General features: G+C 38.3%; 14 protein-coding genes, 1 long non-coding RNA gene, 2 other non-coding genes and 3 pseudogenes across 32 annotated transcripts; 8 read left to right on the forward strand and 12 right to left on the reverse strand.

The window, feature by feature from the left end:
* The first annotated feature begins 1,133 nt into the window (after nucleotides 1-1,133).
* On the forward strand, nucleotides 1,134-3,899 carry LOC148850313 (uncharacterized). The gene is made up of 3 exons (XR_016099965.1): nucleotides 1,134-2,728; nucleotides 2,804-3,233; nucleotides 3,315-3,899. It is a non-coding gene; the product is annotated as an uncharacterized LOC148850313 (long non-coding RNA).
* Nucleotides 3,900-13,123: 9,224 nt separating this feature from the next.
* On the forward strand, nucleotides 13,124-24,113 carry TIC22-IV (Tic22-like family protein). 12 transcript variants are annotated; one of them, XR_016099136.1, is made up of 10 exons: nucleotides 13,124-13,178; nucleotides 13,518-13,964; nucleotides 14,073-14,135; nucleotides 16,402-16,476; nucleotides 20,807-20,857; nucleotides 21,649-21,708; nucleotides 21,822-21,893; nucleotides 22,425-22,460; nucleotides 22,547-22,734; nucleotides 23,219-23,704. XR_016099136.1 is itself a non-coding variant. In XM_088944314.1 (8 exons), the coding sequence occupies exons 1-8, from the start codon at nucleotides 13,536-13,538 to the stop codon at nucleotides 22,637-22,639; spliced, it is 879 nt and encodes a 292-aa protein (XP_088800440.1). In that variant the 5' UTR covers nucleotides 13,257-13,535; the 3' UTR covers nucleotides 22,640-22,764. The 12 variants fall into 12 exon arrangements, 1 of the variants encoding a protein (XP_088800440.1); XR_016099130.1 differs by lacking the exon at nucleotides 13,124-13,178 and adding an exon at nucleotides 23,880-24,113 and having other exon boundaries at nucleotides 13,257-13,964; nucleotides 23,219-23,289; XR_016099133.1 differs by lacking the exon at nucleotides 13,124-13,178 and adding an exon at nucleotides 23,880-24,113 and having other exon boundaries at nucleotides 13,257-13,964; nucleotides 22,547-22,691; nucleotides 23,219-23,289.
* Nucleotides 24,114-26,944: 2,831 nt separating this feature from the next.
* Nucleotides 26,945-30,623, forward strand: LOC148850315 (UDP-glucuronate:xylan alpha-glucuronosyltransferase 2-like; annotated as a pseudogene).
* On the reverse strand, nucleotides 29,425-29,497 carry TRNAR-CCU (transfer RNA arginine (anticodon CCU)). Its single transcript has one exon. It is a non-coding gene; the product is annotated as a tRNA-Arg (tRNA).
* A 9,283-nt stretch (nucleotides 30,624-39,906) lies between the features above and the next one.
* LOC148850317 (protein DETOXIFICATION 49-like) lies at nucleotides 39,907-42,447 on the reverse strand. The gene is made up of 2 exons (XM_088946845.1): nucleotides 41,798-42,447; nucleotides 39,907-41,669 (listed from the first exon to the last, which is right to left on the reverse strand). Exons 1-2 carry the CDS (start codon nucleotides 41,927-41,929, stop codon nucleotides 40,224-40,226), a joined length of 1,578 nt encoding a protein of 525 aa, XP_088802971.1. The 5' UTR covers nucleotides 41,930-42,447; the 3' UTR covers nucleotides 39,907-40,223.
* Nucleotides 42,448-56,448: 14,001 nt separating this feature from the next.
* On the forward strand, nucleotides 56,449-66,111 carry LOC148850318 (protein WEAK CHLOROPLAST MOVEMENT UNDER BLUE LIGHT 1-like). The gene is made up of 4 exons (XM_088942553.1): nucleotides 56,449-56,725; nucleotides 56,844-56,898; nucleotides 62,724-63,428; nucleotides 63,859-66,111. The coding sequence occupies exons 3-4, from the start codon at nucleotides 62,757-62,759 to the stop codon at nucleotides 65,734-65,736; spliced, it is 2,550 nt and encodes an 849-aa protein (XP_088798679.1). The 5' UTR covers nucleotides 56,449-56,725; nucleotides 56,844-56,898; nucleotides 62,724-62,756; the 3' UTR covers nucleotides 65,737-66,111.
* Nucleotides 66,112-68,133: 2,022 nt separating this feature from the next.
* LOC148850319 (EKC/KEOPS complex subunit tprkb-like protein) lies at nucleotides 68,134-78,762 on the forward strand. Of its 2 annotated transcripts, XM_088944790.1 has the most exons (7): nucleotides 68,134-69,161; nucleotides 70,223-70,362; nucleotides 77,670-77,736; nucleotides 77,855-77,977; nucleotides 78,067-78,150; nucleotides 78,268-78,354; nucleotides 78,451-78,762. In XM_088944790.1, exons 2-7 carry the CDS (start codon nucleotides 70,295-70,297, stop codon nucleotides 78,535-78,537), a joined length of 516 nt encoding a protein of 171 aa, XP_088800916.1. In that variant the 5' UTR covers nucleotides 68,134-69,161; nucleotides 70,223-70,294; the 3' UTR covers nucleotides 78,538-78,762. The 2 variants fall into 2 exon arrangements, with proteins under 2 accessions (XP_088800916.1, XP_088800917.1); XM_088944791.1 differs by lacking the exon at nucleotides 70,223-70,362 and having other exon boundaries at nucleotides 68,374-69,161.
* Nucleotides 73,578-73,876, reverse strand: LOC148850320 (small ribosomal subunit protein eS28 pseudogene; annotated as a pseudogene).
* A 3,072-nt stretch (nucleotides 78,763-81,834) lies between the features above and the next one.
* On the forward strand, nucleotides 81,835-81,919 carry TRNAY-GUA (transfer RNA tyrosine (anticodon GUA)). The gene is given in 2 exon segments: nucleotides 81,835-81,871; nucleotides 81,884-81,919. It is a non-coding gene; the product is annotated as a tRNA-Tyr (tRNA).
* A 6,088-nt stretch (nucleotides 81,920-88,007) lies between these two features.
* LOC148850322 (uncharacterized) lies at nucleotides 88,008-101,274 on the forward strand. 2 transcript variants are annotated; one of them, XM_088946618.1, is made up of 9 exons: nucleotides 88,236-88,311; nucleotides 88,402-88,453; nucleotides 88,592-93,928; nucleotides 94,029-94,267; nucleotides 94,358-94,502; nucleotides 98,419-98,620; nucleotides 98,725-99,066; nucleotides 99,170-99,864; nucleotides 100,157-101,274. In XM_088946618.1, the coding sequence occupies exons 3-9, from the start codon at nucleotides 88,712-88,714 to the stop codon at nucleotides 100,859-100,861; spliced, it is 7,545 nt and encodes a 2,514-aa protein (XP_088802744.1). In that variant the 5' UTR covers nucleotides 88,236-88,311; nucleotides 88,402-88,453; nucleotides 88,592-88,711; the 3' UTR covers nucleotides 100,862-101,274. The 2 variants fall into 2 exon arrangements, with proteins under 2 accessions (XP_088802743.1, XP_088802744.1); XM_088946617.1 differs by lacking the exon at nucleotides 88,402-88,453 and having other exon boundaries at nucleotides 88,008-88,311.
* A 690-nt stretch (nucleotides 101,275-101,964) lies between these two features.
* LHCA5 (photosystem I light harvesting complex protein 5) lies at nucleotides 101,965-104,391 on the reverse strand. The gene is made up of 6 exons (XM_088946208.1): nucleotides 103,791-104,391; nucleotides 103,569-103,701; nucleotides 103,087-103,199; nucleotides 102,598-102,702; nucleotides 102,344-102,432; nucleotides 101,965-102,253 (listed from the first exon to the last, which is right to left on the reverse strand). The coding sequence occupies exons 1-6, from the start codon at nucleotides 103,991-103,993 to the stop codon at nucleotides 102,111-102,113; spliced, it is 786 nt and encodes a 261-aa protein (XP_088802334.1). The 5' UTR covers nucleotides 103,994-104,391; the 3' UTR covers nucleotides 101,965-102,110.
* Nucleotides 104,392-105,690: 1,299 nt separating this feature from the next.
* LOC148850324 (protein CYPRO4-like) lies at nucleotides 105,691-109,816 on the reverse strand. The gene is made up of 2 exons (XM_088947433.1): nucleotides 107,900-109,816; nucleotides 105,691-106,218 (listed from the first exon to the last, which is right to left on the reverse strand). Exons 1-2 carry the CDS (start codon nucleotides 109,529-109,531, stop codon nucleotides 105,937-105,939), a joined length of 1,914 nt encoding a protein of 637 aa, XP_088803559.1. The 5' UTR covers nucleotides 109,532-109,816; the 3' UTR covers nucleotides 105,691-105,936.
* A 16,646-nt stretch (nucleotides 109,817-126,462) lies between these two features.
* Nucleotides 126,463-127,514, reverse strand: LOC148850325 (ethylene-responsive transcription factor ERF109-like). The gene has a single exon (XM_088946406.1). The coding sequence runs from the start codon at nucleotides 127,440-127,442 to the stop codon at nucleotides 126,570-126,572; it is 873 nt and encodes a 290-aa protein (XP_088802532.1). The 5' UTR covers nucleotides 127,443-127,514; the 3' UTR covers nucleotides 126,463-126,569.
* A 6,572-nt stretch (nucleotides 127,515-134,086) lies between these two features.
* On the reverse strand, nucleotides 134,087-137,857 carry LOC148850326 (pentatricopeptide repeat-containing protein At5g39350-like). The gene is made up of 2 exons (XM_088945238.1): nucleotides 134,786-137,857; nucleotides 134,087-134,367 (listed from the first exon to the last, which is right to left on the reverse strand). The coding sequence occupies exons 1-2, from the start codon at nucleotides 137,855-137,857 to the stop codon at nucleotides 134,314-134,316; spliced, it is 3,126 nt and encodes a 1,041-aa protein (XP_088801364.1). The 3' UTR covers nucleotides 134,087-134,313.
* On the reverse strand, nucleotides 137,829-147,535 carry LOC148850327 (pentatricopeptide repeat-containing protein At2g04860-like). Its single transcript, XM_088944189.1, has 7 exons — nucleotides 146,561-147,535; nucleotides 145,557-146,253; nucleotides 145,304-145,436; nucleotides 142,860-143,665; nucleotides 142,266-142,515; nucleotides 141,617-141,692; nucleotides 137,829-140,202 (listed from the first exon to the last, which is right to left on the reverse strand). Exons 2-7 carry the CDS (start codon nucleotides 145,638-145,640, stop codon nucleotides 138,003-138,005), a joined length of 3,549 nt encoding a protein of 1,182 aa, XP_088800315.1. The 5' UTR covers nucleotides 145,641-146,253; nucleotides 146,561-147,535; the 3' UTR covers nucleotides 137,829-138,002.
* A 2,344-nt stretch (nucleotides 147,536-149,879) lies between these two features.
* On the reverse strand, nucleotides 149,880-169,917 carry LOC148850328 (ceramide synthase LOH2-like). Its single transcript, XM_088945239.1, has 6 exons — nucleotides 169,244-169,917; nucleotides 167,110-167,318; nucleotides 156,467-156,622; nucleotides 151,811-151,996; nucleotides 151,537-151,715; nucleotides 149,880-150,215 (listed from the first exon to the last, which is right to left on the reverse strand). Exons 1-6 carry the CDS (start codon nucleotides 169,358-169,360, stop codon nucleotides 150,196-150,198), a joined length of 867 nt encoding a protein of 288 aa, XP_088801365.1. The 5' UTR covers nucleotides 169,361-169,917; the 3' UTR covers nucleotides 149,880-150,195.
* A 1,956-nt stretch (nucleotides 169,918-171,873) lies between these two features.
* Nucleotides 171,874-173,458, reverse strand: LOC148850329 (sterol carrier protein 2-like). The gene is made up of 4 exons (XM_088944831.1): nucleotides 173,046-173,458; nucleotides 172,882-172,942; nucleotides 172,219-172,318; nucleotides 171,874-172,122 (listed from the first exon to the last, which is right to left on the reverse strand). The coding sequence occupies exons 1-4, from the start codon at nucleotides 173,172-173,174 to the stop codon at nucleotides 172,041-172,043; spliced, it is 372 nt and encodes a 123-aa protein (XP_088800957.1). The 5' UTR covers nucleotides 173,175-173,458; the 3' UTR covers nucleotides 171,874-172,040.
* A 2,343-nt stretch (nucleotides 173,459-175,801) lies between these two features.
* Nucleotides 175,802-200,913, reverse strand: LOC148850330 (putative calcium-binding protein CML13). 2 transcript variants are annotated; one of them, XM_088943802.1, is made up of 8 exons: nucleotides 200,422-200,756; nucleotides 200,126-200,325; nucleotides 180,243-180,360; nucleotides 180,114-180,150; nucleotides 180,000-180,027; nucleotides 177,407-177,559; nucleotides 177,223-177,325; nucleotides 175,802-176,188 (listed from the first exon to the last, which is right to left on the reverse strand). In XM_088943802.1, exons 2-8 carry the CDS (start codon nucleotides 200,126-200,128, stop codon nucleotides 176,124-176,126), a joined length of 507 nt encoding a protein of 168 aa, XP_088799928.1. In that variant the 5' UTR covers nucleotides 200,129-200,325; nucleotides 200,422-200,756; the 3' UTR covers nucleotides 175,802-176,123. The 2 variants fall into 2 exon arrangements, with proteins under 2 accessions (XP_088799928.1, XP_088799927.1); XM_088943801.1 differs by having other exon boundaries at nucleotides 200,126-200,913.
* A 1,968-nt stretch (nucleotides 200,914-202,881) lies between these two features.
* LOC148850331 (uncharacterized) lies at nucleotides 202,882-214,444 on the forward strand (annotated as a pseudogene). The gene is made up of 6 exons (XR_016099107.1): nucleotides 202,882-202,900; nucleotides 203,248-203,423; nucleotides 203,867-204,424; nucleotides 211,998-212,054; nucleotides 212,175-212,332; nucleotides 212,468-214,444. The product of XR_016099107.1 is annotated as an uncharacterized LOC148850331 (transcript).
* A 3,558-nt stretch (nucleotides 214,445-218,002) lies between these two features.
* CYP707A4 (cytochrome P450, family 707, subfamily A, polypeptide 4) lies at nucleotides 218,003-221,523 on the reverse strand. Its single transcript, XM_088946122.1, has 9 exons — nucleotides 220,718-221,523; nucleotides 220,249-220,570; nucleotides 219,800-219,949; nucleotides 219,426-219,674; nucleotides 219,226-219,315; nucleotides 218,994-219,072; nucleotides 218,749-218,855; nucleotides 218,497-218,615; nucleotides 218,003-218,360 (listed from the first exon to the last, which is right to left on the reverse strand). The coding sequence occupies exons 1-9, from the start codon at nucleotides 220,915-220,917 to the stop codon at nucleotides 218,201-218,203; spliced, it is 1,476 nt and encodes a 491-aa protein (XP_088802248.1). The 5' UTR covers nucleotides 220,918-221,523; the 3' UTR covers nucleotides 218,003-218,200.
* Between the last annotated feature and the right edge of the window lie 34,004 nt (nucleotides 221,524-255,527).

Genomic DNA, 255,527 nt, shown 5'->3' on the forward strand with positions numbered 1-255,527 from the left:
CGTCTGCATCACCCAAGAAGATGACAGCCACACGAAGTGAGAGTTGTTCCAGTGACATGGCGGTGGTGGAGGCAAAAAAGAAACCATGATCAATATATAATAAGGCCGATGGAGCAAGGTGCAATTGTGATAACATTGAGATTGAAGTTCCTCACGAAAAATTCACCCGCTTCTATTTTCCATCGATTATTGAATCGGCATGAACTTTTTCATCGGTGTAAAACTGAATTTACACCTGATGGTGCGCAATCTAGCCGGTCCTAACTGTCAACAATTTTGCTTCTGATTGGATTAACGGGGAGCCTGAAACGGAGAAGATGAGGAAACTCCGGGGGGGGGACCCGGTGAGATAACTCCGAAGCACAAGTTAGTATTCTCTCAAATGCAAAGTAAAGACCAGATGGTGCAAAGTTCACATACCTTGTGGTTGGGGGTAGGGGGCCTTTTATAACCACTTCGCGCACTCACTCCGAGGCCTCTGTCAGGTCGGGTATGATTGTCTCAGTTTTCGCCAGTTTAGGCGTCATCCTTTCTGTTGGGACAACCGCCACTGCTCCTTGTTGGAGCCGTCTCTGTAACTGGAGATGGCGGTGTTAGGTGGCGGTGGCAGGTGGCCGTTTGAAGTGCGGTCGTCAAGCGTCAAATCCCAAGTCAATCAAGTACGCCGCCCCTGGGTACGAACTTCATCGGTGTCAGGCATGGTACGGTTTGTTCAATTTGGCATCCTGGAGGCGAAGTGCTGGAGTGGTGAGCGAGGTGAAGTCTTGAGTTCGGAGGTATGTCCTGAACTGCCATAGGGCAGACCAGTTCGGTGAGGTGTGTCTCGAACTATTTTAAGGCAGGCCAGTTCGGTGAGGCGTGTCCCGAACTGCTATAAGGCAGGCCAGTTCAGTGAGGCGTGTCCCGAACTGCTATAAGGCAGGCCAGTTCGGTGAGGTGAGTCCCGAACTATTTTAAGGCAGGCCAGTTCGGTGAGGCGTGTCCCGAACTGCTATGAGGCAGGCCAGTTCGGTGAGGTGTGTTCCGAACTGCCATAGGGCAGGCCAGTTCGGGTTTTGCTTGGGGCCTAAGGGAGAGTTCGGGTTCTCAGTAGGGAGTTCGGACCGCTGATTCCTTTAGTGCTCTTGCCTTAGGCGTGCTATTGGTGCCGAGCTGTTGCCTTTGCCACGTGTTTCGTAATTACGAGGTCGGGCCAAATCTTCCTTCATCAATTGCCCCTCTCTCCTCGTGCCAAGGGTCCTGCCCTAGCGCGGGGAGTTTCGCGAGGTGGTAGGTGGATTTGTCCCGTACTTCGGATCTTGATAGCGCGAGGTGCTTTGTCAGGGTTCTTCGATTTTCTCGAGTGTCCCAAAAGGCGGGAGACGCACCTACCTGCTTAAAAATGCTGACAGACGTAGCGGCGCGCGCTTATTTCAATTTTCAAAAAAGCACGTCGCTGGGAGACGTGACAGCGGGTCTTTTGATTTTGAAAAAGGCGCGCCGCTGCCATTTGAAAGGCGAGGAGACGTGTGCTGGCAGTTGTCAGTTATAGAAAGACGTGCGCGGCGCATCGTCAGTTATAGAAAGACGTGTGCCGGTGCATCGTCAGTTTTAGAAAGGTGTGCGCCAATGTTTCGTCAATTTCAGAAAGACGTGCGCCAATCACGTCTCGGTCTCAAGGGACGTGCGGTCAGCGCAAATGCGGGCCGTCGGATTGGCTCTAATCTGCACTGTTGATTCTCGGTTACTGTGGGTATAAATAGTAGGGGACCCCAGTCGATTTGTCACTTCTGCGTTTTGCTTCTTGAGCTCGCGTCCAAGCCTTTCAATTCGTGTCTAGGCTTGTTATTTCGCCTTCAAGGTTTTTTTGCTTGTTCCAGCTTCCGGAGCCTTCAAAACTTTTTTCGACTAAGTACTTTCCTGAATCCACATTTTCTCCTCGATGTCTAGCTTGGATAGCTTAGACGATTCTTCCAGTAGGTCTGATGTAGGTTCTACGAATCGAGTCGCATCCCCCAATGGCCTTAGTGATCCTGAGGTGGAACTTGAGGACGACTTCGAACCCGTAGGCCGAGCCGCTTCGGGCAATTTGGCGTCTACCTCTCATCGAGGTCGGATGCTAGATAGGTTTGGTCCTTCGACCATGACGCCCGAGGGGCTCCAATCTCTTATTATCTCTTACAATTTGCCTGGGGGTACGCATATTTCATTCCTTCGGGTAGCTTTCCTTGGGAACACGGTCCTGATGAGATCGTGATATTTCGGGAGCAGCTCGCTGCGGGGCTACGATTGCCTTTCCACCCCCTTCTCGTCGAGGTCATAAACCACTTCGGCGTTACCGTTGGCCAGCTTCATCCAAACTCTATTTGTAACTTGGTGGGGACAATCTTCCTTTTTTACGAACAGGGCTTCCCTTTAGACTTGGAGATATTCTCCTCCATTTTAATGCTCAAGAAACAAGTGGGTTCTCTTCCCGGGGGTAGGCGGGCGTATTACCTATCTCCTCGCCCGGGTTTTAAACTCTTGCACAAACTTCCGAGCAAGGTCTCGGTGTGGAAGCGAGACTACTTTGGGGTGCGAAGTGCACAAGGGTGGCTTTTTCAGACCGGGTGGGGGGAGGCCGCCCCTGATTTTGGTGTCACTCTCGATAAAGAGACGGTGAAGAGCATCCGACAATGGGCACGACTAGGGCTGAAATGTCATCAGTACCTAACGGAGGCCAAGCTTATTGCGATCGGCCTGAGTTCGGGTAGGTTCCTTGCTCAGAGGTTTCTTGTTACGCTTTGTTCTTTTGTTTGTTCTGATGTCGAGCTCTTTTTTGCAGGTGTGATGGACTCAGAGAGGACTCATGGCGGGCGCCTGTTCCAAGGCATGAAGAGGAGGAAGCGGGTCGCCAAGTGAACTCGTACCGAGCTGCCCCAGGATGCGAAGCCTCAAGTTCCAGACTACACGTCAGAAGATCCGCCCAGGGAACCCAAGGTGGCTCCTTCAATGCAGGAAACGGCAAGGCCCCTTATGCTGAGACAACTCACACGGGTTCTCCCGCCTACTCTAGTGCTCCTGCTTACTCTAGGTCCGCTTATACGCGAGCTGGGCCCTCGGGCTCGGGAGCTCAAGGAGAGTTCAGAAGTGTGCTGTGGCCGAACTACGCTCTTCAGAAGAGTAGGGATGCCACTTTCCCCAAGGAGATCGTGGCGTGGACCAATCTTCCCTTGAACCAGATCGCCTGTCGTGCCGCAACTCATGCAATGGTGGTGAGTCAAAATTTCTTGTCGGTCCTCTTTGTTTTTATCCTTCTTGTTGTCGTTCTCTTGATCACTTGTTCCTTTTGGTAGGTGAACTCTTCTATTCACACTTTAGCAGCCCAGGTGGAGAGGAGCTCGAGGTAGGTGCGAGCTGCCGAAGAGGCTTTTCGTGCCGCTGAGGAGACTACCCGAGCTACTGAGGCGGTTGCTCATGCTGCCGAGGAGGCTGCTCGCGTTGCTATGGCCAGGCAGGCGAGGTCTCAGAGGGATGTTGAGGCCATGGGGGTGGTTGTGAAGCATATGGCGGACCTGAGGCTCGACCTACAGCATCAAGTCGAATATCTTCAGGAGGACATAAGGGAGAAAACGCAGATCTTTTCCCAAGGTATCGAAAATGCCAAGAAGAAGGTCGTTGATGACTACATCGCCTCGCCACGCTTTGACGACCTGATGGTGGATTCTTACAGAAGGGGATTCAAATTGAGCCGGTGGATGATCCAGAATAACTCAGGAGATTGCCAACGCTGCTGATGGCGAGCCAGATTCCGAGGGCGAGGCAGGACCTTTGGGTGTCGTTGAAGTGCCTTCTGATGAGGAAGAAGTAGCTCCAGGCTTGTAAATTTATTATTATTATTATTATTGTACTCTTCCTTTTCTTGCAATGGAATAGACAATCTTTTTGGTTAAGTGTTGTTCTTTTTCCCGAACTGATAATTTGTCGAACTGATAATATGCCCGATCTGTTTCTTACCCAGGTTATTGCACTCGCGCAACCTGTTTTGGTGTTTATACTTAGTCTTTGCTTCGCCTTTAGTCTTTTGACTGATATTTTGTCGAACTGATAATATGCCCGATCTGTTTCAGTGTTTAGTACTTAGTCCGCTTTGCCTTAGTCTTTTGGCTGACTTTTCTTTGCTTGCCTATGCCGATGTTCCTCTTGTTAGCTCGGCATTCTGGCCTTAGGCTCTTGTAGCGATTTTGTCCACTTTGCTTGGTGGTCTATTGGTAGTATCGTCTTAAGTTAACAATGTTCTACGCTCGGGGTACTTGTTTGCCTTCTAAGGTTTCGAGCTCGTATGCCCCCTCGAGCGCTCTCTTTACTCTATAGAGCCCTTCCCAATTTGGTCCGAGTTTGCCCACGCCGAGTTCGGGCACCATAATCTTATGGGGAACCAGGTCATCGACTCGGAAGCTTCGCTTCTTTACTCTGGCGTTGTAGTACCGAGCTACCTGCTGCTGATAGGCTGCTGTCCGGATGTGTGCGATGTCTCTTACCTCGTCCAATAGGTCGAGGTTGGTACGCAACCCGTCTCCGTTTGTCTGATCGTCATATGCTTCTAGTCGCAGTGTAGGTACTTTGATTTTCGCCGGGAATACCGCTTCAGTGCCGTAGGTGAGGTTGAAGAGGGTCTCTCCCATGACGGTTTTTTCTGTAGTCCGGTGAGCTCATAAAACACTTGGTAGCTCGTCCGCCCACAACCCTTTAGCTCGGTCTAGAAGTGCTTTCAGTCTGCGCAGGATGGCTCTGTTCATTACTTCTGTCTAACCGTTTGCCTGTGGGTGCGCGATCGATGTGAAGTTCTGACGAATTCCCATATTATGACACCATTCTTGGAACTCGATATCCTCAAATTGCTTGCCATTGTCGGAGATCAGTACCCGAAGTAGCCTGAAGCGACATACTATGTTCTTCCAAAAGAAGTTCTGTATGTTTCGGGTTGTAACTGTTGCTAGAGGTTCAGCTTCTATCCACTTTGTGAAGTAATCTACTGCCACTACTAGGAACTTTCTCCCACCTGTTGCTGGCGGGAATGGCCCCAGGAGGTCGATGCCCCATTGCGCAAAGGGCCATGGGCTGGTGAGGTATTTGAGGTCGGAAGCACGCTGATGGTGAATGTTGGCATGCTTCTGACACTTGTCGCATTTTCTGACGAGTTCGACGGCTTCTGCCTTCATCGTTGCCCAATAGTATCATTGTCGAAGTGCTTTTTGGGCGAGGGCTTTGCCCCCCAGGTGTCCGCCGCATAGACCTTCATGAGTGTCGCGGAGTACTAGCTCGGCTTCGGCAGGTCGCAAGCAACGCAAGTAGGGGAGCGTGTAGGACCGTTGATACAACCATTCGTCTATCACGACATATTTGGCTGCCTGGCACACTCTTGGCTGCATTACGGTCCGCAGGGAGGGTTCCATCTAGCAAGAAGCTTGCGAGTGGGTCGATCCAGCTCGGCTCTGCTTAAAGGATGGGAGCGACCTCCTATGCCCCATCGAGAATGCTAGGCCGAGGTAAGTCCTCTATGTACACGATTCCCATGGTGTTGTGACTCGTGCTGGCTAATCGGGACAGGGCGTCGGCCTCAGTGTTCTCTAACCTCGGGATTTGCCTGATGAAGTGTGACTGGAAGTTGAACAGAGCCTCTTTTACTTTCGCCAAGTATGCGATCATGAAGAGCTCACGTGCTTCGTACTCGCCCGTAACCTGGTTGACCACGAGCTAGGAATTGCTGTAGATGACTATGTGCTTTGCTCTTACCTTTTGCGCTAGGTTCAGCCAGGCTATCAGTGCCTCGTACTCTACCTCATTGTTGGATGCCGCGAACTCAAAGCGTAGTGCGTATTCCAATTTTGTGCTACCTAGGCCGCATAAGACTATTCCAGCCCCGCTGCCCTGCTGGTTCGAGGAGCCATCTATGTGAAGGATCCAGGGCTCTTCATTCCAGTTCGTGCTTGGCTTAGCCAGGAAAGATGCCACACTGGATGCTACTTCACGGGGTTCAGAGTCTATTGGCTTGGGAGCTCCGGGTTCACTCGAACTAGGGATCTCGGGCTCAACCGATCCAGGGGCTTCGAGGCTAAATGTGCACTCGACAATAAAATCTACTAAGGCTTGGGCCTTAATGGCAGTCTGTGGCTTGTACTGGAGGTCGTACTCGCTGAGCTCGATGGCCCACTTCGTCAACCGACCTGAAACCTCGGGCTTGAGTAAGACTTGCCTCAGAGGTTTGTCAGTCAAGACGACGACGGGGTGAGCCTGGAAATATGGGTGGAGTTTTCGAGCTGCAATTACCAGTGCGTACGCTAGCTTTTCTATCTGCGGGTATCTCTCCTCTGCTCCCTGCAGAATTTTACTAACATAATAGATGGGCCGCTGGACCCGATCTACTTTCTTTATTAGTACCGAACTGACCACCTCGTTGCTCGCTGAGAGGTACAAATCTAAGACCTCGCCCTCCTCGGGTCTGGCTAAGGTTGGCACAGTGGCGAGGTAGGTCTTTAGCTCGTCGAACGCGAACTGGCAATCTCGGGTCCATTCGAACCCTTTGCCTTTGATTGCGGGAAGCGACTGAGGGCGGCTATGCGGCCGTTTAGCCTCTGAAGCTCTTTTACTTTTCAGGGTGGTTTCATGTCTAAGATGGCCTTTATTTTGACCGGATTGGCCTCGATACCTCGCTGGTTGACAATGTACCCTAGAAACTTACCCGATGTGACACCAAAGACACACTTGTTTGGGTTTGGTCTCATCCTATATTGACACAGAATTTGGAAGACAAAATCTAAGTCTTTTATTAATTCCTGCGAGAACTGCATTTTGACGACCATGTCGTCTACATAACATTCTATTTTCGTGCCAATTAAGGGCTGAAGAAGCTTATTTACAAGTCTTTGGAAGGTCACCCCAACATTCTTTAGTCCGAAGGGCATGACCTTGTAACAGTACAGGCCGAACTTGGTTATGAAGCCGGTTTTTTCCTCATCGGACTGGTCCATCTTGATTTGGTTGTAGCCTGAGTAGGCGTCCAAGAAGCTTAGCAGCTCATGTCTCGAGGTCGCGTCCACTAAGTGGTCAATTCGGGGCAGGGGGAAGCAGTCTTTTTGGCAAACTCGGTTTAGGTTGGTGTAGTCGACGCACATGCGCCACTTGCCGTTTTCTTTTTTCACCAGCACTGGGTTGGCTACCCAGCTCGGGTAATGAACTTCCCTTATGAAGTCCGCTGCGATGAGCTTTTCGACTTCTTCGTCGACCGCCCTCCATCGGTCCGGGGCTAAGTTGCGTTTCTTCTGTCTAATGGGTCTGACTACAGGGTCAGTGTTAAGTTTGTGAGTTAGGCCAGGGTCAATACCGGGCATATCGGCCGCAAACCATGCAAAAATATCTAAATTTTTAAGTAAAAAACTCACCAGTTTAGTTCGTAGAGGCTCCTTGACGGAAGCACCGATCTGTAGTGTTCGTGTCGGATCTGTAGCCGAGGTTGGGATCGTGACCGTTTCCTCAGTGGGCGAAGCTCGTTCCTTGCCCTACTCCCTAGGCTGCTCCAGTTCAAGGTCGTCGGCTGCCTTGGTTTTTCCCTTCAGGGCGGCAACATAACATTTGCGGGACTCAAGATGGTCGCCCCGTGCTACCCCCACACCGAAGTCCATGGGGAACTTCATTGCCAGATAGTAGGTGGAGACCACTGCCCGTAGAATATGCGTGATTGGCCGCCTATTATGGCATTGTATGGGGAGGGGGTTGCGACCACCAGGAAATTGTGGTTGAGTCTTACCGTGCAAGTCCATGTGCCGACTTCCACAGGTACTGTTATCTTCCCCAGGGGCCTGACTTCCTCTCCGTTGAAGCCCACCAGAGGAGTGTTTGCGGGCTTCAACTGACTTCTCTGCAACTGTAGTTGGTCGAACGCCGATTTGAAGAGGATGTCCGCCAAACTGCCTGAGTCTACAAGCACGCGCCGAACTTCGAAGTCATTGATCCTTAGTTTTATAACGAGAGCGTCATCGTGGGGATAGTGGACACCTCGCGCGTCGTCTTCCATGAAAAAGATTGGTTCTTCCGTCTTTGGCCTCTTTGGAGGGTTCTGTTCTTCTCGGGCTGCCTCGCGAACTGACGTCCGTGCTGCTGCCGAAGTGCAACCTGCTACCACCGAATCACCCACTATCACATGGATGGTTCCCCGAACTGGCCTCTATTCTGGAGGAGGTCGCTGCAAGGATTCGGTCGGTCTGCTGCTGGACTCGGGGGCATCCTTTCCATGCTCCCCTTGCCGACCTGCTTTATTATTATTGTCATTTTGTACAAAATTTCTCAAGTATCCGCGACGGATGAGTCCCTCTATCTCGTCCCGGAGATTATTACATTGTTCGGTACTATGACCGTGATCTTTATGAAAACTACAATATATGTTTTTATTCCTCTCGTTTGGATTACTCTTTAGGTGAGGTGGCCACTTTATGTAAGGGGCGTCCTTGATCGTCATCAAGATCTCGGTCTGCCTTGTGTTCAACGGTGTGTAATCCGTCCGAACTGCTAAGGGAGCTCGGGACGGCTGGCTTGGCTTCGCCTCTCGGGCCTGGCTTCTTCTGTCACCTGGGTTGGAGGGCTCACCTTCCCTTTTTCTTTTCTCGACCCCGTCCTCGGTTCTTTGGTTGATTTCTTCCTCTGTTCTCATGAACTTGTCCACGAGCTTGAGGAAATCGGCCCTAGTCGTTGGCTGGCTAGCCACCATGTGCCATTTGAACTCCTTGTGTGTTACCCCTCTTTTGGCCGCTGCGAGTTGTACTGCGGGGTCTAACTACGATATCTGCAAGCATGCTTTATTGAACCACTTGATGTAGCTCCGGATGGATTCCCCTTCCCTCTGGACTACCCCCGAAGATACTTTCCTCGGTTCTAGGGCACCGCTTGCTGGTAACGAAGTGTGCAGCGAAGATTTCCACGAACTGGGCCCAGCTTCTTATTGACCCGAGGGCTATGTTCCGGTACCAGGTGCGGACCACCCCTCTGAAGGTGGTGGTGAAGGCCATGCACATGCATGACTCGTTGGGCCTAGCGATGTGCATTTGCGATTGGAAAGCGTTGACGTGGTCGTTGGGGTCAAAGGACCCATCATACTTGTCCAGAGATGGAAGCTTGAAGTCTCTGGCATGGGGACTGCCAGAAGTTCCGATGCGAGGGGGGAAGGAACTGAGAGAATTGAGACAGTTTTTACCTCGTCCGAGCTCGTCTCTTCCTTGCCTCTGAGCTCGGGTAGGACACGGGTAGCAGTTCGGTGACTTCACCGACGCCTTCGTTGAGGGGGCCTAGTGCTGGCGCTGTTGGCCTCCGTGTTGCTGAGCTCGATGGGCCCGGAATGTTGGTCTGCTGCTATGGTGCTGAACCGATTCTCCATGAGTGGGAACTCAGGCTTGGAGCGCCGAGGTGACTTTGTGGGTGAGGTTTCCCGACTCACCTGTGAGCTGCGAGGCGGGGGTGATTTTTCTTTGCTTTCGGCCTAGGGATGAGGCCTGGCTATTGGGGGGGTTCTGGAGTTAGGAAGCTTCTCCTCGGTGAGGGCGTCCACCTTGAGGGGAGGCCTTAACAGGCTTTGGGACAGGGTGCCGGGGGGGAAGCAGTGACTGGTTTAGGGGTAGCTGAGGGAACTGCTGCTGATAATGGTGTTGGGAGAGGTGGTGTAGTACCTGGTGTTGCTGGAGTTGATGCTGTTGGAATTGTTGCATTTGGGCTTTGCATTGCCCACATGCATTGCATTAGGTTGTCCAGCTGGTTCTAGCGGGTCGCCAGTGGGACAACAGTTGGTTTAGCGAAGTTTGTTTCAATAGGGAGTGGAAGAGGGGTGTTCAAGGCAGGAAGGTTCAGGGGTGCCACTGCTTGTGGTGCATTCAGGCTAGGGATCCCATCCACTGAAAGGGGGATGGTGAACTGCTCGATGCACACCACGGGAACTTAGGGTTGTTCCCTGGTGGTGTTCGTTTCTGTGCCACGTCCGGCATTGTTGGAAGAAGCTGTGGGTGTTGGAGTTTTTTGGAAGAAGAATAGTTTAGAGAGGTAAGAGAGATTTAGAGGGAGGCTTTTGGAAGCGATTTCCCATAGACGGCGCCAATTGATGTAATCGTTTTCGGCCACGTACCAATGTTTTGTGATGTAACTTTTTTTGGCTAAGTACCTCGTTATTCGACCTGGTGGTGACGTGCCTTAGTGATGAGCTACTTGGTGGTGAACTACCTAGTGGCGAACTGCCTGGTGGAGAACTGCCTGGGGGCAAACTGCTTGGTGGCGAGCTCCCTGGTGGCGAACTGCCTGGTGGCGAATTGCCTAGTGGCAAACTGTCTGGTGGCGAACTGCCTGGTGGAGAGCTACCTGGTGGAGAACTCTAGGTAGTTTGCCCCCAGGCAGTTCTCCATCAGGCAGTTCGCCACCAAGTAGCTCATCACTAAGGCACGTCACCACCAGGTTGAATAAAGAGGTACTTAGCCAAAAAAAATTTACATCACAAAACATTGGTACGTGGCCAAAAATGGTTACATTAACACCTAATGTGTTTGTTTTAAACTTTGAAGTAAGAAGTAGAGAAAGAAATATATAGCTACCTGAATGGTCTCGATTGCCAATGGAGATGCCTCCCTTCGCCGAACAAACCAGAGAGAGTTCCTTCATCATCGATCAGATATGTGAGACACCTATCGAGATACCTCAGCCATCGTCAATTGCAACACCACGCTGCAATTAATGGAACTTCAAAATTATCATTGTAATCTTCCGGCGACCGTTTGCAAATTATTACTTAAGAGGTGTAAATGTCATGGTGGCTTGAACATTGATGTAGTTTTTTGTCACGAGGCAAAACACATAAGAGGTTTTTAGCACATGCAAATGAAGCCCGTCGGCCATACCACGGAAAGCCTACAACTGTGAAGGTTTGAACTTTGAAGGTGCACCTCTGGAGGGGTGTCAACTGTCATTCTGAACAACCGAGACATGGATAAATCATTTATTACCGGCTGAACTCATGTCTCTCTTTCTTTTTTTCTTTTGATCTACCTTTTGCCCTTCAAGACCCTTAACTGGTAGTTGACGAGCCCTTATGGACGTTGTGAATGTTTTTATACCTTTATTTATACGACCAAACCATTTGAAAAAGCTTTTGCTGTTTGGAAAAATAGCTCAGGTTGATTTTTCAATATAGGGATCGCAACGAGGTGGGTATGGGGAAGGTTTTGTAAATTCTAGACACTACTTGTCTTCATAGGTCTCCCAATACGTATTATTTCTAAAACCCATAATGAGTTGGATTTTCAATTTTTCATAACTCAAACCTCTCCATGCATGAAAATGCAAAACACTCCCCAACCTTACCCTCTATTTTAGGGTGATATAGATGAGATTGGCGGATTAGATCTAGAACCTGCATCTAACTTCTTGTCATTTCATGTTATATATAGATAATAAGTAAAATATCATGGACAAATATCAAAATTTCCAATTATTTGATCAAACATCTATATATATATAAAATTGTTCATCACATAAAATTCAAAATATTATTACATTCAACATCTATTACAAAAATTCATACCTTATAATAACATGAAGGTTGGGGACAATTTGCTAATGGCTTCTGAAATCCCAAAGCCCATCCTCACCCACAAAATCTGTTTTTTTATTTTTTTTTAAAGGGATAGGGTCATCCCTGTTCAATTCGTTTAGGCTATGTTTGGAAAAAGTAGGGAAAAGCAAGGAAACTTTTACAAACTTTGTATAGGTTTTCATACATTTTCCTTCAAATCAAACATAGTCTTTTTGTCATTTTTTATGAAGTGTTGAACACGATTATTCTTTTACTGTTCACCCATGTTAACACTTCTTGTATATAGACTCCAATATACTTTTTTTCAAATGAATTCGGTTTCAGTCAATGCAAGGCTAGTTCGAACAACCTTTATTGCCTTGCATTGGGAATGTCTCCCCATAAAATAAAGTATATAAGTAAGGGGATATTCCCAGTATAAGGCTGTAAAGACTATTTGAACGATATTCAAACGGGCCTTGCACTGATCGAAACCTATCCCTGTACAGCCAAAATTTCCCCAAACCATTAACTTTATTTTCCCTTGTTCTATCACATGATGGAACTACACGTACATTCATGGGGATGAATGTAAATCAGGTTGTGCCGGTTCTATCTGGTTCACGAGCTGAGCCTTGGGTCAAGCTGGGCTATAGAAAGGGCAAAGTCATGTTTAAAAAAAATAAAAAATTCAATATAAATTTAAAAAATAGACAAAAAATTAAAAAAGATCTTAAAATTTCATTTTACATGAAATTTGATATATACAATTGTTTATATATGCAATAATAAAATTGATATATTATATAGTTATTATATATAATATAACATAATAGCATATAATGGCAATTTTTGGGGTTTAATATCAATAAAAGTAATATTTTTAAAAAATTAAAAAATATGTTAATTTTTTTTTTAAATAATACCAGTAAAGGGTAAAAACATTGTTCATCATCTTCTTCTTGCAATTTGTTCACTGGCACTATCGTCCGCCGCCCACCACCGTCATCCGTTGCTGCCCGCCACCGTCTCTAGCAATGTTGTAGGAGGTGGCGATGGCGGCACTGGTGGTCATTTCTCTACCCAACGCCGCCACCTCCTCCTCCACCTCCGACAACGTTGCTAGAGGTGGGTGGAGACAGAGATGGCGGTGGTGCTGGGTAGAGGAATGACCACCAGCGCTGTTGCCGCCACCTCTGCCTCCAGCAATATTGTCGGAGGCAAAGGTGGCGGAGGTGGCAAGCGACAGCAGATGGCAATGGCAGGTGGTGGCGGACGGCGGTACTGGTGAATAAATGGCAAGAAGAAGACGATGAACAATGTTTTGCCCTTTATTAATATTATTTTTAAAAAAGTTAACATATTTTTATTTTTTTAATATTATTTTTATTGATATTAAACCCCAAAAATTGCCCTGCTATTATCCCTATAACATTCGATCACGTCATACCATGCTGGCTCATGCATGAACCCAAAACTTTAAGCCTTACACAACCCATATAATAATGCTGTGCCCCGCACGGTCCACAATCTTTCATGCTAGGCTTTACACCCGTACGTTAGGGCTGCTCGTCTTAGTCCAAGAAGCTAAATCGTTTGGAGGATGTTCAGTTCAGAGGTACTTATCTTCATTCGAGATCTGGTACTCACAAGATGTTTTTATATATGTACCCACGGAACACTACTGCTATGTATTGAGAATATCTCCATACGAAGTTGAATAATAAAAATATTTAATTCTTAAAAAAAACTTCTCTGTGTTTATAATAAAAAGGTAAATAATAAATAAATCGCCATTGACGGGACGATAAAATAGTACTAAATAATAAATTAAAATAAACAAAAATTCGAATCGAATTATATTATGATATTATCCAAACAAAACGAAATTCTGAAAACCAGTAAAGAAGAGATTTATCGTTGCATCGCTATTTTCTTAGTATATAAATATAATCAGGTCTAGACATCAAGGGGCATGACGAATGCTTCATTTCCTCTCTCGGCGATGGACTTCCCAAAGCCCTCAGCAGCACCGCCTCATCCATTGTTATCGGTATCCTCTTTTATCCATCAGCATTGGATGCGACTAGGCGCAGAAATAGCGTCTCGAATCGAAGAAGGTAAACGGTTCGTCGGAAATGTAGCCTCCAACTGGCCTCCACTGAGACGTGATCGTTCCGCGTCGTCTCTCTTCGCTTCGATGTCGCAGGAGTCTTGGCAGCCCAAATACGCCTTCGATGTCGCTCTCAGTACTGATTACGTCGCCAAAACGCTCGCTGGGACTTCCGTCTATACTGTCAGTAACTCTAATAACGAGTTCGTGCTCATCTCCGATCCCAATAGCGTCAAGTCCCTTGGTCTGCTATGCTTTCGACAAGAAGATGCCGAAACACTTCTCGCCCAAGTTAGTTTTTAACTTTTGTTTTTATTGCTATTTTCCCCATCTCAATTTGGTTGTGTTTAGAAGTTAAAATGTTTATTTGATGCACCTTCTGTTCTTGGTGGTGTCCAGGTCCAATTGCGACAACCCATTTTAGGACGGGGAGCTAGAGTTGTTCCCATCACCCTCGATCAGGTGCCCTTTACCTTCCTTGAAGAGAGGATTTTCCTAGCATGCGGGGAAATTTCTTCTATCTCTGAGCATTTAGTTTAAATCAGAAAGCTCATGAAATTACTAATATCATGCAAAATTGGCACAAATTGTAATTTAGTTGGAACCCATCTTCCTGTAGCATGGAAAACAGAGAGTTCTGATAGGGCTTATTGGTATTACAATGCACAAAAAATACATCCTCTATTCGTCGGTATTAATTATCCAAAACTTGTTAAGACATGCTTGAAAGACAAACTTAGGGGCCAGGGCTTCACTATGGATGCCTTTTTGAGGTTCTTACTGTCTAATGAAGAAAAGCATAAAACTGGCAATATTGAAACTTAGATGAAGTTCTTTCTAGTTTTTACAAGGACCTGAGGTGGATGATAAACCGGATTTTATCATATTATAGACTACTACCTGTACACGGGTGCCATATCATGTTGGATATTTCAATTTTTTGGTGTAACTTGCATCCAATACTGTATCTCGTCCTGTCATTGCCATATCCAGGTAGCATAGATTATAGATTGGTAAAGAGGAGGAGAAACTTGGTTTTTATACGGAATGCAGTAAGGTATCCAAGAAATGCTTCCTAACCTGAGCTTAAATTTGGAGACCGAGTGGCAATCTACATGCATGCTTCTATGCTGTCATTCATCAGCAGCTTCACTGTTTCTCAAAATCGGTCTTACAGTGGATGGAAAGGCCATAAGTCCCATCATTAATTGTCCATACAATTAATGATGAGTGCAAAACACCAATTAGTATTGGGGGAATACAAGTCAGTCCAATCTTCCAATGTGATTCTTGGAAAGATAGGATTCCATCTGGATTGGGTTCACATTTTTACTACTGTTTTCATAGATTAGGTGAACATCACAGATTAAAGCTCTTTCTAGAAGTTCCTTGAAAATTTGATTGGATTAGAATTAAATTTTCACACTTTATGTTCAAATCACTTGATATCGGCCATGTCAGACAGGTAACTAAATAACCTTTTTAGTGGTACCAAAATCAAGCCAAATGAGAGGCTTTTGACACCTTGAATTCTAGTTCTTTCCATTCTACATCAGCCTTGCTGTTCAGGTTTAACTGTACTGGCCTTTTGGATGGGTGGACATGTATGGTTCCGTGGGATTTATCAAAAAAAAAAAAAGTATGGTCCCGTGGGAAATGGTCCTTACACTAGTTTAGTTGATTATCTGTATTGATTGGATGCCATCAATAGAAGAGTGCTACCAGTTATGTTCACATTTAGATAATCTTTTTGATCATTAATAGATTGGAAGGTTTCGTTCAAGCAACTGATTTATGAAAGGGTACCTTCAATTCACCTTTTAAGGTACAAAATGAGTCTTCAGATTCCCCTCCCCCCCCCCCCCCCCCCCCCACCCCAGCACAAAAAGACTCCCCCCCTAAGCTGGTAGTTCAGGCTCCAAAATTGGCCTCATCTATTTTCTCCTTCAATGGCAAGAGAATCCAGTCAATCCACTAAAGAATTAGCAGATCTTCTTATCTAACTGAATGAGGTATTCAGTGTGCTTGCTAGAGTTTTAGCTTCCTCTTCCATTAAGCTACCCTGTTGACCCCCGGAGAATCCCCTCCACTTCCAATATGGCAGGCTTCAAAGAGTAAAACAGCTTTAATCCTTGCAGTACAGATAATAATTATTGCTGTTATTTAATTTCCAATCCTTTTTTGGCCTCATGTAGAGCAAGATAGTTTCTCCATTGCAATTCATTTACCTTGAATACCCAATTGGCAGGATTCCAATCCTACATATGGAGGCATCAGCTACAAGTGGACAACATTTCTTTGAATTGAAGAGGCAGCTGCTGCTTGCCAATTTCTGAAAAAGTCCTCAGGGATGTGGGTTTTAGTAGACTCTAGAGATGCCAATCAGAAAAGGAAAAAAAAAAGTCTCAAAGACTCTAGAGGTTTCTCTTAATTGTTGAAGATCCTTATTTCTTTCATCCCCATATGGTCATATGGACCTTAAGACTGCTGCTTTTGCACTTCTTGATATTTGGATCATGCAATGTAAGAACATCTAACTAAGCCCTGTGGAGCCTTCACAATGTTGGAATGGATGTATTGTGCAACCTTTATTAATTTTTTTTGGGGTTCTAAAATGGTTATCCTTTTATAACCATCCACATGTTTTCTTGGATTTATGTGCGCACTTTGAAATTGTTCTCTTAGTTATGTGCCTATAATTGTTTTGTTCCTTTTCATCAATATGTAGGTCTATATGTTGAAGGTTGAAGGAATTGCATTCCGTTTTCTGCCTGATCCTGCTCAAATAAGAAATGCACTTGAGGTCAGACCTGCAGTCCTGTGCATGTAGTAGACCTTTTTTTTCCCATTTTTTCCCTTCAATTTCTCATTTGTATTGTTAAAAAAAGTACTTGAGAATGTATTTTTGGAGTAAAAGATAAATAGCCCTTTGAATTATTGATCCATAGCCTTGGTGTCTAGGTTGAATAATTAGTTCAGATAGATTATGAGGTTGGCAAACTCCTTAACTATTGTTATATTGGGAGACTATCTATATGTGCATCTGGTTTTTGTTCTTGTTCATAGATCTTGTGTATGTTTACTACCTTGTTGCTCTCTAGTAAATGGTGTACTGTACTCATTCTTTTTTGGCTTCTAGTTAAAAGTTTTCTACGTTTCTAGACAATGTTAAGATGATTAGATCACTGGTAAGTTTTCTGGGTGTAGGGACTAGGGAGTGGTGCCTGTCAAGGTTTAAAATATTGACATGCACGATGCAAAAACATTGCATTATTGTGGATACTTATTATTATTTTATAATTTCTTCAGCATGACAATTGACAGAAAGGCTACTGAGGATGACTTCTAATATCTGAAACATTCAAAGCAACTCTCAGTAATTTGAGTATTAGTGACCTTTGATACCAATATGATATGCACGATGCAATGCTATACATATCGATACTTTAAACCTTGGTGCTTGTATAACCAAGTCAACAGGTTTTTGAGTAAAGGTGGGTTAGGGCTTAACCCGAACTGAAATCATGACTGAGTGATGGGTTGAATTGTCTGACTGTTTGGGTCAGTAACACATTGAAAATTGGAGTAGATTGGATGCAAATCTAATCTTCGGTATTTTTTTGTACAGGGTGGCCCCTCTTAGTCTTGACTCTTGAACCTGATTTCTCACAGTTTTCAGCCTAAGATTTTACTATTGCACCAATCAACGGCTCCTATTTATATAACATAAGGAATATATTGTTAAAAATGTAACTTGAAACTAAAACATAGCACCCAAGCCCCAGATTCTATTTATTCAGGCTTGCCAAATCTGACACCTTCGACCCTGTCAGATTCTAAAACTGCACCAGTCTCTATGCAGCATATAGAGCCCTGATCTCCTGAAAGCAAAAATCGTGTGAACACTCTGAGAGCACAGAACCCAGCTGCACACTCCCATATTTATATGTTAAATTCATGGAGAGATGTTCCTGATGTGCAGCTAAATGCCGTGTTCTCAGAGTGTTTGCACGGTTTTTGCCTTCGGGAAATATCATCTTCAACATATATGTCTGCAAATTTAGATGGTTCCTGGCCCCTCAAAACATCTCATTAGAGAAGCACAGACTTTGGCTTCTAGGTTAATTATCCCATGCAGGTGGATTTCTATATGGGCAAATAATCTTTCTTATTCAGTTGCAAGGGAAGGGGCAGGAAGGACTAGCTTAGTGTGTGGGTGGGGGATGCCCAGCGATGCTGTGTATTTTGTTCCGTGCATTTGAATCACTTTAGAACACGGGGGATCTTACCTCCTTTGATTGTTGTTGCTGGTAAAAAATATCGCTGATGGTCATTTGGTTCAACCAGATTAAACCTGATATTAACAGAACCGGAATGGCTTATCTAATTGAATGGATCTATCTCCAACCTAGCTTTTAGATATTGGTCATCGCATATGGTTTTCCCAGGCAGGTTGGAAATGCTTGTTTCGTCATATATTTTTCTTTTGGAGCTTTCTGGATCCTTCAGGAGAAAATCTGAAAAACTTCAGAAAATTTAATGAAGACATCAAGACAATAAATTATACATACTATTGTTTCAGGGAGCATGGAGCTGTTCTATTTTCTTATTTTTTTCCTAAGACAAGATAATTTTCATGCTTTAGATTTAAGATGCTTGTACCATAGTAGTTCAATCACTGGAAAATCTCTTTGATGCTTTGTATGGATAAATTGGATAAAAAGCTAAAATAGTGATAATGTTTGGTATTAATACTGTACATATTTGAGATAGCATATATTATGGCCATGGAGACATAAAGCATTTAGTGTTGGAGAAGCCTGAATATTAATCAGCTCTAACTGGATATTTTCCTGACAGCTTGCATAAAGACATCTCAGCTATGCTTCTAGTTAACAAATTAGATGTTGTGTATTGTTTATTTGTAAAAATTATTTGGCATGCATTCTTCTTGCTTATTCCAGGATGTTTACTGGTAATTCACTGTTAGAGAAGGTGCAACTCTGAATTAAAAAAAGGGAAAATTCCCGATAGGTACCCTGTACTTTAGGCGGAGTGCCAATTTAGTACCCAAACTTTAAAATGTGACAATCTAGTACCCGAACTTTCATTTTGCAACAATCTAGTACCTACTGTTAATGGACTGTCAGTTATGTATATCACATGATCTCATGTGCGATTTAAAGATTTTGAAAATGTCAAAATTACCCTTAGAAAATACACTGTTCATCATGGAGACTAACTTTAAAATACACTGTTCAACATTGTCGCCTTCGTCGTCGGCAATTGGAATAGAAGACTACAAGCACAGTCCCGTTCACTATGCCATTGCACTTGGAGACTATACCACCCTCTCCCGACTCCTCTCTTCCCTTCCATCACTGGCCGATCCCTCCCAAATTCACACCGAGTTGGACTCGCTTGCCCAGGAAAGAGTAGCCGACCAGATCTCTTCCATCCTCGACCGCCGCGACGTTCCTCATCGTGAAACCCCTCTCCACATCGTCGTTTGTCTCAACGACTCTTTCGCCACTCGTACCCTTGTTGTTGCCAAAGCTGATGTCTCCCTTCAGAATGCCTCTGGATGGAACCCCTTACAGGAAGTGGTGTGACGCCGCAGCTCCGAGATTTCTCTCACTTTGCTCCGCCTCCACCACCGTTCCACCTGGTCCAAATGGTGCCGTAGACTCCCTTGCTTCGTTGCGGTTCTTCGAAGAATGCGAGACTTTTAGTCTCTGTAGCTTCTCCCTCCCTTCTCTTTATTATAAAGTAAAAAATTTGTAGCTCACAATGTAGGCTTCAATGTCCTTGATCTAGTTGTTGTGGGACTGGATGTCATCGCAAGAGAGGCCCAATAGCTTCACTCCTCGCTTGCTAAATTCCTCTTCGTAGGCTGCTATCTTACCCAACTCTGTCGTGCATACCAGAGTGAAGTCCCCTGGGTGAGAGAAGATAATGGCCTAGCCATCTCCTACGTAGTTGTGAAGCTTGAATTTTCCTTTTGTGGTTTCGACTTTCAGGTTTGGAACAGTGTTGCTGATCATCAGTCCAGGCATTTTCAGCGCTGAGAGAGCATTCTTTCGATCTAGTACGAGCGACGACAACCGGTTTCTGACTAGTTTGCTTATTTTGTGGCCATTCTTTCCATGCCCATCAAACACCCCACAAATCCACAGGAAACCCTGTGCCATCCCGAGTGTTGCACATCGTGGGCGGAGATAAGAAAGTAAAGTTGAGCTTCCTATACCCAGCCAGCACTGGGCGTAATATCGAGGAGATAGTGATGGTGGTGGACTCCCTGCAGAAGGCAGCGAAGCATAAGGCGGCGACCCCGGCGAACTGGAAGTAGGGGGGTCCTGTCATCAGTGAGGCATGTGGGCACAACCTCAACCGTAGCCGCTGTTGTCCGGTGCTTGCCGCCTGGCTCTTCGCTGTGCATGCTAGGTCAGCACTGCAGGTACCGTCAGCTGTGCTCATGTTGTCAGACGGTCCGATGGTACCGGATGACTCCCAGAAGTGCGTCAACTCACTTCAGAGCTCGCTGCAATCATAACACATAAACATTCCACAGCCCAACTCGACATGCGACCCCATTCTCTTTTTTTGTGGCATTTGGCTCCATCAGATTACCTCGCTGAGTTGCCCCGCTGCATTCAACCCTACCTCCCACAGGAACGCAACTCCGACAGCTGCTGTCAAGAATTTGGACATTGCGGTGTTCAACGAAAGAGATGATGAACAGTAAAAAATTAGATGAAACTTAAGGGGCATATGTGCCTTTTCCCATGACACTTAATGGTCAGTTAATGCCGGGTACTAGATTGTCGCAAAATGAAAGTTCGGGTACTAGATTGTTGCATTTTAAAGTTCGGGTACTAAATTGGCACTCGGCCTAAAATACAGGGTACCTATTGGGAATTTTCCCTTAAAAAAAGGACGTCACTGTTTGATATTAACAGTGATGTTAAGCAGCACTAATCTCTATATTTTCCCTACCTCAGTTTGGACAAAGATATATCAGCTGTACTCATAAGTAATTGACCACATGCCATGTATTGCTTACTTCATGCAAGTTATTTATTGTGCATTTTCTTTTATTCCTGTGGCTTACTGATCACTTTCCTGAATTTTAGCTGAAAGCTGCAGATCCTGGGCGTGGGTTTGATGGAGTCCCTGTTTTCCAGGTATACTTTGATTAAGATGTGTAGGAGTTTATGTGGATTATATCTTAGTCTTGTATGGATTGATCACTCTATCATCAGAAAAGAAAATGCATGGTGCCCATGCCAGGGAACCTAACTTTATCAAATTAGCATGCATGTGATTCCCATGCAACTGGCAGTACCCACAGTTCATGGTTTCCCATCCAGGAGATCTCTAACAAATTTTTGTGTGAAAGGTTGATTCTCAGTAGTATATCAAGTTGAGGAATGCTAGTAACTAACAGCTTATGCAACTGTCCAAACACTTTGCCTCACAGACATGGTGGGACCTGTTAAAACGACGCACAACATGACAAATGATATTTCTTTGACAAGGCACTGAATGGGTCCCACCCTATCCATGCAGGATAGAAGTTTCAATTTATTAGCATCTATCTATCATTTTTTGTCTGAAAAGAAAGAATAAACTATACAAAGAGTCAATTGGCCATCTCTATCATCCAATTCCATTGAGTTTGACCTGGGAGCCGTCTAGGCATGACTAATTGGGTGGTATTGTGTGCATAGCTTTATAAGTCAGAGATTGTATCTAAAATCTATTCAGATGAGGTCATAGTATCCATAATCTCAATGAGCGGAAAGATTGAGTGCTTGCTTAGTAAGCTTTCTTCATTGATCTCTGTGTTTTCAAATCTGCTCCTTGTGCCTCTGCCATCTAATGGTGTATCTCTATTTTTTTGTTGTCATTTATTCTATCCTGTTTCTTGTCCATGTTTTAGTGATGCAGTCTGATTAGTTATTTTCATCCACAGTCAAACCTTTTGGTTGTGAAGAAGAAGAACAAACGTTACTGCCCAATATATTTTCAAAAGGTTTGTTGACTTGGTTGATCTTGTATTTTTCTTAACTATTTTATTGTTAGGAACACGACATTTTACAAGATGCTGGGATCCTTTTTGCTCATTGGTCTCTCTTGGTCATACAGGAAGATATAGAAAGGGAACTCTCAAAGGTCTCAAGAACATCAAGAGGATCAGGCATTTCTCAACACATTATGGTAAAAAAGTTTTCACTTCAACTATGTTGTCAGATTTTTATGGCTCTGTTTCTGTTAGTAAAACCTTTGGAATGCCAAAGAAAAAGGAAAGAAAAGAACAGATATGAAAATGGTGAACTCTATAGAGCTCTAGCCATATTTCTGACAATAATTAAAAAATAAAAAACACGTTCTTTGCAAGATATCTAGGAGTTTCTACTACTTTTTTGATGTTCTAAAAAGTTACAAGAGAGAGGCCTTTCTTACAAGGCTTCTGGATCTTTAATGTAAATATTTGCTACCTTCAAGTTCATAGCTTGTGAGTATTTATTACTTCTACAGGTGGGGGCTCTAGCCATGTTTCTAAGGATAATTAAGAAAGAAAAAACACGTTCTTTGCAAGATATCTAGGAGTTTCTACTACTTTTTAGATGTTATAAAAAGTTACAAGAGGTCCTTTTCACAAGGCTTCTGAATCTTTAATGTAAATATTTGCTAGCTTCAAGTTCATAGCTTGTGAGTTTAAGTGGACAATATTTATTACTTCTACAGGTGGGGAGTTTGGAAGATGTTCTGAAGAAGATGGAGGTTAGATGGTTCTGTTCTGTTTGGTTGATTGGTTACATGTTATTTGAAGCTGGTGATTTAAATTAGGTTTTTCTCATGCAATGCAGATGAGTGACAAGAATTCGGGATGGGATGATTTGATCTTCATTCCCCCTGGTAAAAGCTACTCTCAACACATCCAGGAAGTGGCAGCAGCATGATATGTTGGACACACAAGTCAGATTTATATTGGCCATGTGAAATGATTTAGAGGCAAGCAAGTGCATTGGGTGTTTAGGGTTCCTTGTGAAAGCAGGTCAACCATTGATAGTTTGATACTACTAAATAATCATCATTCTCTCTCTCTCTCTCACACACACACACAAGCACACAGACATACATGGACAAACACCAACTAGACCTAGAGTCCTAATATACCTCCACTTCTTCTGCCATATTTAGGGATGACATAGAGGTGCATAGATCAACCATTAGATGGGGTGACCCTCTATATTGGTCATGTTGCAATGTCCACTCCATGTCAGCTCTATGCACAATCGCATGTGTTCTCTTAGTAAAACTAACTAGTCAAGTTTCAAAAGTTGTAGTTGAGATTGAAAGATAATACTAGAACTTTCTTTTGATATGGACTAGGGACCTAGTGGGATGGTACTTTGAAAAAACATGGAGCCTTCTGGCTTCTGACTAAGCCAGTAGATGTAAGATACCCAGATGTGTAGATTCCTTTCCACATTTTACCTAAAGCATGCAAGTTAACTAAATGTATTTCTTGCATCCAGATTGCTAACTAGAGGAGCTAAAAAATTCAGCAGAATATTGGAATTGCCAGATAAAATATTCACCAAAAGAGGTCAGTGAAGTGTCAAAACCAAACTCTGTTTTAGGGAGACTGGTTAGTACCATTGAATGTACATTTGGTCTATGAAAATTGTAGCTATTAATGCTGAGCAATTCTGTTTAAGCAATTACACTATATATCAAAACATCCTCTTTTTTTTTCCGGTAAAAAATGAATCAGTTAGTTTTGCTTCAATCTTCATTGCTGTGTTGGAATTGCCAGTCTCCCTAACTAGAGGAGCTAAAAAGTTCAGCAGAAGATTGGAATTGCCAGATAAAATATTCACAAAAAGAGGTCAGTGAAGTGTCAAAACCGAACTCTGTTTTAGGGAGACTAGTTTGTACCATTCAATGTACATTTGGTCTATGAAAATTGTAGCTATTAATGCTGAGCAATTCTGTTTAAGCAATCACACTATATATCAAAACGTCCTCTTTTTTTTTTTTTTTCTTCCGGTAAAAAATGAATCAGTTAGTTTTGCTTCAATCTTCATTGCTGTGTTGGTATAATAAATCAAAGCTTACTTCCATTTTGATAGGTGAGAACTTTTAGCCCTATCACGTTGCATACTATTTGATTTTGCTGTCTTTTTGGTTGTGAAGCGGTGAAGCGGTGAAACCCCCCGGAATAATGAAGTTAGACAGGATTAGCTGATTTTCATCTCACTCGACTCTTCAACACGTAGAATTTTCCAACCATTTAGTCAAGGACCATGCATCAAATCATCTGAATAGCAATGTGTGACGTGCCAAATAACCCACGCATTTACATTAAAACTCTTGTTTAATTTTGTTCTTGAGCATTATAATATAGGGATCCAAAGGTTTTCCCTCTCTTGCCCTTTCTTTTTCTTTGGGTTCTTATGGTTTTGCTTGATTTAGGGCCTTTCAATATTAAGTTGAAATGGTGGAATATATTCACACGGAACGGGTTTTATAATATGGGTTCCATGTTAACTTGAACCCGCAATTTGATACTTCGAAGTGGCATTTTAACTTCAAATTTTCAATAAAAGGCTCCTTTCTGTAACATGTCTAGCTGCTCGTCTAGAATTCGCAGAGAAGAGTAGAGGAATAGAGTGTCGTGTTCTCCTCCGTCGTCTACAACTCTACATCTATTATTTTTCAATTAACTTAAAATTTGGCATTATAGGGATTATAGGGGTCCAATTTATATGTAGTAGTTTCAAAATCAATTTGGTAGGGTGTGATATTAAACCTAAGATCCTCTAGCAAAAATAAATAAAAAGTGAACAAATGTTTTTTTTTTTTTCATTTTCTTGTCGATTTATTTATTATTAATATTTTAATTGTAGAGTTTCGTAACGCATAACAGGGACATGCAGTGCCGGAGAGGGAAAGAAATGGGCGCTGCAACCAACTCGGTAGTTGGAGGGCTTACAGATCTGGACATATTCACATAATTGGATTCATCACGTAAAAGGTTTTCAATTTTCAAATCAAGAAATGAATACGAGATTACCACTCTACCCTTGTTTCTGTCGAGAATTACAACAGCCCAATGCCTCTTTACTTGTGTGTTACATCACTTTCTCCTTCATTAGTAAAGGTTTAGTTCTACTGAAAATATTCTGTTTTCCAAACAGATGGCTTTGGTTTTCATTGACATCTTTACTCAATTGAGCTCACAAAAAATAAATAGAATAAAGCACACAATTTATTCAAACCAGAAACCAGCATCCCTGATATCGATGTATTAGGAGTCTGGTCCAATGAGGGGTTGAACAAGATTTAATCTAACCGGCTTCATGAGGAGTACTTCTAGTGACATCTGTCTGTAGTGGTTGGGCCAATCCGTTTTTTTAGCCAGGCCACTATCTGGCAGCAGGGCTGTCAATGGGTTGGTTATATCCAACCGAACCAGACTGATCAAACCAATTTTATCAATTTTGGATTTTTGGTTTTGTCTCGAAAATAATTGGGTTGGGATTGTTTTTTGTTGTACTGATTATTAAGTAAATAATATATAAACGTTTCCTAGTATTTTTTTTTTGCATTTTATGTCCATAAGGGTAATTTTGATAGATAATATATATGATAATTTTGATTAAAAATATTTGGTTTATTAACATATAAACAATTTACTATTTCACTGTTATTTTTATTAAAATTACATTATCAAAATGAGGTTTTAAATTGTAATTAACATAGATAACTATAGATGCCAATATAAACGGGTCTAATTGGGTCAGACCCAATTATCTTGATTAATAATTGGAAGAGTATTGGGTTTATGATTTTGTTCCGATTAATAATTGGTTCAAGACTGGTAAACCTTGTCTAGATTAATAATTGGTTCGAGACTGGTACACCTTGTCTGGAACCAAATGCGACCCATTGACAGCCCTATTCAGCAGGGTTTAATTTGGTTTGTAAATTTATTGGTCTTACTGGCCAACAGTGATATAGAAAAATGAAAAGGAAGGATAAAAAAGGCCCCGTTAGGCATCAATTCCGGAGATTATCATTCTCAGAATCCTTTCAAAAAAAGAATGGATTCTGAAAAGTTTTCTCTAGAGAATCGCCAGAAGTATTTGGCACAATCATCCGATTCTTGTTTTTCAGAAATAAAATCACATTTGGCAGTAACCAATTGCTTAGAATCAATTCTCTAATATTACTAATAGACAAAACCACGTCTATGGGTGCCTAGATGTAGTTTTCGGCAAGTGACCAACAAGTGTTCTAATTGGTTATTGCATAGATGGGACAGGTGTCGTGTTGCGCGTTGATTATGTCCTTAGTGTATCCATTGTAAACACATGAGTCTGCAGTATGTGATGGGATCTGCTCCTCACAAATGGGTGCCTTGTAGGCACATTCACGTGCATTGGGAACATCTTCCGTGAATAATAACAAATAAGTATTGGAGATTTTCAATGCATGATAGGATGTGTGTGAGGCGCCTAGCGCCAGGTGTGAGGAGCAGATCCGGTCTCCCACGATCCTATTATAAATAATAAAAAAAGGAATATAATACCATCAACTTTTACAGTCATTCCTCCATGCCAGAGCTCTGCCAATTGGCTACCTGATTTGCATCACAGAAGAGATCAAGATTATTTAACTCAATTGATCGAGTCAACTGATTTGCAAGTAATCAGTAAATGATTCAGTTTGGTAGTAGCGTTGAGAGGTGGCTTTGGAGAACCAGAGCAGTGGTATTCTTGAACGATGGGATTTACTTGAGAAATTCTAGGTTGTAAAGAGCTTTTGAGATGGAGAAGCAGAGTGTCGTTCAAGAACCGTTGGAGCTTCAAGTTGGAGAAGAATATACGATCATGAGATCAAAAGAGTGCTCATGTGGAACATGGACACGTGTTCGTTAGTTTTAACTTACCGTTGAGAATTACGATTTTGGGAAGTGTATTTTTTTTCCACTTCTTAGAATCTTGCCTCCGGAACCGATTTCTCATCCGGTTTCGAATGAGAAACACTTCATATTCGTGTCCAAACATGATTCTTTGAGTGAATCCAAAGAATTACTACCAGGAATAAATTTTAACAGGAAAATTTTCCCTTTTGTAATTATTGGAGGCAAAAAGGGTTTATTAGACATTTAAAACCCCATAAAAAATAATAATGTTGAAAACATGTCAAAACGCATCTTTACAGCCATTTTGTCTTCAGGGGAAGGAAATGAAGAAACCAGTAAATTAACAACTACGTCGAGAATAATAATTAATAAATAACAAAATTTAAATTTTAGAACAACTAGGAGAGAGATATATTGGGCATTGCCACCCTTAGCCAAGGCGGTTGACGATTTTGTGCTTGAGGTCTTCGAGATGAAGAAGAAGGCTGCTACTTCAAAAGCTCTAGTCATAAGAATCAACCTGGTTTTCCTTGCTTTCTTCATCATCATTTACGCCATTCTTCTTCTTCTTCATACTATAATTATGTCGACAACCCAGCATCACTAGTTCGGTGCTCACTGCGCGAGTGTCATCAGAAGAAGGTAATGTGAGTAGGCAAATTAAGCAGAGTAATTAATACATACAGATGGTTACTTAAATCGAAAAAGCGATGATCGATAACCATTTGTTTCTTTGAATTCGAATTCCTGTAGGTTGAAGAGAAGGCCGAGTTGGAGGAGACGCTGCCGCAACAGAAGATGAGAATGGTGAGAAGAGAGAGGCCTAGTTTTTCAGTGAGATGGGGAGGGGGATGAAGATTGGAATGGTGAACATGGAGGACGAGGATACAAGCGAGTGGGAATCCATTGGGAAGATTATAAGGATAAACTTCGAGCGGGTCTCACGATACATGGAGTGGAAGGATTTATTCCCTGAGTGGATTGATGAGGAGGAAGAGAACGAGGGTCCATATGTCCAGAGATACCCATGCCGGATTTTATGGCGTATGGCGAGATGGACATGGTGGTTGCCAAGCTGCCGCGCCGGTATCTGGTAGCAGCTAACTTAGCAGTGAAGAAAGGAAAGGGAGAAGCTCATGCAGGCCGATGTCGGAGCTGTTTCGATGCGATGATCTTGTGAAACATGAGCGAGATTGGTGGTGGTACGAGCCGGAGATAGCGAGGCTTCAGCACCAGCTCTCCAAGCCGGTTGGTTCCTGCAAATTGGCTTTGCCCCTCTGGGCTGAAGGTCTGCTTCTTCTTGTTAATGTATTAATTAATTACAACATTATTCCCATTTCCCCTCCTCCCCTGTCGCGGTCTTAAGCCTTAGTTAACTTTGACCTGCCCTTAAACCTTTAGGGGATAATGGGACTTGTACACCCTTAGAAATCTAACAGCAATTTAAACATATTATAATGCCAATTTTTTCTTTATATAAAATCATCAAATATTTGATTACTGAAATACCCTTAAACTTCAAAAAAAAAAAAAAAGAAAAAAAAACTTTATACTTCTCTTTACTCAAAAATGGGTTTATTTATGTTCTAAAAAAATGAAATATTAAAACATATTTACTCATTTAACGGTTTGAGGGTAAAATTGAAATTAGAAAAATTCTATTAATTAAATTTAATTTGATAAGAAGAATTAGTAATTAACATAATAGACATTTAACGTCTTAGTATAAGTAAGATTTTAAAAACCGATCTAAAATCGAAACCGTTATAGCCGCTTGCATCCAGGTCAGCGGTTCAATCGTTCAATTCAAACACAGTCTGTTCCAACTTAAAAAATAAAAAATGACCAAAAAAACATTAAACGAGTTGAACGAATCGACAGTCCAATTCGCAATCAATGAAGATAAACCTTCCATTCCCAAAACAAATAAATATTTTAATTGTTGGACCTTAAACCTCCCCTCCTCCCCTGTCGTGGTCTTAAACCTTTCTCAACTTTGACCTGCCCTTAAACCTTTTGGGGATAATAAGATCTATACACCCTTTTTCCTATTTCACTGTGCACCCTTCAAAATCTAACCACAATTGTGTCATGGATTTAAACATACTATAATGTCAATGTTTTCTTTATATAAAATCAACAAATATTTGAAAATGGGTTTATTTATGTTGTAAAAAATAAAATATTAAAACATATTTACTCATTTAACAGTTTGAGGGGAAAATTGAAATAAAAAAAATTATTAATTAAATTAAATTAAATTTGATAAGAAGAATTAGTATGAACATAATAAGCATTTAATATCTTAATAGTAACAAGCAAGGTTTTAAAAACTGGCCAAGAACCGAAACCATTTTGGCCACTAGTTTTCAGATCATCAGTTCAATCGTCCAGTTCCAATGTAATGTCCATTCCAACTTAAAAATAAAAAATGACCAAAAATCATTGAATGAATCTAATAGATTGACAGTTTGATTGTTTGGGTTAGCAAATCATTAACAAAATCAATGATTTTTTGTCAAATAATAGGTTATAGGCGAAACAGAACCGCTTGTCTAAAAGTATTCAACGGATCTAACCATCTGATCCGGTCCAATTTTCAAAACCATGGTAATAAGGGGTATGTAAGTCTTTTGTTCAAAAGTCAGGAAAGGTTTCCAGAAAACGAAGAGTGTAGGAGGTTAAGGGATTTACCCTTCTTTTTGGTCTTTGATAAAATAAATAAAGAAACCGCTTGAACAACTAATGTGACAAAAGCTTATAAAAAACAAGAAAAGGGTTGAAATTGGAAACAGAAAAAAAAACTATAATCGCGCCAGATAGGGGTCGAACCTATGACTTTCTGCTTAGGAAACAGACGCTCTATCCACTGAGCTACAGGCGCTTACTTTGATATTTTGTCTTTTAATATTTACTTCAAAAATAAGACCTGCATGCAGGAATGATTGAAGTTTACAACCTCTCAAAGATCACAATGCACACAGGCACACTGAAAAGAGAGGCCTACGTGACGGTTCTCCATTCGTCTGAAGCCTATGTTTGTGGCGCTATATCCCTTGCACAGAGTCTCATCCGAACAGGCACCAAGCGCGACCTTGTCATTTTGCTGGACAAATCCATCTCCCAACCAAAGCGAGACGCCCTTGAGGCCGCCGGATGGAAAATTCGGTCGATAAACCGAATTCGGAACCCAAGAGCTGAGAAGAACTCCTACAACGAGTACAACTACAGCATGTTCCGACGGTGGCAGCTCACAGATTACGATAAGATCATCTTCATCGACTCAGACATTGTGGTGCTACGTAACCTGGACGTCCTCTTCCACTTCCCGCAGATGTCCGCGACGGGCAACGATGGGTCCATCTTCAACTCCGGGATCATGGCAATTGAGCCGTCGAGTTGCACCTTCCGAACGCTGATGGATCGACGGAAGGAGATCGTTTCATACAACGGAGGCGACCAGGGTTTCCTTAACGAGGTGTTTGTGTGGTGGTATCGGTTGCCCAGAAGAGTGAACTTCTTGAAGAACTTCTGGGCTAATACAACGGCCGAGGCTAGCATGAAGAACCAACTGTTTGGCGCTGACCCGCCCAAGCTCTATGCCATACATTTCCTTGGGCGGAAGCCCTGGCATTGTTACAGGGACTACGACTGCAATTGGAATATCGGTGACCAACACGTCTATGCCAGTGATGTCGCACACGCCAGATGGTGGAAGGTTCATGACGCCATGGACGAGAACTTGCAGCGCTTTTGCCGCCTCACGCCACATCGAAAGATTGAGTTAGATTGGGATAGAAAGATGGCCGAGAAGATGGGCTTACCGGACGGCCATTGGAGGATCAACATTTCAGATCCCAGACGGCATCGCATGCTAGCTGCAACAACCAGTTAGTTTCCATTCCTTTTAATAAGTGAATGCACAGAAGAAGACACAATCACACAACCTCTTTTAATTTATGAGTTTCCTTTTAGACCTTTAAATTATTTGAAGAGAAGAGTAGAGAGAGTAGTAATAAATTCATGAGAAAGCTGTAAGCAGGTTGTAAACAATTGTAATACGTGAAACTATTTTTCGCAGGGACTGATCCACCTTCATAATTTTCATCCACAATTCCACATGGTATATTATGTATCAGAAACTCTTCAACTTAAGCTGATCCTGGTCAGACTCAGCCTAAGCACTGTTCAGACTGGGCTGGAATTAAAGTTTAAACTTTAAACAATCTCAAGGCTCAAGCTAGGGGTATTAAATGTCAACCAGCAGGTTAGTGAGTCGGACTCAAGAAATGACAACACTGACGGAGGAGCATGCGGAGATGCAGGATGGATGACAATTGGGTCTACCAGAAAAAAGTACCTCTGGAGGGTGGAATTGTGCAAAGTATGGGGGACTTAATAGAGATTGATCATATATGCATACAATATTAAAAAATGTATGGAAGGTAAACGGTTGGTTAAGCATTAATCCAAATTAGGTGCACCAAACTTTATTATGTGACACCTTCTTCTTGGTTGTTGTTTTTTTGGTCCATGACCCACATACCCTCCTGAAACACAACACATTTAACATTTATATATGCTTTTCACAAATCGAAACATAATCACATGCATCATCAATGTTGGTGGAATTTGTTAATAAAATTCAAGATCTCATTAAGACTTTTAACAGTATAAAAGGATCTTAGCAGGTGATAATGGGGACGAATAAGTCGGCAAATCAACAGACAACATAATTTCATTACGCGTTAATCATTCACTAATTGTTCCCCTTCAAATCTTAGATTCAAATGTCCATGTAAACAGCTTCCCCCCCTACCAAACAAAATAATAATCCAAGGAGCGATTTCTGTCAAAATGTGTATGGGTCCCTATGTTTGCTTTAGTCGGGTAGGTTTTAAAAGTAGCAGATTAATTAATATCTGTTTGGCTTTGTTAACATGCAATCTGAACAATCATTCTGAGCTTACAATCTGGCAAATTTATCCTCGCCCTCCTTGTGCTTGCTGCCTTGCTGTAAGGAATGATTTTCTTTTTCTAAGAAAAACTCAAGGTTCCAGGTTCTTTATGTCACAAAAACACAAATTAAAATCTAGCATCATGCCTTGATGTAGAAATCCCTCTCTCTCTCTCTCTCTCTCTCTCTCTCTCTCTCTCTCTCTCTCTTCCTTCCTGATGAGTGGGGGATGGAAATTGCCTTGACGGGGACGGGGATGGGATGGAGAGGGAATTCCTCGCCCTATCCCGACCTTAATTATATATTAAATATATATTATATATTAAACATATACATACATAATATTATTTATGATATTTTTATATTGAAATTTATTTAAGATGTTTTATATTTTCATTTTTTTTTCTTATTTTAAGTGAATCTATTTTTTTAATAATTTAAAAATTTGGAGATTTGGGTCCTTGACAGGGAGCCCATCTTTGTCAGGGATTGGGGATAAAGGGTTAATTTTATCCCCGATAGGGGTCGGGGATTTGTTTCAAAATCTGAGTCAGGATGGAAAATATGGCCCCCGCCCCAAACCAGCCCCGTTGCCATTCCTTCTCTCTCTCTCTCTCTCTCTCCTCCCAGTCCAAGGTAAATTAGCTGGAAAAGGAATAGGTTGTCCAAGCTCAAGCTGCGAAATAGGTCCCTGGGACTGTTAAATTCTTGATTGCTAGACGTCCAATTAATCAGCCCAATTGAAAAATGGTTTTATTTGTGATGGACATGAAAGAAAGGTAGGATCCATCTAATGGACGCCATAAAGGTTGCGGAATGGGTGGGCGAATTTCAAAAATTTCCTACCTTCTCCCAATTGGGAATCATATTCCCTAAATTTAGAATACAATATTCAAGGATCCTACTTGAACCATAATCAAACCAGATCTATACCAAAAGATAAATGGGAGGAATATACTTGATCCGGAGAAGCAGTATCTCCCAAAGTTGGTGTTCACGCCCAAAGAATGCTCCAAGATCCGTTCCTGCTGAAGATGACACAGCTGTGGATGGAACAGAACCAGTAGGGTGCGTCCTACACACTAGATCCTTCACAAGAATCCTCTGGAAACACTAAACACTGAATCCTTTTAGTCTTTGTTGCAAGACTAATGTCAAGAACAGATTTCTTGACTTTCTTTTTCTGCAAAGATCTAATCTTGCAAAAAACAGATGGCGGCGGCAGGAGGAGAAATCTAAAGGCGAAAAGGCTGAACTGCCTTTTTTTCTTTTTCTGGAGTATGAAAATGAGATCCTATCTCAATTCGCAGGAGATATCCTATATCTCTTCAAGGTGGTTCGAAATCTGATATTTCTCTTTTTGGGTTTCTCCTCCTTTCTTCTTGATTAAGAATCCTCCTAATTAGGAGTTATCCCAATCCAAATCAGTATTTGGATAGGGGATAATCTTAATCCTATCTACAGATAAAGTTAGCTTACTCCTGATCTTATCAGGAGGTTACTAGATTCAAATCTAATTTGAATTTGGTCTCAAAGAGTGGATAAGGCTAAAGGCCCAATCCTTTTACTAACATTAATCTCAGATTCGCCCCAAGGATGGGTGATCATATCAGCCCACCTCGAAATGGGCTTCTGACCCATTAAGTGTTCAGTGTCTAATTACTTTCCAATCTGCTGCCCAGTTGGGCTTCTTTGTATGGCGTGGGACCCAAGCATTGATCTACACACCAGCCACATGGGTTCGGCCCAGCCTTTAATACAAGGCCCAGCCGAATTCACTGAAAAACTCAATGAACCCCTTGAGTCCATCATATGGACCCTATGGGCCCAACACTTACATTAAGTGGTCCCTGGGCCAAGCCTTCTTATAAAAACCCAGGGACTGTGGGCAGATGCAAGATTAGCCCATCAGGTATTATCCTCAATGGTCTTACACTTAACCTCTCAGCCCTTAATGATCAAGCACTGCCCGACAAGAGAGGACCTCTCCCTCGGCTGCAAGGAACAGTGCCGCACTCTCCTCTCACATGGATCCCGGGAATTAAAACCATTTGCAAACAATTTGAAACCGTACATATATATATAAATATATTAATTTTGCAAAACAAAATTCCAACGATTGAAATCAACTGCCGGCAGTTTGGTTTCCATCAGAGAGAGTGCATTCCCGATCATTACCCTTTGTCCGACAAAGTGGCTGATTCTGTCACTATGATCACCCACTCAGGTGAATTCTCAAACTGCCCCAACATACCCAGGTTTTGATCCCCGCTAAGGATCTCATTGATTGGCATATCAAAGGCAGCCATATCCAACACCTAGTGATGTGTCATAATCAAGTATAGGGGTCAGGTGTAACTTTTCAGTTTTGCCCATCTATCTCCAAGGTCCAGGGCAAGACTGAAAATCTGGTCCGGTTCAAGGATTCAAGTAATCCCATACTACATGTGCCTCGGGTCTTACCCTGATGGCTGAGACAGGCCATCCCAACACTTGGTGGCACACCAGCATCAGCCTTGGCAGGATAAATCTCCCCAGACTTATCCAACGGCTGTGAACATTTAAAACTAACATGAATCTCTATAAATGTCCAGTTTTAGGGTTTTACACAGAATTAAACCAAACAACATGAATCAAACATGCACTTTATTTATTTCCACTAAATAACAAAAGTACATCAAATCAGATTGAAGCTAAGGGCATACAAAAACTGTCTAACAGGACACAGATTTAATGGCTAGAGTTGAGGCAGTATGTTTTCTGTTCCACCAACCCAGCCTCATGTGCACTTTGGATCGATCTAAAGGGGTTGTCCTGAGCCTATGGTCTACGTGTAGACCTCTACGTAGACCGTAGAGGTCTCAGGGAGTTTGGTTTGCAGAAGAGCTTCGATATCCATGGCCCATTAACACTCCCCATCTAGAGATACTTCAGATCCATTAAGGTATTGGGCCTTGGGCTATGGGCTGAAAAACGCAAGCAAATTCAAACAAAAAGCAATTACGCGTAGTATCAAGTGAGTCCAGATTTCCTACTCACTTTTCCTATCCACCCTTACCTGCAATGAATCGGAGTCACACATATCTCAATTCATAATAAAAATATATAACTCCAATTCACGGGTAGAGAGTGAGTAGGAAATCCAGAGTGCAAGTAAACAGACACTTCTGTTGGATGTATACAATCAATGATTTGGGCGATCTTCTAACAAATAAAGCAAGCATAGGGCGAAAATAAGAAAAACAAAAGAAATGGTGGATATCAAATCGCTGTTGGAATATCTCAACTAAGATATTCAAAAGGGGACGTCAAAATCTATAATTTCTACATTATAACGATTGGGATATGGAGCCATCACATTATCTTGTTAAATAATGTTATATGGAAATTAGTGGCAGTTAAGAACATCAAAATCTTGTCATTAGAACTAATAATAATGGGTTGCTTTTTAAAATAATATCAGAATATTATTATTATTTTAATACAATAAAATTATTGAAAAATGTACAAATTGTGACAATAACCCCATAATCCACGGATTAGATGTTCGAAAAGGCACTAGTTATAAAAAAAAAAAAGGACATTTGATCATCAAATGATGCCCCTCCCCCACCCCCATATGTAGGGTGTCATTTTCTATTGAGTCATGATCCAACGAGTGCACTTTCTTTGCCTTTGGGCCCAAAAAGTTAACACTTTTTTTTTTTCTGGTTCTCTGATAGTCTGATCAACTTTCTAGCCGATGAGTGATGAATGCAATTGGGTATTCATGGATTAACTAAGTGTTTTGTGAAGCCCTACATTAGCATTAATGAATGGATGATACCAGTTTTCTTGAAACAGCAGACTGGAATGATACTGGAAGCAGGATAGCGAAAGAAGACTTAACTGGAGATAAAGTCTGTTGAGAAGCACCAGTCGCATCACCTTTTAAGATTTCTGGGGTCTAATTATCTTGTCTCCACAGACTGATAAGCATGAGAGCCTAGGTTCAAGTTTGATTGGAAGATGGGAAAAAAAAAAGGCAAAAAGGGTTGTATGTGTCTGTAGATTTACTCCATCCCTCCCAAAGACGCACCCCAGATGCATGACCGGGACCAAAATTGGGTAATAGACTTTAATTAGCAACCATCTGTGTAGCTCTTTTCCTTTTCCCTTGTATCATAAGAAAAAAGTGGCCCAGTCTCTTGTTATTGAAACCTGAAAGCAACCCATTTGCTAATAGAGTACTAAATGGGCGAATAATATATATGAAGGAATTTCAGAAGACTAGCTAGGCTAGCTAATCAACCGCATAATATCCTATATATCTATCATCTGATCACCACATTCCTCAGGTCCTCTACTCAATCTCAATCCCAACTTAATTGGGTCTGCCTTACAGGAATCATGTCCGATCCCACCATTGTGCTTTATATATGTATATATATCAAGAGATGATTCAAAAGAGAGTCGGTACAAAAAAATAACACCAAGAAGAAGATGAGTTGTGTATATATTTGCAAGCTCTTTCATTGAACTACACTAATTAGTCAACTGCAGCTAGGTTCAATGTTCTATCAACAAAATATCACTTCATTGTCCTCCTGGGGAGCCCACTGTATATCTCAGATGTGGAACACATTGCATTCTATATATGAATCCGATAGTTGGAAGGCTTCAATCCCAACAGTTATATTCCCTTGAAAGGACAGAAGGACGCTATCATGGACGAAAAGAAAATAAAAGGAATATGCAGGAATCACCCAGTTAGATGGGTAGACAGATATTTGGTGTCTATGTGATGGGAAGGTGACCCTTCAACCGTTGTTGTCTCACACCCACCCCACATGATTGGTGTATGTGGAACAGTAATATCGTACCGGAAAGAGTCAAGGGGTACACAACTGATCACCACCCATTATTCTAATGTCACTCTCAAAGCACACTGTAATAAAGCTAAACCAGAGAAGGACTATTCTCTAGTCGGTATACCCGGCCTCTTCTATGAGGGTGGACCCCCCCCCCCCCCCCTCATACCTTACAAAGAGTAGGCATATATACATGCAACACATAGAAAATTAATGAATGCCTCTGCTCTCTTAATTATGTCTGTAATTACTTCTCTATCAGTATTTTGGTGACTGGCCACAGCTTCCATCTCAGTCCCATATCTTGTAAATGTTGTGTCTGTCTATGATTATTGTAACACAAAGTCACTCTTTCCAATCTCCATCTCACATTGAGATTTTAATTAATGAGTTTTTAGCCTTTTTTTTTTTTTTTTTACTTTGTATCATTACTTGGTGTAATGGTAAAATCTCGGTCTGACAAGTGTGAGAAGGCAGGTTTGAGTTTGAAAGTGGCCATTCAGTGTGGACAGAAAAATGTCAAAGGTTAGGACTGTATCCAATCTATCCCTCCCAAGACCTTAGGTACGTATCTGGGACCAACATTGGGTATATATTGGTGATAGACAAATATAAAATTTTAATGTAATACAAAGTCATTCTTTCCAATCTCCATCTCACATTGAGATTTTAATTAATGAGTTTTTAGCCTTTTTTTATTTAATTTTTAACTTTGTATCATTACTTGGTGTAATGGTAAAATCTCGGGCTGACATGTGTGAGAACGCAGGTTTAAGTCTGAAAGTGGACACTTAATGAGGAGAGAAAAATGCCAAAGTTTAGGACCGTATCCAACCTACCCCTCCCAAGACTCTAGGTAGCTGGGACCAACATTGGGTGTATATTGATGATAGACAGACATAAAATTTTAATTGGCAAAAAGAAGAAGGATGAAAAGAAATATTTTCATGTATTAATACATGTTTTATATATGTGCAACCAGAAGTCTGCATTTGGTTGCACATAAAGTGATAAAAACAAAGAAAAGTAAGTGAATTCCTGCTTTGAAAAATGGCATTCAGTAGAAAATAAAGTTAATCATTTTCCTAATTTTAATTTTCTGATGTTTTGCTTAACTTGGAAAATAAACCTAAATGGTTGAGAAACATTAATTCCACTGTGACAATGCAAGATATTATGAATCCAGAGGATGAAACCCTATTTGGAAAATGACTTGCAGAAAATAAGATGCCATTTTCTTACAACTAATACTCATTGAAAATCTACATTTTCACGCCCATCTTCTGTGCAACCAAAACATTGAAAAATAGCAATTTTCAGGAAATCATTTGTCATATAGCCTCAGGTATGGAATGAAGACACTTGGTTTGTACACATTGTTCTTTGCCTTTTTGCTTATTGGGAAAAAAATTTACTAATAGACAACCATTTCAAATGAAAGAGCTACTGAGCTAGTTTTTAGATCGTACCTACCCTGAAATAAGAAAGAGCTTTTCAGTAATACTGTCCACATCATGCTTGGATTGCAAAATTGGCTTGTTTGGAAATTGGATATGAATTCTTTATTATTTATTTATTTATTTTAGAGAGAGAGAGAGAGAGAGAGAGTTGTAAGTTGTTTTAGATAGAAATAGCAAGTGTTTAACTCATCTATAAAAAAACAAACAAAAAATTTAAAGAAAAAAAATGTTTATGAAATCCAAGTGGGCGATTCCCTTTCAAAGGGAAACAAACGAGGGGTGCAGTCTTTTGGCTATATATTTATTCAGTTCCTATACACCTATTACATAAAAGGAGTAGGCTTTTTGAGCAAGAGGTTAGCCTTTTTGTGCTAGGCAAGCAGGATGTATTTAGTCAGTACACTTAAGTACTTCTATAAATTTTGTCATTAACTATTGAATAGTGAGAGGAGGTTGTTTGGGTGATGATTTCAAATAATTTTACATAATGACCTACCATTATTACATTATGACACTACCCATTAAAATAAGGTTTTGTTGAGTTGAGAATTGAGATTGACTACTGTAATCTGTAACAGCATTGCCCCACTACTACTTGTATTTAATGCAAGTCTTTCTTTTTTTTAATGGAATAGGTTCATAATAGTACTCCAGCTTCAAACTTTAGCAGAAAAAGGAAAAGGAAAGGAACCCATCTAGAGAATGGGAGCCTCCATCAATAGAAAATCCAACATGGATGGAAGTGGCAGGCATGAAACTAATTTAGCAGACAAGAGCTATTGTCTAACCCCACTACATCTTCACCCCCTGCATTGTCTCTTCAATTCCTCAATTTGTCACCCAACAAGACATAGATAGATGCATGGAATTAAAGCAGTGCTGTAGCACTAATCAAAGCAAGCAAGAAAGAAAAAGAAAGCCTTTTTTCTTACTCTATAGTTCTAAGTAATTAATTAGAATGTATAAAACAACTTTGTGTAATATATTTAGTCTATAAACCAAGAGAAAAGAAAAGAAAAAGTTGTTTAATTCTACATTCAGGAAGTGCTTTAGGTGGGTTTTCTTTCTATTTGCTATATGAGTTAGGTGGAAGTCTAAAAAAGGCTCTAGCTGTTGCTTTCAGCCCAGAGGGCTCTTCAACATAAGCTCTGGCCCACTTCTATATGTAGGGAAAGATGTCCAATACATTATCATAATGTGTCTCTCATCTGATAGACAGCCTGGATCGCAGTATTCGTCCTTCTAGGGTTCTACCTGGCTCACTAGTGTTTGGGCTTCAGTTTGCAGCCAACCTCAATTCTCCTTAAAGTATATATGAAGCAGCCAACAGTGGTAGTAGAGTTCAGCATGTCTGCATATGTACCGTACTCGCATTCGTATTTATATATATGAGGCCATGCCTTAGAAGAAGCTTTTCTCTTACACGTTAATTTTTTTGACAAATTTGGACCACCTCAAGGGGATCCAATGGAGGGTCTATGGATTGCATTGCATGTGCTATGCACGTGATATGCCTTTTCCAGTGGTATTATGGTATTAGAATTAATCTTACATGGTGATGCCATTCAAGTTATGATTTCCCAACTTGTTTACTAAATTATTATATTTTTAATTATTTTTCATACAATAAGTCTTTTTACTAAAATCGAAATCTAGCAATGGGATGTTTCTATAGAGAGGAACTCTAGAGCCAAGAGGTTTCAAGATAAATAGGAACAAAACAGAAGGGAACATCTCTAAGAGAAGTCAAGCAAGAAACAGGGCAATTTGTTAAATGATCCAGTCCAGTTATTCTTGACAGAAATTACTGCATCTTGTACACCAAAAAAAGAAAAAAAAAATGCATCCAAGTATCCCATTTTTGCATTTTTTTTTTCCGGCATAAAACCCCGGCGGTGGCGGTCTGGTTTAAAAGCGTTTATCTGCTCCGGCCACCCAATTGAGCAATGACATATTGTAATTAATTTATTAGTGATATTATGGTATTATATATATATATATATAATCTTAGTACAGTCCTTTGCTATAATCAAATGCCACACCATGTTATTATTTATGAAATATCTCAATTCTTAATGATACACTTACCAGAAGGCCATAACAATACAGACTAGAAGAATATAGTGTAGAATAAGGATTCTTCTGCTTCTCACCCAAAATGGCAAGCTTCAAGCTCAACTGTACAACACCAAAAACCCAGATTAGAGGCCCACTCATCACCCAATACAAAATTTCTTGCGTCACTTTTGACTAGAAACTCCCATGCATGTCGATCTTCACTTTCCATTTAACTAAACAATTAAAAAGGTAGCCGTTAATTTAAGGGGATCTACTGGTATCAGCTTACGGGTTCACCAGGTCCAGGCCCAGGTCCATCTTGATTGATAAGACCCCTTCAAGGTCATGGTCATGGTCATCTGTCTCCGCTGCTTTGTCTGCAATGTTACTACTGGTGATCAGCTTGCTAGCTCTTCTTGCTTGTAGGATCCAATCTGTTCTCATCAACACAAACACCATAACCAACGCACAAGTTGCTTGTGCCGTAAGGAGGCCCATCCAGAGACCCAACAGGCCCATATCCATTACGAAGCCCATTAGCATTGCCACGGGCATTCCCACCCCATAGAAGGAGCCCAGGTTTATGTTGGCAGCCAACGACGGCCTGGCGCTACCTCTCAGAACTCCACAACCAGTAGTTTGTGGGCAGTTGCCCAGCTCGCAAAGTCCTAGTACCGGCATTACCATCGCAGTTAGTGATATTATGGCTTCGTCGGTTGTGAACGCTCGTCCCCAGGCATCACTCATCATTGTCGTGAAGGACATGGCGACAAAGCCGGTGAATATAGCACAAGACAGCGCCACTCCAGTTGATACTCTCGCCCGGTCGGGGCGGTTCGCGCCCAGCTCGTTTCCAACCCTGGTGGACACGGCAAGACTGAGAGATGAAGGGAAAATGTAGACGAACGAGGTGGTCTGAATGAGAATGCCCATGGTGGCCACGGCTTCTGTGGCGTTCGAGAGCAGGCCGGAGAATACTATCATCAGCTCGTACCACCACCATTCCAAGCAGACGGAGACACAACTAGGGATGGCTAGGCTGAGAATGGGTGCCCATTCACGGATAGACTCGAGGGACCAACCTTGCCATGACTTCCGGTGGATGCCGGAGAAGTATAGGTAGAGCAACAGGGCTAGGAGTAGGTTGAAGTCTGTCAGTGACACTGCCAAGGCAATACCGCGGACGCCGAGGTCGAGGTGATAGACGAGGAAGTAGTTGATGGGTGCATGCAGGGCTAGAGCGAAGCCGGCGCTGACCATTAGAGGGAGAGTGATTTTCTGGGTCCTTAAGTAAATCCTGAGAGGGTTGATAAAAGACTGAAACAAGAGGTCAGGAAGAGAGAAGGCCAAGTAAGTAGAAGCAACGGTGGCAATAACAGGGTCTTGGCCGCAATAGAGAAGGATGGATTCGACCTTAAGCCACAAGAAGGAGATGGGTATACAAGCCATGGCAAGAATGACGATGGTGCGTTGCAGTGCTAGACCCATGAGAGGCCATTGCTTGGCACCGCAGGCTTGAGATGATATGGCCTCCATGCCCATTGCGAGGCCAGAGAGGACCGAGTAGCCGGTGATGTTAGCGAAGCCGATCGAGAGAGATCCACCTGCTAACACTTGTTTGCCTAGTCTTCCCATGAAAAGCATCGATATCACGGATTTACCATAGATGAGTAGACCTGTGATGATCATGGGGAAGGCAATTCTGCAAAGCTGTTTGATCTCTTCAACAACCTGCAAAGAGTAGAAATTAAGACATAATAAGACTCTTTTTCTTTTTGTTGATGAGATCCATGAAAGAAAAAGCAGAGCAGAGAAATTAAGAGAACTCAAGGCATATGAATATGATAGCTAGGAGTGACCTCTGAAGGGGTAAGGAACCGGCTTTTGTGGTAGTCTTGCTCTTCTGAGAAATCGGTGTCAACCTTTGTGGCTACGGGTAAGCTAGGGTATACCACCAGAGGAGACGAGGGTTCAAAAGAATCATATCCCATGTCTGCGAATACACAAACACAAAGAAAGAAAGAAAAAGTAAAAGAAAACTATATATTATTTCTCTCTCTCTCTCTCTCTCCTTCCTTCCTGGGCCTCCTGGCTTTTGTTTGTCTACTTTATGGGTTTATATTCCGATGTTCATAAGAAAACCTGAAATTCAGAAGAGCACAGAAGTCACAGAGAAACGTGAGTTGTCATAGTCATCAGTGGGGATGAAGTGGCCGAATAAGAACATTCCTTTCGTTCTCCTCCTCTTCTTCTTCTTCTTCTTCTTCTTCTTTCTGAACACACACAATCTCAAAGATCGAATATATATTATTATGTTCCTCTTCGTCCTTTATGAACTCGATCGATCGGCCCACTGGTCTGGTACCCCAAAGGCAGGCCCAAGCTAGCTAGCTAGCTCCCTCTCTCTCTCCCCCAAAGCTCTCTTTATAGACACGCTGAGGGGTGTTGTTGGGTACTACACTGCTGCGTTGTTAAGGGGGGACGAGTGGTGGATGGCTGTGCCTAGGATAAGGGGAGATGCAAACGAGTCGTCTTTTTATTGGAGAGAGGCCTCCCTTTCGGACCCTTTCTCCTCCTGTTAGCCTTCTTTTTATTTTATCTTTGTGGTTACAGCAAACCCTGCAAATTTCGAAGATGGTAAGCTGTCATCACTAGGGCCTGCCCAAAAACCGACATGGTTTACTTCTTATGGTCCCCCTGGTAGGTGACTTTTGGTTTGGGTTGAACCTTTCCTTCATTTTTCTTTCCATGGTCCGAGCCCCATGTACTTGAATTCCTTCAACTTGTATCCATTTTTCATAATATACCAGCTCAGTACTCAGTAGTCGCCCCTCGCCCCAACCCAACTCCATCCAGGTATCTTCTCACTTTCATTCTTTCTCCATCTCCGTTCTCCGTTTTGCCCCCTTAACCTCCAACAGTTTTTAGTCTTTTTACCTTCCATTCTAATCTATTATATTTCTATGTACTCTCGTCTCAACTGCGTCTTCTTCTGGGTCACATTGCTGGAACGGCAGCCAACCGTCCGTAAGGACCGTAACCATTTAATGGATCCACCCTTGACCCATAATTTCTCTGCCTTGTCACCATCTGATTGGCATCGTCATATATCCTATGAGCCAATAGACGTTTCTACATCAAACACAGGCTGTGCATGTGCATGCCAATCATGCATCATATATAATACGTGTTCAACTCTGCTACTGCTGCTGCTTTAATTTCCTCCTCTCCTCTTCTACTATTACTCTTAATTACTACCATGGTTTCAAATTTTGCACAATTAATTCTAGTTTCAAACCCACCAACCAATACAATATTTTCGCTGAAAATTTGATATTTCTTTCATACATTTCAGGATTAATTTAGACAACACTTGTTTTAATTTGCCGGAAATAATTGTGAATATAATAAAATATCAATTACATTTACTTATAATTAATATATATTAGCTAGGTATTGATAGAATAACCAAAATGCATGTATGAACATTTTCATCAAAACTCTGAATTTTAAAGCCTTGATTTCCACCGCCCACTAACCACTATTCACATTGTATGATGACGATGATGATGATTTTTTCCACTATTACTCTCTACAAATGCACGATAGATCACATATTTCTTTTTTTTTTTTTTTTGTCAAATACCACATATTTGGAATAGTGTATAGATGTAACATTTCAAGTGGTCCATGGAAACTGGATCTGCTACCAACAAACCTCTCGGGGACATCTCCATCATAAATGACTTGTTGGGAGAATATCCAAACTCTCATCCATCAAGAAAAAGAAGAAGAAGAAGAAGAACAAATGATGATGATGATGATGAAGATGATAATGGGTATAGCCTAATCTCTGATCCATTGCTGATATGGCCACTCCAATCATGTCATCATCAGATAAGAAGATCCTTTGGATTGGTTATGTATTCACTCTCCTTACCCCCACACTCCTATGCTCCACCTAGTATTGGAATTTTCCCCAAGTTGTAGTAGCTGTCAGCAGTTTTAAATTTAAAAGATGCATATATACACAGCAAGGGATTCATTTTGGACATCCCTAAAGGGGGCAAGCGGGCAAGGTGGAGCTGAAGCATGCCCCAATGAATAGGGTATGATGGGAGAAAACAGTCATGGCCCTTTTTTGGTATCAACCCACCCTACCATGTGGAAAATCTGCTTTTAGTTTGGACTACACCAATTTCCATTTAGTTACTACATATACTACAATAAGGGTAAATTACAAATAGATACATTATTTGGGGTAGTGACGCTCAAGGGTCTGAACTTTCATGTGGGACATTTTAGTACCTTGAACTTTTAGAAATGTGCACTTAAATCCAACTCTGTTAAAGTTGGCCTTACAATGAGAGTAAAATAACAAAAATGACCATGTTTAGAATTTCTTTTGCTCGCTGAACTTTTATTTCACTCTTTTTTTCATATGAAACCATTTCTATACTTCTTTTCAACAAAGAATAAAGGCATTTGAATGGAACAATGAAAGAATAAAGATAATACGAATATGGTCATTTTTTGTAATTTTATCCTCATTGTGACGCTAGTTTTAACAGAGTTGGATTCGAGTGTATATTTTTAAAAGTTTAGGGTACTAAAATGTCACATTTGAAAGTTCATGCCCTTAAGTGCCACTACCCCCAAAGAAAGATTTTAAAAATCAACCTAAAAATGAATCGTTTTGGCCACCGGTTTCTGGGTTAGTGATTCAATCATCTGGGTCAACTGGTTTAGACGTTTCAAGAATAGACCTCATTCTGCCCTTTGGATTGGAGCATTAGAAGGTTGAGAGAAAGAAAGAGATTGGAAGAAGAAGAAGAAGAAGAAGAAGAAAGGAGGAAGCAGAGGTGTGGGTGACCTGTAGTGGCAGCGGGCCAACAGCAACAATGACCTCAGGTGGCGTTAGATCTTTCTCGCAAATCTGTAATCCAAGATCTCTTATAGATCTCATCTCTGAACCTAAGATAAATCTCTCTCTCTCTCTCTCTCTCTCTCTCTCTCTCTCACACACACACACACACACACACACACTAATCTCAGACTTGAGATATCTAAGATCGACCTTCTTTCTCTCTATTTTTTGTTATTTTATTTTTTGAAAATTTTAAATGAAGTATATTGAACCACAAATATGTTGTCTACGTCGAACAATTCAACGGTCAGACCATCTGAGTCAATTGTTCGTTGACCAATTCAACATTTTTTTTAGTAAAACAACAATTCAACACTAAAATGGAACTTATATCTTGATCGGTTTCTGGGCTGAACTATCCAACTGCCCAAGTCAATGGCGGTTTTAAAACTATGCTCCAAAGTATTGGATATCTATCTATAATTTACCCTAATAATAATAATAATAATAATAATAATAACAAAACAAGGAATCCTTGCTTGAAAATTAAGAAGTGCAAAGAGATGCTAATTATATAATACTTAAAGAAATGATGCATGTGTGAGTGTACATGGAGAAATGCACTTAAATACAAAGATTAGTTCATAAGCTAATGGCTTAATATTTTGAGTTAAAGGTGGCGTTCATCCCTTATATGTAAATCTTGTATTTATGTGCATGTGCTCCTTAGTTTTGATGGCTCCCCTCATTGCACAACAGTGGTATTAGAGTCAAAAGTATAATTAGATGCAAGTATTGATAGATGCATATGGTGGCTCAATGGCCTAGCACACTCATGGATGACTTTCATTTGGCACCTAGTAGCTAAGTGATGGCTCCCTATGGTCAATGTACAAAAAGCTATTTCTTAATGCATATAAAAAATGATGATATGATAATGACTTTCGTTTGAGTAAGAGTATGAAGTGATAAGATTTACACATAAAGGGGAGTCTGTTGGGATGTACATGCCAATGTATAAGGAATGTCATACATTGAAAAAGAATGAAAGGTGCAGGGAATTTATATATAAGAATTGTCTCACAACCTAATAGGATAACTTTTTGAATTAAACACGATATCCAAACTCTTATGTATAAATATTACATGCATGTGTATTAACTCTCATAACCCCTCTCATTACACAACAAAAGTAGCAACTCTCTCTCTCTCACATCATCTCAAAGTCCTTTTATGCATTGGAGCATACTTCTTAGAATAAAATGGACGCAGCATACAGACATCCCCTTAAAATGTACATAAAAATCACTTGCATAAACATATTAATATTATAGAAAATCTTATGTCTCTTTTTTTCCCGGTTATAAATTTTCCTCTTTGAATCTGTATTAATTGCTACAAATGGGCAAGCATTTTGAACGAAGTTTCGCGTGTATGGATGCCTTGACTAAAACCAAAGGGCCCCAATTGTCAGAACCATTATCAATTGCCACCGGCTCTGTTGTAGGGACCATTCAATGATTCAAATACTGATTGATGGTGTTAATTCCCACATTTTCAAAATATATTCTGTTCTCTTTTTTCATGGTGCTCATGGTCTTAGACCTTTTTTCTCATACGTTTGAGTTAAACAACCAATTTTCTTCTAACTGTTAACTGAAAACCAAAAAAAAAAAACTAAAAAAAAGTCGGGGCCGGTGACCAGTGTTAATTAATTCATTACCTAGGATGAATGACTATAAGAAAATACTGCAACCAATTGGGTGGGTAGGGGATTGATGAATCTAAATTCTTTTTCTTTTTCTTTTTGTTTTGGGTCCAAGGATGAATCTGAATTCTGAACCCTTAAGCTGATATGGCATTCATGGCTGAACTGAGCATTCAAACCACATAAAGCATATGAAGCTACCTTTCTTGTTTGACATCTGTTCATTTCAATAATGTTTTGTTAAATAATGAAAATGACATAGTACTACAATGCCTTTTTCAAGCAAGAGCTACCAAAGCTAAAGGGAGGCCAAACACTATTTAAGGAGCTGGGAGATTCTGTCTTTTTCAAATAGTTCCACATTACAAGCAAAGAAAGCAAACAAAGTGTAGGTCCTAATAATGTTCCTCCACCAATGCATGTTAAGCATATGCATAATTGGGCTCTTAAGTACCCATATGAGCTGTAAGGCAATCCAAAAGCATGCTTACAAGGAGATAGAGACATGGCTATGCATTCCAGAGTTCATTATAATGCTCCATGACTGGGCTTTCTGTCCATGCTTTTAGCATCTATATACCCTTCATAATTCATTACCACCCTCAAATAATTAATGGAGACACGCTCCCTCACTTACAACTAATGTCAATGACCTATTAATCTGTGGCCTGCCCCAATGTTAAAAATTAGAAAAATGTAACCTTAAATCACCACTATTCTTCAATCTTAAGAGTAAATTTGGTTGGTTCATGATTCAAATTACAATAATTTTGAATTCCTGAAGTTGATTTTCTTTATTTTTTTTTAATTCAATTAGCAAGTAATTAAACCCATATAATAAGAGAGAGCAATGACGGATTTTATTAGAGATAATTGAGACTTAAATATTTTTATTTTGGAAATCACGTATATGATAAATGAATAGGAGGTCTGTGGTGAGAGGACCACTCCATCTCCCCTCTTTCCTCTTTGTAAGCTGTAATTAATACAGCTTACATGGTCAGGTACTATTCAAAGCAAAGAGGAATAGTGATGAGAATCTGAAATCCATGGCTAATAACCCACATTCCAACACCTCCCTATCCATTATACATCCTCAGCAGCATGAGAGATTTGGATGCATTTAACAAACAATTTTAGACCATAAATATCATCCCATTACAATTATTCAATTCATTGAGTAATAATATGATGAATGTATATATTCATTAATCACAACGACTGATCAACTAACAATCCATACTAACCAAGCCTAATTGTACCTACCGGCCGGACCAGGCCGGCCCAAGAACCCAACTCGAACTCAAAACCTGCTGCTGCTGCCGCAGAGGTGGATTGACTTATTGCTTACTTGTTTACTCAATTGGAAAATGCATGATCAAATGATCTCCCTGATCTTCATGTCCATCTGATTATGAATCTGGATCTCCTACCAATAAAAAACCATTTCAATACATTTACACATCTCATGCGAGTTTACATCTGCACCCCACAAGTGCCCCACAGTATATCCCAACCGTGTATTGAAAACATCTCTTGTATTTGCCATTGAGAGATCCCATCTCTCAGTTTTATGGTAAGATGTGTGGACACTGATCATCTTGAGAGCGTGTTGGGGCAGTTTTTGTTCGGAGGAGATCCCAAATCTCTGATTATGGGCCGTTGGCCTAAAGTAGATAACTTTGAGTTGGACCTGCTAAAGACCAATATGTTCCCAGTTTTAACATTCATGAAGTGAGGCTCAGTTTTAATTTTCTAAGTTCATTATGGGGGCCCAGGCCAATTTCGGATACAAGGAGATACAATGGTAGGCCCAATTTAACACATATCTTTACGAGCCACAGTTCCACTGGGGATTCAAGGGGCCTTTGTAGGTGCGTCTACCATGGTTTTGCTAATAGCGCAGTAAGTGGGGTCTTTTAGCTGTGTTATATATCAAATGAATCATTTACCATTAAGGGGGCATCTTTTTTTTCTGGATTTGGAGAGGGGAAAAGTTGGTCAATGGGATTTTGATTCCCATTGATCAAGAATCCCATGTTCTTTTTTTCAGATTTATGTGGGGATTAGGTAAAGTCTATTTTCCCTAGGTATCGGGTAAGTGATATCCATCTCCTAAGTGGGTAAATAACTTTTTCACCTTGGAAGAAAGTTGTCAATACTTAAATTAGACAAAAACGTCCCTTGTAATAATAGATTTTTATGATTAAAATAGTCTTTGTCATGGGAAATAAAAGAATATGAATAAATACACTTACCTAAATAAGAATTTCTTTAGGTAATGCCTTAGTTGCTTATTTATCTCCGGTGGGCCGAGGTTCCATACGCTATACTTGGCCCATCAACAGACCTACTCGTGGGCCACGTCCCTTGTCATTTCAATAGCTAATCCTAAAAGTTGAATGGTGGCACGTGCTGTGAGTCCCGTGTCTTTTAATTTATCATACAAACAAACGCATCCTATCTGCCATCCACATGGAGCACCAAATGCAAGTGGCTTCTTAATTCTTTTTTAATATCTAACGGGTTCTTGTTTAGAAGAAGCTATCGAAACTAGCTTAACAGGAAAGTTTATTTGTCAGCCCAATATAAATTCTTTTTTGGGGCTTTATGGGCTTTCAATCAAACATAATTTTATGGTTTTCCACGTGATAGCCTACTTTGCAACACCAGAAGCCGCTGCGTGCATTAGCTTCACCGAAAGTTGCTTTTAGCTTAATGCAAGTGTTTCTTTGGCTCTTGGGGGTTTTCACCAAATATGATTTTACAGGTAGAACCTACCTTGCAATTAGAAGCCGCTGCGTGAAAGCCCTCATTAGGGTGGTTTGTGATGGTAGCGGAGTTGTATTTGTTAATTCAGTGAATCTACGAATGGCTTCTTTTGTTGATGTGATGGAATTGTATTTGGTAGTTCACTTATGTCATTTCCAAAATAAAGGCAGAAATAGTTGGTTTCACAAGACTCTACAATTTAAAAACCGTGTTTTATCTAGGAGTGAGCAAAAAAATTGAAAAATCAAATCGATTAAAATCGAATAAAAAAATTGGTTAATTGAATCGATTAGTTTGATTTTGGTTCGGTGTTTTTAAAAATCAAAGATATTGATTCAGTTTCGGTTAATTAATATAGAAAACCGATGGTTAACCGAACCGACCGGTATACATATATTTCTATATATATGTATGTATTTATGTATGTATATTATATTTTTTTTTATATTATAAATTAATAAATATGTATTATACATAAATATATATTTATAATATATGATATATCATTTATTATTTTAAAATAAAATATTATATATATTTTTATATTTTTATAATAGATATTGTAAAAATTAAAAAAACCAAAAAACCAACGAACTGAATCGACAGTTTACCGAATCAATCAACCGATTAACCAATTGGCTCCAGTTCAATTTCGGTTACTAATTTTCCAAAAACTGATAATGCTGATTTGATTACAAAAAAGACCCACGATTTTCAATTAACCAAACCGTGAGCACCCCTAGTTTTATCAAATTGGTGGGGTACATTAAAAATTTGTTGATGCCACTATTTTCTATGATACTGGAAAGGTATTATACCTGAAAAAATTTTAACCAATCAAAATGTCATCTAAATTTGAATGAATACCAGTTGATTGATTGCTATATAGTAGCTAGTTATCTATATATATATATATATATATATATATATACTATTATGGAATGGGTTCTCTCTACATCCAGGAAATGGAATCTACTCGTGCAAGTGGATCCCATGTGCGAGCATCCATTTTCTATTAATAATTACTATAATTTAATAATTACTAATTATTATAGTAATTTAATAAATATATATTTAGTTATTATAATTAATAATTATTGTTAATAAGTGGATATTTACTTTAATTTTACTTTAAATTAAAATTATAGATACTATTATTAATAAATTTAGTAATTATTGTTATATTAAAAATATTTAAAAATATTATTAAAAGTTTTATTATTGATTATTTAATAAAATATTATAATTACTAACTATTACTGATAAATACTGTTAATTTAATTTAATTTAATTTATTTAATTTAATTTTGGTAATTATTGATTTAATGAATATTGTTAATAAATCCTATTCATAAATTTAATAATTAATGTTATATTAAAAATAATTAAATAATATTATTAAAACTATCATTAATGATTATTTAATTAAATAGTACAATTACTTACTATTATTGATAAATGTTGCTAATAATGTTATGACAACTGACGGTTCGACCGTCCGGTTCGAACGGATGGCCCATTCTGACAACAAAAATTACAAACAAAAAATTATGGAACCATTATTGCCACTAGTTTTTAGGTCGACGTTTTGATCATCCGATTCGAACGGACAATCCGTTTTAACAACAAAAATTATAGACAAAAATTGAGTTTGTGATGTCCATTAATTAGTATTATACATGTTATGTCATTCGAACGTGTGACTCATACGACCTGAAAACATAACCGTTCTGGCCATCGGTTTTAGGATCAACGGTTCGATAGTTCGGTTTGAACGGATGGCCTGTTCTGACACAAAAAATTACAAGCAAAAAATTAAGAAATCGTTTTGGCCACTGATTTTCAAGTCGACGGTTCAATCATCCAGTTCAAACGGACAACCCATTCTAACAAAAAAAAAATTATAGGCAAAAATTTGAGTGTGTGAGGTCCATTGAGCAATATCATACACATTATGTCACTCGAGCATGTGACTTACACGACCCGAAAATGGAACCGTTTTGGCCACTGGTTTTCGGGTCGATGATTCAACTGTCCAATTCGAACAGGCGGCCTGTTCTGACAAAAAAAAAAAACAGTCAAAAACCATTGAACGGGTTGATAGTTCGACCACTCGGGTCAATGGGTTGCTGACCGATTGAACGTTTTTGGCTAGGAATCGGAATTGGGGTAAATGGAACTGATTGCTTAGACGGTTCCCAATTAAAAAAAAATAGACCCATTCTAACAACAAAAATTACAAGCAAAAAATTGAGTGTGTGAGGTCCATTAAGCAATATCATGTGTGTTATGTCATTCGAGCGTATGACTCATATGACCTGAAAATGAAACCGTTTTGGCCACCAATTTTTTGGTCAACGGTTCGACTGTTCAATTCAAATGGACGGCCCCGTTTTGACAATAAAAATAAAAAAAAAAAACGACAAAAAATCATTAAACGAGCCAACAATTCAACTACCCGAATCAATGGATTATTGACCAATTCACTGATTTTTTACTAGAAATCGAGATTAAGATAAACGTAACCGATTGTCTGGATAATTCTCGATTAAAAAAATAAATAAAAATACCAAAACCTATTAAACAAATCAACAAATCGATGATTTAACTACTCAATCAACGGATTAACGAGTCGACAGTTCCTCCGCTAGCCAGTTATATTATACCGAACTTCCAGCATCATACTAGGACTTTTGTTTTATTGTCTGATTAAAATCGGTCAAAGTTCTTCCCTTTCGGCATCATATAAAGTTGCCTATGAGCATTAATCTATGGCTCTATGCAATTATGATTGCAGTAGCTATTTTATGCAGCGGTTGCTTGCTTCTTACAACTTGTCTTTTTCACTGAAACTTGATTTTACAGATTAAAAAAAAAAAAACTCTAAATTGTATCATTAGATTCCTTAAACAAGTCATCTAACAAAGAGACACTGAGAGACTGAACCATGAATTTTCCACATCGCGGCTTAGGTGCCACGTGGCAAGATTGAGCCCGACGACATTCACGTTTTGACGGAGGCAAAACATTTTTCCTACATTTCTCTTGTTCGACATGAAAGCTTACTTGGTCTCTCCTTCAGGTTTGCTAGCATGCCTATATTGTATCAGACTCGGGCCCTTGGGCCAGGCCCATTCAAATTTGGCATTTGGCATGTGTATCATTGCACCAAATCCAAAAACTGGGCAAATCAGAAATCCATAGATCAAACGGCCAGAGGAAAATTGTTTGAATTTTATTCTTTTTTCGAGAAAATTAGAATATCTGTATTTTAGGGTAATGATACATTAGTCTTGAACTCATATTTCTTATATCATGTGCATTTTGAAATATATATAATCTCAAAAATAGTCTTATCTTCAATGCCTCGTCAAGTTCTCTCTCTAATCTTTCTCTTCTTCTTTCTTCAGTTAAACCCAGGTAAACAAATTATATAAATATGATGCTCCAGGGGTTTATGTACGTCATATCCAACTCTTTTAGCCACATATGTGAAGTAGAGAAACAAAAGTAAATGGATACATGGTTAAAGAAATCCAGAAAGGATGATGCTCCAATAGTTTCAGCACAAAATTAAATACTTCTAAAATGCTTTGACTTCTTCGTGTATACACTGAAAATGCAAGAGAAGATAACCAAACATTTTGTCTTTTCTCCTAAGGCTGTGTTTGGTTGCAATGCAAATTTAAAATCTATCTTATTTTGTTTTGATTGCAGTACAAATTAAGTAAAATTAGGCTTGAATCAGAATAAAGTAAATCCCAAAACATAATTAAATCAGAATTTGCATTATTTTCATTTGCATTCCCAAGCATTTGTGCTAGTATTTGCACTGCAACCAAACATAGTTTTATATTTTCAAATTATCACTTTTCTTATTCTGGCGAAAAGAAAAGATAGACGAACTATTCTTGAAGACAAATACAAACATAAGAAGCCTTAGCTTAAAAAAAAAAAAACTTGAAAATCCATTAGGCTATGTTTGGTTGCAATGCAAACAAATTTGTACCGATGCAAAACTATGACAGTGCAAATGATTTGAGTGTAAATTCTGATATATTTTTGTTCCAAATTTTAGCTTATTTTGTTTGATTGCAGGTGAAATAAATTAAGACATGAAGCAAAATAAAGTAAAATCCAAAACTAGGGGTGGATTCGAGCCGAGCCGAGCTGAATAGTATCAAGCTTGAGCTCTGCTTGAGATTGTTCTACAAGGCTCGAGCTTGGTTCGAGCCAGAACCTTGAGCTTGAGCTCGGCTCGAGTAAAAATTCATAAGTTCGAGCTCGATTTTGAGAAAAAATATTTTATAAAAATAAAAGATTATATATATAAATATGTTTATATGATATTTAAAAAATTAAGAATTATAATAATTAATAATTATAATATTTTATTATATATATATTATTTTCTATAATTTTATTTTATATATATATTCGAGCTGGCTCACAAGCCTCACAAGCCGAGCTCTAGTATGCTCGAGCTCAGTTCGTTTAATAACCAAGCCAATGAATTGGGCTCGAACTTAATTGAAACTGAGCCAAGCCGAGCTCGAGCAGCTCGAGAAAAGCTCAGCTCGTTGCCACCCCTATTCAAAACAAAGTCAAATGAGAATTTGCATTTTTTTCATGTGCATTCCCATGCATTTGCTAGTGCAAATAAGATTGCACTGCAACTAAATGCAACCTCCTTAAATTAAAAAAAGAAAAAAGAAAAAAAAAGAAAGCCAATATGATCGTGAGTGAAGTAGTGAACAACTTTATTTTCTCATAGCTTGATTTTGGAGATTTCGGATAGCCTGGATTTGCTCAGCCAATAAAAAAGACCTGATAGACGACCTGAATTATTTCAACGTTAGTCCGAGAGAAGAAGATGATGGAACCCAAGTTGATGGTTGTGGGCAACTGCATTCTGTCTGATGTTAATGATAACATCTTTGTCTCCTGCTATCAATTAATGGTGATTTTATCAGCACTTTCTGATCATAGTGGGAGGTAGTGGTGTTAATTGAAGTAGAGTTGGTCCAATCCGATCTGTTCTAATATTTAGGTATTGATCCGATGAATATTTTGGACCAATCCTTTTCAATGTTAAGACTATTCAATCTATGCGAATTGGGTTTACTTTAGATTGGTTTCACCCCAATTTTGATCGATTGACACCTGTATTTTTATCTTCTATAAATGGACCAGATATTGGTCCAATCCAACCAATTCAATATAAAACCCATTATGGATGGACCAGGTCCGATCCAATATATACTGATTTAATTCAATATGTCTTATTGGTCAGTCCAATCCATCCAAATTGATTTTGATTTGGATGGGTCCAACCCATTCACATCCCTTGGTGGAAGTTGTCACATCTTTCCTGTCAGCAATTTAGAGTATAATTTCCAATTTTCCTAGTTTTTTATACGTTTCTTTTGATTTATTTTATCCCACCAGCATCACTCAAGATATATATATATATATATATTATTGTCTAAAATTAGGAATGGCAATAATGTGGGTTCAATGAGGGTTTGGTAAATTCTAGATCCTATTCATCTCCTTAAACCTCCTAACCCGTGCCCTCCCCAAAATCCATAGCAAGTTGGATTTTCAGAATCCAATCCCTCCCCAACCCTACCCCCTGTGCATTTTTAGGGTGAGGTGGGGTGGATCGGTGGCTTGGGTCTAAAACCTGCATTTAATTTCCTATTATATATAAATAATAAACAAGTAAATTAGTATGGACAAAAATCAAGATTTCCAGTTATTTGATTAAACATGTACAAAACACAAGCTATCAATTATTCTTTACACAAAATTCAAAAATATTATCACATTCAACACATAGTATCGAGAAGTCGGATTTAGCCTAATACCAGTACCTGCCCTGAAATCCATTAAAAAAAAAAAAAACTCCCATCGAGGCGGATGGGGGCGGATTCTTGCCAAATAAAGTAGAAATTGTCATCCCTATCTAAAATGGGATTTGTGCTTCTTTGTTTTGATTTTTCTTTTATTTCTAAGTTACAATGATTTGTATTTCATGCGTCTCTTCGGCTTGAAGCTGTGGTGGATTATGGATGACACAAAAAGGTTGGGTTTTCTTTTGGGAAGGATATCCCATTGAGGCAGTTTCATATTCGCTATACTACCCTTACCCTGTCTTGTGGATCACAATGGTTTATCATACATGTTTGATGCGGTATAAACACCTGTTTTATTTTCCAATTAAGTTGATATGGATCCATGTTTCCTCTCATTATATCTTTTTGTTTTATTTTTTTTCAAAGTTTGTGCCATTAATCTTAAATAAATTACAAGATAATGGGCAGTTTGATAATTTTACCACCCTAATGATTATTATAATTGATTTGTGTGGTTTGTGATAAAGGTATATTGATGAAAGTTTGAGGTATTTGATTATCACACCTAAAAATTCAAACCCTAGTGTCAATTCGGATTTCCTCCTCACAAATCTGATCCTTACACCCACCTCACAGTCAAGCAAGGGCTGTGATGTGAGGACCATTTTTTGTGAAGAAATCGGATCTTAGTGTCACTGGTCACTTCCCGTGACTATCCCTAGACTGGGTTTGGATTGGCCGAGCGCGCCAGCCCGTGGGGGGAGCCAATGCGAATTCTGCTTAGAGAGACTGACCTAAAATGTAATTTTCCTTTTTTTTTTGTGAATATGGTATTATTTGAATTTAATTGATATAATTAAAAAAAATAAAAGTCAGCCACGACAATCGGGGCTTGGGTTGGAGTTTGTACAGCAGTCAAATCGGTCCGCCCACTTGTCGGATCAATGTCGCGGTTCACTTACAACAACATTCGGGAAGAAAGAAGAAGATGATGATGCATTTCGTTCGGACATTTGCTTACCTTTCAAGCTTCCTTCCAAAGAGGGAAATGATGATAAGAGTCAAGAGGACTCACTCAATTCAAGTGAAGCTTTACGCCTTTACACCGATGATATGGAATCATCGTTTCACGCTTCCCATTTGCTTCAAGTCAAAGCCTTTTCCCATCCAAATCGGTCGATGCATCAGATGGTTTACGATCGTCCAGATCCTTAGCGAGGAATTGATTTATCGGGACCCACAGCCACCCAGCCACACCTCACAAGACGACTGAAAGTTTGACCGTTGGACGGTGCAAAATTTCTAGGTGACGGAAGTCGACGCCTCGAAGTCGGCTCAAAACTCCTTTCGAGATTCCCCTTTTAAAAAATATATATTAAAAAAAAATCAAAAGCAAGAGCTACAGTGACCCAAACCACATCTTCTTTATTAGAATAGAAATAGATAAATAATAAAAATAAAAATCTTGAATCCACAGTTCCACACAGAGAGACGGAGAGAGAGGACGGCGGAGCTGAGGTCCTGAGGAGAACTACAGAACTACAGAGTACAGATGATTGTAATCTGTTACGACTGACGAGAGGTACTCTTCCCGCATTTTTTCCTCATGTTTTATGCTCTTTTCCCTTTTTCCCTTTTTCTTAAACTTTTTTTTTTCATATTTCTGCTTAAATTTTTAAGATTTATTTTGTGAAATTCAGATAACGGTATAAGCTACTCAATTCGACTTCACTATCGTGTTTCTGGTGAATCGGGGTAAGTTCATCTATTTGTTCTTTTCCTTTTCAACCATGTTATATGTTTGAAGTTTAATCATTTATGTTGAATTGAGCTACTGCTTCCCTTTGACTTCGCTGAAACTTGCAATTCCTATTTCTTCTCTGTCGCTGGAATTCATGTTTGTCCTCTGATGGTGAGGAATTCGATGTTTCGAATTCAAAATTGTATGCGAGTGAACGTTTTTGGTGTTGAATTAGTCTCTTCGGGCATGTAATTGGCAGGATACACAGAAGATTGATTGTTGAAATAAATCAGAAGAGAATTATTGCCTGTTCTGATATTCGCATGGTTGGATTTGATGAAATTGATTGAACCGAAAGCATCCGTAATTCTGATTACGTAGTTTAAATTTTGATCAATACACAAATTTAAATTTCCCTATGTAGTTAGGTTACCAGGGCTTTTAAGTATCTGAACTTGCAGATTGTGCAATATGCTTTTGATTTTTCATGTCCATAAAGCGTACTTTTGGTGAAACGAATTGTTACACCAAATTGCGAGCATTTTTTATATTTACTTCTCATTCAATTCACCAGAGAAAATCTCTTAAAAAGTAAATTCTTTATGACGGATATACTTTTGACAGAGCTTGGAAAAACTACCTGTTTGTGAAGGAAGGTGTTAGAGTTCCTATACATTCTTGGGAGTCCCTTGTTTCACAAACGAGTGTGTCTCTGCAGAGAATAAACTTTGAAAAGCTCACGTATAACATCAACAGAATAAAGGAAATATATATTTACAACTTCTTATTCTTCATAAATGTGTTTCCTTCTTTTTCTCCCTTTATGTTCCCATGCAAATGTTAAGGACTGTTTGAATTTTGACAACAGCTGAAGTTGCTGAACTAAGTAATTTATTGCTTTGTGAATAAGTTATTGAGGAGGTAGTGAACTCCTTAATGACCAGAGCTGAAGTTGGGTTGATTACTAAATCCTAAGATATTATATTATTTAATTATTTTTATCCACTAAATACAAAACAATAAATCATTCAGTTCAGCCACTTCATCCATATAATTTTTATCATATGGAGTCTCAACGTCACTATAAATTAGAGAATCATATGATGCATCTAAGATCTCACTGGATATGCTGGAAAAAACTTTATTTTTTTATTATATTTTGGAAAGACCAGCAAGAATCTTTATTTCTTTATTCGTTGAGACTTACTAAAGCACCTTACCCTGAGGATAGCTTCTCTACTCTGATCTCCTAGAGGAAAGAGGGAGATGGGTAAACTTCATTCTGTTAAACATCCCATGTATTATTTGTGGCTGATTTGGGCTACAGAACCAAATCGGGCTGTCAATGGGTCAGGTAGACCCGTCAGAACTGAACCGACAGACTATTATATAGGGTCTGTCTCTGTATTATGTATCCTGATTAGAATTGGAAAGGTTCTGGGTTTAGATATTACATCCTGAATGTCATGCAATGCATAGGGTTTAATAGAAGTTTGGTAAGAGGTTTTGAAAAAGATTTTATGTGCATGCCAACTTGGGAAGATTTTTAGAAAAAAGTTATTAAATATCATTTAACAATTATCTTATAGTGTTTAAGTAATTAAGGCTATGTTTGGTTCTGTGGGCGTTTATTGGAGAAACTCTGCCACATCAGCGCCACTTAGACATTGGTGTTTATTGTGCATGAAACCACTGTTTGGTTTCAATGTTTATCAAATAAACATTAAAACACAGAAATGCTTGGATTTATGTGCATGAGCTGTTGGGGGAAACTTCAAATTCTGGTTTCTCCCAATGGCCCAATGTTTATTGAAATGCAATGCTGACTTGGTGCATTGTAAGCTGAGGTGGAAGATAAAGAATTTATCTGAGAAACAACAAAAAACGTGAAGTGACATTTTTCAATAAAGCATTTAACTGAGAAACATCCCATCTATAAATGCCCATGGAACCAAACACGTACTAAAGATATGAGAAGTGAAATTAATTATTATATATAACTAATATTTATATTAAAATATATAACAAGCCAAGCAAAAATATCCTTTCTCATAGATAGCCCTCCTTTAGTTTTTCCATTATAGTGGTATCCATTGTTACTATATAGCCAAAATAAAAGATAAGAAGTGCAAAATATGAGCGAGAAGAATCTCAAACCTAAACAACCCAACCAGATCCAACCAAGTCCATCCTAATTTGTGCTAGGTTTAATTTAGTTGGGGTTTCAGTTAGCAAAATTGGGCTCAGATTGGCTCTTAACCTCACCCAATCTATTATACAACCATACTAAAAGATAAAAAGTGCAAAACATGATCGGAAGACTCTCAAACCTGAACAGTCTACCCAAGCCCATCCCAAGTTGTGTTAATTTAACTTAGGTGGGTTTTAGTTGGCAAACTTGGGCTTTGACCACAGTTTAGGTTGGGGCTGGAGGTTCATGTCTAAGATTGGCCCTTAACCCAACCCGACCTATCTAAATTATATTCCTACTTTGCTAGAGAGAGTTACGAAGGATCTACTGATCTAGACTCTAGATATTTGAGAGGAGAGAATGGGGAGGGGAGAGGTTATAAATGGGTCAGGTCTACCTGATAGAACCAAATTGACTGGACCAAATATGTTGGTTCTGGTTCTGGTTCTGGAGTTTGTATCCACTGTCGGATCAGAACCAATTCTTACTGTTCTGACCTGACTGATCAAGACCAAAACCAGACCCGAAACAGGGAAACATTGACATCTCTAGTTATGATGGGTTTTATAAGAGAGAACTAAGACTTGAATTCATTGTAATTTTTCATATTTTTAATTAAAAAAATAAATTACATTTGTGAGAAAGGAGAGGAGAAAGATGTCCATGTAAGAATTGAGGTGAGAGGCTCTCTGTGTATATATTAGCATATTACAAAGATACCCCAATCTAATACCTATCTTTATGTCCACGTCTCAATTTAACAAATGGGTAATTCTTTTGTAAGTTTACTGGTAAAAAGTATAGCTGTCAACTATAATCAGGTTTGTTAGGACCTAATAGTCCCAATTAATGATTGGGTTGGTTCTGGGTTTGTTATCACAGACACTATAGGTTCTGGTTTGGGACTGGTTTTGCACATTTATTTGTTGGTCTGGGACTGGGTCTACCCTGAGCCTGACCCAACTGGACCCATTGACAGCAGTAGCAGCTTTTAGTCTTTCTTGTTAGTTAGTAAAAATGGGCTCCAGGAGGAAGTTTTCTATCTTTTCCGCCCAAGTCTAGGCTAAAGAAACCATCAGTGGCTAGGCGTATCATAGGACAAGAATGCATATAGGATTACGTGTTCATCTTATTATCTATTGATAATGTCATGTTCTGTTATGGTATATGTAAAATATGTCTATTTTTTCATTCATAGTCATATAATATCATACCAATTGATGTACAAGGAATTTCTTACTCGGATATATTATGTCCGACAAAATACCTTTTTGAACTAGTTAATGATTGAAAAAATATTTTTATTTATTAAATATATAGGACTAAGCAATGTTTTAAACCCAACCCAGGGGCAGAGCCAATTTCCATCTAGGTGGATGGGTCACTAGTTCAACCATCCAGTTGAACATCTGATGTCAGGACAATAAAAAGATTCAAAGAAAAAAGCAATATATGAAATTTGGTAACCCAATGAATGATTCAGACAAGTCAGTGGTTCAGTCTGGGTCAATGGATATTTTCCAAGTCAATTGTTTTTTTTGTAATATGGCATGTTAGAGGTTGACTGGGTTGTTGGTCTAACCAGTGGATCAACTAAATGAACAAAATTTGGAATTCAATCTATATAATCTAAAAAAAGTAATATGAAGAATTATTTAGAAATAGATATTTAAGGTGATTGGAATTGTTCAGGCATTAACTGAGTAAAAACTAACAAATGGAATTAAATTAAATACTCAATCCAACTTAGCCATAATCCCAATTAATGGAAACAAATGACGACTGAGCCATGGCTCAGTTAGTACGTTAGCTGGTTTGTACCAGTGGAGATGTGGATTCGAGTCCCACTATCATCGACTTTGAAGGAGATTTATGTGTGATGCTTTGTTATTCTCAAAAAGAAAAAAGAATTGAGGCCCCTATGGCCTATGGGGGACCCAGCCATTTGTATAAATACCAAAAGAAATTAATGGAAACAAATAAAATAGTTTTTTAAATATATCTGAAAGCATGTGTCCCATGTAATGATGGATGTGCTTATTTACTATTACAAGTATGTAATAATCCCATAATTCTTATAGTCCCCAGATCTCTCTTTCTACTTGCAGATCACTAAATCAATAATTAGCAGCTTAGTATGTTATTTGTCTCCGTCCCCTTTCAAGCATGCTTTGAAAGGGATTCATTCCTTACTGTTACTGCCATGTGCATTCCTTTTTCACCTTGTTTGCCTGGCCATACCTGCTCTATTTTGTTTGGAATATTTCCACCGTTAAACTTTTGTTCATACTTGGTGCTGATTGTTTCTTCATTCCAATTGACAAAACCAATAAGGTTGTCATTGGAACATGGAGGATTTCAGGGGCAGAAATGGAATCAAAATCCATCACATAGGAAGCGCTTATAACATATTTCCTAAATTGTTCGACGATCCCACTATCTATCATAGAGTGAAATGAACCTAGTTATTTTGTTCATTTTGCTTACTGGAAGAGCTTATAAGAGGGATTTTTCATGTAACTAACATAAAAACTAGAATAAATAAAAATGCTGACCCATTTTCCTTTTATCATGTCAGTTTGATGCCCGACTGTATATTTGCTGTCCCATTTTATTTTGGTTTTTATTTTCTGATTGTGCAGTTAATATGGGTCTTCACCAAGGTTCAGCACTTAGCCTTTATCTATTTGCACTGTCATGGATAAATTGACTAAACATTTTCATGGGGAAGTTCCATGGTGCATATTGTTTGTGGATGACATTGTTTTAATTGATGAAACCAATGAAAGATTAAATGCAAAATTAAGCTTATGGATAAATGCCTTAGAAACAAGAGGTTAGGACTAAAACAAAGTATACGACATGTAAATTTAGTAATAATTGGAGTGTAAATCAAGATATACTTAGGATTGGAGACCAAGAGATAACTCAATGTGACCATTTCCAGTACTTTGGTTCAATAATTTATAGCAAGGAAGAGATTGAGGAGGATGTCACCTAAAGAATTAAAGCATGATGGGCAAAATGGATTAGTGCATCTGGCTTCTGTGTCATAGGTGAATACCACTTAGATTAAAAGGAAAATTCTATAAAATATTTGTAAGGCCAGCTATGTTGTATGGAGTGGAGTGTTGGGCAGTCAAGAAATAACATGTCCAGAAAATGAATGTGGCAGAAATGCAGATGCTAAGATGGGTGAATGGAAAAACTAGAAAGGATTAGGATTAGGAATGAAGTTATCCATAGGAACCTAGGAATAGCTCCAATAGAGAGTAGACTAAGATGGTTTGGGCACGTGCATAGAAGACCAACAACTTCACCAGTTAGAAGAAGTGATTTGTTACACATTGAAGTGGTTAGAAGAGCTTGGGGTAGACTAAAAAGGATATGGGTAGAGGTAGTAAGAAATGATTTAAGCACTAATGATTTAAGAATGGATATGGCTTTAAATAGAATGGATTGGTGAAACAGGATTAATGTAGTCGACCCCACATAGTTAGGATAAGGCATGGATGACTATGATGATTTTCTGATTTTTTGATTGTGAAATTCTTTAAAGAAATCAACTAGAAGTGTTTAATTACCTTTCCTTATTAGTTTCTTTAAAGAAACTAATGTAATGTCCTATAATTACTGTTTGAATTCCAGGTATCCACTTGAGACTCTGAGAACTTGCTTGGAATGGAGGAAACAGAAAATGCTGAGAAAAAGTCTTGTCCTGAATCCTCTTTACCTGCTTCATCATCTAGCCAAGAATATGGTCCTGTTGATTCTGAAGTTGCAACTACAACAACTGCTAATGAAAAAGTAGCAATTGGCCAAAGAAATTGTGTTACAGAAGATCCTAAAGTTGTAGTTGTACAAGATGCTTCTGATGGCCCAGCATCGGACCAGGATGGACTTCAAACAATAGAGAGCCTAGAAAGTTTACAGCCTAAAGGTGAAGAAATGCTACCAGAGTCCTCAGAAGCTAATCTATTACCTTATTCATCTGATGTCTCAGAAGCACATCCAACTGATACAACAAAGCATCCTGATAATGTTTCCTCTAATAGCATTGATGCTGTTCAAGTTAATGCTGCACCAACACCATCTAATGGCTCCGTTGAAATAAGAAGCTCTGAAAATGATGATCATGTTCAGCAACTAGAAGAGCCTGTTCTATCCCAAATAGAGGATACAAGTGTTGCCCATAAAACACCAGAGTCCACTGATGTTTCTCAACATGTAAAACAGGTTGATGTATATAGAGGCCTTGTTGATACTGCAGCACCATTTGAGTCTGTTAAAGAAGCTGTTTCTAAATTTGGAGGAATTGTTGATTGGAAAGCCCATAGATTACAGACTTTGGAGGTATGAGGTTTCTCTAAGTTTGCTTTTGTTGTTGACTTATTGTCGCATTTTCTTGCTTGTAACAAAAAACAAGCTAATTAGGTTATTTGTGAATTATTTTTTTGCTTTTCCATTTTATTAGAGAGAGAAAGAAATAAACCATCATATTGTTCAGCTCCATACAAAAACAAGTATACTAATTTTATTTCCTCTGTGGCCCTGATTATATCATGCTTGTTTTTGAGCTACAACTCCAAGTTTTTCCCCATTTCGTTGAGCTAAAATGAGGAGTTTGATTTCCTGTCCATTTGTCTGCAAATCATTGCACCAAACTTTGATGTGTTTCACTTCTTATTTGAAACAGAACAAGGAATTTGATTTCCTCTGTGCTTCCTGAACATTTTCCAGTTTTGAATATGAAGAAATTTAAGTTTCTTTTTTGCGATTACAGAGGCGCAGGCTTGTAGAAAAAGAACTCGAGAAGGCAAAAGAAGAGATTCCTGAGTATAAGAAACAGACAGATGCTGCTGAAGAAGCAAAGACTCAAGTACTGAAGGAGCTGGACAGTACCAAGAGACTCGTAGAGGAATTGAAGCTGAACCTGGAGAGAGCACAAACTGAAGAAGAGCAGGCAAAACAGGACTCTGAGCTTGCCAAGCTCAGGGTGGTAGAGATGGAACAAGGGATTGCAAATGAGGCAAGTGTTGCAGCAAAGGCACAGCTTGAGGTGGCAAAAGCCAGGTATGTAGACGCAATCAATGAGCTGAAATCTGTGAAATATGAATTGGAAGCACTAAAGATGGAGTATGCGTCATTAGTTTCTGAAAAAGATATAGCTGTAAAGAAAGCAGAGGAAGCTGTTTCTGCATCCAAGGAAGTTGAGAAGACAGTGGAAGATCTGACTCTAGAACTGATTGCGACAAAGGAATCTTTGGAATCTGCCCATGCTGCACATTTAGAAGCAGAGGAGCACAGAATTGGAGCAGCTTTGGTCAGAGAGCAAGATGCTCTTACTTGGGAGAAGGAACTGAAGCAGGCAGAAGATGAGCTACAGGCTCTGAATCAGCAACTTCTGTCTGCAAATAATCTCAAACCAAAACTAGATACAGCATCAACCTTGCTGCTGAATTTAAAAGCTGAATTAGCAGCTTACATGGAATCTAAGTTGAACCAGGAAGACATTGAGGAAGAGGGGAAGCCAAAAAAAGAGCAAGAAGATCCAAATAGGAATACCCATATAGATTCACAATTGGCAATTGCTTCAACCAAGAAGGAACTTGAAGATGTGAGGCTTAGTATCGAGAAAGCGACAGCAGAAGTAAATTGTTTGAAGGTTGCTGCCATGTCACTTAAGTTGGAGCTTGAACAAGAAAAATCAGCACTTGCCTCTATTCAACAGCAAGAAGGAATGGCATCTGTGACAGTTGCATCTCTTGAAGCTGAGCTGAATAGAACTAGGTCAGAAGTAGCCGTAGTCCAGATGAGTGAAAAGGAAACCAGAGAGAAAATGGTTGAGTTGCCCAAGCAGCTACAGCAAGCATCTCAAGAAGCAGATCAGACCAAAGCACTTGCTCAATTAGCTCATGAAAAACTGAGAAAAGCAACGGAAGAAGCAGAGCAAGCCAAGGCTGGTGCAAGTACCGTGGAGAGCAGAATTCGTGCAACTCAAAAAGAGATAGAGGCTGCCAAGGCATCAGAAAAGTTAGCACTGGCAGCAGTTAAAGCATTGCAGGAAAGTGAAACAGCTCATAGTACTCTGGACGAGGATGGTACTACTGGAGTGACACTTTCTTTGGAGGAATACTATGAACTTAGTAAGCGTGCCCATGAGGCTGAGGAGCAGGCCAACATGAAGGTGGCAGCTGCCATCTCTCAAATAGAGGTGGCTAAGCAATCTGAACTGAGAAACTTGGAAAAATTGGACATAACGAATAGGGAAATAGCTGCAGCAAAGGATGCTTTAGATGTTGCAAAGGAGAAGGCCGAAAAGGCAAAGCAAGGGAAGCTGGGCATAGAACAAGAGTTGAGAAACTGGAGAGCTGAGCATGAACAACGGCGAAAAGCTGGTGATACTGTTCAAGGAGTCATAAACCCCTCTAGAAGCCCAAGGAGGAGCTTTGAGGTTAAGAAAGAAGCAAAGAGCTTTAACAGGGAAACAGATGCCACAATTCCTCTACATGTCCAAAGTCCCAAAGTGGTTACATCCAGAAACACCATGGAATATAATGCTTCTCCAGAGGTGAAGTTAGTAAAGAAGAAGAAGAAATCACTATTACCGCGTATTGTCACATTTTTGTCTAAGAAGGGACAGGCATCAAAGGCCATGTAACTTAATATCATTGTTGGCACACATTTTTTTTCCTCATTGTTGTGTTTCTACTTGATGGGGGGTTTTGAGCCAAGAAAGGCACCCAAATTGCTGGGATTCATCAACGCAGTTTGTACTGTATAGGCCAGTAAGAACTCCATGTATGATAAGTTCCATCTCTTCAGATTTCTGCTCCTTGTGGATTTCAGATTTGGTGGCTGTGAAGTAAAGTAATAAGTTTGTTCGGGCTTTTGTGGGGAGTAGGATTGATTGGGTTGAAGGGTAATAATTTGTGTTGAATTTTATAGGATTGCAATCTGGAAGAAACTCATATTATCATGTTTGAGCTTGTGAGAGTTGTGATTTAATGATGTTTATACAGTACTTCTACCTCAATCCTCAGTGAGAAACCAATGTCGTACAAATTCTCCAGTTGAAAATTTCTAATCAATCCTATGTTCCTTCATAGGAAAGAATGAGAGGGTTCTTTATCCACTTTATGAATGAATCCACCATGACCCTTATCTTTTAAGTTTTAAATAGGTATCTGAAACTAGGTTTTTGAGATTGTTATTGGAGTTAGACTACCTGGAAGGTGGCATCCCTCATGGTTAACATCTCTTTGTATAGATACAGAGATATAAGATAAAGTTTTTGACAGACAGGTGACATCCTTCATGGTTAACATCTCTTTATAAGATAAAGTTCTTTTTGTTTCTCCCTTCCGCCACCCTTTCTCTTCCATAAAATACAGATGTTACTATAATGGCCTTAAGTGAATCACTGAAAAATTACAGGGGGGGGGGAAGGCGCTACTTATTTTCGTAGGTTAAAACACTTGGTAAGCAAGCAATCAATTGCATAGACAGATGGTCCCTCAGAAATATGACAGTCAGGGGCGTTTTTTGGATTTTGAGAGGGGGGAAGTTGGTTCCCATTGACCAAGAACTCTATGTTCTTTTTTTAGATTTATGTGGGGATCAGAGAAAGTTTATTTTTTAAGGTATCAATTATCGGGGTAGTGATATGTGGGTAAATAACTTTTTTGCCTAGAGGGAAAATTGCTAACACTAGAATGAGACAGAAATGTCCTTTTAATAATGGATTTTTATGGCTAAAATGATGATTGCATTATTTATCTGAGAAATAAAAGAACATGAATAAAATGCACTTATCTAGTTAAGTGTTTCCCAGAAAAATTTATCAAAATAATTGTATTTACCCGGATAAATAACTTACCAGAAAACAAACGGGGCCTGATCAAAGAAAAGATAAATCATTTTCTCGTTGCACTTTATGAGTGTTCTCCATTGTTGGACAGCGGCCAGCGAGCATCATTCTGCGCCATTCCTCTAATTGGCAGCCTAAACTAGCAACTACCGAGTACCCTGCAGGGTTAAAACCGAGGAGATCAAATCAGCCCCCAAGATTTATACTCAAAACCGATAATCAAGATTGTAATGACCCATAGAGACGTCACTTCATCTAATTCAAGGTGGGGTTATAGTAAGTAAGACATCAAAGGCCTTGATTTCCTTGTTTCAGCACAAGGCTAGCAAGTTTGGTTGGGTCTATCGCCATTCCTAGCCACCACCATCAATCAATTTTTAAATGAAATTTAAAATTTTAATGAAATTCCTTGTTTAAAATTTTAAATGTTCCTTTTGATGTCTGTCATGTACAAGGAGTAACTCTACTCACATAATCCCCTTTGTAATATAAACAGAGAAGAACCAAGGCCAAGGATCTCACGTCAAGTTAAGATGTATTTCTTTTTCCTGGTTTTGTTACTTAGACAGTTAGACTAGTGTAAGGAAATCTCCCCGCCGGGACTCGGGAGAGCCCAAAAGCCCCTTGGGCCTATATTTTAAACCCAGACTCAGGGTGTGGGCCGGGCTGGGCCTCGATCTAGTAAAGCCATTGCATACACCAGCTGCTAAACCCGGCCTAGACTATGATTATCAGCATCCGATTTTTGTTTGATCCACCGTTAGAATCTCCAATTTATTTCAATTGCCCGATTAGACTTTTCGAATATTTTCGAAACATCAAAAAAAAAAAAATTTGACTTTTACCCCAAGTGTCTTTGTATTCACCGTTTAAACCTACCTGATACTTATTTGATGGCTCCGATCAACCCCCGTTTGTGTTTTGACCCTAAGATCATATCTAGATACATTAAAACAACTATCCATAAAAGTTTCAACCCAAAATTCCCCCATACCATGAAATCCCGGATACCTCAAAATACCCACTTATAAAATTTCAACTCAAAACACTCTTGTTTGCTCTTCAACAATACATTGATTCCATTTCAAGACTCTAAAGTAACAAAATCGAGCCTTTTTCAGATCCAGATTGTTTGGTAATCCGACCATGTGAAATTGCAATAAAAAATACTCTGGAACCCATCCATCTAAAAGGATTTGTTTTGGCCAATCTTGCTAGTCCCATCTCACCCCTCCACTTTGTTTGGTAACCCCACCATACACACTCACTCTCTGTATTCACATCTCACCCCTCCACTTTTTTTTACTCGGAATCACCCATCATCCGGTGTGACGCGTGGGCCGATTTCGACCCGAAGTTAAAAAATTATAGGAATACTCCTAAACTTCTCCAATCCCTACCTATAAATTCAACTTAAAAGTTTTAGATGAAGGGGAATACACTGTTCACTCTCCCCTTCATTCGAACACCGAACCAGCGGCGGAGCGACGGCAACGCCATCTCCGGCCTCCCTCTCCCACTCTCTTCTCCTTTTTCTTCTTCTTCCCCTTCCCCTTTCTCTCGGCGGTAAATCCCTCTCGTTTCCGGCCTCTCTCTATCTCCCTCTCTTCTTCTTCTTCTTCTTCTTCTTCTTATTCTTCTTATTCTTCTTCTTCTTCTTCTTCTACTAATCTCTCGAACCTCACTATTCGCGGCTACTGTTCATCGTCCTCTTAGATTGAACAGTGGCAGCGACTCCCCATCTTTGTTTTTATCGGAGTATTTTTTCCATCGGACCCAACTTTCCGCCTCATTTCTCGTGCCCTCCCATGTTTCTTGCACTTGCCTGTCACTGCTGCTCTGACGATTTGGCTTCCTAACCTCTCTCTCTCTCTCTCTCTCTCTCTCTCTTTATTTTCTCCATCTTCACCGTTTTCCATTCTCTTCCTTCTCCATCGAGCCAAAACATTAACCCGGGAACGTTTCTTATCTCATCGTTTTCCATTCTCACCATTCGAACTAGAGGTCGGCAATCGAGCTGAACATCGTCGAACCGGATAGGAGTTTTCATTTAGAGGATAGTTTCACCTCGCCAAGCTCCCCGGTTGCAAACATCGTCGTTCAAAGTTGAGTAGGAAAGGCACCATCCCAATTCCCCCTTGTTGCAGCATCACACTTCAAACCGGAAACGTCTGAAACTCTGTTCATCGACTGTTCTCAGGCCGAAACATACCCAGGTAAGTCCTGTCATTACTCCTCTGTAGTTATTCTCTGTTTTTCATTTTCCTTAGTTTATTTTCCTTTTATCTTTGCCGTGATTGGGATCTGGGGGGAGAAAGAAATGACAGAGCTGATTCACCAGCCAGTCCCTGTAAGTTCTCAGTATCCACCCAGTCCAACCGTGGTTTTCTCGTATTCTCTTTTCAACGGACGAATCTGATTTGAACTCATCTTTGATGTTCCTTCTCTTAGTTTTCGATTTTTTTTTCTTTTTCTTCTGTCATAATCATCATTTCATGTGTTTTTGTTTTCACCTGATTTGGGATTGACCTCCATATGAATAAAAAGCCATTGGACGTTGGATCTCTGTTCATCTTTTCATTTTAATCGGTTGATCATTACTTTTACTATGTTTGATAATGATCTTGATTTGTTTCTGCTATTTGTTTAGTCAGTGACAGATTTTATAATTGTTTAGGTCATCTGTGTTAAATATGATTTATGTGTTTAAGTAATAGCTAGCTTCATTGAATCCATGCTAAGAGACATAATTTCTGGTTTATTGTTTAATTTGTCCAAGAATATGCACATTTCCTACCGTAGTGAGGAATAGAAACAAGTAATAAAAGGATATGTGATGGAAGCATAAATGAATAAGTAAATGGGGTTTTGTGTTTCTTAGGTTGGTTTATTCTTGTTTCATCTTACTTGTTAGTGCATTTGCAGTTAACCGAAGTATTATTTGTTCATGCTTATGCTTGTTTGGAGGCCCATGTGGACCTCACCTATTGGACCGGGGAGAGGGGTGCCTAACCCCTTCCCTCTCCTATCGAAGACCTATCCAGACTGGTTTACCCAGTGCCTTGGGTTTTGGAGTCATTATTAGACCAAAATATTTTTGAAAATCATTCTTGGAGGTCCCATCACCTCCAATTTCATTTACTTGATGGGTGGCGACTCCATTTCCAGTCCAAGTGAGCTGTTTTCCTGATGCTTACAATGATCAGCCCTAAGTAACCCTAATGGCCCTTATCGGCACCCATCACGGTCTCACACTCTCAGTAAAACCAAAAAACAGGAGAAAGAGGGAAAACAAAGGAAGTCATTCAAGGTGCTGCATCGGCATCCCCCACAGATTTCAGGAGCAGTCATGAAGTCATTCAAGGTGGACGGTAGCACCCTCTCTCTCGCCCTCTTTACCGACGTCACCAACTCAAAGTAATCTCTGTACCTTTCTGTATGTTCTATAGTTTGTTTTCAGAAACCAACTGAGCATTTATTTTTCTGAGTAGCGGAGAAATGTAGAAATGATTGCTTTAAAAAAAATAATGCATGTTCTATGTGAATAAAAAAGAATTAAGAAACATGCACCCGCAGGGATTTAAAATTGAACATTCAACCCGGAGTTTCTTATAGCACCTCTCATTATGGTGTCTTACTGTATGCTCATACAATTGGGATGGAAAGAATGGAGTAACTCAGTGTAAGGAACATGGTAGAGAAAAACACCCCTTACACCAAGATATCTAAGGTTGACGTTCCTTTTTTTTTTTTTGAAAAGGTAAAGTACAATTGTATTAATCAAAATGAGAATACAAGTATATCTGCTCACTGTACAAACTTCTGTACAAATGAACAAAACTTTAAGAACTATAAGCAGTATTGGAGTTCCATTTTCACCAAGGGCATGAACTATAAGCAGTATTGGAGTTTGGTCTTAGATCACAAATTCATTTATATGGGCCATGAAGTCTTCTTCCTCTTCTCCGTCTTCTTCTATTAATGTTTATAATGAATGGAGCTTCTCAAAAAAATAATGGCGCTTAATTCAATTTTTATTAAATGTGTGGAAGCGACACTACTCTCAGTGGAGCTAGGATTTACTTAGTGGAGACTGGTCTTAATATTGTCAACAAGTGAACAAACCTTGAGTTACATTGGGATCCCCAGCCGTTTTATGACTTGTTTGCAGGAACTCAATTGATATTTTGTGTTAGTTTTCTGAAGCCTGTATGAATTGAGTGGGGTTTTGGTGGGACCATGCCCTTTTTCCCTCTCTTTCTTTTAAGAAGCGTGGGAAACCTTGTGGAGACATCCCTTCGTGGCTACTACTTAGGGAGGGTAGTTTCTACCCAACAAGAAAACTTTACATCCAAAAGACCATTAATTTTAAACATAGTTCCTGTGATGTTCTCTTCTTTTTCTTTGAGATAACCTTAGGAGGAAGAAAAGAAAATCATGGTTTGATGCTGATAAAGAGAAAAGAAGTCCCCCTTTCCCAAGGGGAGAATAATACAATACAAATGGATCTATGGAGTATGTCAACCATTATAATACATAAAACATTATCAGGTGTATTTTCAGAGGGGGTTGACAGAGATGCTTTGTATGAGTCCGTATCTGCTGGAATTATCCACTGGTGTACTAGCAGTTCTTGTTTCCAGTGGATTTGGATTCACCTTATATTGGATTTGGAATTACTAGGGTATTCATCAAAGAATGTATTTTTGTACTTGGTCAGTCTTCCTTATGGTTGTATTTTCTGTTCTCTTGGTCCCCCATCATGTAATTAAAGAAAGAAGGTCCTTTGTACTTATGATTCTTCTTTCTTAACAAAATGCTCTGGTGCTAACAATAAAATGAAGACTATATGTAAACTATTTAAGAATTGACCAAGTGTATGAGTATCCCATCCCAGCAAAAATTCAGCAAATTTTCTGCTTAAGAGTGAGAGACCAAGGGAATGAAAGGACAAAAGAACACTGATATTCCTAACAACTTTGGTGAAAAAAAAACTTTCATCCTCAAGAATTGGGCATTTCTCTTTTACTATTTCTACATACACAAAACAATTCCACACAAAACCTTTACAATGTCCTATCTTTATTGAGAAAAGATAACTGAAATTCATTAGAAAAGAAACGGTACATGAGATGGTGTATAACAGAGAAATAAAAAACAAGGTAGCTTCACAAGGCTACTCAGGTAGAAAGCTATCAATATACCAGAAACCCATGAGGATGCCAGATTTAGCTAGACCATCAGTTATTGTATTTTAGTTCCTTAGATATCCAATGTAGGTTATAACCACAGAATTTAGGATATCTCTCTAGCCTTGACCAAGTAGTGAGCTAATCACCGAGGGCCACTCTCCTCTCCTAACCACTTGATAGTATTTTCAAGTCTCCTTCAATGGTTAGATTCGGAATACCCAAGTCTCTAGCCATGTGGATACTAGTGAGTTCAGCCTTAATTTCTGCCTTGTCCCAACTGGTCTGCTAAGTGCCCAACAATATCATCCCTCCTGATCACTCCTTGAATTTCAGCTTCACCTAGATTACTAGAAGCACTTCCTTCAAAGTTTAGAGTCATCGCTCATTTCTCTCTTGCACTTGGGCCTCATGGGAGGATCAGGGGTAGGAATGGCAATGGGGCAGGTTCAGGGCGAGGACCATATTCCCCATCAGTGACCCTGGCTTTGAAACAAATCCCTGTCCACAACCCTGATCCCTGCTGGGGATAAAAATGACCCTCCATCCCTAAGCCCTGATGAAGATGAGTTCCCTGTTAGGGACCCAAATCCCCAAAATTTTTAAAGTAAATTTATTTAAAAAAATAGATATACTTAAAATAAGGGAAAATTTTAAAATATAAAAATATTTTAAATACATTTTGATATAAATATTATAAACAATATTATGTATGTATATATTTAAAAATATATATAATCGGGGTTGGGGTGGGGAGGGGAATTCACCCCCCATCCCCATCCCCGTCCCCAGTCGTATATCACTATTAATCCCCATCCCCACCCCCATCTCTGCCAAGGCAATCTCCACCTCCGACTCAATGGGGTCGGGGAAAGGGGGTACCTGATGGGGACAGGGAAAATTGCTATTTCTAATCAGGGGATTGGGAGAGGAGAATAATAAATAGGTATTAGGAACCAATGACATTTCTCAGACCACGTCTTGGAAGGTATGGCCTGAGAAAGCGCCCTTTTTATGTTTTCTAGTTTTTCTGCTGCTGCTAGCAATAGTATGCTGATGTGGCATAGCAAAACACCTATGTGGCAGAAATTGTCCCAAAAAAGATCTGTTTTCTGAGAAAATGGCATACCTATGCAGCACCGTTTCCTCAGAAAATGGCTTTGGATAAACAGCACTGTTTTCTGAACACCACCTAAGTTAACCATGTTCTTTTGAAGGTCACTTACAGAGATACCTTCTAAGAGCTCAGAGCTGGAGAGCTGGTGACCCACAGAAAACGTCTGAGTTATGTGAGAAATCAAGTCCTCCTGAGATCAGGCCTTGTTTTTTTTTTTTTTTTTTTTTTTGAAATGCTCTAAACGAACTCTTGATTCATTCTCTAAAGCTCAACCAAATAAATAATCGTGCAGACTCCAATCCAATTTTGAAGGAGAACCAAAAACGTACTAGTGTAAATTCAAATTTTGCATTGAAATGGAGATAGACCTAAGACAAAAAAAATCACTTTAAGAGAATAAGAAGGGAATATTCTCATGTCCATGGCCTCAGCGCAACCTCCTAGCTTCCCTTTCGGATTTGAGCAAGGTGAGGATATCACCCTCCCTGACAGGCCCCTTGACATTCCTCATGATAAGCCTGTTCCGGTCATCAATAAACTTGACTCTAACCTGAGTCACCTGCCCCCTTGACCCTGTTCGTCCCACTACCTTCACCACGATGGCAAGTTTCACCTAAGAATCCATCCTGAGTTGAGATTGGAGAGCGCGAGTGAGAGAAGAAAGAAGACGTTGAAGCCGCTTTCTCGCAACTCGCACTCCTTGTTATCAATGATGTGATCATTTCTCTCTCCCAAACAATCCGCATCACAACTGTTTTCCAAAAAATTCCATAATTTCCTATCCCCCCCCCCCAAAAAAAAAAAAAGGAAAACTGTCTGCCAGCCCATTATGGTGGAGGGGGACGTAGTTGCGAGCTGCTTTAGGAACAATGTTGTGGGAATTTGGAAATACAGATATGTGTTGATGGAGTTCAAATTATTGGCAGAAGAGCTGGATGTAACTTTCCATTTGGACTCCTAGATGTGCTAATAGCATGTCTGATGCCTTTGTCAGACAGAAATATATAAAATGCACCTGCATTGGGGAGTGGTTCCAAGGGGAACCTGATCTAAAAGAATTATTTTGTGGCATAGATAGTGAATAATAGCCTACAATACAGCAGCTTATATTGTATTATTGTAAATCATTATTTTCAATGAATCAATAAAATGCTTTAATTGTCACTGATCAACAAAAAACTGCTACGCTTTGGGAGTACAAAATTGTTAGCAAGATTCAGTTTGGAAGGAGTACAAATACAAATATGTACAGTGCAAATGCATGCAAAATAATACAAAATACAAGGTATTGCACTCTACATATTTGTATTTGTACTCCTTCCAATCTGAGACCAAGGAGAGTGTAAAATCACCCCTATGTGACCAGCAAATTACTATGGGTAAGTAGATACACTATTTCATGTTTGATTCCCAAACCAAAATTTGTTAACCATCCTTGATTTTCTTGACATCTGGGGGTCTATCATCAGTATTTATTCAATATTGTCATCCAACTCCCCCAATCAGTCAGGCCACTTCTGATCTTTGAATGAACACCTGCTAATCTGCAAGAAACTCTGAACAATCGTTCAAAATTGCTCCTCTATGGGAAGCCAATCTGTGAAAATCATGGCATAAACTTGAATACTCCTACATGACCTTCTAAAATTTAATCTTGTTAGTCCATTACTATTTCAATTCCAGAAAGTGTGTTCTTGGTGAAGTCATCAGACACATTTGATTCCTGCTCTAAGGACAGACTCCGTAATGCCTAACTTCTTACTATCCCCTTCTAAGATGTTTTGTCCATGTAATCACCTTGAACTAAAGTATTCTTTCCACTTCCTAAAATCTCTATAGCTATTTTTTGGAGAAAGAACAAGAGTCCAATCCTCTAGATAACTCTTCTATTCTTCAGATTATTATCATAAAATCTCCTGCTTAAGATTCTAACTTTTTGAGTGATTGTGGCTGGAGTTGAGATGCTCAGCTCCATCACTATATTGTGAATTTGTGATATTAAAGAGATATTCAAGAAATTTGGAATTCTGGTTTTTATCTTATTTTTTAGTACTTTATTAGTATATTTTGTTAAATGCTTATCTAGTTTAACTGGAAGTCATGGGGTTTAAGAAATTCTGTGTTTTCTTAGGTTATTTAAAAAAAAAATTAAGGTAGTCAAGTTTTCATGATAACTGGGGATGCTAGTATTCAAGGCTTAGTTGTAATTCTTGATGACATTGCCTGTCATTCTTGGTGCAAATTCTCACCCAATTTCACTTAATATGTAAGAGATATTCCTTCTTTCTTGTTTTTGATGGTAAATAAAAAGTTCATTGAAAAGAAAAAAGAGAATAGCAAAGCAACCCAAGATAACAGATGCAGTGAACAAAACCACCGCACAACTGTTGTATGCCTTACCAAGCTCAATGAAGGGTCTTACTACAGAATCATGCACCTTTTTTTTCTTGTTAACATCATTGATAATGCTTCTTTAACATTCCTGGTTAAAGAAAGAAATCAAGACATAATTGTGCCCAAAGTAGGAATTCCTTTGGTCTAACTTGGAGCTTCCATATAAGCTGGACATCTCATGGTCTAGTATTGATGTACTTGTGAATTTTAAGTTCATGAATTGAAGTTTTTCTTTGAGCCAATTGTTTGTCAGAGATAATTCAGAGCCTAGAGGTGTTATGCCTCCAGTTCTAGGTGTTGATGCCTAGAAGCACTGCTTCTATTTCTAATAAAATTCTGCAATCACTGTTTCTTAGCCGATACAACTTCCAACATTCTAGCCTACCCTCTAAACCTTGCCTAGCTTGTAACAGCCAAATTATCTCACATGTATCAATCTTCTAGACCTATTTCAGTTGTATTCCTTTGATGATTGATTAGGGATAGCACCCCTTCTGGCTTTAGCCCCGTAACCCAAATTCATCCTAGTTAACAGCATCTTATTTCTGGCATACTTCTTTCTAATTTTTATGGTCATCCAGCAAGAGTTTAACCCCTAAAATCTTAGTTTTACAAATAGAGCAGCTATTGATAACCTCCTAAACTATCCTACAGACATCCTGTCTCTTTTTACAATCCTATCTCAATCAATTTGGCTTCATCATAAGATAAACACCAAGAGGGGCATTGCTTTGCTGCTAATCTTGGCAGTTGCATTATGATTGAGAACTCCCACTGACAGGGAAATCATCAAAGAGTAATTTTGTATCATGGGTTGTAAAAAATTACTCTTAGAAAAATAGAGTAATCCTAAATCATCATTTATCAATGTGAAATATACTAAATATTTTACTTATCAAATAAAAAATTAGCATTGTTGATTTCTGTAATGGGACAAAAGTTCATAGAAAGGGTTAATCTCTACAAGATGCAAATCAGCGTAGTTGAAGTGTTAACTAGGTGGCATCCAGGCAACTGATTTACTTCTTCTAAGATGGAGGGATAGATATGTTAAGTACAAAATGTGGAAATTAAAAATATATTGAAGGGAGAAAAGATCTCTTTTGCATTTCTGTATGAAATATTTATTTTGATAGTCTTTTTGTATGAAATATTTTAATTGTCCAATATCATTTTTCCTCTAAAACTAAATATATTTGAGAAGAATGTAAAGAAGATTTACCATATAGCTTTGAGTTTCACCAATCTGGGGTGAAAAGATTGATTCTGACTACCATTCGAGAAGAATCCCACATCTTGAAATTATAGAGGAATCTCAAAGTTCTCATTGAATAGAAAGATTGTACTGTGCATGTCTTTTTTAAAAAGATTAGGAGAGACCTCATTTTAAGAATAAACCTAGCTCACAAAACTAGTAACTTATGAAAAGAAAATTCCTGAAGGAGTGCCACAATGAAGATTATTCACTGATTAATAGTGTGTATAGATCCAAGGAGGAAATTGTAGCAGTAACTATTTAAGGTTATTCACTGATTGAAAACAAAAGATTTGTTTAAAGATTTCTTCTGGTGAACCGATGGGTGGTTAGGGCAACGATCCGTCAACGAAACAGAGCTTGTTCTTTGCATGAAGTGCTGTTCTCATCGCTTGATGCCATAGCGGATAATTTTCACTGGTGAGCAGGCATGAGACCAGAACGAGCCCTGGTTTGTCTGACGCATGCAGGAAGTTTGGTGAACTGGGATCCAAGTTCTGTGACATGAACGAGCTTCCACTGGTTTCAGACGCCATGAAAGAGTTTGAGTCTTGGATCAAACTTCCGTTACCCGCTCTGATACCATGTAAAATTATATCAGAAATGAAAAGAATCTGTGTTTTGTTTCATTGCTTACACGTGTATTTATAGAACAAGTGGTGAATAATCGAGTGCGGACAAGTTTGTTACAGAGTAACTAATTCTTGCAAACGGGCCACGTGGCCCAAGACTCTTACTCTAACAAGTAACACATTCTTTACGTTTGCAGGGAACTTCTGAATTCAATGCAAGTTGGAACACTAGAGCCAGAAGTAGCATTTCTCAATGCATCACTTGTAAGTTTTTTGATACTTGCGTATATATCCACCACATACAATATCTGTCTTGTCAATTTCATTTCATGGACAATAGTTTGTTAAGACATATCTGACATTATTTTGTTAAACAAGACAGATACCAGATATTTTCCCTGTTTTAGCAGCTGCATATAAGACACTCTTGGCCAAGTCAAGGGAGACGCTGACAACACGAACACTTCATTCTGAGCTTGTGTACAGTTACTCAGGATCTAAGCATGTAATTGTTCTGTTTTTTATCAATGTGGTTCCATCCCTTGCATTTCTTTATAATTCTTGGTAATTAACAATGGGAGTCGATTTTTATAGATCACAGAATCCTTGAAAAGATGTGGCATATCTGAGAATTCCACCTATATTCTTGCTGCCCGCTTTGATGCTTCTGACTATGAGGTCATATCGTTTTTCTTTATGTTACTTTGTTGCTTTGCATTGTTGATATGTTCGGTTCATCTAATGAAGAAAAAAGAAGTTGCGATCATGATGTTGAAATTTTTGTTGTTCTACTAGATGAAAGCTGTGGAGAAGCTTATCAATGGGAAAGAGATTGATTTGGAGGAGTTGGAAGGAAGAGCCGACCAAGCACAGATTCAGAAGGTTTCTGGATCCAATTACTTACAGTTTATGTATTTTTCGTCTGCCCTCTTATGCCATTTTTTGCTGCTAACATTCAACAATTACTCTTTTCTTCAGCACTACAAAATAACGGGCCTGGAACTGGGGATATCTTCACTGGCAGATGCTATAACATGTCGAATTGCTTCTCGGGATGCATTATAATAAGAAAGTAGTAAGACTTGCAGTTTGTTATTGTGCTTCATGCGGAATTCAGTCAAAACTCAAAACGCCTTGCCCTTGTAAAGTTGTAACCCTATTCCGATTCCGTCATCTACTAGTTAATTGGATCACCAGACATTGTTTTTGTGGGTATTTCATTCAGATTAGGATTCAGATAAAACTTGTAAACTACTTCAAAGAAAAGATAACAAATATCTATTACATAAATTGGGCCATAGTATCAGCTTTAATGAATCATCAGAATGGGATATTCATTGTGTTGGTTGCATATTTGAATTTGCCCATGGAATTTCTTTTAACGTCTCATACATGAAATGAACGCCCTAATATGAGGTAGCCATCGATGCCAGATACAGCTTAACAGTAGGGGTTCCAACGGTTTGAAAAATCGATTTTGAATTCGACATCTGACACAATTGAAACGAATTTGAATCATTCGAATATAAGATACGGTTGAATTTGATTCTCTCATTATATATATATATATATATAGATATAATATGATGTTTTGACAAATCTTTATTTTCTTTATTAGTATATAAGGGAGAATGTTGATTTAGCCCAGGCTCAAAGTACATTTGGGGTAAGTGTGAGTTTGGAATTGATGCTAATTCACGGGCAATGCATAGTGGATGGGTTTTTTACCTTTTGAATGTATATAAATCTGTAGTGGAAATCAGAAATCGGTATGTCTGTATTTCTCTTTCATATTATATATATTATAAAAAAAAAGGCAATAAGCGTATCAAATCAGAAGTAATGATGACTTTTTGAAAAACCAGTATTATATTTTTTTAATGAAAAAAATCTAAAATCTGCCAATCCCCCTTTGATTATTTTTATTTGAACTCTCGGCTGTCAATCTCCCTTCTCGGTTATCAATATTCTCATTTCTCTCCTCAACTCAAACAAAGCAGTTGAGTCATCTTCAAAATATATTACACAACTTAATTCAGTAGATGCAATCCAGCTTCTTGCATATGAATAGTTAAAGCATCTTCGGGATCTACTACACAAGTTTAGAAACTTTTTCTTTCATCTTGTAACGCAATATACTATGAGCCACTGTGAAAGAAGGCGATATATGGTAGAAGTTGATGTCAAAGAAAGCAAAGAGGAAGAGGAAGAAAATATGGTTAAGAATAGGAATACCATAAGAAAAGAAAAAGATGAGACTAGAGTGTTTTATGGCTTTTGATGTCTGAGGATTTGTTATTTGTTTAATGTTTTAAAGATCTATGTTGTTTTTTGGGTTTTGATTTCATTTTTTTACAGATTTTGCATTAGAAGTGTGACAAATCCGATTGCCCACCCTCTTCTATAATTTTTGTTTTTCATTTTTCTATTTCAAGCATGGTTTTTAAAAACAAATCGGTGATCGAACCGGTCAGGGGTTCGGTTACTAGTTCAAATGGTCCGACTGTTCAACTTGAATGGCCAATCCGTTTTGACAAAAAAATAAAAAAATTCAAAAAATTGGAAAACAGTCAAAACCCTTCGAACGGTTTGAATGGTTAACCGGCCGGTTTAGTGGTTTGCTGACCAAAATCAACGGTTTTGGAGGAAAATGGAACTGGTTAGGTGACTAGTTCTCGGTTTTTACGGTCCAGTCCGGTTTTGAAATTAATAGTTTCAAGGTGTTTTGAGATAAGAATGCAGATATGTCAGTCGAATTCGAATAAAATTGAATAATCAATTTTTGTAATTGAATTCGAATTCAGTTGTTAGTTTTAAATATGAATTCCTAGTCGAATTCGAATCATCATATTTCTAATCGAATTCAAGTTAGAATTTTGAGTGGTTTGCTTCAAATTCAGTCCATTTACACCCTTATTTAGCAGTTAGGAATTTGCCCCTTTAAGGAGTCTGGATCTCCCACCTACGAGAACCCTACCCACATCTACCCACATAACATCGCAGCTACACATGGAGAATATATCATCCTCCTAAATAATATTATGCATGAAAAGATGCTCCCAATACACGGGATAATGTGCTGTGACTAGACATGGGCAGAATTCTTATAGACAGGAGATCCAAAGTTTCTTATTATGACATTATAACAACTCTCAAAGTTGGAAGTGGTTCTAGGGGCCCCGATGGCGTTGGTAGGGAAGGGAAAGTTGTGGGCCCATGATAAATAACTTTTTCATTGTTCATTTTTTGTTGTGGGTCCTGTAGTAAATAACTTTTGGTAAATGATATCTACTTCCCAATATAAGACATCATTGGACAAAATTGCTGCTTATAATAATTACATTTTATGAGTGAAAGGAATGCTTATATGTGAAATAAAGATAAAAAGAATACATATAAATGCCCAGGTAAAGCCTTAAAAGGCTTACCAAAAATCAACAGGGCCAAAGTGTTTTCTTATTTTAGGCAGTAGTTAGTGGTTAAACAATTTGTTAAACAGGATTCATGTAGCCTAATTTGCTATAATTTGCAAATATGGACGGGAGTGTTGAGACACTTAGGGCTGTTTGAGAAGGTTGAACTGAAAATTCAGTTGAGCAGGTTCAGGTCAGCTGCTATGAAGTGCTTCAGAATTCAGATAAGCTATGCAAACGACACTTAAAATGAATAACAGCTGCCTATTTGGGTTCTCTGGACTTTTCGCCTAACATAGGTTATAAACAGTAAATTTTGTGTAGGTCAGGGCCTGCTTCGGAAAAAGCATAAGACACTATGCTACAGCAGCTAATAAGCGCTACCAAGTCCAACTGGGTTATATTTAGGGATGGTAATTTTTTGATCCCAACAGGAATCCAATTTTTCCATACCTCATGGAATCGAGGATGGGGATTGTTTTGGTAGGAAGAGGATAGAGACAGGGATTAATAGGAATCCTCAATCGGGAATTAATATATATATATATATATATCAAATATACTATCATATTATTTATATTATAATATATATCAAAACATTATTTATAATTTATATTATTTATTTATTTATTTATTTTAAATACTATTATCTAAAAACATTTCGGGGATTTGGGTCCCCACGAGGAACCCATCCCCATCGGGGATTAAAGATGGAAATGAAGGTTAATTTCAAAATCAAGGTTAAGGAGGGGGCATATGATCTCCTCTCCGTTACCATTCCTACTTATATTGGTATTGTATTAGAGTTTGGATTTTTTCCTCACAGATCCCTCTTGACATACACATGGAGTCGCATATGAAACATCTCCGTATTTGTAAGTTGGGGAGATGTTCCAACCGAAATCATTGCATCTTAATTATATAGCTTTAGTTTGCATTAGATCCGTAACCGGCTTTAGCTCAGTTGGTAGAGCGGAGGACTGTAGTTGTTAGCTGTTATCCTTAAGTCGCTGGTTCGAATCCGGTAAACCGGAATCTGTATTTTTTAACAATTCCTTCTTTCTGTTTTTATTTAAATTTTAGCATGATTATGATTTATGACTTATGAGTAATATAAGTCAACAAAAAAGGGGGTTGACCCACAATCAAGAGAAAACATATTCTCACGATTAACTTGGGCTTTAAATGGGCATGCCCCCAATTGTGTAAAAAAATTGGCATAATGGGGCTTACGATTATCAAGTGTGGAGTCTGTGCACACTGCTGCTCACTAGTCTTTAGTGTAAAAACTGAAAAGGAGTCTGAGGTTTAAGGCATAGTTTTTAAAACTGACCCGGTGATCGAATCGGTCAGGGTTTGGTAAACAGTCTGATCGTTTCGATTCGAAAAGTCTATTTATTCTGACAAAAAAATAAAAATAAATAAAAAATTTGAAAAATGATCAAAACCGTTCAAATGATTAATCGGTCAATTCAACGATTTGCTGATCAAAATCAATGGTTTTGGAGAAAAGTGGAACTGATCAGGTAACCGGTTCTCAATTTTTCCAGTCCAATTTTAAAAACCATGGTTTAAGGTATTTCCTTGTTCTTTTTGCTCGGTGGCAGTGCATAGAGATGGACTATATTTATGGCAGCAGGGACAAAGGCAATATGAACTTTGAGGCTCCCTGGAAGTGTGGAGCAAATGAGTAAAAATGAAAGATGTAACGCAACTGGTAAAGGGTAGGAAATGTTTTATTTGTACATCTTTGAAAGAAATTGATCATAATTTTGCTGATTTATGTGTTTCTCTACCATGAGAAGTGTGGAGCAAATGAGTAAAAATGAAAGATGTAAGGCAACTGGTTAAGGGTAGGAAATGTTTTATTTGTACATCTTTGAAAGAAATTGTTCATAATTTTGCTGAGTTATGTGTTTCTCCACCATGAGAATGGTCAAGTTATGTCTGTTTTCCTTACTATTCTTTACGCCCTCAGGCAACCTCTCTCTATTTTTACCATGTCCTCATTCAATCCATGGCATAAAAATGGCAAAATTGAAATTATAATAAGATATAGGGTAAATTGTTGAAAGTTGAAACCTCCCTGAAGTTTGGTAATTGACTAATTGCAATCACTTCCCCTAAACTTTCTAAAGATAGTTGCAAGTAGACCCCTTTATTAGAATCCTCCAAAAAATGGGCATGAAAATGTCTAAAATACCCATGCAATCACTTCTCATAAACTTTCTCAACATAGTTGCAAATGGACCCCCTTTATTAGAATCCTCCAAAAAGGGGCATGAAAATGTTTAAAATACCCATGCAATCACTTCCCCTAAACTTTCTAAACATAGTTGCAAGTAGACCCCCTTTATCAGAATCCTCTAAAAAAGTGGCATGAAAATGTCTAAAATACCCATGCAAATATTTTGACCAAAACTTTTACTTTCTAAATTTTCTCTTCATAGCAATCTCTAGCCTAAACCCTTCCAATCTCTTTTCTGAAATTGATTTATTTTCCAAACTTGCCTTTGATATCAATCACTCAAATGTAAAACTACAACTTTGGATTCTCTATTTTTGCTGTTTATAAATTTTCTATTGTTTTTTTTTTTTGTATAGACCAGCCTCAATAGTAATTGCATGGCTGTTTCGAATATATCCATGCCTCTTGTTGAACGATTATACCAGAGGGGATCTATTTGCAACTGTGTCAAAGAGTTCATCAAACATCAGGGGAGGTTTCAACAATTTACCCTAAAATATATTGTGCATGTGATATCATATTTAAACAACTCTACACGTTTTTACTAACGAAAGGGCTATTTGTGATAAGTGGAGGCTATCAGGTAAGGTATACTTAAGGTGTTACCAACTAAGGACTGGCTCGTTGGTGTGTTAGCTGGTTTGTTCCAATGTTGACATGGAATCAAATCCTATAACCATCACTTTAAGGAAAAAAGGGTGAGGGGGAAGTTACTAATGGTGGTGCATAGCACCAAATAGAAAAACAAAAACAAAAAGGGTGTTTCCTATTAGGGTTGTTTCTTCAAGTTATTTTTGCAATGTAGACGATTTGCTCTCTCCCTCATTTTCTCTTGTTTGCTTGAGTGTTTTTCAATTTGTTTACTAAATTTCTTGGATTATGTGAGAAATAACTTTTGGAGAAAATGTCATTGACATTTTCTTTTGCACTGGCAACAACATTTTCACCTTTATGCCTACATGGCTCTTGGTTGGTATTATATTACAATATAAAATGGGGGTTTTATTTTTGTACAATTGGAACAGTGACAAGTAGGGGATATGACCTGAATTTTGATTCAGGCCAAAAGTTATTTTATCAAAGGGTTCGACTATGATATGGAAAAGATATGATATCTGAAAAATATATGATTAATCAACTGAAATCATAAATATGGTAGCAAATCAGGTGTTATTTATCAAAATTCATGGATGGGTTTTGATTGATCAAAACTTTTTCCATACCATATATTTCCTGCATCATAGATTTTTCCTTTTATCAAATTCCAAGGCATGGCCATTATTTAACAAAATGGCAATATAACCAAACAAACTACAAGTAGTTTTAGAAACCACATGGTGCATTTAAGTAATTAGCCCTTTTTAGTTAAGGGTGCATTCATGTTGGATTCAATTACAAACTGATTGGTTTTGAACTACTTTTTCTTATCTTTTTTATTTATTTATTTATTTTTTATTCATGAGCTACACAAACGTGAGTAGATTGTCCCCTATACCCATAACCCCTAATTGTATTGGCAACGGGATTTGCTCCCTAGTCTCCAGTACAACCAGTGAGAGAACTTGTCAATTGAGCCACTCTCAATTACTTGCAGTTTGTATCAAGGTTTTAAAAATTGACTCGGAAACGGAACCATTCTGAGCACCATTTTCCGGTTCAGTGGTTCAATCATCCGGGTCGAACTGTTCGACTCGTGATGCTATAAATAAATAAAAAATAAAAAAATATTTATATATAATAAAAAATACCATAAACATTTAAATAAAATACAAAAAAATACACAGAAAAAAAGAACAACATATGAAAAAAAAATAAAAATATATAAACATAAAAATAATAAAATATAGAAAAAATTCCAAAAAATACAGAAAATTTTCCATGGCCATTACTAGATTTCAAACTTCAAGATTAAAGTTCAAACTATGGTATGCAGATGATCCATAGTTAGAGATCTCCAAATGTTCTAAATTATCAAAACATTGATGTAACTCGCATGTAAAGTAGGGAATTTCTCAACCCAAGAAATGAAAACTACAAAAAACACCCAACCCCTTGCATTCACCAAAATAAACAAAATATAGAGGTAAAACAGGAAAATGATCACATACCAAAGATGTTGATTCCAAGTTGGGCATAGATCAGAAAGAAAAATCCATCCACAAAATGTATAAACCACCATGTGATATAGAATGTAATTGTTATTAGAAATAGAGTGACACTGGTAATGGTGGTGTGACAGTGGGTTCGTCGTCGGTGGGCTCGGGCAGTCGGGCTTGGTTACAGGCAAGTTGCCGTTGCAAGTGCTAGTGAGTCTTTTCGCTACTGCAAGCTCACTGGTCGCCATCGGACGCCGGAGGTGGTTGGTTGGTAGGGTGTGAGGGTTGAGAGGAGGGAACTCGGGAAGGGTTAGAACTTCTAACCCTAAAGCCAAAGGGAGTAAGGGATTCGAACTGGGTTGGAATATAAAAGGTATTTTATTTTTTTGCTTTTTTTTTATTTAAAAACATTGAAAATAAAAAAGCTAACGCGCGAACCGTTGTTCAGATCGAACGGTTTAGCAATCCAACCGCCCGGGTCAACGATTTTCTGACATTTTCAACATTTTTTTAACAATTTATGGTTTTTAGTAAAACCAAACCTAAGGGGTTGATCGGTTATCGGTTTTTTTGGTCTGACCGTCCGATCTGATCCGGTTTTGAAAACCATGGTGTATATGCTTTTTTTATTCCAAAAATACAAATAGAAAGTTTCATATCAAACTTTAGAGAAGAAGCAATCCATGCATTACTTTATTTTAGTACTTCAACTTTAGAAATATACATTTTACGTCCAACCTTGCTAAAACAACTTTACGTTGAAGGGTGAAATTATAAACTAGTGACAATAAAGTAACCATTTGAAAATGAGGTTATCCATGAATAGTGAAAAAGAAAACTATTCAATCAAAACATGGGCATTTTCACAATTTTACTCCTCTTGTCATGTTCTAATATTAAAGTGGTACATTTAATAATACAAGCCCTAAAGTGGGACTGCCACTAAAATACCTGGTAATTATCTTTAAGTATCTTTTCTTACTTCACCTAAGTGTAAGGTTGATTTTAGCGATGGTCTATTTGGTTCACCAGAATATAGGTCTGAAATCGGATTCCTAGTGGTAGTGGAATGACATTTACCCTATTTGAGGGAATGGCCATTTCTTTCTTCTCGCATGTGAATGAGATCTCATTCCAACTTACTTTAATTTTAATTTCAATTCCGTCTAAATCAAATAAAAGAATAGACCATTCCATTTCTATTTTTGAGGAATTTTGATTTCGATTCCAATTGTAATACAAACGAAGCCTAATATATATATAGTCAGTGTCAAACTGGTTAAACCCTCCCAAGCCCCAAGGTTCGAACCCGAACTCATTTTACAATCGAACCAAGCAATGATTCCTATTTTTCAAAGAAGAGTATTAACTTTTTTTAGGGAAAATTCTTGATCAATACCCTATACTTTAGGGGTTGTGTCTAGTTGGAACTTTAAAATGTATCCTTAGGGTATTCTAAATTTTCAATCTCTAATAAGTTATTGCCGTTAACAGTCTGTCTCAGTTGATGACATGTGACACTTAAAACTTTTAAAAAAATATATTGTTCATTGTCTTTTACCTTGAGACTGAACAGTTGCATGATAACTATGATGGTGTAGACAACTGACGACGAGATGAAGGTGCCGAAAATTGACAAAGGTCTGGTGACGGCTGAAACCGCCATTGGTACGGTTTCCTATATAGGGCTGAGTTTGCTCATTTATTATACTCGATTTCTTCTTACACTAGTCATTAGGCAATTAAATCCATAAGTGAGTTTGTGATAACAAGAGCTTCATAATGTATATTGACGAATCCCAGCTGTTTGGGCTCTGGAAAAGAAACTTTGTGGAGGAAAAACAAAACCAAGACTAAGAGCAGTCATGTTGTCAAGCAGATGTATTCGCCAGCCCGCTACTTCAAATCATTGAATATATGGTAACACATATTAAGATAAAAAACAAAGTCTTCATCAATCCTGTGAATAACGACTCCCAATTTCTGCAACTTGGCCTTTTCCGGGCATTGAAGGAACAATCAAGCTAAATTATCCATCATCTAAAAGGCATCCCCATTAATAGGATATTTGGTTCTGTGGGTGTTTATTCAATAAATGCTATTAGTAAGTGTTACTGCAGCAGTTTCATTCTCTTATTCTTTTGTATACATAGAGAATGGTAAAAATGTAATTCTTTGGTTTTTGTTTATACTTATCTTTTGGGAAAGCTATTTTTTAAAGTTTTTACAAATGGTCAGATGTTTTCTCACTATTATGCTGATGTAGAGTCTAATAGCACCTAATTGTCATAAACAATTGTAATTATTACATTTTTCAACTTTACAAGTAAATAAAATACAAATATTAAATAAAAAAAACTAAACAAAAATCAGACACATACTAAATAATTAAATAGGTATGTTTTAGAACTTCAATCCAATGCTATATAACAGAATCAATACCCAAAGGGGATGGTGGGAAGACTGTGATTAGTTTTGAGCGATAGCCAAAATTGGTCAATCTCAATGTTAAGGAACAGTAGTTTTTAGAAGGATAATTTTGATATTTTCAAAAATAACTTACCAACTCTTAATGATAGGAACCTATTACACATTTTAAAAATTCAGGGTACCCAAAAGCACATTTCAAAAGTTGAGCAACCGATATAAAAAATTTTCCCTTTTCATATTTTTTTTTAATAACTGTAGTTCTTTTCGCAGACTTTGGGTTTTGGTTGTATGGTTGAATGCCGCGGATTTCGGTTCTGATCACAAAACGTCGCCACATGAACAAACGAGTTAAGCCTATATTAGAACCTTCTCCTCTACAAAATTAATTTATTTTTCTTCGTAAATTACATAATTAATTTTAATTTTTTGATTTTCTGATTTCTGAGACTGATGAAATGAAACTCAATAATATATGTTTATAAATAAATAAATAAATAAATAAAAGAAGTAAAAGACATTAGTCTCTATTTTAATTTTCTTCTCTCTCTCCCTTCTCCCTTCCTGAGGAGCTCACTTTGGCCGCTGGTTAGGGCTTCTCGTTTCACGTCTCCCCAACGCGGTTTAATTGAAACTGTCACCCGATACTGTACTCGTAAGCTCCTTAAACTTTACCTCTCTTCTCATTGTTTTTTTTTTTTTTTTCTTTTATTTAATTATTTATTTTCTATTGCATCCGCTGAAGCTCGAGGGCAAACCCAGTCCCTAATAAAACTCAGAAATCCGCAACGCTCCTGGTAGTCTTTTTTGTTTTTCTAGATTTTCGTCTGTTAAATTTTTGCGATCGAGCTTCGGCGATTATGGAGTTTGTCACGTGGTTTTTTAGGGTTTGATTTTGATCATTTTCTTCTTCTTCTTCATTTTGTTGTTTAAAGGTCCGCCGAAGGAATTCTGTTGCATTGTCTTTATTGGGGAAGCAATATAGAGTTAGGGTTTGATGCTTTGGCTGAACTCGGCATCTGCCGAACGGGAGAAGGGTTGGGTCCGGATTCTCGATGGCCAATCCTGGTGTCGGGAGCAAGTTCGTGTCTGTGAATCTCAATAAGTCGTATGGGCAGCCTCCAGTTTCATTGGGAAATACGGCAGCAAGCAGAATTCGGCAAGGTAGTCATCATGCCGGAGGTGGCGGCGGTGGAATGGTGGTTCTTTCAAGACTTAGGAGTTCAACTGTGGGTGCACAGAAGAGTGGGCCCAGGCTTTCAGTTCCACCCCCCTTGAACTTGCCGTCATTGCGGAAGGAACATGAGCGTTTTGATTCCTCGCTGGCCGGTGGAGGTTCTGTCGGTGCTGGCAGTTCTGCTTCTGGATCCAGACCCACCTCTTCTGGTATGGGTTGGACCAAGCCGGCCCCTTCTGCTTTGCGAGAGAAAGATGGCGTTGGTGGCCTCGACTACCCCTTGCTCGGAAGAGCAGGACCATCATCAGGGAGTGGAAATCAGGCGGTTGATGGTGGGGATCTGCTCTCGTATTCTGTAGATAATGCATCCAAGGGGGGCAGTGTTTATATGCCACCTTCTGCTCGTTTGGGGGCAGTTGGAACTTCAGCTGCTGGTCCTGCACGTGAATTTACTCCAGTAGAGAAGGCTGTTGTATTAAGGGGTGAAGATTTTCCTTCCTTGCAAGCGACCTTGCCTGCCACATCTGGTCCTGCACAGAAGCAGAAGGATATTTTGCACCAGAAACAGAAACAAAAGTTTATTGAAGAATCTTTGATTGAGCATACAGACAGCTCCTATTCAAAGCCACAATTTCATATGCGGCTACAGGTTCAGTCTTCCCGTAGTACTGTTAGCAGTGGCTTGAAGGAGAACCATGGTTTCAGTAATGTCTCAGGTGGTTCTGGTACTGCAGAACAGTTGCGCAAACAAGATGAGTACTTTCCAGGTCCTTTGCCACTTGTCCGGTTGAACCATACATCTGATTGGGCTGATGATGAACGTGATACAGGCCATGGTCTCCCAGACCGAGACAAGGACCATGGTTTCTCAAGAAGTGAATCTCTTCGCCATAGAGAATTTGATATGCCAAGGAACACTGTGCTTACACGTTCTTCAGTTCATGGTCATTCCGACAACCGAGGTCTACATGATGATGAATCCGCAAAGATGTCTTTGAGAGGGGAACCTTATGGTAAAGATGTAAGAACTCCTAGTAGAGAAGGTCGAGATGGGAGCTCCTGGAGAACCTCTTCACTATCAAAAGATGGATATGCTAATCGTGAAGTTGGAATTGACAGAAATGGGGTTGGTGCCAGGCCTTTCAGTATGAACCGTGAAATGAATAAGGACAATAAGTACAGTCAGTTGCCATTTGGAGACAATTCTCGGGATGTTTTCAGCAGTGGTATCACGGGAACTCAGGACTTGAGATTTGGTAGGAGGGATTTGGGTTTTGCACAGGGAAATAGAGAAACTGGGAGTCATATGGCAGCATCATTTAGTGGTAGAGGAGGTGATTTGAATGTGCGGGACCGGCACAACGGTGATATCTCAAATCGACACAGAAGTGAAATCTTCCAGACCAATTTTATGCCCAAAAGTTCATTTTCTTTGGGAGGCAAAGGGCTACCTGCAAATGATCCATCACTTAATTTCAGTAGAGAAAAACGTTCCTTCTCAAACAATGGAAAACCATATCAAGAGGATCCTTTTCTTAAAGATTTTGGCAGTAGTCCCGGGTTTGATGGAAGGGGTCCTTTCTCTAGTGGTCTTGTTGGGGTGTTTAAGAAGAAGAAGGGTGTGCTCAAACAGGCTGATTTCCATGACCCTGTTAGGGAATCTTTTGAGGCAGAGCTTGAGAAAGTTCAGAAGATGCAGGAGGAGGAGCGACAGCGCATCCTTGAAGAACAAGCAAGGGCTTTGGAGCTTGCTCGGAAAGAAGAGGAGGAGAGAGAGCGTCTTGCTAGGGAAGAAGAAGAAAGACGGAGAAGACTTGAAGAAGAAGCTAGGGAGGCTGCTTGGAGAGCTGAACAGGAACGACTGGAGGCTGCACGAAGGGCTGAAGAGCAAAAGATGGCAAGGGAGGAGGAAAAGCGGAGGATTATTTTGGAGGAAGAGAGGAGGAAAGAAGCTGCTAAACAAAAGCTTTTGGAGTTGGAAGCAAGGATTGCAAGGAGGCAAGCTGAACCAACAAAAGATGAACAGTTTTCTGCTGCTGTTGGGGATGGAAGAATGCCAGTGTTGGGGAAAGAAAAGGAAGTGGCAAGGTCAACTGATGTTGGGGATTGGGAAGATGGTGAGAGAATGGTGGAGAGGATCACTAGTTCAGCATCTTCTGATTCTTTAAGTCTGAATAGATCATCTGAGATGGGTTCTAGACCTCACTCTTCTCGAGATGGAAGTTCTACTTTTCTTGACAGAGGAAAACATCCAAATTCATGGAGGAGGGATGTATTTGACAATGGAAATTCCTCAACCTTTGTTGTACAGGAGCAGGAGAGTGGTTACCACAGTCCAAGGCGAGATGCATTCGGTTCAGGGAGATTATTTCCTAGGAAAGAGTTCTATGGGGGTCCTGGAGCCATGTCTACTAGGACATCTTCCAAAGGAGGGATCTCAGAACCACATTTGTTGGATGATTTCCATCACCTCAAAGGGCACAGATGGAACTTTCAAGGGGATGGAGACCATTACAGCAGGAACTCAGATATTGACCCTGAGTTTCACGAGATTCCCGCTGACAAGTTTGGTGATATGGGATGGGGACAGGGTCGTTCTCGTGGTAGTCTTCATACATCTTATCCAGAAAGAATGTACCAGAATGAGGCCGAAAGTTTTTCTTCCTTTGGGAGGTCCAGGCATTCAATGAGGCAGCCTCGTGTTCTCCCCCCTCCATCACTGATTTCTATGCATAAAAGTTCCTTTGGAGGTCAATCTGAACGTCCTAGTTCTTCAGCTTTTCTCGACGGTGAGATGAATTATCACCATTCTCCAAGAAGAAGTGAACCAATTATCCAAAGGGGATATGAGGGAGGTTATCAGGAGAAGCCTGAACATCCTAGGGTAATGGATTCCCAACAAGAGAATACTGCTGCTGAGGAGCCCAAACTGGAGAAGGCTTCCACACCGAGGTGTGATTCACAGTCCTCACTTTGTGTTTCAAGTCCGCCCAATTCGCCTACTCCTTTATCACATGATGACTTGGATGATGCTGGGGATTCACCAGTCTTGCCAGCTTCTGCAGAAGGTGGAGAGGTACCTCTGTCTGATGTGGCAGCAACAGAAGCTGGGAATTTGAATACGATAACAGCCTCACGTTCTGTATCTCCTGGTGAAGATGAAGAATGGGCTAGTGAGAATAATGATTTACAGGAGCAAGAAGAGTATGATGAAGAGGAAGATGGTTACCATGAAGAGGACGAAGTTCATGAGGGAGATGATGAAAATATAAGGCTGGTTCAGGAGTTTGAAGAATTACACTTGGAAGAGCAGGATGCATCAGACAAGATGGACCAGCTGGTCTTAGGCTTCAATGATGGTGTTGAAGTTGAAATGCCTAGTGGAGATGAGTTAGAAAGAACCTCTGGGAATGGAGAAAATGCAGTTGGCATACAAGAGGTTACTGTTGGAATTGCAGAAAAAAGATCTTTTGATGGGTTTGTTGGTAATGGACAGAGCCTTCAATCTGATAATAGCTCTCCTGATATGACCATGGAAAATTCTTCTAAAATGACCCAGGAATCTGAGAAGGCACTTCAAGATGTGGTTCTGCCACCTGTACATGTTCCCCATAATTTGGGAACATCTAGTTATCTTCAGGGTAACATGGAAGCATCTGATAGTTCCATTTTGCCAGCTCAGCAACCAGTAAATTCATCTGTGAATGTGGCCCTGCCTTCTCCATCTGTCCAGTCAATAATGTCAACTGTTTCTGCTGTTCCAAGTCAGGCTGATGTACCAGTACAGCTACAGTTCGGCCTGTTCTCTGGCCCATCTCTGATACCATCTCCAGTTCCAGCCATACAGATTGGTTCTATACAGATGCCTCTCCATCTGCATCCCCCGGTTGGCCCATCTCTTGCACAGATGCACCCATCACAAGCTCCTATCTTTCAGTTTGGTCAGCTCAGGTACACATCTCCCATCTCTCAGGGAATCTTGCCATTGGCTCCTCAATCAATGTCTTTTGTACAGTCTACTGTTCCAGCTCATTATTCATTAAATCAGAACCAGGGAAGCCTTCTGCATAACCAAGCTGGCCCGGACACTACTCAGAACTGTATAATGAAAGATAAAATGTCATCTATTTTGATAGATAATCAGTCTGTCCTTGTGTCAAATATTGCTGATCTACCTAAGGAGGATGCATGCAAGGACATGAATTTATTGTTAGTAAGAGAAAATGCAGAAAATGAAGTTCTGACATCTCAGAGTCAAACACAGATCTCTATTCTTGGAGAAAAAAGGACAGGACCTGATTCTGTTTTCCAAGATCAAGGATTTCATGATGTGACTGTGAAAAACTACAAATCAGTAGCAAATAATAAAGAATCGATTTCACAATCTGAAGCTGCTCCATCTCAATGTGTTAGGAATGAAAGGGTTGTAGGTGGGTCAGAGGTTCCTCGTGTTCTGCTTGGTACCAAAGGGAAGAAGTTTTTCTACACTATTAAGAATTCTAGTTCAAGGTCGCCCTTTTCCAATGTTGAATCAGTTCGCACTGATTCTAGTGGATTTCCAAGAAGGGCCAGACGGAGCATTTGGCGAACTGAGTTTAGAGTGCGGGAAAATGTTGATAGGAAGCAAACTGAAAGTTCAACTTCATCGAGCAATGCGCTGGATGAAAGGTCAAATTTGAAGGGAAGGGTGTCTGGTAGTCTTGCTCGAAATGGGGGTAAGAAAGGTTCTTTGGAGAAATCATCCAAGCAGATGGTTGAATCTGAATGCAAAGCCTCTCGATCAAGTAGTTCTCATGTTATAGATTTTCACAGCAAGATGGAAAAGGGACTAGGTAAAGATGTGCCGGCAAAAAAGTTGACCTCTTCAATTGGCATGTCATGCACCGGAGAGGGAAATGCAAAGAGAACCATCAGTTCCGAGGAGGATTTAGATGCTCCTCTTCAAAGTGGTGTTGTGCGTGTTTTCAAGCAACCTGGTATAGAAGCTCCTAGTGATGAAGATGACTTCATTGAGGTAAGGTCCAAGAGGCAGATGCTGAATGATAGGCGGGAACAGAGGGAAAAAGAAATTAAAGCCAAGTCTAGGGTCTTCAAGGTATTATTACCTATCATTTTTTGCTTTTAAATGGTTTAACCTTAGTTTGTCTTTCACCTTGAAGTCTAATGAGGGAAATATTCTTGTGTACTCATGTCAGACACCTCGAAAACCTCGTTCTGCTTCACAACCAAGTATTATAGCCTCTACGAAATTGAATAGAACATCTACATCATTGGGTGGAGAAGCAGCAAAAAATATTCTTTCTGATGGACGAGCCTTGGCGAGTGGAGTATCCTCTGGAGTTGCTACTACTATGATATCACAACACTTGGCTCCAATAGGCACCCCTGCTGTGAATTCTGATTCCCAGGCTGATATGAGATCTCATAGTATCAAGTATGTTATCTAGTTATAAGGATGAAATCTACATAAAATGATACAGAGAAGATTCTTCTTAGTCTTGAATTCTTATGATTTCATCTACAGGTCCTTCCAAGCAGGCTCCATTTCAATGGTATCTAGTAGTGGATCAAATCTTGGACAAGGCTTATCATTTGAAAACAAGAACACCGTTCTAGACAATGTTCAAACATCACTTGGTTCCTGGGGCAATGCACTAATTAATCAGCAGGTACTGTGGTATGCTGTAATATCTTTTTTTTTTTTTTTTAACTATACCAGTTACGGTCAAAGTTGAAATATATTACATGATTTGCTGAGTTTTCTGTTTAATCTTATGACAGGTAGGTATGATTTATTTTCTTTAACTTCATTTTACTAATTTATGTGGTTTGGTTTGAAAAATTGCTATTCCACTCTTTTTTGGTTTGCATGATGTGTATTTGGATGAACAACCTTTGTTTTTTAATGATGCACAGTACTTTTTATATTGGGATAAATCTTTCTGAATTAGTTTATTTATTTTTTTTTTATGTCAAACTGTATTGTACATGTAACAAAGCCTTGGCAGGCTACACATGGCATCTTTCTCTAGTACAATGATCTAGGAAAGGGAGTTGTAGTGGCAACCAAGGAAATAAAAGAGTTGTTCATTAGAGTGTGGGATATTATCCCAACAAAATTCTTGGCATAGGAGAATATTACCAAATACCATACTGACGTACTCTAAAATATTGGCTTTCAAACAAGATCTACCAAAGAATAATTGGGCTCTGTGCCCCCATCTTCTCCCTGAAGGTTGATCTCAATCATTGATCGTGTGCATGCAAGAATCAAACTTCTAGGCCTCTAGCTTGCTTTGAACTTTCTTGGTAATAACCTTCTCATTCTTATGTAGATAGGGACAAATCAGGGATGCTAGATTTGGGCTTGATACCGGGGCACTGACAAAGCAGCCTTATCAGCAAAACCTATTATCAATTCAAATATTTAAGCACGCAAAATGGGGTTGTAACAACCAGAACAGTTTCCCTTGAGGCCTTGACTAGAATTGATATTGGGTAGTTGGGTTCATTCATTGATACAATTAAAATTCCTGTCAAATGTTCGAAAGGATTGGGTTATGTTACCCTGTTAACTTGACAATTATCATTTCTGTTTGATGCAATAGTGGTATGATACAATGGATGGTATGTCCAACCTTTTTTGCAGTCATAGACATGACCAAGGTTTGGAATTTTGGTGTTGGTTGAAATGTCAATCATCTAAATATAGAAAACATGTTTGATATGTTGTATAGAGAAGATACTGAGGGGTTTTCTATGGGAACTTGATGAGAAGAAGAGAGATGATCTAGTTAGATGGGAAGTAGTGACTAAAAGGAAGGAGTTGGGAGGATTGGGTCTTGGAAGACTGAAGGAGAGGAATGAGGCTCTGTTGGGCAAGTGGTTATGGAGATTCCCAGGTGAGACAGAGGCTTTGGCACAAAGTGGTAACCAGTATACATGGGCTCTCAGAGAATGGTTGGGATGCTGGAGTATCTACTAAGGCCTCGAGCTATTTACCATGGAAGGCAATTCACAAACTTCTTCCTTTGTTTCTCAGTCATCAGATTTGATCTCAACTCAGGTAGCAAAATCAAATTCTGGGAAGTTATTTGGGTGGGGGACTCTTCTTTAATAACCTTATTCCCTTCAAATTTTGCTCTCTCCTCCCTCAAAGGTAAACCGATTGCTGACTTCCTTGCCCCTTCCCCATCCCTGTCTGGTCTAGCCTGGAATATGGGACTTCGCAGAAGTGTGAGGGATCCGGAATTGGGCTCATTGTCCTCTCTACTCCAGCTGCTCGATGGGGTGTTTCTAGACACTTCGAAACAAGACACTAGACTTTGGGCTCCTCATCCTTCAGGAGTTTTCAGTTGTGCCTCCTTTTTCAAGTCCTTGTCTTCTCCTACCCAACCTGGGGTACCCTTCCCTTTACAAGAAGTTTGGTGTTGACTATCCCCCACAAAGTGGGTGCCTTTTTTGGGGAGGTCTATCATGGTGCAATTAACACTAGTGATCTGATGCAGAGGAAAAGACCTGGTTGGTGCCTTTCACTAAATTGGTGTTATTTGTGTAAGTCAAATGGTGAGAATGCCTTTCGTATTCTTGTCTCCTGTCCTCTTGCTAGTAGTGTTTGGGATTGGTTTTTCTACCTTTTTGGATGCGGGCACCCCATTGAGCTTGGAAAGATTGTTTGAGCTATCTACTTTTAGATGGCCAAAGCGAAGAGGGAGAATACTGTGGAGATGCACAAGGACAGCAGTGCTATGGGTACTATGGGAGGAAAAATCTGAGAATATTTGAAGACAAGGAAAGATGCAAGGAAGAACTAATAGAAAGTATTATGATGAAGGTGACTTCATGGGTGAAAACACTGAAGTTATTCTCAAATTTTACAGTGGATGATATAATAAGGAATTGGAGGACAGTTGCTAGCTCTTCCTTGACAAAGAAGAAGGTCCTGAAGGATTGGGTGCCCCCTGAACCAGGTTTTATCAAATTAAACTTTGATGGCAGCAGGTTTGGAAACCTGGGAAGATCTGGAATTGGAGGGTTATAAGAAATGAAAGAGGAAATATGTTGGGGCTGTTTTCGGGTCCCATTGGAATTGGAAATTCCACTACAGCTGAACTGAAGGCAATGGTATATGGAATACAAAAAACTTAGGAGATGGGGGTGGAAAAGCTGGTTGTGGAAGGGGATTCCAAAGTTATCATCAGTTGGCTAAAACAACAGGACAGCACATCCTGGCTATTCAGAAATGACATCAAGAAGATTGAAAATCTATCCAAGGACATGCAGCTTTCAATAGGTGGACTCCTAGAGCAGCAAATGGATTTGCAGATCAGCTAGCCAAACAAGGGGTAAACATGGATCACTGTTTATGGGCTCAATTGTAAGAGTGAAAAATCAACTTAATAGTGGATACAGTACATTGTAGTGGGGTAGCCGAGGCTGCTCAAAAACTGTAACCCCTGTAACTTATATTTTTCATCAATGAAATTTCTTTTTATTGATAAAAAAAAATGATGTATAGAAATATTGTAAAAATTGTAGAGATGGTGTAAACATTGTGAAACCATAATGGTTAATAAACTAAGGTTGATAGGCGAAATAACATGCTGCGAAGTCGTTTTTGACAACCATAAAAAATAATATTCTATCTGTGGGTTTTGTCGTGGCCTTACCTCTCTTATGGAGCTTTAGTAGTAATTCCTTTCTTTTTATTCTTGGAAGTTGTGCATTTTTCCTTTGAGTGTTTTTTTCCATATATGGTTACTATTTTTTCTTAAGTTGCAATTACTTGAATTAACTTTTTTTTTTCATATTTTGGAATCTTTGTCTTCTTGATTTAGGTTTCTTAAGTTTCTGCGGTTGTTTCATCTCTCATGTTCTGCTTTTCAATTGTTCTACCTTGGTTGTGGAGCGTTGGATATCATACATTTATGATTGTGCTATTATTTGGGCCGGTGCTTATATGGTCCTTGGGGTGGTTACACCTCCAGATTCTGCTTTTTGGCTACATTTTTGAAGAACAAGTATGGTTCCTTAATTTATTAAAAAAAAAAAAACAAGTATGGTTCCTTGTATTAGTGGTTTTATTCTGCCATTTTTCCATTTAGCCAAACTAATTGGAGAAACTAAATGGTTCCTCACTTTTATTCATTTAATGGATTTCATGTGACCTTGAAAAATTCATTGGAGGTATGAGAGAATTGGGTGGGATTTTATTCCACATATAAGAGATGCATTGTTTTTATCATCATCAAGGAATATGTTGGTGTTGACCCTTCAAGTTTTGCATCAATTGCCGCCTGTGTCTTTGACTGGGGTTGTTGATACATGTGTAAACCTGTCCCTACTGTGGTCAATTTGTCATATAGCTGTGATCTTGGATATATCATTGTGAAAAATTGTCCTGAAGTATGGAGTTTTTTCGTTTTGACATAATAATTTCTTTGGCCTGCAACAGAGAAGGCACAGAAGTTCTAAAATAGCATTACATTGCCTTTATTAATTAATTATTCTGATTTATTTTCATGTGGCTTATGTTCTGCAGCATTTTCTTATTGAGCTTTTAGTTAATTTACTTGTCTTTGTCAGGTTATGGCCCTAACTCAGACTCAACTTGATGAGGCTATGAAGCCTGCTCGATTTGATAAACATGTTGCATCAGTTGGAGACCACACCAACACTGTCATTGAGCCTAGCAAACCATCACCATCCATATTGAGCCAGGACAAATCATTTTCTTCGGCAGCAAGCCCTCTCAATTCCCTGCTCGCTGGGGAGAAAATTCAATTTGGTGAGTGTACATTTCAGTTAGATTCAGTGTTCTTGCATCGGAAACACCACTCCCTTCCTCCCATCTGCTTACCTTCCTCAATAAATTTATGAACTTGTGTTTAGGTGCTGTTACATCTCCAACCATTCTCCCTCCTGGTAGCCGTGTTGTTCCAAATGGGATTGGTCCTACAGGCTCATGTAGAACAGATGTTCAAATTGACCACAGTTTGTCTGCAGCAGAGAATGACTGCACCCTTTTTTTCAACAAAGAGAAGCACCATGATGAATCTTGTGTTCATTTAGAAGATCCTGAAGCCGAGGCTGAAGCTGCTGCTTCAGCAGTTGCCGTTGCTGCTATTAGTAGTGATGAGATAGCTGTGAATGGATTGGGGGCATGCTCTGTTTCAGTTTCAGATGGTAAAAGCTTTGGAGGTGCAGAAATTGACGGATTGGCAACTGGAAGTGGTTATGTGACCTTGCAAATATTGATAATCAATTTGGCTCTTTATTTTGGTCGAATATTTATTCCTGCTTCAACCATATTTAAGCACAATTATTTCTTTGGCAGGTGTCACTGGCAATCAGCAATCAACAAGTCAAGCTAGGGGTGAAGAATCCCTAACTGTAGCTCTTCCAGCTGATCTATCTGTTGAGACTACATCCCTTTCCTTATGGCCACCTTTGCTTAGCCCACAAAATTCTTCCAGCCAAATGCTTTCCCATTTTCCTGCTGCCCCACCTTCCCATTTTCCTTGCTATGAGATGAGCCCCATGATAGGGCCACCTATCTTTTCCTTTGGGCATGATGAATCTGCTGGTTCTCAATCACAATCACAAAAGACTAGCACAACTTCAGGGCCGTTGGGTGCTTGGCAACAATGCCATTCTAGTGTAGATTCTTTCTATGGTCCACAGGCAGGGTTTACAGGCCCCTTTATCAGTCCACCTGGAGGAATTCCAGGTGTTCAAGGTCCTCCTCACATGGTTGTCTACAACCATTTTGCACCAGTTGGTCAGTTTGGCCAGGTTGGCTTGAGTTTCATGGGTACCACTTATATTCCGTCAGGAAAGCAACCAGACTGGAAGCACAATCCTGCATCTTCCACAATGGTTGTTGGTGAGGGGGACATCAACAATCTGAATATGATTTCTGCACAGCGTAATGCCCCCAGTATGCCTACTCCAATTCAGCATCTGGCCCCAGGGTCGCCTCTGCTTCCCATGGCCTCTCCATTAGCCATGTTTGATATGTCTCCTTTCCAGGTAAATGCAACATTTGAAGCAATAGCGGTTCTAATCTTCTGAAAATGCGTATTTATTTATTTTTCTAAGTAGTTTTTGTGAATACAACAGTACATTTTAGTGTTATGAATAACATCAGTCCAGGATTTTCTTTGTTTAATGTTGTTGGCTCTAATATGATGACATAGTCTTGATTTCATCCTTGTGATGCATGTACATGTTCACAACCTGTTTTATGCCTTCTCAACACCATTTGTTATTAGGTTGTGCTTATTAGCATAACTCTGTGTTGAAATGGATCTCTTTGTTCCAGTCATCTCCCGACATGTCAGTTCAGGCTCGATGGTCTCATGTTCCTGCATCACCTCTTCAATCTATTCCATTATCAATGCCATCACAACAGCAGCAGACAGAAAGCACTTTGCCCACACAATTCAATCATGGGCTGGCCGTGGAGCAGTCATCAACTGGCAACGGGTTCCATGAGCCTCATTCTTCATCACCCCCAGATAGCAGGAGTTTCCCCGTGACAACTGAAGCCACTGCAACTCAGTTTCCTGATGAACTAGGACTGATGGATCCGTCAAATAGTAGCACTACCAGGGTTTCAAGCAGCAGACCGGCATCATTCATCTCCTCCAATGAGAATGCCAAAGCCCAAAGTGTAGTCACAAAGAGTTCATCCAGAAATGCAGTTGCAAATGCTGGTGATGGTGGAGCCAGCAACAACAGCAGCAACACAAGCAACAGTGGCAGCCAGAGCGTGAATTCTGTATTCAAGGCCCAGACGTCACAGCAGCAGACCTCATCAAACCATCAGTATCTTCATCACGCTGGATACTTGGATCAAAGAGGAGTTTCTCAGAAGGTTGGTTCAGGAGGTGAATGGTCTCATCGAAGAATGGGGTTTCAGGGAAGAAATCAATCATCGGGCACAGAAAAAAACTTGGCTTCTTCAAAAATCAAGCAAATTTATGTGGCCAAATCAGCCACAAGTGGGACATCGGCAGCAGTTTGAGGTCACAAGTTGTGTTTTTTTTCCTTGTTTTGGATGGAAATGTCGTGGTTCTCTGAAACTAAAACCTTTGGGTGGGTTATAGGTGTTTGATTCTGTTGACAGCTATGGGTGGTTATTGAAGGTGAGTGTGGTGAGGCTTGTTTTTTGGCCATATTTATGGGTAGCTAATTGCCTAATTTTGTTAGGGAAGGAGAGACAGAGCAGGAGAAAAGACATGTCTTGGGGTCACAAGGTGGTGATATTTTAATGTCATAAAGAGCATGGCGTTGGCGTGGGAAATCTCTTTAAATTTTGTTTTTCTTATGCCTTGGCTCCAAACCTAAGGCTATTCCTGTGACCGTGAGTCGATGTATTGCCAAAGAAAATTTGAGATCTAGCTGATTTTTTTCCGTATTAATTGTTATTAGGGATTATCGGCGTTCTCTCTCTTTCTCTCTCTCTCTCTCTCTCTCTCTCACGCACACACACACAAAACCCGATAAAGATCACCATCACCTGCACACTAAAAGCTGGGTTGGCGTGGGAAATCTCTTTAAATTTTGTTTTTCTTATGCCTTGGCTCCAAACCAAAGGCTATTCCTGTGACCGCGAGTCGATGTATTGCAAAAGAAAATTTGAGATCTAGCTGATTTTTTTCCATATTAATTGTTATTAGGGATTATTGGCGTTCTCTCTCTCTCTCTCTCTCACACACACAAAGCCCGATAAAGATCACCTTCACCTGCAGACTAAAAGCTGGTGAGAAGTTTGGTGCTTGAACATACATACCTTTGCATATTATAGATCCGTGACTTGTCGTTCAAGTAAGAAATTTCAGCTGATTTTTGGTTATAAAATGGAAAGGACTCTTGTGCACTTGGTTGCCTGGCAGCAACATTAAATGTTCCATATTGATTCTGATCTTAAAGGATGAGCCATGAGGCCGGAATCAGCCACCATATTTATAGTGTGTAGTGCAGTCTGGTTGGCAGAAAGTATACCCTTCTGTTGGAAGTATTTTTTGTTCATGCCAAGTATGTGCCATGTGGTACACATACTGTGGAAGACAAAGCATCTTTTATTCCCCGGCTCATATTTAATTGCCAAAATCTGGAACGAGTTAATGGTATAAAACTATGAATGGTAATTCAAAACTATCAATTTAACATGATAGATGCATGTTGCTAGGAGGAGATCCACGTTATGATCTCTGAGAAGTGAGAAGTGAGAACCATAATTGGAGAAATTAATGACAAATTGCATTCAGGAATCAGGGTGAGACGCCTGAAAGTATCTGAATCACAGTTCGGTGCCACGGGTTAGAGAGATGTGTCACGAGGTTGTCGATAGGACCAGCATGAGTCACGTATGCTTGCACAAAAATACCGAGCATGGCCACCATTGCCAGTCTCCCTAGAACAAGATCACACTTGTAAACATTACACTCTGACTTGTGATCAAATGTTAAGACAACAAAGCAAGCAACAACCAATTAAATCAGACCATTCTTGATCTCTTTGAGCTTCCAGTCATGGGCATTTTTGATATCTTTAGCCAGACCAAGAGGATTGAGCAGAGGACCGCCAGGATAGCTGTTAAATTGCAATAATAATACATGCTGTTAGTTTGATACGTCCCGTCATCTATAAAAGCAAAAAGTTTGTTCCACTACCTACTACTGGAGTTGGATTTTTTCCAAGAATTATTTTCATGAAACAAGGCAAGAACAGTTTTCTACAAAGTAGAAAGCAGATTACCCAGGTTCCAAGCCTTCTAGTGCAGCTTCCAGCCCGAAGAACGTTCCCTCCTTGGCCTGGGATCCAGGGTTAGTGAAATCCATATACCTTTTGGTTTCTACGAACCTGCAAAATTATAGGAGACCAAAAACAGTTAGAATTACAATTACCATGAAAAGAAATAATGCATTGTCTGCGTCCTTAGCTGAATTGTGAGCTTGAGCCGAGTGGAAATTTGAGAAGATGCTGTTCGGAGGAGACAAAAGAAATATGTTCTCACTTTTGCAGCTTCCAGCCATAACAATTTATAAATTAGTTACCTTTCCAGTGCACCTCAAGTGTCAACTAACAACTAAGTAATCTTAGCCTCTTAGGGTATTGTCAAGAGAGACATTATTTGATTGGTCTTAGAAAATAGTTGGATTTTCATAAATGATTCAGAAGGAAAACATTAGTTAAGACTTAAGGCAGTATCATCAAACTGAGATAAGAAAATGGATGAAGTCCCACCCCATCAGGAAAAGCTGTACAATGAATAGGGTCTCAGTGCTGGCAAATTCGAATTTTACTGCACCTGCTTCATACCAAACCGGCAAGTTGCTAATTCCTGTTACACGGAGTAACTGCAACAAAAGAGGACAGATTAAATACTAAACACGCATTATGTATTCAAGGCTTAGAACCAGACTTAAGAGCAGTATTTTCCCAGGAACCTCATTTGTCCCCAGAAAGAACAAGTGGGCTGAAACTTGATTCGAGAATTGAAATGCCAATACTAGTCCTTTCAGGGGTTTTGATACCGTGGGGGAATTACTGTCTACATTTCGATTATACGCTCTCTCTCTCTCTCTCATATGGAAAAAGAAAAAGATGGTAACAAACAGAGTTCTATTATGTAGGAATTACTGCTGAGTGCTGAAATGATGCACAACCATCACCGTGCCATAATTTTAGTAAAAAAAAAAAGAAAAGAAAAGGAAAAAAAAACTCACGTCAGTGAAGAGAATTCCAGCTACTCCGGCCATTGCAAAACGAGCATGTACGAGCTCTGCCTGCACATACCATTTAAGACTTTGGGGATCCTCTCCAAGCCCGAGAGGATCAAAACCAAAATCTCCCGCTAGACTGTACCGAAGAGGGGAAATGCATGAAAGGGCAATTGTGAAATTCGACAACATGATACTAGACTATTTAGTAGGAAAATCAGGGCTTACGTTCCATCTAGGTGAGGAGGTGGATCGAGTCCAGGAAGCCAAGTGGGTCGTTGTGCTCGAGCTGCGATGGAGGAGCGTAGGGCCGGTCTGGGTCTCGCAGCAGAGACCTTATTTATGTTCCTGCCACGAAATATTGCAGAGTTTGATAGAGAAGATGTTGTGCATCTCCCAAGGAAAACTGCTTTTCCCATAGCAACAGCCATCTCTCTCTCTCTCTCAAACGAATATGATTATGTACCACTAGTATTCCAACCGCATATTGAATTGAGACCCTAGTTTGGATAAAACAGGATTGGAATCCATCCTTGTATGTGTCAATCTGACAGCTGAGGTGGCAACTTAAGTGGGTCCACGTGGTCTTTCCTACTGTAACACTCCATATAATGGATGCTTTAAACCCTACCTGTACAAACACACATAAACATATGATTCATCATCACTTGGAAGTTGGAACCTTACCAGCTACACAGGTCAAGCTAGAAACTCTACCACTTGGAAGTTGACTCAGGCTCATATCAAGGTAAGGTAATTTTCCCTAAAATTTATTGTTAGAGAAGATTTTATTGTTCCTTTCCGACCAAATTAACCAAAGGACAGATGCAGGAATGATTTTCCACACCAACTTTCCTTTTCTTCTTCTTCCAACCCTGGATACCGCACAGCAGATCTTTGACAGAGCTCGGCATAACACAGCAGATCCCAACAGCTTTAAGGAAGTGCTCCCACACCTGATAAGAAACTGGGCATTGAATAGTGAATACTTGGTGATCTATGTGGACTCGGGTAGGAGGCCACAAATTTAAAAATTATACATATGAAAAAATTATTTCTTTTTATACGTATACAAAATTAAGAAAATTATATATAGGTTCAATTACGCTTGCCAAGTTTCATACTAGTTGAGTCGAGCCGAGATCAATTGGCAAGAAGCTTATATATTGGACCCGAACTCAGCTCTAAGCTCAATTTGAATTAGGAATGGCAACGGAACGAGGTGGGGTTGGGTTTTGTCTGCTCCGTACCCGATCCGAATTCAAATTCGTACCTATCCCAAACCCCATGGGGATAAAAATCTTAATTGGGATCCCCAACTTTACCCATCCTGCCCCGGTCATTCTAAATGTTATACTTATTAATTAATTTTTATTTTTTAAAACCTATTAAACTATTTTATATATAATATATATTAACATATATTAATAATTATATATTATGTTATATAATATAGTCAGGGCAGGGTGGACAAATACAGCCCCCACCCGTCCACGACCCCAGAGTTTTGGGTTTTCCCCAGACCTGCCCCAAACCCCAATCAGTGGTAAAGAAACCCGCCCCGGCCCAGACGTGTCAAATTGCCATCTCTAATTTGGACCCAACCAAATCAAAGCTTTACACGAGTCAGAGTTCAATTGACTCGCAAATAGCTTGATTTGGCCCATCTGATGCAGTTATCAACAAACCAAGTTCTGCGTTTGGATCAGATCAACTTGTTTTAGCCTTTTCTACAAATCGCTTGTTGGCTGAACTATTACCTAAAATGGGTAATCAAACCGAACGGCTTATAGTTTGAATTGCCTCGAACCCATTTTAGTGGCATTCTTGTACCGATGATGCGATTCATCCTTCTCAATTTTCAAATGAGAAACTAGACGACATGAACTAATACATGCGATATCGGTTATATGATGCCCATATTCACAAGCCTTTATTTCTCCTTAAAAATAAGTTCTCCAGTTGTTGATAGTTGATACTTGATACCATATTCCAACCATTCGGTTGATAACATGATTGATAGTCAGAGAATTGAAAGCGTCACATTTGGAGCGAGAAATCCAGGTGTTCCATGATCAACATACTACACCCAAATCAGAATCGGACGACAAGGTTGACTAGAAAATGATGAATTGCAAATGGAATGTGGTCTTGTTTCATAACCAAAATCATCTGTTGAAATCGACAGAATCTTGTGGAAATGGATAAAGAGGTCCAGCAGTCACAAACATACATAATATGATATATACCCAACCCAACATGACAATCTGAAATACAATTAAGTTTCAAGGTGCAGCAATTGAATTATTATCCTGCATAATATGATATATTACAGTTAACGATTTTAACATGTAAACAAGGGCAGTTTAACATGTCATCGCCTACTAGAAATGCTGAAGGAGCTGACTTTCATTGGCGTTGCAACCACCAAGGGAGCCTCAGGCGATTCAGTGACTGCAAACCTATCGTGCATGAAGCGGCTATCGACAATAGACTCATCTTTCGGGACAACCTTGTAGCAGTAACAGCTCTTAAGACCCTCCTGGTTCCGATAACACTCATGGGTACTGTCCTTCACTTGCACGAAATTCCATATCACACTGAACTTTCCAACTGTTGCGACTAGGTGGCGCTCCTGCTTCCCATTTTCAGTGACCTGAAAAGCAACATGCCAATTGAACTTCAAATTTCATACAGGAAATTAGTAGTGTCATAAAAAAGAACTACTTGGGACTATTATGGCTGCTTTAAAGATTTTTTATCTAAACTCCATAGACGTAGCAAAAACTCGCATTTAAATCTTATTTCCACAAAAGATATCATTACTTTTATTTATTTGTTTTTAGCAGAAAAGTACTACTATTACTCTCCTTCATGATATTCCATTTGAGTGTAAGAGAAAACATACAAGAGAAACCTAAGAGCAATATTAATAACTGTGTCCTGAACAAGATCAGAAATCATCTATATTTTCTCTGTCTTCTGTAATAATCTTATCATGGAACTTTCATAGAATTCCTTCAACGTTTCTGCAATAAAGAGCTGTATGTTGTCTCAAAGTCAAAATGTGCTTTCATGATAATCATGAACAATGATTCCCAATTTCCATGCAAGATTGTTTCCCTTTTTGTAGAACCTAGCCAGGGAAAAAGCTTAGAATAATCTTTCTAGTGGCCAACTAGACAAGATACTAAAACATAATACAGAGGTAGATAAAATAGAGAAGAAGCAAGATTCATGTAGTCGACCCCATCTAGTTGAGATAAGAGCCAATAAGGCTTAGACGACGATGACAAAATAGAGAAGAAAGCTGTAGTCAGAGTTTGATGCATCATTACAATCAAGGGAAACGGGGAAAACATGTCATAAAAGCTCAAACATGGCCATCTACTAGAGAATTTTCACAGATTTTTCAAACATAAAATGATAGATAGTCAGCATGTTCAAATATCCCATCATCATCATCATCCAAATATTGTGGCATGTGATGTCTCTAACTCTAATATATATTTGACACCTTTGAATCGTGAATGGCGTTTACTACCCTCCAGTTCCTTGTCAGAGAGAAGGGCTCAACAGGTAAATGAATAAGATGTTAAATATGAAATAAAATTAATAATAAAAAACTATAATGAGAAAACAAACTCTGCAACATTATATCCAGTCTCTCGAGTAAAAAGAAGATTGGCACCTCTGGGAACAAAAAGATGCAGCGAAGATAATAATTATAATAATAATAATAATAATAATAATAATAATAATAATAATAATAATAAAAATAAAAATTCTGGCTCCATCAAATTTCTTGGTACAAAATCCTAAAAGGAAGCTCTAAAAGGCTCAAATCGGCTTGCTGTAGGCAAGACATAATGGCAAGTGACTATAAATTTGAAAGAATAGCTATAATCTTACAAAGTAGGCAAGAGGAGATATTCAATCCAGATATGCTACACGATAGCAACATGTCTAAACCAACCCAGTACCAGCTTTGGAAAATTTACCCATCTCCTATATTCTTGAAAAGAAGCATGGAAGTAATTTTGGCTAAATGAAATAAATCCAAGAGAAGATGGAAGTATCAAATAAAGCTTATGAGAATATGGAAACCATGAAAACTTCACAATCTAAGCCAGAGAAGTTGTCATCATAATTCATAAACAGGACTATGAAGAAGAAGATGATGTCAAGAGTCACTAGAGCAGCATAACTCCAAGAAAAATCAACCACGTTCCTCTTCCCCACATTATTCTAAAAATAAGCGATTGCCAATTCCAAATTGAATAATATTGAACATCAGAAATAAACATAAGATCTAAAAACAGAACATATGTACTTACCCACGAGAACTGTCCACCACGGAACCTATTGTTCGATCCAGCCAAATGGGAATCCAAAGGAGTCAACTTCAACAATCTTGGAGCAGAGATCCTGTTCCCCATACGACCACTAAAACCAGTTTTTGTCTTTCCATCTTTGTCCGTAAACAAGGTGCAAATAAGGATCAGATAGGTATCAGTCGTACCCAGAATCCACTTCCCGTCAAAAGTAACATCTACATGGGTTATAGGGGAACCAAGCCCTGGAAAAGCGGTCTTTGCTTGTCTCATAGAAGTCTGCGAGTACAGGCGGATCTTCCCATCGAAAGAACCAACAACAATTGAGCCATCACCTGTGGTGGCAAAGCACTGAAAGTTTGTACCTCGTGAGAACTGATGCCCCTGGGCCCAATGCAGGACAGGAGTGCTGGAAGTTGCAAGATTCTGAACCATCCCTTTGCGATCACGCATGTCCCACCGGCAGAGCCTGTTATCATCCAACCCCAAGAAAGTAGACTCTGAAGGATCCAATTGGGCCCCCTTACTATCATTAGTGATGTCTCTCATGGTAATATCAGTTCCATCCTTCTCAAATTTCCATTCGGTAACAACCTTTCCCGTTTCAATGTCAAGCTGATGAAGCCCCCTTGCATGAGGCTTACCGTCGTCACTCATCGCGCTCATGAGGAGCATATTAGTCTCTGCCTTCATGAGAAGGGCTTTCTTGGGTGTTGAAAGCCCCAAATTCGAACCACCTCTCGAATTCCCATTGTTGAACTTCAGGCAAACACCTTTTCCTTGAATTCCATAACTGAAATTCTTGACAACCTGAATACCAGAATCACTCACTAAGAAACTATTGTCCAACGCACCCAAGGCCAAGCTCTGAATTCCTCCACCGTCTGCCGCCTCCTCAAACTCTTCCAACAGATCCCGACTCGCCTTCACTGGAGTCGCCGAGCTGGGGCTTTTAAAAGGGCTATCTTCAGCGTCCTCCCACATCGAATCGTCGGCAGCTTCCGGCTTCACCCATCCAATAAAATCCTTTCCATATATTTTGACTTTGTTCTCATCATTGGCTTCGAGACCGTAAATGTTCTCAAACAAGCAACCCTGGAAAGTAGATATAAAATTCCGATAGTCTTCGCCGGTGAAGAACTTCATTGCCCAGACGCCTTGTGAGACGAAATCGACGCGGCGCTGGTCGCCGAACATCTTCAATTGCATCTCTGTTGCAACCTTAGCTCTGACCTTGGAGCTAACCTTTAAGACCCACCAGGACTCTCCATCGTGGTCGGATTCTCCATCTTCATCGCTGCAGTCGTCGATTCTCGACGTCTTGACGAAGGAGTAAGAGGTGAGTTTCTCGGACGTTATCCATTTGGCTTTAGGGGTATTGCCTCCGACGTGAAGATAGAGCTTCACGGCGTTCTTGAGAGTAGGATTATGTGATGGGTATTTGAGCTTGAGAGCTTTGAGCTTAGCGTCGACCTCATCTAGAGAAGTTAGGGTTTTGCCTTTGCTTCCTGAAGATCTCTGTTGCCTTTCTTCTCCTTCCTCTTCAGCATCTTGGTATTCTTCTTCGTTTTCTTCTTCTTCTTCTTCGTCTTCGTCTGACGTCTCCAAATCCTCGCGACTGTGTGAACCACCCATTCCTGTACCTTTCTTCGTTTAATCAGAGAGACAGATAGAGAGACTCAGAGAGACGGGGGGAGAGGGGAAGAGAAGTTCAAAAAATAAGTGGGAAAATTGGTCGAGGGCAAGTTCAAATTTGAACGTTGGGAGATGCGATCTTGAGTTTTTAGGGTTTTTATTTAAAAGACAATGGGATATATGAATATATGAACGTTGAGAGATGCGATCTTGAGTTGTTAGGGTTTTCATTTAAAAGACGTTATGATCTATTTACTGGACCAATATGAATCCACCTTCGAGCGTGGAAATATATAAAAATGCGCTTCCAATTTAAAATATGCGGTGTAAGAATATGTTGGTAGGGTGTGGGAACGTATTCTGTTGGCAGGTTGTCTGTTCTTTGAATTCACGTGCATTTTTGATCGTTGGGATTGAGTTCAAATCTGCCCCCATCAGATTACCCCTCACAACGTCCCACAACACATTTTCACCGTGTATTGTGAATATCTTCCCATGTTAACATCATCATTGGGAGATGTTCTCAATACACGACTTGAATGTACTGTGGGATGTTATGGGGGTAATCTGTGGGAAATCGCATTTCTTGCGATCGTATAATTCGGAGAAAGATGGCACTCACAAATCCGGATTTGTGAGAAATCACATCTCTAGTGACTAGTTTAAAATCATTATTTGATGTTAAATGGTATAGAAAAAGGACACAAATACCCTTCAAATTTTGAATAGACGAGAGTCATAATTTTGAAATGGTCAAAATATCCATGTTTAAAATCCCTTTTCACTATGATTGAATACCACTATTCAATTTATGCTCTAACCTTTTTGCTAAAGAACCGATGCTTTTCGTTAGGCTTCGTTTGGTTTGTGGGAAGATTTGGGTGTGATGGGTAAAGATGGGATGGGATGGGTTCCGGTGTTTGGTTTTATACATGGGAAAATAAAGGAAAAGTTGTTGGTTCTTCATCGGAAGAAGAAGAAAGTGACGGAGGAAGATGGGAAGAATAGGGAACAGGGAAGCATTCATTGCTGGAAAAGTATTGTTGGTTCTTTGTCGTTGCTTGGTTCGCTTCGCCGCTACCTGGTTCGCTTCGCTGCTGCCTAGTTTGCCACAGATCTGGTGAAGATGGGAAGAATAGGAGTGCCCCTCGTAGATCGCCACAAATCTGGTGAAGAGGGGAAGAAGGAGAGGGAGAAGAGGAAGATGGAGGGAGATTGCTGTAGATCGCCGCTGCCCCTCGCACTGGTTCCTTGCCAGGTGAAGAAGAAGGCCAGTAATGGTGGTTCTTTTGGTTGTAATAGTGCTTTCCCAAAATTTTCCACCAGGGCCGCACGGTTTTGGTGCGACCCCATATCCATGATTTTGGGATCTAACATTCCACACTTTTCTCATCCCATCCCTCTCTTTCCTTCAAAACAAGTGAGAGAAAGAAAGAATATTTTCAGAATATTCCCTTTTCTCATCTCCATCCCACAAACCAAATGGAGCCTTAGAGAAGCTATACGGAAAGGAATTACTGAGAAGATGATGTCGTTGCTGGACAAAAGTGATTTAAACCATTGTTGTTCTAGTCCTTCTTTTTAGTTATTCAGTCCATAATAAAGGGGGGGTTTAGACTGTCATTGTTGTCGAAGAAGATGAATAATTTTGGTTGTCACTAGGAAAGACAATCAAGGTAAACCGGTTAAAAATGTTAAAAATGTAGTTTTGGCATTTCTAGAAAAGTTTAAGTTGCACATGTTATGTGATACAAGATAACTAATCAACTGCTAACTACAGGTATAAAATTGGTAATTTTCAGGAATCCAAGTATTGCAATGGCGAGTTTTAAAGTTGAGGTACTTAAAATGAAACTAGCCCTAAAGTATAGGGTACTAATATGCAATTTACTTGTTTTTTTTTAGATATTAGACTCATTAGGGACTTGCATTTTATGGACCCTTTTGTCCACCTTCTACATGGGCCCTCCAATTATTTTTCAACACGTCATCTTAACAATTTATATTTTGTATTATGTAGAGTACAAATGAGAGTTCAATGACAATATGCAGAGTACAAAACTTTATATTTTATATTATTTTGTATGTATTTGCACTGTACATATTTGCATTGTACTCTTTTCAAACTGAGCCAAGAGGAGGTGCTAATGGGAGTTCAATGAGAATCTAATTCTGTTTTGTTTGTTTGGAATGATTCTCTTTGTCCCGTAGTGTACATCGATCCAAGCTTTGTTACAAGGCAGGCGGCTTTGCACTTTGGCTTCCCGTTTATTTTTGAGGTTTTAGATGGAGAAACGCAAGGAATGATTTGATGTGTTTTTTATGTTCAATTTGGAGATTTTGACTGGTTACTTCTAGAGTTAATTAGATTCTTCTGTGAACAGCTCTTGGTGCTTATTTTGTCGTTTTGAAAATTAGAATTTGCATGATCGATTGGCTTGAGATTTAGTTCTATGTAGTTATGGAGAGAAGGAACAATTGGCGGGAAGGGGTTATTAATAGTTAAAATAGGAAAAACAGAAAAATAATAGAAATATTGGGAAAAATGTTTGATTAACTGGTATGTACTAGGGTTGAATCAACCCTATTTATAATTACACTGGTTGAGTTATAGTGAGACTGTAGAAGGATAAGAGATAAAGCTTATTTGGGTTAGTTTAGGGTTATCTAGGATAATTCTTAAGGTAGGATTAAGATTATCCCAGTTTGTTATCTTGAGATAGGATTAGGAGAACCTAGATGGTTAGGTTTTTTTGATGGGCCTGAAGATTTACGTAGGCGTGCATGGGCCATGCATGGGCCCACGGACGTCTACGTTATTATCCCCCCGCAAGCTAAACATACTGAATTTGAAGTTGTTGTTGGAATATACTGAATTTGAAACTACTTCTGAGTGACAAGGTCATGCAGGAAATGGTAGTCCACCTCCACATGCTTCGTATGGGCATGAAAAATGGGGTTGGCGGCCAGGTGGGTAGCACCCATATTATCACACCAGAGAATAGGGGGAGGAGCTAGAAAGCCAATGTCTTGTAGCAGAGACTGAATCCATAACAAATCTGTGACTGTGTTGGCGAGAGATCTAAACTTAGATTCGGTGCTGGAGCGAGCAATGATATGTTGCTTTTTGGAGATCTAAGAAATTAGGTTGGAGCCAAGGTAAACTGCATAGCCCCTGTGGATCGTCGATCATTAGGACAGCTGGCCCAATCGGCGTCAATGTAAGCAATCAACTATCGGGAAGAGTATCCCTGAAAATGAAGACTGTGAGTGAGAGTGCCCTTGAGATATCAAAGTATTCGCTTGACCGCTATCCAATGTTCATCAATAGGAGAGTGAAGAAATTGGCAGACCTTGTTGAGTACGAAGGAGATATCAAAACAAGTGATGGTGACATAATGAAGAGCCCCAACAATGCTTTGATACTCCGTGGGGTTAGATAAAGGCTCATCGGAATCTTTTGAGAGTTGGCTAGAGGTGGACATGGGCGAGCTTGCAGGTTTGGCCCCTTCAAGGTTGGTTCGATGCAGTAGATCCAGGATGTAACGCTGCTGGGAGGGGAACAAACTGCCAGATTTGCGACTTACCTCAACTCCTAGAAAATAATACAGTGACCCTAAGTCCTTTAATGGAAAAACTGAAGAGAGTGACTTGAGAAACCCACTAATAGCAGTGGCAGGGTTTCTAGTCAAAATAATGTCATCGACATATACAAGCAAAAGTAGGGTCGTTTGTTGGGAGGAGGAAATAAACAGAGATGGATTGGCAAAAGAGTTGCGAAATCCCATATGTTTGAGAACAAAGCTCAACCCTGAGTACCAGGCTCGCGGTGCTTGTTTTAGGCCATAGAGAGCCTTCTTCAATTTGCAGACATGATTAGGGTATTTGGGATCAATGAACCCTTTCGGCTGATTCACATAAATGTTTTCATCAAGGATGCCATGAAGGAAGGCATTGTCAATATCGAGTTGATGAATTGGCCAGTTCTGCGCAAGAACAATGGAGAGGATTGTCCGTACGGTTACCGGATTGACAACCGAACTAAAGGTATCAAAGTAATCTAGACCAGTGACCTGGTTAAAGCCCTGAGCAACCAGATAGGCTTTATAGTGATTAATGGTTCCATCTGCCTTCTTCTTTGTTTTGTATATCCACTTAGTTCTGATTATGTTCATGGAGGGATCATAGGGAACCAAGTGCCAAGTGTCATTTTTAATGAGGGTCTGGTATTCTTTTTGCATAGCCAGTTGCCAGTTTGGTGATTTGGAGGGTTGGTTAAAATTTTTAGGTTCTTGATCCTGCAGGAGAGAGAGAAGAGCAGACATGACCAGATACCTTGTTGCAAGTTGGGACCGAGGAATGGTCCTATCCATGGTCTGTGTACAGATAGAATGAGTGTGTATCGGTTGAGAAACTAGGGTTGTAGAGTTTAGTAAATCTTGCATATTGCGATACCTTTGTGGTCATTTAGAAGAGGATTGTTCCAAAGGTCTTGAGTCTAGAGAGATGGTCGTTGAACTGGAGCTAGATGCTAGTGCAGATGGAGGCTACGATGAAGGAGGTATCGACGGTGTTGCAGGTTGCAGAGGTGCAAGACCTGAAATGATAATTCCTGTGGAAGCAGGAGTTGTGCTTGGCATTGCTTCAGGAATTCTTGGAAATAATGTTTCATCAAATACCACATGGTGAGCTATAAAAATACGCCCTAAAGGGACATGGAGACACCCGTACCCTTTGTGAGAGGTACTATAGCCAATAAAAATGCACCGAAGCGACTGAAATTGAAACTTATTTTTGTTGTAGGGTTGTAGAAAAGGATAGCATGCACACCCAAAACAACGCAATAGAGAGTAAACAGGAGCTGTCTGAAAGAGTTTCTCATGAGGGGACATACCATGCAATACCTCTATTGGCAGTCGATTTATCAGAAAAATTGTAGTTTCTACCGCATCAACCCAGAAGGAGAAGGGGAGCTTGGAGGAGGCCAGTAGAGATAAAGTAGATTCAACCACATGTCTGTGCTTCCGTTCAACTGATCCGTTCTGTTCGTGTGTATGGGGGCATGCCAATCAATGTGTTATGCCTCACGAATCTAAGTACCGAGAGAGAGAGAGAGAGACAATACTCTCCTCCCCAATCAGACTGAATGACTTTTATTTTGGCATTGAACAGAACCTCTACGGGTCTCTTAAATTTAATAAATAAATCACAAACATATGATTTTCAAGCCATAGGATACACCCAAGAAAATTTTGAAGAATCGTCCATAAAAATAACATATAAGAAAATCCATTATTTGAATTAACGGGAGCAAGTCCCCATACATCTGAAAAAAATTAAATTTAATGGACACTTAGACTGAGAACTAGATGACTTCAAGGGCATTCTATGACTCTTGCCCATTTGACAGGACTCAGAAACAAACTCATTAACACTAGATCTAAACAACGGAAGACCAAACTTGGAAATAACTTGTCGTACATTTCGCATAGCTGCATGACCAAGGCGATGATGCCAACCACGAAGTGAGGTACGTTCTCTAAGAAGTGTTTCAGGTGTGATTGTGGCTGACGTAGGAAAACTATATAACCCATTTCTACTGGTCCCTCGAAGGAGGATTCTCCCCGTATAATCTTTCACATAGCAACAACCACGGTGAAACTCAAAAAACAAATCATTATTCTTTGTAAATCAATTGACTGAAAGTAAATTCTTGCAGATAGAAGGAACATGATAGATATCTTTCAAAGAAAAAACATGCTGATTAAAAATCATAGAAGAAGATCTTGTATGATGAATATTCAAACCTTGACTGTTGCCGACGTTCACTTGATCTGGTCCAGTATTCTCAGTACGACTCTGCAGATTATCTATATTTGGGGTCATGTGATGAATAGCCCAGAGTCCGGGTACCAATTGGGGTCAAAATTATTTTCATATTGATTCTGTGATGTATTTACCCCTCAATGAAATGCAAAAGGATCATTGCAAGAATTATCAGAAAAACCAAAGGCATATTTTGCTTTTCTACACTATAGGGCACTATGTCCAAATTTATTACAGATCTGGCAAGTGACATTATTTTTACCTCCGCGTCCTCCAGAAAATTGCTGAGATTGATTTTGAAAGGATTGGTGATTATTTTGTGGAGCACCACATCTACACCCCTTACCTCTGTTGTTGTTGAAGTTTGGAGAGAATTGTTGCGGGGGCTTCTGAAAATTATTTTTCTTAGGAGGGACGCCGACCATATTTGCACTTCGAGTGTCTGATGCAAGAGCTAAGTCTTCAAGCCAGCTCTCATGGTTCAGAAGTGCTCCCATAATATCAGCAATACTAAAATCTGTTGCATCTGGTTGATTGGTAAGTGCTATAACCATCAACTCATATTCACTCCCTAAGCCAGATAAAATATAAAGTACCAGTTCAGACTTAAGCACTGGTTTTGATACTGTAGAAATTGTCAGCAATGGATTTTGTTTGCTGTATATAGGCAGAAATAGAAAGAGACCCTTTTTTAAGATTTTGCAGTTGTCTTCACAACTACAGTACCCTAGATCGGGAGTGTGTAGAATAACTATGAGCAAGGGAAGTCCATACCTCAGATGATGTCGATAGACCTACCGCTTGCGCCATAACTCCTTTAGTGAGAGAGGAAATCAGCCAACTCAACACAAGCTGATTGGTGTTTGTCCATTTTTCGAATTCAGGGTTTACAACCATCCTTGTACCGTCTAGATTGGGTATAACTTCAGGCGGTGGCTTCTTCTTCCCTTCTACAAGTTCCAGCATATGGTGGTGTCGAAGGATGGGAAGGAACTGAGCACGTCATAGTAGGTAGTTGTCACTTCCTATTTTGATAGGAAGATAATGAGTGACGTTCTGGATTGAATGGAGCACACTGCTTGACGTTGAGCCATTGTTGGATGTTGTTGGGCTACTATCATGTGTGCCTGTCTCTGTCGACATGTCTCTGATACCAAGTTAAAACAGGAAAAACAAAAAAATAATAGAAGTATTGGGAAAAAGATTTTATTAAATGGTATGTGCTAGGGTTGAATCAACCCTATTTATAGTTATAGTGGTTGAGTTACAATGAGACTGTACAAGGATAAGAGATAAAGCTTATTTGGGTTAGTTTAGGGTTATCTAAAATAATTCTTATCTAGAGGTAGGATTAAGATTATCCCCGTTTGTTATCTTGAGATAAGATTAGGAGAACCTAGATGGTTAGGTTTTCTTGACGGGCCTGAAGATTTACGTAGGCGTGCATGGGCCATGCATGGGCCCATGGACGTCTACGTTATTACTGATGAGAAGGGTGGGAAGGAGAAGAAGTATAGGGCAAGGAAGATTGGTAGTTGTGGTTTCAAAATAAGAAATGGTCGCCGTGATTTGTTGCTGCACTATGTTCTTCAATAAGAGATAGGACCGACGGACCAGGCTTGTGTAGTGGCTTCAGATATTGGTTTGGTCTTTGTATATTGTATTTGCTCGATCAAGAAAGAGGAGCACGAAAAATAAATATAGGGAGGGAGAGGATGACCGAGCAACCGGTGGTGCATGGTTCAAGGACTCGGATTTAGTGGCAGAGATCCAAGAAGAGGAAGAAGAGAGATAGAGAGGGTGGAAGAAAGGGAGTTGCAGTGGAGCGCCCATTCCAACAGTTTTGTAATAGGAATATCTCCGTACTAAAGTACTTTATTTCATAGAGAGAATAATATTCCCATAAAGGTTGTAAGAGGTTGTTCGAATGGTGTGAGCATGGATGTTGAAGATGAGCAAAGCTGAACTCATTGCAGTGGTGCATTTTTCTTCAAATGGGATGTTGAAGATGAGCCCAGATTTCCTATCCACTCTCTACCCACCGTGAATTGTAGCCACACATCTCTCAATTCATAATAGAGATGTGTCACTCAATTAAGGATGGATAGATGGGTAGAGAGTGGATAGAAAAAGTGAATAAAAATTCCGGAGTGGTTGAAGATGAAGAATGGGGGTAGGGATCTACTACCGACCCTGTCCCAAGAGGCCACTGCAGCTTACATTGGAAACATGCATCACCCTTCTCATTCATGGGGAGATGTTCCCCAGCTGCAATGGCCAGTTGGGACAGGATTGGTAGCTGATCCGAACTCGATGAACAGTCGGAGTGACCAATTGCCGATTAAAAGTTTTTAAGCTCATGTGGTAAGATTTTATAGCAGGGTTCGTGTAAAAGGTGGACCCAAGGGTCCAACATTTTCAGGCATTTCATCAACGAGCTCGCATTTAGTGGACGACCATTCGATCTATACTATAACTTATATCACTTTTTCTAATTCACCTAGCGGTATTCAAACTCTAGTTAGAGAAGATCTCAGATCGAACCAAAGTAAATTATGGTCTGAAATTTTCAAACCAAATTAAACTGTTTTGGCATGTAACCAAATCAAACCATTTTATTACTGTTTGTTGTATTTTCTAATATGGTTGGACTTAACCCAATTAGAAAGGTTAAATAGCATCTCTAAAAATTAAAATTCAAAACATTTTTTTTATTGTTTTATTTTAAAATAAAAAATTTATTATATATTTATAATTTTATATATTCAATTTAGATATATTTATTATATATAATATAATATGAAACCAAACAAAAACCACAAGCCATAATTTAACAAAATATGAAATCGAATCAAACCGTTTTCGAGTACAGACCGAACTAAATCGCAAATTTGATTTTACGGTTTAAACACACCCTAAATTCATCCATTTCAATAATGAACGGATCCTCCCCCTTTAAAGGCAGCGTCAGACTCCAAAACGAAAGTCTAAAGTCTCTCTCTTTCGTTTCCTTCTACCTTCTTTGTCGAGGATTAGGATTTGTTCCTTCGAGCTCCTGCAACCATCAACCTCTGTCTTCAACGACGGTGGCAGAAGTATGGTCCGGCTTTCAGATTCGACCATACAGAGAGGGGGAAGATTGCTGTAGGTTGTGATAGTTTGGTATTGTGCCGAGTTGTAGAGACGGTAGTGACAGGACAGTGGTTTTGATTTAGTTGTTCTTCAACCGAACTTGGATAGGAAATGAGAACTGCGAATAACGACGATGGGAGGCTAAGCCTGCAACAGTTGAATGTCGTGAACTGAAACTTCTCTCTCAGTCCATCAATGCAGTGGAGGAGGTGACTTCAGCGATGTTTGATTTTTTTAAAAGACTGGATTTGGATAGAACTCACCTAAACCTGAGTTCGATCCGGTAAGGAATTAATGGAATCCAAATCCGATTTGAAATTCAATCGGGTGTATGAACAGTTCATCTAAGCTCGATTCTGATCAGATTTTTAGGATTTTGGATTTCATCCGATTCCAATGGACTTACTGCAGGACCAATATGGATTTTTCCCTATACTAAATATTAAGGGTAAATTATAAAGACTTCCCTTGTATTATGGAATCAGTGACAAAGAACTCCTAAACTTTTATAATACGACAAATACCTCCTAACTGTTTAGATGGTAAAATGTGTTAAACTATCAAAATATCCACCTAAACTTTATTTTTTTTTCCGTTTCCCTTTTCTCTTAAAAACCCTAACCTAATTTAATTTTAGTATCTCCTTTTCTCATCTTTATTGCTCACCAATCACTTTTTTTTTTTTAATTTTCTTTTTTCCTTGCTTCTACTCTACTCCCAGTTGGTGCCGACGTGTCATTCACTCCCCACATTCAGGAATAGCAGAAGAGGATTGAACAAATCAATGGTCGTCATGGTCACTGGTTTCCATGGTGATCTGGTCAGTGATGCCTTCTCACCATTCAAATAAATAAGAAAGTATAGTTTGGGAGTTAAAAAAAAATAAAGTTTAAATAGTTGAATTATATTTTATTTTTTTGAAGTTAATTAATGAAACACTAATGGAGGGGGGGGGGGTAGGTCTTTGTTTAGCAACTAAAGTTCAGAAAGGTCTTTGTTGCAAATTAAAGTATAGGGGATCTTTGTCACTGACCCCATAGTACCGGGGTTCTTTGTAATTTACCCAAATATTAAATACACTAAAAGGCATTTTTTTTTTATTCAAAACAAGAATTAAATTTTTCATGAAAAAGAAAATTTTCGATGGATCCCATCCAATTTTCAATCAGATTTTACTCACCCCATCCAAATTTGAAATTCAATTCCCTCTCATTAAGTCTTATATTTAGGTGTTAACTCCCATTCTTTCATTGAATCATATTTTAATTAAATGTATTAAAGAAGCATGACAAAGAATAATTATTTGTATTGATGAGAGAAATAAAATATAAATATAAAACTAACACAATAATCTGGTTGTTTTCCTATTTATTGGCAAGTCAACAATTCAACCTTTTGGGTCATATATGCCAAACCTTGATGTCTTAATTAAATGATAATAATAACTAAAAAGATGAAGACACACAAAAGTATAAAAAATATAAAATAAAAGTATAGAAAACATTTGAGTACATCTCTAATATCATATATTCATCACATTAAACAAAAAATAAATTTGACAAATAAGAATAACTTTTATAGACATGGAAATATAAAAATTTTGTAGAAAATTTTGGAAATATATTATTTACTATCATTATCATAATCAAAATTCCCACATGCAATGAATATGCAAAATAACTAGTAAAGATAAAAGGCATGACATGTTTTGTACATGGGTGCTAATTTAAAATAATTGTGAAGGTATTATAAAAATGAAATATAATATAGGGTTTATATCAAAGTATAAAGTTGATACTTGAATAGGGTTCATTGTAGGTCATAAAAGTTAAATTCAAATATCATATATACTTAATACTTAATTATACACGTGCATAAGCAAGTGCTCTTATTTTCCTCGATTCAATAGGGTGTTCGGAATAGGGCTGCAACTTGGGTGATGTGTTAATTTAAATTAAACTAGTTGGGCCACGTACAATGCACACGACCCAACTATATCTATGACATCCCCAGCTGACCCAAGCCGACCCAATTCCAATTTAAGCATTAATTTCACTTAACAAAGTTTGTAATCTAACCTTGTTTGTTTTTTAGGATGCACCCAGCCCTAGCCCGACATTTTCCCAACCCAAGGTGTATCAAATTCTAGTGTGGGTTGGATCGAATCGGATAAATCGAGTTTAACTTTGGGCTTAGGCCTTAGGCCAAATTCTTCGTACTAGGCCTAGGTTAAGTTTAAACCATCCTAGTCCGCCTGACTTACATTATCCATGTAATGAACTAGTAATTAAAAATTACTTATTTTTAGTAATAAAAAAATCATAAATTAAAAATACTAATTTTCATTAATTTTCAGTAATTAAAAATTACTAGTTTGCAGTAATTTTCACTAATTAAAAATGACATAATTTCAGTAATTATCTAAATTATTAATTTGTATTTTGTAAATTACTGAAAATTCAAGTTTTTTTTAGTAAAATTACATGGATTACATAAAATTAAAAAGAAATGCGTACATTACATCATTCCCTTCTGTCATCACATTAACAATAATTCATAACTTCTATGAAATAAATTTGAATAATTTACTGTTATATTTATTTAACAATAAATTTACAATAGCTAACTTAAATAATAATGCATTAACAGTAAGCAGTAAGTAACTATTCTGATCAACTATCCAATCTAAAAATTAATTTAAGGTATACCATTAATTAAGCAATAAATAAATAAAAAAGAAACAAGTGGAATAGCAAACTAAGAGTATCAGGTTTCTGAATGGGAAAAACAACTTCTTCTATTATATTATAGGAAATAGTAATGCTTTTAAAATCGGACCGGATAGGATGATTGGACCAGAAAAACCGGGAATGTCCGTTTTTCCTTATAACCAGTTTTTGACCAAAAACCGTTGATTTAATCAATAAATCATTAATTTGAGTGGTTGAACCGTTTGAATTGTTCAACGATTTTGGCCATTTTTTATTTATTTATTTTGTCAGAACAGGCCATCCATTCAATTTGGACAATTGAACCATTCAAACCAGAAACCAAACCCCTGAACGGTTCTTGTCCGATTCGTTTTTTAAAACCTTGGGAAATAGTAATTAGAAGAACTGCAAGCTTTTGCCATTGACCTCTTGTCCCCCCTGTTCAATGCATTGAGTTTTACAAAAACCTTACTTTTAAACCTCCTATCAAACTCAAACATAATACGGTGCATGTTGTAATACCTGAAAACTGGAACGAAGTAAAAGCCTAGAAAACATTTTGGCATACTGAACAGATTTTCAATGGTTATTAGGAGCCAAGGTGGAGTCGTCCAAAACCGAGACCCCGAGACAGAGAGAATGGTAACTGCTCCACCCCTGTTTTGTGAGAGAGCCAATGAAAATATAACCATGTTCTGCCCTTATTTTGTCATTCAAAATTGAGAGAGAAAGAAGCAATCCACCCCTGTTTTATATCGTCTAAAACTGAGACCGAGAGAGACGATGAGAGACGGAAGAGAGACTTAGGCTTCAGTTTGATAAGAGTACAAATATAAATATATACAGTATAAATAAATACAAAATAATACAAAATATAAGATTTTACACTTTACAATTATATTTGCATTTGTACTCTTTCCAAACTAAGCCTTAAGGACTAAGAGAGGTGCATGGGATATAGAGGTAAGTTTTTTTTGGATGGTATCCGAATTCGATCGACTATATCAAGGGTCATGGCGAACTCCCAATTCACACTGCAATGTGTGAGGTGAATTCGATGTGAAGAGCAAATCTGGCTAGTCAGTCTTGCATGAAAATGAAAGAAATGAAAATATATTGATGAGGGAAAATTTGGCCCGTTTAATGAGACGATGACACGTGGAGCAATGCACAATGACTTGGCGATACTTCAACATCCTTAGACACCTCAGCAGTCCTAGTCACCTCGGGCATCTCCGGTCACCCAATCAAGACCGAAGCTCAAGCAGCTCACCAAACTCACTGACTTGCTGAGCTGCTGCGCAATCTCTCTCTAGAAACGAGTCAAGTGTCTCTGATTTCTTTGGGATCATGCTGCATGCCAATGAATCTTATTTTCATCTCGCCCAAATCAAATGGACCTGAATAAGCCTTATTAGCTTACTTGGAGTCCATCTTCGGGTGCGGAATTGACTCCGGGGTAGATGGGTTGGTGATCTTGAATACGCATCATGAAGCCTACTGTAGCTCGCCTATGTAAAGGCTTTGTCTCTAGCCTCACAAGATATGCAAGATCTAATTCTCACAATTTATTACTCTCAAGCAATCAATTCTCTACAATTTCTTTTGCTAACTTAGCATTGAAATGATTATACCGAATAAAGTACCCTAGAAGTTCTGATTTTCTCATTTTGCAATTCAACCCAACCATGTAACAGTCCAACATCCGAACCGCCTTTCAGCAATGAACGACCATGTTGGAGAAAAAGAGATATTGTAACTTTAGAGGAGAAGCTCTGAGGCGCATCTGAAGACATTGTCTTTAGAACGTTATTTGCCCCCACTCAGTTTCATTGAGTTTGTTGTTGGGTTATAAGCAAATTCGTTCCCAAGATATAACAGAGCCTTGGGTGAGAATTTGCAACTAGTAAAGTTGAAGAGTCTCCAACGAAACCTTCTGTGAGACTGTAGCAGACTGGATTGAGAGAGAGAGAGAGAGAGAGAGAGAGAGAGAGAGAGAGAGAGAGAGAGAGAGAGAGAGATGAATTTCAAAATTGTGTGTTTTGGAGTCTGATTCATGCTCCTTAAATAATTTGTAAAGAGGTATGAAGAAAAAATAGTTAACAGTTAGTGACTGCTAACTTTGAATTGTGTCTCTTGATCACACTCAATCGAATCGTGACCGTTGATCTCATCAACGGTGATCAACGGTCAACAATGCACGAAAACCAAAACCACCCATCGCGAGCCACGCGAATGGGTGAGCAAAGTGCGCCTCTAAAACGCCTCATTGCGCCGCACATACGTGTGCACGTGCATTGTGCGGTATTGAATCCCCATACTCTCCTCTGTGGTATCGAATCCCCATACTCTCCTTTAATAATTTTAAAGAATATAAATCAGTTCTTATTAAAATACTGGAAATAAAACTTATAATTTTCCAATGTGGGAAAAATTCAAAACTAGATTTTATAAGAAAACAATTCATTTTTCAATGAAGTGTGGAGGTGCAATTTTACCAATCAAACCCATTGGAAAGAGGTGGCGTGTATCATCATATATGATACTTAGGAAAGAGGTGGCGTGGTGTATTTAGAAAAAGATAAAAAGAAATAGGTAGCGTGGTGTCTTTCCAAAAAGAAAAAGAAAAAAAAAAAAAAGAAGTAGCCAAGAAGGAGCTAAAGTGTACGAAATTGGCTGCGGGACCGAAAGCTTGAGTGCCGCGGTCGTTCTCAAGTCCAGTCGAGTAAAGGATACGTATATGGCTTCTGGAAGAACACCCGATTGGATTCTTTCGCCGAGTAATATATAGCGTAATTGTCTGATTGTCTGTCAGTCAGACTAAAATACAGCTGGATTGAAATTTTCCACTTTATAACAGCACGTGTCATGTTAAACATTGTAATCATTGGAGGCAGACAGAATCACAGAATTGATCATGATCTTATTAATATTTCCCACGTGAGTTCGTGTGTTCTGCATTACTTTGAAAATCGGATCTGGACGGTCGAACCGTTTAATATGGGAAACCAATGTTTTTGAACCGCGGTTGATGTGGATGGTCGGATCGTTCAGCCCGGAAACCGTCGATTCGTTTGACTCGGACAGCGGTTCGTGGTTTGAGAAATTGCAGATTTGAGACACAAACTCAGATCTGATATTTAGGAAGAAGAAAAAAAAGATCTAGATCTCAGAAGAAGAAGAGAAGAAGAAGATCTTAGATCTAAATATGAGAAAAAAATGAAAAATCAATATCAGATTTGAGATCTGAGAACTTTTATGAGATCTGTCATTAGTGCTATGTTACCGCTATCGCCATCTTGTTGTTGTCGTCGTCGTCGTTGTCGCCATCGCCGATGAGCATCGAATCATTCTCCTCCTCTTCCTTCTTCTTCCCTCCTTCCCTCTTTCCCTCTTTCTTTCCTTAATTTTCTTTCTCTTATTTTCCTTTTTTTTTTTTTTACCTTTCTCCTTTCTTTCTTTCCTTCTTCTCTTCTTTCTCAGCCGACAAAATACTCTTCTCTACTCCTCCAGTCCTCCTTTCTCTGTTTCTGATGACTCATATACTATTTGGCCTTTCCTAATATGAACCATCCGAACCGTTCGACCCAGAAATCGGTAGCTAGAACGGTTCCATTTCCGAGTTAGTTTTTAAAACTTTGTGGGAAACAGTCATATCTCCTGGTGTGATTTTCATGTAAACCAAATATTTTTTTTTCCTGAAAAAAAAAACCGTTGAATAAGCATCTCTTTGGCATCGATGTAGTTGCTCTAAAAAATGGTGATACATTAGTGTCATGCCAGAAAAAATGGTTCTTCAAGAAATGCCTGTTTGTTTGAAACTATTTTTCATAAAAAAATGGTGTGCTAAGCCGCGCTTTAGAAATAGGGAAGGCGTGGCTTGGAGCAACGCCAAATTTGGTGTTTCTTGGAACTGTAGCTCATAGCTACCAATAGGGACATGAGGTGGTAGTGACAGAGACATGATGTGGCATTGGATAATAGGTACGAGTGCTAAAAACGTTTCCTGGAGCATTGGTATCAAACAAAAAACATTGTTTTTGCTCTGAGAAAGGTCCTACCTAGTAGCAACTTTTTCAAACAAAAAAAAGAAAGAAACCATTTTCTTAGAAAATGGTGCTGTTGATGTGTGGGTTGGAAGCCTTTTTTTTTGTTTGGAATGGTTGCTGTCAAGTAGGACGTTTCTTGGAGCAACATCAACTTTTTCTATTTAGTACCAATGCTCCAAGAAACTTTTTCTGCACTTCTACCCATTATCCAGTGCTACATCATTGCCTTGTTGGCAGCAACGAGATGTAGCTCCAGGAAACACCAAATTTGGCATTACTCCAAGCCATGCCTTCCTGATTTCTAAGACATGACTTGGAACACTGTTTTCTATGAAAAAACGGTTCCAAACATATGATTGTTTCCTAGAGCATCATTTTTTCCTACATGGCGCTGATATGATGCCATTGCTCCAAAAAGCGGCAACGATGCCAAAAAGCCACAGTAAAAAAACCCGGGCAACAGTTCACTGCAAAGAGAGATCTAGAGATGGGGAGAGATTGAAATAAGATCTCAGATCTGAAACCACTGCAGAGAGAGAGATCTAAGATCAGATCTGTGATCGCCTCCTCCTCCTCCTCCTCCTCCTCCTCCTCCTCCTCCTCCTCCTTTTCTTCTTCTTCTTCTTCTTCTTCTTCTTCTTTCATTTCCTAATCAACAGCCACCTACTTCTCTCTTTTCTGGTTCTTAAATACATGATCGCATATGCTGTAACAATGCTTACCTTAATGTTATTGTATTCTTCATCGCAGATGACTGCATGCACTTACACACCGCATGGTTGAAAAAAAAAGAGTAATAAATGAACAAATGGGTAGAATAGTAATTTTAAAATCTATGGTGCATTCGATACACGGTGCAGCAATAGACGTAGTCGAATCATATCTTTGATTAACATCTTGTCTCGGTCAACATCAAAAGTTTTTAACTTTTTATTGTTTAATCCACTTCATAATCTTTTATTGATTTGTACAGTTGCAACAGGTGCCGCCGGAAATAAATCAAAATATTGATTGTCTCTATTCCATAAATTTATTTGTTACAAAATTAAAATAAAAAATGATTTGAGTGGAGTTGTATCAGGATCAAGTCGTCTCGATCGGACTCTCGATCCATCATCTCCTTTGACTTTATACAGATAACTTATTTTGTCCCGATTAATGAGAGGAGTTGACTGATGCTGAAAATTAAAGGGTTTTTAGCATATAAAGGCAATTTTTGGAGTTTAATATCCATAAAAGTAATATATTTAAAAATATTTCAAAAATAAGTTATTTTTTTACAAATAATATCAATAAATCATTCCACGATTTTTTTTTTAATCAGCTGGGAGAGAGGTCTCGCTGACGCTGGGAGACATCGAAAGTGGCGGTGTCGCCAGACGCTGTGAAAGTAGGAAGTCCACTGGATGAATCATTCACGAGCTTGAACATCCACTCCTCGAACGCAAGCTGATCATCGCCTACTAAATCCCAGAAATCCTCTTGCTTGTTAATGGTTTCAGGTACCAACTCTACCGTCTCCGGAGGGGATAAAAATGACTCTTGCTGTATACATGCAGTACTGTGAGTAGTGTATGGCTTCTCTTCTTCCTCTTGCTGCCGCTGTAAATGTTGCAGTTGTTGTTGGGTGTCTAAGTTTTGGTTCTCTGCGCTACTGGTACCTGCAGTGTTATCAGGGAATGGGAAATTGAGCTTGGCTCGAGCTCCGCGGAACTCAATGGCGGCCTTGTCGTAAGCACGAGCAGCCTCTTCAGCGGTATCGAAAGTTCCGAGCCAGACGCGGGCCGCCCTTCGAGGGTCCCTAATCTCTGCAGCCCACTTTCCCCAAGGCCTCTGTCGCACACCCCTATAGTTTTTATTGCCTTTCTTTCTCTTTTTCCCTTTCTTACTACTGTCACCAGCTGCTGCCGAGGTCGACTCCTGCTGCTGCATAGAAGAAGATAAAGACGAGGAGGAGGCAAAAAAATTACAATCCAGACAACCGTGGATCCCACAGAGACCACAGGTGTAAGCTTCAGGAAGTGGCAGAATGCTAGATGGTGGTGGTGGTTCGGAGGTGGAAGGAGAAGTTGCCTTGGCGCCGGAGAGGACGTGAATGAGAGCGGAGACCATGATGGAGAACTCTCGCTCGCGCTGTGAAGAGGAAGGGTACTGGCCGAGATCCTCCAATTCGTTAATGTTGTTTGTTACCATAGCTAGCTAGCTAGCTTGGCTTTGATGAATACTGAATGCTGAATACTGTGTGTTGGGTTGTTTCAAGTTTGAAATTGGAGGGAGAGTGGCTTTTTATCGTAAAGAAGGAAGGTGTAGTCCGAGTCAACACAGTTCACACACGGCCTTGAGTTTTTGTTTGGTTTTTCCTGTTAAACGCTTACATCAAGCTTACATCAATATTCAATGAATAAGAGGATAAAAAGTTGAACTTTACAAATCGCATATTGTCAGGCGCCAGGTGGACATTAGTTGGCACACGGCGTCTCTGGACGGTTACGAGTTATGACTAAACTAACTGACCGCATTGAGCTGTGGGCGACCTTCGATGGTTTGTTTTGTCGTTACCTGAATGTGCGTGCTGGACAAGTGGACATCTCTCTCGTCTTGTTATTTGGACATACAGGACAACGATGACGACTTTAAATACAGGAATTCAAATCAGCCCCTCAAGACAACGTTTCACAGCACATCCGCGCCATGTATTGAGAACATACCTGGAGGAGTTCAAATCTGCTGGTTGGGACGTTGTTGTCAATGTGTTTTGTGGGGCTGTTTATAAGGCCCAATCCGACCAAATTGATCAATCCGGACTGACCTAACTTGAGTCGGTTGGATTTTCATTAGCATCGGTCTGTTTCGGGTTGTACAAATTCATAAACCGATGGTTTGGGTCGGTTTCAGTTTTCTTGTATGAAACCGAACCGAATCAACTTAGTTCTAACTTAACTATTTAAATATACATTTCGATTTTAATTTAAATATATTTTATATTTAAAACTGTTAAATAAAGATATTTCAATTTTACATAAAAACTGAAATATCTGACAACCCAAATTTGCACCACATAGGCACATGGGCCATGGGGGGCATGGATGAACTTAGAGCCGAAACTGACCCAACCCGACTCAAACTGACCAGGTCGGTTTTGCTTAACACTAGGTCAGTTTCGATTTCCTTCTCAGGTAACCCGACCAAGTTGGATCAGTTGGAAAAACCTCAGTAAACTGACCCAACTCGACCCGTGAATAGCCCTAGTGTTTTGGTAGCAGATTGGAACTTGACACAGGAATGAGAAAAAAAGCCAATAATCGAATCGATTAAAATCGAACAAAAAATTTGGTTAATCAAATCGGTCAATTTAGTTTTGTTAACCAAAATAGAAAATTGGCAATTAATCAAACTAACCGATATATATATATATATATATATATATATATATATATATATATATATATATATATTTATATTTTTTATATATTATAAATTAATAAATATGTATTATATGTAAATATATATATTTATAATATATAATGTATTATTTACTATTTAAAATATAATATTATATTTATTTTTAGTATTTTATTATATATTTATATATTTTTTATAATAAAAAATCAAAAAATTGACAAACCAAACTGGTCAACCAGTTAACCAATTGATTTTGGTTCAATTTCAGTTACCAGTTTTCTGAAAACCGATAACCCTAATTCCATTTCAAAAATTAATCCACCGTGAGCACAGCACCCCTACTCAACAAGTATGGATTAAGGAGTCTGCGGGTTTCTAGAGGCTGAATCCGGAGTTGGGTGGGCTCAAGATTTTGGAGTTCACATATGCACCCCATATGTGCATCTCAGCGTGCATTGGAAGCATCTCCCTTGTTAGTGGAAAATATTCCTAATACACGGTTGAGATTTGGTGTGGAGCTTAGTGGGGTCACAGATGTGAATTCAAGATTTTGCTACTCAAGGAATCTCTTCATTCAGGGGCTCTCGACTCTCGACCCTGTTATCAATTCTGAAGCAGAGTAAGTTCTTATTCCAAAGATCTAAAAAAATGTGGCGGTGACTTGGAGAGATCGGAGGAAGAGAGAGATAGAGGGCCCCGAATGGATATGCAGGGGCCCCGCAAAAATCCCCACATTACCCATTTCAACTTTTCCTATATTTTGGCCTCTATACCCATGTTTATTAACTTTTGGCCCTTATCGTATTTATTATTTTTTGGTCCCCTCTTAATATGGTGTTAATGGATTTTCCCAACATAGTATGAATGGATCCCCATATGAGTATGGGCCCAATTTATAATATTTGAATTTCTAATTTTCATAATTGGGAAATTGTTCAAAACTTACCATGAGTTTTTAGTATTTTCCTTAAATTTACCACAACTTTTCAAAATGTCTAAAACTCACCATGTCACTAACTTGACCTTAAACATACTAACGGGTGTTAATATATTACCATTTTAACCTTCATAGAAAATATAAAACAAATACAAAATAAATTAATGGGTGTTAATATATTAATATTTTAATATTTAGACATGAAAAAAAGGAAAAAATTCAAAAAATATTTTCAAACATAAAATACATAAAAATATAGAAATTACAAAAAATATAAAAATATATAAAATTTTCAAACAAAATAAAAAATATATTTTCAAGTTATAGAAACTATAGAAATTGAAAATCAAAATCAGAAAATAAAAATTGTAGAAAAAACATTAAAAATTATAGAAAAACACAGAAATTACAAATACATAACAAAAAATACAGGAAATTTTATAGATTGTAGAAAATAGAAAATGTAAAAAAAAACAGAAATTATAAAAACAATTGGAAATTATAACAAAATACTAAAAATGAAAAAAAAAAACAAGAAAATTGAAAACTGAAAAAGACCATTTTTCCTCTAACTCGCCATTCAAGGGTAATTTGGTCATAAAAATTGTTACTTATGCTGATATGGACACCTCTGTTAAGAAGCATTAGCGGTGCACTAACAGAAGGTGAGTTTTGGAAAATAAAAACTTACTGACATGGTGAGTTTTAGACATTTTGAAAAGTTGTTGTGAGTTTAAGGGAAATGTTGAAAACTCATGGTGAGTTTTAGACAATTTCTTTTCATAATATTTTTATATTTCTATTTACCCATCTTGTCCCTTAATTAAAGCACATGTAATTATTTGTAATTCTAGAATGTCCTTAAATGTTATTATTCTAGAAAATTCTAACTTTTGGTTGTTTGTAAATAATAAGTGCATAAGAGGTTTGGCCCAGTCTAGTCTGACCCATATTTATGTTGGATTGATCAAGTTTATGTACTTATACAAATCCATTGTCTTATGGTATGGCTTGGAAAGATACAAATTTGTTTTTTTACCATAGCCTCCCTTAACTTTAATCTCCGCAAAAGCCTCCCTTCACATTTGGTTGAATGGACAAAGAGTACATGAGATGGGTATGATTGTTATTAGGGTTGAAAAATATACGGGTAAAAGACTTAAACATCTCCTGATATTTCACCTAAGGGGGCATTCTTTTTTTGGATTTTGAGAGGGGGGAAGTTGGTCAATGGGATTTTGGTTCCCATTGACCAAGAATCCCATTTCGTTTTTCAGATTAATGTGGGGACCAGGGAAAGTTTGTTTTATACCCATTTCCTAAGTGGGTAAATAACTTTCCCACTAAGGAGAGACAAAAATGCCCCTTTTAATAATGGATTTTTATGATTAAAATGATCATTACCTTATTTATCTAAAAAATAAAAGAGCATGGGTAAATGCACATACCCGGATAAATGTTTCCCAAGAAAAACTTACCCAGATAATTGCATTTACCCGGGTAAATAACTTATCGAAAAGCGAATGGGGCCTAAATATTAAAACATCCCCTCACTTTTCAAATTGGATTTAGACTTCCCCTCTTAGATTTACAACCCGTTATGTCTAACGGACAAAACAAAATGAATATACCCCATGTTGAATTTGGGATTAAATTAATTTGTAATTAATTTAGAGAAAAAATATAAGGGTATGATTGTTATTAGGGTTGAAAAATATAAGGGTAAAAGACTTAAACATCTCCTGATATTTCACCTAAGGGGGCATTCTTTTTTTGGATTTTGAGAGGGGGGAAGTTGGTCAATGGGATTTTGGTTCCCATTGACCAAGAATCCCATGTTCATTTTTCAGATTAATGTGGGGACCAGGGAAAGTTTGTTTTATACCCATCTCCTAAGTGGGTAAATAACTTTCCCACTAAGGAGAGACAAACATGCCCCTTTTAATAATGGATTTTTATGATTAAAATGATCATTACCTTATTTATCTAGAAAATAAAAGAACATGGATAAACGCGCATACACGGATAAATGTTTCCCAAGAAAAGCTTACCCAGATAATTGCATTTACCCGGGTAAATAACTTACCGAAAAGCGAATGGAGCCTAAATATTAAAACATCCCCTCACTTTTCAAATTGGATTTAGACTTCCCCTCTTAGATTTACAACCCGTTATGTCTAACGGACAAATAAAAATGAATATACCCCATGTTGAATTTGGGATTAAATTAATTTGTAATTAATTTAGAGAAAAAAACCCATTTTCAACCTTTGACAGTGAGAACTTAACTGCTAATGGAGCTGCATCTGTCCACTAATCCACCTATCTTCCTACCTGTAAAATAAAAAAAAATCTGAAATCATAAATCTAACTGCAAAAGGGCACATTTGATGCTCACATTTGTTTGTATATATTAAAAAAAACTGTTTGCAAATATTACAAAAAGAAACAGTTTTAAAGGCTCTTAGGAAAGGTGGTTTCGGTCCATATAAGACACAACCAACTAATCAAAGAGATAAAGGGCAAAACTTGATTTGTTTTTTTTTAATTTAAACCAAATATGATGTCATGTTCTAATAGACATAAATGGAGTATTAACAGATGAGAGGTTTTTGTCCGCTAGCATCATCTAAGAGGAGAGGGGATGTTTCAGTATTCTGGTGAAATATCAGGGTCCGTTTAAATATAAATAATACTGGGAATGGCATATTTATTCTTATAAAAAAAATGTAGTCACACTGCATCATATCCAAACTTTCCACTTATCATCGACACTGTTAAGCTTTTGGGCTGAGCTACCGGCTGTAGTCGGGTCAGATTTGGATCCAACCACAACTCTATCTGATATTATTGAAGCTTCAAATCTGGATCCAAATGTGATATATTGGATCGGATTTCAAATAAAAGAAAATTAAAAAGTTTTTAAAAAAAGTTAATTACTCTTTAACTAATACTAAATTTATATAAAATAAATTTTAATTGGATTCATATCTTAATAGATCAGATGGGGTCAAATCTGCATATGATCCGATTATTAAATGGATGTAGATTAGGATCAGGTTTTGGACTTTCGGAGTCCATTGGCAGCCCTATTTAGGTTTACATGAGAGAGAGAGAGAGAGAGACTTCAATGAAATCAAGTCATATTAGATAAGAGTGGGTTAAAGAGAAAGTTGTACACCAGAAGTTTTAAAAGTAAAACCCATGATCCCATCCAAGAATCTAGGAAAAATGGCTTGATGTGTGAAAGAAGGCAAACCATTTTACCCCATTCTCACTTTAGCTTTGGGTAATATTTTGCTTCTTTTAGATGGTGTTTGGTTTCGTTGCCGTTTATCTGAAAAATGGCATCAGCTCAGTGCCACATAGGTGTTTCCCCTGAAATGCTGTTTTGTTAAATCATTTATTAAATAAACATTTGTCTTAGTTTGTGTGAGAGCCATCTGTTGTGGGAAGATTCTTTTTAATGTTTCCCCCAACGCTCAAGCATTTTTTTTTTCACTATTGGGGCGCCTGATGGAATCTAATGGTGCCTACCAAAAAATATGAACAAACGTTCTTTCAACCATTTATTTCATTTTTCAATATGAAGAAAGTACAAAATGTATATTAAATAAATGGCAACAGTACCAAATATATTATTGGCAATCAAAAAAATTAATTTCTTTCTAATATGCCAATCAAAATAGAAGAATATGTGAGTTAGATGCAAGGGATTCAAAATAGAAGAATATGTATCAATTAAACTGATCTCTAACCTCCTAAATTGTAATGTTCAGATAATCAGATTGCAAAACTTAGAAAACTTCTCTAAGAAAAGTGGTCAAGCTTATTCAGTTATTCTTGTCAGTGGGCACAAATTTTTGCGTTAAGCATGTCAACCTCAGAAAGCTTCAATCCAGAAGGAAATCATCACCCTTGGTCATACATATGGAAGAATAACCCCAAATGTGATTGTATACAGAAAAGGAAAGAGAACGCTTGATCTATTGTATACAACTATACATACTAATCTTGAAGGAAGGAAAAGAAAACCACAGGTTTTGAAACTCTACGACAAATTTTAAGATTCTATAAACCACATTTAAAAGAGGAAATAACCAATCAACCATAAAGTTGCATACCAGTATAAAAATCCAGAATCATTTAGAAGAATCAACAGTCTTAAAGAAACAAAGAAAGACCGTCAGACTGAAGAAAAAAAGAAAAACAAAAATCAATAAACAATAAGTCCATAGAAAATTGCATGTTGCAATGTATACAATGATAATACTTAGTGTTGTTGGAATAGTGTGAATTTTCCATTTTTTGGAGAAAAAGAGACCAGTCAATTGGCTCTTTAAATAAGGTTTCTTCTTGAAAATAAAACTTCAACATGAATTGTCATAAAGAAATGGCTAGAAGTTTTTCTCTTATGAACTTGCAATTTCTAGGCTAAACCCTGTTTACCAACCAAATGTCAGAAATAAAAAATTAATTAATAATGTTTTCTTATCAACAAAACCAAAACTTACTATTTTATTACTGTTTAAGTGCACATATACAGGCAAAGTGGATAGTTGACAAGAATGAAGAGATTATTTTTGGCCAAGGCACATTCCTGAAGAGATATCCCTTACAGAAAAATGATGGCAGGTGCAATCCCCCTAATGAAATCAGCCCTCTAATGCCTTTACAGTGGATTTCCTTAAATTGTCCATATGATTCGACAAATGATAGTGCCTCCTAGGTCCACAAACTGCAGTTGATAAGCCAGAAGACTCGGAACTTTTTCTTTTCCTATAAGAAAAACCATTACCTCCATCACTCAAACAACTAAAAGAGGTGAACAATAACTTCTTCAAGCATTTCCTGAGAGTTAATGATGGTGTCACTCTATATTTCTGAAGATAGTTTTGATCTCTGGATGATGAGTATGTCTTTTAAAATCAACACCACAAGATAATGAGTATGTCTTTTAAAATCACAACTGGAGCAAAGGTTCCCAAGCTATTTTACAGGTATTCCCTTTGACTGAGAGAGCGTCTCAGTGACTCTATCATACTGGAATGCACATCTGCTGTGCTTTGGGTAATCAGGGTGGTACGTTCTCCAGAACTGAGACTTTGTAATAAGATAACATGGGCACTTAAGGAAACTATTCTTAAGATCCTCTGCTCAGCTTCCCAATAAACTATTCAAATTGACATTAATTTACCTCAAGAAGACTAAAACCAGGTAGTTTTCTTAGTTGTTTCCCTTCCATTTCTGATCTCAACCTACAGGCATCTGTCCACCTTCCAGCTGCTGCATAGATGTTAGAAAGCATCACATATGAATTGGAATTTTCTGGATCTATTTCAGAAAGCCTTTTCCCAATTTCTTTGCCAAGCTTGATGTTGCCATGTATGCAGCAAGCACCCAATAAGGATTCAAGCAAACTTGCAGAAGGCTTAAATGGAAGACTCTTAACAAGGTCGAATGCCTCATGCAAATGACCTGTTCGGCCAAGAAGGTCCACCAAGCAAGAGTAGTGCTCCATCCCTGGCTGCATGCCATGTTCTGCAATAGAATTGAAAAGCACCTGGCCTTCATCAAGTAAGCCTGCATGGCTGCAAGCCGACAAAATACTAACAAAAGTAATGTCATCGGGTCCAACTCCAGAGTTCTTCATCTGTGAGAAAAGAGAAAGTGCTGCTTCACCATTACCATGCATCCCATATGCATTGATCATTACACTCCAAGATATAGCATCCTTCATGGCCAAAAAATCAAACAGCTTTCTTGCAACAAAAATGTTTCCACATCTGGCATTTAAATCTATAAGGGCATTGTAAATGAGTATGTCTTTCTCAAAACCCTTGCAAATGATGTAAGCCATTATGCACTGTGTGAGATTCTGACTTCTTAATTGAAGAGAAGCTGAGATCAAGGTCAAGATTGTTATATGGTCAGGTTCAACTTCTGTTTGAAGCAATTCACAGAATGTGGCAACTGCATTTTGGGAATTTTTTCTCTGGACATGCACAGACATCATAGTATTCCACATAGAAATGTTGCTCTTATCCACCAATTTAAATAGTAAGCAACATACATTTACATTCTCAAATCTAGCATACATGAGTACAATAGATGTAAAAAGAGGAGGTTCTAATATAGCTCCAGTTCTAACTGCATAAGCATGAATGGATCTACCCTGCAACTGGGTAGAGCATATAGGTAACACATTTAGTAAGGTTACATAATTTGGTTTATGAACCTCCATTGTCATTCGGCGAAACAAGACTATGGCCTCTCTATGTAAGTTGTGGTATCGGTAACCAGTCAATAGAGCATTCCAAGAGACCACACTCCTTTCAGGCATGCATTCAAAGAGTAATATCCCGGAACTCAAATCCCCACAATTGAAATACATGCTAACAAGTGCATTTACAAGAGAAATATCAGAGCAACACCCAATTTTGATAGCATGGCCATGGATAGCCATCCCTTGTACCAAGTCTTCTGTTTCACAGAAACCAGGGAGAATGGTTATTATGGTAACCAAATCCAACCGTACATACTCTTGCTGCATCTGACGTAGGAGGGAAATTGCATCTCCAATGTTTCCAGTATGAACACACCCAGCTATTAAAGTATTCCATGAAACCACATTCCTCATTGCCATCTTATGGAATAACACAAGGGAAGAAGAAAGTTGTTCAGGATCACAGTAGAAAGCTAATAGTGAATTTAACACATTAATATTTGATTCAAATCCATTTCGAAGGATAAAAGCATGGGCAGATTTGCCCAGATGAATGTCATCTAATCTGCTGCAGGCTGAAAGAATAGTAACCATGGAGACTGCATCTGGAATCAAGCCTGTGGTCTGCATGTTGCGGAATGCAGCCAAACCCAAGTCCAAAAACCCATTCTGTACATATCCTGAAATCATTGAATTCCACGACAGGAGGTTTTTCTCAGGAATTTCATCAAACAGAAATTTAGCAGAATCTATATCTCCATGTTTGGCATACAATGATACAAGGGCTATGGTCACAGAAATTTGATGCTCCAAACCATGTTTAATTCCAGAAGCATGAAGTGATTCTCCATACCAAGAGCTACCTAAGTAGTCACAAGAGGTAAACATAGATATATATGTGACTGAATTAGGTAGCATATTTCCTTGGAGCATCAGTCGGAAAAGTTCAAAGGCTTCACTGGATCTCTTGTTCTGTGTATATGCAGAGATCATAGCATTCCAGGCAATAACATTCCTCTCAGGAAGTAAATCAAACAGCTTGCGAACAATACATAAATCACCAACACCACCGTACATGGAGATAAATGCAGGCACCAAGGCTTCATCTGAACAAAATCCACATTTGACAGCAAACCCATGGAGGGATCTACCAGTATCTAGAATTCTCAAATGGGTGCATACAGGAACAATGGTGGCCAAGGTGCTTGCATTCGGCTTCAATCCCACAGTCCAAATTTGCTTGAAAACCTCAATGGCTTCCTGATAGAGCCCATTCATAGAATAACCAGAGAGTAAAGCGTTCCAAGAAACCAAATCAAGCTGAGGAGCTCTATCAAAAAGTAGACGTGACTTTTCCATATGGCCAACTTTAGTATACATGTCTATGAGACCAGTTTGTACAACAAGGTTCTGCTCAAACCCTGTTCTCAGAACAGTACAGTGAACCTCCTTCCCTTTTCGGTGATCAGAGAGTGCTGCACAGGCCTTGATGACAAAAGGGAAGGTGAAATTATCAGAGAGACAGCCTGATTTCTGACATTTTAAATAGAGAGCCAAGAGTTCCTTGTATAACCCATGATTGGAAAGGCACCTCAACATTATATTCTGCAAGAACAAATTAGGTTTCTGAATGCTATAAAAAGCACCAAGAGCAAGCTCATGGGCATCCAAATAGAAGCAAAGCCTAAGAAATTCTCCAACCAAGTACTCGTCCTCCATTGCACCGTGCAAGATGAGATGAGACTTGAATTGCTTCAGGTCTTCGAGTTTTTGACAGAGGTTCAACAGAGCAAGAAGGTTGCTACCTCCTTCATTCATCGAGTTTCGTAGAGTTGAAAAAGGCAATAGGTTGTTTTTGGACATCTCACCTTTGCGAAATAAGAGATAGGAGGGAAAAGAGACACTAGCGTAGAAACCATAGATTACTGGCATAAGATGTAGAATAGAAGAAGCGGGGAGGAATCGCAAGTGGAGATGCAGAACCATGTTCTCGTAAAACTTCAAAGATGGAAACTGATAAGAATTTCTGGGAAAAGATTTCATAAGAATAGCGTAAAATCATATAACATTTAAAAACAGAGAAATACTAGAAATTTCTCGTTTGTAGATATTTATATGGACTTGTCTGCAGGGAATGTCTCCAATTTGGCTTTGTTCAGGCACAGCTTGTAATTCATTTCTGTAATGATCAAAAGGAAGTCACCTCAATTAAGCTAGTTCCTGAACATCCATCCTCTTCAGCTGTACTTCTCATCATCTCCCTCACCCTGGCTACATCATCCCACCTCCCTGCAGCAGCATAAAGATTGGACATCAACACATATAACCCAATGTGATGGCAATCCGAGAGGATGATCCACTTAGCTAGGCATTCCCCAAGCTCGACCTCTTGGTAGATGCAACATGCGCCAAGCAAAGCTCCCCAGACCACAGAGTCGGGCCTGATCTTCATTTTCTTGATAAAGTCGATTGCTTCGCCCAATAAACCTGCACGCCCAAGTAGGTCAACCATGCAAGCATAATGTTGCATTCTTGGACTCACACCAAACTCCTCAGTCATGATCCTGAAGTATCTTTGTCCTTCATGGACAAGCCCTGCATGGCTACAAGTAGATAATACTCCTAAAAATGTGATCTCGTCTGGTTCTAGACCTTGTCCTAGCATTTTTGAGTAACAAGCCAGAGATTGATTTTCCAAACCATACAAACCGTAACCTGATATCATTGCGTTCCAAGTTGCCAAGCATGGCTTTTCAATGCCTTTAAAAACCCTTTCTGCACTCTCTATGCTTCCACACTTGGCATACATGTCTATAAGGGCTGTCCCAATAAATTCCTCCACTTCTAAATTGTTTCTAAGAATGTATGTATGTATTCTCCTCCCAAACTGCAAGGACCCCAGCTGGGAACATCCTGATAAAACAGTGGCCATGGTGATTAAATCTGGACTGTATCCAAACATTTTCATCTGGAAGAACAGTTCCATGGCATCAGTTGATCTTCCAGCCTGTACACAACAAGAAATGATTGAATTCCAACTGATCAATGGCCTTCCATGCATCTCAAGAAACAAAGAAAAAGCAGCATCTATGTCATCAAACTTGCCATACATGCATATGAGTTCATTTGTCACCATAGTATAAGAACACAACCCGCTTTTGATTCCATAGCCGTGGAATGCAACCCCAACCCGAACATAAGAAGGATTAGTGAATCCATTAAGGATGCTGACTATGGAAATTGAATCTGCTTTCATCTCTAACCTCTGCATCTCTGAGAAACAATCCATTGCCGAACCCAAATCCCCTTTCTCAGCATAGCTTGAAATGATTGCAGTTAACGAAACTATGTTTTTGTAGGGCATAGACCCATAAAGCAATCTTGCTGATTCTATCTTCCCACAGTTTGCATACGTACAGATTAGTGATGTAATTACAGATGCATCAGTGTCAAGACCAGTTTTAATGGCAAACGAATGGATAGAATCCAGATGACCATTTGCCGATATAAGACTTACGATGGTAACTGAATTGGCTCCTATACTTTCCTCATGCATTCTTTTGAAGACAAGAAATGCCTCATCAAAATAACCAGTTTGGCCATACGCAGCAATCATTGTATTCCATGAAATGACGCACTTTTCGGACATTCCTTCAAATAAAATCTTCGCTGCACCCAAATCTGCACATTTTGCATACATAGAGGTAAGTGCGTTCTTCACACGGGAGTCCAAATCAAGTGCTGCCTTAACTCCAACTCCATGAACGGATTTTCCTTGATACAGAAATTCAGGTTGAGCACAAGAGGGTATTACACAGACTAGCGTTGTTCGACAAGGGCTGAGGCCCTGTCTTAACAATTCGATGAAGACTTCCAAGGCCTCGGCATCATACCCGTTACGCGAATATCCACAAATTAATGCATTCCAAGAGACAAGGTCTCTATAAGGCATGTCCTCGAATAATTGGTGAGCAGTGAACACGCACCCATTTTTGGCATAAAGATCGAGAAGAGCAGTACCCACATGAACGAAACGGTCGAAACCAGTTTTGATGAGGTAAGTTTGAATCTGATTTGCTTCTTGTATTGCGGCGAAGGAATCCGAAACAGACGAAGAAAAAGCACAAGACTTGATGAGTAAGGAGAAAGTATGACCGTTTGGTTTTACGCCGCACCGCAACAATTTGCGAAAGAGAACGAGTGCCCATCTTGAATTCTTGTCTTCCATGCAAGATCTAATGACAGAATTCCAAGGAGAGACATTGGGATTTGGAGTGAAAAGAGTGTCATAAGAGGTAAGAGTGTGAACAGGGGATTTTACGACAGTGGAGTTTGATTTGGAGAGACGAAGGAGACGGCCGGCGGAAATCGAACAGAAAAGGTTCATACTTCATCCTTCAGAAATTGGCGGGGCAATTTGATCAGTGGCGTAATACGCACCCTAATCAAATTGCCCATTCATACTTCAGAAATGGGCCACGCCAAGCATGGTTGGGCTTGGGCCTAAACAAACGCGTGTCAGCAGATGTTCAACTAAGCTTTGAATTTGATATAGGCCTTCCGGGTATATGTCTTGTTTCTTTATCCTTGGTTTACACATATAACGGCATAGATACAAGTTCGGATTCTGGGTGGTTTGTTGGTGGATCGCGTAATGGTCCAATCCAAATAATACTGGGCTGGGCCGCAATTCGGATATAATACTGGGGTGCAACTTGGGCGGGCCTGCCAGGCCCAACCCGAAATTTTACATGGACTGGGCTTGGATTTTTGGTTCTCGGGCCGGGTTCGGGCCTAGCCCTTGGGTAGCTCAAACCCGGCCTGTGACCAGTCCAATTATATATATTTACATATATATATATATATATATATATGAATTTTACATATACATATTTATACACATACATATTTACATATATACATAAATATATGTATATATTTGGATAAATACATTTGTATATGTATAATTTTAGAGTGAGTTCATTGACCAACCCAAGCCCAACCCGGGCCTGAGCTCGAGCCTGAGCCCAACCTGAGTGAATCAAATTACAGGGTGGGTTGGGCTCGGGTTGGGAAAATTGGGCTTGACCTCAGGCTTGGGCCTTAAGTCCAAATTTTAGGGTCGGACATGGGTTGATGATAAACCTGGCCCAACCTGCCCGACTTGCACCACTAATACACAGACAGACCAACTAAACCATTGAACATCTGTTGCTTTTTTTTTTTAAATATCTGTTGCTCAAGTTTCAACACGTGGAAGTATACATATGGTATATGGTGGTGGTGTTGAAATTGGATTCAATCCAATTATAATAATATCACCATTCAGGATCATATCTGACCTGAAGTTTTTATGAACACGGATCCTGATTTGTCATTCCGTGATCTGATGATGACCAACTAAACCATTGAGCATCTGTTGCCTTTTTATTTTATTTTTGAAAAATACCTGTTGCTTTCAACACATATGGAAGTATACATATGATATATGGTGGTGGTGTTGAAATTGATTCAATCCAATTATAATAATATCATCATTTAGGATCATATCTGACCTGAAGTTCTTATGAACATGGATCCTGATTTGTCATTTCGTGATCCGATGATCTGCCTGAAGCTCTATTAGAATCTGAGTATGCTTGATTTCGGATTGGATCTAGGTCACGATTTGATTCTTTAAAAGCCCTTATGATCATGTTCATGTTGTTGGCAAAGTATATTTATTTTTATGGAAAATAGATGCATGGTTTGTGTTATAAACAAGAACCAACTACAATTTAGCAAGGTTTTTAAAAACCGGACCGGACAGGGAACCGTTCTGGATGGTTCCTGGGTTGAACAGTCTGACCGTCCAGTTCAAACAGGTGGCACATTCTAACTTAAAAAATAAAAAATAAAAAACAGCCAAAAACTATTGTTCAGGTTGACGGTTTGACCACCCAGGTCAGCAGTTGTTGACCAGATCAACGGTTTTTGGCCAAAAAGCGGTTTAGGGTGAAACGGAGCGGGTCAGGTTCCAGTTTTTCCAGTCTGATCGCCCAGTCTGGTCCAGTTTTGAAAACCATGTAATTTAGCTTTAAAACCTATGTAGTGATTGCATTTTCATTTCTGGAATTCATCCATGTCAAGCACCATTTTGTAATGTTTTAGATATATACAGGAAACTTAATTTAGATAGACTGGATTATATTTTACTTCAGCTATTATTTCAAGTACATTCCTTCTGCATCGTTCATTCACTTTGAACTAGTTTATTTTTTGATAGATACTGCAGAATATAATTTTGTTTGGGCACATCTGCAATTTGGTAACTCCAGCTGCAGCATCAGATGCCTCGAACCAGCTCTGATACTTGCTCATAGGTTTTAGCCCATATACATTCATGTTGGCTTGAATCTTTGCCTATATATTCATCATGTGTCTTGATGTGGATGATCTGGATTTCCTTAACCTTTTTTCTCCCACACACAATAGTCATTTCCTGAGGTAGCAATTTGGAAGGTTGGCGGAACAAGGTTCCCAACATCATACCTTGATCCAATTTTGGCAATAATCTTCTCATCAATTGCTGCTAGGTAGAGATCAGGATTAAAGGCTATTATACGTAGGGTGCTATTTGGTCGTATCCCATTCCTGGTCCTGATTGCAACCAATTTAACAATCTCCTCCTTCAGTCCCCAGTTGAAGAAGTGATCATAGAACTGCAGAAGACAACATACATCTTAGTTAACAACAGAAGCATATTTTTCTATTTCAACAACTATTAATATAAGGATGAAATTAGGGCATGTTCCAATCTCTAATTATGCAACCACTCATTGGATGGTAAACAGGGGAATTGCCTGTGATCCATAATCTAATAACTATACCAAATGGAATTCTAGCATTAGGGGTAGAAACTTGGTTTTGACATTAGCAACTGGGCATTAATCCATACTAGAAAGTTCATATTTTGATATTGCAAATCAACTCTGTTTTAAGTGTCTAAGAAGTGGGAACTAAAATGGTTAGCAAGAGAAAATCAAGAGAAAGCAATAGACATTACTATTGATGGAATCCCTGGATGAGTGAGAATGTAAGCATATCCTTGCATGACTTTGTCGGCTGGGAATGGCCAGAGATGCTGTGTGGACCCTGTATCATGATTGTCAACGAAAGTGACAGCATTTTCTGGGAGCACTCCAATCATTCCTGGTGCCCCTCCCTTGGAGTCCTTCATCCTCCACAGCTCCCCCTGCACTGCAGCTTGGAGGATCCCCTTTGTTGTGAAATCAAAGGCCTTTACAGCACCACCTGCAGCTTGTACCCATTCAACCATCTCATAACGGTGCTTGTCCTGATTGTACTCTGGTTTCCCATCTTGTCCATATGAAAGAGAATTCCAAATCTCCATGACTGCAAAATTTGGATGGGTCTGTTCCATGTAGATTTTGGTAATATATGGGGCATATCCCTTTGCAAAATCAAATCTCCATCCATTAAAACCAATTTCACTCTTCAGCCAATTCATCCAATCAGAAAGCTCTCTTTGGACTCTTGGATTGGCATGGTCAATATCTGGAGCAATGTCATATCCAGCCCCAGTATCAGGATTCCCTCTTCCATCAGAATATTGTTTGTCATCACTGCATATGAAGGATGGGCCCCAGTCAAGCCTGTCATCTGGGGTTCCTCCTTCAAAAATACACCATATTCCTCTTGCATCTTGCTTCTCTGCACATCTATGGTTTATAACTATGTCTGCAATGCATTGGATCCCCACTTTATGGAAAGCATTTATCAGTGTCCTCAATCCATCCTTGTTCCCATATCTTGAAGAGTCTAGATCATACAGTCTTCCTGGCAAGTATCCTAGAAAAACAAAAACAGAATTGTATTAGATAACTGGAAGGAATAAAAGCCTTATAGATGAGGCATATATAACCTCCTTTATTTATATAGACCTAAAGTGGTCAAGCTCAAAGCTAAAGCTATGGATGGTGTCTCTTAGATGGATCTCATTATAAAGGGTGGTTTAGAGAGATAATTGCATTAAAAACATGTCCGGAACTGCAGTTATCTGCCATAAGATCCTTAATTGCTGGCAAGATCTTTTTTTTTTTATTTCTTTTTATTTATTCCCCTTGTGTGGGTGGGTGGGGGTGTAAAGTATAAAGCTTGAAAAAGTAATGAAGTACAAGGATGGGGGCCACCTCTTATCACCTTCTAGAGCCCTTGCTTCTGACCTTGCTGTTGGAGCATAATTGGATGAAACCATCATTATTATAAATTAGTAGGCATTACTTATATTAGAAGTTATGACCTTTTTGTTGGAAAACATCAAATACTCATCCATTTCTTTAGAGAAAAGTTTGACACTTGAAGACCATTTGCGATGCCAAGACCTGCACAGCCTTCTGAAAACAGTTTTTCTCTTTGATGGCTTTTACTGCCACTGCCAATCAACCATGTTGCATCTTAAGCCTTGACTAGTTCCTGGAATTGTCCACCTTATGAGATTGAATGGTATGGTTAAGATAACGCTTAGTTCTCCCTATTGAATTTTTAATTCTAATAGATTTAACTCGCTGCAGTTGAGGGTTGTGATCAACTGCATCCTTCTATGGCAAAATCACTTCTAACTGGAAAAAGTAGAAAGCTGCTGCACAAAAAGACCATTGCTAAATACCATGCTCAAAAATTCAAGATACCTGAAACTAATGTTCCCATCTCTCGTTCTAATTGAACATAAACAAGTTAGCGGAAAGGCAGTCAAGAAAATTGGTCAAGCTAACCACTTGATTGTTGCTTGACTATGTCACAAACATGGAGTATAAATTACTTGGTGTTAGTAAACCATGTTGAAATGAACTTATTTTAGATGTTCTTAGAATTCCATTGATGAATCAATTTTAGGCAATGGAATTACATGTAGATTTTTTCATGCCTTCAAAGTGCCACCTAATAATCAATCAAACCAAGACATTTGAGCAATACACCGACTCAATTGTTTGATGAATTCTTAAGTGTCAAAAATCTACTATCCTAACTTTCATAGAAACATTAAAATCTGGAATATCCTTGATATAATAATTTTGATGATACAACTAAGCCTTGCATCTAACTAGAACCAACATTCAGAAACATTACATATGGTTGCATTGCATCATACATTAGATAACAATGTTTTGATTACTGAAACATATGAAATGTAACAAGGAAACTATGCAAATATTGCAATAATCAAGATACAGTTCATAAGAGAAGAACTGTTTAGAGACCAGTTCATAAGAAAAAGGAATGAAGCTTTTAGTGTTTGGAAAAGGCAAGCATGGCACTACGCTTTTCATAAATTAAAATCTTGATTGGATCCCTACTCACAAAAGAGAAGATTGGGTCACACCATACCAATCAAAGTAACCAGGACACCTCCCCATGCAGACAGGGCTGCTAAGCCTGTAAGACCTATTCTCTGGAAGCAAAAAAGAGCAATTCAAGGAAGCAGGATACCTTCGGACGAGACTGAATGAGAGGGAGGAGGAAGCCAAACATGTGTAACGCCAGCATTAGCCAGTTCAGGGATGGAGTTCCTCAGTGAGTTGTACCATCCTCCTTCCTTCTTCCATGACTCCCAATTAAACCCCTGCAGTCAAGGCCCAAAAGCCAAACATGTTATCGTCATTCTTATTAGCAGCAGCAAAGCCAGACCAGGAGTGGCGGGCTGGCGGTGAGAAGATTATATATAGGCAGGCAAGCTCCATACCTGAAAAACTAATTGAGCAAATATTGAAGTGGGCAATAGAGAGACTATAAGACAGAGGTACGAAAATGCAGCAACAACGTTCATTTTGTTTTATCTTTCTACGAGGCTGGAGTGGCTGGTACTAACTCGGTGGTGGGGAGAAACCAGTTTTATTACTTGCACCACTTTGTCGCGTTTCTCTCACTGATAGGATTGGGACCCACCGCCGGAGTCGTCCTCCTCCCGCAATACCCGATAAGCGTCAAGGGATTGCTCACACGCAATACAATCAGGTGAATCATAATGTGATTTTAACCTGGCCCGGCAAACTTGAACCCAACCCGACCATAATGCAGAGATATTTATACAGCAAATAGGAGAAGTTGGTGTCTGGTTCCCAGTACCCACACCCAATGAGTGCAAGACCAAGAATATCCCCTCTGAATGCGCACAATGCTCAATAAGCAGTTGGGTTTTCACGGATGGCAATATGGCATCCTCCTTGGACAGAGCGGGCTGTTGCGCTTAGACCCAAATCAGTTGGTAACCCACTGTCACTGACCTTCTTCACCCTGTCTCCAAGTTGTCACTGACCTTAGAGAGAGTCCTGCCTTCACCTTCTTCACCCTGTCTCCAAGTTGTCACTGACCTTAGACAGAGTCCTGCCTTCACCTTCTTCACCCTGTCTCCAAGTTGTAACTGTCATAAGTAATATGTCCTGTACAAGAAAACAGTGTTTCGATTCATTAAGGTGAATATGCAATAAAAAAGAGTAAAACGGATAGGAAGGATTTAGATTTAACGAATTCGGTACGTTCCGGATTCCATTTTTCAACCTCAAAAAGCTTAAGCGTGATGAATGCAGGAAGTAGCGGGCGGGTTCTATTCCGCTTTTTCCACAGCCTCCATTGAAAAAAGAAATGACCAGGAATGTGGCTAGTCATCACATTATCCATGGAAAAGGGATGGGTTCTTGACTTCTTGTGTTCTTGCCAAGTGTGAAACATAGAAAGTTAGAAACAAACCTGGTCTGGTTTCACATCACGAACTCGAAAGAATTCGAGCTCACATCCTCTGCATCCGTGTTGCAGAAAGATTTCTACAACTGCAAAAGAATTTGTGCCACATCATTCTTTCTTACGACCATTAAACTTAATGGAGTCAAAGACCATTAACGGACATTCGGATTAAAAAAAAAATCCCGCTTCTCAAGTTTCAAATCTCTCCAGTCTCCCCTCGAACTCCTCTCTCTCTCCAATCGCCTCTGCCTCTCCGAATACTGCAACCGTGAAGATCTACCGCTTCAAACACTCATCATAAGACATGATCATAAATGTAAAAACTGGACATTTGACTCATTTGTATAATTGAGTGTCTAGTTTTCTCATCCAAAAGCAAAACAATGAGATTTAACGGCATCGCTAATTGTTAAAAACTAAAGTTGAAGCTTAAGAACACCTAAATCTCTATGCTTAACCCACCTGAATTCATTCATCCACTCTCTTCTATTGACACTGCGATGAATTGAAAACCGAAGAGTCAATCCAATCCTTGAGAAAATCCTTCTTGCCCCGTACTCCAGTATCCAAACTAGACCAGTCACCTCAAACCGGTCTCTCTTTAGTCTCTCACATCCAAAAACCTTGGGTACCAATGGATCAACATTTATGGGTGGATGACATTGACGACAGCAAAGGGAAAGGGGCACTGTGATTCGCTCTTGGGTTTTAGTGCGTTCAAAGGTGTAGGAATAAGATGATTGGTGTTACTTTAAATTAGGTGACTCGTGTTTTTTTGGTACTTGTCTAAAGAATGAGAATAATCGAGCCTTGTTTCTGGTTCCGGGTTATCTTTGTTTTCTCATCTTATTGAGTGCAATCGTATTAAAGAGGAGCGGATAAAAGATTTAATGATCTTTTATATGCGACGGTCCACGGTTGCAGCGGCAGACCTGAGAGGTGTGGGCGGTTCAGTTGTTGGAGAGAGAAGACTTTGAGCTCGAGAGGGAGAGGCGGGGGAGGGGTGAAACTAAATAGGGGAGAGATTTTAGAGGCCGGATTTTAGGTATTTCAATTTTTTTTTTAGTGTATACGTCCGTTAAGGGCCTTGATTCCGTTAAGTTTAATGGTTGTAGAGGATGTGAGCTCGAAGAATTCAGCTCCACCCAAGTTGTTAACACAGGAGACAGGATCTGATCCTCACACAAGGTGCCTCACAACGACCTCACAGGCACATCCCATAACATCTCCCTTATTTATGTGTTATTATTTACGGGCACAGTGGGATGTGCCTGAGGAGCAGATCCCAATTCTTCTCCCTTCTCACAGACACCGAAAGCCTCTGGCCACTCAAACTAAAATAAAAAGTAACAAGAATGACCTATATCTGAAGGTGAAAAGAAGGTAGCCCAGTAGATATGCGGATTCGAATCCCTATTACCACTCACTGTGCGTTGTTAATATGTTGTGTAAATAAAGGAAAAAAAATCATGGATTACAATTAGAGGTCATTCTTGTTAACTCGAGTGGCTAGAGGCTCTCGGTGTCTGTAAACTACTTTGGTGTTGGAGCTGAATTCTTCGGCTCTCAAGCACTGTGATATTCATGTATTTGTCGAGTCCAGATTAACTGCAATTGATGACTGTGTAATGGGCTGAACAGCCAATAAAAACACCCCACGTCTGCTATCAAGTGTATATTTCCTAACTCACTCCAATCTCTCCCTTCTCGTGTACGACTGACGTGCCGCATGATTTTTGCTTAAACAGTTCCATCAAATGCAGCTAATCCGGATTTTATTCTAGATTTCCATCCCTTGCATTGCCATATATATCTTTTCTTTTTTCCTGGTTTCATGTCGGCGATGTATATCGTGAAATTGACCTTTTGAAACTGAGATTCGATACTTGGAACCTTGCTTGTACCTGATCTGATGGATAGATTAAGTTGATGTAAGACGTGGCAATCGAGGTTTACTCTGTCCAAAAGTAGTCTACATCTAGTGTTGGCTTTGGCTGGTATTCTATAACCCATTTATCAACCGTCATAGTGGTCCAGGGGGAGGGATTCTCTGCAAGGAAAAACTTCTGTACACACTGAAAACATGGAAATCTAGTTGCATGTTGGGAATATCTTCCCATGAATACTGAATGCTATGTGAACAGAGTTTTTTACTTTCAGTAGATTAGGGCTTGCTCTAGGGTCCAAACCAATAGTTCTTCGTTGCTGTGATTAAGGAGTTCATTATGTTCCCCACAAAATGAACTCGTTTGTTTCAAAATTTTAAAATCAACTCAGGTTGAGGTTGACAACGGATGGAATCATTTTTTTTGGTATTGATAGCTCCGTAATTAAATTGCCCACGGCGTACATCACTTTTATCTAGCAACATTAATAATTCTTTTCAAAGATGGTCTAAAAGCCGATGGTAGGGCTCAACACCACATCTCGTCTGGGGCTACCCAATTTATGTGCCAACCAAGCCACCACTCAATGGATGGAATCATGGAAGTATAGAGTTACAATAAAAGTTGATAGTATAGAAACAGAGAACCTTTATGCTGTGTTTGGTTTGAAAGAAAGGGAGAGGTAGGGAAACCTACACAAGATTCCCCGACTTTCCCTTACCTTTTCTTTCAAGCTAAACAGTAAACACAGCCTTAGGGTTTAGGCTGTATTTGATTTGAAAAAAAGAAAAAAACGGTAAAGGTAGGGAAATCATTACAAACTTTGTAGAACGAGACAGGATGCCAATGCCATAGTAGAGTCGTCAAGGGGGACCAAACTCCCCCTCCTTAAAAAGGAAACCTACAAGCTCCCGATCCAGCCCCACAATTTAGGTTCAAATAGCTAATTAGTTTAATTTGGAAATTTATGGAATTCAAACAGTCAAACTCGAGTAAAGAGTAATGCAGAAGTTTAAGCAAATTTCCACCATAGCCCAATATCTATGCACTTGTGATTAGTAAAGTGGCATGGGCCTACCTTGTTGTGTAGATCTGTAGCCAAATTGGACATTGGCCAGGCTAATTGCATAGCTCCTTATTTAGATTTGAACATTTCTAGTCATCTGCAAAAATGAACCGAAAGTTAATACCAAATCTTGAAATTTAAATCTTCTCTAATCAAAGTGCATCACCCCATTGAATCATGTCATACATGCGTATCAATACTTTCAACCTTGCCTCCAATTTTCTTTTTGCCATCAGTTTTCTCGCCTTGCACAATGAGAGCATCAATCAAATATCTTGCAGCCACTGTTGTCAAGCTGCTCTAATTACATCCTGTATTTCATTGAAATACATTGTACCGACCCCTAGAAGAACAAGAAATTCTGGTGCGGAAATTTGAATGCAACTATTGCATTTTTTTTTCTGGAAAGAATCATCTTAAACATAAACTATCCATATAAAATAATTATACAGAAAAAACCTAATATACACCAAAGTGATCAAGAAAAAAAAAACACTTGGTGGTCTGACTCGTTTCTCTGGAAAAGATAAAGATATAAAAAAAGAGTAAATAATAAAAATCAGGACCACACAAATTTCCACTTGTAGAAACTAATTGAATACATATTTGAACCTCAAATAGGATGGAATTATCTTTAAAAACTATCTCCACCATCATAACAATTTGATAAAAAAAGTCTCCACCTCCATTTAGTCTCCGTCCTCTGAATCTGTATTAGTAACCACAAGACTAAAATAAATATTGCTTCATAACAATCATAATAAAGACGCATAAAGGCAAAATAGCAAATCAACGTGTTCTCTTATATTCTTTATAAAAACATTGCTTAGGTGATGGTTTATCTGGCTTTGATCCCTGGTGCTTGCACTAAGGTATAAAAGAGAGTCAACTAAAAAGAAGTGCAGTGTGTGATGCCCAGACAACCAATACCTTCTTGTAAAACATGTCTCATTTTATTTATTTATTTATTTATTGAATAGCATTGCACTTTCAAAAGCCACTTCGGGCAATTTGGATTCAAAGATTCTCTATAATGGCTATCATGGTGTATGATAACCAAAAAAACATAGATACTTTTTTCAATACCAAAAAGTTTAGTAGTGAAAATAAGATGCGCTGAAGCGGCACTGGGCTACTTTTAAGTTTTTAACTTATCTGGAAAATGGTTTTTAAATCCATGCTCTTTCAGAAATTTTAGTGAGAACTTCAAAGTACCAACTTTACGCCACTCATCTTGCTATAGAGCATGTTGAATGAACTATTAACCCTGTTCAAATCTTAAAATCAGCCATTGTATTTAAAAAAAAGGCAGCCCAGTGCATGAGGCTCTAGCCAATGGGGGTCTGGAGAGGGATAGATGTATGCAGCCTTACCCCTGCACCTTTAAATTTAATCACAAACCAAAAACTAAAACCTCCTTAAAGAAATGGGCCTTTTTTAATCAGTTAAAAAAACTGGAATTTTAAAAGAGACCCATTTAAAACTGGACTTTTCAGGCAATAAGCAATGCCAAACACTGTCTTAAATGGATCAAGGTTATTACTCAAGGGAAAGAATGGAATTAGTAAAACGGTTTTGGGAGATGTACACCCAATAACATGCTCTTATCTAGGAAGAAATAGAAAATAAAGGAGGAAGAAAGAAAAGCAGATATCATCATCATTATCCAAGCCTTATCCCAGCTATATGGGGTGGGTTACATGAATTCTGTTTTGCCAGTCCGTTCTGTTTAATGCCATATCCATTGTTGAATTATTGGTGCTTAAATCATTTCCTACTATTTCTATTCATGTCCTTTTTGGTTTGCCCTTTGCCCTTCTAGCCCCTTCAACTTGTAACATATCTATGACCTGTGCTCTATTAAGTCTTGAAAAGATATCTGGTAGAATCCAGAAAGCTGACTTAATTACAGTTGTTTCACACGCAAATGTATGTATGATTGTATAGGTGTATTATTTAGATTGATTATTTTCTTGAGATTGAATACTAGAAACAAATACAAATCTGGTGAAGCTCATAATTGTCTTTACCTGATCGTATATCTTCTCCTACTTTTCCTCTATTTTTTAGCTGTCTCATGATCATTGAGCATATGAGAATCCACCAGTAGATGTGGAAGACAAGTAACATCAATAGCATCGTGTTGAAAACATAGTACAATAATGCTGGGTAAGGCTCTGACAGTGCCAAGAATTCACGGATATCATAGCTGGAAAATAACAACCATCATAAAAGGATAATTGAAGGAACAATAAACTAATGAAGTCTTTTAATGAGATAATAGCACCTATAGTGTAGACAAACCTTGAGCTTTTAATAACCCAAAATGGAAAAAATATTAGCCGTAGTATGATCCATGATATAGCAAAGAATCCAAAGAACAAGCTGGCTGCAAGCTCCTTCTCAGAATATTTGAATACTTTAGCAGCTTCCATAAACACATCACTTGCATCATGCAAAGCAAGAACAATTGAGCCAATCCGGAAGAACCTACAGGATATGCCCAATATATTTTTTCATCACTTCTTGTTACTGCAAACTTCCATTAAACTTTGAAATAAACATGAATGTGGGAACAGGAATACAATTCTCCAATTGCTAAGATCCTGGGCATGGATAAAGGTACAAGCATCCCACTTATTATACTTAGATTATGCTTCTATATATAGTTTTTAAGCTAAGTATTGTTTCTCAATACTTGCATACTCTAAATTTAATTAACCTTCTATGTTTCTAATATATACAGATATTTTAGAATGATTTTTAAAAGATGTTTTATGTATTTGCTCCAGAAATGTCCATTCAGTATGTGGACAAATTGAACCCAACACCACCACAAGGTGGTCATATTGAATCCAACACCACTACACCAGGCATGTACAAGTATGTGGATATCATAGCTTAAGAGATTACACCCACATCCACCTACACCATCACAAGGTGGTCATAACTCATAAAATCTTGCACAAACGGGCAATTGATGGGTGAAACACCATTATAAGACATGTACATGTGGGAAACACACCTTATTCAGGGAATTCTTACATTTTAAACTTCCACATTACACTTGGTTCATGACACTAAACTTTCCTAATCAAATTATCCGTTTTATTTATCTATGTATTGAATGAAATGCATTGGCTGTGTTACTAACATTGTGCAATATGTTGCTGGTGCTACAGGCCATCTGAACTGTATTCAGGTCTTAAATTACACTTTGGCATCATGTATGAACATTCATTACTAATGGAAAAATAATGTCCTTAAATTTCATCAAGTGTGACACCCTTCTTTTTTATGATTCTCCAGACTTTTACACCATCTCACAATTTAAAAATTTCCCATCTCCTACACAATTAGAGTATTGAGGCTATATCCACCCTAAAAACCTTAGATGACATTCTTGTGTGGCCTTGTGGAATATAGTATCCTATGTCAGTTTTTTTAACAGTATAAAGTTTTTTTTTAGATAAGATAACTGAAATTTCATTAAACAGAAAAGAGGTACACAAGATGATGTACAGCTGATAGACAACTGTACTCTATCACTACAACAAGATATCCTATGAACCCCAGACTTAAACTATCAACCAAAGAATTCAGGGGCCTTTTGGCAAGTCTTTTTGGGAAGATCTTCTGGTAGCTCTGACAGTCAAAAGATGCATTGAGCTTTCGCATGAAGATCTGAGCAGCCCGAAGCTAGTTTGGCTACCATGTGTCTTTCCATGTATTTCCACGTGAGAATAAAGTGAGAAAGACACGAAAAGCTCCATTTGGAGCTTCCCGAAATCAGCCCAAAATGGGCTTCTCACGTCTTTTCGGCACACCAACTTTTGGTGGCTAGACCTGTTACAAACCAGACAGAAAAAAGACCGCAGCACAATCTGCCTGGCTTGTAAACAGCTGAAAGACCGTGCGGAAAGACATACCAAATGGGACCTCAGTTTCCTAGGAATCTAATACAAACTGCAAAGTCACTATCATAGACCCCAAACCCAAGTAGTGAGCCAGCCTCCAAGCCCAAGGACCACCATCTTTCACTCCTAACCAGTTGATAGTGTTTACAGTCTCTCCTTCATTGACCAAACTCAAGATGCCCAAACTTCTAGCAAATTTGATTCCAGTTAAAGCAGCCATAATCTCTGCCTTTGTAGTGTCATCAGTCCCAATAGGACCACTAAAAGCCTAACAGATACTACTAAAAAAAAAAAAAAATCCCTTGCCTTGATCATTCCTTCAATACCCACATCACCTGGGTTGCCAAAGTGATTCCTTTAAATTACATTTCCTTGTAGGTCTCCACAGAGATTCCTTTAATCTCCTAAAAATTTGCAGTCCACATATTGCATAAATTGGTAATGTGGGTAGTCATATCTTCAAGAAATCTAGCCTTGTTCTAAAAAATGTGATTGTTTCTATCTTCCTACACACCACACATCACAACATGTATCGATGTGGCTCAGTAGATCTTTCCTCTTCTACCAAGACCTCTGCCTTACCACTGCCAAATAAAGTCCAAAATGTGCTAGACAGCGATCCAGCTATGACCAATAAGATTTCTCTGCAATGGGGAAGAATATATTCAGCAGATTTTCCATTATTAAGACACAAAATGCAAGCATGAGGAGAAATGCATAATTTTCCCTGATTCCTCTTCTGAATAAGGTCACAAGTATTTATTTTCTCCAAGCATGCATCCCACACAAAGAAACAAACTCTATAAGTATGAGAGTATCAAGTCTTCATAAAAGGGAAGTGGGGGTTTGAGATCTCCCACAATCATATCCTTAAAAAAAAGACTTGGTTGAGAACTTGCTAGCAAAGTGGAGGTTCCAAATGCGTTGATTGGGAGACGAAGGAGAGATATAGATTTCCCTTAATGCCTCAATCTCATCATTTTTCGCATCCCTTAAGGTTCTTCTAAGGTTAAGGTTCCAATTATTGCCTTTAAGGGGAGAAGAAGAATGACAGGAAGAGATAGTGACATGTGACTCTGGGATAGGCTAAGTAACCGAGGGTAGGAATCATCCAAGGTAAACTCACCCTACCAAAGATATGCAAGAAGCCCCATATAGAAGCAACACAACAGGATTCCAATCTTAATCCATGTGAAACTGTGTCAAAAAAATATTATGCTTAATCCCTTGAAGCTTGTATGAACAGATAACAAAGAGAATCTTCCCAACCATGTTTTTTTATGAACACTTCATCCAGATTGAATTTATGTTCAAAGATTCAATTGTTTCTTTTGGTTCATATAGTTCAAACCACTTCAGCTGGTAGCATATTCCATACTGCTTGGCTTCTCTTCACTCCTGCAAAACCAACTCTCCAAGGCTTCCTTCAGAGGTCTGCTGAAACATAATTTCAACCCAAATATACCCAAGCACCTGGACCATATCCTATTTGGCCTATTGATCTCTATGATGTGTTTCTTGCTCATCTTTCTTCAAGGCTTTTATCTTGAGCACCCCTAACCTCGGGCCTTTCCATGTAAAGCTTTCTAGTTGGGACCATCACCTAAAATAATAGCTGTTAGCTGGGGCCACTGATGGGTGCAATGATAAAAATTCAGGCTGACAAGCACAAGAATGTGGGTTTGATTCTTGGAGCAGCCACTTGTGAAAAAAATATATACCAAAGGTTAGATTCATATCCAATCCATCATTTCCGAGACATACTTGTTAGCAACACCTTTAATGTAATGTCCCTTTTAGTGGGAAAATTGTGCACTTAGAGATTGATACATTTGAGATGCTTCAATGAAAGCATAAAAACCTGGATATTGTTTCATCATTTCTGCATGGGACCAACATTGGGTAATGACCTTTTTTTAGTGGTGAGAAGCTCATCATATTTTCGTCTCTTATGCTATCAGGATTTGGAAGCACATAAGCAGTAATATTATTGACAATTTGGGAGGAGAGAAATATCAGGGCTTTTGCTTACATGGACCACACAGGTGATTATGATCTGATCACTCATCACTTTGGGATTGGCACATATTTCATCTAGAAAGTACTTCTGTGACATTTTGATAGATGATTTGGTGCAAGGATGGTCGATTGTTGTGAGATTCTTTGCTTATAGATAGGCTGTTTTTTTGTAGCTATCTTCACCTCCTCATGGAGCCCAACAGCTCAATTTTGAGGATTGTTCCTCAACGGGACATATCTTAGGATTTAGGAACCTTGAGAACCTATAAGGGAAATGCACTTCTAGTCATCTCAACTCTAGATTGCTCTGGGGACTCCACTTAACTAGAGTAGACACCCTGACACTTCCAAAAAAAGATCAGTTTGATATTTTCGTTTGGATTTGATGTAGTCATGATAGAAAGATATTTATAGACAGTCCATGGCCCTTACTCCTTACGACATCACATGAGAGAGCATTTTGGCATCAATGTTCCTCTGGGTGCCAACATCTGCCAAATCTTTAGCAAATGGACCAACTGGGGGTTGGGAGTATGATGTTTTCTGTTGCTTTGATCATCCACCTTTCTAGGGTATATATAGATTATGATCACATATGCATAGGCAATAGGTATCTTGTCTAGCCTATTCTGATTTCTATCCCATTCTAATTTTTCTTTCCCTTTCTTATTTATTGCAATAAAATATTTTTCACAGTAGATAGATCAATAGATGTAATCCATCGAGCTAAAGACACAAGAATGATATACAAGAGTAGAAAAAAAAAAGCAAATGCTAATTAGAAATGCTATGCAACAATTTGAGCTTTATTGCTTATCAGCAGAAGTTAGAGAAAAAGGGGATTTGTAGGCTAAAATTGACAAAATCATTGTCAAACGAAATTAGGAATCAGCAGAGGGTATCATGCGGAACTTTTAGACACCCAGGTGAAATAGGAATTGACAAAGTGAATTTGAAAATCAAGTAGTTACGCAGAATTGTCATGGATAAAAGATTTAGGTCCATAAAACTGCTAAACTAATACCTTGATAGGTAGGAGTATCCAATCAGGATAACAGTGATTACGTGATGAGACATCATTATACTGAAATCCTTTCTTCGAGTCTCCCACATAAGAAGGGCTGCAATGCCGTAGACATAGAACCCGCATTGGCACATATAGAGAAGCTTCAAGGGAACCCTAAACAAAGAAATAGGTCAGCTTCAGAAAGAAAATCTTAGAAGACTATCAACTCCATGCTACCAGAAAACTAGAGACATTCAGAAGCATTGGTTACAAGCCAAACACTGATCATTTACTAAAAACACACCAATGGTTTCATGGATTCACTAAAACCTACCCTATAGTTTGAGTTTTACTAAACACCCCTATAATTTGCAATCAATTTACTTAATCAACCTTCCATTAGATGACAGTGGAAAATGACAGTTTTGGCTATAACATTCATTTGAAGAAATTCAATCAAAAGCAAATAAAAATGAAAATACCATTTTTTCCCCTAGTAAGACATGAGCAACCACTCTATTTGGTCACTTTTATTTTCTGTACAAAGAAGAGTTAAGGGTGATTTTGGAATAAATAATCATGGGCCCATGCCCTTGAACATTTTGCATTCAGTTTAGGTGATCATGTTACTATTTTCAGATGAGAAAACAGACACTTCTTAGTGCAAGGTCGATTAAGTAAATAGGTTGCAAACTATTGGGGGTGTTGTAGTAAAATGAAAACTATAGGATTGGTTTAAGTAAATTTGTGAAACTATAGGGGGAGTTATAGTAAATAACCCTCCTAGAATTTATGTTCAATCCTAGAAGATCAGGATAACATCAACCATCTGAGATATAAAGCATGCATATTGGCAACATTAACTAAAGCAGAGAGCACAAATTGTTTCATGCAAGTTACATAATAAATAGAAAAAATTGAAATAGACAAAATGGTAAGAGAAAGAGAAGGTAATAATTCTCAAGTTTTACATGGTTCAAAACATTAAAAAAAACATGGATCACCTAGACACCGAGTGTGGGATCTTAGGAGTCACCAAACTTGGTAAGGCTCCAGCGATGTTGTACACAAAAGGATGAAACATCTTATGGAGAAACCTGAGAATTTGTAAAAACAGGAGTTTTAGGTGGAGTTTTGGAATGAAATTTATAGGATATAAAGAATTGGGGTGATGATCTAATACAAAGACATTCGAAAATGGTTTTGGCATAAGAGACAATGTCAAAACAAGAAGATTTTGAGTGGTAAACCAAAAATTTTGGTATTGGTGGGACACTCAGAAATGGTCAAGGACACATTTTGCTAGCATATTCAGGCGAATCAGGCCCTATTGTTGAGGGAGACTCGACAAGGGCCAAAACCTTATTACTGCTTCAAGGTTTAAGGCTGGGACATAAAATGGCTTGCACACATCTACAGGTGGAGGGAAATTGAGAAACAGTCATAGGATGGATGAAAAATGGTGGTTTTGGTTCATGGCTGCTAGGACACTCTCTAAGAGATGGAAGGTTCTTTTTTTTTTTTTGTTGACAAGTAAGAAATGTCTGGTTCTTCCCAACTAGCTTAAAAGCATCTTTCTACTGGATTCCAAGATTAGAAAATTCTCCTGATGACACACTAGAAAAAGAAAGGGTATATGGAAAATCATTGTACTAAGGGCCTTACCCCCACCCCCTGGCATGATTTACTGCTTGTGTTTTAACTTTTCGTCATTGAGGGTTCTATTATTAGTGGAAAACAACAGTGGGGTTAGCTTTTATGATTATTCATGTAGGAAGGATATGTGGCCCTTTTCCTCTTTGTATTTCATCCATTTTTTTAAGTTCTATTCAGTTACTGAAAAATGAAATCTTGACTCTGGGGAAATCAATGAAAGGATGTACCTAGTATCAATATTAGTCTTCTAATGAAGTTTTTGATGATGTTTTCCCAAGGTCTTCAATGGCTGATCAATGGTTGTTGCAGGATTCTTGAGGAAGTTAAGAGAGAAGAAAATCAAAGAAGAAAAGAACTTGGAATCACTCTACAAGGACCTAGAATCACCCAGGGGTATATAAGAATTAATAATCTTAACAACAAAAATAAAAATATCACCCAAAATTTCATTAGCCATGTTTTGCATTCATAGCACATATACATATACACTTTAGAAGTTGCCCACTCCAAAATGTACAAGAAACGGAAGTTACAATAATATCACTATCATACTTCAACTCAAAGAAACTACTGTAACTTACTAAGTACTAACTACGTACCCCATCACTAGACTATACCTAATAACAAATTCCCAGGCTGGACCTATAGAAATTATGTGAAATTACCAAAACACCATACTATCAAAAATACAGAGATACATAAAAATTCATATTTCCAATTTTGGCTTCTTTGTTCCTACATCAAACTGGGAACCTTTGACCAATTGACCCATCTATGGGCTGTGTTCATCAATGGGGTAATTTTCTCTTGAGAGCAATTCCAAGGAAAGTGATCCTTGCACAGTGGTTTTGTTTTTCACAATGGTCTCAACAAGAAAACAGTCATCAACCTGTTCTTTTGTTGTGGTTATCTCCATTTTCAACTAGGCCCTCTATATGACAACAGCAAAAGAGAATGAAATAACCAGAAACATCAAAAAGTAGCTTTGTGAAATGTAGAATATTCCATGAATCTATACTAGTCAGAGTTCAAATTGTTTTCAGGGAAACAACCAAAGAAGAACGCAATTCTTCTTTCTAGGGGTGATTCTGTTGCTAGACCTTTCTGGAAATAGAAACAACCCCAGCAGGAAATGCCCCCATAATAAGCCTAAAAAATGATGAGGTTCCAAATTTAATATTTTTTTTTTATCGATAGGTTCCAAATTTAATATTACTTAAGGCTTAAGACTTTTTAGACTTTAGTAAACCTTCCTAAGCTGATTAGCACCTGTAAGGAAAAAGAAAAAGAACAATAAAAAATTGATCCAAAATATCTGTTGAGTTGGGCCTAGTTGTTTTTTATTCTTATTTTAAGCTATTTAGTTAGGAAGTTGTTGGGCTTTAGGCCCATTAGTTTATGTTTTTAAGTTGTGACTGTTCAGCTACATTAGTAGCCACCCTACTAAGGGAATCCTTGTAATATCTCTCATCCTTTAAGTTAAGTATAAATATAATGAGGGGTTGGCGGCTAGGGTTAATTCAAGAGTCTTGGTTGACTTCCTACTCTTTTCTCCCTCTCTTTTCTTCTCTAATACTGAAATCTTTATCTTCCTCCCCTTTTCCTTTCACAAGAAATTCAACTAAATCTACAATCAATGATTTCTACTTGGTATTGGAGCAGGCCGAAGGTTCCTTGAGTTGTTTCCTCATGCAGCCCTAGAGCTGTGTGCCCTATAGCTGGTCTAGGGTTTCTCATCAAAATCAGGAAAAACTGGAGAAAGGGGAAGAGTCTTGTTTCTGTTGGACTCTTCAATTTTGACCTAGGAAGTGGCGCCCTAATTTTTTAGGGTTCCTTGGAGTTTTCTGTAAGGGGCGGTTCAAGTCCTGCTTGATTTGGAGTCTAGAGAGAGTGGCTGCCTCTTCTCTCTCTTCTCCCGTTCCACTGAAAAGGAATTTTTTGTGGGAAGACAGCCTAGGACACTAGAAAGGTGTTGTTGGTTCCAAAAGTGTTTTGTTTGATCTTGTTACATATTTCAGCTATTTTCTTTACATTTTTTTAGAAGCATGGAGGGTTACGGAGTTGAAAATAAGCCCGGGAGTGAAATGAGACCAGTGGGAAGAGGTGTTGGAGACCTTTTTTGGGACTAGGACCATCACTATAGTTAGGTTGGATGGCACAAATTACTTAGAATGGTCACAATCTGCAAAGATGGCCATTGGTGCTCCCGGGAAATTAGGGTATATCACTGGTGAGGAAGTGAAACCCGAAACTAACAACTCCCAGTGGGTACAGGAGAATTATATGGTGATGACTTGGTTGTGTAATTCCATGTTGCCCCATATAGGTAAAGATTTTTTATGGGTAAATACAACTAAGGAAATATGGGATGGGGTTGCAGAAACCTATTCACAGGGAGAATGTTGCTAGGGCTTATCAGTAGAGAAATCAAATTATTTCTACAAGGCAGGGAGATAGATCTGTTGCAGCTTATTTTTTAGCCCTTAAAACCCTGTGGCAGGAGATTGACCATTTAGAGGCATTTGCTTGGGAAACCACTAAGGATGCAACTACCTATCAAAAACATCTAGAGAAGTATAGGGTGTTTGAATTTCTTATTGGCTTTAATCCTGAGTATGATATTGCAAGACAACGTCTTCTTTCCAGGGATAGTGTTACCCTCTCCCGGGCATATGCCTTTGTGTCAGGGGAGGAGAGCAGGAGAGATGTGATGATGAAAAATCATGTTTCTGATCAGTCTGCCATGGTGAGTACTATGAAACCTAAACAAAGTGGAAATCGGGGTGGCAGTGAAATCAAGAAGGAAGATAAAAGAGATTTGATCTGTGACTACTGTAAGAAGCCCAAATACACAAGAGATACTTGCTGGAAGCTTCACCCACATCTTGTTCCGACTAGACTGAAAAATAAGAAGGGAAATGCACACATGGCAGTTACTGGTGACATTCCGACCCCTCCTACTACAACTGCTCTGGAGTTTGTTGCAGCTGCTGCAGTAAGGGCCGAACTTGAGAGGTATGGGCAACTTTTGAACCAGTGAGATACAGCCAGTTCCAGTTCAGCAGCAAGCGGACAACAAGGTACAGGTGGCACTGGTGGAGTCCACTCTACTGCCTTTGCTCACATAGGTAGTTCACACGTCACTGCAAATTATGTTTCTACTTCAGGTAAGGAGGGACCTCCTTGGATTATAGATTCCGGAGCCTCAGAGCACATGACCCATAGCTCTACTATTTTTTCTTCTTACCAGCTCTATTCTGGCAGAGATAGGGTCTCCACGGCTGATGGATCCCATGTTCTTATTGTTGGGAAGGGATCTGTCAAGATTAGTGATTCTATTTCTCTACCCTTGGTCCTTCATGTTCCTAGATTGAACACTAATTTGTTATCTGTTAGTAGTTTGATTAAGAACCTGAACTACTCAGTAATTTTTTCTCCTCGTCATTGTATTTTGCAGGATCTGGATTCAAAGAAGACGATTGGGAGTGGTCGTGAAGTGAATGGAATCTACCTCCTGGATGTTCTTCCTCCTCATCAGAGTCATCATGTCAGTAGGGGTAGCGAGTCAGGGTTTGTAGGTCAAATTATGCTTTGGCATAATTGTTTGGGCCATTTACCTTTTTCTTCTTTGAGTCTTTTGTTTCCAAAACTTTTTGAGTCTGTTAGTTTGTCAAGTCTGGAGTGTAAAGGTTGTCAACTTGGAAAGCATTGTAGACATTCATTTAAACCTAGTAATAAAAGGTGTTCTTCTTTTGATGTTATTCATTCGGATGTGTGGGGACCTTACCATGTTCCTTCTATGGGAGGCTATCAATATTTTCTCTTATTTGTGGATGATTTTTCACGATACTCTTGGATTTACCTGATGAGATCCTGCGATGAAGTACCATCCTTGGTGAGGCAATTTCATCAGATGATGCTAACATAGTTTGGAACAAGAATAAAGGTGTTTAGATCAGACAATGCCAGGGAATATTTTGAAAAACACCTTGCTTCATATCTGTTAGAGTATGGTGTTGTCCATCAGAGTAGTTGTCCCTACAGTCCACAGTAGAATGGTGTTGTAGAAAGGAAGAACAGACGCATTGTTGAGATTGCAAGAAGCATGATGAGCACGTCTACAATTCCAGTTCGGTTTTGGGGTAATGCAGTTCTCACAACAGTATATCTGATTAATAGGGTGCCCTCTCGTATACTTGGATTCAACACCACATTCAGTCTCATTTTTCCTGAGGGGGAGATGTTTCATATTCCTCTCAGGGTGTTTGGGTGTGTCTGCTTTGCACATGTCCTTGGTCCTCACCGCTCAAAGCTTGACCCCAAGGCAAAGAAGTGTGTCTTCCTTGGATATGTAGAAAATCAGAAAGGGTACTACTACTATGGTCCAGTCTCTAGGAGCCGATATGTTACCATGGATGTCACTTTTTTTGAATCCACAGATTTCTTTTCAAAGAATCCTTCCCAGGGGAAGTGTTTTGGGGAAGTGAGTCAGCAGTCTATTCCTCTCCCAGTTCCAGTCCTTGTGTCTACTCCTGTGCTTGACCATCCTGTGTCACCTACCTTACCACCTCCTTTGCGTCCTGCTTCTCAACATTACTTACGATAGAGACTTCACAAGGAGGTTGATTCCACTGCAACATAACTCACATCACTTCTTGTCAATTCCTTGGAGACTCCAGATTCGGCTGACATGGATTCAAGTATTCCTCTTGGTCCCGCTACTGTTTCAGTTCCCATTGATTCTACTAACCTTGTTACAGATAACATTGATCTTCCTATTGCTCTCAGAAAAGGGAAGAGAAAGTATACTGCTCATTGTATTTCACAGTACTTATCCTATAGTGGACTTTCTCCTTTCTACCGTGTTTTTCTTTCCTCCCTTGACTCGGTGTTTATACCCAATGGTGTTAGTGAGGCTCTCTCCAAACCTGGGTGGAAGACAACCATGCAGGAAGAGATGACAACTTTGATTAAGAATCAGACATGGGACATTGTGGATCTACCAGAAGGCAAGGAGACAGTTGGATGCAGATGGGTTTACACAGTAAAATATAAGGCAGATGAAAATATAGAAAGGTACAAGGCAAGACTTGTTGCAAAAGGGTACACACGGACCTATGGTGTTGATTACTTAGAGACCTTTGCACCGATTGCAAAGATGACCTCTGTTCGGATACTTCTTTCTCTTGCTGCCTCATACTCTTGGCCCTTGTTTCAACTTGATGTGAAGAATGCTTTCCTAAATGGGGATCAGCAAGAGGAAGTGTATATGAATCTTCCTGCTGGCTTTTACAATGATACTGAAAAGGGAAAGGTATTCAAGCTTAAGAAGTCACTTTATGGATTGAAACAATCTCCCAGAGCATGGTTTGACAGATTCAGAAAGGCCTTAATTGCTTTTGGATACACTCAGACTCAATCCGATCATACCTTGTTTGTAAAGCGTAGGGGATCTTTGGTGTCAATCCTAATTGTTTATGTGGATGATATTGTTGTCACGGGGAATGACCTAAGTGAGATTGATTATCTGAAAAGGAATCTACATAAAGAATTTGAAATTAAGGATCTTGGAGAACTGAAATACTTCCTAGGCATTAAAGTTGTAAGATCAAAACATGGAATTTTTATCTCTCAAAGGAAGTATGTCTTGGATCTTCTTCAAGAGATAGAGAAGCTTGGAGCGAAGGCAATCAATACCCCTATTGATCAGAATTGTTAGAATGCTCGAGTCAGGGGTATTTTGGTCATTCTAATGTATCTTATTGAAAGTGAAATGTCTATTCTATCTGAGTTTAAGTTATGTGTCCCATCTTCTATGAGGGACAAAATTGTCTTTCTTGTAACTCAAGTTTTATGAATAGAAGTCAAGTGAGTCGGCTAGGAGAGTGACTTTTGAACATCCACTCTTCTAGTCTGGCCGAACACTCTTCTCCTCTCCTTCTTTCTCTTTTCTTTCTTCTTTCTTCTTCTCTACTTTGACCTAGAATCAACTAGGGTTTATTCACATGGTATCAGAGCATTAAGGTCACGTGTTTTTTTTCTTGCTGTTGTCTTCTTCCTGGTTTCGCCGCTAGCTTCACAGTAGGTTTCATCATCCTACAACTGACCTGATTGAAGACTCGATAAAGGGTTGAAAAGGAATTGTCGTTTTGAGGGCCTGGAGGTGAGAATGCCTCTGGCCGATGTTGTTGTGGTCATTGAAGTGGTATACTAGACCCTCTATTCAGTGTACGAAAAGGGTTGGACGTATACAAGTATGGACATTGCTATCGTGTGTTCAGAAATGGACTGTGAATGCTGATTTTTTTTGTGTGCTTCAAAAGTTAGTTGTTGTGGTGCTGGGTGAAACTGATACACATATTAGTCATGTTTTTTTTGTGTTTTCTTGCTCGCATGTGTGCTGAAAGAAGAGTAGTAGACTACTGATGTCCACGATAGCAGTGGTGTAGTGTTGATTGTGTTGTGGTGACTGACATATCTATGATTCTAAATGCTTAAAAGTGAACCCCTAGACCTTGTGTGTAATTAGTTCTGCAGTATGAAGAACAAGTGTTCAATGAAATGACTAAGTAATTTTAGTTGTGGTGTGTTGATGGTAAATGGTCCTGCAGTGTGCAATCCAAGTGTTTGATGTGTTGACTGAATGATTTCAACTTTAGAGTGTAGTGTGTAATGTGCAGCTGAAGAAAGTGGGTTGGTGGTATCATAAGTGAGATAAGTCTTGTGACGAGTGTGAGATTGTGGTGTGCATTCAAAGGAGAAATAATTGAGATGGCTTCAACTATAGTTAGGAATGACAACAAAACAGGCATCATGCTTTCTTCAAATTATCTAAGTGTTCAAATGACATCCGTCAAGTTGAATGGTGAGAACTATGTACCATGAGCAAAATCTGTGGAGGTGTTCTTGAAGGCCAAGAGGAAAGTAAAACATGTGAGGGAGGAAAAACCTTCATCTGATTCTCCTGGGTTCAGTGATTGGGAACAAGATGATGCACAGATAATGACATGGCTTTGGAACAACATGGAACCAAAGATTAGTGTGAACTTCATGTTCCTAGATACAACCAAAGAAATCTGGGATCATGCTAAAAAGTTGTACTCTGGACAAGACAACACAACTAGGGTATATCAGTTATACCAAGAGTACTTCAATTTGGAGCAAGGAAGTCAAAGCTTAGAAGAGTATTATGCAAGTTTGAGGAACATCCACAATGAGCTAAATGTGTATCACCCTCTAACATTAGATGTCCAGATCCAACAACAGCAACATGAACAACTTGATGTGACTAGGTTTCTTGTGGGCTTGAAGGCTGAGTATGAGCCTGTCAGAGCACAGATATTGGGGGGATCAACTCTCCCCTTACTTGAAGAAGTTTTTGCCTGTCTTAATAGGACATTCATTGAGCCAGTGGAACATTCTTCCTTCTCTGATAGATCTGGTTTGGTAGTGACTAAAGGGAGTGGTCGTGGAAGTAGAAGTGGTGGTGGCAGCAGTGGCCCTCCAAGCAATCGTGGTGGACACATGTTTAACTGGGCTAGTGGCCGGACTGGAGGCCGAGAATCAGGGGGAGGCCGTGGAAAAGGAAGGGGTAATGCTCAGAGAAAATGTACACATTGTGGCTTAGAGGGGCACACAGTTAATTTCTGCTATGATTTGTGTGGTCCACCCAGCACTTGGGCTAACCATGTTACATCTAAGAGTAGTAGCACAATTATTGAAAGCCAGCAAACTGCCCCAACCCCCTCCACATACACTTGTGCTTCCGGGCAAGAAATGGTGAGTGTACCACGGGCAATATATGAACAGTTCATTCAAACATCTCAGCAGAACAAATAGTGGTGGCAAGATCAAGTGCTGAAGCTGAATACAGGGCCATGGCACATGGAGTTTCAGAACTTCTCTGGATCCGTTCCCTATTAGAAGAAATTAGTGTACAGGCAGAAGAACCTATGATGTTATACTATGATAACCAGACAGCAATTAACATTGCCCATAACCCAGTCTAGCATGACCGAACTAAGCACATTGAAGTGGATAGACATTTTATCAGAGAAAGAGTAACTTCTGGAGAAGTTTGTCTTCCATACATTGCTTTTGATCAGCAGTTCGCGGATGTTCTCACAAAAGGTGTTCTAAAGAACAAGCTGGAGCATGACCTACGCAAGTTGGGAATGTGTGACATTTACTCCCAACTTGAGGGGGAGTGTTGAGTTGGGCCTAGTTATTTTTTATTCTTATTTTAAGCTATTTAGTTAGGAAGTTGTTGGGTTTTAGGCCCATTAGTTTATGTTTTTAAGTTGTGATTGTTCATCTACATTAGTAGCCGCCCTACTAAGGGCATCCTTGTAATATCTCATCCTTTAAGTTAAGTATAAATATAATGAGGGGTTGGCAGCTAGGGTTAATTCAAGAGTCCTGGTTGACTTCCTACTCTTTTCTTCTCTACTACCGAAATATTTATCTTCCTCCCCTTTTCCTTTCACAAGAAATTCAACTAAATCTACAATCAGTGATTTCTACTATATCGCTTGGTGGAAATTACAATTTTGCCTCTGAAACCAAATTTTAGGAGAAAACAAATTATTCTCTCATGGATGAGCAATTCTAGGTGAGATGCAGATTCAAGGTGCTGATTACACCACACTTCATGGATGGGAGATTTTAGGTGAGGTGCAGATTGTAGAATGCACCTGGGTTAGTGGACTCTACAACAACTCAATAGTCCTATGCCAAAAATAAAAGAAAAAGAAAAACCTCCAGTTTCTCAGTTTCTCCTAGGACTTACCCCAAATCATAGATCTCTTTTTTTTTTTTTTTTCATTTTTCTTGTTCCAGGCCTGAGCTACTTCATGCTAATTTGAACATTTAATAAAACCTGAAATACCAGACAATGCACAGGACAATACAAAAGACTTCTGACTCCCATCTTTAAGTGACAAAAAAAGAAGAATATATACTCAATAAATAGGATGTATCCAAGAAAACAAAAACTTAGCACTCACTTAATCTCTTGATTTGGCCAGCCTCTGAAGTATTCTTTTATGTCTCTGAACCAGGGTTCATTGTAGGTAATTTTAAGAACGCATACTTGAACGGTGGCATAGTATGTTAGCTTCCACATAGACTCTGAGCATTTTACTATCTTTGCCCGCTTAGCCTCACTAATCTTTACTGGAGCAGTTCCAGTACTCAACAACCAAATAGCCAGCCTCTGGAAAATAGAGAAAAATGCAAGAAAATATAATCAGAAAGAACATTGAAGGATTAGAATTTAAAGTATCAAATAATATAAGTCAACGTCAGTAGTGTTTTGTCATAGCAAACAAATTGACAATGTCTTCCATTTGATCCACTAAATTCATAGAAGCCATTCCATTACCTAAAGGGTAAGTAAAATCAAAGAAACTTAAGTGATAAAGAATTCAGATGAAACTAATATATTGATAAAAACATGTATGCATGCTATGAGAAGCACTTCTCTACATGTATGTACTCTGTGTGTTATGTGAGATAGGGAAAGAGAGTTGAGCTTATACATGTAGCCAACCTCAAAAGGTTGGATAAAGATTCTGAGTTCTTTTGTAATGTCAACTTGGTAATCTTATGACAATTGACAACTGAGCATGTAAATGACTATATTCTGTCTTTCATCATGGGGCATTTTGGTGAACAGTACTTCTAGAGTTTTTTTTTTTTTTTAATGGAGCAGAGTTTTGGGTAGTCAAGAAGCAATGTCCACAAAACAAAAACTAGTTTGGTAGAGATTCAGATGTCAAGATGGATGAGTCAAAAAATTAAAAAAAAAGGGGGGAAGGAGTTAGAAACTAGTGCACTTCTAGGAACCTAGGAGTGGCCCCAACAGGTGATAAAACAAGGGCAAGTACACTAAGATGGTTTTGGGCATGTCCATAGAAGATGGTCTACTGCACAAGTAAGAATTAAGAAGTGACATATTGCAAGTTGAAGGGTCATAATTTAACAATGGAAATGGTCCTTGACAGAGTGGAATGGAAAAATGGGATTCTTCTATCTAACCATATACAACTGGGATAAGGCTTAATTGTTCAGGATTTTTGGGGCATTGGCTTAATCCATCCTTCAGTTTGACCTACTAACCTAATGGTAGAACAAGAACCATAACTGAAGTCCTTTTCAATCCTTAAGGCTGTGTTTGGTTTGAAGGAAAAAGTAAGGAAAGGAAGGGAAAGGCAGGGAAACTTATACAAGGCTTGTAAAGGTTTCCTTACATTTCCCTACTTTTTCCTTCAAATCAAACATAGCCTAAGTGTTTAATGAAATAACCAGAAATATCAGTATTGTATGGTTTCATGATAATGTAAGTGGCAAAAGACATTAACTACTAGCCCTCATTATAATTTGTAATGACATGCTTAATCATATCTTAAATTACAGTAATAGAAGTGGCTAAAAATAATATTCTGGAGCATTTTCGTCAATAGCAATAACAAGCTCAAACTTATCTAAATATCCGTGCAATAGAAGCAGCTAAAGCAACTAAAGAAAAGCAGGCTAATGAAGTGCTCTCACCAACGGCGTTGGCAATTATTTGATTGATGACAAAACCAATTTAAATAGGAGAACAATTGAAGCCATAGATAGCCGCTGTATGGAACTGTATTGGACTCTATGTTACCCACCGAATAACGAAATGATCCTCTCCCACATCTAACGTTTCGTCTTTTTTTTTTTTTTTTTTTTTTTTTCTGTAGATAGATTGACTAGATTCTCTAAACCGAGCATATTTGTGCATGTGAACTGTATGCCCGTATAGAACGTAACCGGACTATCAGAGACCATGCATGCATTTTGTCAATTAAATGCTAAAAGCAAAGAAAATGGCATATAAGTAAAAGAAAAAAACAGAGCGGGCATTTGAAATGATATTTTGAGCTGGATTCGTCTTGTCTAAAGCATTCCAGTTCAAGTTTCCACAGACACACATTCACTTGAGTAACTCCATATTAATAACAGAAATCTTTATCATTGGTAAAAAACGCCTTTTGAACCAAAATTTGATTACATTTGCAACCCAACAAGATCAAAGCAAAGCTACTTCATGTCAATATTACCAGATACAGAAAAAAAAAAATAACACAAGGAAAAGGATGTATTTACACGATATATGAAGGTGTCCAAGAAGAACCTAGCGGCAACAAAACCTACAGCAAAGTAGATAGCTATGAAGAAATGGAAAGCTTCCGGCACGCCATTGTGGCTCCAGATCGAGTCCATGAGAAAAATTCAACCGATAATTGGGAGAGAAGCATCAATTGGTGGATCAATGGCGCCTGAGCTCGAGAAGTATCTGCTACGAAGATGTAATTGGCGATAAGAATAAGACTAGGAGAATTGCACGAGATAGCGTTCACCCTAACTCCCTAATAAGTGGCTTTTCAGTGAGTGTGAGAGAAGGGAGCGGACCAGAGGGTGGGGGTCCGTTGCCGGTGGGGAATGAGGGAGGGACAGACAAAGGGCAACGGAATATGACTCGAAAAGAAAACGAGAGAAAGCGGAGGTTGATCGGAGCCCAGGTTTCCTACTCGCTTTTCCTACCAAGGTTTCAGCTCTTTGATTGAGCTGCGTTGACTGCTTAAGCCACGTTGAGGAAGCTACTGAAATTAGCTTTCATCGCAAAGTCGATTGATTATAATGATAGCACCAAAGCTAGAAGCTGCTCTGTTAAAAGGCATCTTAGCCTCCAGTTTTTACATAGCTTCTAGGCTTTTCATGTGAAGGCCCCTCTTGCAAAGCTTGAAGCTGCTCTGTGAAAGTTCTTTCAAATATGCCCTTAACAGCTAGCCGTGTTAAGATAAAAAGGCAAAGTTTGGAGTATTAAATTACAAAGACCCCCAGTATTATGGGGTTAGTGACAAAGGCCCTTCTATGCTTCAATATACGACAAATATCTCCCTGAACTTTTACATTCTGATAAATACCCCCTTGGCCATTAAGTCAGGAACAGGGAGGCATTAAATTATCAAAATATCCCATTAAACTTTCTCTATTTTCTTTTTCTTGCCATTTCTTAAAACTTAATTGACCCAAATGGAGATATGTTGCTTCAATAAAGTGATTGAAAAAACAACATGCTATGATTTTCTAGTTTTAAGTTGTTGATCTCTTCTTTCTCTTTCTATAAATGAATTTTCTTCATTGGAGAAGACAATGATCATTACAAAGTGTAAAAAACAAATTAAGATAATTTTATAAATTAAAGAAAAGGATAATTTGGACATTTGAAAATCTTTGAACAGTCATATGTGAATCTTTTTTGAACTTAACTGACGGAGTGCTAATGAAGGGGGGTTTTGTTTGTCTAATGGTTAAAGTTTAGGGGGTCTTTATCGCAAATTGAAAGTACAAAGGGTCTTTGTAACTTACCCTTTTATATTTTTCATGTATGTAATAGTAAATATATAAATGTTTTGCACCAATAATTTTAAATAATAATAATAATAATAATAATAATAATAATAATAATTGTGTCCATTTTAAAATAATTTTTTGCAATTTTATGTATATAAAAAATAATTCTTATTATTACACTTAAAAAGGGGTGAGGGGCGAAACCTTTTTTATGACTTGGCACATTTGAGATACCAGTGCTACGCATGGCTGACCCGTAAAAAAGTGAATAAAATTTTATCCCGTCTCACCCCAAAGTAGAGTGCAAGAGATCAGAGATCCAGATTCGTGAATGAACACTCAATAATTATTCTACGACGAAGCCAGATCTGCGATCTGCTCACAACAAAAAATTGTTTCTTAACACAATATGATCTGTATCTGCACATGGCAGATACGCAGTCCCTTGCAGCTATATATTGGGGAATATAGATATTTCCAATCCCAATGCAAGGCTGCAAAGGACTATGAGAACGGTGTGAGTAGTCTTGTGAGGACTGAATCCAATCTCCTATATATTTATTATGAATTGGGATCTGCTCTTCATAGAATGCTTCTCACACTGACTTCATAGCCACATCCCACCCTGTATTGGAAATATCTCCCCATGAATGATAAATTCAAACATGGGAGATATTCCCAATGTGTGGCTAAAATGCGAGAAACACTCTGGGGATGCTTGGGACGGGTGCATTTTACAACCTTTCTATTTCAGAAGTGGGCCCTAATTCACAAGTGATTTATTTCATCTGTTTTTTTAAGAAACACAAAAAAAAGAGATACAGGTTGACTGGGCGTTTATAGTGATTTGGCTTAATATTATAACATATTTATAATGACAATGTGTGATTTCTCAAAAAATAATCAGATTTTTCAAATTTCAATGTACCATCTCACCAGGGTGATGTAAGATCACTGAGGCAATTCAAGAAACAAAAATTTAGTGTTTCAAGAAACCTCTCCTTTCCCAAATCTCAAAGCTAATTATTATAAAAACACTTTTTTAAACAGGGCTAAAATTGGGGCTTTGCCGTTTGAAATCACAAATCTTGAAGCTTATTCAAAGGCAACCTAAGTTTAGTAAACAGCTTCTAGAGAGTTAGATTTCTGTTGTGCCCAATTGATGCATCTTGTCTTAGATTGATAAACTTTTTAATGGCAGCTCATGATTCGTACTTGGCCAAATATACAGGAGATTCAGATTCCATGTTCTTAGAGATTTGGGATTGGCTGGCCAATCAAAACATGGGTCAATTCCGTGAGTAGTTGCAGTTGATGAGCTCAGCAAAATGAAGCTTTTGTAAATTAGAAATTGGGATTTGGGAACGGGCCACAGTATGTAAATGAAAGATGAGCTAATTGGCTATGATCTTACAGGTTACAGCATAGAATTAAAGACATTTCAGTCTAATAACATGTTTCTTTGAAAGCATCTAACAACTTCAATTTCAAGGATTCAAAGGGAAACAGTCTTGGCACGACTAGCTCCCTCTTTCTATGGTTCTTATTACATCTTTGAAGGCTTTGGAAAAATGTCCGGAGTGAATTTCTGTGCTGCACTCAGACTACCCTTAATCTTCATGGCGCCTCTGCATTCATCGATTTAAAAAACATAAGTAAAACAATTGAGCTTCATCTTCGTCACAGTTCTGAAATTACTTCTGATATTATAGGGATGATCTCACCTCATGAAAGCAATTTGTGGGTTCATCTTCCCAGTAGCAACCTTAACAAAATCGTCATCCTTGAAGGAAAACGTGGCATCGGGCTTCCCTTCATACGAACCTAGTTTCCAAAAATTTGGACAGACAGACAAAGTGGAAACTCTGAATTCTTACAGCCAAATCTTTATTGAACTGTTCCAATTTAAATTTGCTTGTATAACTAGATCACAGATCAAAATCATCAAAGAGCAATGCCAATTCAGAAACTTTTCTTTAGAAGAAAATGAAGCGGAACGGAGACAGGATAGGTTGAAAGAGAATTTACGTTTCTTCACCCTTTCCCTTGCTTTCTTCTTGGGTTTGTTAAGTTGAGGTTATGATCAATTTGATTGTTTCAGTTCAAGAAGAAACCAGAAGCAAAGACCAGACTCATTGAATATACAAGCATAACTTTTTCTCGCATTTTGTTCAAAGGCCACGTTTGCATGAAATGAACACAAAAAAATTTTCAGGCTGAAACATTTGAGCCATGTTTTCATCCCTTTCATTGCATTTAAATCAAGAAATTGAAAAAAAGGGGCAGCTCTGAAAAATCTCAGCCTGAAAAACTTTACATCCATTCTATGAAAACAAAGGGATTTCTTCAATTGTTTCAATCAAATTAAGATAAAGAAAAGCCCTAACCTTCAGTAACCTCTCCTTTCTTGAGGTCAACCACATAAATCTGCTCATCGACTCCCATTTTCTGGCCAGGCAGGAAAAATAAAAGAAACCCAAAGAAACTAGGGTCAGAGTTTTGGATTGGGAACAGAGACAGAAAGAAAAAGAAAGGGAGAGAAGAGGAAGACCTTAGGGGCGATATTGATCTGATAAACAAGGCCGATTTTCTTGGTGAGTTGTTTACCAGCGTCGGTGGCGAGATGGAGCTTCATCTGCTCCAGTAGTACGGCAGATTTGAGCGAGCTCGGGGTCGACATTGTTGCTTGCTTGCTATAATGAGCGGGACGGAAGAAAAAAACAAGATGGTAGAAGGGATCAAGGGAAAGCAAACCATTGTATAGTAAGCTTATAACGGGGGAAAATGGACGAATGAAGGGATGAAGGGGATGAGCTGATGTATAACCAACTGACTTTGACAGGTTGAGTTTAGTTTATAATATTGGGAACATCTCCCATGAAATGAAATGACAAAGGGAGATATATACCCAAATCCCCTTCCAACACGTTTCAACGTGTGGTTGGTGTGAGGTGCGAAGATCCCGATTGGAACCCACCTCAAGACCGAAAGACTTTTAACTGTTGGGGCCAACAGCCCATGCTGTTGAGAAATTTTCTAGGAATACCAGTTACCATGAGAATAGGTAAATTAATAATTATATATTAATTTATTTTTATTAAAAATCAAAACTGCGCCGTGAATTGGTGAACTCCTAAAACGTGCCCAGTCCAGAAAATACTGTTGGCCCCAACAGCCAAGTTAATAATCATCTTGGAAGTTATTTGGGAGGGAGTTTTGTTGATAGGAGATAATAGATTAGGGAGACTCCAGATCTCCTGCCTACAAGAATTCTGCCCACGTCTATCCACAACACACTATTCCATGTATTGGAATATCTCCCTTACATAATACTATGTAGGATGATGAGATGTTCCCCATGTTATGTGGGTAGACGTAGGCAGAGTTCTTATGGACAGGAGATCCAAACTGGATTTGAAAAACTTATTGAACAAATATAACATCTCCTCATTATCTCCTAATGCACTCCAAAGGATGTGAAAAGAGTTTGTAGATAAAGAGATCCCAACTCTCCCAAAAGAATAAGGGAGAATAATGGTGCCATCTATATCTATATCAATACCTTGAAGTTATAGCCTTGATGTATCGTGGGTCACTTGTGACTGTTGGGCTGAGTAAAATTATGGGAATACCATTATTGGAAGAAAAAATTCAATAGATAAGGTGGTGTCTTACAAGTAACAAGTTACAACATGATTTATTTTGTTTTCGTTTGTTCCTAAAATCTAAAAAAATGAGGCATCTTCTTGAATCCTGTTTTGTTTTGATAAAATAAAAACAAAAAAGAAAAAAAATAAGGGGGCATTCTACTATATGAATTGTTCAAAACCATGGTTTGAAAACAACTTGTTTTTCAAAACGAAAACACAAAAAATATTCTTGGTTCTGTATGTGTTTTTCTGTTTTGAAAACTGAAACCAAAATCATACTTGAATTTCTAGTTTCAAAAACATGTTTTCATTTGGTTATTTAATATCATGTTATATAAATCAAAAAATTTTTATACTACAAAATTTGTTTTTGTTTAAAAAACTATTATTTTGATGGTTTCTAAAACATGTGCTAGTTCTTTAAGACAAAACAAACTTGCTTTTGCCTTTGAAAAAAAAGAGTTCAAAAACATGTTTTTGTTTTATGTAGGGAATTTTAGAAACAGATGAAAATAAAATCATTCATGTTGTATGACACCCCCTGAAAAAACACAAAAAACATAACTAAGAAAGTATTATCTGTGTTTTCGTTTAAGGGACCGATTTGCTTTCAAACTACATGATTTTGATTTGTTTTTAAAACTTCCAAGTTACAAATCACAGAAAGATAAACAACTGATGCCGGAGAACAGGGTCAAGTCTATTGTAGGTCGGGCAGTGGGGTGAGATTCACCCTATTTTGATTGTTTAATTGTTTTAAACGAGTCGCATTTATTGATAATCTTACTCTAAACTTCAAGGAGAAATACAAGCTGTGCTAAATAAGTCTTTACAATTTATTCAAGGTTCAAAATATCGATACGTATCGACCAATACATATTGTGCCAATGGCTTCCCGATACGCCCCTACAGGGGGGTGTATTGGGGTCCTGATCGGTTCAGGGGGTGGAGGAGCGCCTTAAACCGGCCCTCCTAAACCGATTTTGAAAAAAAAAAAGCAAAAAAAAACACTATCAATATCGCCCGATATGCCCCTACTGGCATATCGGACATATCGATATTTTGAACCTTGAGTAGCCTTAAACCGGCCCTCCTAAACGGATTTTGGAAAAAAAAGCAAAAAAAAAAACACTCAATATCGCCCGATATGCCCCTACTGGCATATCAGACACGTCGACCAATACATATCGTGCCAATGGCTGCCCGATATGCCCCTACAAGGGGGTGTATTGGGGTTCTGATCGGTTCAGGGGGTGGAGGAGCCTTAAACCGGCCCTCCTAAACCGATTTTGAAAAAAAAGCAAAAAAAAAAAAACACTATCAATATCGCTCGATATGCCCCTACTGGCATATCAGACATATCGATATTTTGAACCTTGAGTTTACCATCTACATCCAGCATCTAGTCCTGAAGTACAGTGTAACTTGGATTGGCTGGGAAAAACAATTAACCCAACCTAAGCCGAACCCAAGGTACCATACGCAAGTACTGAATCAAGTTAAGTAGGGCCGATAATGAACAACTCCAGATTAGGTTGGGTTGAGCACCTCCAGCTTGGCATTCACCAGCGTCTCCAATCATCCAAGGAACCAAATTCTGCCACGCCTGGTCGCACTAGTAACAATCATAGCAACTGGGCCAATGGAGACCAGGGTATTGGATAATTTATCATTCCTAAGGAGTCAATATCCAAAATAATGTCTGGAGTCTGGACATAGAACAAAAACCACCTCTCACAGAACTCATTACGACAAAATGTATATCCAAATAGAGAAACACTGTACAAAAGATGGTAATAGAAACAAACTAAATTAACCACATTGCAAATGTAAATGGCCAACCAAATGGGAGAATATATGAAACTGTAATTTCATTCTGGAGGGTCTTTTGTTAGGCTCTGAATTCTGAAAATTTGAGTATGCATCTGTCAGAATTCCATTGAGATTGCCAATATTGCATAGATTTTGAAATTCGACCTTTAATGCCCATAAGTAGTTCTCTTCATCATCCTGATGAACTCCTCAGAATTGACTTCACCATCACCTGTGCATTTCAGTGGAATTAAAGTAAGCAAAGTAAATAATGAAATGGCCTGCAAGGAGTCGAGAAAAACCATAGCAATATCAAAGAAGAAAAAGAAGTTGCAAAACCTTGTTAAAATTTTATAAAAGGACAGAGTTGGTGTTCATAGAGGATGCACCAGAAGGCCATGTATTGCCTACACAGCTACACTTCCCTGTGCTAGCTTCCAGACGACATTTTCTCAAAAGAGCTTATTCAAAGGGCCAGAAAGGATTTTGTATGTTGGATAGTTTGATAATACTATTAGGCTCAGTTTGGGAAGAGTGCAAATACAAATATGTTCAGTGCAAAACCTTGTATACGGTATTTCTATACCTTATATTTGCATTGTACATATTTGTATTTTGCACTCTTCCCAAACTAATGGCAAAGGGATTGGGCTCCATTTCTAATAAAATCTAGTACTTCAGTGGCTTATTCTTGGCAGGTGATGGATTAGCAAGTCAACCTAATGCTGAAAGATTTATGAGCAACAGACCTGTTTCATGGACAAGATGGTGTGTGCTAGCAAACTTGGTGCCTTACTGAAGTTCATGCACAAACAGGTGGATCCATTCTGGACTATGTTCCTGTATGGTTTAAAATAGGCTGGGAACTAAACAAGGGCAACCTAAACTTTTCCAAAAATATTTGTAGCCTACAATATACAGGTACCCATACACGGGGTGCTATCTTGTGTGCAACATTGCAATTTTTAATGTGATTTCCACATCTGACATTTTGCCCATCCATGTCCTGGTCGCACTCTGGGTATCATAGTTTGAAGCATTCTCAGCAGGCGTTCTCAAGATTTTAGAAGGGAAAAAAACCAGATATTGGTCTTCTATTTCAAAATGTAAACATGAATTATGCAATGGAGAAGAAATGTAACAAGAAAACCAGTTAATATTAGAGACCCATACACTTCCATCAATATCATGAGAAAGCCTAGTCCAAAATAAAAAATATACAAGAGAATAAAATGATCAACTTAAATGCTGAAAGAGGTAACTTACGATCACGGTCTGCTTCCTCTACCATGTCACGTATCTCTTTGTCACTAAAATTCAAATTCAGCTCCTTTGCTATATGCTTAATGTCTGCTTCAGATATCTTTCCCTGCACTTTGATCGGTACAAATTAGCTAGAAATAAGAAAGGAAAAGGACAGTTTTAGTCTTTGAGGTCTGAGGCACTTCACATTTTTATCTTGGTCAATAATGTGAAAAGCTTTCATTAGCTCCTCCTTGGTATCCCTTTCTCCTATCTTGGCTGTCATCATGTGCACAAATTCATCAAAATCAATAGCACCACTGCCATCCTTGTCAACATCTGCTATCATTTGCTCAATTTGCTGGAATAACAGATGGTTCTACTGTTAGTAATTATAGTTTTAACAATAACAATTAGGAAGAAAGAACAACAAGTGATACTGAAACTGATAATGAGAGGACTATCAATCAAATTGAAGGGAATCTTTTCTTAATTTAAGTTTGAGCAAATGATGAACATGTCAACAATGTCAAGTTGCATTTAAGGCTGCTTGTTTTGATCATGTTAGACAATTAAATTCAAACAAAATGGCTGACCAAGATTCAATTAGGTAAAAATGAAAAGAAAAAAAAAATCTGTAGATACATCAAGGCAAGATAAATGATTTCAAATCCAATCATGCATAGTAAAAAACTGCATTTTTTCCGAGGCAAATAATTTTGTATGTAGATTTGGGTTGAATCACAATCTGAAGGTTGAGAAAAAAGCATCTCTAAATAATTAATGAGCTCATCCTTGTGCTGCATCCTGTGATATCCTACAATATAAGCACTGAAACACAATCAACTATGTGAATATATTGAAGGATAGCCTTTTAATTGCAAAAAGAATTTGAATGCTTAAACAAAAATCATAATGACCTTACCTTTACCATTCCCTCAATAGTTATTATTTGGTCCATGAAGACTGTCAAATAACTGGGATCTAGAGAGCTCGCACTGAGTCACCGGTTCAATGTCCAGTCTAAGTCTGACAACAGTGATTTTGCCCAAGTATGATCTAAATAGTAGATGTTGTTTCAGCAACCTAGATATTGTTTAGTTTTCCAAGATGTGAGTTATAATTGCTACTACACTAAAGTGTGTAGAACCACTCGTGTGTGTCTCTGGGCCGGACATCAGCGATGCAATGCCTCTGCAGTCTGCATCCAAGGGCACGAAACTACCCATGTCACAGCTCTGAAAAAGGTTTCTTCCAGAGTACCTCAACTCACATTTCTCACCCTCTTGCTACAGATGATCAGACTGATAGTACACCCTGAATTCTCACCAGTCACCAGTTGCTGACATTTAATTTCGAGAAAAGTAAAGCAAATTTTGGTTTGCCCTTAACTCTATTATTCCCTTATTGGTAGTGTAAAATATATCTCCCCTTGGCCGTCTTCTGGCTCATCAAGATGTGTACCAGAAGGAATCAATAGTGTTGACTATTGAAGGAAGCTAATATAATCCTGTAATTGCTGCAAGATAAGGAATTAAACTTGGTTTCCACAGATTATTCTTCTACTGGAATACCAAGACACCCATTTTGGTATTTTGAGAAATCCCCATTTTGGAAGCTTGATTTCAAGATTTATCGAAAAATAGAGAGATCTTTGAGAAATAAGTGCTCTGTCTTAAGAAAAAAATCCCCAAGGGTACACGACTTAACTCTCTTAATTCTAAGTATTTGAGGTCAACCACATGAATCCTGTCCCACCATTTTGCTCTATCAGGTGCATTGGAGTAATAAAAACCCAAGGGTTTGAGTGGAAAATTGTGAGAGAGCTCTGGATCACTGAACATCAATTGGCACCAGTGTCATAGGTAAGCACCGAAAGATATTTTTCCAAAAAACGATACCAAACAGTCTATGTCTACCAAAGAGAGTTTTTCACAGTTCCTCGGTTTGTCAAAATATACTGCTGTTTGATCTTTTACAATATCAAAATTCCCTTAGTAGGCATTGATGGATTGGAGATGAAGGTAACATGGCAGTAAAAAATCATCTTTGGTGCATGCCCATTGTTGCCTCTTCATTTGTTCACATGAAAAAAAATAGTGTGGGATATTGGGCTGAGCTCAAGTTAGGTGCTCCATGTCAGATCCAGCTGAAATTTTTAGTTGCTGGCCAAGAATACAGGGTGGTATTAAGACTAAGATTTTATGGACCTGTATTCCCTTTGTTGTTTGCTGGGAGATCTGGAAGGAAAGAAACAGAAGAATTTTTTAGGAGAAAAAGAAAAGATTGGAGGAGGCAGTGGCTGTTATCAGTTCAACAGTTATTGGTTGAGTATTGCTTCTTCCAGATTTCATGGGCTGAAGAAAGAAGACTTTGGTGCTGATTTCTGGACTTCTCTGAATTCATAAAAGGAATTCTGATGTCTGTGTTTTTTGTTTCTGAAAGCTTTTCTTTTTGTGGTTTCTGTTTTGCTTCACTTCTAATCAGGTGGGGGTGACCTCTTGTCACCTAGTTATGATGTACTTTCTTTTTTAGCAATAAAATTTTCTTTATTTATCTTCAAAAAATAAAAAGTTAATATGCACATAAACTCCTCAACATGAGCCTTAAAAGGAAACTGGTATTCCCCCAGCACTTCGACAAACAAGCCTTATGATCACATACATTGTAGTTGTGATGAACAAGGAGTCTACTCAATCCAGAAATATTCAATAGGATCTCCCAGCTATGTTCTTACCTTAGCATCAATATATTCAATAACTTAGCACTTAAATGATAAAATAACCAGGTGCAAGTGGTACCTCTTCTGTCATTTCAAACCCCAGGGCCCTGCACAAAAATTATAATGTTGATATTGCACAACCTGTCAAATTAGTAGTTTGTAGCTGTAGGATGTGTAGTAGAGTCATTCATACCTCATGGCAACATTCAACTCTTTGGCATCAATGGTGCCTTCAAAAAGTAGGAAACAATTAACAAAGTAATCAATTTAGTTTGAAAAATTGAATATGTAACAATTTACATGGTAAGAATGATTATATTACCTGAGCCATCAGTATCAAATAGCTCAAATGCTTCCTTTATCTCTTGCCTCTTCTGTTGAGTTAATCCATGATGGCGCCCTCTAGGCTTTTCTATCCTAGCTCCTCTATAAAGGCTTGCCTGACAAGGAAGTACAAATTCAGTAAATTAGTTAAATGTTTTCATGAAAAGTTATCTTTAATAACATAAACATATGCAGATTGCTGGTGACTTGGACCCCCCCCCCCCTGAAGGATTTTTAAAACTAAATTTTGATGGAAGTAGCCTTGGTAATCCAGGTCCGTCTGGTATAGGTTGAGTCCTCAGAAACGATGCTCGGATAATTGTCTTTTCTCAGGTCTGCTGGGAATTGAAGACTCTTTAAGGGCTGAATTACTAGTGGCTGTTCAAGGAGTGCAGATAGCAAATCAGCTTGGAGTGGAGTCCCTACTGATGGAAGGGGACTCAAAAGTGGTAGTGTGGTGGTTGAAGGATTCAGATTCTGTTATGTGGTCCTATAGGAATGAAAAAAAGAGATTCAAGTGGTTCACACAGAACATGAACATAAGCATTCAATGGGTGGGAAGGAAAGCAAATGCTTTGGCTGATTGTTTAGCCAAGCAAGGGGTTAATAGGGAGCATTTGTTTTGGGCTCAGTTGTAAGTTGTAACTTGCTTTTTGTATTATCCTATGTCTTTTTGGAGAGGATGCAGCTTGTGCCTCTCTTAGGGATGCTTGTATTGCTTTGACCTTTTGGTTAATAAAGTTTTCTTCACTGATAAAAAAAAAGACTTAAAAATATACCAATCTTCATGAACATCTTGGAATAAAAACTTAGTTAGCATAATGACTTAAAATTATATTCAATTTTTATGGTCAACTTGCAATAAATACTTGGGTAGCACATTAAGTAAGAAAATTACAAAGAATAAAGAAATTTCAGGAAGAACAATTCTACATAACTGGTAAAATTAGCTACAGAAAAAAGTTCTAATTAATAGTATTATTAACATGATCTAAAAGCTCTATTTTAGATTCTAGATCAGATAAAAGTCTCTTCCCGTGTTAATATCTAATGAAGAAAATTCATTAGTGGGGAAAACTCCCTAAAAGTTTGGAAAGGGTTATAATTCCAAGCATTTATTTCTAGGAAGTGACTTTTGCCATTTTGTATAGCCAATAACACCCACAAAAGAAGTAAATAAATAAATAAATAAAGGACAGAGAACTGGCCTCAGCTGCAACCAGCTTGATTTGGAAAAATTGTGAGAAGTCCAACAAATGATCTATGGTAGCATGTTTGAAAATGATTGGGACCTGTGAAAGGTTCTTCTATTTATAGTCTTGAAGGTGCTGTGATACACTTATACCAGGAACCAAGCACTTGTAGGGGGAAGTTACTCATATGCTCTCCATGGTGATGAACAGGTATGCTCCATCTTAGTAGGAATTTTTTATTTAGGGTCCTTCACATTTGGGCAACAACTTTCCCCGGGTACATTGGTTGATAATATTCAAAATTTTTTTACTTTGTAGCAGGGGACCTAGGTTTTCCATCTTGAAAGGGTAATCTTAATCTGATCCATTCATTTTTTTTTTAAGATAAATAAAGAAGAAAATTTATTAAGATAACAACCAGCAAATAATACATGTGACAAGGCATCACCCGAAAATCCCAAAATAAACCAGCCCACCCCAATTCTCAGACAAGCCTTCAAACAAATCAAAACCAATGAGCTCAAAATCCTATCACATATGTTGTAAGGCTTATTTAGTTGTTACTTTATAGTTACTGTTAGTAGGCCGACTTCTTAAGATACTGTCAGTTAGTTACTTGTCTTTTTTTTCTTATTAGTTTGGTTCTAGGGTGTGCTGCCAGGGGCATACTTGTAATTTATATTCTTTTTATTAAGTTAATATAAATAGAAAACTGGCGGCAGCCAGTAGTATCTTTTTCCTCTCAATCGTATCTCCCTTTTCTTCTCTTTCTCTCTCTCTCTCTCTCTCTTTCTCTCTTTCTCTCTCACTCTCCATGAATCATTACATGGTATCAAAGCAGGTTTTCTGGGCTGTAAAAGACCTACGATCCCTCCTGTTTTGAGCAAGGTTTCCTTCTTTAAAAATCTTGGACGTGGAAGACAGGGAAACCCTAGTAGGTTACTGGCGGAAACCCTAGCAGATTTCTGGCGGCACTTCCTGTGTTTTTTCCTTGGTCGTAATACCAAGGAAACCCTAGTCGGAGAAGGGCGATGCTGATACAGACTCCCTTCCTTCTCTGTTCAATGCTGTGAAGTTGATTTCAGGTTAGCACCTTCGTACAAGTGCTGAACAGGTGTGTTCTTTGTTTGTCTTCTTTGGCCGATGATGTGTAGGGCTTATTCCTTGGTTATATATATATTGGTTTGGATGTTGGACTGTTAGACTGTATGAACTGCAGTCGGACTGATAGTAATGTCTGCCTTGGTTGTGTTGAACTGATTACCGGGCTGGTTTAATGACTGGTTGTGTTGACTGAACCAACTCAGAGTTGATTTCAGCAGTGTCTTGTTCTCTTCCTCATCCTAGAAGTAAATTCCTTGAGGGTTGGTATTTTGTTTGTGGCTGCTGTGTAGTTGTGTGGTGTCTGGACTGTTTTTCAGTAGTATTCGATGGCAAATTATGAATCAACTTCATCGGGGGTTACACCAACCCGCATCACAGCGGGTATGGGAGGTGAAAACATGATTTTTCCCATGCCAATTACCCTTTAAATGGTCTGAACTACCTGGAGTGGGCTAAGAGCGTAAAACTCTATGTAACGGCAAGGGGTAAAGCTGGTTACATTAATGGAAGGGTGAAAGAACCCAAGGGTGAGACAGCTGAACATGATAGGTGGGACCAAGAAAACAGTATGGTGATGTCTTGGCTCCTCGCAGCCATGGAACCTGATGTGAAGAACTTTATGTGGGCAGACACTGCTAGTGAGATCTGGGAACAGGCCAAAACTACCTATTCTGAGCAAAGGCATTATGCCAAGGTTTACCAGTTACAAGCTGAATCTTCAACCTGTAAACAGGGAAACCGTAGTTTGTCTTCATATTATTCACCCCTTACCTCCATATGGAAAGAATTGGATCATTATCAGGCTATAGAGTGGAAACATGATGATGATGCTAAGGCCTACAGGAAGCTAGTCTCTCAACAACGTGTGTTTGCCTTCTTGTTGGGACTAAACCCTGCATATGAACCGTTGAGGGTTCAGATCCTAGGAAGCAAAGAGTTGCCGACAGTTCACGAGGTATACTCCCTTGTTCAATCGGAAGAAAGCAGGCGGAATGTAATGGTTACAGCTGAGAGGGAGCAACAAGTTGCTTTGGCTGCAATGAATAATAACTCCACGGGGAAGAAAAGTGACACTAAGAAGACTGATGATAAAGATAAGTTGTCTTGTACCCACTGTCGGCGTTCACGACATACACATGACACTTGTTGGGACATCCACGGGAAACCCAAGTGGGCAGTGAAGAATCAAGAATAGGGTAAAGGTCAAGGTCAAAAGAAAGTGAACACAACACAGAATGCAACACATGTGGCAACCCAAGATACTCAGGTTGCCGGTAGTACCCGAGACCACCCTAATAAGTCTGACCCCAAGGAAGATATAATGAATTCCTTCAGAGAGCACCTGGAATCTTATGGTAGGGCTTTGCGACAAATGGACAACTCATTGGTACTCCCTCTACTTCATTTGCATCTACTTCAGGTAATACAGCTTCTACATTCCATGTCACTCCCACGGATTCCCCTTGGACCATTGACTCATGGGCCTCCAACCACATGACCGGTAAGGCGAACTTGTTTCAGTCTTATAGCCTTTTGTCAGGAAGGGATAGAGTGAGACTTGCAGATGGTTCTTTTTCCTCCATTGCAGGCCAATGATCAATATCTCCTCCCCATGGCCTTAACCTGAATTGTGTATTGCATGTCCCTCAACTTCCTATAAATTTGCTTTCAATTAATAGCATTACAAGCTCTTTAAACTTTAGTGTAACCTTTTTTGCTGACTCATGTGTTTTCCAGGACCTAACTTTTGGGAGGACAATTGGTAGAGGGAGTCTAGTGGATGGTCTCTACATTCTTGACAACAAAGCTAGTCTCTCAGTGTCATCCTCAGAGTCACATAGTCAGTCAAATAAGAATCAAATTTTTTTTTGTGGCATAGTTGTTTAGGTCATGCTTCTTTCAAAATAATAAAGTCTTTGTTTCCGGTTTTATTTAAGTCATGTTCAGTGTCAGGGTTCCAGTGTTAAACGTGTCAGTTGAGCAAACAATGTAGAACAACTTTTCACTCAAGTAATAAAAGATCAAATATTCATTTTCATGTTGTGTATTCTGATGTATGGGGGCCTACCAATGTAATCTCTGAGGATGGATATAAGTACTTTATCACATTGATCGATGATTACTCTCGCTATACATGGGTAATTCCTATGCGTAGTAGAGACGAAGTTCCAAAGATTGTGCAAGACTTCCAGAGGATGGTATTTACACAGTTCCTTGTTGAAATACAAATCTTCCAATCCGAAAATGCAAAAGAATACTTTCATGGGGAGCTCAATGAGTTCTTTGTCTCCCACGGATCTATTCATAGGAACTCATGTGCCAGAACACCACAACAAAATGGTGTTGCAGAAAGAAAAAACAGACACCTCCTTGAGGTAGATCGCGGGATGATGTTACACATGAATGTTCCAAAAAGGCTTTGGGAGGATGCTATACTTGTAGCTGCTTATGTCATCAATCACATGTCCTCCAAAGTGCTGAACTACATGGCCCTTCATCAGTTATTGTACCCCCAGTCTCCTTTATTTTCCATTCCCATGAGAGTCTTTGGTTGTCATGCCTTTGTCCATGATTTATCTCCATCTTGAGGTAAGTTAGACCCTCGGTCCATTCCTTGTGTCTTTTTGGGGTATCCCTCATCTCAAAAGGGGTATCGATGCTTTGATCCCGTTAGTCGTAAGTTTTTTGTGTCTATGGATGTGTCCTTCTTTGAGTTTGAGCCATTCTTCCCTGCTTCTCCTCAGGGGGTGAGTAGTAGTGTGGAAGAGGAGAAGCAGGTTCAGGTATCTCTTCCTTCTATTCCGGACCTTGCTCCCTTCCGTGTCTTCCAACGTACACGTCGTAGAGATCAGTAGTGTGATAGAGATATAGAGCAGCCAAACACTGAGCAACCAACGCCATTAGACTCCCAAGAGGTAAGTCCACTCCCTAACCCTACTCCTACTGTGGATGACCTTGACATTCCTATTGCCCAACGAAAGGGAGTCAGGTCATGCACTACCAAACACCCCATTACCCATTTTGTCTCCTATGATCACATTTCCCCCTCATACCGAGCCTTCCTATCAGCAGTTGATTGCATCACTGTTCCCAGAAATGTTGCAGAAGCCTTAAAATGCCCTGAATGGATAGGTGCCATGAAGGAGGAGATTAATGCTCTTCACAAAAATCAAACTTGGGAATTGGTGTATCTTCCAAAGGGGAAAGACCTCGTGGGGTGTAAATGGGTGTTCACGGTTAAGCACAAGGCAGATGGAACAGTTGAAAGGTACAAAGCAAGATTAGTAGCCAAAGGGTAGACACAAGTATACAAGGTTGACTATGATGAGACTTTTGCTCCAATAGCTAAGAATAACTCAATTAGGGTTCTCTTGTCCTTAGCTACTAATCTTGACTGGGAATTGCATCAACTGAACATAAAGAATGCTTTTCTGAATGGTGACTTAGAGGAGGAAGTATACATGGTTCAACCCCCTGGATTATGTGCCAAGGGAAGTGAAAGTAAAGTGTGCAAGCTGCGAAAGTCTCTTTATGGCTTAAAACAGTCTCCCGGAGCCTGGTTCAGTAAGTTTCACATGGCAGTTCAACAGATGGACTTCAAACAATGTCAGTCTGATTATACACTTTTTGTGAAGAGATGTCAAGAACAGGTTGCTGTATTGATAGTGTATGTGGATGATATCATCATAAAAGGAAGTTGGAGCTCAGAGATACAGAACTTGAAACAATTCCTTGCATCTAAATTTGAAGTGAAAGATCTAGGTCCCCTGAAGTATTTCCTTGGGATTGAAGTTGCCCGCTCAAAAAATGGTATCTTTATCTCTCAAAGGAAATACACCCTTGATCTATTACAGAATACTGGCAAATTAGGTGCAAGGCCGACAGATACTCCCATAGATGTTGACCACAAGTTAGGTGACTCTGTTGGTGAACCTTTGAAAGATGTGAAACGGTTCCAAAGGTTAGTGGGAAAGCTGATTTATTTGTCCATGACCCGTCCAGACATTGCCTATTCCGTTGGGGTCCTAAGCCAGTTCATGCACTCTCCTAAGAAACCACACATGGAGGCAGTAGAAAGAGTTCTTAGATACTTGAAGAAATATCCCGGAACAGGCCTACTATTCAGTAAACACAATCATCTAAAGGTGAAAATCTTTACAGATGTTGATTGGGCAGGAGCTATGGATGACAGAAAGTCCACAAGTGGGTATTGCACATTTGCGGGAGGAAATCTAGTGACCTAGAAAAGCAAGAAACAAAGTGTGTGGTAGCAAGGTCAAGCGCTGAAGCTGAATATAGAGCTATGGCACATGGGGTGGCTGAAGTCCTTTGGCTAAAGAATCTTCTAGGGGAGCTTGGAGTTGTTGTTCATAGTCCTATGTCCCTTTACTATGACAACAAGGCTGCAATAAACATTGCCAGCAACCCTATCCTACATGAGAGGACCAAGCACATTGAGGTGGACAAACACTTCATAAGGGAAAAATTGGAAAAAAGGGAAATTTGCATCCCTTATGTCAACTCCAAGGAACAACTTGCTGATGTCCTCACAAAGGGGCTTCCATACTCGTGGCACAATGAGTTATGTGACAAGTTGGGCATGATAGACATATTCAGCCCAACTTGAGGGGGAGTGTTGTAAGGCTTATTTAATTGTTACTTTATAGTTATTGTTAGTAGGCTGACTTCTTAAGATATTGTCAGTTAGTTACTTGTCTTTTTTTTCTTATTAGTTTGGTTCTAGGGTGTGCCGCCAGGGGCATACTTGTAATTTCTATTCTTTTTATTAAGTTAATATAAATAGAAAACTGGCGGCAGCCAGTAGTATCTTTTTCCTCTCAATCGTATCTCCCTTTTCTTCTCTTTCTCTCTCTCTCTTTCTCTCCCACTCTCCATGAATCATTACAACATACAAGACCCGAACCAAAACCAGAACCCCTACCTAAAACTTATATCCCAACTTTCCAAAACCAAACAACCAGACACCCAACCAAACCCCATCCCAACTGCATATCTCACACCCTTCCTTCAAGACCTTCATCAGTACATCAGTAAGAATCAGAACCTCTTTTTTCCACTTCATAATTCCTGTTGTCTTCTTGACCCTTTATTTATAGCAATTCCAAATAGATCACCCTTTAATCTAGCAAAAACCTTTGAAACTGTCACATTTCGGTTCTTATTCTGGTGCTTAAATCTCTTCACCGCATTAGGAAGGATCTATTGTTAATCCTTTCCAACTTTAAGACAGCATTCATCTCAAAAACTTGTTCTGTCAAGCCCTCTTCCTTCTCCACTTCATAGGTAGAACCACAAGCCTCAGAAATCGGAAAATCCATCCCATTCCTCAATAAAACTCCATCTGATGCTTCTTCCGCTTTCTTACAGGCATTCCTTGCAAATTCCTCTCCACCTAAGAAAAATAGTCCCAACAATTTACTTACCTACACCTCTTTGTTGATGACCATCTCCAAATCAGTTTTTTTTTCCAATCTTATGTGTTTCGTCTATCAAAATCTCACCTCCCTCGCCTTCTGCTTCCTCTTCACATTCTTTCTCAAGAGGTTTCATTCTGTAAGCTCTTTTTCTCTGGTAAATCTTCGTTTTCTTCGCCCCAAGCTCATTCACTTCCTCCCTATCAATTGCTTCTTCATTAAACCCCTCATTTCCTGCTTCTTCTCCAACTGATCCTTCTCCTCATCATCGTCATACCTTTTCCTTAAATTTCTCACCCTTTCAGCTCTCTTCTTTCCTTCCGAACTCCCCATACTGATTATCTTTCTATATGTGACAAACTCCCCTTTCCTTTTCCTTCTATCCTCCCCAACCAGTCACTGGTTGTTGCCAACATTAGGTGACTTATACCCAAATTCTGTTGCACAGGCCATTCTTTTTTGACCAATCTCCAAATTCTGTTGCTTGAATCCTTCCTTCATCAATATCATGGTGCTTCCCTCTTCACCGAGGGGTTACAGGACTGCTTTCTGCAAGAGGATATCTAAACTTAGAGGAAGAACTGTCACTCCTCCAAAGACCAATGAGTATGGTGCCACTCAAGTCTGAATCTACATGTAGTTCCATATGTCCAAATTCCTTGGGCAGCAGTGTTGCAAGGACTCTCCTAAATGGACAATGTGTCCATGTTGGAAACGCGCCAAGTCCAACACTCCACAGACTCTTGAGGAGACTTCTATGTAAAATTTCCTTTTTTTTATCTCCTAGCTTATTGACATAAATGAACAGCTAATGTAAAAGATGACTGCCATTTTTCATATAAAATGTTACTTAGTAACAACATTTGATATGAATTACTTTTTAGCAGGTATATGATGTTAGAATTAAAAAAAAAAATCAACTACTTAATAGTGTATACTATTCCATATGTGCCTATGAATCCATGTTTTCTTGTCTTGCCAAGTCAGACTCTTCTACACACGTCAGATTCTAACTCCGATGTCCATGTCAATGCAACATTGTTGGGGAGCCACTTATGCCACTTTTTATTGTTTTCTTCATTTTCATGATTTTGCATAAAGTTTCATTGATAGATTCTACTAGTCCATTTGCAGCATTTTTGTTTTGAGAAAAGGTAACTATTATATTCAAAAGGGGTGAAAGGGGGAGCCACTTATGCCACTTTTTATTGTTTTCTTCATCTTCATGATTTTGCATAAAGTTTCATTTATAGATTCTACTAGTCCATTTGCAGCATTTTTGTTTTGAGAAAAGGTAAGGGGGGGGGGGGGGGGGGGGGGGGGGGATGTACAGAGGATGTACAAACAAACCATCAGGATTTCACAATGAAAAACCACCCCACTTAAGGGGGGAAACATGTTAGCACTATACAAAAAAATTCTATCCACCCCAGGTCTAGCCAAAAGATCCACAATTGAGTTCAGCTCCCTTGGAACCCATCTAAAGCCACAATGTCGAGAAGAGGTTATTTCAGAAATCTCATTGAGGAAATGACCCAACCTCCAAGGGCCCTTTTTTTGGATGGGAGGCCCAATTAATAACATTTCTGGAATCCCCCTCAATGAGAACAGAATTCAGCTGCAGAGATCTAACAGTTCTCAGACCCATCATCAAGGCTCTGATTTCAGCTTCTGAAGCATCTACAGCACTAACTGGGCCACTGTAAGTCCAAATCACAGAACCCTCTCTGTTTAGAATAACTCCCCTGGAAGAAGATCTACAACTGCCATCAAACCTCAGTAAGAAATATTGATCTGGCCTTGGAGTGCTGGAGTGTCCAGGCTGATTGTCAACATGGGAGGAGTGAATGATCTCTAATAAATTCCTTTCAAGATCAGAATAGCTGAAACCTTTGAACTGATCAGAGGTGAGAAGCCAGGAAAAAAATGGAAGAAAAAAACTTCTTTCTCTAATGGATTCCGTCCTAGAAAAGTTGTCAAAAATTCTCTTGTTATGTTCATCCCAAATACACCACATGATAGCATGTGTTAAGGCTCTCCAAAAGATTTTACCTCTTGAACCCATTTTGCAAGAAGGCCACTGATTATAGAAGCTTGCCACACTATTGAGAGGAACCCAACGGAGACTAGAACCAAACATCATATCAAGGAAGAATTTCCAAAAAGTACGAGCCAGCTCACAATTAATTAGCATAAGTACTTGATAAGTATTTTGACAACTGTCAAAAGTAGGTTTTAATCTTTTTCAAGGGTGGGCTGAGGCCTGAGGGTATTTTAAGGGACAGGTGTCAAAAAAAATTTTCAAGTGCTCATTAAACGTGCTTACAAAATTGTGCTTACCTGATTCGAACTGACTGAAATCCTAATCTTCTTTGTATCATGTCACAACAGAACGAGCCACCACACTTTTGGTGACTTTGCATTCGACTCTGAGTTGAGTTAGTCGTCTTCCCCACTGAAATTGTAATGTTAAATCAAATGTTACTCTCGTGAATAGGGATTGATCTAGGCACTAGGCAAGCTTTTTGTGATCTGACCCGAATCCTTGCACAAGACAAATACTTCAAGGATCTAGTATTGCTAAGAATAAATTCGAGCCCACCACAGGAGTTACTGATAAGTTCGAAGGTTGGCCTAGACCACAAGGGGAAAGGAAGGCCCCAAATTTCTAACCAGCCGTCAAAGTTTAGGTCTTCTTCTTGAGTATTCACCAACGGCCACCATCTTGAGATGGAGACCTTCTTACTATAAAATGTAAATAATCAGGGTAGCCCTGTTAGGAAACTGGTTTTAGAAATATATTGAGGAGCCAAAGAGCCTATGGAGGAGAATGATAGAATCTAAATTTGGGGTAAGGGATATGAAATGGGAACTTGCAAGGTTCAAAGTATCGGTACACCTAATACGTGTGTATCGGTACACCTGGTACACCTGAGTCCACTGATGACGAAAGCTGAGTCAACCATTGACGAATCTTGAGCACGCTGCCGCTGTTTAGCTTTCTCCGATGGCCACCCAAATGGAGGGTGTTCTTTGTCATGCTGTCCCCTTGGTCGAACAAAAATCTTTCGTGATAGAATCCAAATCTTTCGACTTCTTTGCAAATCCCAAATCATCAGAAGATTTCTGTTGCATTACTGAAAGGGGTAAAGGTTTTTGGTCCCATTTAACACTCTCGACGGATGAAGCCTCAGAACTTCTATCCTTTCTGCTTCATTCTCTAGAGGAAAGATCTCCTACCGACCAAAAAACTTTTTCCTAAGCAAGGTGAGAGTGGCCTGGGTTGGAAAACTTTCACAACCTACCTTTCACCGCTTTTAGCCCCTAAGTGAGAAAGACCACCAAACCCTCTTTGGGATCCCTTTCCTTTGCCAGAGACAAACTTCAATCATATTGTTCACTCTGGCGGTGGAAGCTTTGTGAACGTCAAGCACACCACCAACCCTTTTGGCATCTAGAAGTTAGCCTTCATCTGTGAGAAACATTCCAGCCTCTCTTGGGCAGATGTGGAACGTGGATTGATGGCTAATCTCCATGTCTTCAACCTTCCTCTCAAACATTCCATCCTCTCTTTGCAAACTCTGATTCTCAGTCCATTTGCAATATTATATGACAATATATATACTCATTGACCTAACCACAATTAGGGCAGCTCATTGGATGATAACAAGGCAGGAGTTTGAAGGGGTATGCATGGATGCAATCATAGTAGGATGGAAAACTGTGGTTAGTAATACCACCATAAGCAGCACAACAGGTAGTACAAGAATGGGAAGCTCCAGATTGTAGCTCCACCAAGCTCAATTTTGATGGATGTTCTTTGAGCATCCTGGACCAATCAGGTATGGAGAGTTGATTTGGAATCGAGTCAATTCTCCAAGGGCTAAAACTTGGTTGATTGAGATGAAGGGGGAGGTGGACTGGTGAGAGTTGTTTACAAGTATTAGGGTGTGAATAGGACTGCCATATCATCATCTTTTAAGAAGAAGATGATGTGGGACATGTGGCATGGGAATCTGGAATTAAATCAGAAAGGCCTTAGCTTAAGCAGGCTTTCAAATATGACCTGAGCAGATTTAGGTTTTTAATTTATAAATAATGTATATTAGTACCTCTTTCTATGTATTATAAATTTATAATACTTCATATTATTTTAAGTATAACATATACTTTTTATATTTTACATATTCAAAATTTCAGAGCCCAGAAGACCAGCCCGACTGGATCCATGACCATCCTACTCCCATTTAGTGTGCCACACACTCCCACTGGACCTCTTGCATTACTCCAGGTCCAGGTATCCATTCTTGGGCTATGTACCTCATATGCATTCCATCAATTGTTCACTTATAGAGTGTGTACTCCCACATAATGAACTCCATAGTTTTTTTTTAAGTAAAATGTATTGTTTTCAAAGGGGAGAACCCCATGTACAAGTATACTGTACATATTTTTGTTGTGCTTTTTTATGGAATGCCCAAGTTAGTTTGATATTTAGACCCATGGGGCATGTGAACCATCAGCGTCCACCCAATGATGGTTGAAGAATCACCTTCCACCTCAGACTCTCTCAAAGCCCAAATGGTAGAGTTCTCAGCACAAAGTGGCTTGAATGAACCATAATGCATTTGCCCCTATGGTAGATAAAAACTCCTCCAACTCTTAAGGGCCTTGCTTCATTAGAGATCAGACACTGGTATCAAGCTTAATAACTTATCCTATCAATGCAAAGGTTCCTTCCATATTGAGGAACTTCAAAGAATATGCCAATCTATGACAATAATCAATATAAAAACCTCTTAATCCTTTATGTTGAGATTGAGCTGAATTTATGTTACCTGGCCCAGCTTTGTTTTATTTTTATTTACTTAATTCCGTTAAGAAGCTTTTGGGCCTTAGACCCATTAGTTTATGTAAGTTAAGTTGTGACTGTTCAGCTACTTCAAGTAGCCAACCTACTAAGGGTATCATTGTACTTTTCTATTCTTTTATAAAGTATATAAATCAAAGGGGGGCGGCGAGATCTATTCAACTATGGCGACATCCCATTCTTTCCTCTTCTTCTAGCTGAAACTCTTCAACTTCTTCTTCTTTTCTTCACAAAGATCACACTAAAACAACTTTCAGCAACTTCTACTTGGTATCAGAGCAGGCTGAAGGTTTCTTGAGCTGCTCCATCATGCATACCTAGATTGGCCAACTGCATGGTGAGGTGAGAGACTGATCGAAGACCTCAGGTAAGCCCAATTTTTGGATTTTTTGGTGGATCTGTTTTACCTTGTAGCTGGTCTAGGGTTTCCCACCAAATTCAGGAAGAACTGAAGAAAGGGGGAGAGTCTTGGTTTTGTAAGACTCTTCAATTTTGACCTAGGAAGTGGCACCCTAGTTTTTTTGGGTTTCTTGGAGTTTTCTGAAGGGGGTGATTCAGGTTCCACCTGTTTTGGAGGCCTCTGGAGGGAGTGGCTGCTTCTTCTCTCTCTTGTCCCGCTCTCGCAAAAAAGGAATCTTTTGTGGGAGGTGCATCTAGGGTACTAGAAGGGTGCCTGTGGTGCCTGAAGGAGATTATTTCATATTTTTTCATCTTAAAGTGGTTTTCTAACCCTTTTTTGGGAATAATGGAGGGTCACAAAGCTGAAAACAAACCGATGAGTGAAATGGGACAAGGGAGAGGAGGTGTCAGAGACCTTTTCGGGGCTGAGACCATCACTACAGTTAAATTAGATGGTACAAACTATTTAGAATGGTCACAATCTGAAAAGATGGCCATTGGTGCTCGTGGGAAGTTGGGGTATATCACTGGTGAGGAAGTGAAACCTGAGACTAACTACTCCCAGTGGGTACAAGAAAATTATATGGTAATGACTTGGCTGTGCAATTGTCCCATATAAGTAAAAATTTTCTATGGGCTAATACAACTAAGGAAATTTGGGATGGGGTTGCAAAAACCTATTCACAGAGTGAGAACGTTGCTAGGGCCTACCAATTGAGAAACCAGGTTATTGCTACTAGACAGAGAGATAAACCTATTGCTACTTATTTTTCAGCCCTTAAAACCCTATGGCAGGAGATTAACCACTTGGAGACTGTGGTTCGGGAAAGTAGTAAGGATGTAGCAACCAAGTAGAAGCTCTTAGAGAAGAATAAAGTCTTTGAATTTCTTGATGGCCTTAATCCTAAGTATGACATTGCAAGGCAACATATCCTTTCCAGAGATGGTGTTACTCTCTCTCAGGCATATGCCTTTGTATCAGGAGAAGAGTAGGAGGAATGTGATGATGAAGCATTCGGGCCTTGAGTAGTCGGCTATGGTTAGTACTATGAAACCTAAACAGAGTGGAGACAAGGGTGGAAATGAAATCAAGAAGGAAGATAAGAAGGACCTGATCTGTGACTACTATAAGAAGCCTAAACACACGAGAGATACCTGCTGGAAGCTTCACCCCCACCTTGTGCCGAATAGACTCAAAAACAAGAAGGGAAATGTGAACATGGCAGTAATTGGTGACTTACCTAGACCTCCTACTACAGCTACTTGAAGTTTGTTGTAGCTGCAGCAGTGAGGGCCAAGCTTGAGAGATATGGGTTGTTACTTAGTTAGCGAGATACAGTCAGCCCTAATCCGTTATTAGGTGGACAGCTAGGGTACAGGTGGTTCTGTGGTGGACATTCTACTTCTTTTGCCTATACAGGTAGTTCACATGCCTCTGCAAATTGTTTTTACTACAGGTAAGGAGGGACCTCCTTGGATTTTAGATTTTGGAGCCTCAGAGCATATGACCCATATTTCCACAATTTTCTCCTCTTACCAACTTTGCTCTGGCAGAGATAGAGTTTCCACAGCTGATGGATCTCATGTTCCCATTGCTGGGAAGGGATCTATCAAGATAACCGATTCCATTTCCCTACCCTCTGTCCTTCATGTACCCAAATTAAGTACTAACTTGCTATATGTTAGTAGTTTGACCAAGAATTTGAATTGCTCAATGATTTTTTCTCCTGGCCATTGTGTTTTGCAAGATCTGGTTTCAAAGAGGATGATTGGGAGTGGTCGTGAGGTGAATGGAATTTACCTTCTAGATGCGCTTCCTAGTCATCAGAGTCATCATGTTAGTAGGGATTTTGATTCAGAGTTTGTGGGTCAGATTATGCTTTGGCATAATCGGTTGGGACATTTGTCTTTTTCTTCTTTGTGTTTCTTATTTCCAAAGTTATTTAAGTCTGTTAATTTGTCTAGCTTAGAGTGTGAAGGTTGTCAACCTGGAAAACATTGTAGACATTCCTTTAAAGCTAGTAATAAAAGATGTTCATCTGCTTTTGATGTTATTCATATTGATGTGTGGGGACCATACCATGTTCCTTCTATGGGTGGCTACCGATACTTTCTTTTATTTGTGGATGATTTTTCTCGGTATTCTTGGATTTACTTGATGAGATCCCGTGATGAGGTGCGATCCTTGGTTCGACAATTTCATCAGATGGTGCTAACACAGTTTGGGGTATGAGTGAAAGTGTTCAAGTCAGACAATGCCAAGGAATATTTTGAGAAGAACCTTACTTCATATCTATCAGAGTATGGAGTAATTCATCAGAGCAGTTATTCTTACACTCCACAGCAAAATGGTGTAGCAGAAAGGAAGAACAGATACATTGTTGAGATTGCGAGGAGCAAGATGATAACACCTACTGTTCTAGTTCGATTTTGGGGTGATGCAGTTCTCACAGCAATCTTTCTGATTAATAGGGTGCCTTCTCATGTTCATGGATATAGCACCCTATTCAGCCTCCTTTTTCCTGAGGGGGAGATGTTCCACATTCCTCTCAAGGTTTTTTGTTGTGTTTGCTTTGCATATGTTCTTGGTCCTCACTGCTCGAAGCTTGATCCGAAGGCAAAGAAGTGTGTTTTCCTTGGGTATGCAGAAAATCAGAAAGGACACTGTTGCTATGATCCGGTCTTTGGGAGTCAGTACGTTACTATGGATGTCACCTTTTTTAAGTCCACAACTTTCTTCCAGAAGGGTTCTTCTCAGGGGGAGTGTTTTGGGGAAGGAAGTGAACAGTCTATTCCTCTTCTGAGTGAGCAATCTATTCCTCTTCCGGTTCAGTCCTTAAGTCCACTCTTGTGTCTGACTTTCCTATATCTAATCCTCCTATGTCACCTACTTTACCACCTCCCTTGCATCTTGTTTCTCACGACAACGCCTTCGTCTTCACAGAGAGGTTGATTCCACAACAGAAGAACCCACATCACTTCCTATTGGCTCCTTTGAGACTCCAGATTCGGCTGACACTGACTCAAGTATTCCTCTTGCTCCCTTTGATGTTTTAGTTCCTATTGATTCCACTAATCCCATTACAAATGACCTTGACCTTCCTATTGCGCTCAGAAAAGGGAAGAGAAAGTGTAATGCTCATTGCATCTCACAATATCTCTCCTACAATGGACTTTCTCCTTATTGAGCCTTCCTTTCTTCCCTCGACTCCGTGTCTATACCCAAGGGGGTCAGTGAGGCTCTCTCCAAACCTGAGTGGAAGACAACTATGTAGGAAGAAATGGAAGCTTTAGTTAAAAATCAGACATGGGAGATTGTGGATCTTCCAAAAGGCAATGACACAGTTGGATGCAAATGGGTTTATACAGTCAAATACAAGGCAGATGGAAGTATAGAAAGGTACAAGGAAAGACTAGTTGCAAAAGGATACACTCAAACCTATGGCATTGACTACTTAGAGACTTTTGCACCAATTGCAAAAATGAACTCTGTTCGGATCCTTCTCTCTTGTTGCTACATACTTTTGACCCCTTTTCCAGCTTGATGTGAAAAATGCCTTTCTTAATGGGGACCTGCAAGAAGAAGTATATATGGATCTCCCTGTTGGTTTCTATAGTGATGCTGAAAAGAGAAAGGTATGAAGATTGAAGATGTCTCTTTATGGTTTGAAACAGTCACCCAGAGCATGGTTTGATAGGTTCAGAAAGGCCTTGATTGCTTTTGGCTATACTCAGACTCAATCAGACCATACTTTATTTGTGAAGCGGAGAGGGTCCCTTGTGTCAGTTCTGATAGTTTATGTGGATGACATTGTAGTTACAGGAAATGACCCGAGTGAGGTTGATAGTTTGAAGAAGAATCTCCACAGAGAATTTGAAATTAAGGATCTTGGGGAGCTGAGGTATTTCTTGGGCATTGAGGTAGCGAGATCAAAGCATGGCATCTTTATCTCACAGAGGAAGTATGTTCTGGACCTTTTACAAGAGACAGGGAAACTTGGGACAAAGGCAACTAGTACCCATATTGATTAGAATCACAGAATTAATGCATCAAAAGGTGAGTTGGTGAAGGACGTTGTGAGATATCAGAAACTAGTGGGGCGGTTGTTATATTTATGTATGACAAAACCAGACATCTCTTATGCAATGAGTGTGGTGAGTCAATACATGCATGCCCCACGAGTTCAGCATTGGGAGTATGTTGACAGGATTCTTACTTATTTGAAGGGACACCCAAGTAGAGGTATACTATTTGTTGACCATGGACAGTTGAAGCTAGAGGCTTACACAGATGCTGATTGGGCTGGATGCCTAGATGACAGGAGATCTACATCAGGAGTCTACACTCTTGTTGGAGGCAATCTAGTTTCTTGGAAAAGTAAGAAACAAACGATTGTGGCAAGATCAAGTGCAGAAGCTGAATGCATAGCCATGACACATGGAGTTTTAGAGCTTCTCTGGATCCAGTCCTTGTTAGGAGAATTTGGTATTGAGGTAGAAGAACCTATGATGTTGTACTATAATAATCAGGCTGCAATTAACATTGCTCACAACCCAGTTTAGCATGACAGGACAAAGCACATTGAAGTGGATAGACATATTATAAGAGAAAGAGTGACTTCAGGGGAAGTTTGTCTTCCATACATTGCTTCTGATTTGCAACTTGCTGATGTTCTTACAAAAGGTGTTGCAAGAAACAAGCTGGAGCATGATCTACGCAAATTGGGAATGCGTGACATCTACTCCCAACTTGAGGGGGTGTATTGAGATTGGGCCGAATTTATGTTATCTGGCCCAACTTTGTTTTACTTTTATTTACTTAATTCAGTTAGGAAGTTATTGGGCCTTAGGCACATTAGTTTATGTTAAGTTAAGTTGTAACTGTTCAGCTACTTCAAGTAGCCGACCTACTAAGGGTATCATTGTACTTTTCTATTCTTTTTATAAAGTACATAAATCAAGGGGGGGGGGGCGGGGGGCGGCCAGATCTATTCAATTCTGGCGACATCCCATTCTTTTCTTTTTCTTGCTGAAACTCTTCAACTTCTTCTTTTCTTCACAAAGATCACACTAAAACAACTTTCAGCAACTTCTACTCTTTATTGTAAAAATCAGATAGGCAACTCTGATAGTAATCAAGTCAAGAACAAAGCTTTCACTTATGAACTTATTAGAAAAAATTGTATTCTGTCTTCTTAGCTGCCCCTCAAAATAGAAACTTGAACACTCCTCCACATGATCTTGCCTCTCCTAGCATGAGGTGAAAGAAAACCAGGCTTCAACAGGCTTAGAACATTAACAAGGGGCTGAAATAGGGCCAAATATCCCTACATAATCTCAACTTCTTTAAGGCATGCACTATGCACTTGGTAATCCAATGTTTTCAAACCATCACTGATCTAGATGGACAAACCACTGACCAGACAGCTGATCGGGTCCAGATTCTTTTATGGTTTGATTGTTACAATGGGCAAACCACCAGGTTGATCCATTGAACCAGTAATCCAGACAACTTTCTGGTTCAACATCCAGGTTACTTTTAAACATTGTTCTAGCCTTCAGGCAACCCTTAAGATTAAGGTTATTATAATGCAAACTAGCTTGTCTCCAGACTCTCCACCAAAATTGACACTGTTTCTTTCAAATGCTACCAGTAATCTTTTTTTTTTTTTTTTTTGATTGGTAATTCTAATTTCTACCAGTTAACTTATGGAGTGGATTTTGGGTTTAAAGGATTTTTCTGGTTAACAGTTAGACAAATTTTGTCTATAGATGACTTACTACTTTGGATGTGGAGTGTGGCATGCAGTATGCTTGAAGGGTTGCAGGTTTGTTTTTGGGATCTAAGGTTCTCTTTGGACAGCTCTATACTCAAAATATTATAAACGAAATCCTTTCTGGTTGCTGATAAAAGAAAACATGGAAACCCAACACTGGTTAAGTTCCACTTGTGTCCATTTATTTTCTACTACCCAGTTGATTATCTCCATAAGAATACTACTGCATGCTTCTTCTAAAATACTAAAGACCATGATCAGATCATTTGTCTTCTCTCAAAAATGTGTATCAATTGTTCCACAGTATAGTGTACATAAGTGTATGCTGTCTTTAGCCTTCAAAAAAAAAAAGTGTATGCTGTCTTTCATTTCTGGAGCATTTATACTTTACAACCTAAGTACCAATCATAATTTCTCACAATTATAAATATGGAGGAATACTCTATAGTATAATTTCATATTGTTTTGGTTCTAGTTCCCATGGTTCTTTTTTTTTTTGTTTCTTTAGCTTTTACCAAAGCCATTTCGAATTTCTTTTTATTTTAGTTCTGCCTAAATTGAGATAAAGTTTTCCTTTTACTAATGGATTCTTGAACTCTAATTATCCTTTATCCTTTTTCAAATAGTTATTCTTACTTCCATGCCAAAGAGAAAACCCTCCTACAAGGACAACCCATTTCTTTCACGCATTGTGTTAAATTTCATCGAAGGTATAACTCATAAAAAAAAAAAATCATCGAAGGTATACAGTACAAAACTCCGTTTAGCTAAAAAAATACCTAATAATATCGAGCAAGATACCATATGAGTTCAAGCGAACTCTGTTTCCAACAGATTCTGAACCAAATCCAGGAGATCCAATTTTGATGAGTTTTAAAAATTAAACGAAGATTATTATAAATTTGCAATAGCCATTTTCATTTACAGACTGCAAAGAACAAAACTCAAACAGAAAAGTTCTCAGAGGAACATTTTATAGCCTATCCACATGATTCAAACAAAGGCAAAGAAATATCAGAGATTGATTGATATCGAGAAAAAAAAAAAGCAAGAATTGCTTGAACAATAGAAACAGAAAAACAAAATTAATCTGAAAAATTTACCATGATATCGGGGTTGCTCTCTCTAGGGAGCTGAGAACGTGCGTACTGTGCAGTTGTTTCACACGCTTTCAGCTAATCAGCTTCCTTCTCTCTCCGTCTTCTGGTTTGGCTTTCGAAGTCTCCTGTTCTTCATTTGTAAAATATCAAGAGTCTAAACTCGCTGTCTCGCTCGAGGCGAATCGGACCGTCGGAGTGGACATCTGAAGAAGATTACGTGTAATTCGCATACAACAAGGTATCAATATCAGCCACTGATAAATGGAGCTAATAACGAGATGGACGGTCTGAATTGGTACCACTATTCCTCCAGTGGTTGAAAAAGGGCCGTATAACGGATAGGCGTAGGTGTAGATGTAGATTCACACGACACACGTACAATATACAGGATATTCGTTGGAACAAAGAGACTGTAGACGACGATGAAACGAGTCAAACGACGACGACTGACGGGTTTGTCGCCTCTATTGCTGATTAAAATCTGAATATATAATACCAGAGACCCCCCCCCCCCCTCATGAACTGGTAAGCATATTCCTCGACTTCCTGATTAAGGAGAAAAGAATCTACCTGCAACTGCATACTTCTTTCTTGACAAATTCTCTCGTTTCTTGGATTGGTGATGGGAAACATCAGTGAAATAAATCATGGCGGGATGTGCTTTTTGGATGTACTGCAATCCCATTAGTGAATTAGTTAGTTAATTAGTAATTTATTGCTACCTTGGGAAACGATTAATTTTCTATATTTCAAAGCAATCCATATGTTAATTCTGCTTGAATTCTTTGATTAGCATCTTATTTGGGATACAGTTGCTACATAATGTTGGACTTGTATGCAGCTTTCTAATTAATTTAAATTGCTATTTTTTGCAACTGTGCATATTTATATTTATTAATTTATTTTTGTTACTATTTTTAATTTTTGTTGATGCTGGGTGCTGGGTTTTATTCATCTCAAAGTGAATATATGTTCAAATGTCACTGTGGGTAATCATTCTTTGTTGATTATGTTCTTCCTGTTTTGATATTTGTGAAACCAAACTGGCGAACGTCAACAAAATCTTCTCAAGTCTCACGGAAGTTTTCATGAGAAAAAAAAAAACATCTTTGTTTTGAATGGGGTAAACTGTAATACCCTTCTCTCTGTTCTTTTGAATATCAAGGGCCATTTATCTTTTTTGATTTAATATCCCCTCATGCAAAGGAAAAAATGGAAAGGTGGGAATAATTGTTTTCCATCTGATTTTGGCCTGCAAATGAATTTTGAAGCTTCCTCTTACTGTTCAAGGTTGGCCAAGTACACCAAACCATTCTCAATTTTCTTTCTGATGTAGCGCGATCTGGTCACTCCTTCCGGATGACAGCTCGGATGTCGGGCTGGTGAGGTCGCTTGGTCGAGCCGCAAGAGAAGAGTTACCAGAGTACCCGGGCTGGTGAGGTCGCCTAGTCAAGGTGCAAGAGAAGAGTTACCAGAGTACCCGGGTTGCTTTACTTGGGGAGGTCACTTCGATGCTTAAGCCAGCAAAGAGTTGTGAGAGCTAGAGAGCGAGAATGCTAGAGTTCTTGAGAGCTAAATCGCGCGTACCTTTTTTGAGTAATGGAATGCCTTTACGTAGCGTATCCGAGATCACCGGCCCATCTGGTTCAGAGGTGGTTTCATGCCCAGAGGCAGACTTCACGTAAAGTGATAACGCTTACCCGGTTGCCTCCGAAGCGGGCGGGACGGGAGTCAGTTCTGTCAACGTGGTGATGTGAGCCCGGAGGAGTCGAAGACAATAACCCGCTTGTGAAGGAGGTTGCTCGTAACATCGCGTAGTTTGCTAATTGGGCCTCGGTCAAGTCGGCGGAGGTGAGTCGCCTCTTACACCGACTTGACACTTTTTGGGGCGTCCACCAATCGGCCTAGTGAGGTGGGGTCGAGGAGGTCAAGATGGGTGTGATGCGTCGAAAGTGCTCCGGAAGTTGATGCTGACATGGCATTGAGGTGTCCTTTGATGGTTATGTGGTGCCATGTGTCACGATGTCATTGGAGGGCGAAATCACCCCCTCATCACTTTCTATCTTGCTTTTCTTCTTTCTTGTGTGTACATCAGTGCATGTGTTCTCTGTGTTAAATTGGGGTCATGATTAGTGCTTGATTGTTATCGAAACTCTAATTTTTTGACTTATTTCATCACCAATCAAGTAATCCTACCTTCTTTTACTCCCTTTAGTTCTTTTGCTGTCCAAACCACAGAGAATATCCTTCAGTCCCCCTTGGTTGATTCCCAAAGTTCAAATAGAAACTATCCTACCATAGCTGCCACAGGGATTAATTAATAAATTAGCTCATTTTTACACCATTTGGATAGATTCATTCTATTTTCCTTAGTTCCACTAATTTTTACTTCTTGAAAGTAGGCTTTAAGCCACATAGTAAATGAATATTTTATTTATTAATAAAATGAGCCAAAGGCAAGGGCATCTCTGAATACAAAGGACCAGAAACAAATATACATTACAAAATCAAGACCCACCGGATTAATCAGAAAAGACAATGACTCCCCAGCATTACAAAAACCAGAGAATAGGACCCCATTAAACTCAACGGTGGAAGCACATGAAAATACTATTCTTTCAATTTTACAAATCATCATTTGACTCTCACACACTTTCCTTAGAAGATCCTTCTGTTTCTCTCCTTCCGAATGCACCAACAGATGGCAAAAGGAATCAGGTTCCACAAAATCCCCCCCCCCCAGTTGCTATGCCATCTAGATGGCCAAGAACCAACCAGGCAAGCTAGGTCACCAGGAATGCCCCAAACTGATATTGAAAACCCGCAATGAAAAAAAGAAGATTCTGTACTGATTCTGAGTCTGAGTTACATAATATACAAATATTGGGTATTACTTTGACATTTGGGAGAGAGTTCTTTCCTCCACCCCAATGTCGAGTCTCATAATGTGCTTTCTGAGAGCCATTTGATGAATAAAAACAATCATTGATGGCCCCTATGTCATGAAGGATGCCTAATTGTGACATATGTATGTGAATTGGGATAAGATGAATGAAGCAAGATCACAGCTAGTTACTGTATGATTCATCAAGAGACAGTAAATTGTCATATTTGCTTGTATGTAGGAAAGGATTCTCCATTTGTGGTGGTTGTTAGAGTTTACAATAGAACGAATGGGGATTTGCTCCTCACAGAGTGCACCTCACAGCCCTATCCCACCGTGTATTGGGAACATCTCCCTGTGAATAACACTACAAAGTACGGGAAACGTTCCCAATGTGCGTCTGGGAGGCGTTGTGAGGTTGGTGTGAGAATATTCGGACTTCAATTATTGAAGTATTAAGTACAATAGCATATCATATTTCCTAATTTGATATTTCTGGGCCGGATCATCTGTTTCTATCAAATATTTGAATTACGGCCATTTCCAAACAAAATTCACCATCTTTATTTTTAAATAGTGTCAAACTCTTCTTATTTAACTTTACCCCTTGTTTCCTATGTCAGGAAAACATTTTTGACTAGGTTATTATGGTAAATATGTTTGTCTTTGTCAAAGTTTTTTTACCATAGTTTATCTGGGAGAATGTCTTGATAGCACCTTACTTTTATTTTTAATTTCCTATTTTAATGGTCATCTGTTTCTGTGCCAGCCGAGGAATGAGTGAGTAGTGTAAAGAATAAATGAAGACCTGCTGCAACATCTCCCATGGAAGCTGCACAGAAATCAAAACATCTTGAAAGGCCTTATGCTTGAAGCTTCCCTTCATATTGGAAAAGCTTCATGTATTCTGTTGTGGAAGTTTGCCATTGTTTCCATTTCAAAGGCAGATCCTTCTTTACCCAACAGTCTCTTTTAGTGTTTGGAAAATTCCATATGGACTACTTGATTATGGAATTGTTTGTACAGTTTCAAGGCTACTTCCTCAGAGAAATCATTCTAGATTTTGGCTGGTGATGACTAAAGATCCATCAATCATAAAGAAATCAAGCATAGTTGCTTTGAAGATAAATAACACCTTTCAAGCATGCAGGCTTTGGATTTGTCCCTAACCAAAATCAAGGATAATTGTCTGATGAAGATGGTGAGCTTTGTCCTGTTGACTGTGAAAGAGAATTTAAGAATTAAGACTGGTAAAGAGTTCTTCAAATCTTGGAGAAAGGCCAATGGAACTGATTCTTTAGTTATGGTATATTTTGTTGTACTTCGTGGGAAGCTGCAAATATATAGGGAGGGTCTTCTCAAAATTATGCAAAGGATCTGGAGATCAGAAGGCTACAATAATATTCTTAAAGCACAATGTGAGCATTGTTTTAATTGATTTTGTTCTGTTCATTTTGGACTATTAAATCTGGCTTGCAATCCCTGATGTTAGCTTATCCAACCCATGTGATTTCTTGCATTCTGATTATTAGGAGAAGTTGGCAAATAATGAGAAAAAAGGCTAGAAAGAGATCAGTTGGATTGTTTATTACTTAAAAGATCAGTTTGAAGAAACCCATCCAATGATGGGTCCCATCTCTCTAGAAGTAGAGAGGGTGGTTTCTTCCTCCAGTTCCTGATTAAGTTATCCTCTTTCGAATGTAATATCTATGATCATGCAACTTTAAATATGGTTTGATAACTGAGAATTAAACAATGCAACTTTAAATATGGTTTGATAACCCATCCATGGATCCCAAGCCCATGTTTGGAAACAGACTTCTAGTTGAGCAAGTGTACAAACAAATAAACAATGGCCACATCAGCTAGGGGGTTAAATCTTGGTAGTTGGAGGAGGGGCAACTTGTTATCAACGTTTTAAAATGTGGAGGCGTTAGCGAGTCATTCCACTACCTAGAAGCGTGACGCAGAATTCAGAATGTAAGAGGTGTAACACAAGGAGGTGTAACCCTCCTTAAGAGGAGGGGGATGAGGAAGGAGGAGGAGGAGGGGGAGGAGGATGAAGTGGAAGGAGGATCTCATTTTTCTTTATTTTTAATAAAAATCTTTTATATTAAGAAAAATGAAGATGCATAACACTAGCTGAAAGAGGTTGGAGGGCGAAGCTCTCAGCCCACTTTCCCCTTCTCTTTCCTTGCCTTCCCGTTTCTTTTCTCTCTTTTCTCTTTTCTTTTTTTCTTCTTTCCTTTCCCTTTATTTTCTTTTATTTTCTTTTTTTTTATATGAGGTGTGTGTGAGGCGCATGAGGAGGCGTATGCCTCTAGCATGCCTCATGAAAAAAGGTGTATGAGTGTACACCTAAGAGGTGTCAACAACTCTGGCATGCACCTCAGGGCGTTTTGAAGGCACTTCGCCTAGAGGCACGCCTTCAGGCATATGTCTTCCATACCTTTTAAAACATTGCTTGTTATAACAGTATGTAACAAAATATGGTTCGAATAAGATGTAAGCCATATAAATAGTAGCACATGAGCGCAAACAGAATAGAGATTTGCATTTTTTACTCCCCCTTCTCTCTCCTTCCGTCTTTCCCTCTCTCTATTTCTTTTTTCTCTCTACATCATGTAGGCTAGTTCCCTTAAAGAACTCTGAGTTAGGCAGGTTCATAACGTAATGCTCAGAGTCCTTGAGTTCTCTGTATCTTATGTCTTTCTAGTAATTGTGCCAAGATATAGTCAAAAGTGCATTTACCTCAGGCTACATTTGGTTATCTAAAAAATAAGTGTTATAATTCGGTTCTGCCTTAGAGTTCTGTCTGTCTGAGATCAGTTATGTAGAAGGAGAAAGGTGGAAGAAAGAGAGAAAGAGAGAAGGGAGAAATTCTGGTTCGAACTGGAAGACTCAACATAACATCTCCCAGTCGGCCATGTAGTATTTATATTATTAAAATTAATTGAAAAGACCTATGTGCCCTTACTTAAGTTAGGAGCATTGGTTCCAACACAACATTACAGATCAGCAACATTAATCTAGGTATAAAGACAGAAATACCCCTATACTAACACTCCCCCTAAGTTGGGAGTATAAGTCCACTCTTCCCCGACTCAAGCCTTTTGTAAATAAGTCAGCCCACTGATTTCATGTATTAACATGTGCAGTGTCTAGCTCTCCATTCAGTACCTTCTCCCTCACAAAGTGACAGTCAACCTCAATGTGCTTGGTTCTTTCATGAAACACTGGATTAGAGGAGATATGAATTGCAGCCTGATTATCACAATAGAGTTTCATTGGAGTATTAATGTTGTACCCTACTTCCTGTAGAAGGTTCCTTAGCCACACTAATTCACAAACGGTGTGTGCCATAGCCCTATATTCTGCTTTTGCACTGTTTCTTGCCACAACCGTCTGCTTCTTACTTTTCCATGTCACCAAGTTACCTCCCAGAAACGTGCAATAGCCTGTACTAGACCGCCTATCAGACATAGAACCGGCCTAGTTAGCATCAGAATACCCTTCTATTTCAAGTTTTTTGCCACTCTTGTATATCAGACCGCGATCCGGAGCCCCTTTTAGATACTTCACAATTCTCAGAACTGCATTCCAATGAGGAATCAGAGGTTTTTGCATGAATTGGCTTACCACACTAATCACAAATGAGATGTCTGGTCTAGTAATGGTTAGGTAGTTCAGTTTTCCCACAAGTCATCGATATCCGCTAGGGTCTTCAAACACTTCACCCATATCACTGCTTAGCTTGGTATTTGTGTCCATGGGTGTTTCAGTTGGTTTGGCACCCAAGAAGCCTGTTTCTTCCAGCAAATCAAGCACGTATTTTCTCTGACACAAGTTAATACCATACTTGGATCTTGCTACCTCTATCCCCAAGAAGTATTTCAGCTTACCCAGATCCTTTGTCTGAAAGTGATCCTGCAGATAAGTCTTCAGTCTGTCAATACCCATGTTATCATTTCCAGTAATAACAATATCATTTACATACACCACCAATAGTATTTTTCCTCTCAGAGAGTCATGACTAAATACAGAATGGTCAACTTTGCAATGTTTCATACCAAACTTCTTTACCACCTCACTGAACCTACCGAACCACGCTCGAGGAGACTGTTTAAGCCCATATATAGCCTTCCTTAGTTTGCACACCTTACCATCCTCCCCCTGAGCAACAAACCCTAGAGGTTGCTCCATGTAGACTTCCTCGAGTAAATCACCATGTAGAAAAGCATTCTTAATATCAAGCTGATATAGTGGCCACTCATACATGGCTACAAGTGAGATCACAACACGAAATGAGCCTATCTTAGCAACCGGTGAGAATGTCTCTGTGTAGTCAATACCATAGGTTTGGGAGTACCCTTTAGCAACCAACCACGCTTTCAGGCGTTCAACACTACCATCAGGCAGATACTTAACCGTATAAACCCATTTACAACCAACAATTTGCTTCCCAGGAGGAAGAGCAGTGAGGTCCCAAGTATGATTATGATGAAGGGCTGAGAGTTCTTCCATGACTCGGCACCACCCTGGAGAGGCAAGGGCTTCTTGGACATCTTTAGGGACAACAACTAATGATAACAGGGTGACAAACTGGCGATGAGAAGCGGAAAGGTGAGTAAGAGAAACATAATTAGAAATGGGATGAAGGGTGCAAGTACGTTTACCTTTACGCAAAGCAATGGGTAGATCAAGCTCAGATGCTAAGTGTGGGTCTGGTGTCGGATCCGTCGACGGAGATGTAGCCAGAGGAGTAGTAGCTGGTGCGCGTGGGTGATGTGTATACACATGACGGATAGGTGGACGTTCAACAGGTGGTGGCATCGGAGGCAAGGGTTTGGTCACGGCTGGAACAAAGGAAGGAGGGTCGACAACAGAAAGTGGAAGAGGAGGAGGTGATGAGGAGGAAGAAGAATCATCGGACCCCAAAAAGAACGGAGTAGACTCAAAGAAGCTGACTTCAACACACACAAAGGACCATCGAGAACCAGGATGGTAACACCTATACCCTTTTTGGGTCCGAGAGTAGCCAAGGAAGATGCACTTGAGAGAACGGGCATCGAACTTGTCATTCCCGGGACCCAGATTATGGATGAAGCAGACACACCCAAAAACTCTCGGCGTAAGAGGAAACGGAGACAAAGTGGGAAACAAGACCTGAAACGGAGAATGACCATCAAGGATGAACGTGGGCATCCGATTAATCAGAAAGCAAGAGGTAATCACTGCATCACTCCAAAAAGGTTTGGGAACATGCATGTGATGCATGAGGGATCTTGCGGTTTCAAGGAGATGGCGATTCTTTCTCTCAGCCACCCCGTTTTGTTGTGGGGTGTAGGTATACGAGGTCTGATGTATAATGCCGTGTTGGTCCAGGTATTCCTGAAATGATGAGGATAAATATTCGCGGCCATTATCAGAACGGAAAACTTTGATGTGGGTACCAAATTGGTTACAAATTTCAGCATAAAATTTCTGAAAAGTGGTAAACAATTCACTTCTTTCTTTCATTAAATAGAACCACGTCATCCTTGAAAAATCATCCACAAAAATGACAAAATATTTGTCTCCATTATATGACATCACTTTATAGGGACCCCAAACATCTGAATGAACTAAAGAAAAAGGACTCGACACACGGTTATCAACCCTAGAGCTAAAGGGAACACGATGGTGTTTCCCAAACTGACATGACTCACAATCCAAAACAGAAAGCTGACTCAGTGGCGGAACCAAGGACTTCAAGACTTTTAGCGACGGATGACCAAATCGGCAGTGCCACTAGAGAGGAGAAAGAGATGACTGGAGAGCTGTTGAAGTTCTACTGCCACCACCATCAAGATAATACAGTCCACCTGCTTCATGCCCTCCACCAATCTTCATCCCCGTCTTGAGATCATGAAAAACACACATAGAAGGATAAAAGGTAATGGAGCAGTTAAGTGATTTGGTTAGGTTACTAACAGACATAAGATTAAAAGGTAATTTAGGAACATACAGAACCGAGGAGAGGGATACAGGATCTAGTTCAACATTACCAACACCACAAATTGAGGATGTGGAACCATTAGCAAGGGTGACAGATTGTGATGTTGAGCAATGAGGTAAGGAGGAAAACACACCTGGAGTTCCAGTCACATGATCGGAGGCTCCAGAGTCAATGATCCAGGGATTGGGTGTAGATGCCAGACAAGCCATACCTGAGTGAGCGAAAGTCGTCGTGTTCTACTGTGATTGGATAAACCTCTCATATTCATCACGGGGAACTCTCACCATCTCCTTCACGGGACCTTCTGTGGATGTAGGAGGCATCTGATCAGATGAATGATTATCCTGTCTAAAGCTGGAACTTGAGTCACCGGTCGCGGCATGATTGGTCCAGGTTGAGGGAGGACCATGTAGATCATAACAATAGTTGATGGTATGTCCATCCATACCACAATGAGTGCACTTCCTCGGTCCTGAGCCACGTCCTCTACCACGGGCTCCCCTTGAATCTCTGCCCCCAGTACGACCACCACTACGATTATGAGTAGGCCCACCATTGCCACTTCGGCCATATGCAGAACCACTACCACCACCACGGCCAAATTAAGCTCCCCTAGCTCCACCTCTAACACCACGGCCTCTCGATACAGCAAAGGCAGATCTATCTGAGGTATTAGAGTTCTTAGTAGATCCGATAGAAATCCTTTGGAGGCGAGCAAATACCTCTTCAGACTTCAGTCCCACCAAAAATCTAGTCACATCAAATTGCTCTCTCTATTGCTGAATCTTGACATCAGAAGTAAGAGGATGATAGACATTCAACTCATTATGTATGTTTCTCATGTTGGCATAGTACTCCTCAAGACTCTGATTGCCCTGTTGCAGGTTAAAGTACTCTTGGTACAACTGATAAACTCTAGTTGTATTGTCCTGCCCCGAATACAATTTCTTCGCATGGTCCCAACATCTTTGGCAGTATCAAGAAACACGAAGTTCACACTAATCCTGGGTTCCATACTATTCCACAACCATGTGATGATCTGAGCATCCTCTTGCTCCCAGTCTTCATACTCGTGAGAGTCAGAGGAGGGTTTCTCCTCTCTGATGTGCTTTACCTTCTTCTTTGCCTTCAGAAAGACTTCAACAGATTTAGCCCAAGGCACATAATTCTCTCCATTTAATTTAATGGAGGTCATCTGAACATTCAAGTAGTCTGTAGGCATCATCACACTAGGTTTATAATCACTATTATCTCCCATTATGTTATCACCGATTCTGCACACTTGCTGAATTCTATTATCACTGAGATCTGCACACTACACACCACTAGGTCACACCTGTCACACTGATTGCAGCACTTATTGTTGCTGGAATGTGTGCTCTTTACACCACAAACCCTAGATCACACCTGTCACATTGATTTCAGCACTACTTGTTGCTGAAAAGTGTGCTCTTTACACCACAAACCCTACTCCTACAACTACCTGAAATCTCACCACTATATGATCATCTCTTCCTTCGAAATGCACAAAGAAACCAGCATAAACCCTAGCACATTACTGTCTGAAACCCTAGCATACGGTCTGAAACACACTTCGTATTTAATCCATAACAGATATCATGCACTGAGATCTCTTACCTTATCACTAAAGTAACAACCATACGAGCAGGAAATCAGTCCACACACGACAGCCACTATACACACAGTTCGGCCCTCTATTCTTCCTCTACTAGGAGAGGGCGATCTCAGAAATCACAGCAACCAACCACATACAACCTGACTGGAGGCATAGAAACCTCCAAGGGAAGAGGGCGATCACTCCTTTTCAGCCCTTTCCCTTATCTCCAATCGAATGCAAAAAAAAGAGGAAAAAACCCTAGATAGGGTGTGCAGAGAATAGAAACCTAGGCAAGCAGAAATCTAGGCAAATTCAAGTTGCTCTGGTGCCATGTTATAATTCGGTTCTGCCTTAGAGTTCTGTCTGTCTGAGATCAGTTATGTAGAAGGAGAAAGGTGGAAGAAAGAGAGAAAGAGAGAAGGGAGAAATTCTGGTTCGAACTAGAAGACTCAACATAAAATCTCCTAGTCGGCCAGGTAGTATTTATATTATTAAAATTAATTGAAAAGACCCATGTGCCCTTACTTAAGTTAGGAGCACTGGTTCCAACACAACATTACAGATCAGCAACATTAATCTAGGTATAAAGACAGAAATACCCCTATGCTAACAATAAGAGATGGGAGAGAATAGTAAATTTTTCTCAAGAAAATCATAAAACAAGCATTTGTTGCCCTAAGAAAGCATAGCTTAAAATGTATCTAATTTCCCTAATATTGCCATGACATTCCCATTTCCATGGGTAGCGACAAAATTTTATTGGAACCAACATATTCCCTAGTGAACACTACCTGCACTATGTGGAGTACAAGAGATAGTTTCCACGACATATATATTCCCCAATGAACACTACCAACACTATGTGGAGTGCAAGAGATAGCATTACAACATAAGTTGGTGACTATATTGTATTTTTGTGGAGTGACAATGTTATTGCCTACCTAACTTACATGATTACCAATGTGAGCTAGCTCAATATTCATTTCAAGCATGAAGTTAAATATTAGTTTTTTGTTTGTGTAATAGATTATTTGGTTGATCTATTAAAACCATTTACATTTTCTATGAGTTTAATTTTTGCTTTAACTCATCCCATCATGAAGCACTGAATCTTAAGGTTTACATGGCAACTTCTGAACTTATTCTTTTGTCCATAATCTTAGTTTCTTAGCTTTGTTTAGTGATTTGGAACAAGTTAATAATTTTAAAAGGTGTGCCTATGCTTCTTTTATCATTTCATAAAATATCATTCTATATTTTGCATATTTTCACCATGTCTATAATTTTAACAATATTTCCATATGACATTTCCAACATGTCTCTTATATTTGGATGACCAACATTTCCACGGACATGACATTTTAAACCTTGTAAGAAAGCAGGTGGGATCCATAATAGGACTCTGTTGATTCCAAAAATTTTCTTTGAAATGGTAAAATTATTTTTCCTTTCAAACTATCTGAGAATACAATAGAATTGAGTGCTAAGTGCAAATTTAGTGGATGGGGCTCACTAACTGCCACTTTTTGGCTTTGTTTTTCTTGTCAATTAGGGGCCATTATTCGGTGCAATGGTAAAATCTCATTCTGTCAAGCATGAGAATGCTAGTTCGAGCATGAGAGTGGCCACTGTGTGGAAAAAATGCCAAAGGTTAGGACTATATCTAGTCCACCCCTCCCAAGACCCCAGATAGCTGGGACCAACAATGGGGTAACGGCCTTTTTTTGTTGTCAATTAGAGACACCTCCAAGAAAATTAACATTTTCTTTTGTTTGTTTTCTGTTTTTATTTTCTTTTAGTTTCATTCACTTTCTTATTTTCTCTTTGCAACCAAATGGACCTCAGAGATCATATCATGTGGAGAATTGCTCTTTCACCATCCATGACCTCCATATTTTGCCGTTTGACACCTGATCTTGGTGCATGGCTGAAAAGTGAAATTGGTTGAAGGATTTTAACTGTCCAATCTAGAGCTAAGATTTGGAATCAAGGTGAAGAAAAGAAAAGGGTAAAGGTAAAATGGTTGAGACTTGAGGAAAAAGACTATTGGGTATATCTCTTTGTTAACTATTTTTCCTTTTTTGTATTTTTTATCTTATATGAATTGGGCCAGAGTCTGAAGCTGTTGTTTTTTGCATCCATCACCGTAGCTATGGTAACAATGTCCATGATTAAAGGGGTGTTTGGTATCGTGGTAGTTTTTTGTTTCATTTAGTTCCTAAACACACTATGGTAGTTATTGATATTCTGTTGGGACATTGCTGGTTCTGGAATCAGCAATCCATGTCTCCTGAATAGAAAATTGAATGCACTATTATCTCATGTTTTGGAACACACCATACCATGGTGTGACCCACTATTCTGGAATGCACCACAGGCATTGTTGCTATGGTACCGACACCATCTTAGTGCCTTTTACCTTCCTTTTCTTTGTTATCTTTAGTGGTTAAAGTAGGTATATATATATATATATATACAGATTTAACACTATGTATATTTTGTTTTCGAATTAAAGCAATATTTTTTATTAGCTAAACAGGATGATTTTGCTGGTGCTAATTTCTACAGGTCATTGACGAGTGTGCTGAACAATCTGTCAAGGTAATTTATCCTATAAATTACTTAATAACAAGTTTATGCTACTATTGATACTTGGCCATACAGACATGGTGGGACCCATGAAACAACATGCTACAAGAAAAAATTGCGTGTCTTGGTTGGGGACAAGGTTGCAAAGAAAATATAGAGTTCATTGTTTAGCAGCATTCCATATATTTTTTGTCGAGTGTGGAATGAAAGTCCCCTAGAGCTAAGTTGAATGGGTTCCGATGAAAACAAATTTTGGCTTCAAGTCATTGGCAAATAAAATTCATTCTGGAATGAATTTTTAGGTGTCTTTTTTTTTGTACTTGGTCATCTAAGATGGATTTGAAGAAAAATGAACTAGAAGTTAAAAATTCTTAGTTGATGAGTTTAGATACATGGCATGGATTTGAGGAAGTTATTGTGTCGGGAATTTTCAGTCAGTGCCAATTAAGTGGTCACAGCGTCCTTGTAAGGCTTCCTTTACATGGTCGTGAACACAGCACAGTACCAGGAATACGTATGCATCCAGAGAAGAGGATAATTTATTAGATGCAACCACTAGTCAATATCATCACCTAGAATATTCACTATAAAAATCTCAAATTTGATATGAGTTTTAATTTCGTTTCTAACCAATGGTACACATTTAGGCGTGGCTACTACTGCTAGAAGCATTTTAATCCAGCAATGCATTTTGAGTTTATGTTGCAACAGTAGCTCATAAATAGAGTATGGTCATGTTATTCCAGCTTCTATGTATGAATTTAAACATATGCAAGTGGTCCCTAAGCAGAGACAGAAAGGACTGTTGCTACCATTCTTAAGTATACATCTGCTGCTTCTCAAGGCATCTAGATCAATCAGGTTCTATGCTTTAACTTGCTGCATTAACATGGTGATTCAGAGTGGAGGTTTATGCTAATTCACATGCTTGCTGTCAATCACAAGATTCAAATCTTTGATAAGTATGGAAATTCATACATGTATGGTTTTCTTGGCGGTCAATTGGATCAACCAAAAATGCATGGCTCCATTACCCTATGAATATCATACATGTATTACTCACTTTACTATTCCCATTGTTTTCTTTTTATGATGGTCTTGCTTGTACTATTACTGAGAAGGACATTATAAACACACAAACCAATTATTGTGACTAACATTTATAATTGCTTGTACCTTTCTTTGAAAGGCATCACCATCTTCTTACCTGAACAGTACAAATCTTTCTATGACAATTTACTGTGTACCGTTCTTTGAGAATATCAGTGACTGCTTTGTTGTAATGTTTTCTTTGATGAATAAATTACTTCAACTTTTCAAAAAAAAAAAAAGGACTGCTTTGTATTGGTTTATGAGTTCACACGTAGGCAACTGATTCCTGATGCAACTTCTAGAGAGTTACAATAAGTTGTTATTCAGCCAGGTGGCCCAGGTTAAAGCACTTCACTGTAAGAGGTGTCCATCCAGGCAACCATTTGTTCTATTGTGGTCCTCTTTACCTCTGTAATTATGGTACATTTGGAGAGAGGTCACTTCAAGCTCTACATGCATAACTACTACCATTCTGTTGCATCTGTCCTGACATTCAGGACTGAGATTTCAAGATTAATACAGAGAATAAGTTCAGGTGACAAGTGCCATAAACAACAGCCCTGTTTACCATGGGGTCTTGTTGATGTTCACAATGGCTAGAAAATATGGTTACCTAGGGTGGATCTGGGTCCCCCAGCCCCATCCAGCAGAAGGCTTGAAATACTCCAAATAAGGCTTTAGGTGTCGAAGATATGGTTTAAGAGTTTGTACAGTGTCTCCCCAAGGAAAATTTTCTAGGTCCTGCAATAGTAGCTCTTACTAGACATTAATGCCAAACCCATTTAATTAATTACTACGCAATCAAGGTTCAAATTTTCATATGGACCCATAGGTACCGGTGGAGTTCAGATTACAGCTGTACATTGAGAACATCTCCCCTATTTGCATGTTATCATTCATGGGGAGATGTTCCCAATGTACACCTGTAGTGTCAAGTGGGTAGGGTTCTTGTGGGTAGGAAACCTGAATTCGTATCGGTGACCCACCAAAACATAAAATAGGGGTGTTTTGGCCTTTCGGGGTTTTCACTATTTTAGGGGGGTAAACAGGCCTAAGACCCATGTCTGACATGTTTTTGAAAAAAAAAAAAAAAGTGGTTCACTATTTAAAGGTGTTTGTTTACATGTGAAAAACTATGGTAATAGATGTTTTCATAAAAAAACATTGGGTAGGTTTGAACCACGTTGCAGAAGCAACCACCTTAAGTTGTTACTAATTAGGTTAGCACTATCTTATCCATGGGAAATAAATTCCCCTTTTCAACCAAATATAAACTAAATGGCTTGAACTTTGGACCAGAGAATGGCCATAATCATGTAAACATGGCAGTACAGGAAGTTGTAAAATATGCAACTAGGTTTTTCACCAGTGTTTTGGAGGGCGAATCTAGTGTTCCCTGCTTACCACATTTTTGGTTAGTAAATTAAACTCAGTTTGGAAGTAGTATAAATGCAAATATGTAAAGTCTAAAACCTTATATTTTGTATTATTTTGTATGTATTTACGCTGTACATATTTGCATTTGTACTCTTTCTAAACTGAGTCTTAGGTAATAACACAAGCACATGAATCTTTTTTTTTTTCTATTTTTTGTTTTTCTTATCATTTATTTTAGAGTCTGATTATGATACTGGAAAGGCATGATATCTAAAAAAACTTATAACCAATTACTGGTATCGAAGAAATGGTAACCAATCAGCTGGTATTCATCAAAAGTTCTATTGGTATCTTATCTTCCTGGCATCGTAGATATTGTCTTTATTTTAAGGTAAACTAGAACAAACCAGTCTGATGTATGGACTGATGTTAAAATGTAAAATTATGCTCAGGTTTATATGGGGGGGTGATCACATTTGATTTCCTAATAAATAGGAAACTAAATTGGTTGTGGGTGAGTTTAAACAGCCCCATGTTTGATTTTTTTATTATTTTTTAAAATTCATAAAACCACAAAATTCTAAGGTGTGGGAAACAATATGAGGAGAGAGAATAAGCTGATGTGCACAACTGTGTCACTGCGTTTAAGTACATAGGATATATTTTAGGAACGCCCCTGTATTTTTTGAAAAGTTCAATTCCCCTCATCAGGATTTTTTCTTTTTTTTTTTTTTTGTTGATAGATCCCCTTATCGGGATTCGAAGAGCCATTCTTGGCTTCTCACTTCTTTTTCTCTAATAGCGAAAGGCAAGCCCAAATCTCTCTCAGACATCAGGGTGTTAATGTCATTTTGCATTTTCATTCATGAGATAACAGTCCTAGGACGAGAAGGAAGAATAAAAACATTTTCTTTTGGAATTAGAGGATCACAAAGCATTAGGGAGTGGGTGATTTACCCTTTATTTTAGGTTAGGTTTGGGTAAGTTGGATCAAACCAAGACCTTGGCCCTTAGGGTTGCAATACTAAACGTTACCATGATGAATCATTTGGAGGAGAAACCTCTTATTAATTCCTCAAACCATACATGGACTTGTTTATCAATTCTATTTTAGAAATGGAAGGAACAGCCTATAAGCTATGTTTGGTAAAAAAAAAAAATCTAGAGAGCTCAAATTAATTATCTGCTTCAGCGTCTTTAAATAGCTTATCCTATATAAGCGCTTCAAAATAACTAAACGGGTGTAATTGAATCTTCAACTCAGGCCTCTCAAACAGGCCCTAAGTCAAGTGTGGGAGAAAGGAAAGGAACTGTTGGTACATAGATAGAAGTTTGTCAAGAAACAGGAGTCCGTAGAGTGTTGGACTTGGATGCAAAAAAGACATCATTCATTTAAGATAGTCCATGAAATACTAATAACTAATTTGAGACCCAGCCCAGCCCAGCCCATGGTTTTCCACACTTATTATGGTTAATTGAATCCCAAAAGAAGGCCGTTTACAAGTGATAGCGAGTGGTATGTTAGGAAATTGTGATAGTTGTCTTGGGCTATTTTCTTTTGTTTTGAAAGGACGAGCAGTTTCGCTTAAATTTAAAACTACTAAAGCAGGCCAAGGAGAAAGGACACTCTGGTTTGGTTGGCAACAGAAGTAAGAGGAGTGATGGAGGAGGGGTTCGGGTCGGTGGTTGGTTGGCATTTGAGATAGGGTTACACCAGGGCCCCACAGATAGAGGACGATTGGGCCTCCCAAAAAGATGGATCAAGAGTCAAGACATAGAGAGACACCGGCCAAGGCACGATAGCTCCAAGACGAAAATAAAAAGTTTTCTTGTAGCCACATCTTGGTAGGGTCAGTTGAAGAGAGAAAGCACCAAATGTGGTGTACTTTGCAACGGGTCCCACCATACTTATAAAACATTGTCCTTGAGAGAGAGAGAGAGAGAGGGTGCCCTCCAGCAATGGGCACCTCCCTTCCTTTCTCTATCTGTCCAATCAGACCAGAAACATTGTGTTTCATTCCCAGCCGCAGCTGTAGAACTCCACGTGAAAGGACATGCTCTGTAGTGCACGTGGCAATATTTCAGTTGGGTTGACAACTTGATATCATCTAGTTATAAAGTAGTTCTACCATTGATGTCCAAGCCGTAGACGATGCTCGAAAAAGGTGATTGATTCACGTTCACCCTTGGTTGCCTTTTCTTCTTTAATGCCAATCTTCTTTTATTACATCTTAGTATCTTACTTGCAAGTTATAACAGCGGAGAAAGGGAGAGAGAGGGGGGACCGTTGAAAGATGTGGAGTAAAAGAAAGACCGACGGACTGACTAGCTAGAACAATTCTTCTTCTTTTGTAATAAAAAGTGATAACAGGAACAACATGAGAAGAAAAAGAGGAATCTTCTCTTCCCAATAAGAGATGATGCCGTTAAGAGGCCAAAACTTGCAAACAAAAATAAAGCAAGTCAAAAGGGGTTGGGGTAAGGAGGAGATGCCATATGCATGGTTCTTCAGACTTGAGACTAATTCAGACTTTCAGACTTTGGAAATGCCTCTGTTCTCTCCTGTACGTCGCCTTGGCTTTGGCTGCCGGATTCTTTCCAAAACATGGCCGGAAGTCCATGCTGAGGGACAGGGAATGGGCTATACTGAATCCCGCTTTGAGATCCCACTACTTCCCACCTGCAAAACCAAAACTTATCAAAACCAACGAAAACACACAATTAATGTCAAAAGAGTAAGAGGGACCATCTACTATTCTACTGGTGTGGACTCTGGATGATGATGATGATCCTAAGTGGGTTTGGGTTTGTCCTACCTGAACTTGGTGACCAGATGGTGGACCACAATATACGCCTCCAGCTTGGCAAGCTCATTGCCAGGGCACGCATGAACTCCGTTGCCAAATGGCATGAAAGTATTTGGTTTTGGTGCAACCTGCGTACGCCAAACAGAACCAAAACACAATTTCATCCATTCAGAATTCTCTCCTCTGGGACCGGATCTGGGACAACATCTCAGTTTATATCCGTGCCTAGTGTGTATTTGTCTCCAACCAACACACACATACCTCGAATCTCGAAGCATCAAACTTCTGGGGATCAGGAAAGAATCTTGGGTCGTGATGAATATTTCTGAACAAAGGCATCACCTTCCAACCTTTCGGAATGAGATATCCTGTCATCACAATGCCCAATACTGATCATGATCAGTTTTAAGAAAAAAGAGAACCCAAAAAAAAAAAAAAAAAAAATAGAAGCCACAGTCCACAGAAGAGAACGTCTAATTGTTTTCGTCTATATTCCTATACTTTACCCTTGTATTCCACATCAACCACTGCTTCTCTGAATGTGAAAGATATGATGCTTGCCATCCTCAGACTCTCCAATATAACCTGCTTCAAAATTAACAAACACTTCAGGTTCAGGCTGTTCAGCGAGCTATACGATCGAGAAGCAATCACTGACTGTAAGCTGCTGCTTCATTGCCTACATATCATCGATCGATCGGTAGAAAATAATTGCTTCTGGGTAAGAGAGGTACATACCCTATTGGTAAGTGGCATGTTTCGAGTCTGAGCCCATGTCAGGGGTTGGTTTCCTTGACCATTCGAGTCATATACTGTCTTATGTTCAGCCTGCAAAGAATGATTATCGTTATTAATTTACGAGCTCTGCTTATTTAATTTGCAGTAGCTTCTCAGAGTTAGAGATCGAGAAGCAAATTTTGATCATGAATTCTAATTACCTTAACAGCTTCCAGAAGTTTTGGGTCGTCGTGGAGGTACTTGAGTATCCAAGTAAGGACACTTGCTGTCGTGTCTTGAGCTGCGAACAGCACTCCGATGATGTTGTCTGCGATTTGATCTTCAGTCAGGACGTTTGCCTTTTCATCTTGGGAGTTCATGAGACAACCCAAGAGATCCTTCTCCACTAACTGCTTACTCTTCCTCTCACAGATTATCTCGCTCAGGATCTTACCTAGCCTCTTCCTTGCCTTTTGACAATTAATGCAGAAAATACAGGAAAGAATTCATCAGTCAGTCGTCAGCCGGACATCATATTGAGAAGAGCTTTTCCATTACAGAGCAGTAGCTGAAATACGATGAGTACTTGACTTACCATGACGGCTTTGTGATAAGCAGTTCCCGGAATGTTTATCGGAAAACAGTTGTAGCCTTTGTCTACAATGCAGTAGTTCTTCTCTAGCTGTTCCTTGTAGCAAGCGTCTAAGCGGCCAAAGATAGCTAGTATACCTACATGAAAAGAGAACTGCCAAAGATCAAAGAGGACCATTAGTAATAAATTATAGAAAACCGTGAGAGAAAGTGAAAAGGCTCATAATTGAGAGAAAGATTGAGAACCCATCAATAAAAACAAAAAGCTAAGAGAACCCATCTAACAAAACATGAGAGAATAAGACAATTTTGATCATAATTCTTAATCTCTATATCAGGTTCTATCCGTCCAATAAAATACAAAGGTTCTAAACAAAAAGACACGAGTTTCACACTAGAGACAAGCGTAACCACCATTATTTCATATAAAGATATAGCATCGAAGAAACCAACCTTCTTCATTTCCTGGAATGTGTTCACAAGATGGCCGCCGGACCATGACTCCAATGTGGATATCGCAAGGGCGTCAATGTCGGGAACAAGTTTACGGATGGCTTCCGGAGTCATGGAGCCCTGAACCAACTTTCTGATGCGGCTGTGGTAGTCGCCTTGGTGAAAGAACAGAGCAGACGGCCCGATCATACGCTCCTTGCTTTTTGGGTAGGTTGGTTTGAACAACTGAGCTTCTGTCACCAGCACGAATCTAGCGGCTTCGGGGCTCGCCAGCATAACACAGGGGCAGCCGAGTATGCGGGTCTTGAATATCTCCCCGTACCTAAAGAACCACCACCACCACCGCCACCACATTCAGGCCCGAGAATACACAAAAAGCTTCAGAGGAAAAAAGAAAAAGAAAAAAAAAAAAGAGTAGTGCAGTAAAAGTGATAATAGCATAGAAAAGATGTATAGAAATTAAAGAAACCTTTTCTGCTTAGTAGCAAAGAAGACATTTGGGTCCTGAGAATAGAGTTGAAGAGTCTCTCCCATGTAAGGCCAACCCATTGAACCTGGAGGAAGCTTAAGTCTTTGTTCTAAATTCCTCCTGTGTTTTCTCAAGAAGAGATAAGAGAGAAGAGCGGGGAGGAGAAGGAGAAGGTATAGCAGGATATCTCCCATCTCCATTAATTTCTTACAGAAAAATGCAACACCTGTCCGTCTTTCAGTCAATCTCTCACCAGGCTTAGTTTCCGTATGCGTGTGTTGTGTGTGAATGGAGAATGTGGACTGATCTCGTTGTTATATAGCTTTTCTTTCTTTCTTTTTTTTTTTCCTGCTTTGGTGAATGGGGGTGGGAGTCGTGAAGGAATATTATTATCACGCTGTGGCCTGTGAGTCTGAGTCGAGTGAGGGAGGGAGGAACTGGAAGGGTTTATATAGAGTTGCGAAGGGAAATGGATAGAGATTGATCTTCGTCGAGATTTTGTTTTAGCTAAATTCTTGATTCGTATTGGTTAAAATCTATTTCAAATGTTTGGTTAAGGAACTCCTAAATTGACACCATCCTCTCTTTGCTCTGAGAATCCATTTTTAGAGGAAACAATAGCTAATTACTAACTTGCTAGACTCAAAGTTAAACTATCCTTTAATTTCTAATTAACTCTCTAAATCAGAAAACACCATCCCTCCTTGACTTTTGACTCTTTTTACCACTCAAATAGGATGAACACTCTGCAAACAGTCAAAAAGCCTCAAAGGGGACGGTGATTATATATGGATGGGACTGAGGAGTGAGGAGATATGGTAATTGCTGGGGTTCATAAATATCCTTGGTATGATAACTTACCCACCTCAAATCAGAGATTGTCTACACTTCACAGGAGATGGGCATTTCTAGAATTCATTTCCTGTCCATATGATCACAAATTCTAGCTTTGAATAATGACCAGAAAAATAAAATTTTTAATGCAATAAAATTCTGGTCCTGCTTATTCCTTCTAACTTTCTGCATTGCCCATATGCATTTGGGTTTAAGATCTAATTCGGTATTCCAACTTGTTTTAGGGATTAATCCATATTCCAGATTTATGGGTCATTCTTTCTCTAAATCTTATTGCTAGAGCTGTAGTTAGGAACCGACCCAAGATTTTTTGAAGCTAACATCTGTTGAAGATGGTGGTTTAAGTTTCTGTGTCGTGATTTTACTAGAAATATAGTGAGAGTTCAGAAACATGTAGATGGATTGTGAAAGTTGAACCCGTCCGGTACGTGTAAGTTATCTAAAACCAAATCAGGGATAACAGATATAGACATCTGACTCTGGAGTTGGAGCTTTCTAGGTTGTTTATTGTAAATAATGTCGTCACCGACCTTTTTAAGTTTACATAATTGTTTTGACAGGTGATTTGAAAGGCTCCTGCAGAGTTCCTCTCTCTCTCTAACTAGTGTTTTCTGAATTTTTCTTATGATGAGAGCAATAAAGGATATATAGCCTTGTAGGATGGTATTGCCATGTATTTAAACAATGCCATATATATATATATATATATATATTATTAAGCAATTATCAGTCGAAAAGTGAAAACAATATTATTAAGCAAATAACCATATATGATAAGACATTTGATTAGCATCTTACTGAGTGTCACATGTCAACGGCCTGTAGCACGTGCTTTACACGTAACTCTCAGAGAGAGAGAGAGAGAGAGCACATGGTGATGATGTTTGGTTTAGTTTTTTTTTATTTTTTATTTTTTATTTTTAAAGTAAATATTATATTAACAAACAGAAAGAAAAATAAAATCATCAACCCTATGTATCCCTTCTTGATAATCTAAAACTAACAAAAAAAGAACAAAAGAAGAAGGTGAGATTCTAATTGGGATACCGCATGGGCTGATTCGTTAAACTTTCTATTTACATAACAAAAGTTAATAAGGCTCCTTAATAACAAAAGTTCAACAAAAGCCATTGGCATTAACCAGGGAGAATCCATTTGTTGCGTCAACGATTTTATCAACTGCTGGGATCAGAACATAAACACACTTCCTCAAAATTACAGTTTTATAACTCTTGTAAAACTTACAAAATAGCAAATAGTTCAGCTTGAATAATCGAATTAACTTGAGAAGTTCGTCCTCCTAATATTTTCAAACAAGTTAAATTCCGAGATAATAACGGTGATGCCAAATGTAAATAGAGAATCCAAAATTTTTCCTGCATTTGAAAATACAATATAATCTGCACCTTGAGGTATAAGAAGAGAGTACTTGCTATCCGTAGATTGATTTAAAGGAGATTGGAAATTGATGAGGGGTGATTTGGCCTGACCTAATCAATAAGAGACACGTAGATGCGGCCTGCCAGCCAGACGATGGATCGGCATGTGGTGCCACGACAGCAGATCGCAGAACCTCGGGAGCTTGGTCACTTCAGAACTAGAACACATCGGTACCAAAGCACTTCAAAACCGGGGTACCTCGGTACCCACACGCGTCGAGGTGCCACATAATCGAACCTAGAAGTTCGCCAGTCATCTCTGAACTTCTCGGAATCACATTGCGTAACTGTAGGCCTTATCTTCATCTCACTCGAATCGGAAGGAAACGGTGAGTCTTATTAATTGGTAGGTTACCCAACTTCCAAAGCGGAACGGATCCCTACGTCACGAGCTGGAGATTTCGAGAGCATTACGCGAGACCCATGGCGTCCCAACTATATAAGAGCATCAACCCCCAAAACTCAGGTACGCACGATTACTTGCTCCCTAGCCTACTAACTTTCAGCTCGCACAACTCAATACTAACTTAAGCATCGGAGCGACCTCGCCAGGTTAACCACCCCGGGTTTTCTGATCCTTTGTCATGTAGCTTGGTCCAGCTTGCTACGCGACTAAGGTTCAAGTCACCTTCCAGCTAGGAGCTTCCAGCTCGCGCATAATCAGGAATCATAGATGCAACCCATGGTAAGTTGAAAAGAATGATTAACCATATTTGCAATTGACATAGGTGAGATGTGATGATTCTGAAAGGATTTTTCATTTCGAGCAAACCAAATATAATACCAAGCCATGGAAATCCAACCCAGAATATAAAAAGAGATTGGTCAGGTATTAGGTTATGCAAATTTTTAATGCCTGTAGTCCAAGAATTTTGAAAAATATGTGGTAGTTGAAGATTCCAAGGGTTGGTGAAGAGAACAACTTGGGGAAAATTGACAATTAAGAAAAAGGTGGGTTAATGATTATATTTCAGTATTACAAAAGACACAAACATTATATGCTTCTTGTTTTACCCCAACTTCTATTTGTTTATAATTATTATTCATTTTTATTAATTCTTCTAATAATTTTTATTAATTATTCATCATGTTTTATTAAATCTTTATAATTTTTATTAATTATCTTTAAAATTAATACTCTTAATTTTTTGTAAGTATTATTATTATTTTTTTATAAATTCCTTTACTATTTTTATTAATTATTTTGTTATTTATGTTACAAATAATTAATACTTTTTTGTATTAATCATGATTAAATTGTATTTTTTAAATTATTTATATTGTTTAAAAAATATAAGATATTTTTATTGTAGATCACCTCACATGTTGTATATGATATGCATGAAATAAAAAACAAAGTGTGGATTGAACAACACCACACCTTGTACAATGCCCACGAGGTGTGGTGCAGTTAGCACCTGTAGTGTGGATGAGAACAAACCACCCAATTTCACATCCACACTATAGAATACCCACTTAATCACAATATATGAGTTGGTTTGTGCTTGCCCACATTTTAAGTCCAATAAGCTTTTGCATGATGTGGTGTGTAAGAGAATAAAAAAATTATAAAGGGGCCTTACCTAAAAACTTAAGCTTTTAGGTTCAATGGTTTTTTGAAGTGGAGTATGAGTGACGAGTTATTTTATTATTGTTTGGCCCATTTATATATATGTTTATGATGATACTTAATAGAGAAATGAAATACTTCCATTTTTTTCTATTTTTTATATAGTTAGATAAACTTGAGAGTTCGCTCAATAAATGAATAAACAATTGACTTGGGTTCCATTATATGGTACTATCAAAACAAAATGTCACTTTCTTTCAAATTGAATTACTTACACACATATATTGCTCTATGAGATAATGCAAATTCAGAATTAATATATGATTAATCCATATTCTTTATTTTGTGGCTTCGGAAGGATTAGGGGTGCAAATGGATCAGATCAGGATCAGATCTGATCCAAGACCTGATCCTATTTGGTAGAACTCGAATCACCTCAGTTTGGATGTTCAAATTGGATTGGATCTATCCAATCTGAGAAGATCCGATCCGATGTATATTATATATTTATAAATCTAAATATATATAATACATATATATGTTATTTATTTATTTATAAATATATTTTTATAAATTTGTTATATTATTTATTTTTTATAAAAAAACATGTATATATATGATGAAAATAATTAAAAAATGCTTTTATTTTTTATTTTTACTTTATTTAAATTAGTATATTTTATTTTATTTTAATAATTTATTAATTTTTAAAGAAAACAAATTGGATCAGATTAGATCTGAAGATCCGACTTACAATAGGATTCAAATTCAAATAGAGTCCTATCCGATCTGAACGAATTTTCAATTTGGATTAGATCCAACATAAACATTGTCGGGTCGAGTTCAAATATACCCTGATTTGAATATGATCCAATCTATTTGCATCCCTAGGAAAGATGCACCTAAGCAAAAGAATTTAGATAATCCACTAAAAAATACTTCCCTTCCTAAAGGAAAGAAACCTAAACCTATAGGGATAAAAAAAAATCCAAAATTCAAGGTTGGTCAGTCAAACACTTCAAATTTCTCTTTGATGCAAGTTACTTTTTTCAAAAAATAGCCCTAGGCCATAGAAAAAAAAATAAAATGACAAATTTATTAATAATCATTAAAAACCGAGGGGGACATAAAGCTTAACCCAAAGGAGAAAAAAATAAACAAATACAACTATAGAAAGGAGCACAACTCTAACCTATATTCTATGATCTCAATCATTCAACAAATAGATTGAATTACGACCATCTGGTCCAGTCTGGTTTTGAAAACACTACTTTTGAACGAGCAAGCACTAGAAAGTCAAAGGGTTGTTCTTTGACATAAGTTTACAATCTCCTAAAGGAGCATCAATTCACCAAGGAGTAACACAAGATTGAATTACTGCTAAAAAGCTTCGATCTCCAATGGAAAACATGGGAGGTAAGCCATTTTACTAAAATGGTGACTTCCATCATTTTCAATGATTTAATACCAGCAACCCTAAACCTACTATGCATCCATCCTTAATAGCACAATGTATCCTTTTTGAGGTGTTTGTCATCTCGAAATACCTTCATAAGCCTTAGGCCATGTTTGAGAGTGCTTATGTTAAAAATAAGTGCTTATTGAATAAGTGTTTAAAAACAAGTGTTTATTCGAATAAACACTTATTTGCATTTGGCACCCAACTTTTTAAGTGCTTATTTTAAAAAACAAGCATTTATTTTACATTGGGTGTTTGGTGGTCTTTTTCTCTAATAAGCACTTAAATAAACAATTGTGACTCTTTTATCCTACATTTTATTTCAAATTTTCAAATTATTCAATCCAAAGTGAATAAATAAAAGTACTTTGATAGAAGTGACTTTATAAAAGTACTTTTACAAAAGTGCTTTCATAAAAGTACTTTGATAAAAGCACTTCCGTAAAAAAAAATTATAAAAGTGCTTTTGTAAAAAGTGTTTTTATAAAATTGTTTTCATAAAAGTGCTTTTGTAAAAGTGCTTTTACAAAAGTGTTTTTATAAACATGCTTTTATAAAAACACTTTTGTAAAAGTACTTTTATAAAAGTACTTTCATGAAAATAGTTTTGTAAAAGTGATTTTATAAAAGTACTTTCATAAAGGTACTTTTGTAATAGTGCTTTCGTAAAAGTACTATCATAAAAGCATTTTTATAAAAGTGCTTTCATAAAAGTACTTTTATAAAAGTGCTTTCATAGAAGTGCTTTTATAAAAGTGCTTTCATAAAAGTTCTTTTATAAAAGTGCTTTCGTAAAAGTATTTTCATAAAAGTACTTTTGTAAAAGTGTTTTCATAAAAGTTCTTTCATAAAAGTATTTTCATGTAAAACTACTTTTAAAGATGTGCTTTCATTAAAAGTACTTTTATAAAACTTTTATAAAAGTGCTTTCATAAAAGTTCTTTCGTAAAAATACTTTACTTTCGTAAAAGTTTCATAAAATTACTTTTATAAAAGTGTTATTTTAAAATTGTTTTTGTAAAAGGGTTATAATTGGTATTCTAAAAATTCAATAGGGACAATTATGAGAGAAAAATTAGGTTCAATTAGATTTAATTTAGCTCTAAAGATAGTGAGGCAAAATTAGGTTCAATTTAACTTAATTCCTCTCCTTTCATTTATGGGTGTTAATTGGACTGGATTTAGTCCAACCCAATACGATTCCATTACAAATGGGCCGGATTCAATCCAATCTGATGATATTTTGGACCATTTTGAACTCGTCTAACTTAATGTTTGAACCATCCATTTTGTTTAAATTAGTTTTATTCCAACTCAAACCTAGTCCATTTGACACTTTTATTTTTATCCTCTATCAATGGATCAGATATTGGTTCAATCAGGCCCAATCCAATATAAATCTATTACCAATAAACCAGGTCCAATCCAATCCAATAAACAAGGTTCAAAATATTGTAGCGTATCGGATGATATGTAATGTTCCAATAAGAACCCGATACACGAAACACGTATAAATCATTTATTCCGTTTCTTTTCATATGTATCGACCGATACGGGCCTATATTAGGCTATTTTGGATATGTATTGGCCGATACGGGCCTGTATTGGATTGTTTTGAATATGCATCGGTCGATACGAGCTTGAAATACAAACTGAATCGTTTATGTTCCCCTTCTTCCATTAATTTGGTTAATTATATTTAATACCAAATCTCTCTCGTTAATGTCATTTGTTACTCCTATATTTATGTCTAACTTCTCCTTCATTAATTAGTTAATTAGTCCTATATTTAAGACAAGTTTGAATTTTAACACCTAATTTCAATTCTCTCATTAATTTGATTAATTAATTATCCTCTCTCTCATTAATTTCGTTTCGTTAGTATAAAAACTACAAATGTTAACAATAGCAAGACTTAAACCTTGGTCACTAGATTTTAACACCCATAACTTTGCCACTAAGCCATTCCAATTTGCTTGTTTTAATTATATACATTTTTTGTTTTAAGTAAATTTTATCTTTTCTTAGTGGTGCTTATTAATAAATGCTGAAATTAATTTTTAAAACTTATATACTAATAAATATTAAGATAAATTATATTGGTTATTTGAAATTTAATGTATATATATTCACATTTTAGTTTTTTTTTTTTTTTTTGCTTTTTTCACATTTTAGTTATTTCATCATTTTCCAACGGTTACTAATTATACCTTGATATGGCACATTTTATATAAATATTAAAATATAGTTTTTTTACATTTAATTAAATGACTTATTTAGAATCATATAAATTAACTTTCCTATCTATTTATACATATAAATTATACCTTGTTACTAATATATTTTCTATCATATTTATACATATCTTATTTTTTTTCCCTATCTATACATATCTAAAACATATCCTCATACATTTATTAAAATTATCTTTCCGATATATTTTAAGTTACCAATAAATACCATCCATTTCGATATATCGTATTGGTCCGTATAACCTTCCAAATGTTCCAAATTATGACAGTTTCATCCATCATTATTATTTGCCGAAATGCCGGCTATATTTGAAATAAATAGGGAAAAAAAGTTGAAGCCGGAGGGAAACGTTGAATCATATAATTGACCACACGTATAGAAAATCTAGAATCATCATCAAAATAATTGATAATTCTCACCCAAGAAAAAGAAAACATCCCACGTCTAAGAAATGGAAATGACCGCATAATACCTTTCTATATACTGAGTATTTTTAGAAGAGTCTGACATTCTAATTATGATAGCATCATTTCGAGTTTTGACTCTCCTAATTTTTTTTGCCTGAATATTCTTTTCTTTAAGATCCATCCGAATATCTGATGGTGGATTCTAATCTTTTAAAAAACTATACACGTGGCAGCATAAGACGGCACTTCATTGATATGTAATGCGTATGACATCACGCTTCTTTTTCTTTCATTCTATTCGGTTCCCTTCCTTTCTTTCTTTCTTTTTGACCAAAGGAAAGGAGAGTTAAAAAGTAAAAACAAAAAACTCGAGTGGAGTGCAGGGTGCTATCCGTCATTTCGTTATCTTCGAACTCGTTTACTAGCGAATCTAGAAGCCTGGCGGTGGTATCGTGGCTTTCACGTACACACTACATACACAAGTTTCGGACCCTTATTGGCTGGCAGTGCCGTCCAGCTCATGCGCAAGGATCCCCAAGGATCTCCGACCTTCCAGATCGGATGCCCCCCCTTGTCATAGTCTGCAGGACCCCACACCTTGTGGGGGAGAGAAGATGTACGGAATTGAATGCAGACGTGAAATTTTCTCGAGAATGGACCCACTTTGATACCACCCCTTCTCGCGTGTGCTCTGCGAATGTGGAGTCCAATGTCACGGTCAAAGATAGCTGAATACGACACGTATTTATATACCAGTGGCTCATTTCGAGAGAATTCGGGTACGAGAAGGAATGGGGCGGCTCTGGTTACGAACTCGGGACTCGCAGCGGTCGGTACAGTACACGCCTACACGGGCAATTAGTCGATTGCCCCTAATTTCCTCTATTTCAAAATTTTGGACTACCACGACCCTAACCCAAAATTAGTTTAAAAGTGGGCTCACATCAGACATCTATGAGACTATGACCGTGTTTACCCTGGCCCAGCCCATTCATATCTGTAGCATACATGTCGTAAATGGGCCCATTGACATATAAATTAGTAACCAAACATCCTGCTGTGTGAGCTTTTGACCAATTGACCTGTAACATTAATTGATGGGACACTGGGGATAGGAAAGAATGGCCTCTTCGTTTGGGTGAATGGTCTGAATTTTTTTTCATATTTACCGCTAATGTCCTTATGTTTTCGTACTGTACTTTAGATGTTAAAGGTCCACTGCATCCAAACATCTTGCTATCACCCTCCAAGACGGACTGAAGTGATGAGGCATTATACGGGACCACTTTTAATAAAACTAAAAAACAGGTAGATGCCTAGATTCCATGCCTCACTTTTCCTTACGAGATGAGCCTGGTTTCTCATTTATACAATTATACCCCTTATTTTTTTTTCTATATTTTACACACTTCTCATAACTAGGGTTACATTGAAGTGATTGAACCAGCCCAAGAGATGTACCAAAATAATTATGTGGTGTATTCCTCTTATTTGTCTGGGTTTTCTGCCATGATCTAACTCATAAACTTAAAAAATAATATACGCATCCAAATGTTGTGAGACTGCTCTATGTAGAGTTGTAATACTTTAGTTCTTTAATTTAATTCCGTCAACAGGAAAAAAAAATGCAAGTGCAAGTGATATGCATGGTTTACCAACCAAACTGTTCTATCTATATGGACTGTCAAGGTCTAGTTTTGATGTAGACCATATAATAAAAGTTGAACTATAGATCGTGTAAGGATTAAAATATCAATAAGCCTCATATCCAAGCTAGGGTATCCATGCATATCAATATTATTGATACTTTTATTTTTTTATTTTTATTTTTTTACTGTGTTCATTATATAATCATCAAAGGGTTGGGGCCCATATATCGAAAGTTTTAAATTTTATAAAAGGCTTCTATATCAATGTATCCAAGCATATCTAGGTATATCGATAACTATTGTTTTGGAACACTCAAGATAGTGCTGGGTTGTCATGATCCAACCATTAATCTGGACCATTCAAATGGTGTTCCGTGATGATCCGAATGCATGGATATATAGTTTGATATTAGCAAATAAGATTACTTTTTGGTAAGCAAAAATAGCATTATCTATCACGAAACAGAATTCAAGTACAGATAGAATGCAAGAATTCAAGTAGCAGGAGACTTATTGATTAAAGATGTTATTTGATGCAAATTGTTTTTATTGCCTGATACAACACTAGTCAAAAGTTTCCAAATAGCATAAGGATAGGGGACAAAGTGGTTAATTGACCTCACATCACCTTAGAAGGCCAAGTCAACCTAAGAGCAGTTAATTTGGCTGAGATCGGATTTACTCCTCACACCTGATACCTCACAGGCGCCTCACATGCACAAACATTTTTCGTACTTGTTAGTTATTATTCACGGGAGATGTTCCCAATGCACAGTGGATGTGCCTGTGAGGAGCAGATCCCATCACAAATTGGCCAAGCCAACTTGACTAAGCTCACCTAAGCTAGCCTGATTGACCTAACTAAGCTCACCTAACCCTAATTGACTTGGTCGAATCGACTTGACCTGACCACGCTAATTTAATACCAACTCATGACACGCACATTTGATCAACCAAGGAAGCAACACATGGACATCCATTAAAGTATTAACACCACCACATTCAAAGTAGGCCCACTACCTACCATGTGCATGTAACGAGTTAACCCAGGGTGTGACAACTGAACCGAGCTCCAACCACGTGTGACTGTCGTGCCCATTCTTGAATGGAGCTCCTCTACCATAAATAGATGAGCCCCTCATTTGTTTCAACACACTACGTCGGGTACTACACACAAGGCATACACCAAATAACTTAGCACACCTCACTTCATATCATGTGTAATTGAATTCTTCAACTCACTTTCTATATTTTTGACATTACTGACTTGACCATCGAAATCCACACCTTGGGTATCACCCAGAGCCTCTAACATTCCTTTATGATTATAGGTAACCCTCCTACAGCCAAGTCTCCCTAGACTCTAGGTGATAACCTCTCAACCAAGATTTGACACCTTTGTTCTTTTTCATCACCTATTTATATTTATACTATTGTACATCATCAAATATTATATATACATACTGGTAAATATGTACATGGCAATTTTAGATGAAGATAGTAATATACATCCAAATTATTTTAAATTTTGTATATATTTCTATGTGTATAAAATAATTCTATATTATAGTATCCCAAATGTTTTCTATAAATATTTTGTATTTTTTGTATTCTTATCTTTTTTTAATTTTTATTATTTAATTATAACATCATGGATTGGCCCATCTGACCCAGATGGCTGACCTTACCCACCACCTAGACAAAAGGACAATTTCATTTTTTGGTTCAATTTTGAAAAAAAAAATGTGATTTATATTGTTAAAAGTATTAGATATAGATCTAATAACATAATTTATTGGTGAGAAAGTATCTTAAATATATCATTTAATGAGAGAGATTGGACGTTAATACCTCAAATATATGACTTAATGAGAGGGATTTGAATGAGGCGAAAAATAATAGTTCAAATTACATTTTTTACCCTCGCAATTAAAAAGGGACTAAATTCAAATTACATTTTTTACATTTTTATAGTTCCATGTGTATAAAAATAATTCTTATTTATGACACTTGCTTTTGTTTAATATGATGAATATACAATATTAGAGGTGCACCCAAATGATTTTTTTTTGCAAAATTTATGTATTTTTTAATTTTTATTATTTAATTATGACATCAAATATTGACACATTTGACCTAAAATTTGAATTGTCGACCTAGACCAAATAGAAAATCAATTTCATTCTTTTATGGTTTTAAAATTTGTATTTCATTTGCATTATCAATGAAAACAATTTTTGTTTATGACACATTATTTTTCTTTAATATGATTAATATAAAATATTAAAGAAATTACCCATTTTTTCTACATATTTTATTTAACTGTGACATCATGGATTCACCCAATTGGCCCAAATGGTTGAATTGGCTTACCCACCACTTGGATGGAAGAATGGTTTTTTTTTTTTTTTTGTTAATTTGAAAAAAAAAAAGGTAAATTAATGAAACCTCCCTTGAAGTTTCTAACCGTTGCTGAAATCTCCCTTGAAGTTCGATGACTGCAATCGCCTCCCTTGAATTTTCTAATACAGTTGCAAGTAGATCCCCCTCTCTTAGAATCATCTAACAAGAGGCACACAAATGTCCAGAATACCCATGTAGTTATTATTGAGGCTAGTTTTTGCATAACAAACAATACAAACTTTAAACAACAAAAAAAAGTTTAAATTTGTAACTTTACCTTTGAGGGATTCATATGAAAGGAAAATGTATAAAATAATTCAATTTCAGAAAAGATCGGAAGGGTTTGGGATATTAATTGATATGAAGGAAAAACTTGGAAAAATAAGCATTTTAGTCAAAGTAACTACATAGTTATTTTGGACATTTTCATGTCTCTTGTTAGAGGATTATAAGAGAAAGGTTATACTTGCAATTATGTTAAAGTTCAAGAGAGGTGATTGCAATTACCAAACTTCAAGGGAGGTTTACAACAATGGTTAGAAACTTTAGTTTTAGCATTTTACCCTTTAAAAACATGGGTTTCATATTGTTAAAAATTATTTTTGTATTTGATAAAGATCTAATTATTATAATTATTAAATAAAAAATACTTCAAATACAAGATTTAATGTGAGAGAATTTGATTTAATACCTTATATATATATAACATAATGAGAGGGAATTAAATAAGGTGAAAATTATAAATGGTATTACATTATTATCTCTTAGAATTAAAGAGGGACTAAATTCAAAAATAGGGGTAGTTTAGTAAAGTTCTACTCCCTCATTGGTACTTTTAATAATATAAATAAATATATTATATGAACGTTTGTATGTATGTATGTATGTATGTATGCATGTATGTATGTATGTATGTATGTATGTATGTATGTATGTATGTATGTATGTATGTATGTATGTATAAAGTAAAAGTAAATATACACAAAAATTCCGATTTCACATAAAAAAATTAAATTACAATAAAAATTATTATTATTATTATTATTATTATTATTATTATTATTATTAAATTTTGTATTCTATTTCTATCATAAATAAAAATAAATTTTATTTTAACAATTATTTTTATTTAATATGATGAATATATAACATTAGGAATGTTCCCAAATGTTTTAGACAAAATTCTATACTTTTTTATTTTTTGTGTTTTATAATTTTTAATTATTTATTATTCAATTATGACACCATGAGTTTACTTGAAAAGTTGGATAGTTGACCCACCATCTAGGTAGGAAAACAACTTTGCTTTTAGATCAATTTTAAATTATACATTTCATCTACATTATATAAATAATTTTTACTTATTAGGCTTAATCTTTGTTTAATATAATTAATATATTAGAGATGTGTATAACTTTTTTATAATTTTTATATTATTTTGATTATTTGTACTTTTTCTTTTTAAAGACTTATTATTTAACCATGACATCATCGTTTAATCCATTTAACCCAACCCACAACCCAAAAAGGAAAATATTTTGGCTTTTAGATTTTCTCTACTTTTTTTGTGGTTCTTTTTATTTTCTATTTTAAAACTTTATTATTTGACTATTTCATCATTTCATTTCTAAGTTGATTTTAGATTTGACATTCCATTTTCATCATTAATAAAAAGACTTCTTATTGATGAGGGGTAATTTGATCCTCCGAATCACATCACGACACGTGGTCTTCGAGCAACACCTTGGTGCTGTGTAAGCGAACTAGCTCGGTGAGTTAGCCTAAAACACCTTGCCCAAGCCGAGCTGACAGGTCTCCCAGTTTATAGCAACTTGCCTCAAAACCGGCGGAGCTACAGGAATTGATGGTGATTAGTGACCTGCCAGGCCAGTCCGTTGACTTGTCCCGAAGATACGTTAACAACCCGAGATCTCTGGAACATTAATGCCTCAACCATTGGACCAACTTACCGCACTACATGCCTCAAAGTTACTCGGGCATATCGTAACCCCTATGCAGATCTCGTAACCGATGTAATAACTCACCTGACCAATTATTTTCATTTTTTCTATATTTTATATTTTATTTATTTTAATTTTTTATTATTACATTATGGCATTGATGATTAATTCATTTAAACCCAAATGGTTGAATTGCTTACCCACCATCGAGAGGGAAGAAAATGATTTTGTTTTTAAATTACTTTTCAAAATATTTATTTTTATACTATTAAAATTAATGTTGTGGGTTTAATTAATAGAATTTAATGATGAGAAAAATATATCTCAAATATAGGATTTAATGAGAGAGAAGAGAATAGGAAAATAGTTTTATTTCTAATTGGTTTTAAATTTTTTATTCCATTTTCATAATTAATAAAAACATTTCTTATTTATCATAATTATTATTGTTTAATATATCGAATATATGATATTAAAAATGTTCCTAAATTTTTCTTTAATTTCTATATATATATTTTTTGAAATTTTATCTATTTCAATTTTTTTATTATTTAATTGTGGCAACATGAGTTGTCCTATTTGACCCAAAATGGTTTACTTTCTTACCACCCTAGATGAAAACATTATTTTTTTCATGTAGATTTTAAAAGTACAAGTTTTTATTTTATTAGAATTATTAATTTATTATGTATGGATTTAATTAGTGGAATTTAGTGATGAGAATAAATAAAATTTATTATGTATGGATTTAATGTGAGATTTAATGAAGGAATTGAATGCATTGAATAATAGTATTCAATTTACATTTCTTACCCTCACAATAAAGGGGTCATATTTAAAAAATGGGGTAGTTTAATCAAGAGAAATTCCTGAAATTTTAGAGGCTATTTGTACTTTTTATAGTAGTATAGATATATAATGGTGTATTAGTGTTATTGATACATATACACTATTATATGCATCATATCTACACAGACTCATAAGGTGATTTAGAAAAGTGGTTTTAAGCAATGGTTTAAAAACCAATTTGGAACTGGAACCGCTTTAGCCACTGGTTTTTGGGTTAGCAATTCGACCATCTAGTTCGAACAGATGGTCCATTCCAGATTAAAAATAAAAATAAAATGGAAAAAAATGTTGTTCGGGTTGAATGGGTCAACAGTTCGACCACTCGAGTCAATAGGTTGCTGACCAAGTCAATGGTTTTTTGCCAAAGAATAGGTTAAGGGGTGAAACAAAACTAGTTTCTTGAACAGCTCCCGGGCCAAATGGTCCATTCCAGTCTTTGTGTCTCAATTTTTGTAAAAACAATTTAAAGTAAATTCAACTTTAATTTTTGTTCTTCAATAGAAAATTTTCAAATTTACATCCTATGTGATGCCTAATAGGGGTGTTCACGGTCCAGTTCGGTGTGGTTTGGAGAAGATCTTAGACCAACCCAGTAAATTACAGTTTGAGAAATTTCTAAACTGATCCAAACCAAACCGTTTTATTACGGTTTGGTGCAGTTTTTAATACGGTTTGGAGACTTTGGACCATTCTATGGTTCTTTTGGGCTTAACCCAATTAGAAAGCCCAAATATCTCCCCTAAAAATTAAACTTAAAACTTAAAACTTTTATTTATTATTTTTAATATAAAATAAAGAGTTCATTATATATTTATAATTTTACGCATTCCATTAAATATATTACTATAATGTTTATATATATATATACACACACACAATTTTAGTTGTAAACCAAACCAAAACCGCAAACCATAATTTAGAAGTATCAAATTGAACCAAACCATTTATAGGTATAAACCGAACCAAACCACATATTCAGTTTGGTTCGATTATATTTTGCAATTTGAACTATATATATATATATATATATTAAAATTTGTCTTGCCATGTCAGCAGCCATCTCCTTGCTTCAAACCCCCTCTGTTTTTTTGAATTTTTTTTTAATTCCACATAATTACCCATTATACCAATAAGGAAATCTCATATGCTTTGCTATTTCTAACAACCATAAAAAAAGAGGGATTTGCTATCTCTAATTCCTATTTGAATTTTTTTTTTAATTCCACATAATTACCCATTATACCAATAAGGAAATCTCATATGCTTTGCTATTTCTAACAACCATAAAAAAAGAGGGATTTGCTATCTCATATGCCATGTCAGCAGCCATCTCCTTGCTTCAAACCCCCTCTGTTTTTTTGAATTTTTTTTTAATTCCACATAATTACCCATTATACCAATAAGGAAATCTCATATGCTTTGCTATTTCTAACAACCATAAAAAAAGAGGGATTTGCTATCTCTAATTCCTATTTATCCTCTCCCCCACTTTTTGTCTATATCTATCTAAAGAAAGTTTCAATTAAAAAATTCAGAACTATTTAAATGTTATAACAAAATTATATATTAAATTTAAAATATTTATTCAAAACACAAAAAAATTAATAGATTTAATAATATTCATATCATTAATAATTCAATACTTTTACAAAATTCATCATGAAATTTTGTAGTAACAATATAAATTATAATTTTACAAATTATTCAATTTAAATGTTATTCAAATAATAATAATTTAACATTAAAAAATAAAATATTATTTAAATATTTCAATAACTAAAAATATTAAATAAAAACATTAAAAATAGCTAAATAATATAACCAAATATTTAATATTATGTAATAACATCGAAATAAATAAAACTCAAATAATGAAAATTTTTAAATATTTTACATATTATGTAAATATTTAAATAACAAAATATTTAACATGACAAAATTTTAAATAGTTAAAATAACGAAATTATGTAATAAATTAAAAAAACTGAAAAGTAGAAAAATAATTATAATAGAATTCATCATATTAATATTAATAATAATTTAATATTTTACAAAATTAATAACGATTTATGTAATAATAGTACAATTATAATTTTATGGACTATTAAATTCAATAAATAATTAATATTTTAAGAACTTAAATAACAATATTATTTAAATAAGTAAATAATATTGTAAATAACTAACTTCACTTGTATCAATTAATTATTATAAAAAATACCGATCAACAAAATTATATTTATTAGTAATAATTTTACAATAATAGTGTATGTTCATTATATATTTATATTTACTATAAATTTATATTTATTTAATTTTCAGTAATTATTTATTGTTTTTTAATAAATTTGCTTTCAATAATTATTTATAAATGTATATTTATTTTGTTATTTAATAGAAAATTATCAATAATTGTTGGAGATTAAACAACTATTATTTAGCTTTTGAAATTTAATTTATCGTATTTATTGTATTTTTGTTGTAAATTTATTTTAGTAAGTATATATTTTTATAATTTATAGATTAATACTTATTAGAGATTAAACTATTATTTAAGAGTACACTATTTATTGACTAATTTAGCATATTTTCAGCATTTATTATATTTTTTGTAATTATTGTATTTTTATTATATATCTATTATATTTTCATTATAAACTTATTTTCAATGATTGTGTATATTTGCTATAAATTTTCAATAATTATTGGAGATTAAACTATTGTCATTTATTAGAGATTAGACTATAAACTTAGTTGAGATTAGGAGTGTTCAATGATTGGTTCAGTTCAATTGCAGGCTATTTTTCCAATCAAATCGATCTGATCAAGTCCGTATTTTGTCACTCGAAACCGATTTACCATTAGCGAAAACCCATTGACTCGGGTTGTATCGATTTGGGTCTATTTTCGGTTTATTTTGTTTGTTCAAAAGATTTAAATTTACAAAATTAACTTTAAATTTCATAAATTACAATGATATTATTAAAAAATAAATAACAAAAATTAAATCTATGGTATAAAATATTTTAGACTAATAAATATGGGAATTTTCCTATTTTTCTGTATTAAAAAATTAAATTTAAAATATAAAATAGTAATATATATATATATATATTTATTTATTTATTTATTAAAATATAAACTAGGGATGGCAACGGGGCGGGACAGCCACTCCCCGTCCCTGCCCTGTAGCTTAAATCCCTGCACCCATCCCCGCCCCGTCCTTGGTATCGGGGTGAAAATTCAACCCCATCCCCGGCCCCGTTGGGGATGGGGAATCCCCGACATGTACCCGCCCCGCAACCAATGATTTGGGGATGGGTAATCTCCGATATTTCTCCGCCTAGATGATTGTTTCAATGGGTACGCTAGAGGACGAGCTGCAGAGATTCCGGCCTAAAAGCCAAAAGAGTTCGATGAAATGGAATGGAGTAGAGATGTAAATCAGAGGACACGACAAATAGAAAATGAAGAAAATAATGAACAGGGAGAGAAAGGGTTTCCATCGAAAGGTCGCGTAACATTTCAATTTACAAGAACCTAAAATGCCATTCATTTGTTCTGTTTTGATTCAATTAGCAGGACAGTCTTTTAGAAACCCTCAATTGTTGGACAATGAGGAGCTTGGACCTGATCTTGATGCGACGGTGGGTGGACGAACGGAGAGCAACAAAGATCAAAGAAGATTGTAGACTGAGAAAGGTAGAAAACAAATAGATGATTGTAGGCTGAGAAGGGTTGAAGATGATTGCAGACTGAGCTGCACCTCTATGCTACGGCAGTCGGCGGCCAGAGGCCGACGGTTCTACAGTTGCAGTACCGCCCAGCGGTTGTTGGATGAACGAAGAGAAAGAACAGTGAAACTGAAGAAGAAGACGAAACAAGAATTCAGGAACACGAATTTAGTCAAATTACTCTTACCCTAATACGTTCAATACATTATATATAAGGGTATAGTTGTAAATTAAAATCTGGGTCGGGGTGGTCCGGGGATTTATAGGCAGAACCCATCCCATTCCCGTCCGGACCCGTTAGCATTTGTGACCGGGGAATATCCGCCCCGTTATGGGTGGGTCGGATCGGGGACCTGGTTTTGTGGGTAAAATTGTCATCCCTAAAACCGATTAACTCGGGTTGAGTTTGATCGGATCATTTATTAAAAAGTTCAAATGTAAAACAATTATATACTCTTATGTATTTTTACTGTTTAACTTTCGCTTAACAAAGCACGGGTCCGGTCATCATGCCTCTCCTTGCTCTATTATCCCCACCCTGCATTCTCTTTGACTTTTTCTCCTCCTCCCTTCCCACCACTCCCATTAAGCCATGTCACCCAACTACCTACAAATATTCCTATAATCTCTCTCCTAAGATATCTCATTTAAACCAATAGGAAAATATCATGTTGCCCCACTCCCTAATGATTTTCTAAAATGCATCCCCCAATCTATATCCACTCTCCCTCATTTAAAATATTCATATTAATTAATAAATAGTTAAATATAATTAATATTTAATCTCATCCATATTCGATGAGTATTAACTAGTGTTATTACCAAAAGTTAATAAATACGGTTAGTAAGTTACCAAAAATTAAATATTCTTACTAGTAAGGTTAGTAAATTATAAAAAATTAATAAATATTATTACTAATTAACTCATTAACAACATTTTATAGAAATTGAAAACTCTTTAACTAATTTCTATAAAATTGAGAATTATATTTAACAATTATCAAAAAGTATAAAATTTTAGTTATTGTTATTATTGTAATTAATAACCAAATACAAATGGGGGAACAAAATATTATAATGTTAGAAAATGAAACTATTAATTAATTTATATTGAAAAATAAAAGATAAACTAGTTTAATTTTGTTAGTAAACTACCAAATAAAAAATATATTTAATAACAATTTAAAATAATTTTCAATAAATCCCCATAGTTACACAAATGTAATAATTTTTTCAAAAATTTTCATAAAACTGTATTTTCATAAAATAACATTTTTTAAATTAAAAGATATAAAGTATTTGAAAGTTTATTTAAAATATATTAAATCATTATTGAAAATTATTAGAATATTTTAGAAATTCTAGGAAAATTTATTACATTTGATAGATTTTGGAAAATCATTGAAAAATTATGTAATTTTCATTGCAAATTATTGAAATTTATTAAAGATAAATGACTATAGGAAATGGAAAACTATAATTTGAACAAATAATTACTCAAATTATTAAGATAAATTAGTATAATATTGGAAAAAGGAAATTACTGGTTCGTTTATATTAGAAATTATAAGATAAATTAGTATAATTCTGTAAGTAAACCATTTAAAAAGAAAATAAATTATTTAATAAAAATTTAAATAAATTTTCAAAATTACACAAGTACAATAAATTTTCCAAAATTTTCATAAAATTACATTTTTAAATATTAAGGACAATTTAGTGTACTTTTAGAAATTTACCATGTGGTTGATACTCAATATATCCTTTTGATCATTTCTATCATCAAATTGAATATTGGGTTGACGGGGACAGTGTTTTCAAAACTATATCAAATCAGGTGGTTAGATTGAAAATTTTTTGAATCAAACACCGTTTCACTTCAAAACTGCTTTTTGTCCAAAAACCATTTATTTGGTTAGCGAACCTCTGACCTGGGTGGTCGAACCACCAACCCGAACAATAGTTTTTGGCCTTTTTTTGTTTTTCTAATTTTTATTTTTATTTTGTCAGAGCAGGTCATTCGTTCGACCAAATCGTTCGACCCCATAACGGTTCCCTATCCGGTCCAATTTTAAAAACCTTGGATGGGGAGTGGGTGCCTTGCTTTAAGATTGGCTTGGTGTGCGGCATGGCCTGGCCCAAGGCTCGACCCATGAACTAGTCCGACCCATGGCATGGCACGGGCCCATGTGGGCTCGAACTGTGGGTCCTGTTGAACCGACCCCCCAAATTAGGGGGGCACGACCCGGGACGCCTCATGGGCTAGCACGTCATGACTCGCACTTTGTGTGGGCCACATGCGGGTTGTGTCGTGCTAACCCAACACGACCCAATTTACACTTCTACTTGAACCCACCCAATACTGGAGACGAGGCAAGGAAATTTGAGGATCCTCCATTCTTGATGAGGAGTGAGGTGTCTTGCCCCTGGACTCGCTCAACATTTAGGAGTGATTACCTTGCCTTGAACCCATATAACATTGAGACGAGAATGGGGTGTCATGCCCTGAATCCACCCCATTGTCATTCCTATAAAATTAATAAATAGAATAAAAATTATTAATAAAACTAAATTTATTAAAAAATATTTATTCATATATAATTAATGATTATTATTTTTTATAAATTAAAATAAAATTATTAAATCTTTCAAATTTTCCCGTACATCGCACGGGTCCCTGTTAGTACCAGATATAATCGGACAACTCTCCCAAATTCCAATGTGTCACGGATGGTGAGAAAACCGACCATGACCACGATACCAAACACCATCAAAGTTGATGAACCTTGGCGATGTGCTTATATATGAATTGGCAAAAGGATGATGGTAGAAAATGAGTATATCTCCATTCACCACTATCCAGAAGATGAATCCATATAATGCCAAATTAATCTCTTCAGTGTAGGCAAACTTGCAGCTGCAGGCCCAGCTTCCGTTGTTCATGTTTTCAAAAAGTTGGAAGAGACAATCTGAAAGCACCTCCAGGCTCCAACTATACTTTTATACAATTTCTGGGAAGGAATTCGCCTTCCAAACTTAATCATGAACCCGTGGAAAAAACAAGAGAAAATACAGGCTAGGCCATTATGTCGTCGTCCTGGGAAACCTGCCGTCTTCTCACAGGCTGAGATATACTTTTTGAGAGTGGGAATGAAGTCAGCGATAGTGAAAATCGTACTCATATATACATGTTCTCATGGAGTCTCCAGGAGAAGCTGACGATGAACAGAAGGCGACGGCCTCGCAAGTTTAGAAATCAAATCATCTCAGTATTGGGCTGCTAGAGCTAGCCCGCCATTGATCCTTACAGAAACGTACAAAAGAGAGTCTACCTAGCTACCTAATTCTTTCAGTTCAGTTTCCCACACCCACATGATAGGTGGTTTTACTAGTGATGTTCAATCGTTCACCACCTGCTCAACCCATGATCCCACCATGGATTTGCACCTTGATATGCACGGAAAACACTGTCGTTGGAAAGAAATAAATCCATAAACAAATAAAAAAGGGCGAAAGACACCCGTGCACACATCGATGGATGATCAGTCTATGAATGTGACTGTGAATGTGTGTCTGTGTCTTCCTACCATTCTATTATCTATCCTTTTACTTTCGGTCACCCTTCACATGCCCAAAGACCTGAGCTCTGTTAAAAGGAGCTCTACTGACATTGTGTTTGCTCTTTTCCGGAAGTGTTTCCCTTTCTAGCATCGGCAATCATGCACGGCTGATATGACACCCCATCTTCAAACACGTGTTTGGTAGCTTTTCTCTAGTGTTCAGATGAAGGGTGATTTGACCCCAATTTGGCGAAAATGGGACACGTGGATATGACCTGACCAAGAGATGATAATTCAGCCTGACAAGTTTAATTCGCAACAATTGAGCTCGGGTATTCAGTCACCTCGATATAAGGGCCATCTCGACATAAGACTCACTTCAGTGCAGGGCCACCTCAGCACAAAGCTCACCTCGATATCAAGGCCCTCGGTATTTAGTATAGTTCAGAACTAAAAGACAGAAGTATCAGCTCGGGACCAACAACTCGAATCGCCACATAACTGATTCCTACGTAACCAACTCTAGAGGTCTCTCCAATAGATCCCAAATCTCTCGAGATCACGATGATCTAACAGATCCCGACTTTTCCGAGATTACGATGAGAATTCATCTCGACTCCGCCGGAGTCATAAGTGGAACAATAAGCCTTTTGTATACTACTCCTTCGGAAGCGAAACGAACTCTATCTTCACACCCCAGATATCTCGGAGCTCTTTCGTGAGCTCCACGATTACTTCAGTATATAAAGGTACTAACCCCAATGGTGCAAGGTACGTGTGATTTTTCTACTCTCTAGCTCTCTAGCACTCTAAGCTCTCAAAGCTTTTCAACTCGCATCAGTTTACTGACTTAAGCATCGGAGCGACCTTGCCGGAATAGCCACCCCGAGTTCTCTGATCCTTTCTTACAGATTCACCTAACTCGCCGTCCGACTAGAAACCAAATCATCCTCCAGCCGGGAGTAGTCAGATCGCGCAACATCATGTTCAAACACTCATCCATTGCTTAGCTTGCCCACCCCAACTGCACGTTGCAAGAAGATCTAGTTTTCAATAGAAGGCAACTGTCGAGCGACCACGACAGCCTACCATGGCGAGATCACAAATAACAAATGAGAGTGCAACATTGTCCATCACTACTTAATTTCTCTCAGTTTTTTCAAAAGAAAATATATTAAACATTTAGTGGTAGATATTATATTATATTATATTTATAGGCATTATATATTAGGTTATGATGAACAGTAGAATTTGACATTCTATTAATACGATTAATACATATATTATCAAAAGAATTCAAAAGAGATAATATGATCTTTCAAGTAATTTGTCTCCTAGTGTTCTTCCATATTATTGTTTATAGCTTCTACGATGCTTAAATAGTCGCAAAAAACTTGAATAGATTTGATACTTAGGCTGATTGTTTTTTTCAATCCCTCGATCAAAGCCCACCATTCTTCTTTCTTCTGCAAAAACATTAGTTAAATTTCTTGATAAAATAACATATCCAATAGCAGCTTTTCCTGTTGAGTCCATAAAAGTTCCATCAATAAACATGATGTGAATAGCTTGAAAGGAATGGGCCCTTGGTTGCACTTTAGGTATCGGAGCTGGTTCTGAATCGGGAAGAATGAAATTCTTTACCCTCTGAATTAGTTGGATTGGGTGAATTAATTATTTCTCATGAATATTCTCATTTCTGACATCTCAAATCAACCTGAACAAGATAAGAAACTTAACTATGAACAAATTCTTATTTTATTAGGAAGGTTTACTAATTTAGTAGACACCCAATCTGTAACATACTGATATATATAACTGGAGATTTCTAATAGCCTCTGGGTTGATACCAATATTAGGCTATTAGCAAGTAGCCAAACTGCTTAGGCATAGTGGCAAGAGAAAACAAGATGTTGCCACGACTCTATTTCAGATTGACATATACCACACGTTTGGTCTTTCTGTTTCAGAAACACCATCTTGTCCTTTGTTTTAACACCATTCCACCAAGCCTTCCACATAAATATCTGAAACCTCATAGGAACTTTTGTCTTACAAATAATATTCCAACGGCCATTTTATGGGAGGATGTTGATGGCAAAAGAGATGAGAAAATCTCGTACCCAAATCTTACGGTATGTCTTGCATTTTTTGACCTTTTCCATAACAAAATATCCTCTGATTGCACTGCTTCCCTAAGGATTTGTATCATATGCCTCACTGAATCCTGAGTAAACATTTCATTTAGGCTGTGCTTGGAAGCGATGCAAATAAGTGTGAATGCAAATAGTAAAACGGTTCATATAAATTGTAAAGTTGGGTTAATTTTGCACTGACAAATTTATCTTCCTATAAAACATACTTCTAGTTATAATGGATGCAAACATAAATTTTAATAAAGCATATGCTTTTTTTTTTTTTTATCAAAAGCCCACTTGAATACAAATTTACTTCCACTTTCATCCAACATGCCATGGACTTTTATGTTATTTACTTGATAGTGCTAATTTGGATTCAGGTGGGGGGTTCTAGAACGAGTGGGGATCCAAGGGTCAAGAATATAAGCTTTATTGCCATCATTTACCTGCCACACCAAACAATATTTTATTTCACTTAATATTTTAACTTCACTTTTCCACCAACTTGAGTCATTTGGCTTTGACTTGGAATAAAGATTTATTTCCCAAGTATCTCTTTCATCATTTTTGTCCATAGATCATTACTTTTTCCTAACAATCTCCGGATTTGTTTAGTGAACATGGCTTTATTTAATTCCATAGTTCTTCGAAAACCTAATCTACCCATTTTCTTAGATTTACAGAGTTTTTCCCAAGCTATGGCATATGGCATGCATGAATGGGGTTGAATATAATTTAAACTATTCCACCAAAACTTTCTTTGTATTGTTCTATTCGACTTGTGATTTTAACTGGAAGAATGGTGGTTTACATAATATATGTGGGTATTGACTGAAGCACCGACTTGATCAGTGTTGTTTTACCGGCTTGGGATATCAGCTTTGCCTTCATGAGGCAAGTTTGGATTCCATTTTTTCAAATAGTTTCTTGATGACCAGCAAAATTTCTACCCTGAAAACATAATTGGCCCCCTAGGTATTTCTCATGATCTTTGACTGCTTTCATTTGCAGCTGATGTAACGATATTTTTTTCTTCCTTCTAGGAACACGAGGACTAAACCGGACTCCTGACTTAGCTAAATTTATTTATTTTCCCTGACAGTCCTTCAAATTCTCATAATTTTTTTTTAATTTTTTTTATTTGATTTGGTTCAACTTCACACATGATGATACAATTATCTGCAAATAGTAGATGAGTGATAAAAGTACCACCCCTATTAATTTTGAAACCATGTATTTCTTTATTTTGTTCAGCTTTTAGAAGCAAACTAGAGAGGGTTTGCACTCCAGTAATAAACAGATATGGGGATAGAGGATCTCCTTGTCTTAGCCTATTTTAGAGTTGGAAATACTCCTTAGGTGTTCCATTTATCTTGACTGAGAACCTTGGGGTTTCTAAACAATGTTCAATCACCTTGCACCATTTTTCTGGAAAACCCATTGCCTCTAACACTTTTAAAACAAAGTTCCTACGTATTTTGTCATATGCATTTGACATGTCAATCTTAAGCATGATCCATCCTTTTCTTTTTTTCTGTTTTTTCATTTTATGAACAATTTCTCTAGCTATAAGGATGTTATCAGTACCTTTGCCTGCCCTTAATGAAAGTTGATTGGTTTGGGCTATGAGTTTTTCTAGTACATTTTGCATTCTAAGCACAAGACATTTTACTAATATTTTATAACTGACACTACATACACTGATGGGTTTATATTGATTTATATTTGCAGGCTTTTTATATTTTTGGAATACATACAATATTTGTGGAGTTTATAGTAACAGAAAATTTAGTAGAATGAAAAAATTCTTTGACAAGCTGACAGACCTCAGGTTTAACCAGTCTCCAATATTTTTGGTAAAAAAATTGGAGAAAAGCAATCCGGCCCCGGGGCTGAATGAGTTCTCCGGATTTAACAACACTTTCTATCTCTTCTTCACTCGGGGGTACCAGTAAAGCTTCAGCCTCAGTTTCTGAGATTTTTACTTTCTCTAAAGGGTGAATATCAACTTCTTTTTATCATATCTAGGTCCGCTTATTTGAACAACATGCTTTTTAAACATTTCTGCAATATTATTATTAAGTGACATAGGATTTCCGTCTTCATCTTTCAAAAAGTCTAAGGAATTTATTTTCCTATTGAATTTTGTGATTTGATGGAAATGCTTAGGGAGCGTTCTATTTTTGGATTTTGAGAGGGAGGAAAGTTGTTTCCCATTGATTAAAAATATCATATTCTTTTTTCAGATTAATGTGGGGTCAGGGAAAGTTTATTTTCCTGTGTATCACTTTACCCATCTCTTAGGTGGGTAAATAACTTTCTCACCTGGTGGGAAAGATTCCAACACTTAAATGGGATAGCTCCATTTAATAATGGATTTTTATGGCTAAAATGGTCATTTTCTTTTTTATTTGCAAAATAAAGGAACATGGATAAATATATTTACCTAGGTAAGTGTTTCACAAGAAAAACTTATTCAGGTAATTGCATTTACCCGGATAAAAAACTTACCGAAAAATGAACGGGGCCTTAATATTTTTGTCACCCTCCTTAAGCCACAACTCCTTGGATTTCAATCTCCATAGTCGTTCTTCTTTTAATGGCCATTTATCATATTCTTTCTTTAATCTAGCTTTTTCTTGTGCACAATTTGAGCCAACCACTCTTGAAATTTGATCCATTTGTTTTCAATTTTTTTTGTAAATTTTCATTTATTAGTCTGAGTCTTGATTTATTCCAAATTTTAAGCAGATTTTTAGTCTTTGTTAATTTCAAATTTATATTTCCACAAAGGTTATTATTATCCCCCCCCCCCAAACAGTTTCTACTATTTCTTTACATTCATTTTCTTTAACCCACATAGGAAGAAAATGAAATTGTTTAGGACCCAGCTGCACTTTGGGATTCATGTCCAAGAGAAGCAGTGCATGATCAGAGAATAAATTTCTCGATGCTTGAATTATTGCTTCTGCGAAAGTGTTATGCCAGATGCAGAATTCTGAATTCCAGCCCCCCCTCCCCCCTTATTACTAGCCCTCTCCCCCCTATAAACCACATCCTGTCCATGAATTTGGCATCAATTCACGGTCAGGATGCATTCCCCCTGTACTATAGGGCTATAAAATTCTGATCTGGGCTGATTGGTCATTCTCCCCAAGCTTTTCAAGTACACGGAACCATTTGACCAAGTACTCGTAGCCCCTACTAATGGGAATTCTTGCCTTGCTATTATCGAAATATTTCAGATGTTTTAGCATCTTCGTACTTTCCTAACCTTCCAACCATGTATTAATTGAGTCCGGATCACCTGCCCACACAAACGCTGCCCACATTTATCGCAGCCACACGTGGAGAATATATCATCCTCTGCATAGTATTATGCAGGGGGAGATGTTCCCAATTCACGGGGGGTAGTGTATTGTGGGTAGACGTGGGCAGGGTTCTCATGGGCAGGAGATCCGAACTCGTATTAAGGATCTCACCACCACTTAATTAATTGCTTTTCTACTTAATAAAGGCAGCAAAACAATTCAATTCAGCCACTTCTGTTTTTAAAGCGAAAACATTTTTTTTTTCAAAAAGTAATACCTATTTTTAGAACCAACAAATAGTGGTTTTTTTTTTTAAATAAAAATAAATTTTCTAGTATAGAAATTATATGACTTATGGAATATGGTGTTAAACAATCAAATGAAAATATGTTTTTAAAACAGATTCAAGAGCATGTTTTTTTTCTTCAGTTTTGAAAACAAAAAATGCACATGCACAATTAAGAATGCGTTCTTTGTGATTAATCTGATTTCAAACCAAAATATTTGATTTGTTTTTAAAACCGACAACAAGAAAAACTGTTCTGTAAAACGCCCCCTAAATAATCACCTCCATTATAATTAGTTAATTTTCAACACAAAGTATGAATTGATTTATGATTGTTCATACTTTAATTAAGCCTAATGGACTTTTGCCTGAGAGGGTAACTTATACAAGGGCCTGACCTCACCTAACATTTATTGAATGGTTTCTTGAAACAACCAATTTACAAAAGACCATACACATATATATAACCGAATGGACAATCTGTTCTGACAAAAAAAAGGCTAAAATCATTGGATAATTCAAACGGTTTGACCACCTAAGTCACTGATTTGCTGACCAAATCAATGTTTTTTAACAAAATATTAATTTTGAGGTAAAACGACTGACTGATTCCTGATTTTTCCGGTTCAGTCCGATTTTAAAAATCATAATATTTAGGCTCTGTTTGGAAAAAGTGTAAATACAAAATATAGATATACTATATATAAGGCTTGTGATTATACAAATACAAATATATATAAGGCTTTGCACTGTACATATTTATACTTCAAAATGGCTAACATGTTCCAAATATATACTTCCAAAACTCATATTAATCAGCTTCGTCTACTTGTACTTATCCCTTTACAACAAAAGAATTATCTGGAAGCAGAAGCATTGCTTATACAGATAGCTTTAATCTATTGAGTTAGGCCCTCTTTAAAGCAGGCCTAGTGCCTGTTTGGAAGGGCTTTTATGTGGCAGCTTCTGGCTTTGTGATATGGGCCTCACCCGGATAGACTATAAGCAATGTCTGGTGAAAACCCTAGAAAGCCTAGATTAATTATCTATCAACAAAAAAAAAAAAAGATTTTTCTGTAAAACTCCAGACCCGTTGGGGAGTGCTGAAACTTACATTAAGCTGTTTTCACTGAACTGCTTTGGAGAAATCACTAAATTAAGGTTCAGCTAAGTTTGGCCATAAAGTAGCTATTTTAGGTTTTTAGGGTTTTCACCAAACATTGCTTATAAGCTGTCAGGGTGGAGCCCATGTATAAAAAGACACTATTTGAAAGTCCTCCTAAATGGGCACTTCTTTTAATGGCTTCTCCAAAACAGCTTAACGAAAGCAATCCAACCAAACTTCAATCTCCCAAAGGGATACTACATAGTTACTAAGTAGGGGTGGCCATGAGCCTAGCCTTTCACGAGCTATTCAAGCTCAGCTCAGTTCAGTCTAAATCGAGCTTTGAGTCGAATTCGAACCCGATATATAGGCTCATTTGCTAATCGAGCCAAGCTCAGTTCGTGAGACTCGAGAGCTTAGTATTAAATAAATAATTTTATTATATATATACATATATATATATATATATGAATACATATAATAAATAACTTTATTACATATAAAATAATATTTTTATTTTTTATGTATAATATTAAATATTCTTTTATAATTCTTAATTTTTTTCTAAAAAATAAAAAAGTATTTTTATATATACTTTTTATTTAAAAAAACTTGACTTATAGTCGAGCTCAAGCTAAGCTCGAACTTGCAAGCTATGGACCGATCTCGAGCCTGACACTATTCTTGTGAGCCGAGCTCAAATAGCTAAGTATTCGGTTCGACTTGGCTCGAATCCACCCCTATTTCCAAGCATAGAAAATTATGACATTGCCAGCTATTTGTTTTCAAAGAATTTACCGTTTTATCTGGACTAAAGAGAAATCCAAAATTATATATTGATATCTTCTATCACTATCTCATTTGATAAAATCTTCTCCCAAAAGAGAGATTATTGCTAGGAATCATACGCATCATGAGCTTACGACGAATCCAGATTTCCTATTCACTTTCTCTACCTGCACCCTATCTACAAGTCATACATCTCACAATACAAGATGGTGATGTGTGGCTACAATTCCTGACGAGTAGAGCGTGGGTAGAGAGTGTTGGAGGGAGATTCAAAATTTCAAGAATATCCTCTCTCTCTCTCTCTCTCTCTCTCTCCCTTTTGTTTTGGTTTTGTCTTTTCTCTCTTCCCCTCCTCTTACATGCAGGAGACTCTTGTTCCACATTGCATGGGAAAATAGTTGGCATTGAGCATATTATTAGGATTGCTCTCTCTATGGGTAGGGACCCATAGGAGGAGAGCAATATATATCTCTACATGCATGTGAGGGGGTTAGGGTGCTTTTCACACACGCGACCTTAGGATGGGACGGTGCGCGGGGTGTGGATGCGGGTACACATGTGCTACACCATATCGTTTTTGCCTTTGATCGGTTTAAATTGTTTTAACTTTTGAATTTCAAAGTTAGTTGGAAACGTTTTTATCTTCTTCTTCCTATTTTGTTTGTGTCTCCATGTCTCTTCGAACAGGTGGACTGTTGCACTATTCTAGAGAGACACTTCTCTCTATAAAGAGACATCTGTGTCTGTTCGGATGACTGAAAACACTCTATAAATAGATTGATGGTCAACTCAGTGTTACACCAACAAATTCGTTGTTCTGTTTATTTCTTTCTTGTGCACGTCTACCAGTCTCCTTTGGGTTATTTTATCTTAGTAATCGATTTACAATCACCCAACCCAACTGTAATATAGGGGCAAATGTGACAGAAAATCCGATTTGGCTTATGACACCCTCAATATTGAGCCTCTACTAGTACGAAGACAAAAGGATGGTTTCAAAAGTCCTAACCATCATCATAGTCCAAGAAAGGAGGCGAAGCCAACTAGCCACACAGCTTGATAGATGGCAGGCTTCACCATCCATCCCATAGGTTTCATCTAGAACATCTCTGTTTTACTCAACCCCTCTCTTTGCTTCTTCTTTTGTTCTTGAATCACTCAAAACGGTTTGGATAATTGGATTGAAGCTGTAGATTTGCTAGATGGAACACTTCCTGATACCACGTAATTAAACAAGACAAATTTGATACAAAATCACTTTTGCATTTTGTTTTTTTCTTAAACTGAAGAAAGTCTGAACCTCCTCTGGCTTGCAGTTGCAGTTGCAGATATGGGTTGAATTGGCGAACACATAACACGTGGAACATTGATGAACCCAGCCCAAGCCCAACATTCAATCTGGGTGGGGTTGGAGAATGGAGAGCGAGAGCCCAGCCTTTACAAATGGGTTGAACTTGAAAATTGAAATTTGGGGTGGGCCCATTTGACATGACACAATATTCCAGAATCCATATAGTGGTGTACGGTGCAAAGTTGCATGATTGTTGGTTTTAGTCAAAGATCTGGGCAAGTCGAGTGAGGTTGAGTCGCGCTCGACTCGAGTGTTATTCCGGGCTGTGCTCACTGCTCCCCGTGTGTTCTGTGTTTCTGTTGCTACGTTAGTGTTGGTGGGAGAACATTATTAGTATTACACTGTATACGCCACTCACAGAACAGTTAAAAACGAGGATGTGGAGTGGAAATCCGATTTCCTTCTCACAAAATTTATCTTCACTCCACCTTTACAACCTTTTTGTATTGAGAATATCTCTTTATTTGAATATTTTATGGAAGATGTTTCTAATACATGACTATAAGGGATATCGGATCTGCTCCTCACAGATGACGCCTCACAAGTGTCTTCCACGCACATCCTACTATGCATTAGGAACATCTTTTATACCTTTAAATTATTATTCATGGGAGATATTCCCAATGCATTGAAGATGTGCATGTGAGGGGCGCAAGTCTGAGGAACAGATCCCGTATTATAATAATGATATGAGGATAAAAATTTGTATTGGCGCCTTATTAAATGCACCCCACAACACATCTCAACTGTGTATTAAAAACATAGTGAGATCTGAGATGTACATATGAGGCACGTGTAGGGTGCCAATCTGTACTCACGAAGTGTAGCGCATATCATGAGCCCGGATCTATTTCAAACAAAAACCAAATCCTAGACGCCATTGATTGATTGAGAGAGGGAGAGAGAAGTATTAGTGCGTTTAGGCGTCGGATGTCGTATCAATGAAAAAGATCATCCCTGGGCCAATAACGCTAGGGCATGTGGGTGGGTCCTCGGCCCATGAGATCCAGATAGAGCATGAATCATATTTTACATTATTTTATTGGGTGGAATTTTGGTACACGGGAATTTATCATCAAATTGGACCGTACTGGATCGGAGAAGATCCGGGTCGGGTCCCACAAGGTTTAGATTTGTTTCGTATTATGGATGATGATGATTGGGCTGATGTAGAGTCAACATGGAATGGATACACGTTTGCCTTCCATGGATGCAATTCATTCTATAACTTAAATGCTGAATTGACGCCCGAGTCTTCCACGTTGTTGCGAGAGGATGTAAGGTTCCCCGTAGAGTAGAGGGGGTGATTCATAGACTAGCCACAGAGAGACCCACTAAGTAATAAGTAATCAGTAAGAACTGAGATCGGCTTCATTCAGTGCAAGGCCCGTTCGAACTTCAAACAGCCTGGGAATATTTCCGTATACATGTATTTTATTTTATGGGAAGATATTCTCAATTCAAGGCCATAAAGGCCGTTTGAACGGGCCTTGCATTGACTGAAGCCGAATTTGTAAGCACTAGTGCTGCTTTGAAAGAGTAAATATAGGTCAGGCCCATTGACCCATCGGGGATGGTGCATGGGGAGAAGGAATCAAGGAATCCAGATTCTTTGTAACACATCACAGCCGGGTTACTTAATAGGCTTGATTTGAAAGAGTATATATAGGTGCAAGCTCCACTAGTAGTGGTTTAGACTTTAGATTTTGAGGGGGCATTCTTTTTTTGGATTTTGAGAGGGGGAAATAAAAAATTTTATGTTCTTTTTTTTAGCTTTACGGGGATCAAGGAAAGTTTTTTTTTTTTCTGGGTATTATTTACCTAGTAAAGTGATACCCATCTCCTTGGTGGGTAAATAACTCTCTTACATAGGAAAAAAATTGTTAACACTTGAATGGGATAAAAGTGCCCCTTTTAATAATAGATTTTTATGGCTAAATGGCCATTGCCTTATTTACCTAGAAAATAAAAGAACATGGGTAAATGCATCTACCCAAATAAATATTTCCCAGGAAAAATTTACCCACATAATTGCATTTACACGAATAAGTAACTTATGGAAACAAAATGCAGTTATCCACATCAGCTTATTCTCTCTTCTTGTCATCATATTGCTTCGCAACCCCCTATCAAGCTATTATTTTCCACTCTCAAACAAAATCCCTTTACTTTAGATACATGATCTATCAATTTCCTCAAGAAAAAAGAATTTGTAAGGGTGGTTATTTTCACTTTCAAAAATGTTGGAACAGTCACCTTCCAATCTCGAAATATACTAATTTCAAATGTAGGACCCAAATTAATAATGAACAGCATTTCTAATTAAACTTCAGTAAAATACGTATACCCCCCCCCCCCCAACAAACACAAAAATTATTAAAATATAATTAAAACCTAGTTTAATCTATTAAATCAGTTAAAAACCTAACTTTAAATTTATTACATAAACAATGGGTTTCAAACAAAGTATGTCAATATAGTGGCACATACTAAGAACGGGGTAGTCATTAATTTATAATCAAAACCAAGAATTTACAATGTAGATAAGCAGGACAGAACAAAATTCCCAAAGATATTGTTGTCACTATAAAAGTTTTAAGAAAGTTAAAAAAGAGAAGTGGAAAATCTTTTAACCTTTAAAACTTTAATATTCCTTTTTTTAAATGCCATGAATGTCCTCCAACTGGATACAATTCTATAGGCCCCAGCTGTCTGGGGTTTTGAAAGGGATAGACTGGACACAATTTTAAACTTTGGCATCTGTTCAGAAAAAGTGGCCACTCTCAGACTCCAACCCACATTCCCACTTCTCGCACTTACAGCTCAAGATTATACCATTACACCAAGAATGGCTCTAATAAACTGATTTTGATTGAACTTAAAATGAGTAACATAGTTGTTATTGATTTATTGCTGCATTCTATAATGTCAACTTTTTTTTAAAAAGAAAAAAAAAAAAAAGCTCACAACTCATTCATAAAATGAGCTTTTGACCTTTGAGAAGAGCCTCTAGTGAAAGATAGGGCTCAAAACTTGTCCGTTTTGAAGACTTCATCTCCCCCTCACTCCTTGATGTTCTTTTCCAACTTTCTTTCTTACCAAACTTTCTTTTTAGTTCAATCACGAGCGAGTATTCTTCATACAATAAAAAACAGAAGAGAAAAGAAAAGCGGGCGAATAAGGTCCTGATGGCTGTAGGATTTATACCAAGTTCATATCCGTCTGTACATTCAATGGTTGTCGTTGTCGACTTAGAACATCCTCAGCTGTCATCCATTATCTTGAGCTTATAATTGGCAATTATCAGTCATGCCAGTTTCTATATGTGAGGCTATTGTCCGTTCAATTGTCTCCTTTTTTTTCTCCTTATTCACATCGATCATTCTGAATTGTCTCTTTTTATGCTTTTGATAGTCATGGAATTGATCATTTGAAGCAACCAAACAGTCTAAAATCCAGCCTGATTCAAATACTCGACCACGACTTAACGACTTAACACCACCTGTTCAGTTTACAATTACGACTTCCAGGGCAGAAATATGCTAACTCCCTTTGAGCAAATGATCAAGTAACGATGCTTTTTTAAATGAAAAAATGAGGATAATTTGCAAAGGAAATAATTGGTTGAACTTAATGGTAAATGCGCGTTGTTAAACATAAAAGTTAGGGGTGAAAGTCGGATACCCAATAC

The sequence above is a fragment of the Nelumbo lutea genome, chromosome 5 (assembly GCF_056320005.1).
Source record: "Nelumbo lutea isolate HS-2025 chromosome 5, American lotus-T2T, whole genome shotgun sequence".
Taxonomy (NCBI): Eukaryota; Viridiplantae; Streptophyta; class Magnoliopsida; order Proteales; family Nelumbonaceae; genus Nelumbo; species Nelumbo lutea.

Bases quoted from the DNA above. Each gene is read 5' to 3' on its own strand.
- LHCA5 (XM_088946208.1), bottom strand. From the start codon at position 103,993: ATGGCTGTTGCTATGGGAAAAGCAGTTTTCCTTGGGAGATGCACAACA. The intron at 102,703-103,086 runs GTGGGACTTCAT...ATAATTTTGCAG, and splicing joins GTACAGCTTTTCCTGATGGG to GTTCGTAGAAACCAAAAGGT. The intron at 102,254-102,343 runs GTCTGATTTAAT...ATCTTGTTCTAG, and splicing joins GCTCAAAGAGATCAAGAATG to GGAGACTGGCAATGGTGGCC.
- LOC148850330 (XM_088943801.1), bottom strand. The intron at 180,151-180,242 runs GTAATATAATCA...TACTTTTTGAAG, and splicing joins ATTTGATACTGATGGCTCAG to GCACCATTGATGCCAAAGAG. The intron at 180,028-180,113 runs GTATGAATGACT...ATTTTTGTGCAG, and splicing joins GAGTTGAATGTTGCCATGAG to GGCCCTGGGGTTTGAAATGA.
- LOC148850329 (XM_088944831.1), bottom strand. From the start codon at position 173,174: ATGTCGACCCCGAGCTCGCTCAAATCTGCCGTACTACTGGAGCAGATG. The intron at 172,943-173,045 runs GTCTTCCTCTTC...CTGCCTGGCCAG, and splicing joins AGATCAATATCGCCCCTAAG to AAAATGGGAGTCGATGAGCA. The intron at 172,123-172,218 runs GTGAGATCATCC...CGATGAATGCAG, and splicing joins CCACAAATTGCTTTCATGAG to AGGCGCCATGAAGATTAAGG.
- LOC148850327 (XM_088944189.1), bottom strand. From the start codon at position 145,640: ATGAACGTTGTTGCTGCATTTTCGTACCTCTGTCTTATAGTCTCTCTA. The intron at 143,666-145,303 runs GTATCCTGCTTC...TTGTTTTTCTAG, and splicing joins TCATTCAGTCTCGTCCGAAG to GATACTTGCCAGGAAGACTG. The intron at 141,693-142,265 runs GTTAAGGAAATC...TTATTTTTTAAG, and splicing joins TTGTGTGTGGGAGAAAAAAG to TTAGAATGTGCCACCTGTTT.
- LOC148850326 (XM_088945238.1), bottom strand. From the start codon at position 137,857: ATGAAATCTTTTCCCAGAAATTCTTATCAGTTTCCATCTTTGAAGTTT. The intron at 134,368-134,785 runs GTAAATTAATGT...TTTTTCTTATAG, and splicing joins CTGGTTTTAGTCTTCTTGAG to GAAAAGAAAAAGTTCCGAGT.
- LOC148850325 (XM_088946406.1), bottom strand. From the start codon at position 127,442: ATGGTAACAAACAACATTAACGAATTGGAGGATCTCGGCCAGTACCCT.
- LOC148850322 (XM_088946617.1), top strand. From the start codon at position 88,712: ATGGCCAATCCTGGTGTCGGGAGCAAGTTCGTGTCTGTGAATCTCAAT. The intron at 94,503-98,418 runs GTACTGTGGTAT...TGTCTTTGTCAG, and splicing joins ATGCACTAATTAATCAGCAG to GTTATGGCCCTAACTCAGAC. The intron at 99,067-99,169 runs GTTATGTGACCT...TTTCTTTGGCAG, and splicing joins CGGATTGGCAACTGGAAGTG to GTGTCACTGGCAATCAGCAA.
- LOC148850318 (XM_088942553.1), top strand. From the start codon at position 62,757: ATGGAGGAAACAGAAAATGCTGAGAAAAAGTCTTGTCCTGAATCCTCT. The intron at 63,429-63,858 runs GTATGAGGTTTC...TTGCGATTACAG, and splicing joins ATAGATTACAGACTTTGGAG to AGGCGCAGGCTTGTAGAAAA.
- LOC148850324 (XM_088947433.1), bottom strand. From the start codon at position 109,531: ATGGGTGGTTCACACAGTCGCGAGGATTTGGAGACGTCAGACGAAGAC. The intron at 106,219-107,899 runs GTAAGTACATAT...GTTGCTTTTCAG, and splicing joins GTGGTGGACAGTTCTCGTGG to GTCACTGAAAATGGGAAGCA.
- LOC148850317 (XM_088946845.1), bottom strand. From the start codon at position 41,929: ATGGGATATGATTCTTTTGAACCCTCGTCTCCTCTGGTGGTATACCCT. The intron at 41,670-41,797 runs GTCACTCCTAGC...TACTCTTTGCAG, and splicing joins GGTTCCTTACCCCTTCAGAG to GTTGTTGAAGAGATCAAACA.
- LOC148850328 (XM_088945239.1), bottom strand. From the start codon at position 169,360: ATGGACTCGATCTGGAGCCACAATGGCGTGCCGGAAGCTTTCCATTTC. The intron at 156,623-167,109 runs GTGAGTGCTAAG...TTCTTTGTTTAG, and splicing joins TGGCCAAATCAAGAGATTAA to GGTTCCCTTGAAGCTTCTCT. The intron at 151,997-156,466 runs GTATTAGTTTAG...CATATCCTGTAG, and splicing joins GGATACTCCTACCTATCAAG to GTTCTTCCGGATTGGCTCAA.
- TIC22-IV (XM_088944314.1), top strand. From the start codon at position 13,536: ATGACGAATGCTTCATTTCCTCTCTCGGCGATGGACTTCCCAAAGCCC. The intron at 14,136-16,401 runs GTGCCCTTTACC...ATCAATATGTAG, and splicing joins TTCCCATCACCCTCGATCAG to GTCTATATGTTGAAGGTTGA. The intron at 22,461-22,546 runs GTTAGATGGTTC...CATGCAATGCAG, and splicing joins ATGTTCTGAAGAAGATGGAG to ATGAGTGACAAGAATTCGGG.
- CYP707A4 (XM_088946122.1), bottom strand. From the start codon at position 220,917: ATGGAGATGGGAGATATCCTGCTATACCTTCTCCTTCTCCTCCCCGCT. The intron at 218,616-218,748 runs GTATGTGTGTGT...TGGCGTACGCAG, and splicing joins TTGATGCTTCGAGATTCGAG to GTTGCACCAAAACCAAATAC. The intron at 218,361-218,496 runs GTAGGACAAACC...TTGGTTTTGCAG, and splicing joins CATCTGGTCACCAAGTTCAG to GTGGGAAGTAGTGGGATCTC.
- LOC148850319 (XM_088944790.1), top strand. From the start codon at position 70,295: ATGAAGTCATTCAAGGTGGACGGTAGCACCCTCTCTCTCGCCCTCTTT. The intron at 70,363-77,669 runs GTAATCTCTGTA...TTACGTTTGCAG, and splicing joins ACCGACGTCACCAACTCAAA to GGAACTTCTGAATTCAATGC. The intron at 78,355-78,450 runs GTTTCTGGATCC...TCTTTTCTTCAG, and splicing joins ACCAAGCACAGATTCAGAAG to CACTACAAAATAACGGGCCT.